Consider the following 288,358-nt stretch of genomic DNA (forward strand, 5'->3'; position numbering starts at 1 on the left):
TCATCCACGTACTGCTTCCCGCAGAGTGCATCCTTCATTGGGTCAAACAAATGGAATTCGGAAGGTGCGAAATCCGGGCTGCAGGGTGGATGACGAAGAACAGTTCAATGAAGTACTGTGAACGTTACTAACAGAGATGTCCAGCTGAGTAGCGAGATGTTTGATTATGATCCGTCAATCACATCAAATGAGAGCGCCCGTTCGTTCCAACATTACACGAGTAATAGTTATGTGCAGCCGAAACGCGGAAGATCTTATAGATTTGTGCGACCTTGGTGCGATGATGACAGACGTCTGTCCGGGATCTTGTTCATTGCCAGGTCTCCTAGACATCTGAAAGCACCTATGAATATTTGCGATGCTCTGGTTTTCAGCCAAAACAAATTCAGTAAGAGCTCTTTGCTAGGAACGCAGCTCCGTTCCAGACGCCATGTGGATGGCTACGTATAGCGCCGGCACCTGTCGGAACTTCATGAAACTATCGGGAGTGAAGCAGGAATATCCCACGGTGTCGCACAACAAATACCGCATTTTTTCAACCGAAATTGGACGAGAAAAAAGAAGTGCTGCATGTCTTATTGAAAGCCACTCGTATAAGGTCATGGCTCTCCGAGACGCTGGCACGCCATCGCTTACCAGACACCGTGATCGGCGAGCTTTGGCACAGAGTTGAGGCAGAACGCCGTCACGTAACCGTATCTGTCATCGAAGCTCAGTTCCATTCAATGTCCAATCGGATTGCAGCTGCTGTTGTTATTGCCAGAGGTGGCATCTCCGAGTAATAAGTTTCACATCCTACACACGTTCACACTACTGACAAATTAAATTACGTATCTCTCTACTTCACTGTATTGCACAATAGGTAAAATTTCGCCTTTTATCATCCTTCTTGATGCTGCAGTTTTAATAGCCAGCAGTATACGAGTAATCAAAAGCTAAGAACGCGTCGCAGTTTGAAATCACTTAAAAAAATCTGTCATTTTGTTTTTCAGTTAATGTCGTACTTCCCAATACTCTAAGGAGTGTTCAAATGAGAACCTACGAAACATCGCAACAACCAAATCGGTTGAAATTTGCATATGCACCTTACACGGGTGCGAAAGTAGCGTCATCATCTTCAGCTAAAAAACTCAAAGCTGTGTCCTCAGTAGACAAGGTGATACTCACCGTATGGTTTTAGGAGATTTAGACACTGATTTAGACAAGAATTCCTCCACCTCACAAAAACAGTACGGAAATATCTGAAACACGTCGTATGATTCATAGGAATGTTGTATACGTGTCATTCAGATTTATGGTAACCGACAATTTATAGTAAGAAAAGGAATATCTAGACCCAGAAACAAAAAATAATTGTCACTTCATATATAGGCGATTGCTCATTAGTTACGAAGACCAATGCGCTGTGGCGAATGTAGAACATCTGTATTCGTTTTCAGTTACAGTTCGTTTTATAATATTCGTATCTTGATCCATTTGTTTTTGGTTAATGGTATATGTATCGGTCCTACGTTGTGATTTTGAAAATATGAGTACTATAGCGTGGCATTTTCAGTAATTGTTTTTTATAAACTTGAAATTCAAGTACATTACTTCCTATGCTGATGACTTGGTCTCATTGTAACTTTCACGTAAACTGGTTTCCTTTCATCTCCTCTCTTTTTATGTGTTTTCCACTTGTTCATACTAGGACACTTGCACGGTCATGTAATTTCCTGTTACGTCTGCAGAATTCTTGTAATATGAAACCTTAAAACCTCTACAATCTGTGTACAAGTGTGTCCACTAAAGGTATTTATATTGCTATATAGTTATCAGATAAAAGCTCCCTGCCGCGTGGGTAGCCGCGTGGTCGCAGGCGCCTTGCCACGGTTCGCGCGGCTCCCCTGTCGGACGTCCGAGTCCTCCCTCGGACACGGGAGTGTGTGTTGTCCTTAGCGTAAGTTTAAGTTTGATTAAAGTAGTGTGTAAGCCTAGGGACCGATGACCTCAGAAGTTTGGTCTCATAGGAACTTACCATCATTAAGCATCCCATAACAGCAAATTTCCTTGCTACATATATAACTAATTTTTCTTTGCTTTCCACTTTAAGGCAGTGCCAGCAGTCACCATAAAAATCATTTTCATAAAATGAACACCTGTGATGCATTACCTTTAACTGATCCATCCGCTTATGAAGGTATAATTCTTCCTAACGTCTCGAGAAATCATAAAATAAGTGACCGATTACACATATTTCTATGTCTAAGTGACTTTGCGGTTTTGTAGAGGCGAACAAATGCTAGAGCGTATACAACGCACTGCTGAGGATTTTCTATAAAGTACACTTGCACTAGGAAAGAAGTGAGTCTGATGTCAAATGATCTTTCATTATTAAATTTATTTATTTATTTGATTTGTAAGGCGAAAAAAGAACAGAGAGGGAACGAGACGGATGTTACGATACAATTCAAGAGGCCATTATGACCATCTATTTTAATGTTAATTTAGGAATACGAAATATATCTCAGTGTACCTTTATATCCAGAATACACGCCAGTCGGAACTTAAAACAACTGTCCGCGACTTACAGACCATCTGTAGAGACTCGCTCTGCTGCCGCATGATGACGCAGTGCATTACGCCTCCACATTTTAATGGTCCGTCTCTCAGCTTCCGCGTCCAGTTTAACGCACAGCGCGCCGACATGGCGTGCACATTAACGTCGGAGTCCGTCCAAGGCGAGAGCGGAAACGGCAGCACTAACGGCTGCGATGGTTCATCAGTGCGAGGGCTGTGCATGCCGATGTGGTACTCCAGATAGCGAGGCAGTTTGCAGCTCTGCAAGAAGGAGGCAAGGAAGTTCGGTGTTTAACGTCCTGTCGACGATGTCTCGCTGCATTGAGGGATGACGACCCACACAGTTTAGGAAGCCGTTTTGGGTACGCAGCACATAAATATTCTCATATCTCCTAAAGCAAATATCTCTCTGATAAGTTATCCTTTCCTCCCATTTTTGAACGTTATTTTATTGTGCTAACCGAAGTCTGTGTACCTTTGTTTAACAACGTACACTAGGAAGTATAGATGTGAAGCAATTCGGCATCGACTCACGCGTCTGATACGTGTTACTTCCGACTCTCCTCTTCTTTGTTGTTACTGTAACAGCTTTTGTATGTAGCGATAGTTCGCACATTTTGTGCAGTTTTATGGGATAAATCATATTGTGGCACCCAGTAGGTTAAGTAGTGTGTAAGCTTAAGGACTGATGACCTTAGCAGTTAAGTCCCATCAGATCTCACACACATTTGAACATTATAGAAAAAACAAACTCTAGGAACTGAAACATGTAAATATACATCGAATAAGTGCCTTTGTTTGTTGTGGTCTTCAGTCTGGTTTGATGCAGCTCACCACGCGAGGCTATTCTACGAAAACTTTTTCATCTCTGTGTAATTACTGCAACTAAAGTTGCGCTCTACTAAAAATTCGGTTCGGTAGTTTTGGTACACTACATATATGACGAAGTAAAAGGTAGGATTATCGGCAATACTGATGTCATTGGTAGGGAAAAAAACGTAAATGAATGTACAAGGGAGTAACTTAGAACGGACGACTTCTCTTTGTTTTTTGTTTGTTTTGCATGTAATAACCGTTCATCATCCAGTGTTAGTCCACTATGTATTTTATATTTTTACAGTACACAAATTGCATTTTATAAATAATAATAATTAGTTGATCGCGTAACGTCTGCGGCTTTATTTAATCAAAGAAATTACTTTTGATATAAGTACAGTTCACATGCAGAAACATAAAAATATCAATAATTACTGTTGTTATTTTCCACTCAGTAGAACTTTCATCATGATCAAAGGTAAGAGTTTCTTGGTATTAACAGATACAAAAGCTGTTTATGAAAAACAGAAATATTCATTATATAAGATCGAAGAAATAGTGAAGCGATGTTTGATGTACTTCTATTATGAGAATTTCTTTTCTTTTAATTTTACCTTTTAGTTGAGGGCATGTATCGTTCCTCTGTTTAACCTTACAAATCAAAAATTTTCGAATAAAACCTGAACTAAATATTGACAATTTCACGTTTGCTGTAAATACCGCTTATTTTTAAGTAACAGACAGGAGGGTGACTATGTAGGACAAAAATCCTCCGTAGGTTGCCCGGCCCTTTATACACACGTCAAAAAAATTTGCATAACCTCGATTCCGAAAGTTCCTGAATGTGTACAGAAAATTGGAATAGAGATTAACATAAAAATCATTTTCGCCCTTTTTATTGCTCATGAAAACCACACATTGCATGTTGTACCACCATACAGATGTCGTGGTCCAAATTGCTGTACACACCGGTACCTCTAATACCCAGTAGCACGTCCTCTTGCACTGATGCATGCCTGTATTCGTCGTGGCATACTGTCCACAAGTTCTTCAAGGCACTGTTCGTCCTGATTGTCCCACTCCTCAACGGCAATTCGGCGTAGATCCTTCAGAGTGGTTGGTGGGTCACGTCGTCCATAAACAGCCCTTTTCTATCTATCCCAGGCATGTTCGATAGGGTTCATCTCTGGAGAACATGCTGGCCACTCTAGTCGAGCGATGTCGTTATCCTGAAGGAAGTCATTCACAAGATGTGCACGATGGAGGCACATGTTGTCGTCCATGAAGACGAATGGCTCGCTAATATGCTGCCAATATGGTTGCACTAACGGTCGGAGGATGGCATTCACGTATCGTACATCCGTCACAGCGCCTTCCATGACCACCAGCGGCGTACGTCGGCCCCACATAATGACACCCAAAAACAGCAGGGAACGTCCACCTTACTGCACTCGCTGGACAGTGCGTCTTAGGCGTTCAGCCTGACTGGGTTGCCTCCAAACACATCCCCGACAATTGTCTGGTTGAAGGCATATTACCTGCAGATATCACCTGAATTTGTTGATGCTTACGTTTCAGGCCGTTGTTGATTGCCCGAGGTACAGACCGCGAATGCTAAAACTCATCTCACGATTTTGGGCACCCAAAGAGTGGTGGTGGTCTGGGGAGAGGGGGTTGACATAGCAATGCGCTACAAGAATTGGGAAGGGAAACCGACATTTTTGAGTCATAAATTATGGTAATTAAATTGACATCTATGAGCCATTAATTAAATCCTAAATAATAAAACTAAGAGCGCAAGTGAACTTTTTTTTACATTGACATAAATTACATTGTTCGTTTACTTAAAGTCACTAAGCCAAATCGTCGGTTTGTTTCCATAGGACCACAGCTCCCCTTTTGTGAGCAGTGGTAACTTTATAGATTTACATAGTTTTTATCAACACTTTACGTTGCTCTCTCTTCGTATGAATTTGTTCGGTTGCAGTTTGCTACTGTAGGGTGACTTCATTGCAGAATTGTAAGTAGTTTTGGTATAAACGTTGTTCTTTTGTTAATTTTGCTCATTCTATTTCGATGATTTACTAACAGAGTTTTCTAGTTAAATGGAAATATACTTAAGTTCACTTCTGTAGTTTTTATAAGAGGAGGGAAATGCATTTGGGACAACATTTGATATTTGGAGTATTATTTACTGCACAAAGGATAGGGGTTTAAAAATAACATAGAAATTACTATTGACTGCGGTTCTTCATGGAACCCAAAGAAAAAATTTCTTTTTTCTTTATTTCCATTTCATTCTTATCATTCCATTATATGGACAGAGGATAGGATATCAAAGATACAGGCACCCTGCTCGTCGACCAAAAGGTTTAATAATACATAAAGTCAAAACAAAATAATTGAAAGACGATACATTTACGTATGTTTTAAAATTAATTTAAGTATGATTTTCACTTATGGTATTGGATAAGATTAACCTGCTTGCTTTGTTTCCTTTTAATTGAAATCAAAAAGATAAAAATAAAGAAAATAATAGAAAGAATTACATAATGATGGCACAGGTAGGTAATGCTCAAAAATGAAATACTGCGAATTCATTAAATACTGAAAGACCTACGCAGGGGAATAATAGTTAAAAAAAGGGAATTGTAGGACCACACATTGCATTGTTTAAAGGAAGAAGGGGCTGCCTCTCTGAGGAGGAGGGCAGATGTTGTGGTGGATCGTTGGAAACAGAAAGGCTGTAAGAGACTGGGTGTAGCCAAGACCGTGTTGTCAGGTGTAGGGTTAATGGAAAGTGTCACGCAAGGGTGGGAACGTACTTTCACATGGAACTAAAGATGTAATAGTAGGGCTGTTAGATTCCAATTTGTAGGAAGTGTAGGATCTGCAGAAGTTCTCATTGTGAGTGAGACAGGATGGGAATTAGATGAGATGGTAAAAAGTTCACGTGGTGGAAGGTAAACGGAAGGATGGCAGGGTGCGTGCGTTCAAGAATTTAAAGAGGATGATAGAACTATACTGGGTAGCATTAGCGTAATAGGAGATAGGTCGGACCAAGGTTTTGTCGTAGGTATGAGGGTCGTTGGAAGGGTGCATCCGGTTTGTGGTTTTAGCTTGTTGTGGGATTTCTATAGGATGATTAGCAGGTGAGATTTCCATGTTTTTCACTGGTCGAGCTTTAGTCCCAAATATTTTAGTAAGTTGATTTGTAGGATAAGATGGTGATAAATGCTTACGAAGAGGTCATAGGGATGGAATCTGCGGGTAGTTTGTTCTTTAATTACTGTCTGGGATTTGGAAGTGTTCATCTGGACTAAAAAATGGCTACCTCAGGAAGCAACATGGTAGAGTCATCGGCGGGATTGCTGAATGCAGCATAGAGGTTTAGGAAAATGGTATCATTAGACACACAGAAACATATCACATACGGAAACCTACAAATATTTCATTGTGTATTCTCATGAGACCGCTTTTGGTTTTGTTTCTCTCAGTTGTGTGTGTATGTGAGGGAGAGGGGGAGGAGCGGTAGGGACAGTGGACGAGCTTAAGATTGCAGGGAGGTGTTAGTGATGAAACTGAATGCAGAATCAAACAACTGAATTAAGCATCTGCTTTATCTCACACTAAGGTAAGACGTAAGATTCTCTCCGCACCGACCTATCATACCTCTCACGTCTCTCGTCGTACATTAACGAAAACAGGGCTCGTGGCAGACGTTTCCTGAAGAATAACAGGCCGAGTAGGAGGAAAACAGCGAGTCTTGTCTACAAGAGCCAATGTTTTCTTTTCGCTCATCGCAACGTCCGGCTCAAGAGCCACTCCTGTGCATTCTTTCTGGTGCATAGCTCTCTGCAGGTTATTAATAATATGCGCTCTAGAGTGCTTCTAGCTGTCATGTAACTAACTGAAGGGATCGTTTCCAGACACACACTTAACACACTTAACACTTAACAAACGTTCAAAATACACAGTGGCGACAAACATATGCGAGCAAACAACACCATTTTTTAAAGTTGACATTTGCAGTGCTGAAATCAATTCGGTTTTTCACGTACAGGCATGTCATATGACATGTGAAAGGTGCCATATCTCTTCACTATTTCTCTTCACTATTCATCTCTTGTCTTAGATCTGTAGCTCGAATAGCAGTTCAGAACGATTTTCCAGTTCAGTGTCATTTTAAAATTCACCCTACCTTGCAGAGAACACAGGCTTCTGTTAACGTTTTACCATAAGTCTTACTATTCTTCATCATTATCCTTGTTTTCATGGCAAGCATTGCGGGTTGGTACTTGTTCAGAAACACAATATTTTTGCAAGACACTATTGTGTCGTATAGCGGATAGCAACACTAACATGATCACCAACTAAAAGTAGTCTTAATATCGAATGCCTGTAGGGAGTACAGCAGCCAGACAACATAGAGCTTTTCCTCTTACATTCTCTTCCTGCAGCCCTGAACAACTTCCGAAAACATGTTACACTTATTCCGAAAGATGCCAGTAATTAACTTAACAACTGGTATAACAGTGGGTGTTATTACAATGCAGTTTGGCTTAGGTGACACAGGCATCAGTTCCTTCCATTTAATGCTGTTAGAAGTATTCTCGACCATCAGTGATTTATCAGTGCAGTTGTAATCTAAGATTCACATACACGTGTTACTCTAAATCGAGGCGGGATCTCTACGTTACAAAATGACTAACCAGGAACACGGCTTCAATCCCCTTCAAAAATTTGGTTTACAATACTGCATATAACTATCGCCTGAACTTCAGTGTGTGAATACTATCAGAATCTACTCATTAAGAGGAATAATCTTATATTAGAGGTTTAACAAAGTAAGACAAGTAATTCTGTTGCAAACTGTATGTGTCTTGTGGCAGTGTTACTCATGGCGCACAAAATATCCAGAATATATTTATGCAGTATTTGAAAATGAGGACACTCAGCAGCTTTCTACAAAATTTACAGATAATTTCAAGCCCTTACAAAACATTTTTCCCAGACAACTCCCCCAATGTAACGAAAGGAAAGAAGTTTATCGCTTCCTAAATTTTCGCTGTTCATGCACTAAAACTTCAGCATCAGGTATGACGTTGTAATTTATTACTTATTTCCTATCATATTCGGAACGTATTTTACAGACAGTAATGACGTATACCACCGAATATACTAGTAAAGTTACATCACTGTACAACACATGATTCAGGAGGTATGACGTCATAAACATTTAGATGCGTGAGAAACTTGCTTTTGCTTAAAACGCTGACTATACAAATCCATTGCTTGAAAATGAAAGCACTCGCGCTTCCAGCAAACTTAAAACGTAATTTCAAACCTTTCTAAACATTTTCTCATTTACGCGACTGACACATTAATTCATTTGTAATCAGACGCTTGAAGGTATTTTATGCATAGGATTTAGATTCTTTAAGAACCGGGGCCTGGAGTTCACTGTTTTGCATTAACGGACTACTTCAATAATTTGTAATGGTATTGATAATAGTTGTAGTTAGTGTGGTATGCAACACTTGTTCCTAATCCATCTTTTCGATAACAGCCTACATGGGCAGCCCTCTCGATGCTAGGAGAGGGATATGTTCTGTCTTTGGTTTTCAGAGAGTCCCTCCTCTATCTCTCTCATCGTCTTCATCAATCCAGACGCAACACTACACTTGGCACGCACTCATAGATATAGCACAGCAGGCACACACACACACACACACACACACACACACACACACACACACACACACACACACACACACACGCTTTCCGAAGAATCGGTGCTGAATAAGGGGAGATGAAACTAATATCACTGATCTAGACGGCTAGTGTCCCTTGGCGACACACCAGCCAGCACTGTCGTAACACGTTCACATTTAGACTTTCTCAGCATCCTACTGGAGATAAAGTATGTGCCATAGAGAAGTGGACCAACAGTTAACTGTTGTAACAATTCTGCTTTGTTTGTTGCAAACCTTTGTGACGAGTATCACTTTCTGCGTAAATGAATGAAATTCAAAATGTAGACCTAAAGATGTTCTTTTTCTTAAATTCCACATAAACATAAAATTCAATACGAGTTTGGAGATGCGCATTGAAACTGTAAAATTAAAACAACTAAAAAGGACAGACACTGTAATAAGTTCTGATGACAAATTTCTAAAATTACTTTATATCAAAAAATACGTGAAGCCCGCATCACCATTGTATGTGACAGACTATTTCGATGGACAAGACAGATGATATTTCAGCGCGTATTACTAATGAACAAGGTTTCACATAGCCTGTAATCAGCGGAACTTCCTCATGTACCTTATAACTACCCCAGACGCAGATTTAAGAAAAATATTCAATTGTGACAAATCGAAAGGATGTGCTTGCTGAATATTACGCATTCAGGTCATGTCCAGGGAACTGCAGTTCAGGTGTTAACATAGGCACAAATGTGCGAACCGGACACATATCGTGCTGGTGCCACGTATTAGTACGTATTTGGATTTATAAATCCTCTAGAAGTGTCAGCAACTGCTGAGTAAGAAATTGTTCGTATCTGTTGCCAGTTAGTATTCGATCAATAAAATAATGATTTGATAAATAGTTTCTAATGATGTCGTAGTATATGTGCACACTCATTTGCTTCTTATATTCGACCTGATTTACGCACTATGCATTTTGTAAATGTATTTTTTATGGGTTTCAGGCAAAGTTCATACCGTCAGATACAAGTATGTCACATTATGATACAAAAAGGACATTTATCTGCCTCCATTACAAAAGATAGGACATTAGGTATTACTTACAGGGTGTTTCAAAAATGACCGGTATATTTGAAACGGCAATAAAAACTAAACGAGCAGCGATAGAAATACACCGTTTGTTGCAATATGCTTGGGACAACAGTACATTTTCAGGCAGACAAACTTTCGAAATTACAGTAGTTACAATTTTCAACAACAGATGGCGCTGCGGTCTGGGAAACTCTATAGTACGATATTTTCCACATATCCACCATGCGTAGCAATAATATGGCGTAGTCTCTGAATGAAATTACCCGAAACCTTTGACAACGTGTCTGGCGGAATGGCTTCACATGCAGATGAGATGTACTGCTTCAGCTGTTCAATTGTTTCTGGATTCTGGCGGTACACCTGGTCTTTCAAGTGTCCCCGCAGAAAGAAGTCACAGGGGTTCATGTCTGGCGAATGGGGAGGCCAATCCACGCCGCCTCCTGTATGTTTCGGATAGCCCAAAGCAATCACACGATCATCGAAATATTCATTCAGGAAGTTAGAGACGTCGGCCGTGCGATGTGGCCGGGCACCATATTGCATAAACCACGAGGTGTTCGCAGTGTCGTCTAAGGCAGTTTGTACCGCCACAAATTCACGAAGAATGTCCAGATAGCTTGATGCAGTAATCGTTTCGGATCTGAAAAATGGGCCAATGATTCCTTTGGAAGAAATGGCGGCCCAGACCAGTACTTTTTGAGGATGCAGGGACGATGGGACTGCAACATGGGGCTTTTCGGTTCCCCATATGCGCCAGTTCTGTTTATTGACGAAGCCGTCCAGGTAAAAATAAGCTTCGTCAGTAAACCAAATGCTGCCCACATGCATATCGCCGTCATGAATCCTGTGCACTATATCGTTAGCGAATGTCTCTCGTGCAGCAATGGTAGCGGCGCTGAGGGGTTGCCGCGTTTAATTTTGTATGGATAGAGGTGTAAACTCTGGCGCATGAGACGATACGTGGACGTTGGCGTCATTTGGACCGCAGCTCAACACGGCGAATGGAAACCCGAGGCCGCTGTTGGATCACCTGCTGCACTAGCTGCGCGTTGCCCTCTGTGGTTGCCGTACGCGGTCGCCCTACGTTTCCAGCACGTTCATCTGTCACGTTCCCAGTCCGTTGAAATTTTTCAAACAGATCCTTTATTGTATCGCTTTTCGGTCCTTTGGTTGCATTAAACCTTCGTTGAAAACTTCGTCTTGTTGCAACAACACTGTGTTCTAGGCGGTGGAATTCCAACACCAGAAAAATCCTCTGTTCTAAGGAATAAACTATGTTGTCTACAGCACACTTGCACGTTGTGAACAGCACACGCTTACAGCAGAAAGACAACGTACAGAATGGCGCACCCACAGACTGCGTTGTCTTCTATATCTTTCACATCACTTGCAGCGCCATCTGTTGTTGAAAATTGTAACTACTGTAATTTCGAAAGTTTGTCCGCCTGAAAATGTACTGTTGTCCCAAGCATATTGCAACAAACGGTGTAATTCTATCGCTGCTCGTTTAGTTTTTATTGCCGTTTCAAATATACCGGTCATTTTTGAAACACCCTGTATCTTAATTACAGAAGGGTATCGAAACAACTGTAGGAGATAATTAGTGTAAAAGTACATTCAGGGGTGGCAAATACATTTGGCAACTGATTTATTCATGGAACTACTCTAAGACAAAAATAATTCTTAATGTTCATAATGTTGTGCAGCGTAATTGTTCTGAGCTGACTATATGTAACACACACTATTGGCATACTGTAACGCAACAAGACGGTAAGGAAACAGGTGAGTGAAATTTTCTAAGTCTGAGCAGCATGGCGTTCCGCATGCACAAGAAAGTGTCAACACGAGTCAGCCGCTAGGCGAAAGCTTTACGACACCATTATCGGTCACCTAGAGAGCGACTCTGACCTTTATGCGTGTGATTGCAAGCGAGCTCAGTGGAAAAGTGTTAGACGAACGTAGACAAACCTGCATTCGTTACTCTCAAAACACTATTTAAGAAGCGATAAGGACGACGCAATAACGCCCGTCAAAGGTTTGATTTATTAGTTAAGACACTGATACAAATTGGTTAGCAAATTTAACAGCACAGAAGACCGCTAACAAATAATAACGAGCAGTCATGACGATTAATATAAAAAAGGAGAGCTTCTTCTCCATGGCACAGATACTCCATCTCGCTCACATTCGATTCTAACATCGATTGCAACATCTTGTGTGTGAGATTGTTCCAGAACCGGTCATTCTGCTGCCGCCTTACGAGATGACCATTGAGCCGTAGTCACGGATGGTAGAAGCCAGTAACAATCCATTGTTGACAGTATAGAGGCTCCCAGTACATTCGAGGCTCCGGATACTCTTGTTACTTTATCATATATAGGGCAGCGAATTTTACAGGAGACATCATTTGATTGCCACCAAATGTATTTTGTAGAATGATGTTAACATTGTATTCTCGGATGTTCCAGGATTTCACCATATTATAGGTAGAAGGTGTTCCTCCAGCGTGTCTTAGTTTCCATCAGATTTATTAGTCAAGTTAACCTTCTTTGTGATGGATGATTGATGGAGGATCTGACATTGAGCATGTATTGGCTACATAAGAGCTTTCGTCTCATAACGAGTGGGGAAATTGTTAATTCCATTTGCATGACAGGTATGGCTCCCGTTTTAATATAGCCTCCACACGTCGCAGAGCTGTTGATTGTATACGGTATTCAATCACTGACTTGGAAACAGATGCATACAACATGCGGCCGTCTACTTTCCCGCTGCTCATTAACTGTTTGTATACATTTAAGAAGGTTCTAGGGTGCTCCCCAGTCAGTGCAAGACAAAGCCGTCAGATTTTTAATTCTCTTATGTACCTCAAGCTCGTGTTCGCTGATATGTCTGCCATTTCAGTATAAGGTCTATTCTTATATGAGTAGCCGCTAAAGTAGTATGTATATGAATTACCAACGAACTTGCTTCAATTTCTCAGTGTATAGTAAAGACAGCAAGGCTTCTCGGCACTAAAATATTCCTGTCTCGAGCAACCTAGTCACCACAGTGTATATATCTCGTTGCAGATAATTCAAGGCTCGATTCTGGTCATTGTATATATACATCACAAAATCGACAGGTGACAGAATAACGTAATGGCGTGCCGATCTCCGTGGCATATATTTTTAAAAATAGCGGATTTTAGGTCTCGTTGAGGTACACAGTTATAGACGGTTCTGGAAATCAATTGTCCGTCTATCGTACTTAATATTAAGGTCCTGTGGCGCAGTAAATGCCAGTATAATTTGCTTGTTTTCGGTTGGTTAACCAGATCACATAGGGGTTTTCGTAATATAGAAATATCAACTTTATACCGAGAACGGTTGCAAACGTGTGCAAATTGTCGGAAAACTGCAGTTGCACATCAGTATCAAAGGTACTTCGTGAATATATTGCTCTGAAATTTTTCCGTAGAGCAAAACTCTATTGTGAAGTGCTTTTTTATTCCCTACACTGCAATTTGCTCATGATCGTCTTACTCGTAATATTGCGGATACAGGAGATTAAGGATACTGGGCGAAAAGAGTTAACTGACACCGGATCTTTTCCATGTTTGAGGACTGTACAGTTTCGATTAGTCTCTGTTGCCCAGGGACGTAGGTATTCCGAAATAAATCTTTGATAAGCTCGGGAACTGTGGCCTTTGTTCCGCAGGAGAAAATACGAAATTTTGTCTGAATATGGCACCGTGTCTTTCTTCCTCATATGGAGCTGCAACTCGTTTGTATTAAAAGCTGTAGCCAGTTGTAATGTGCAGTTAGGTGCATATCATTGCTGGAAGGTCGGCAGCTTAACAGTACTTCGAGGCACATGGTGAGGCTGACAGGTCCATGAATGACTCTAAGTAGTCTTTATTGGCCTGGACGATATAATTATCGATAACTGACTCTTTAAAAAAAATTTAACCTTTTTCCAAGAGTTTATTTGTTAAGGTCCATCTTGATCACATAAGTTGTAGAGTTCGTTGTTACCAGTTTCGGTCCTTGCCATCTTCAGATAGGTTAGATATAGGAAAACGGTGGTATGACAAGCTATGTTCAGTTAGCTGAAGCTGAATATACAACAGGCCTAGTAATACACAAGAATGGCAGATAAGAAATATTGACATGATTAACAGCCAAGCATACCAGTGACACATGTCATAAAAATATTCTGATATAAGTATCACATTGGCACATTGGTGCTCTCTACTGTCCTTAGTTATTTGCTTAAATACAGGACGTACCCAGTCAATCACCAGCAGTTACTTTGCACCTAATTATATACATACTGATCTACATAATTAGGTACATAGTAAGTGCTAGTAGCTGCTGGGTGCGTCCTGTATTTATACAAATAACTAAGGGCAATAGAGGGCATTAATGCAAACGTACACGCGTAACTAGTTCGTAAATTCAATAGTTAAATGCATTATTTGTAGATATCAACTGAAATTATTTCATATGGTAAAATGAACGTGTGATAATAAAAAGTATGGAAACATGTGGAAATAAAGTCCTTACTTAAAATCCACATAAAATGTATACAGAGCAGTAATACAAAGCTCCCAGCCTAGCATAGTAAATGACACATAATTGTGTAAAAGTCAAAACAAAAAGTTTAAAAGGAACATCATATCTATTAACCGAAAAATTTCAGCATGACAGAGCAGTTAAACACAACTGGAAATGTAAGATAATTAAAAGGACAACTCCTATCAATTAAAGTCTGGATAATTGATAATACATCGGGAGTGGAATCTAGCTGTCACCTTCTCGTGGCCTCTCTCTATGACATTTTTCTTTTCCTGTGGCGGACCTTGCGGAAGAAGGAAGGCCCAGTCTCCTTGCCGCTGGTGGCCGGTGCACGTGATCGCACGCCAAGCCGTTGCGGCACGCGATGCTGCTCAGACAATGTGTTACTTACTATGTCAGGCCCAGAACTTCGTATTATTACTCTCTACATGTTTTATGTGGATTTTAAGTATGGGTTTTATTTCCACTTATTGTATGTCAGTTCATGTTTTATTGTCAGACGCTCATTTTATCATATGAAATGACTACACATACTGCATTTTAACTGTCGTTCGTGTACCTTAGCATTAGTGGCCCCTGTTGTCCCCACTTACTTGTATAAATACAGGACTCACCCAGACAAACACCAGCACTTACTATGCACTAAATTATTCAGATATTTGCGTAGATACTTATATCATAACATTTTTATGGCATGAATAACTAGAATCCGCAGCCAGTAATCACGTTAATATCTTTGTTATTCTTATGTATTACCAGGTCTGTTGTAGATTTAGCTTCAGCTAATTTAACTTTTTGCTTGTCACATCCTTGTTTTTCTATTTGTAACTATTTGTAACAGATCTGAAGAAGATAATGGCCGAAACCGATAATTATGAACTGTACAACTTACCTGATTAAGATGGACCTCTACAAATAAAGTGCCATATCATGATCGTGGACTCATTTAAAAATGTTATGTCTTAAACTGATACTTTTCCGGATTGTTTGTGCTGAAACATCTGCTTGAAGGTCTTGAAGGTCGGAACAAAATTTAACCCAGCATTCATTTTTGGCATTTCGTGTGATCTTTTTTGGTTGAGCCGTGTTCTACCTCACGTCTATAAAATTATTATGTTTCGTACTTATTTTAAATATTTCGATTGAAAGCCGTCTTTTGGTCATCACATGAAAGTATTCTGCAGTCCGTCGTGGTTCCCAGTCGTAGTATCGACTTCTTTATGGGTGCGTTTCCAACACATCTGTCCAAAGTGCGCCCTCTAATAAAGGCCTTCTTTGGGTGTTAAACATTAAAATACACGTCTAATGTTGTTTATTCACGCCAATTATTGCGCTTTCAGTAGATTTCATCATTCCATATCAATCCTTGCACACAGGGCGTATGTGCTCCACAAAAATTTTAATAAGAATGTCAGTGATCGGTTCCCTATGTGATTTTGAGGACAATGTCGAAGATACTAATGTAATATCTGGCGAGATCGAGCGTTGCTATAGTTTTTCTAATATGGTTGGTCGTTTAGTGTTTAGTAAAATTAGATCTGATTGAAAGATAAAGTTCACTAGTTCATTACCGTTGAAATAATTTGACTGGTCGTCCCAGATACAATTGTGTGCTCTGAAATCCGCTCTAAGCACGCATTTCTTCGGTGGGTTGTTGAATATATCTGACCACGTGGCTGCGGAAACTTGGGCATTACGAGGACAAGATATAGATGTAACAACCGAAACGTTTTGAAAGTTGACTATGTCAGGAGACATCATATTTATGTAACTGTTATTTGCTACCTACACTAGGAGAAATGCAGGTTACGTACTTTTTTTCATTAAAGCCCAGTGTCGATTAATGGCCTGTTCGATGATGCCAATTTCTGCCTTTCTTCTGCCAGCTTCCGTAACACACGGATGATCAGCACACTGTGCGTTACATTCAGCTGTGCTACTGGCTGTGACTGTATAATGCCAAAGAAAGACGTTTTCATCGGGCTGTTTGGTTCAAATAACTACTTTATTTATCAGTAGTTTTCAGTTCCGAGCTACAGCTCGTTTTCAAGTTAAAACGGATATGCCCACTCTATCCTGCGATATACTAATCAAAAGCCACATGCCATTCTAATTTATACATGGCATGATCAACAAGTGACACATCCTAAAATATAAGTCACAGAATGATATACTGTACGGGAATACAAGTAAATGACTTGTGTTGCCAACGCTTGACACGATACTAAATTTCGTACTGTGTCGAATAGTAAATGATATAAAAGGCAAAGAAACAAGCCTCAGAACTTTTTTTTTCAGTTCTCAAATCTATAGGTTACTATTGCTGCTGTCTTTGATCACGGTACCGAATTTTACTTTTGATGGAAGTAGTTATCTGGGTGTTTTGCCATTTTCACTATCGACAAGGGCGTCGTGGAACCTAGCATTGAATAACAAGAAGGGGAAAATGGAACTGTGTTGCTATGCAGACGGTAATTGTGCTGAGAAATACTGGCAAAGCAGAAGGAAACTAGATGGAAAGACAGATTTGGGCGCACGATGTCTTGGTTTCTAGAGCGCAGACTTAATTCTGGACAGACGAAACTGACTAAAATGAGAAAGAGTGTTTTAAGAAATTTTCGAATAAAAGGACCATATTTTCTGAAATTTCTCTCGTGAAACACGCACACAAACAAACATACACAACTTTTGGAAAATTCATAAAAACACTGGACTAAAATAAAAAAAGAGAGCTCAAGGAGGAATTACTGAGATACTATAGCAAATGAAGTTGGCTAGCTGAACGATTAACAAGCAGTGGATGCCCTTAAACCTGACGTACCACCCGCATTGGTTGAGAAATGTCGGCGTGTCGCGTTCCTTCAGCAGCTGCGATGTTTACGGACGCGGCCTCGCCTGGTGGGGCAGAACGGAGAGCGTTGTCGGCGCGTGGGTCCGTAACTGTTGGCAGCCGAGCCAGCGGAAGCCCGTATCGATCATCGCAGTTCACGTTAACGGGCTACTTGTCTATTTCATGGCCTGCCTTATTTTCTTCTCGCCGGTACGTGACTGCCTGACAAGTGTGAACGCACTACGAATCTTTATAGACCTCCCGCAATCGTTGTGGTATTCTGCCATCGAAAACTTGTAGTACGGCCTGAATTCTGACGCGGTCAGACTACTAACCCGCCGTAAATGGAGATCGCAGCCTTTCACCATTCTCCATACCGACAAAGCTTTAACCCGACTTACATGAAATGCATTCGCACTTGCGAATATGGACAGCCGTCAGCTGTATAATGGAAAGACGACAGTGGAAATATGTGCCGAACCGGGATTCAAACCCGGATTTGTCGCTTATCGCGAGCCGTCTCCTTACCATATTCCTTCTTTAAACTGATTTTGTTCGTTATTGGTCACTATATTTGTTCGGGGCGGACGTTCCGTGATGCTTGTTAAAGTTTATCGTTGATCGAGTTGTAAGTGTACTGTCATATCGCTGGTTTAGTTGTGGAGTATCTTTGCGGGCAGCCGCGTCAAGAGAGGCGAGCACGGGACACGAAACTGTTATGTTGTGTAGTGTGTAGCTCTGCATGTAAGAAGCATTGCTAGTATTCAGGTTGAAGTGTTGCTACAAGTGCTATTACAGTAAAGTGATTAAATATGGAAGTAATTCAGAGGAAAGTGCGTCAAGGTGTAATTAAAAATGAGCAGTGCCGCCGATAACGTATTTGTGTATCCTCTCGTTGCGTGTCGCACAGTATCTATCATCCGCGCCATGTTCGGTCTCCCAGAATGAACCGATGTGAATCAGTAGAAATTAGTTACCATAAAAGAGTGCAGTCAAGTGCCAGTGTCTTGTAGCGAGCGTGAGGACGTGCGTTCGATCATCGCGTTTCCGCATTATCAACAATCTGCCGCGCCGCGACGGTTACGCTGACGCTCGTACAAGTGAGAACTGAGAACTGAAAAATCAACTTCACTAACAGTGTTCTATCATTACTAGTGACAAGGAGGACTGGTACCAAAAGAAATCTGTGTATGCCTGGCGAAGGTAAGAACTTTCGTTAGATCATTCGGCTTCCGTATCATCAACAATCACCCGCGTCATGTCGGTTACGCGTACGCTCGTCCGAATAATATTTTGGATTGTTAATCATCAAGATTGTTAATTAGGATAAACATTTACGATCTAGAGTGTAAACAGTGCAACCTGTAGTTTCCATATCGTCTCAGAATATAGACGTTCATACCAGACATAGGACAGTGTTGTGTTTTAACGTTGAGTGGCTCTCCTTAACCCGCTTGCTTATTTCGATAGATAATTTCATGCAAGCCAATAGCAGTGTGGAGCAGGACAATACGACCGCCGCGGGATTAACAGGCACGTGGTGTGGACAGGGCGCACGGTCACGAAACGAGAAGTCAGTTTAAAGTACCCCATCCATTCGTACTCCCGTGCGTGTTACGCAGTCACTCAATTTTTTTTATTATAGAGAGCAGCTAACCGTCTGGCCGAACACGCTGAGCTACCGAGCCCGCTGTACGACTCACGGCCGCACCCAAACTGTCATTGTGATCCGCCATGTGTCTACAACCAGTACTCGTGAATCCATTATGTATATTCCCGTACAGCGAAGACATTTTACTTGATAGTCGCTTGCCCGGTGTCAACGGTAAATAAGATATTGCAGTGCCTATGTTATTCCGAATAACGATGCAATGTACCTTCGGACATGCATGCATGCATTGCAGCGTAATTCTTAACTAACCCGACCTATCCTCTCCTACCCAATGTCGCACTGCAGTGTCCCAAAATTTTCGGTGCTCCACTGGAGGGTGACGTTAGGTGAGTTTGTGCTATTTTTAACAATGTCTTTAATGTATTACGGTAAAAGTAGTAAATGAAAGGACGTAACAATGTATATTGTCTGATGCCTGTCACCGAGCGATAGCAGAGCAGACCAGCGTCATATACTTCCTTCGCAACCAGTCTGATTATTGTCGGTCACGGTAAACATACCAGCAAACGGCCAGCTTGTAGAAAAAAATACCTCTGGACTCGTCTGCTCCGCTGATATTTCGTTTTTGTACATTGTTGTGGAACAAATCTGCTGTTTTGTGCGAGGTGAAGATTTTAAGAATGTAAATCAGTTAGTCTGTAGTCATCTGTTGGATTGTCAGTTTGTTTCAGCTGACTTGCTATTACCGATAGTGAAAGTATAACGTCTCAATAAGGCAGAAAGTTTTGTTATATATTGTGTGTGATAACTTTGGAAGAATACAATAAAGCTGATTCATAAGGTTTTTACTGTATACGGTGAGTAAAAGATGCGTTGGAATATTTAAAGGAATTATTAGAAAAAAGTTGGAAGACTTAACGGATATATCTGGGACATTGAATCTACGTGCATTGATGTGGCCAGAGAAATAATTTTGTAGCAATTGAAGCAATTTTAACGAAAAACAGTAAACTCATAGTCCAAGCTATATATTCTTTTGCAATCAGTTTTACGAAGATGCAATTGAAGTCTGTAACCAGTATTAAAATAAGTATAAGCCAAAATTTAGTAATACACAATGGCCACAATATTTAATCTCTGCATCAGTGACGTCAGAGAATCGCTGTACGTTCATACAGCTACAGAAAATTGAATGCTACGAAAAACCCTTTTCTTTGGCAAGAAGTTTTCTCCTCCCATTGCTTCATTACACCTGAACCGAAGAAGAACCTGCCATGATAGATGAAAAGAATGTACTTATGAATAAAAGTTGCTGAAAAAAAGTTTAAATAGTGACTCCGCACCAAAGCAACGACAAGAGTTTGCATTCACCCCAGCTGCATCCACCTCCTCATTCCTAGTGCATTGAGGTGGAATCTGAAGAAAAAAAAAAGAACCGTTAGTAGTACAGCGTGGATTTCTAATCGATCAAAATTCTAGCCGCCTCCAAATTTTCGAACGCCATGCACTGTGTCTGGCCTTTCTTATCTATCTAGCCTCCACTATTTGAATTTTTAAGGAGTTTTGTTTTAAATTTGTCCCATCTCTTCTCTCTCAATCATCTCTGCGGATGTTTAACACTTCCCATGAACTTCATACGAATCACACAATCGTTTCCTCCCTGATTATCAACCCTAGCGGTCTGCAGGACTCGTACCAGTATGCCCTAATCTTACTCCTCCATAGTCTTTGCATTATACACCAGTGAAACTTGTATTATGTGCCCCTAGCTGACCACAAATCCCCCTACTGATGTATCCCTCTTTCCAGTTTTATTACAATATAATAATTCTTTTCCTCTCCAAATTAGGCCTCTTCTTCCCTCCACTCCTCTCTTTTTCCTGTCCAGCAGTCTAGGGTCCTCATTCCCATCTTCTCCATCTAACATCTTTCCAAAACACACTGTCACCAAACGCTCATCACCTACTCCTCGTTTCTTGCTTTTTAATTCCGTGACATGAAGTTGTTTGTTTTTATGAAGCCTGTCATAAATCCATCAATTTATGGTGTTTAGAAGATAAGAATCATATTCTGAACATCTGCAACTACTCCCTTCCAATTTTGTAGAGGCCTGGGATGTTTGTTGACCTCTATGACGGGTAGTGGAGAACTATTCTTATCTGCCAGGATGGCATTCGGCTCTCCCACCTGTGGGTGGCTGCAGAAGAACAAACGATGTTCATAAAAAAAACTCTTTATTCTTCTAATAGTCTAAGGAGACGTGCCCCCTCGTCCAGTTGCGCAGCCTGACATCGATCCACGTATTCTTGTATCAATGTAGAGGCTTCAGCTGCACATAAAAGTTAAGCACACCGCTACGAGCCAGTGTACTGACAAGGTGCTGACGAGGGAATCCCCCCCCCCCCCACCCTCAGATTTAGTGGTAAGATGGCCCAGTGGTTAGCCCGTCAAAAACTGAACACAGATCAAGAACGAAGAAAGGAAGAAGGTATGCTGAAATGTGACAAAACAAGAAAAATACACACATCAAAAAAAGTTTTGCATCATCTCTATTCCGGAACCTGTATAGAAAATTGGAATAGAGATCAACGGAAACATCATTTCCGCCCTTGTTATTACTCATAAAAACCACACATTGCATGTTGTACCACCATACAGTGAGACCTTCAGAGGTGGTGGTCCAGATTGCTCTACACTCTGGTACCTGTAATACCCAGCAGCACGCCCTCTAGCATTGATGCATACCTGTATTCGTCGAGGCATAATATCCACAAGTTCATCAAGGCACTATTGGCAAAGATTGTCCCAGTCCTCAACGGCGATTTGGCGTAGATCCCTCAGTGTGGTTGGTGGGTCACGTTGTCCATAAACAGCCCTTTTCACTCCATCCCAGGCATGTTCGGTAGGGTTCATGTATGGAGAACACGCTGGCAACTCTAGTCGAGCGATATCGTTATCCTGAAGGAAATAATTCACAAGATGTACATGATGGGAACGCGAATTATCGTCCATTACCCCTCAGATATGGTTAAATTATCGTCGGAGGATGGAATGATCACCAGCGGCGTAGGTCGGCCCCACATAATGCCACCCCAAAACAGCAGGGAACCTCCACCTTGTTGCACTTGCTGGACAGTGTGTCTAAGGCATTCAGCGCGGCCGCGTTCAAAAAATGGTTCAAATGGCTCTGAGCACTATGGGACTTAACTTCTGAGGGCATCAGTCCCCTAGAACTTAGAACTACTTAAACCTAACTAACCTAAGGACATCACACACATCCATGCCCGAGGCAGGATTCGAACCTGCGACCATAGCAGTCGCACGGTTCCAGACTGTAGCGCCTTGAACCGCTCGGCCACTCCGGCCGGCGCGGCCGCGTTGCCTCCAGACATGTCTCCACGATTTTCTAGTTGAAGGCATATGCGACACTCATTGGTGAAGAGAACGTGATGCCAATCCTGAGCGGTCCATTCGGCATCTTGTTAGGCCCATCTGTACCTCGCTGCATGGCGTCATGGTTGCAAAGATGGACCTCGCCATGGACGTCGGGAGTGAAGTTCCGCATCATGCAGCCTATTGTGCACAGTTTGAGTCGTAAGACGACGTCCTTTGGCTCCACGAAAAGCATTATTCAACATGGTGGCGTTGCTGTCAGGGTTCCTCTGAGGCATAATCCGTAGCTAGCGGTCATGCACTGCAGTAGTAGTCCTTGGGCGGCCTGAGCGAGGCATGTCATCAACGGTTCCTGTCTCTCTGTATCTCCTACAACATCGCTTTGGTTCACTACGAGACCCCTGGACATTTTCCTTGTTGAGCGCCCTTCCTGGCACAAAGTAACAATGGTGACGCGATCGAACAGCGGTGGTAACCGTCTAGGCATGGTTGAACTACAGACAGCACGAGCTGTGAACCTCCTTCCTGGTGGAATGAATGGAACTGATCGGTTGTCGGACCCCCTCCGTCCAATAGGCGCCTCTCATGCATGGTTGTTCACATCTTTGGGCGGGTTTAGTGACATCTCTGAACAGTCAAAAGGACTGTGTCTATGATACAGTACCCACAGTCAATGTCTATCTTCAAGAGTTCTGGGAACCGGGGTGATGAAAAACTGTTTTTGATGTATCTAGAAACAAGTAAGGGGCCAGCGTCTAGACATGGGACATCGAGAGTATAGCGAGAACCGTAGCGCTGTGGTTCCGTGGTCTCTGTGTCGGACTGTCAAGCAGTGGATCCGTGTTCAAAATCTCCCACATGCCCTTTTTTCCACAAAATTATGAACTTCCCTGTCGCTCATTGCCGTGTATGTTCACCTTCTGTAGTTTCGGGAGCTGTCATACTATAGACTGGTTATAGAATATAAGTCCTGTGATAAGAATATATTACCGTCGCAAATTAATGTGATGGAAAGTAAGAGCAGCGATATGCCACATAAACCTCTCACAGAAACGAAAACAACAAATAAACAGGTGTGAACTATGATAAAATACAGGAATTCAAGAGTCAAAACTTCCAAAACGGAACGAAGGAGTCATAACATGAGGTGCTTGAGTAGAACAAATAGGAGATGCGTTCGTCTGGAGGTCCCTTCCTTCCACCTAGCTATTGCAAACGGACGTTACACCACGACACAGACACAAATTTGAATACAGCGAACAGACACGTCAATGACAGTTCATAATTTTGTGAGGTAAAAAAAAGAAAAAAGAGCGGGGCACGAGGGAAATCTGAACACGAATCTCCCGCTTCGCAGTCCAAAACCGTGACCACACAGCCAATATTCCGGACCTCAGCAGGTTCGCTGGGGAGTTTCCCTTTTCAGGTAGCGTATCCAGAAGCGTGTACATGAATACTGTGGTACGGAGGCGGGGCAACAAGGCGATCAGAACTAAGGAACTTTGTGTACGACCGGCGGGCTGTGACGACAAGGCTGTCCGCCAGATGCTGGAGGATACCGCACCACAGCAGGAAGAAATGTGTGCAATATATCTGACGTAGATTAGTGCGAGCGAAGCAACAGGGAAGTGGCTAGTATACAGGATGATTTTACAACTTTGGAATGATACAGAAATTAACTGCGATAACTTACAGATGCATCATTTTGTAGTAAATAATTTCAAGTTTGACTCAAGTAATCCTCTAGTACCCCATTCCGCCACCAGGAGCGCCAGCGTAGTGCAAGTTAAAATTGCTACTTTCAATGGCGCTTGGTTTCATGAAAGGAACTCTACAACAACGGTTCGGTGTAAATTTCGCACCGAATATGCTAAAACACCGCCAAGCAGGCCTGCAACTTACTGTAGGTGCAAGAACTTTGTTGAGATGGGTTGTTCACTGCAACATGATACATCACCAGGTCATGATGTTAAACAGGTAAGGGAGAGCTTTGCCCACAGTTCACAAAAATCAACGTGACGTGCGTCTCGCTAGACTGTAACTCCACAAAAGACTCTTTTTAAAGTATTGCATAGACGTTTACACTTGAAACCATACTGATTCACCGTGATGCTTAAGGTTGCTCGTGGGGAATTTGTACGGAAATATTGCATCTCATGGGGAACGACGACGTTCCTGAACACAGCAATCTTCAGTAATGGTCAACATTTCATATCAGTGGCATGATGAACACTCACAACTGCAGAATATGGGGGAGCGAAAATTATATGTACTCTGGAACATGTTCGTAACAACCTCAAACCTAACGCGTTTTGTGCCCTTACCAAACTGAAAATGTATGACCCTTTCATCTTCATGGAGAAAACTGTCACTGGTTGTGTATCTGGATATGCTTGGAAACTTTTCAATTCCACAGATAGATGAAGATGACTGAGATGGTATTGTTTACTACCAGCAAGACAGTGCACCACCTCATTTCCTCAAGAAAGTTAGAGATTTCCTCGATAAACGCTTCCCAGATAGGTGGACCCGCGGTGAAAAGTCAATCGCATGGTCATCTCGCGCTCCAAACTTAACACCACTGGATTTCTTTCTCTGTAATTTCCTCCCCTAACAAGCAATTTAGCTGAGCTGAAAAACTGAGTCTGCGCTACTTGGAAGAAATTGATTACCTGTGGGATATTTGCGGCATCGCAAATGGAAGTCACATGGAACCAAAATGACGCTTGACACTTTCATGTGAAAATTGACGTTGTTTCTTACAAAGTGACACATCTATCTACTGATTGTGTACGTTAATAAATGTGTACGTCAATAAATTTCTATATCAATCCAAAGTTGTCAAGTCCTTTTTGACTCACCTTGTATAACGCATACATGCATGCATAACGCATTCTGGGGCTCATTTTTGACTCGAGGCTCACGTGGTTACCTCATCTTAAAGACCTGAAACGGCGGTCGGTTCAGGCTTTAAGTATTTTAAAATGTCTTAGCCACAGTACATGGGGAGCTGACAGGACTTGTCTGCTCCAGTTTTACAGGGCGTTTGTGCGATCTCGGCTCTATTATGGGTGCACGGTGTATGGGTCTGCGAGGCCTTCTTACTTAAAGCTTTTGGACGTTGTCCACCATGAAGGGCTTCGGTTGGCCACTGGGGCATTCCGAACTAGCCCCATACCAAGCCTCTGTACAGAGGCAGGTGAACCGCCACTTCATACGCGGCGACGGCTACTTACGGTACGCCAGGCGTATAAAACTTTGTCCACGCCATACACACCTGCGTACCATACAGTTGCTCAGCCTCCTCTGGCACGGTTATTTCATAACCGGCAACGTGCGACGCAGCCCTATGGGATTCGCGCACAGGATTGCCTCGCTGCGATGTCTATGGCTGGTCTTCGTGTTTTACGTCGCGGTTGGAGCAGATCTCCACCTTGGCTCCTCCGGAGACCCAAACTTATTTTAGATTTGACTCGTTTTAAGAAGGATGGCACGCCTGATTTTACATTCCAGTCACTGTTTTTTAACATTTTAGATGTGCATCACGGTTTCACTGTCGTTTACACTGATGGCTCCAAACAGGGGAATTTCCTTGGCTGTTCTGTGGTGTTCCCTGATCATGTTACCCGGATTCGCCTCCCTGCTGAATATACCGTTTTCGCAGCGGAGCTCCACGCGATCCTGAAGGCACTGGAGCTGATGCATCGTGTTCGGGGCGATCGATTTCTTCTCTGCTCCGATTCTCTTAGTGCCTTACAATCACTGCAGAACCTATACCCGACTGAGGAGATGGTCCAGCTGATATATGACCAACTGTACTTGCTCCAACGGCGGAGTAAAGAGGTATCCTTCTGCTGGGTGCCTGGTCATGTCGGCATATAGGGCAATGAACAGGCCGATCGTGCTGCCAAGGAGGCCTGCAGAGAGCAGAATGTGGTCCAGTGTCCTATCCCCTTGCAGTCGGTCATTGCTGCACTCCACAGGAAGTGCATGGAGTTGTGGGAGGACGAATGGCTGGCGGTGATGGCCAATAAACTGCGGTTGGTAAAGTCAACCACTCGGCCGTGGCGTTCCTCCTGCCGGTTGCTCAGACGGGAAGAGGTTGCCCTCACACTTCTTCGGATCGGGCACTGTCCTCTCACACATAGCTTTTTATTACGGCGGGAGAATCCTCCGTTTTGTGATGCTTATGGTGTGCACATCTCTGTCCGGCACATTTTAAAAGACTGCATTTTATACCGTGATGCACGGGCAGAATCACAAGTTGATGGGGATCTGTCTTCTGTTTTAGCTAATGATGAGACGTGTGTGTCTAGGGTTTTTAAGTTTTGTGACGTGTCTGGACTCTGACCTAAACTTTTAGGCTGGAGGTTTTAGTGTGTTGCAGAGTGGCTGACTCCTCCCCTTTTTTCCTTGTGGTCAGCCAGCCACTTCTATCTGCTACATTGTTTTAGCTCCCTCTATCATTTTCTTCCTGTGTTGTCCATGTTTTACTCTTGACACCCTACGTCATCCCACGCTTCGGTGTGGATGAGCACATATTTTTCAACGATTGTTACCCGTGTTTTATGTTCCGTTTTACATTCCTGTTCTGGGATTTTTCTTGACACCCGTCTCCCTATGTTACTGAACGGGCGCTGAAGACCTTGCTGTCGTGCGCCCAAAAACCCCTCTACTACTACTACTACTACTACTACTGTATAACGCATAGTAATCTCGTGTGGGGTAGTAGGATCCCTCCATAAGATGCCTCTCTGAATATCGTTCTAGTCATAGGATTCTGGGGGACGAGACATGAATAGAGAGGTCAGATATTCTAAAAACCTCTTCAAACAAAGCAAAAATACACTGAAGACCCAGAGAAACTAGTACACCTGCCAAATATCGTGCATCGCCCCCGCGAGTACGCAGAAGTGCTGCAGCACGACGTGGCGTTGATTCGACTAATGTCTGAAGTAGTGCTGGAGAGAACTGACACCACGAATCCTACAGGGCTGTCCACAAATCAGTGAGACATCGAGGGGGTGGAGATCTCTACTGAACAGCGCGTTGCGAGGCATCCCAGATATGCTCAATAATGTTCATGTCTGGGGAGTTTGGTAACCAGAGGGAGTCTTTAAGCTCAGAAGAGTGTTCCTGGAGCCACTCTTTAGCAAATCTCGACGTGTGGGGTATCGCATTGTCCTGGTGGAATTTCCCAAGTCCGTCAGAATGCACAATGAACATTAATAGATGCAGGTGATCAGACACGATGCTTACGTACGTGTCACATGTCAGAGTCGTATCTAGACGTATCACAGGTCCTATATCACTCCAACTTCCCACGCCCACACCATTACAGAGCCTCCACCAGCTTGAACAGTGCCCTGCTGACGTGCAGGGTCCATGGATTCACGAGATTGTCTCCATACACTTACACGTCCATCAGCTCCATACAATTTTAGACGAGACTCGTCCGACCAGGCAACATGTTACCAGTCAGCAACAGCCCAATGTCTGTGTTGACGGGTCCAGACGAGGCTTAAGGCTTTGTGCCGCGTAGTCAGAAAGGGTACACGAGTGGGCCTTCGGCTCCGGAAGCCAATATCGAAGATGTTTCGTTGAATAGTTCGCACGCTGACACTTGTTGATGGCCCAGCTTTGAAATCTGCAGCAATTTGTGGAAGAGTTGGACTTCTGTCTCACTGAATGATTCTCTTCAGTCGTCGTTGGTGCCGTTCTTGCAGGATCTTTTTCCGGCCGCTGCGATGTCGGAGATTTGATGTTTTACCGGATTCCTGATATTCACGGTACACTCGTGAAATGGTCATACGGGAATATCCCCACTTCATGGCTACCTCGGCGATGCTGTGTCCCATCTCTGGTGCGCCGACTAAAATACCACGTTCAAACTCACATAAATCTTGATAACCTGCCATTGTAGCAGCAGTAACCGATCTAACAACTGCACCAGACACTTTATGTTTTATGTAGGCCTAAGACTACGAGGTGGTGGAGATCTCTTCTGAACAGCACATTGCAGCCTTGGCATCCCTGATATGCTAAATAATGTTCATGTCTGGGGAGTTTGGTGGGCAGTGGAAGTGATTAAACTCAGAAGAGTGTTCCTGGGACCATTATGTAGCAATTCTAGACGTGTGGGGTGTCGCATTGTCCTGTTGGAATTGGTCAACTCCGTCGGAATGCACAATGGATATGAATGAATGCAGGTGATCAGACAGGATGCTTACGTACGTGCCATCTGTCAGAGTCGTATCTAGAATTATCAGGGGTCCCATATCACTCCAACTGCACGCACACCACACCATTACAAAGCCTCCACCAGCATGAACAGTCCCCTGCTGACGTGCGGGGTCCATGGATTCACGAGGTTGTCTCCATATCCGTACACGTCCATCCGCTCGATACAATTTGAAAAGACACTCGCCCGAACAGGCAACATGTTTCGTGTCATCACAGTCCATTGTAGGCGTTGACGGACCCAGGCGAGGCATAAAGCTTTGTGTCGTGCAGTCAGTAAGGGTACACGAGTGGCCCTTCGGCTCCGAAAGCCCATATCGATGATGTTTAGTTGAATGGTTCACACGCTGACAATTGTTGATGGCCCAGCACTGAAATCTGTAGCAATTTGCGGAAAGATTGCACTTCTGTTACGCTGAACGATTCTCTTCAATTGTCGTTGGTCCCGTTCTTGCAGGGTCTTTTTCCGGCCGCAGCGATGTCGGAGATTTGATGTTTCACCGTATTCGTGATATTCACGGTACACTCGTGGAATGTTCGTACGGGAAAATCCCCTCTTCATCGCTACCTCAGAGATGCTGTCTCCCATCGCTCGTGCGCCGACTATAGCACCACGTTCAAACTCACTTAAATCTTGATAACCTGCCATTGCAACAACTAGAACTAATCTAACAACTGTGCCAGACACATGTCTAATACAGGTGTTGCCGACTAAAGCGCCTTAGTGTGCCTATTTATATATCTCTGTATTCGAATACGCATGCCTATACCGGTTTCTTTGGCGCTTCAGTGTATTTCCTGTGTACAGTCAACGTAAATACTATGTTTATGTCTGAAAAACTGAGACACCTAACGAATACGCTTGACAGATGTAGCACTAACATTCTGGCATTGCAAGAAACCCGATTTACAGATGAAAACCACTTCGGCTCTGAGAATACTTGCAACGCAGCACAGCTGCAAAACAATTTGGTACATTTTTTGCGGTTCAAATTCCCTTCACAGATTGTCTCTGGCTTTATCTGACCTTCAGAAACACTCTCAGTAAAATCAGGAAGCAAGGCACACGCAGTGAATGACACCCAGGCTCCAAAAAATTCCCACAACGGAAAACACCCATGGATGATAGAATACGAACAACATTCCCGAACATCACATCAAGATTCTAGCAGATGGTTTTGATGGACAGTTAGAAAAAGAAAAGAAACACAGGAGAATCATTGGACTCTACACTGCACACAATAGAAGCAGTAAAAATGATGATCATATCATAAACTTCTGTCCAATGTTTTTATCAGAATTACGTCAACACAATTCCAGAAATCCAAACAGGAACTAAATAGATAGAAATACCCCAATAAAACAGTGGGAGAACTCCAGATTCACATATTGATACCTTCAGGAGAAACACCAAAGAAGTCCTCAGTGTAAAACCAGGAGTGAAATCTTCGAGCAAACCACGACTTACTCCAAATCAAGGTCAAATATCAGCCCACCAGAAAACGGACAAGAGTAATCTAGACCATCGCGTTCGGCGTATGGCTGTGGCGCATCGTACTGCATCTGCAGCAGCAATTTGAGTAGCAGTTGGCAGCACAGTGACATAATGAACTGTTACAAATCGGTTGCTTCAAGAATAGCTCCGAGTCAGTCGCCCTGTAGCGTGCATTCCACCGACCCCAAATTACCGCCATTGGCGACCTCAGTGCAGCCAAGTGAGAGTTCACTGAAAGGCAAGGTGGAAGTCTGCTGTGTTTTCTTATGAAAGCTGGTTCTGCCTCGGTGCCAGTGATGGCCGTGTGTTTGTTGGAAGGAGGCCAGCTGAGGGTCTGAAGCCAACCTTCTGTGTGCTAGACGCACTAGACGTACAGCTGGAGTGATGGTCTGCAGCCATTTCTTATGGCAGCAGAAGCACTCTCGTGGCTATTCCACACACACTTGCTGAAAAACTGTACGTCAGTCTGGTGATTCGAACTGTTGCGCTGCCATTCATGAACAGCTTTCCATGGGTGTTTTCCAACGGGATAACGCGAGCCCACATACTGCTTTAGTAACCTGACAAGTTCTATAGAGTGTCGGCATGTTGCCTTGGCCTGCTCGGTGACCACATCTGTCTCCAGTCGAGCACATATGGGACACCATCGGACGACAACTTCTGCGTCATCCACAAACGGCATCAACCGTTCCTTCACGTGACTGAGGAAGTCTTCTATTTGTAAGGTATGCGAGCATCCAGGCTTTACATGTAGTTATTCCATGGAAACGTATTGATCACTGAAAACTTTATTTATGACGCATTTAGAGTAATCATCAACAGAGAAAAAATGCTTAGGAGAGCTCATACAGGTGAGCAATAGAAGGAAAACCTACAGTGTCATGTGCAATTGCCGTTAGGCATGTCTGCAAATGATGTTATTTTGAGAAGACTCAATTCCATCCCACGAACTGACATCCGGCATCTGTAGAGCACAATGCATGCACGTTTGCATGCTTGCATTCAATTGTCTGGCTGTTACACCAGTTATTAGTGTACCAGAATTTCAGACTTTTATCCATTGTGGATGTGGAACACTGCGACTGTGGTGTGAAAAGGTTTTCAGAAATTACTGCAACCAGTCGCCTTTTATGTAGATGTATTTTATTTAACCATGACCGGTTTCGAGCTGCCTAGCAACTCATCATCAGATGGTATATACATTTAGTGCTTTTTTGTACCCATTGTGTGGGTGGTTGAGTATCTGTGGCTAGACAGAAACGAGAACAAATAATCGCTACATGTGGTACAGTAACACGAAATATTTACAGCATAATTTATGTTTAACGTATAAGAGCAAATAATCACTACATGTGGTACAGTTACACGAAATATTTACAGTTTAATTTACGTTTTGAGGTGTTACTTACAGATAAATCTTTCTGCAGGTATATATATATCTCTTTTAGGACGTATTTTTGAAACCATTGTGCCTTGTTTTTCACAATTTCACAAGTTAAAACTTTCACTAGATGTATATTACTTTTATGAGGCACTGTTGGAAACATATATCTTGTTTTTCGTAAACATCGCTGAACACACTTAGCCACAGATACGAATACAGGATTTACACATTATAAACAAGCCAAAGATTGCAATATAACTACAGTATCAAAGATTTCAAGTTGACCAGAGGCATTATTAGTCATCACACAGACTGACAAGAGATTTGTCTTTATTACATAGAAAATAAATGTAAATTAGCTTAAACTAGTAAAATGTTTATTTATAAATTAACTGTGCAATTTTAACAGGTATATAAAAAACTAGATTTTTTACATTATATTTCAGTTACATTTAAGATTATTGGTATTGAGAGTATTATGACAGCTAATTTCTTGCTCCTTCCATTGGCTGATCTTGGCATATGATCTCTGGGATGAGAGGTTGATGGTTAACTTGAAATAATAAGTGATGCTGGTACTTGAAAGGGTGTGGAAAAGGAGTTGGCGGTGGGGGGGGGGGGGTTGGGGGGGGGGGTGTATAGGTAAAAGGAGAGGGGGGGGTTGAGAGGGTGATGTGGAGAGAGAAGAGGGGGGGGGGGGGCATTTTGTTTCTGAATGACTGTTTAGTTTTTTAAGTTCAAAGAATCCTTAAAATTCTGAAAGAAGGAGTTATTCGCCAATTCTGTCTGCTCATTTAAAATGTGCAAAGTGAAACTAATGAAAACTATTCTTGCCATCAAATTTAATAAGCAATGTATCTTAGAGAATGTAACTCCTAATTACATAAGAGTTGTAGTTAAAGACCAGAGTGAATCTGCACAAGCAGCCAAGAGAAAATGTGAAATTATATGGATCAAAAATGAAATTAGATCACATTACAAACGAAAAGACTTGTTAAACAGGGACATCTACATGCTGCACTTAGAGTTAAGCAACTATCTCACTCTAAGCCAAATCACGAATTTCTTAGATCTAACCCAACTAAATGTGAATAAAGAGATGTTGAAAATTGCACATAAACAAAAAGAAAAGCTCTCACTCCTGATTGCCAAAAAATCCCCCATTCCACCAAATGAATGCCCTCCCGTGCAACATAAATTCTTTGAGAGAGTAGTTAACACAACAAGCATTAATTTCAATAGCACAGAATTAAATTTGTTAAATAAAGGACTTAAACATAATATTGCCACAAAACTTGATTATAACAGTGTTAAAGACCTAATAACTAACACCAAAATAGCATGTATAGCATCAAAACTAGATCAGAATGATCAAAATGCTCTAGCCCATGATGCAAACAAAATAATAAAGAAAACCATAGATGCACAAAGGCTCCACAGTAATAAACATGATGAATCTGCAACACTGAAACAAATTAACAAAAAGCTAACAAACAGTAGTGCCCTTGTTGTTAAATCTGACAAAGGCAGCACAGCCGTGATAATGTACGAGTCTGATTAAATTAAGAAAACCCTAGAATTTTTCAAGAATAATAACATAACTGAGTTGAAATCTGACCCCACTCCCAAATACCAAGCTAAAATAAAAGACATGTTAAAAAATTGCAACTTTCTGCTGACATCCATTGAAGCCAAACAATGTGTTATAATGAACCCTACAGCACCAAAGCTTAGATCACAACCTAAAATTCATAAAGATGGACACCCGATACGCCCGATTGTGAATTCCATAAATAGCCCAGGGTACAAGGTGACTAAAAAACTGCATGAAATACTTAAGAAATATTATACATTCCCAACCAATTATTCCATAAAAAACACCTATGATTTGATTGACAGTATCAGAGAAATTTCCATTCCCAATGCAGCTAACTTTGCATCCCTTGATATTATCAACCTGTACACAAATATACCTATAATAGACACACTTCGAATAATAAAAAATAACTTATTACAACATAAAAAGTTAAGTGACATTGAAATCTGTGAGCTGATGGATTTACTTGAATTAGTGCTGTCCCACAATTACTTCACCTTCAACAACAAAATATATATTCAACATGATGGTCTAGCAATGGGCAGTAGTCTAGCTGGCCTTCTTGCTGACATCTACATTAATGATCTCGAAATTAAATTCTTTAAAGCAAACCCAATAGAAACAGACAAAATCATTTATTATAAACGATATGTTGATGACACCCTGATGTTATATGATGGGACAGCCACTGAAATTGAGGCCTTAGCTGGTAAACTTAATAATGTTCACCCCAAAATACAGTTCACAGTAGAACACCAAACCCAAAAAGGTATCTATTTTCTTGACCTAAACATAACACATCACAACAACAAACATAAATTTCAGATATATAGGAAACCCACCACTTCAGATGTCATAATAAACAATACATCATGCCACCCAAATCAGCATAAACTAGCTTTTTTCAAATCAGCACTTAACCGTATCAACAAGATTCAAGCTGATCCTACTGCAAAAATTAATGAAATCAATATATTAAAAACAATAGCATCAAACAATGCTTATGACCCAAGCATAATTGAAAAATTAGATAAAAACATTATATCTAACAAAGCAAAACCAGCAAGCCAGACCTCAGTAGCAGAAGAAACCAAATTCGTTTGTATGCCGTTTCTCGGCATTATCTCATACAAACTTGCTAAGCTATTCAAACCACATAATGTCAAAATAAGTTTTCACACTAACAACAAAATACAGAACAAAATAGTCCACAACACCAAAAGAGCCAGCACACCCTACCAAAAATCTGGTATATATAAATTAAGATGTGACAGCTGCTCCTGCTACTACATAGGGCAAACAGGTAGAAATTTTGAGATCCGATACAAAGAGCACACTGATGCACTTCGCCTAAACAACTTAAATAGATCCACTTTTGCTACCCATCTAGCAGATAATAAACATTCCATAACAGACATTAAAACTAACCTTCAAATCCTACACACTGTAGACAAGGGATTCAAGATGGATCTTCTCGAACAATTAGAGATTTTTACCCACAAACATAATTCCCCACATACCATTTTAAATGAGCAGACAGAATTGGCGAATAACTCCTTCTTTCAGAATTTTAAGGATTCTTTGAACTTAAAAAACTAAACAGTCATTCAGAAACAAAATGCCCCCCCCCTCTTCTCTCTCCACATCACCCTCTCAACCCCCCCCCTCTCCTTTTTCCTATACACCCCCCCAATCCCCCCCCCCCACCGCCAACTCCTTTTCCACACCATTTCAAGTACCAGCATCACTTATTATTTCAAGTTAACCATCAACCTCTCATCCCAGACATCATATGCCAAGATCAGCCAATGGAAGGAGCAAGAAATTAGCTGTCATAATACTCTCAATACCAATAATCTTAAATGTAACTGAAATATAATGTAAAAAATCTAGTTTTTTATATACCTGTTAAAATTGCACAGTTAATTTATAAATAAACATTTTACTAGTTTAAGCTAATTTACATTTATTTTCTATGTAATAAAGACAAATCTCTTGTCAGTCTGTGTGATGACTAATAATGCCTCTGGTCAACTTGAAATCTTTGATACTGTAGTTATATTGCAATCTTTGGCTTGTTTATAATGTGTAAATCCTGTATTCGTATCTGTGGCTAAGTGTGTTCAGCGATGTTTACGAAAAACAAGATATATGTTTCCAACAGTGCCTCATAAAAGTAATATACATCTAGTGAAAGTTTTAACTTGTGAAATTGTGAAAAACAAGACACAATGGTTTCAAAAATACGTCCTAAAAGAGATATATATATACCTGCAGAAAGATTTATCTGTAAGTAACACCTCAAAACGTAAATTAAACTGTAAATATTTCGTGTAACTGTACCACATGTAGTGATTATTTGCTCTTATACGTTAAACATAAATTATGCTGTAAATATTTCGTGTTACTGTACCAAATGTAGCGATTATTTGTTCTCGTTTCTGTCTAGCCACAGATACTCAACCACCCACACAATGGGTACAAAAAAGCACTAAATGTATATACCATCTGATGATGAGTTGCTAGGCAGCTCGAAACCGGTCATGGTTAAATAAAATACATCTACATAAAAGGCGACTGGTTGCAGTAATTTCTGAAAACCTTACCAGAATTTCACATCAGCATTTCACATTTTCAATGGTTTATCTTGGCTTAGCTGTGACCATGCAACGGTAATCATTTAAATATATTACCTAGACAGATGTACTTCCAAAATTCATTATACTACCCTAATTATTTTTTGGTGTTGCGATTTTTTCCCTTCCGTGTATTTCAGTAAACTCCTCAGTTTCGAAGTGTCATCTGACCAACTGTGGTTTGCAAAACTAGCACCAAATCCTGATTCTCTTCCACTATTACACGAAGAACTAGTGTACATAATCAAATTATCGAAAAGCAATAGAGCAAAATAGCACGAAAAATTCATAACTCTGGTAAACAGAGAAATTTTTGAAAGAGTGAAAGAGCGCATTGATACATCTACTCCAAAAGAAAAGAGACAAAGCAGATCCGAATAATTAACAGATGACTGTCACTTCTTGCAGTAACTAACAAAATTATCTGTAAAGCGTTACTGAAGCGACTCGAGCCGCAAGGAGATCCACAGATTGGCGTGTATCAGGTGTGATTCAGGACAGAGAGATCTGGAATGAAGCGACATGGCATATCAAGACCATTCCACACAACAGACGATACCAGAACATTAGAGTTACGTTTATGGATTTCAAAAAAGGTTATAGTTCCATTTTCACAGACAAACTCCGATTAATAACCTAGAAAAATTAGGAATCCATAGAAAGACCAGGGACATCGTCCAGAAACATGATCGGAAACCACCTCAATTCATGGCAGAAATCTCAAACTCATTCTAAATTCACACAGTAGTATGACATGGAGACGGCTTATCGCCACTCTTGTTCAACATCGTATTGCTAAAAAATAATCACACCATGGGAAAAACACGTTAAAGGTATACAAATTGGAAAGGAGAGAAAAAAAAAAACATTCCCTGTGAAATGTTTCCCCTTAGCAGATGATATGGCTATGCGAACAAACAACAAAGATGAAGACAAACTACACTAGATAAACAGCAAGAAATCTCTTATAAAACGGGGCTCCAAACTGTCTACGAAAAAACCTAATAAGTGGAAGGAAAACTGTAAGGAAAATTCCCACTAAAAATGCATTACGGGAAAGGCTCACAGGTCATTCACTTCAAGTAGTTAGGAGGAACCATCCAACACACCAGCTGGAAAACAATACCCACCACAGAAGGAACATTCAAACTGCAAAAGGTGACTAACTGGCATGGAATCACTGCAACAACAGCGTAACTATGACACATCAATATGGTTATTTTATTAGAAGTCTTGTATGCGGCAGAAACCGCAGTAATTAGAGGACTGACGCAAACTTATATGACACCGAGAAACATAGACGGAAAATGTTTAGAAAAATCGATAGCGCTGTTCTCCGAAAAGGAACTTGGGTCCGACGATCTACAAAGTAATTCTACGAAAACACAAAGTACATGACAGATAAATTTAGGAAAAGATGCCTGCAGTTCTATGGACACCTATGTAGGATGGATGAAAACAAACTCACTAACAAAATTTTTAACATCAGTAATGCAAGTAAATTAAAGACCAGTGAATGAACCACAAGAACACGTGAAATGATTCAAGATCTCTGAAAAACAAACTAAGGACAGAAAACAATTCAGAAATAAAATTAGTTTCAAGAAAACTGAACAAGCCTCACGAAAAGAAAGAACAGTTGAAAAATGGACAAAGAAAAGGAAGAAGAAACTCACTGAATTAATGAACAGGCTTTGCGAACAAATGAAAGGAGGGAAAGGGAGTGAATCTATGACTGATTCAGGTTCACACGCTCTCCTGAAGGGGAACAATCGAAAATAATAATGACATCTATGAAGCATTTTTGGAGAATAGAATAAATGGAATCTGAGATTAAGGGAAGAATCGCAGCGACAAATAGAGCACATTTTGACTCACGCGGCATGCTGTGCAATAGAGCAGTTTCGAAAAATTTTAAAACGATGGCATAGTTGTGTGTAATTCTCTCCGTAGCTCTATATTTGTCTGAAATTTACGTTAAGCAAGTCTGATAAAGAAAAACTGCGTGGAAAATATTTGACTCCAAGAGGGACCCCATTCACAGGGATGGAAGATACTAAAAAACCAGGAACTGGCAGACCTGATGTTGGCCGAAGGATAAAAGAAAAAGGGTTGGTGTGGGATGGAAGGGGAAAGTCTACCGCCAGTAACGTTCTCAGGATCCGTGAAGCGCAGAAGAGGCAAAGGAAGGCGACGGACAAGATGAAAGGGTGATATCAACATGGACAGGGAGGCGACTGGCCTGAGGAAAGGTGAACAGGTCACGAAAGGAAAAAAAAAACAGAAATGATTGGGGGAGAAATGTAGAGTTCGCATATGGTCTCCCAGACCAAACCGAAAATTAAAAAGAAGAATAATATAGTATTTCGCCTTAAGGCACCCAGCAGAAATGGTCTCCGCTTAAGCCGCACCTAGGCACGTTGACACTTTCCCGAAAGGCAAAAAGATACATTTTAACTGTAGCATTTGCTTCGCTGTGAAGGTGTTGTCCCATTTAAGGACTGACTGACAGAATGGGATGCTTACGTGCCAGAAGCACCTGAGGGCTCTCGAGCGAAGGTCTACAGCTGTTTCCGTTACCGACAAGCGGGTTTGTTTCCAGAATGAGAAAGTGGATTTGTTGCATAGATCTACGGCAACACTCCGCAAGCCACCTGACGATGTGTGACAGAAGATACTGAAACGTCCCCTTAGAAAAATTAATGAATTACTGTGCTGGTAAACCTCTTACATTATTTGATTTACAAACAGCTGAGCAGAAATGAATGTACTCGGATATTTCGCTCTTTACCTATTCTGATTAACACTAAACTGACACACAATATTTTTAGTGCAATGCAATCTGACTTTCAATAATCCCTACAAAATAATGGCCCTGACTAACATTAACCTATACCTTTCACAAATCACTTACCTCACAAAAATCTTCGTTACTCGAACTACAGCAGTACAGCGAGCGCCACTACTGCCAGCTAAATAACAGATTCAAACTACTGAAGGCACTAACTACTGATAGGCATAGTTAGCAAATGAAAGATTTTGATAGAGAACAAACAATGTATTTACCTTAATAGTGTTCAAAAGTCATAATATATATAGCAGTTCATGGCATCCAGTCTTACAAATTTACTGTCTCTGATGGACACACGTCCAGATCATCCGCTCTCAAAACTCCGCCATCTCTCTCCCCACATCCACCACTACTGGCGGCTCACCTGCAACTGCGCAACGCCACGCGCTGTTAACAGCCAACTGCCCAACACTACAATAGCATATGCTCCAACAATGCAAACCAACCACAGCCTTCACACAGCACAGTCAGTGATTTTCATATAGAGCGCTACGTGGCGTTACCAACATAAAAACCTAAACAGCCTACTTACAATACTTATGATACCTTCAACTGATATCCCCTTCCTTGTTCCAGTAGGTAATGGAGCGTGCAAGAATGGTTGTCGGTAAACCTCTGTATTAGCTCTAATTTCTCGAATTTCCTCGTTGTAGCCCTTTCTCAAGACGTAAGTGGGGGGAAGTAGTTTGTTGTTCTAGACTTCCTGGAAACCACTCTCCCGAAATTTCAACAGCAAGTCTCTCCGTGATGCAGAACGTCGCTCTTATTGCATCTGCCCCTGGAGTTTGTGGAGCTTCTCTGTTCAAATGGTTCAAATGGCTCTGAGCACTATGGGACTTCCGTATCGGTCGCGCGGTAGCAGACTGCAGCGCCTAGAACCGCTCGGCCACAGCGGCCGGCAGCTTCTCTGTAACTCTCTCGCGCGGGCCGAACGACCCCGTGACGTAACGCACCGCTCTTCGTTGGATCTTCTCTATCTCTTTTGCCAGTCCTAAGAGGTTAGGGTCCCAGTACTCAAGAAACGGTCGAATAAACGCCTTGTAAGTCACTTCTTTAGTCGATGAATTACATTTTCTTGAGATTCTGCAAACTGTCCCTTGCTTTGATCATAAATATACCTCCGAGTGATGCTAAGTGTTAATGTCTTTACGTAGAGAAAAGTATTATCTTGTCAATAACCTTCAATTCGTGAGCTACATACTTAATTTTTTATTTATGAAATTAGTGAGTTTACTGATGGCACATTTGTTGCTTGTGTTCGTGGTCACTTTCAGAATTCAGATTGTTAATCAGAATAACTAAGTCGATAAGATTGAACGTTAAATTGCTGGTGTATCCATGTATTACCCCAAAAAAGTAGGCCGGCCAGAGTGGCCGTGCGGTTCTGGGCGCTACAGTCTGGAACCGAGCGTCCGCTACGGTCGCAGGTTCGAATCCTGCCTCGGGCATGGATGTGTGTGATGTCCTTAGGTTAGTTAGGTTTAATTAGTTCTAAGTTCTAGGCGACTGATGACCTCAGAAGTTAAGTCGCATAGTGCTCAGAGTCATTTGAACCATTTTGAACCAAAAAAGTAAAAACGGTAAGTAGTTGAGGGACTATGAGTGAGAATAGTGGCGTATTTAAGTTTACAAAGATAATGACAACATTTTATTCATCCTTTAATAACTATAACGAGTTGATAAATCTCACAAGAAAAGAAAAAACACGAGTAAGGAAAGGGATGGTCCTTGATTAGCGAAGCATTCGTTGGGGTGGAAACTACACTAATTCTCCTTCAATTAATATCTTTTACAATGCAACCTAACTTTGTTTACATGAATCCACTGTGAGGCCCAATTCTATTAAAATGGAATTAACTAGAAGCAAGTACACCACAAACTATGGTTCACCGGAGAGCAGGGAGCTGTGATTATCGTTTAACAACCCTACGCCAGTGCAGCAAGACTCTGCCCTTTCGCCCTGATTCAGGCAGCGGCCGAGAACGGCAGCCGCGCGGGGTAGTCGCGCGGTCTCGGGCGGCTTGTCACGGTCTGCGCAGCTCCCCCAGTCGGAGGTTCGAGTCGTCCCTCGGGCATGGGTGTGTGTGTTGTCCATAGCGTAAGTTAGTTTAAGTTAGATTAAGTAGTGTGTAAGCTTACGGACGGATGACTTCAGCAGTTTGGTCCCATAAGACCTTACCACAAATTTCCAATTCCAAGAGAACGGCATGCTGTGAGCGAGGAACAGCGCGCTGCGGCAGCTTTAATGTTCTGACTCATCCACGAAAATGTTCCAACTACGCGGACGGCCGTTCTGATTATTGTAACACGGGAAACTTCCCTGTCAGAGCCCTGAAATCCGACAGATTTCAGTGTGAGGTGCACCCGTTCGCTGGTCTAGCCAAACCATTTTGAGTCACAGGCACGACGGTGCGTGCTGGAATTGTCAAACGTCAGACGGCCGACTCAGGCCGAATAAGCCATTTAATCACGAGGAATTCGCCTGGTTCGATGTAACGATTTGTGAGACCAGCACGTGTAGTCATTTATGTACCCAGACTCCGACTACGTACTGGAACCTTACTGCAAAGGCAAGTGCGGAAATATATCGAGGTCAATAAGAGCCACAGGCGCTCCAATCGAAGGCGACGCTGCTCATTTTGTCGTCGTGGCGGTATATCTGGACGAGAAAATGACAGACAGGAAAGGGGGTTGTTTAGTCGTTGAGGCACTGTTGAGGAAATAGTTCTTCGACCCTTTAAGGTCGTTGGACGACAATGACGAGCAATGAAAGCAGATTGCGGCGCACGTTAGCGCACAGAGGATGAAAAGCAAGCATTCGTGCAACCGAATGACAAGCCAAATTGGCACAATAACTGACGAAACCAATAGGCGGGAATGAGGAAGGCGCCGTGGTCCACTCCAGAGAGAGCAAGGCCGAAACGAAGTGCCGTGTCAACTGCGTTCATGCATCGCGCGTCCAGAGACAGCGTGAAGATGATGTATATGCGCCACCTATGCCCTCGCTCAAAGCAGAAGCGCGCAAGGTTCTGGAAAAAACATGACCGAAGACTGAAGTTTCCCAGGCGACCACTCGTTAGAAATGGGACTTCATATGCGCCGTATACAGTATTAAAGATCGCAAGTGCAAGTTCGCAGTATTGCAGTATTGTGCTGATACAGAGTAGCTTCAGAAGAAAGACAATCGTTATCTCCCCATAGAGATAAACGTGGAAAGAATCAAGACCAGTACATGCCTGTGTCTGGTACGGAACCGACGGCAATTTCATCGTATTTTTACTCGCAACTGGCGGCGTCTCTGGGAAGTGGCTGGTGTGCGACCAGAGAACTCCCACGCTGATGTAGCCGTTATTCTCCGTCAGATGTTTTTGGGTTCCATACTTCAGTCGGTAAAATCATAACCCTTACATGATAATGTTGATCTCTCTGTTCAAAACCCTTTTTCTCAGGTACAGGTCGACGAATCAAGCTGAAATTTATGTCAAATATTACCGTCTACTGTCCACCGGAGAAGTAAAAAAGTCAATGCGGTCAAAAGATACGGCCATTTATGTCACTTATTTTGATACTCGCAAAATCACTCATCAAAAGCTACACGGCACTTACCGTTGACCTAGAATCATGAAATTTGCCAAGAAGCGAGTTTTCACACTACAAATAAAGGAAAAAATTGAGAATTTGTAATTGCTTCACATGAAAAAATTTGAGTCATTTTTTATCTGACTGGTTGTCTGTACATCCATCTGTTAAGAGATCCTTTTTCTCAGGATTATGTTGACGTATGGTGTTGAGATTTATGTCACACACTAAGATCTCTAGGCACTTGGCGGTGTAATAAATGTAAGCTTCGAAGTCGATGGAGCCAGAAGTTACGGCCACTTATGTCATATATTTTGGTACTCGCAAATTCACTTATCAAAACTTGGAGGGTATTTCCTCTTGACCTAGAATCATGAAATTTAGCAAGAAGAAAGGTTTCACGTTGTGGTAAAGGAAAAAAAATCAGAAAATTGTTAATCTGTATAATTGCATCATTCGAAAAGATATTTCTTTTCTCACTCGTCTAATTTCACTGTTGAAATTAAAACATTCTCGAAAGCCTTGGAATCCCTGGAACCGATGTCTTGCCAGTACTAATGTCGATAACAGGGAAAAGTCGTCGAGACCTTTGATTCCCGGAATGGACGAACTGTCTATGTACGTAATTAAGTTTTACGGAACCCTGAGCACGTGAGTCATATCGCACCTGGTCAAGGTTTTTTAGTTTCCTTAGTTCACTCTACTGACAACACTATCTAAAAAAGATAGTAGTGTCCTGTCCCTCGATTTTTCCACCCAGAATCCTCTCTCCCTCAGGATGATTTTATTGCATTAGGAATCCTGACTGTTTGAAATTTACTATACTTTCATATGAAGGAATGCCCTTTTATCATTAGTTTCCCGTAAAATTTTGTTATTGGACAATATGTCCACCCAGAATTCTTTTTATTTCTCTTCATATGCATATATTTATTGCTCTAATTTTCTGATTCATACCCGTAGTATACAACGCACCCAAGGAACTCTCTTATAATGTAGAAATACAAATTACTGTACATGGTGACCACAATAATACTGACACGGTAATTGGGCACCAAACACAGATTTTGATATTATTCAACGACTGTTAAACATACGGATGAGCATTATGTGATAAATGAAAGTGTTTTCGCTCTTTACCTATTCTGATTAACACTAAACTGACACACAATATTTTTAGTGCAATGCAATCTGACTTTCAATAATCCCTACAAAATAATGGCCCTGACTAACATTAACCTATACCTTTCACAAATCACTTACCTCACAAAAATCTTCGTTACTCGAACTACAGCAGTACAGCGAGCGCCACTACTGCCAGCTAAATAACAGATTCAAACTACTGAAGGCACTAACTACTGATAGGCATAGTTAGCAAATGAAAGATTTTGATAGAGAACAAACAATGTATTTACCTTAATAGTGTTCAAAAGTCATAATATATATAGCAGTTCATGGCATCCAGTCTTACAAATTTACTGTCTCTGATGGACACACGTCCAGATCATCCGCTCTCAAAACTCCGCCATCTCTCTCCCCACATCCACCACTACTGGCGGCTCACCTGCAACTGCGCAACGCCACGCGCTGTTAACAGCCAACTGCCCAACACTACAATAGCATATGCTCCAACAATGCAAACCAACCACAGCCTTCACACAGCACAGTCAGTGATTTTCATATAGAGCGCTACGTGGCGTTACCAACATAAAAACCTAAACAGCCTACTTACAATACTTATGATACCTTCAACTGATATCCCCTTCCTTGTTCCAGTAGGTAATGGAGCGTGCAAGAATGGTTGTCGGTAAACCTCTGTATTAGCTCTATTAGCTCTATTAGCTCCAGAGACAGCGTGAAGATGATGTATATGCGCCACCTATGCCCTCGCTCAAAGCAGAAGCGCGCAAGGTTCTGGAAAAAACATGACCGAAGACTGAAGTTTCCCAGGCGACCACTCGTTAGAAATGGGACTTCATATGCGCCGTATACAGTATTAAAGATCGCAAGTGCAAGTTCGCAGTATTGCAGTATTGTGCTGATACAGAGTAGCTTCAGAAGAAAGACAATCGTTATCTCCCCATAGAGATAAACGTGGAAAGAATCAAGACCAGTACATGCCTGTGTCTGGTACGGAACCGACGGCAATTTCATCGTATTTTTACTCGCAACTGGCGGCGTCTCTGGGAAGTGGCTGGTGTGCGACCAGAGAACTCCCACGCTGATGTAGCCGTTATTCTCCGTCAGATGTTTTTGGGTTCCATACTTCAGTCGGTAAAATCATAACCCTTACATGATAATGTTGATCTCTCTGTTCAAAACCCTTTTTCTCAGGTACAGGTCGACGAATCAAGCTGAAATTTATGTCAAATATTACCGTCTACTGTCCACCGGAGAAGTAAAAAAGTCAATGCGGTCAAAAGATACGGCCATTTATATCACTTATTTTGATACTCGCAAAATCACTCATCAAAAGCTACACGGCACTTACCGTTGACCTAGAATCATGAAATTTGCCAAGAAGCGAGTTTTCACACTACAAATAAAGGAAAAAATTGAGAATTTGTAATTGCTTCACATGAAAAAATTTGAGTCATTTTTTATCTGACTGGTTGTCTGTACATCCATCTGTTAAGAGATCCTTTTTCTCAGGATTATGTTGACGTATGGTGTTGAGATTTATGTCACACACTAAGATCTCTAGGCACTTGGCGGTGTAATAAATGTAAGCTTCGAAGTCGATGGAGCCAGAAGTTACGGCCACTTATGTCATATATTTTGGTACTCGCAAATTCACTTATCAAAACTTGGAGGGTATTTCCTCTTGACCTAGAATCATGAAATTTAGCAAGAAGAAAGGTTTCACGTTGTGGTAAAGGAAAAAAAATCAGAAAATTGTTAATCTGTATAATTGCATCATTCGAAAAGATATTTCTTTTCTCACTTGTCTAATTTCACTGTTGAAATTAAAACATTCTCGAAAGCCTTGGAATCCCTGGAACCGATGTCTTGCCAGTACTAATGTCGATAACAGGGAAAAGTCGTCGAGACCTTTGATTCCCGGAATGGACGAACTGTCTATGTACGTAATTAAGTTTTACGGAACCCTGAGCACGTGAGTCATATCGCACCTGGTCAAGGTTTTTTAGTTTCCTTAGTTCACTCTACTGACAACACTATCTAAAAAAGATAGTAGTGTCCTGTCCCTCGATTTTTCCACCCAGAATCCTCTCTCCCTCAGGATGATTTTATTGCATTAGGAATCCTGACTGTTTGAAATTTACTATACTTTCATATGAAGGAATGCCCTTTTATCATTAGTTTCCCGTAAAATTTTGTTATTGGACAATATGTCCACCCAGAATTCTTTTTATTTCTCTTCATATGCATATATTTATTGCTCTAATTTTCTGATTCATACCCGTAGTATACAACGCACCCAAGGAACTCTCTTATAATGTAGAAATACAAATTACTGTACATGGTGACCACAATAATACTGACACGGTAATTGGGCACCAAACACAGATTTTGATATTATTCAACGACTGTTAAACATACGGATGAGCATTATGTGATAAATGAAAGTGTTTACGTAGGAGAAGAACTTTTTACCCGAGATCGTGATAAAAAGCTTTATTGTAGGTAACCGCTTGCGGTAAAACTAAATTAGCATATTCATATCTTCATAAAAGTTATTTCAAACGTCTAGTGCCAGCAACACACAAAATCTTTCCATTGAATTTCCAGGTACATAAAACATAAAATGAGCGATGCGTTGGCACGTCATAATTAAAGTTGTTGTACATTACAACACAATTCACCAAAATATAGTTGACATAACATAACACGTCATGCCAACCAGGGAGCCACAAAACTAATTGTGTCGTTGGACAGTTAGTCTGTGTCTTGAGACAGCTGATCTTGTGACACACTGGTAGACATGACGCCTTATGTTATGGGAACGATGTTTTGGCGAATTGTGATGTACATAGTAATTTTAATTTTGACGTGCCAACGCATCACTCATTTCATGTTTTTCTCGTATATAGCTGGAAATCGAATGAAAAGATTTTGATTGTAGCTGGCACGAAAAGTTTGTAATAACCTTTTGAAGATTTGAAGATTTGAAGATAGCATCTTAGTTTTACCGAAACCGATTATCTACAATAAAGATTTTTTTTATCGCGATCTCGACTAAGAAGTTCTTCTCCTCCTAAGTAATCCATATAGATCATCCCTTCGAGCTCAACATGAGAACCAATAAATGAATGTGTGTTCGAGGTCGGGTTCATATATCCGGGCAGGCTGAACTAGGTCTCGTCTGAGGGTCAAAATGTCCCTAAACGACTTCATTATGAAAACATCGGCAGACCCGAAAACACGATTGTTGATTGAGAAACTTCAATTTATCCACACAAAAATTATGAGATCCGTTCTGGTACGAGTTCTTCCACAATGATCTCTTAACTCCCACCTGCTCAGCTAATCGGTGCCGCTATTTTGTCAGGCTTTATTGGTAAGCTTTTACCAGAGGAACATTTACTGGCTTTAGGACAGTTTTCTAATGGTCTCTTTCCTGAATACAACACACCGTAAGAAATTGTAGGAAACTGTTTTCGGGCTAGTTTTAGTCTGGCTCTCTGTAAAATGGAGAAAGAATACAACTGATGTAGGAGAGGATGAAAAGGTCGGGGTACCAGTTGTGATAAACATGTACACAGACAGACCATTGCGGGCTCATTGGTACCGACCAAGCGCCGTGTCATCTTCCGCCAATAGCGTCCCTAGATGGAGTATGGAGGGCCGTGGGGTCATCAAACCACTCTCCCGGTCGTTGTCAGTTTTTGGAGCTGGAGCCTCTGCTACTCGCTCAAGAAGCGCTCCAATTGCATCACGAACCTGAGTGCACCCTCCCAGCTAGGAAGGATCCATAACATTACCAGGAATTGAACTCGGGCGCTCCATATGGTAGTCAGTCAGGCTGACTGCTCAGGTACCACGGCAGACTTCATGATATATACTGGTCCATTATTGATCTTTTATCATTTTTACTAACAATGGACGTTTCCCTTGTTGTTAAGTTTAGTCTGAACATTGGTTTGATGCAGTTCTTCATCCTTATCTATCCTGTACACATCTCTTCGTCCCAATATACCCACAGCATTTACGTGGGACGCCCAATAGGTAATGTAAAGCAGTTTGGTTCTATTCAGGACTCCAATACACCACGTTATTTCACACTCTCTTGGCAACAAAACCCTATTTTTTCAATCTCCGTTCAATCGACAGCCTTACGCCACGTTACTGGGAGGGCCTGTATGCCTGCGTGCTACCAGTCTGCTGATCAACGTCGGAGCCAACGTCTTGCTGCATCAACAACCTACCCATCACCCACGTACTGCTTCCCGTGGTGTGCATTCTTCATTGGCCTAAACAGATGGAAGTCGGAAGGTGCGAGATCCGGGCTGTAGGGTATATGAAGAAGAACAGTCCAATGAAGTCTTGTGAGCTCGTCTCGGGTGGGCAGACTTGCATGAACCCTTTCGCTGTCGAAGGTAAAGAAGTCCGTTTGCATTTTTGTGGAGAGGAACACGCTGAAGTGTTTTCTTCCGTTTCCTAAGGGTACATAGTACACTCCAGAGATGATTATTGCACCTTGAAGAAGGACATCAAACAGAATATTCCTTCCAGCGTCCCAGATCATCGTAGCCATGACATTACCGGATGAGTATGCGGCTTTCAACGTTTTTCTCGGAGGAGAGGTGGCATTGCGCCACTCCATAGATTGCCGTTTTGTTTCCAGTTCGAAGTGATAAACCCATGTTTCATTGCTTGTGACTATGTTCGACAAAAAATTATCACAATCAGCCTCGTAATGGGCAAGTAATTCCACACAGATGGTGATTCGTTTAGTTCTATGGTATTCCGATAGGCGGCGAGGAACCCAATGATCACACACCTTTGACTACCCCAACTGGTGGACGAGTGTGTCAGTTCTACCAACAGAGACGTCCAGTCGTCCAGCAAAGTGTCTTGATTGTGATCCGTGCATCATCTCGAATGAAAGTGTCCGCACCTTTCAACATTGCAGGAGTCACAGTTGTGTGCTGCTGGCCGGCTGGCGAAAGATCGGACAGATCTGTGCGACCTTATTATGATGACAGACGCCTCGCCCAACGACTCACCGAGATTTTGTTCATTAACAAATCTCCGCAGACATTTTACATGCATCTATGAATGTCTGGGATGCCCGTTTTCCATCAACAGAAACTCAATGACAGCTCTCTGCACGGAACACACCTCCTTTGCAGACGCCATTTAGGAGGCTACGTGTAGCTCCCCAACCCATTGGAACTTCATGAAACTAAAGGGGCTGAAGCGGGAAAATTCCATGATGTTCACAACAAATTTCGCATTTTTTAAACCGAAATTGGCTGAGAAATAAGTTATTGCATTATTTATATTACGCCCATCATAAGATCATTTGAACCTGCTTACTTTGGTAAAGCCTCGGTCTCAATCTAAAATTTTTAGCTTCAATGTTTCCTTCCATTCGTTGATGCCTCAGGACGTCGAGCCCTTCATTTACTCGAGGTTTGTCACAAACTTCTTGAACCTCCAATTCGAATCAGTACCTCTTAATTACTTATTCTATCTGTCCATCTAACATAAACCAACGAAATTTTTTTTAAAACCTTTTTTTACTTTGAAAGCTGACCTTTATAGCTTTTTATGAGCTGAATCCAAGTGCAGTCTTAGTTTTTTTGGATCACCCATAGTTTTCGAGAAATATGCTTTTTATTATATATGAGGGTTGTTCAAAAATAAGTTCCGATCGGTCGCGAAATGGAAACCACTGGAAAAATCCGGTAAAGCTTGGCACAGATGTGTTGGACAGTGTCTCCAGTATGCCCGTCGATCATGTCGCATTGCTCTTTTCAGTTTTGAGTGAACAGTGAGTACATAAAAATGCATAGGGAATAGCGTCTCCCACCAAGTATAAGGGCCTGGTTAGAGATTTCGCCTGTGTCATGCAGCCCACATAACATAACTGTCGAGCAATTCCTTCTTCATATCAATTCTCGGCCGCACACTACAGGGGCAATGAAGGCGCTCTTGCAGCGTTTCCGATTAGAAGTGTTTGATCACTCCCAATACAGTCCGTAATTGGCTCCCCTGCTCACAAGAACCGCTGGCTATGAAGACAAAGTTTTTCCACAGACAACGAGCTGCAGACCAGTGCAGATAACTGGCCAAAAGCACAGGCGGCTGCTTTCTATGACGAGGATATTGGAAAGCTGATACAACACTACGACAACACTCGAAGTTGGAGCAGCCACTATGTAGAGAGGTAGGAGGAAGGTGTAACTAACTGTTGCAAATAAAACGTTTCTGGTTTTCACTGTGGTTTCGATTTCACGACCGATCGGAACTTACTTTCTGGACAACCCTCGTAGTATAAAAATCCTATGCTATACAGTAAACGGGGAAATGAATGAAATGCTTTGTTACAACATAAAGCACGGCTTGTATTTACAGTAAGCTATTTAAAACAATGATATGTGTTAATAGAGGTTTCACTTGCCAGCTGGAATTGGTTTGTATTTTCTTTCTCTGTTTTCTTTGAAGCTTCTTGCGTAGCTTTTTCTACGATGAGTCACTCGCTGAACTTCTCGGTGAAGTGACCAACAGCAGTTCCCCATCATGTTGGCGTTCCAGCGGCCTTGGTAGTGGTTTTCCATGACTTTAATGTCCTGGTGAAGACGCTCTCCTTGCTCCTCACTAATGTCTCCCATATTGTCTGGGAAGTAATGAAGGTGACTGTTCAAAAAGTGAACTTTCAGGCTTTTAAACATCTTAAAGTTTTAAACTTCTTTAACGTTGTAGCTATAATAGAAACATATCATGAGTCTTTTTCATGTCCTAAGAACTTTGTAACAACTTGCTTGAATGATACTCATGCTTCTTTCTCATTTAGGGTCCTTGTGGATTCAAACATCAATTTTCTAACGTCAGGTCCGACAAAGATGCCTTCTTTTAGTTTAGCCTCTGAAAGGTATGGAAACTTTTGGCAGAGATACGTAAAACATGGTCCAACTTTAGGCAAAGCCTTTAGAAACTGTTTCATTAGGCCTAACTTTATATGTAGAGGTGATAGGAGTACGTTTCCTGGATCTACAAGGTTTTTGCGTAGAATTTTCTTCTCACCAGGTTTTAAAGACTCTCTCACGGTCCAGTTCTTTCTGCAGCAGTGTTGATCCCTAGCCCTACTGTACCATTCACACAAGAAACATAGAAATCTGGTAAATCCACCTTGCTGAACAAGGAGCATGCATATTACTTATAGATATCCACACACCATCCAATCATAAGCAGAATAGGCTGTTTTACTTAGCACTATTTCTAGGTTTTCATAGCTTTCTTTCATTTGTACAGAATGTCCAACAGGTATAGATGCATACATGTTACCATTGTGTAATAAAGCAGCCTTTAAAACAGTTTTGGACTAATCGGTAAACATCCTCGAGTCTTCCTTTTTGTATTCAATACCAAACTCATCCATCAGACCAGGAATGTCTGAACAGTACATTAAATAACCTTCTTGTTGAAAAAACTTGGAAAATTGCTGCTCTCTCTTTCTATACATGTATATGCTGGTTCCAACTGTCAATAAGTTCTTTTCTTTCAATCTAGAGCCAAGAAATTCAGCTTTTTCTTTTGTTAAGCCCAGATCCCTAACCAAATAGTTAAGCTCTGTCTGAGTAAACAATTTGGGCTCTAGACCTTGTATTTTACAGTGGAATTCATCATCTCGTTCATCTAAACCACATCATGCATTAGAAAATACTTCTGTTCGAATAGAATTTAAATCATCTGGTTGGTCAAGAACCAGCAAATCTACACCACGCTCTACTGGTCGGATGGCGGACGGAAGGTTAGGGTAGATTATTACCTTCTTGTTTTTCGAATTATGACCAGTAATATCAACACTGCAAAAGTAGCAATCAGCGGAATGATTTCTTGGCTCCCTCCATATCATAGGAACAGCAAATCTAAAGGCATTTTGTCCTTTTTGGACCATTTTCTCAGATCTTCAACACACACATAACATACCTTATGGGCCGCCCAAGATTTATCTTGATCACCAAGTTTAGATCCAAACCTTTCTTACAAAGTCTGTAATGGTTCTTTGGTGTTTTTTAATCACAAATTCACCACAAATATAACAAAAACTGTCAGCAGAGTGTTTACAACCACGATTAGACATTATACTGAGCATATGTACAGGAAACGGGAAAGTGAGGTTAGGTTAACAGTAAACATAACACCATCTGTTAACTCAAAAATAGAATCGACGTTCCATTGCCAGCAAATGTTTTTCAGCAGTGCTACCAACGTCATCTACATTCATTATACTTTCTTTTTAAATTACTTTAACTATATAAAAACCGGCCGCTGTTGCCGAGTGGTCCTAGGCGCTTCAGTCCGGAACCGCGCTGGTGCTACAGTCGCAGGTTCGAATCCTGACTCGGGCATGAATGTGTGTGATGCCCTTAGGTTAGTTAGGTTTAAGTAGTCTAGGGGACTGATGACCTCAGATGTTAAGTCGCATATCGCTTAGAGCCATTTGAACCATTTGAAGATCGGCCAGGTTTCGCGGCCTTGTTGCGATGATGACAGTCGCCTAGCTCAACGACTAAGTGCACTTTGGTTCACTGCCAGGTGATCATAGACATTCAGCAAGTGCCTGTGTGTATCTGTGATACTCTGGTCCTCCAACAAAAGCGCCTAGAACCGCTCGGCCACTTCGGCCGGCCGGCCGATCTTTCGCGTACCGTTCGGCCGCACTCAATTGTGAGTCCCGCGAGGTCGCACACTTCAGTGTGTTCGTCGCACAAAAATGCAAACGAACTTCTCATTCGCCATTACTACGCAAGACCTCATACAAGTGTACGCACCCGAGAGCAGAAAATTTTTTTTGGACTGTTCTTCTTCATTCACCTTACAGCCTGGATCTCAAAACTTCCGACTTCCATCTGTATGGTCCAAAGAGGGATGCACTCCACGGGAGGCATTACCTGGATAATAGGGAGGTAATTGATGCATGATCCAGCAAGACATTGATACTGACGTCGTCCAGTAGAGTGTACACAGGGGGCGTACAGCCTCTCAAAGTCAGGTGATGTAAGGCCGCTCGCGTTGAACGAAGATTATGTTCAAAAATTGGGGTTTGCAGCCAAAAGAGTCAGGCATAATATGGGATATTGGAATCCTGAATAAAACCAACCTGCTTTCAGAAGAATATGTGATGCATTACTTATTGAACGCCCCTCGCAAAATACTGCCTTGTTTCCGTATAAGTTGTTGATAACCTTTCGCTCCCTATATTCTATTCTTGCTAACTTCTCAGTTTCAAAAACTGTATTCCAGTCAACGTTGTCAAAACTTTTCTGTAACCCGACAGTGCTATGAACGTAGGTTTGCCTCCCAGACCTATTTTGCAGGCTAAGTCGTTGACTGTCCTACATTTCTCCGGAGCTCAAACTGATTGTGATTATTATGTTTTCTCGAAATCTTGCATGTCAGGTGGAATAGTTTTGTAGTCGTGCTACGTCTTATTTTGCTCGGAAATCTATGTCGTTGTTGTTGTTGTCGTCTTCAGTCCTGGGGCTGGTTTGATGCAGCTCTCCATGCTACTCTATCCTGTGCAAGCTTCTTCATCTCCCAGTACGTACTGCAACCTACATTCTTCTAAATCTGCTTAGTGTATTCATCTCTTGGTCTCCCTCTACGATTTTTACCCTCCACGCTGCCCTCCAATACTAAATTTGTGATCCCTTGATGCCTCAGAACATGTCCTACCAAGCGATCTCTTCTTCTGCTCAAGTTGTGCCACAAACTCCTCTTCTCTCCAATCCTATTCAATACCTCCTCATTAGTTATGTGACCTATCCATCTAATCTTCAGCATTCCTCTGTAGCACCACATTTCGAAATCTTCTATTCTCTCCCTGTCCAAACTACTTATCGTCCTCGTTTCACTTCCATACATGGCTACACTCCATACAAATACTTTCAGAAACGACTTCCTGACACTTAAATCGATTCTCGATGTTAACAAATTTTTCTTCTTCAGAAATGCTTTCCTTGCCATTGCCAGTCTACATTTTATGTCCTCTCTGCTTCGACCATCATTAGTTATTTTTCTCCCCAAATATAAAAACTCCTTTACTACTTTAAGTGTCTCATTTCCTAATCTAATTCCCTCAGCATTACCCGAGTTAATTCGACTACATTCCATTATCGTCGTTTTGTTTTGTTGATGTTCACCTTATATCCTCCTTTCAAGACACAATCCATTCCGTTCAACTGCTCTTCCACGTCCTATATCACTTTACAGCTGCAGCAGAAGATCTTCGACACCGAACCAGACGGCCCGTGCACGTTTTCGCCGTCGCCGCGACCGCTGCGGGATAAACTGGCGCCGCCCGCCGCCCTCCCTATAAAAGCCCCGCAGCGGCGCGCCTCGGCTCTCGCCGGCGTTTTCATTCAAAACAGAACCTGCGGCTGCGGAACGCTGAGAGCGGAGCAGAGCAGAGGGGAAACGACGTTCTGCTCGTCTTTTTTTCGCCGTGGCAGGGCGAGGCTCACGAAAGCTGCAGAAAAAGGGAGACGACTTAATGATGTTGGCGCGGAAATGGCTTCTCGCACGAGGTCTCGCGGGGAGCGAAAAAACCAAAAACCCACGCGACACCACTCTCGTAGCTAGGCGGCGAAGACTGCTAGGCTGCCTGCACGTCCCTACAGCGCCGCTGGTGTATTCGCTATTTTCAGACGAGGTGTTAACTTTAGTACTACGGTACTCGGTAGACCACGGGTTCGTATCACGAATCTGTCGAGTGATAGTCTATAGACGCCCTCCTCTCAGCCATTAATTCAGATATTTTCTGTGATTACTTGAGGCTATTGCTAAGGCGGTGCACAGTCAAAAGGCTGTTGAAGTCTTTTCTTCCATATTCTCGAGGTGGTCTATTTCTGCGCTTATAAACTCATTGAAAAACCACCAAACTATCTGCGTACGTATGTGGGCTAAGAACCTAAGGAAACAAGAGCTGAAACAATAGATCTTTTTTTTTTTTTTGGTCATCAGTCTACTGACTGGTTTGATGCGGACCGTCACGAATTCCTTTCCTGTACTAACCTCTTCATCTCAGAGTAGCACTTGCAACCTACGTCCTCAATTATTTGCTTGACGTATTCCAATCTCTGTCTTCCTCTACAGTTTTTGCCCTCTACAGCTCCCTCACGTCTTAGCAGATGTCCTATCATCCTGTCCCTTCTCCTTATCAGTGTTTTCCACATATTCCTTTCCTCTCCGATTCTGCGTAGAACCTCCTCATTCCTTACCTTATCAGTCCACCTAATTTTCAACATTCGTCTATAGCACCACATCTCAAATGCTTCGATTCTCTTCTGTTCCGGTTTTCCCACAGTCCATTTTTCACTACCATACAATGCTGTACTCCAGACGTACATCCTCAGAAAATTCTTCCTCAAATGAAGGCCGGTATTTGATATTAGTAGACTTTTCTTGGCCAGAAATGCCTTTTTTGCCATAGCGAGTCTGCTTTTGATGTCCTCCTTGCTCCGTCCGTCATTAGTTATTTTACTGCCTAGGTAGCAGAATTCCTTCATTGACTTCGTGACCATCAACCCTGATGTTAAGTTTCTCGCTGTTCTCATTTCTACTACTTCTCATTACCTTCGTCTTTCTCCGATTTACTCTCAAACCATACTGTGTACTCATTAGACTGTTCATTCCGTTCAGCAGATCATTTAATTCTTCTTCACTTTCATTCAGGATAGCAATGTCATCAGGGAATCGTATCATTGATATATTTCACCTTGTATTTTAATTCCACTCCTGAACCTTACTTTTATTTCCATCATTGCTTCCTCGATGTACAGATTGAAAAGTAGGGGCGAAAGGCTACAGCCTTGTCTTACACCCTTCTTAATACGAGCACTTCGTTCTTGATCGTCCACTCTTATTATTCCCTCCTGGTTGTTATACATATTGTATATGACCCGTCTCTCCCTATAGTTTACCCCTACTTTTTTCAGAATCTCGAACAGTTTGCACCATTTTATATTGTCGAACGCTTTTTCCAGGTCGACAAATCCTATGAAAGTGTCTTGATTTTTCTTTAGCCTTGCTTCCATTATTAGCCGTAACGTCAGAATTGCCTCTCTCGTCCCTTTACTTTTCCTAAAGTCAAACTGATCGTCACCTAGCGCATTCTCAATTTTCCTTTCCATTCTTCTGTATATTATTCTTGTAAGCAGCTTCGATGCATGAGCTGTTAAGCTGATTGTGCGATAATTCTCGCACTTGTCAGCTCTTTCCGTCTTCGGAATTGTGTGGATGATGCTTTTCCGAAAGTCAGATGGTATATCGCCAGACTCATATATTCTACACACCAACGTGAATAGTCGTTTTGTTGCCACTTCCCCCAATGATTTTAGAAATTCTGATGGAATGTTATCTATCCCTTCTGCCTTATTTGACCGTAAGTCCTCGAAAGCTCTTTTAAATTCCGATTCTAATACTGGATCCCCTATCTCTTCTAAATCGACTCCTGTTTCTTCTTCTATCACATCAGACAAATCTTCACCCTCATAGAGGCTTTCAATGTATTCTTTCCACCTATCTGCTCTCTCCTCTGCATTTAACAGTGGAATTCCCGTTGCACTCTTAATGTTACCACCGTTGCTTTTAATGTCACCAAAGGTTGTTTTGACTTTCCTGTATGCTGAGTATGTCCTTCCGACAATCATATCTTCGATGTCTTCACATTTTTCCTGCAGCCAATTTGGTCTTAGCTTCCTTGTACTTCCTATTTACTTCATTCCTCAGCGACTTGTATTTCTGTATTCCTGATTTTCCCGGAACATGTTTGCACTTCCCCCTTTCATCAATCAACTGAAGTATTTCTTCTGTTACCCATGGTTTCCTCGCAGCTACCTTCTTTGTACCTATGTTCTCCTTCCCAACTTCTGTGATGGCCCTTTTTAGAAATGTCCATTCCTCTCCAACTGTACTGCCTAATGCGCTATTCCTTATTGCTGTATCTATAGCGTTAGAGAACTTCAAACGTATCTCGTCATTCCTTAGTACTTCCGTATCCCACTTCTTTGCGTATTGATTTTCCCTGACTAATGTCTTGAACTTCAGCCTACTCTTCATCACTACTTTATTGTGATCTGAGTCTGTATCTGCTCCTGGGTACGCCTTACAATCCAGTATCTGATTTCGAATCTCTGTCTGACCATGATGTAATCTAATTGAATCTTAAGAAACAATAAAAAAATTAATTTATTGAAAAACTAAATAAAAAAATGCCCAGTAGCGGGTAGGACTCGTGCACTGAGGGTTCCGTACTGGGTTGATTATGTATATAGACAGTACATCCATTCAAGGTATAGGGAATATCGATGATGTTCGCCTGTTATCGACACTGATACACTTAAGATATCGATCCCAGGGATTCCAAGACCGTCTAGAATGCTTTGATTTCAAGTTTGAAGTCGGATAACAAATGACAGAGGGAATTTTTTTTCACGTGATATAATTGCAGATTAACAATTTCGGGTTTTTCCCTTTCCTTCTACTGTGAAACTTTCTTTCTTGCCATATTTCTAGATTCTAGTACAGCAGGAAGAACCTTATACATTATGTGATCTAAAGTATCAGACACTTGGCTGAAAACGACCCACAAGTTCGTGGTGCCCTCCATCGCTATTGCTGGAATTCAGTATGGTGTTGGCCCACCCTTAGCCTTGATGACAGCTTCCATTCTCCCAGGCATACATTCAATCAGGTGCTGGAAGATTTCTTGGGGAATGGCAGCCCATTCTTCACGGAGTGCTGCACCGAGGAGAGATATCGATGATGGTCGGTGAGGCCTGGCACGAAGTCGGCGTTCCAAAGCATCCTAAAGGTGTTCTATAGGATTCAGGTCAGGACACTATGCAGACCAGTCCATTATAGGGATGTTAGATGTTATTGTCATGTAACCACTCCGCCACAGGCCGTGCCTTATGAACAGGTGCTCCATCGTGTTAAAAAATGCAATCGCCATCCCCGAATTGATCTTCAACAGTGGGAACCAAGAAGGTGCTTAAAACTTCAATGTAGGCATGTGCTGTGATAGTGCCACGAAAAACAACAATGGTGGAAGCCCCCTCCATGAAAAACACGACCACACCATAACACCACCGCCTCCGAATTTTACTGTTTCCACTACACACGCTGGCAGATGACGTTCACCGGCCATTCGCCATGCCCACAACCTGCCATCGGATCGCCGCATTGCGTATCATGATTCGTAACTCCACACAATGTTTTTCCACTGATCAATCGTCCAATGCTTACGCTCTTTACACCAAGCGAGGCGTCGTTTGGCATTTACCGGCGTCATGTGTGGCTTATGAGCAGCCGCTCGGCCAAGGCATCCAAGTTTTCTCACCTCCCGCCTAACTGTCATAGTACTTGCAGTGGATCCTGATGCAGTGTGCAATTCCTGTGTGATGTTCTGGATAGATGTCTGCCTATTACACATTACGAGCCTCTTCAACTGTCGGTGGTCTCTGTCAGTCAACAGACGAGGTCGGCCTATGTGCTGGACGTGTCCCTTCACGTTTCAACTTCACTATCGCATCGGAAACAATGGACCTAGGAATGTTGAGGAGTGTGGAAATCTCGCGTGCAGACGTATGACACAAGTGACACTGCGTTCGAAGTCCGTGAGTTCCGAGGAGCGCCCAATTCTGCCCTCAAAAAATGGTTCAAATGGCTCCGAGCACTATGTGACTTAACTTCGGAGGTCATCAGTCGCCTAGAACTTAGAACTAATGAAACCTAACTAACCTAAGGACATCACACACATCCATGCCCCAGGCAGGATTCGAACCTGCGACAGTAGCGGTCGCGCGGTTCCAGACTGTAGCGCCTAGAATTGCACAGCCAATCCGGCCGGCTATCCGTTCCTGAAAAAAATTGGTCTTAGCAGATGGACGGTCAGACAGATAGTTTGATAACAAATGGCAGAAAACTTTTTCGCCTGGTATAATTACACAGTAGCAGTTTTCGGATTTTTGTCTCTTGGTTACACTGGCTTCTTGGCTTACCTGGCTTCCAGCCAAATTTCACGATTCTAGATCAACAAGAAGTACCCTATAGGTTTTGATGATTGAGATTGCAAGTATCAAAATATTGTAGTATCTTTTGATTGCATTGACTCAGAAACTCCTCATATCGAAAGCGCACGTGTACACATATGCTGAGAAAGCCTTTGGTGAGTGCTTTACGAACAGTACGCCGTAGCGTCTGAAAATCCTCTTTTGTAAATTATAGAATTACAGAAGACGTCTGTATATGTCTGCAGGAAAGCAGGGATTGTAAAAGAGTGGTGACTGCCATAGATCCTCAAAATTCACCGAATACAAGTTCCCAGAGTTTGGGTGGATGTCAGTTAGATGAAGCAGATTTCTGGGCTCATGATAAAACGTCGGTAAGAAGTTTGGGAGGACAAGGAATGGATACACATTTGTATTTCCAAATTGTGCTTCACCAGAACATCAACTGCAACAACAATGAACTTCAGGTTGTGCGAAGATATATCTAACAGAGGATAGAAGAGCTGAAACAAGCTCTCTAGAAGATCATTGACACAAGAACGTTTACAGAACCTAAGAAGAGAGTCTGCCATCCTGCTTTTGAGGTAATATTGGAAATAAGAGTCATTGAAAACCCACAATTATTTTCATCTCCTTGATGTTAGGAAGAATATCGCTAACAACTGCTAAAACGTTTATTGAAAACACAATGGCTTTTACGGCCTAAAGTCGCATCAGTGGTAAAAAACAAAGTACAGCGCAACCACATTTTGTGGATAATAAAATTAATAAGGAAATGTCTAAAATATACTTATAACATTAAAAAATAGCAGGCATACCCATCGATCCTAGACAAAATTTACTATTCACTGAGTATTTTCAATACTGTGGCGAGCGGAAGGTAACGTAGACGTATTTCATTGATTTAGGAAAGACTGATCATAGGGGAAACTTGTGGTTACAGAGTCGTGTTCAAAAATTTACTTGGATCTAAAAGAGAAAAGAAAATTATTTTATAGTGAGAGGATGCAAAATATTTTTGAAGGGGTCAGATTAGCGATAAAAAATTGTAACCGCCAACACGATCAGTCGTAGCAGTATACAAACTACTATGTGGAATGTATCAGGAGGCAGTGACTTACCGGTGTGACAGCAGGGAAACCCGACGTTGGGCAAACTAAAAGCCGCCCGTACGAATTCTTTCTAACATCGTGCCTTTCAACAGCTGCAGACGCCCAGAATATAAAATAGTTTGTGGTCATCTCCTTGGTTTGCAAAGAACGAAGTACTCTCTTTGTGAAATTAAATAGATAATGTTACTATATCATTTTCAAAACGTTCAAATGTGTGTGAAATCTTGTGGGACTTAACTGCTAAGGTCATCAGTCCCTATGCTGACACACTACTTAACCTAAATTATCCTAAGGACACACACACACACACACACACACACACACACACACACACACACACACACACACACGCCCAAGGGAGGACTCGAACCTCCGCCGGGATTAGCCGTATATCATTTTCAACTGACACTGAACTTACAAATAGAACGTTGTGTAAAAGTCTTCCCTAATAATAAATTCGTCTCTTCATATATGTGATATACAGACAAAGTTTGAAGTACCAGCCACTAAAACTAAGCAATTATATTCATCTCCTTGGTTTACGAAGAGGAACCCACAGTTTTTGGGGTATAATAGAGATGAAGTATCTGTAACATTGATATCTTTGACGCCTGAGCTGATATTTTAAGTCAAACTTTCTCTGAAAGTAATTCTTCCGGCATAAACTCGTCTCACCACATATCGGATATACAGGGGGATGAAAAAAAGAACAATACGCGTTTTCATCTCACTGCAGAAAACTAACTGTTCAATACAACTTTCGTCAATCAATGTTCTGTTGGAAATACAGATCATAAAAATCCGAGCAGCAAGGAAATATCAATGCAACAGACTTATCAACGTATGACACACGATACCATACACAACTGTGTGTATTAATTGGGATGCCGCAAATAACTCTGAAATTATGGGCAGTACATTCTCAATTGTTGACGGGAGAGTAATTCCTTTCATTAGTCGGCTTAGCGGTCGTACTGCTTCGCGTGACAGTGGACTGGATGGTGATCAGCTGAACACTGCTTCTGGCTGGAGTCACTCTTCTCCTAGGAAGCCAATGAATGTGGGCGAGGTCCAAATTATAGCGCACTTCCAGGAAGATAGCCTGAAACAAACAAATTCAACTTCCTTGAGACGATACTTAAATAACCCATTTTTTGGAATTTCTGTTCGATCAGGCTGTAGTAGCAGCCCTTATGGCTCAACAAATTTGCTCAGTAGTGCGAATGATAATGCCACACATCAGCATGCGATTGCTTTGCAAGGAAGAGTGTTTTCAAGTGTTCTATCAGCTGAGAGCCAAGCCATACAATGACTAGCTATACCAGTCATGAAACAATAAGAAAATATGAGACCTCGACCGTCATCTAGGTTAGTTAGGTTTAAGTAGTTCTATGTTCTAGGGGACTGATGACTTCAGATGTTGGTCCCATAGTGCTCAGAACTATTTGAACCATTTGACGGTACGGGTCGTGCATACGTCTGGGTCCTGCACGTCTGCTCAAGTCACACTGAACCTTTACCTTCGGTTTATGGAAACAACGAGATCGCAGGCACATTTTATCGGTAGGTGTTGTTGCAACGCGATATCGATGTTGACATTGAAACAGCGGGTCGACATGATTCAAATACTAACCATTTCTGCAGAGCATAGGGATACAGAAGCCACTGATGGCAGAGGGCATGCTCACACTGCAGTGGTGCCAGCTGAGTGTATCAGTAGATCGGCTTTCACTAGGCATGGCCTGCACCTCAATAAGTATGGGAAGGGGAGGCTGGCAGAGATTATAGGTGACAGCGTAGTGGGTGGTGGTGGGTTCACTCATGGAAAAATTCCAGTAGTAGTTGCTGTTAGAGCTCCATCCTTTTTAGATTGAGGTCAGCTGATAGGTATGAGACCTACTTAAACGAAGTCCCTCTAACTAAGGAATAACCTTCAGAGGACGTCATGTTTCCAAGTAGAGAATGAATTAGCATGTTTCATCAAAATATGAGAGGTATTAGAGATAAAGTTAGTGGACTGCTTTTTGATGTTGACTGTGAAATTATTGGTATATCGAAGCATCACATAAATGATTTGACAATTCAGAGGTTTCCTTTACCAGGATACAGATTAGTTGAGAGTTTTTCAAGAAGTTCCTTGCGGGGTGGGGGAGTGGTCGTGTATGTAAAAAAACAGTATTCCATTTGGGTCCATAGACGTATCACGGCACTGCACTAAACAGATAATTGAATGTTGTGCCGGGGGCAGTTGAATTTAGTGAAACTAAACTTCTAATTGTTGTTGTTTATAGGTCCCCTAACTCTGACTTCAGAGCATTTCTGCACAACCTAGAGAGGGCTCTTGCTTCACTTTATAGGAAGTATCGGAAATTAATTATATGTGGTGACTTCGGTATTAATTCTGCAAGAAAAAGGACGTTGGTAGATCTCTTAAATTCATATGATCTGATGCAGACTGTGTTTTTTCCAACTAGGCTGCAGGGGAAAGTACTACAGCCATAGACAATATTTTTATTCGTTCTTCATTACTAGATGTGCATTCTGTTAGTAAAACGGTAAATGGCATTTCAGACCATGATGCACAAATTTTAACACTAAATGCTTTTGTACTCAAATGTCACATATAATTACAAATTATGTAGGAAAGTCGATTCGACGGCAATAGAGAGTTTTTTAAAACTCGTCGAGGAAGAAGAGTGGCAGGATGTTTATAGTGCCGATAACATAGATGACAGATATAATGCTTTCCGTAACACAGTTCTCATGCTCTTTGAGAGTTGCTTTCCATTAGAACTTCCTAAACGGGGTACTATCAGTAAAAGGCAGCCTGGGTGGCTGACTAGTGGGATAAGGAGGTCATGTAGAACAAAGAGGGAATTATATCAAAATGTTAGAAGTAGTCCCAATCAAGCTACAGTAGCCCATTACAAACATTATTCTAAGGTTCTTAAAAATGTTGTTAGGAAGGCAAAGAGTATTTAGTACGCAAATAGAACAGATAATTTATAGAATAAAATTAAAACCATATGGTAAGTTGTGAAGGAAGTGTCTGGTCAGCAGCACAAGGTCGACAATATAAAGTAAATTCGTAGTAAAAATATTTCTCTTTCTGACAAGTCAGATAGATGTACAGTGTTTAACAATCATTTTCTGAGCATTGCTGGTGAATTAAATAAAAATTTAGTTTGTACAGGGAATCATATAGCTCTTTTGGGAAATGCCTTTCTTAGATTGATGTCCGAAATATTCAAGGGGGAGATTGAGTTGATAATTAAATCACTGAAGTCTATGGACTCTCATGGATATGACGGAGTGCCTAGCAGAATATTAAAGTACTGTGCTGCACATGTTAGCCCTGTACTGGGTCATATTTGTATTTTTTCATCTAGGAGTGGTTAGTTTCCTGAACGATTAAAGGACTCAAGAGTAAAGCAGATTGATAAAAATGGAGAATGGGATGATTTATACAATTTTACACCAATTTCTATCCCATCAGTGTTTGCTAAAGTTGTTGAAAAGGCTGTGTATGTAAGGATAATTGATCATTTTATATCATACAATTTGTATCAAATGTACAGTTCGGCTTTAGGAGCTGTTCAACAACTGAAAACGCTGTATTCTCTTTTCTCTGTGAGGTGCTGGATGAGGATAAACAAAAGGTTTCGAACGCTAGACATATTTTTTGATTTAACTAAGGTATTTGATTGTGTTCATCACAAAATATTGCTCCAGAAGTTGCACCTTTACAGGATACGGGGATTAGCTCACAATTGGTTCACCTCTTACTTTATCAACAGACAGCAAAAGGTCATTATTCACAATGCTGAGAATGGCTGTGATGTTGGGTCTGAGTGGGGTATGGTCAAATATGGGGTGCCCCATGGATCAGTGTTGGGGCCACTGCCTTATTTATATAAATGATATGCTCTCTAGTATTACGGGTAACTCTAAAATATTTCTGTTTGCTGATGACACTAGCTTGGTAGTAAAGGACGTTGTGTACAACATTGGCTCGGTTTCAAATAGTGCAGTTCGTGACATAAGTTCATGGCTTGTAGAAAATAAACTAACGCTAAATCACAGTAAGACTTAGTTTTTACAGTTTCTAATACAAACACAATTCAACAAAACAGGACGTTTTAATTTCACAGAACGGTCATATGATTAGTTAAACTGTAGAGTTCAAAATTCTAGGTTTTCAGATAGATAGTAAACTGTCATCGAAAGCCCACGGTCAGCATCTTGTTGAAAGACTTAATGCTGCCATTTTTACTATTCAAACGGTAGCTGAAGTAAGTGAACGTTCGACACGAAAATTAGTCTACTTTGCTTATTTTCATTCGCTTATGTCGTATGGTATTATATTTTGGGACAACTCTTCCATTCTAAAAGGATATTTTTGGCTCAGAAACAGGCGATGTGGGCAATAAGTGGCGTAAGTTCGTGAACCTCTTGTCGACCCCTGTTCACTAGTCTGGGTATTTTGACACTGGCCTCTCAATACGAGTCAGCTTATTCCCAGGATTAAGCAGCTTTCATTCAGTTAATACTCGGCAGAAATCCAACCTGCATTTGAATCGGACTTAGGTTAACTCTTGTGCAGAAAGGTGTGCAGTATACTGCTGCATCCATTTTCAACAAGCTACCACAGGAATTCAAAAATCTTGGCAGTAATCCACGCGCTTTCAAATCGAAACTGAAGAGTTTCCTCATGGGTCACTTCTATTCTGTTGAGTAGTTCCTTGAAAAATTAAGCTGATTATTAAGTTGCATTATTGATTGCGTGTACTTAAACTTATGGATTGACTTTTTCTGGGTTCATAAACATTTTATTTTTATCTGTTATTACTTTCAAGTTGTAATTTCTTGTATTGATACGTTTCATGACGTTGCAGTTTTCCTCCTCAATTTGGACCTCTGGAACTTGACGTGTAAATAAATAAAAATGTACATGTCATGCGAATATGAACGTCCTATTTCTAGTCGTTCAAGGTGTTCTGTTTTTTCTGAACATGAGCGTAACATTTTGTTGAAAAAGATGAAGCTGTGTGGAATTGTCGAGTTAAAAAGTTCACTACACCACACTTAATGGAAATAAGGAATGACCTGTTAATGGCTTTGGCGAAGAAGTACATTGCCATTCCTGTACTAAATTCTTCGTGAAACAGCATTATTATGTGTTCCATCAAGTAAGGAAAGAGTTAAGTCTTATGGAGACGTGCATATCTATTTTTAAGAAGAGTATTGTTAACCACTTTATAAAAACTGGAAACTGATAGAAGGCATATTTCATGTCTTTCTCTTTTAAGGAGTGGATTTTGAAATTTTGAAAGTAAATATAAGTTTTTATTTTTTTTAAACAAAAAGTAATACGTATTTATAAATGTATCAGAACAAAAGAAATAGCTAATCGGTCAGAGTGTGTGACTGATATACGGAAGACCTGGGTTTGATTCCCAGTACTATCAGGAAGTTTTCCTTGCTTGAAGGAATGCACAACGGTGCACTCAACATCGTGATGCCAACTGAGGAGCTACACGAGTGAGAAGCAACGGCTGGAGGGTCTGGGAAGCTGACAACGGCCGGGAGAGCAGTGTGCCGACCACACACCTCTCCATACCGCAACCGAATGACGCCATTGGCAGACTGGGGCAGTAGGCGGAGCTTTATCTTTTAACTTAGTAACAGTATTATCCACGTTCTGCCCTGCTTCAGCCGCTGACTGAGCGACGGAAAAATGATTGTGTACATGTCTCTCTAAACATACCGTAATTTCTGTTATCTTGTTCTCTAAAGCCCTATGTGAGATGTACACTTTAAGACCGAAGAAACAACGACGCACCACAAAGGAATTATCCGAATGGGAGGGAAATCGATAGATGTGGTGTACGTATACAGACAAACAAATAGTTTAACTTTCAGTGAAATTGGATCTTTTATTCAAGAGAAAGAGTTTCTCAAACTGGGCAAGTCAAAAACGCATTGGCCCACCTCCGGCCTTATGCAAGCAGTTATTCGGCTTGACATTGATTGATAGAGTTGTTGGATGTCCTGAGAGGTATCATGCCAAATTCCGTCCAACTGGTGCATTAGATCGTCAAAATCTCGATCTGGTTGGAAGACCCTGCACATAATGCTCCATACGTTGTCAACTGGAGTGAGATCCTGCGACCTTGCTGGGCAATGTAGCGTTCGGCAAGCAAGAAGACAAACAGAATAAATTCTCGCCGTCTGCGGGCGGGGATTATTTTACTGAAGTGTAAGCATAGGATGGCTTGCCACGAAGGACAACGAAACGGGGCCTAGAATATTGTACACTTGCAACTGTGCTGTAACAATGCCGCGGATGACAACCAAAGAGGGCCTGTTATGAAAATAAATGTCACCCCAGACCATCGCAGTTGGTTGTTAGCCAGTATGGCGGGCGAGAGGCAGATTGGTTTCCTACCGCTGTCCAGGGCGTCTCCAGATTGGTCTCCGATGGTCATTAGGGTTTTAAATCGAAGCAGGACTCATCACTGAAGACAAGTGCACCCCAATTAGTGAGTTTACCAGCCGAAGCCATGTCTGGAGACGTCCCGGATTGCAGTGGCATACCAACCTGACTGTCGCACCCCAAATCCCCCGAAAACCAGGAGTAATGGTTTGGGGTGACATTTTTTTTCATAGCATGATCCTTTCAGCATAGCGGTACACCGACGATATTCTACGCCCCGTTTTTTTACTCTTAATGTCAAACCATTCTGGGCTCATATTACAGCAAGATTATGCCCTTCCCGCATACGGCGAGAGTTTCTATGCTCTTTTTTGTTCTTGCCAAATCGTACCTCGGCCAGCAAGGTCGCCGGATCTCTCCCCAATTGAGAACGTCCGGAGAATTATTGGCAGGGTCGTGCAACCACCCCGAGAGTTTGACGATCGAACGCGCCAGTTAGACGGAATTTTGCATCGTGGTCTAAGAGTAGCGTCTTTTACTAGCAATGAAATCGTCATCGGTCTCTGGTTTGAAACCCGCCACCGCTTAATTTTTGAATAAAAATCATCAGCAATGGCGACCGAAGACTTCCGAGATAAAAATCACCCTCATTCAGCTAACGGCCTTGCTAAAGAGGGTGGAGGAGCGGACAGAGTTTCAGGGGATCTCTTGTCCTTGGTGTGGGAAACTGCCGCTAAAGACGGACGAATCAGCTATATCAACGGCATGAGGAAGCAGAACTCAATGGAAACACTACATTAAAGATACCAGCACATAATGTGTGTCCACAGGACATGCAACCTGTAATTGAGGAAGTAGTATGATAATCTCTCTTTTGGCAACAGATTCTGGACTAGTCCCCCATTCAGATCTCAGGGAGGAGCTGCCAAGGGGGAGGCGACCATGAGAAAAAGACTGAACAATCAACGAAAGGATAACGTTCTACGAGTTGTGGCGTAAACTGTAGGAAGTTTGAACGTAGTAGAGAAGCTAGAAAATTTGAAAATGGAAATGTTAAGGCTCAATCTAGTTATAGTATTGTTCAGTAAAGTGAAATGGAAAGAAAGCAAGAATTTCTGGACAGATGAGTGTAGGGTAATGTCAACGGCAGCAGAAAATGATGTAACGGTAGTAACGGTAGTGGGATTCATTATGAATGGGAACAGAGGACCCAGAGCGTGTTACTATGAACAGTTCAATGGTAAGGTTGTTCTCATCAGAATCGACAGCAAACCAGCACCGACAACGATAGTTCAGGTATACACACAGACGTCGCAAGCCGAAGACGAAGAGATGGAGAAAATATATGAGGATATTGAACGAGTAATTCAGTATGTAAAGGGAGATGAAACTTTGACAGTCATGGTAGACTGGAATGCGGTTGTAGGGGAAGTAGTAGAAGAAAAGGTTACAAGTGAATATGCTCTTGGTACTAGGAATCAGAGAAGAGAAACATTAACTGAGTTCTGCATTAAACTTCAGCTAGTAACAGAAAATAATCTGTTCAAGAGGTATGACTTGGAAGAGGCAGGCAGGTACGGAAAAATTTCGGTTAGATTACGTCATGCTCAGACAGAGATGCCGAAATCAGAGGCCAGCGGTTCTAGACGCTTCAGTCTGGAACCGCGCGACCGCTACGGTCGCAGGTTCGAATCACGCCTCGGACATGGATGTGTGTGATGTCTTTAGAATAGTTAGGTTTAAGTACTTCTAAGTTCTAGGGGACTGATGACCTCGGATGTTAAGTCCCATAACGCTCAGAGCCCTTTGATTTGAACCGAAACCAGATACTGTATTTTAAGGCGTACGCACGAGCAGATATAGATACAGATTACAATTTAGTACCAATGAAGAGTAGGTTGAAGTTTAAGAGACTATTCAGGAAGAATCGGTGCGCAAAAAAATGGGATACGGAAGTACTAAGGAACGAAGAGGTGCGCTTGAATTTCTCGGAGGCTATAGATACTGCGATAATGAATCTCTCAGTAGGTAGTTCAGTTGAAGAGGAATGGGCATCTCAAGAAAGGGCAATCATGTACGTTAGAAATACACACATTGGTACAAAGAAGGTAACTGCGAAAAAAGCACGAGTAACAGAAAAAATACTTCATTTGATCCATGAAAGAAGGAAGTACAAAAATGCTCAGGGAAATTCAGGAATACAGAAATAAATGTCGCTGAGAAATGAAATAAGTAGAAAGTGCAGGGAAGCTAAGACGAAATGGTCGCATGAAAAATGTTAAGAAATATTGGAAAAGAAATGCTTGTTGGAAGAACTGACTCAGCTTACACAAAAGTCAAAACAATCTTCAGTGAAATTAAAAGCATAGGTGGCAACATTAAGAGTGCAATGGGAATTTCACTGTTAAGTGCAGAGGAGAGAGAGGATAGGTGGAAAGAGTACATTAAAGGCCTCTATGTGGGGAAGACATGTCTGATAACGTGATAGAAGAAGGAACAGGAGTTGATGAAGAAGAGATAGGGAATGCAGTATTAGAATCAGAATCTAAAAGAGCTTTCGAAGACTTAAGGTCGAATAAGGCAGAAGGGATAAATAACATAAGATCAGAATATCTCATATTACTGGGGAAGTGGCAATAAAACGGTTGTTCACGTTTGTGTGTAGAATGTACGAGTCTGGCAATATACCATCTGACTTTCGGAGAAACATCATCAATACGATTCTGAAGATTGCAAGAGCCGACACGAATTGTCGTACAATCAACTTAACAGCTCATGCATCAAAATTAGTGACAAGAATAATACGGTCGCCGGTTCGAATCCTGCCTCGGGCATGGATGTGTGTGATGTCCTTAGGTTGGTTAGGTTTAAGTAGTTCTAAGTTCTAGGGGACTGATGACCTCAGAAGTTAGATCCCATAGTGCTCAGAGCCGGGCGAACAAGAATAATATTCAGAAGGATGGAAAAGAAAATTTAGGATGACGATCAATTTGGCTTTAGAAAAAGTAAACAAACCAGAGAGGCGGTTCTGACGTTGCGGTTGATAATGGAAACAAGACTAAAGAAAAATCAAGACACGTTCATAGGATTTGTCGATCTGGAAAAAGCGTGCGACATTGTGAAAAATGCAAGACGGGCTGGCCAGTGTGGTCGAGCGGTTCTAGGCGCTACAGTCTGGAACCGTGCGACCGCTACGGTCACAGGTTCGAATCCTGCCTCGGGCATGGATGTGTGTGATGCCCTTAGGTTAGTTAGGTTTACGTAGTTCTAAGTTCTAGGGGACTGATGGCCTCAGAAGTTGTCCCATAGTGCTCAGAGCCATTTGAACCATTTGATTCAAGACGTTCGAAATATTGAGGAAAATAGGGAGAGACCGGTAATATACAATATGTGCAAAAGCCAAGAGGGAATAATAAGAGTGGACGACCAAGAATGAAGCGCTCTGACGTGAAAGGGTGTAAGAGAGGGATGCAGTCTTTCGACCCTACTGTTCAATCTGTATATTGAAGGAGAAATAGCAGAAATAAAAGAACGTGAGGAGATAGTGATGATATTACTATCCTCAGTTAAAGTGGAGGAGAGTTACATGATCTGCTGAATGGAATTAACATTCTAATAAGTACAGAATTTGGATTGAGAGTAAATGGAAGAAAGACGAAATTAATGAGAAATAGCTTAAATGAGACCAGCAAGAAACATAAGATTGGGATTGTTGATCACGAAATAGATGAAGTTAAGGAATTGTACTAACTGGGAAGCAAAATAATCCATGGCGGACGGAGTAAGGATGACATGTAAAGCAGTCTCGCACTGGCAAATATATCATTCCTGGCCAAGAGATGTCTACTAATGTCAAACATAGGTCTTAATTTGTGGAAGAAGTTTCTGAGCATGTACGTTTTGAGCACAGCATTGCATGTTAGTGAAACATTAAGTGAACGACAACCGGAAAAAGAGAGTCGAATCATCTGAGATGCGGTGCTACAGAAGAATGTTGAAAATTGGGTGGGTTTATAAGGTAAGGAATGAGGAGGTTCTCGTCAAAAACATGGAAAACACTGACTAGAAAATTGGATAGGATGATACGCAATTATTAAGACATCACGGAATAACTCTTTGTATGGTACTAGCGGGGTCTCTAGAGGGCAAAAACTGTAAAGGAAGACAGAGACTGGAATACGTCCAGCAAATAATTGAGGAGGTAGGTAACAGGTGCTGATCTGAGATGAAGAAGTTGGCGCAAGATAGGAATTCGTGGTGGGCTGCATCTAACCTGTCAGAAGACTGATGGGTCAACAAAAAAGTAGTGGTCCCTCAGGAAGACATGCAACAATTCTATCTATCAATTCCAAGCGGAATAACTGCTTGCATAAGGGGTAGAGGTGAACCAACGCGTAACTGACGGATGATTCCTTCGTGGTGTGTCTATTTTTTTGTCTTGGTGTGTACACTGGCAGTAGGATAATTTTAGTACAGCTTTCGTCGTGTACACGTTCTCTGAATTTACCTAACCATGTTTCACAAGAATCATGTCTTCTTCCAAGGATTTACATAAAGTTTCCTGAGCATTTCTGGAACTTCGTATGGATTATACAGAGCTGCTACCATTCAACCACTGCGTTTCTGAATTCTTTCGGCGTTTCCTGTCCTGCCTACTTGATAAAAATCACAAGCACTGGATACTTATAATTACTCTCAGCTGCGGCTTGTATGCGATTCGGTGAGTCGGTGAGGTTATTGTTTTTGGACAATAAGATTCCTGAAACTGACTGAGCCGTTAAGAACCGCAACGTGAACTGAATGTACCACGTTTGGGATGAGTTACAAACTCGACTTCACTCCAGGTCCTAGAATGAACGTGACATCTCTACCGTCTCTAGTTTTGGCTTTTGAAAAAGAATGGTAAACCGTTTCATTTTATAATTTACCTTTTTGCCCTAATTTTTATTTTCATAATTGTTAACGTAATGATGCATAATAGGGTAACCGTACCTTATTTGTAAAGGGAGAAACGTGTCTGTGAAAAACATATTCGCTATGGTTCAAAGGTTGAATTTAACATAGAAAAACTTCCACAAGTTATAATAGGGACGAATCCAAAGCCACTGAGCATAAATTAAGGAGCGCTGCGCTTTTATCTTCCTCCTGTGTTACTGCTTTCTGTCAGGAGCTCAAACTGAGCAGATTTAAGTTTAGTAGCTATCAGTATATTTGATTCGTAAAGATTACTTAAATCTGCCTGTTGCGTCGTCTCCGTCATTGATTGAAGACACTACCATGTCTATCAATCATTAATGTTGTGACTGAAATATGTTACAGCATAGAGTAGGCGAGGTTGGCGGCGGATTGTTCGGACACGAACTCCTGGACATAATTAGTGCCTGTTCGTTAATTACTTTTCAGTTAAGTGCCCGGACTCCTTGAGATATGTATTGAGATCATTTCTCGGCTGTATGCAATGTTTTTTCAATTAAAACTGTGCGGATTTGATCGATTTCCATTTCCGAAGAATGGCGTCTGCCAGCTGATCTGCAAATAAACTCCCGAGGGTCCATTTTTATAAGGTAAATAGTTATAGAAGAGCAGGGAACTTTCCTCTCACGCTCCACACTGAGCACATGTTACTACAGTTTTATCCATTCCCAATGGGTGTGCCGGCCGCTGTGGCCGAGCGGTTCTAGGCGCTTCAGAACCGCGCTGCTGCTCCGGTCGCAGGTTCGAATCCTGCCTCGGGCATGGATGTATGTGATGTCCTTAGGATAGTTAGGTTTAAGTAGTTCTAAGTCTAGGGGACTGATGACCTCAGATGTTAAGTCCCATAGTGCTTGGAGCCACTTGAACCAATGGGTGTTGGCTTCATGTCGCGGCTGTTCTATTCTACGTTGTACCATGTGCAAATTTTTTTAACACTCATTCTGAGGCAGGAGAGTAACGTCTCGTCAGGCTGTCATTCCACCACAGATATTCACCCACATCATTGAAAGTAACCCAAGTGGACTTAAACCCGCCTTAAGGGCGAAATGTGACCACATCCCATATTGATATACATTAATAGATGTCCGCATACTTTTGGTCAGATAACGTATGGCCAAAACATCCTAGTTTTATGGTAGGTTATTTGGTAGGATTTGAGTGAAAATTATTTCAGGCCTGACCCAAGTATGTGAAATCCAAATCTGCTGATGGTAATTCAGTACCGAGTTGCACCACCACAGGCACTGTAACGAGCTTGGATCTTCCATGGCACGCTGTTCGTTATGTTGTCAAGACATTTCTGCTGGAGCCTGTTTTACTGTTCGACCACGGCCCTACTGAGGTTATTCATTGCTTGAGGAGTCTTCTGCGACAACACAGTACAAGGTTCGTCTCAAGTTTGCTCAGGCAGTTTATGTTAACAGATACCGTAGACAACTCGTTCCGTTGATCATTGCCTCTTGCAGAACGATGTTCACTAGATGGGCATCGTGTACTTGAGTACTGTCGCCTTGAAAAACGAATCTACACAAAATAATAGAGTGGACAGTAAGTTGGAATATCTTGTGTCGCCAATACACAGCCCTGAAAATACCCTCGACACCAATTAGAACAGTCCGATAATCATCCATCATACTGGCCCAAAACTTGAGTGATTCATTCTCCTGCTGAACGCTTGAGACTGGATGCTTGAGAGTAGCACTGGCACACGCCCGCCTCCAAATTTTCTACGACGATCATCGGATGTCAGGTGGATCCTCTCTTCGGTGAAAAAAGACCTAACACCACAGGTCCAGATGCGACTCACACTTTCTTCGCGCACCACGGCGCTAGTGTATACCTGTTGTTGCTCCTAATATACGTGTAAAGACATGTTGATCATGTATGCTGTCTGGCTCCAAGCAGTCCTGCCAGTTGCCTGTAAAATATCAGTACGCATTTCTGTTGCTTTCTCCTCGGATTAGCTTTGATCCATAATTTATAGATAGATCTTTTCGGTTATTGTTACTGACAGAGGGGGACGTCTACCAAGCAAATGTACGCTGATTTGGTGGGTCGTCTCAGTAGCTGACCGCTTGCCGTTAAGTGACAGTTTAGTAGAGGTCTCAGCTAGAAATGGCCCTTCGAGACATACCGACGTAACTAATAATTTATAGAAGCAGTATTGTGCCGTGTACGGCTGGAGGCAATATAGGTCAGTAAAAGTGGAACAGGAATACATATAGACAAGGCACTGAGAAAGAAACGTCCATAGTATGTTTGAGGACGCGTTCCAGCCCTAGCCTAAAGTGATTTGTCGAAAGCCTCCTGGCTGTGAAAGTGTTTTAATACCAGTCCTCTCGTATGCTACTGTTGCAACCCGTGCTCCACGCACCCACAGAGAATTTGGTGGTTTACTGCTGTGAACTGACATAACGCAATTCGCGTTTTAGCAACGCTGACTGCTTCTCAATTAATTTTGTCATAACGTCAATTGGAATAAAATGACCAACACTGACGACCCAAACCATTGTGAGACCTTGCTTAATAGCGGGTTGGTGCACCTTTGGAAAGCAGTGCAGCGGCGATTATGCATTGCATGGATTCATCAAGCCCTTGGTAAGTTTCGTGGCACCATATATCTACAAACAGGAGAAGCGCTTCTCCTAAATTATGCATCGATGGTTTGTGACTACAGAATTCGTGCCTGATGGCATCCCTCATGTGTTCCACAAGGCTCAAATTGAGCTACTTTGGTTGCCAACGCATCATTGGGAGTTCACTAACATGCTCCTCAAACCACGTTAGTATGGTTCTGGTCTTGTGATACTGTTAGCGTGCTAAAAACGCCATAACCGTTGGAGAGGACATCAAGCGTGAATGGTGCCTTCGATTAGCACCACAAGTAAATCGAAGCCCGGGTGTAAGACCCTATAGCGTAATACAGGGTGTATCAAAAAGAATCATCCGATTTGGCACGCCTGTATTTCTGAAAGTAATAGACATATAAAGTGAAATTGTTTTTTGATGAGCAAGATACGCAAAAAGTTTTTTTTTCATACCTTTCCATAGCTGTTCAGTATGTCCCGGCCGGCCGGAGTGGCCGTGCGGTTCTAGGCGCTACAGTCTGGAGCCGAGCGACCGCTACGGTCGCAGGTTCGAATCCTGCATCGGGCATGGATGTGTGTGATGTCCTTAGATTAGTTAGGTTTAATTAGTTCTAAGTTCTAGAGGACTGATGACCTCAGAAGTTAAGTCGCATAGTGCTCAGAGCCATTTGAACCATTTGAACCAGTATGCCCCCCTTGAGATGCACGGCATACGTCAGTGCGGTATTAAAATTGTTCCCACACTGCAGCGCGTGTGTCTAGAATTATAGCTTCCACAGCTGCTGTTATGCAGTTTCTCAGTTCACTCATTGGTGTTGGTAACGGAGGGACATAAACAGAGTCTTTTATCAATTCCTCGAGAAATACTCGCATACAGCCAAGTCCGGTGACGTCGGAGGCCAGTAACGTAATGCAGAATCATTTGATCCAGTGTGACCGATCCATCGTTCAGTACTCTTTTGATTTAAAAATTCCAACACTTCCAGATGCGAGAGTGACGGTGCCCCATCCTGCTGATAAATGAAGTCTTTCGAGTCAGTGTCCAACTGTGGGAAAAGAAAGTTCTCAAGCATTTCGACATACGTGCTCTCGTAATAATGTTCTCGGCAAAGAAAAATGGCCCATACATCTCTTCCCGTGGAACTGCACAAAACACATTAAATTCTGGAGAGTGTTTCTCATTTTGTACAAGTTCACATGGTTGTTCCGTATCCCGTATTCCAACGTTATGACGGTTCAGCTTTCCGTTTAAATGGAATGTTGCCTCTTCACTAAACACTAAGCGAGGAAGAACACTTTCATCCTCCATCTTGCAAAGAAGGAAATTACATAACTCCACACGTTGTTGTTTGTCACCTTCACGAAGAGCTTGCAGGAGATGACTTTTGTATGGTTTCATGCGTAAACGTCGACGCAACACACGCCAGACGAACATCGGGGGCATTTGGAGCTGTCGAGCCGCACGGCGAACGGATTTCTGCGGACTTCTTGTGAAACTACGGCGGACGCGTTCGACGTCTGTGTCAGACGCTCGGGGACGACCCGGCGATTTGCCTTTACGCAAACACCCTTTTTTTAGGAATTGTTCATGCCATCGTCTAATGCTCTGTGCTGTAGGAGGATCGACACCATACCTAGTACGGAAGACACGCTGAACAGTTATTACTGACTCGAACTGCGAAAAACGTACGACGCAAAACGCTTCCTGTTGTCACGACAACATTTGTACTAGAACTGAAGTGGGCGCGCACTGCTGCTACCTAGCGGGAACCATGTAAAACATGAAAGTTTGCTCTCTCCAACAGTACGTTGTTCACGCACGTAACCCAAATAACATAAAACTTCTGATTTTTTTTTTATCGGATGATACTTTTGATACGCCCTGTACTGAGCCGCCCCCCCCCCCCTCCCCTCTCGCTCGACCACCGCCCGTGTCGCAACTGTCCATGTTTGGAGCAGCGGTTCGCCTGGGTTACCATGATCCGGACACGACCATCTACTTGGTGTAACAGGGAGTGTGATTTATCCTACCAGCTGACATATTTTCATTGATACATGGTCTAATGTCTATCATTCTTTGACGTCTGCAGTAATTGACGATGTTGTTGTGTCAACATGGTTATACGTACGAGTCCTCTGCTGCGGAGTCCCATGATGAACAATACGTGCTGACGGCGTTGTAGAATGACTTGCGCGTGCACCTGAAATGTACTCTGCCTTCAGTTCTTCCACAGATTACCACCTATCCTGTTGTACTGAACGTGGAAATCTCCGACGTGCACGTTCTGAGATGAAGGGTCTACAGACGACGTCTTATCGCCAATTTGTGGTTTCGTCGTCCTTCAACTAATTTCCACAGAAGCTCACCACAGCAACACGCGAACAACCCGCCACCTTTGCCGTTTCCGAGACAGGCGCCGCGCCATAACAGTCTGCTCTTGGCCGAAGTCGATTAATTTCCCTATCTGCGGATCTCGACTAGAATGATTCCCCGTTCGTCTCTGCTCCTTATACACTGAAGCGCCAAAGAAACTGATATAAGCATGAGTATTCAAATACAGAGTTTTCAAACAGGCCGAATTAGGCGTTGGAGTCGGCGACGCCTATATAAGACAACAAGTGCCTGGGGCAGTTGATAGATCGGTTACTACTGCTGCAGTGGCAGGTTAACACGATTTAAGTGAGTTTGAACGAGGTGTTATATCGGCGGACGAGCGATGGGATACAGCATCTCCGAGGTAGCGATGAAGTGGGGATTTTTCTCGTACGACCATTTCAAGAGTGTACTGTGAATATCAGGAATCCGGTAAAACATCAAATCTTTGACATCACTATGGCCGGAAAAAGATCCTGCAAGAACGGGATCAACGACGACTGAACAGAATCGTTGAACGTGACAGAAGCGCAACCCTTCTGCAAATTGCTGTAGATTTAAATGCTGGGCCATCAATTAGTGTCAGTGTGCGAACCATTCAACGAAACATCATCAATATGGGCTTTCGGAGCCGAAAGTCCACTCGTGTACCCTTGATGACTGCAAGACAGAAAACTTTACGCCTCGCCCGGCCCAGTCAGCACCCATATTGGACTGTTGATGACTGGAAACATGTTTCCTGGTCGGATGAGTCTCATTTCAAATTGTATCGAGCGGATTGACATGTACAGAAATGGAGACAACCTCATGAATCCATGGACCCTGCATGTCAGCAGGGCACTGTTCAAGCTGGTGGAGGCTCTGTAATGGTGTGGCGCGTGTGCATTTGGAGTGACAAGGGACCCCTGATACTTCGAGATGCGGCTTTGACAGTCGACACGCACATAACTATCCTGTTTGATCAGCTGCATACATTCATGTCCATTGTCCACTCCGACGAACTTGGGTAATTCCAGCAGTAAAATGCGACACCCTACCCATCCAGGATTGTTACACAGTGGCTCCAGGAACACTCTTCTGAGTTTAAACACTTCCGCTGCCCACCAAACTCTCCAGGCATGAACCTTATTGAACATGGCTGCCTTGCAACGTGCTGTTAAGAAGAGATCTTCGTACTCTCACAGATTTACGGACAGCCATTGAGGATTAATGGTGCCAATTCCCTCCAGCGCTACTTCAGACATTAATCGAGTCCAGGCCACGTCGTGTTGCGGCTCGCGGGGATCCTACACGATATTAGGCAGGTGTATCAGTTACTTTGGCTCTTCAGTGTATACGCGTTCCCTTGCGCGTTACGTGACCTCAGCGCTACCAGGAGGCAGTCAGTCTCGCGGTGGGCATTGGTCATAAAGATTTGGTTAATGATTGGAAATCAAAATGTCAATCAACGAAAAGTCTAAGTAACATGCTTTTTTGCTAACAGGTTGCACATTTTCGTGCACTAATCAGCTTCAGACTTCTTAAAAATCCACCAGCGTCACGCAGCTACTTAGCAGAACCTTAGAAAGGAATCGCTGTAATTAAGTGACATGTACCAATTACATATTGGTATTACCCTCCCCCTTCCTCTAGTGTCTGCGATAATCAGGTGAAATTCTACGAAGAATCCCGATAACGCTCAACGCAAAGAAATCAGTAAACTATTACTAACAATGAAATGTGACTCACACTTTCGGATTGTTTACGTTACTTTGTAAATAGGCTGTTTAGGTTTTTATGTTGGAAATGGCACGTAGTGCTCTGTATGGAAATCGCGGACTGCACTGTGTGTAGTCTGTGGCTTGTTGGACTCATTGTTGGAATGTTCGCTAGTGTAGTGGTGGGCAGTTGGATGTGAACAGCGCGTAGCGTTGCGCAGTTGGAGGTGAGCCCCCAGCAGTGGTGGATGTGGAGAGAGAGAGAGAGAGAGAGATGCCAGAGTTTTGAGAGCGCACGATCTGGACGTGTGTCTGTCAGAAAAAGGAAATTTGTAAGACTGGATGTCATGAGTTTTCAACGCTATTAAGGTAAATGCATTGTTTGTTCTCTATCAAAATCTTTCATTTGGTTACTATGCCTATCAGTAGTTAGTGCCTTCAGTAATTTGAATTTTTTATTTAACTGGCAGTATTGGCGCTCGGTGTATTGCAGTAGTTCGAGTAACGAAGATTTTTGTGAGGTAAATGATTCATGAAAGGTATAGGTTAACGTTAGTCAGGGACATTATTTTGTAGGGATTATTGAAAGTCAGATTGCATTGCGCTAAAAAATGTTGTGTGTCAGTTTAGTGATGCTCAGAATAAGTAAAGAGAGAAATGTTTGAGTACGTTAATTTTTGCCCAGCTGTCTGAAAATCAAATAACGTAGAAGTTTACCAGCACAGTCATGCATAATATTTCAAAGGGGACGTTTCAAATTCTTACTCCCTCCGTTTCAGCTCAACGTATTAGGCACTTTAGATTTTACAGATTATGAAAACTGTCATCTAATTTGTGTGTGTTTTTGAAGGCCAACATCTTTACGCCAGTGACTGTTACAAATTTTTATTACACTACTGTAATTTCACCCTTAGGCCATTATCAAGTGCTGATATTATGGCTTTAAGCCGTGTCAAAGTAATATAAGCCGACACATGTGTATGTCGTTGTCAATACTGTTAAATACACTCGTGATAACGACATACATATGTGTCAGCTTACCTTATATTGACATGGCTTAAAGCCATAATATCAGCACTTGATAATGGCCTAAGGGCGAAGAAATTACAATAGTGTAATAAAAACTTATAACAGTCACTGGCGTAAAGATGACGTCCTTCATAAAAAAAATTATGACTGTGGATCCCAGCTACAACAAGTTTATTGATTTGTGTGTGATTCCTAGAGTAAGAAAATGTGGAAAAGAATGTATTATCCTTTCTTTGCTGTATCTTTTGAACGCAATGGGACAATAGTTCGCGCATGGGACGTTCTTGTGGCTAAAGCTGATGTTCTCTACGAGGCTGAAACTGTCAGAAGGGTGTGCACAGGTTTATTACAGCCGACAGGTATAAAAGTTGTATCAAAGATCTTTAAGTTTCGTTTGAATGTGTAGGCCAAACGCAAAGCTGATAGACAGGAAGGAAAATGAATTAGTAAGAATATCGAAATACACAGTTCTGTTACTAACAAAAACAGCTATGTTAAAAGAATATTTTACAATTCACAAATTATGAACAACACACAAATAATTGTTCCCATGAGAAATATATGTCTTTCACTTCCGTCAGGATGGAAGAGAGGTCTCTATGCTTGATATTTTATCGTGTGCTAAAGAGTATTGTTTTGGGCGAGACAGATGAGTCTGGGACTCATTCCTACTTTATCGCGACCATATTACTATTCTTATATTATCCTCTTATCGGAGAATGCTCCGTCTGACACCATAAGGTTCTACAAATCTTCAAATCCCAATCCTCAAACAATATGACATTCTCTTAAGAATTTTTTTTTTTTTTTTTACAAAAATTGTCATTGACAATGAGGAAACGTGGATGTTAGCGGCAGAAGCTTTGGAAGGGAGTCATAGTGGCACGTGTTAGCATGCTGCTTCCGGGGTTGGGGGTCGAATCGGCCCAGGGAATTAACGACGAGGACCGGTGTGCCAGACAACCTGGTCGCGGTTTTTAGGCAGTTTCCCTCATCTGACAAGGCGAATTCTGGGCTGGTACCCAAGTTCCTCCTGAGGCACACGATCGGCTAACTTTTGGAAAACGTTCACACGCTATCACACTGGATAACACTAGACGTAGACACTAGATGTAGATTGATAAAAATGAAGAAAACAAAATCAAGATGCATGTTCCGTTAGAACAAATGAAAGACCATAGGAATTTCATATTAGCATATAGAGGTACTTCAGAATGGACGGGCCATGGGATGAGTTGCAGACAACAAGCTAGTACCAGTCAGGAGCTCAGCTCGTTGATTCGAAATACTAAATGCGTAAACTAAGATGACACTCTGCGCAGTGGCTGGTGGGAGCGACTGTAAACAGGAAATGCCTTTAGATCACGCCAACGTGCCGAGTGTCAACTTCGTTTGCAAATGTAGTAAACGGTGCAGTGTTGCCAGGCAAGTTTCATTATCGTTCTGAGGATTGATAGAACAGCTACAGAACTACGCAAAACCTCTCAATGGACTATGCAGCGAAGTCTTGCGCTTGGCGATTTTAGTCAAATGGCACAAATTCAGGTAATGCGTACGATTCATGTTGCGATTTACCTGTAGATTAAACCCATATTCAGAAAATGTCTCATTCTAAAACGTAATGAAAGAGTTTTGGAAAAGAAGTAACTAATGTCCAACCAGTCGCAATTTCTAAATAATGGACAGAATGAACATTTAGAATTTTTATTCTTCTCATAGTAACAATATTTCGTATCGCTGAAAGTGTACCTAGAAACAGAGAGCATGGAAAGAAATAGCGAATTTGTCAGGAAAAATAAAAACAAATAATTAAAATATTTGTTTTCAGACATAGTCACTGCTACTTTTATAGGAGGACCGGTTTCGACCGTCTCAAACTGCCCTGTTCAGCTTTATTAATGGAAATTAGAACTTCTATATAATTTTAGACGTCATTTATAAAATACATTCTGTTTTATAAAATAATGATATAATAGAATACTTAAGCTCAGTTTCTGCACAGGAAGACCATGTATTGTCGCTGATGTACATGTATTTTGCTATATCTTATGTAACAGGATCTAAAATTAAAACTGGAGTAAAAATCAATCCACTTTCAACATCTTGTGATAGTTAAAAAGCGATAAAAATCAAATACATTATCTGAGTTAAACTGTTTCGTTAATTTGAGGAGCTTAAAAATTCTGTCTGAAGTATCATTACTTCGTTGCTACGTTCGTAATTCGTTTTTCCGACGCAAATAGCATAAAAATTTGTAAAACGTTGATGCACAATTAGATCAAGTACACTAGAGGACACTTGCTGTTCGACTGTTGTTTAGTTTACACCGTAGTCAATGGACTCGGGGTAGGCGTCAGCAGCAGGTTGTGCCTATCGGAGCAACAGTTGTGGCTTGGCTAATGCGCAGTTTTTTACAGCACAAAGTCGTTATGTGTAATGTAGTATTAGTCCATGACGCATTCATTACGTCCATTTAATATTTCACCCGATTCATTCTTAGTAGCTGGATACACCTCTAGTGTATCCAGATCTCAAATTTTATAGAAGTTTTAATTATTTTTTTTTTTGAGATCTGAAAATGGGTTTATGAAAGAGTCGAAACCAATCATCTGTAAAGACAATTGTGATTATACCTGAAAATAAACATTTTAACTATTCTAACAATCACGGGCATCTTTAGACAATAAATTAGGAAAATTTCTTACTTTGTACAACAAAAATACTGCTTCATATCTTCAGATTGTGCTTAAAACTCTGAAATCGTCATTGCGTTCCTCGTCGTTTCTCTGTTTCTCGAAGTGAAATCTGTGAATTATCTTATATTGACATTTACGTTAGGAAAACCGTCCGCCCAAGCTTCCAAAACTTCAACAGGAATATTTCTGATTTTAGTGCGACGTTAACTGTGTTTTCGCAATCTTGGGTAGGCCGGTTTTCAGCATGTAATCGCAAGTAATCAGTCTTCCGACTACAAGACGTAGTGGCAGTTAATATGGTCATGTGACAATACTATTGTATGCATAATTAATGAAGGCACCGGTGACTATTCACTAAGCGTCAGCGATACATTTGCGTAAGCACAATGAAATTATATCTTGCCATTCATCAATTACATTTGTGGAAAGACGGTAAGGTAGTAAATTTTAGCCAAAAATTTGATACGTTAATATCTCGTAAGCATTTATTTACGATGTTTGGATCGTACAGTCGAAACCTTAAGCATCACGGTATACTCTGTGTGGAATAACTTTTGCACATGTGTGGCCGTAGGAACCTGTCTCACAGAACTTTTCTATGTCATTTATATATCTTTCGCTAGATTTTGACTAAACAAGAAATCTGTAGCTTTCCCCGTAACCAGATTACACGCAAGTCAGCCATTTCCAAAAATTTGTGAACAACTACCGCACATTCTGCGTGGCTCAAAAAGTTATTTATTTGTTTATAATGGACGTCGCTTAATGAAACCATTGAGGCTTGCTAAATAGTTTGAATTTCATAACAGGGAACTGTCTGAAAGTTAATAAATTTTCTCCAAGTAAAGCTTTTAGTCGAGAGACTACATTTTCCTGTAAAGTCTGTTGGAACAATATACTGACTCAGGCTTCCATAATGTTCTGGAGGTTCTCTCACATCAGTGACGAATCAACGACGACTCCAGTGAAAGAATATTGATCGTGAAGAACGTCACTTGTTCACTTTTAGAAGCAAGTGAGATGCCCACTGAATGTCTACACGATACTGTTTGGTAAGGTATTTGGCCACTATATGAATATGTTATTCAGTGTGGGGACCGAAAATTAGCGTATTTTTAAACAGAATGAGGTTGGTATTTGTTGTGAAATGCGAAAAAGTCTTCATAAAAATCGATGGCAATCAATATGTTTCTTAGAGGTCACAGACACGAGGGTTAAATTTATTTTCTTCCTTCCGATAAAATCTGATTCTCTCAATGGCATGACTGAAACAGATTCAAGGCGTCATATTATACTGTGCTTACTAAACAGGAACTTTTGGTCACAGAAGTATCATCACTAAAAGCCTGTGAGAATGTATGAAAAGGACGTACAGTTCATGAAACAAATTTCCAAGTAAATCCATTCTGCGACATACCTCTGTAACTAAAATCATAATAAGTCCACATTCATTGAATGTGTTTGTACAAATAACTACGGGCATCACTGTGCTCCAAAACAATTTCAAAACATGATAGGAGTAGGTCTGACGGAGTTGGAACACTCCTGTCTTACATCTACTGACTCATCGTTTCACTTCGACTATGGACAGCGTAGTTGTGTGTAGGATATGACACAATTACTGCTGTATGGGTATTAGAAAATAATGAGAGCTGTTTGCAAATCTCCGGAAAAAAATTAGCTGTAGAGAGAACTGAAGATATTACGTTTCAAAGTTCCCACAACAAGAGCGCCAAGTGCTGCTGTGTGTTGTGTTTAGTTCTCTTCTGTTGCTGCTGGTCATGGGTGTGGACTGATGAACTGTAGCTGGCAAGGCGGTGAGGATGGGGAGGGGAAGAGGGGTAGGTTGAGGAGAAGAAGTTTTCAAGATAATATAGCAAGTGTGGATACTAACTTGCCGTTGGGAGCCGCATAGTTATGGAACTGAGTAAAAGGGAACGCATTTTGTTCGGATAATAACAATTAATATCACTGAAGAAACATTTTTAATTTGTTAATGGAGAAACATTACTTTTTATTTTAAGCAAACATCATTACTTTGAAACTAATATGATTTCACTACACAAGAAACTAGAAAATACTTTTGTGATGAAGATACTTTTCCAGGTTTTTATTATTATTGTCAGTCGTTTCGAATATGGCTGATAGCTGATGACTGCAGTTCACACTAGTTCACTTCAGTTAGCGGAGATAGATATTTAGATTTAATTAACTTCAGTGTTACGTTCAGTGGATCACACACATAAGCGATAAACTGAGATATGCCTCTTGGCACATTCTGTTGTTGGTGGATGTTTTTCTCTGGGCGGATATTTTAGTGTCACGGCCTTTGCGAAACCGTCTTAATTTGGTAAGAAAGCTAAACACAATCTGCTCGTGTACAATATTAACAAGTCGACAAGAGGCGCGCTACATTCAAACAAGATTTCCATGCAGTTCACGAGTCGGCTTACGGCCACCCTTGTGCTGTGGCGTGTCCATAAGATGTTCACCATAGTCGAGAGAGGCTTTAAAGTGACATGAAATACAATATTTTTATACAGTTGTGGTGTAGTACGTTATTCCATAGGTAGTGGCTACTGTAGTACAACCACGAGATAATGCTGAACAATACGGCGTCACGAATCAGCATATTGGGCGATGCAATGTAGATAAATAGTAATTATTAATAAAATAATGATTGTTTTTTATTTAAAATATATTGCTTGAGGTAGGAGATATGTCATGAAGTCATTTGAGTCTCTGAAATCTAATGGCTGCCAACGTTATCGAAAATTTTAAGTCAGTTATAAAGGCTTTACCATTAATGATCAATCACAGTTTAAAAACCGAAACTTTTCGATGGATTTCGGCCTGTCTTTAACTTGACATAGCGGCTGTATCGGGTTTCCGCGCTATTTCGAGGCATTAATTTTCTCAAAGACACAATCTGCCCTTATCCTACTATAATGTGCGTCGTAGCTTTGCTCAACATTTGCTTATGTTTATTTGCTTTATTGTAATTCTAGTTATGTTACTGTTTCTGTAATGTTATTTTAACGTAATTTTATTAACATTTCAGGTGTCTTTCATGGTTGGCACCGCTTCTGATGTGAGCACCACCAGTTTCGTGCTGGCTTGTCTCTTCTGTCCTGTTAGTTGTCTCTATGTGTGATGCATGTCTACCTTAGATTTTATAGTGATCATTTTCATTGTTGACTAAGCCATGTGTCTACGCCAAAGTATTTATATCGATCATTTTATTGTTGACTAGTCCTATGAGTTAGTTTCTCTTTTCACGCAATATGTATCGTGTAAGTTTATTATCTGTTTCCACAGTATGTAGTTTTGGATGTTTCTTTTTGATACACATATGACTCACAAGTACTGGTTGCAGTATATCTATTTTTGCGTGTCATTACCTTTTCTGAGGAAGACAGGCATGTATCTATCGAAACCTAGGTAGAGGTCGGAAGAAACTTTTGACGTGCGCTTGGTTCGCTGCCTGATTCCCTTGTATCCGTAAATCTACAGTTGCTGACTGCTTCCGTTTTCAAGATTTTAAATTTTTAAGTCACAGTGTTGCGAATAGTGACTCCTTCGCATCGACACGCTTAGAAAAACACAAAAAGTGAGTGGCCACTTGCATTCCAAAGTGCGAGCAGAGCTATCTATGCCTGTTGTGGGAAGCAGTCGCTTTTGGTGAAACCCGCAGAGACTGGTTACAGTCTCCGGATACACTTGTCTTACTGGTAGTAACAGTGGCGAACGATGACGACCAGGTTTGTTAGGCTATCGATATTGCGCACAATCATGCCTGCTTTGGAGTTCTTAAATCTACGAATAGAGCTAGCGACTGTTTTGTAGCGGCACACACAGGTTTTTTTTTTAATTTACTGAATAGTGACTGATGTTTCTTCAACACAGAATTGGAAATCTTAGTCTTATGTAAAAGCAGAAAGCATTTCTGGAAATGAAGTTCTTACACTGATTGTAGGACTTGAGGGGTTCACTAGCAATCGAACGCTGTTATGAAGAAACAGCACAAGCAACGCTAACCGTGCTGAAACCAATCTGTGTTATTGGTCTCATCAACAGATTTTGATAGTTATAACCCAGGTATCATTGAGATTTCTCACTCTGTTTCAAATTCACTACACGTTTTCTGATCATACCCAAACGATTAAGACAATAGCTTCCTCGGTCTTCTGCTATAACTCTAAATGCGCGATTTTGAACTTTCACGCAACCGCAAATAATAAAGTCCATATTGGTCCCGTTTCATGATTGAGTTGGTAGTGGAGGGCCCGTCAGATCACTCTAGTTACCTGTAGGTATGTAATTAAGAAATTACTATCCATATCCCAACATGAGGTATTATGTCTAACGGGAAAGCAGGAGAAACGTTGTTTACGTCCAAACTTTGGCCATCCATATTTCCTTCAGTGGGATAACGAGACTTTGAGATGATTCGTTTTAAAATGATCCCATTCACCACTATCTGGGCTCGTTCGCCGTCTCTAATGACCTCGTCGTCAACGGGAAGGTAAACGTTACATTCTCTTCCTGTTTTTGGTTCATTTTCTATAAATAGAGGATAGCACATGCTTCAAGCACGTGAGCCAAAACATAATGACCACTACGAGAAAGAATGTCGTCTAGCTGCGTTGCAGGCAGGTGATGCGGTAGTCAAAGCAGATAAGCGAAACAAGGATGAATGAGGAAACATTCTAGCAACGATAAGGGCTGCAAATGAGGAAATAAACTGACTTAACCGACTTTCACATAGGGCAGATTGTTATGGTCCCGCTCCTGGAACGAGCATCTGGAAAATTCCGCAACTTGTCGGCTGTTGGAGTGCTGCTGTCATGAGTAGAGATGTGCAAAATAGTTTATTAGAGGTATTTAAATTCAAAATACAAATACTTTGTTATTTATTTATTTCAAATGTAAATACAAAATGGTTTTAAGTAAAAGCATTCAAATACGCAATGCAAAATAAGTATTTACAAAATACCTTTATTCAAATAAAATATCTGTAATCAGTGAGCAGTTTATATGCCATTTATCCATTTATTTCACTAATTTTTATACCAATAACTGTTTAAATATTTCATCTTTCATGTTCCGTTTATGTGGCCTCATTATTCCACCAAAGAACATACTCGATCAATAGGGCTATAATTTGTTAAAAAAGTATCATATTTAACGAAAAAAACTTTTACGATTCAGAGGGAGTGCTAGGCAACGTATATCTGAAACAGTGTGAGGAAATGCCGGAGAAGCTTCGAGAGGCGAAACAGTGAAGGCAGCGGAGGATAAAACAGGAAAAATGACGAGGTCTTGTAGAAATTCTTGGGCAACACAAGATACACTGACTTTAACTGAGGAAAGCATAATATATAAAATGCAGCAAATGAAGTAGGAAAGCATAATATATAAAATGCAGCAAATGAAGCAGGTGAAAGAGGATATAGGCGCCTAAAAAAGAGATTGTCAGAAATGTCGGCGCTCCGGTGGTCCGGGTCGCCTACGGTGGACTGGAGGCCGAGCGGTGACCTCTCCAGTTGTCAGGATGCTAGGAAATGATTGAGGACGCGTCAGAAAATCCAAAGAAATTTTATTAATTCATAACACCTTTATTCCTGCTGAGTACAATGTGGCTTGGTGATATCAACGACCTTCTCCGAGTCCTCGCTTACTCGTGGCGATGACACCAACTCCGGGCTGCACAGCCTTGCTAGCGCAGCGCCGCGTCCTGTGACATAGCGAAGGAATGTCCTTACTTCGTACTTCGGCAGCGCGTGGCTGTCTTCTTCCCTGCTCCTCCTGGTGGCTCGACCACGGTGGACGGGCGGAACGGGCTGCAGTCCCCCAGCGTCGTCGGCTCACCCGGTTGTGACGGCGGATGCACAGGGCCTAGGCCCCGCACGATCTCGGCGACGGCTCACTGATGTGGTCAGCATTGGCGGCGAGCGAGTCTGCCGCGATGTCTGCTAATCCCGGGTTGATGATTGACAGCGGCAGCAGAGAAGACCAGAGCTGGTACTGTCCCCTCACGTCTCCTGCTGGATGGGCCACCCGTCTGCAACATCTCCTTAATAAAGATTAACATGTCGAACACCGAGCTGAGCGCTACGCAGCGACCCAGTACACATCTAACTGCAAGTCTAACTGCGAGTGCCTTGTTGCTATCAAAGCTGGCGTATTTAAGGGAAGCACGAGCGACGTCCTGACGTCATGCTCGTTTGTAATGAACGCATTCGTTCCACTTATACTGCTGATTCATCTGTCGTACTCGCCCCTTAGGTGTTCTTGCGACAGAATTACGTGTTGTTACGGCAAACTTACGCGAAGTTGTGAAATGCAGTACAGCTGACGCTATACCTCTCAGGCCAGTCACCACTCAGGTGAGAGGCCAGAACTAATTAAAGAAGGGAAAGCTGAAACTGTGAAGGAAGATTGTAAGTAGGCTGTTTAGGTTTTTATGTTGGTAACGTCACGTAGCGCTCTGTATGAGAATCACTGACTCTGCTGTGTGCAGTCTGTGGCTGGTTTACATTGATGGAATTTGCTATTGTAGTGTTGGGTAATTGGCTGTTAACGAAAGTCTCCGTCTAACACAAACCCGCGTGCTAAGCAATTATCTCTCGCCTGTTGTGTGTAGCCGACCAGGGTGGCCAAGCGGTTATAGGCGCTACAGTCAGAAACCGAGCGACCGCTACGGTCGCAGGTTCCAATCCTGCCTCCGGCATGGATGTGTGTGATGTCCTTAGGTTAGTTAGGTTTAAGTAGTTCTAAGTTCTAGGGGACTGATGACCTCAGAAGTTAAGTCCCATAGTTCTCAGAGCCATTTTTTTGTTGTGTGTAACCAGGCCATTGCCCCTACGTGACGACACATTCCAATATATGTGCAATCCTCTTACCTCTTGGCTAACTTACTGCCTCTGGCTCTCGGCATAGGCAACGAAACTTTGACAATATTCCACGTTTCCAACTCTTTACTATTCCGCGACACTACAGCAAGTGCAAAATGGTTAAGCTGAAATGACTAGAGGACAAATGTAACGCTTGTACAACCAGAGGAAAGATAGAAACCGTTTAAAGGGAAATTAAAAAGACCTTTGGAGAGAAGAGAAACAACTATTACAATATCAAGAACTCAGGTGACAGGCCAGAACTAGTTAAAGAAGGGAAAGCTGAAACTGTGAAGGAAGATTGTAAGTAGGCTGCTTAGGTTTTTATGTTGGTAACGACACGTAGCGCTCTGTATGATAATCACTGACTGTGCTGTCTGCAGTCTGTGGCTGGTTTACATTGTTGGAATTTGCTATTGTAGTGTTGGGCAGTTGGCTGTTAACAGCGCGTAGCGTTACGCAGTTGGAGGTGAGCCGCCAGCAGTGGTGGATGTGGGGAGAGAGATGGCGGAGTTTTGAGAGCGGATGACCTGGACGTGTGTCCATCAGAGACAGGAAATTTGTAAGACTGGATGTCATGAACTGATGTATATAGATTATGACTTTTGAACATTATTAAGGTAAATACATTGTTTGTTCTCTATCAAAATCTTTCATTTGCCAAGTATGCCTATCAGTAGTTAGTGCCTTCAGCAGTTAGAATCTTTTATTTAGGTGGCAGTATTGGCGCTCGCTGTATTCCAGTAAATCGAGTAACGAAGATTTTTGTGAGGTAAGTGATTTGTGAAAGGTATAGGTTAATGTTAGTCAGGGCCATTCTTTTGTAGGGATTATTGAAAGTCAGATTGCGTTGCGCTAAAAATATTGTGTTTCAGTTTAGTGTTGATCAGAATAGGTAAAGAGCGAATGTCTGAGTACGTTCAGTTCTGCTCAGCTGTTTGAAAATCAAATAATGTAAGAGGTTTATCAGCACAGTAATTCATTAATTTTTCTCAGGGGACGTTTCAAGATATAGAAGGGCTGTACCAAAGAAATGTGTCTGAAGATAATCTTATAGAAACGAAAGAGGAAGTCGATGAAGGTGAAATGTGGCAAGAATATGACAGAGCACTGAAACATCTAAATCGAAACAAGGTCCGTGGAGTAGACAACCTTCTATCCGAATTATTTCCCGAAGGTATCATTCTGGACTGCAGCTTTGTGCGGAAGAGAAACGTGAACGATAAGCAGTTCATACAGGATTAGAGTAGAGACTTTTTAAATGTGGTGCTGTGGAGGAATACTGATAATTAGATGGGTAGATCGCGTAGATAAGGGGGAGATACTGAGCAGAGTTGGGAAGACTAGAAGTCCATGCCAAAACTTGACTAAAATCAGGCATCTGTTGAAAGAACATATTCAGAGTCATAAAAAATTGCGAAGGTGGTGTCACACACGCTGACAAGAGCCGAGCAGCTGCAGGACATTGTTTTGACACTGGTCATCCTATGGAATGTGCAATACAGAGAGTCTGAAGTGCACTTCCAGTTACAGGGATAGCGTTATATGGAAGCTGTTGAGGTGAAACTGCTAATTTACCTTATAAAGAGTGACTGAGGTTTTGCTTAAATTCGTTCTGGAATCCTATACTCTTAGCAGCCGAAAACGGAAGGACAGAGTTCGTAATACTCAAACACCCGTTGTTATTTAACATTTCGCTCTGGTTAGTAACTGACTTTGGGTGTCTTTACTTGTGTGGAGGTGTCAACTGTAAATAGCATGTATGACCTTTCTATACTCACCGTCCTTAGCATCTGGTTGCTGTTAACACCGCCCACTCATGTCGATTTTATTGAAATTGTCATGCAAAGCGATCTCTGATTTAATTTTTACCTTGAACATGGCGATGTTCACATAACGAATAATTGGCAGCTGTTAAGGAAGTTTCACGGCTGCAGTCCTGTAAGTTACCTGAACATTCGACAGGCCGAACAGGTTCAAGTTTTATGACATAAGTTATTAAATTCTGAAAACTGTCTAAAAGATTAAATTTAGGTATTTGACGCTATGAATGTATACCGTAATGACCATATCAAATCATTTCTACAATTGACGAATAGGAGACTTCGATTTCTTCGGAAAATTCCGGGAAAGAGCAGTGTACCTTAAAAAAAGCAGAACTCTCTCGCTGCGTGTTCCTTACTACAAACTTCTAATAAGACAGCACAATGATGACAGGAGTTTTAGATATGTTTGCTAAGTTAAAAAATGGTTGTAACTGGTCAGTTCGAAAGTGTTGCCAAAATTCGCAAGTAGCTTCAATTTTTGTAATCTGGAGAAAGGAGAAGTTTATCATTCGAAAGTGGTTCGGGAAAGTTTCGAAGCATTATATTTCAAGTAATTTGTAAATTATTTCAGATGATTGTGTGCCTTATTACTCGTAAGAAACATAAGAACAAGACAAAAGTGATTGCAGTGGCTAAGATGCCATTTACACAGTTTTTTTCTCTGTGTGCCGTAAGTGGTTAAGTGAGATAAATGAAACGGATCAACTTATAATGATACTTCTTTTCATACACTTCAAAGCAGCTTTCGGTATATATACTGACAAGCCAAAATATTATGAGCCCCCACTTGATAGCACTTTGGTCCACCTTTGGAACGAAATTGGGATTGTGCGTGGCATGAATTTCGCAAGTCCTTGGTACATTTCCGGACGTCTGTGACACCAAACGAATCTTCACAGATCACGAAAGTCCTGTAAAATACCGACCATTGGCTTTTGGGCGTGGATATGGCACGCGATAACGACCCAGATGAGTTACATCTGGTTCACATCATTTGAATTCGGTGGCCAAGAATTAACGTGAGTTCACTATGATGCACCTAACATCACTGCAGCACGAGTCTGGCCATGTGACTAGGACAGTTGTCCTGCTGGAAGATGCCATCGCCCCTGGGGAAAACATCAAGCACGAAGGAATGAAGTGGTCCACAATAATGCTCACTTAGTCCGCAGCTCTCGTGGCGCCTGCAATTACTACCGCACCTGCCGTGCCATCTCCCTAATTCCCTATCTTTGTGCAATTTCTTAATTTTTAACTTAGAAATCCTAACCAATAAATTTTGGTCAGTGTCCACATCTGCCCCTGGAAATATCTGAAATGGGGTTTTTTAGTCCGTGGGTTACCATTACATAATCACTATGAAACATTTGTGTCCCCAGGTCTCCTCCATGGGTGTAACCTTCTTAAGACAATTGTTAGCGATGTGCAAAATTCTGCCAGGAGGGCTCCTCTTTCATTCCTTTCTCTTAGTCCATATTTTCACTTTACATTTCCTTCTCGACCTTTTCCTACTATCGGATTCCAGTCTCCTATCACAATTATATTTCTCTCCCTCTTAACTATCTGAATAATTTCTTTTACCTTAGCGTACATTCTTTCAATCTCTTCCATCATTTTCGGAGCTAATATATAAACTTTACGGCGGTTCAAACAATATCGGACAAATAAAACGCAGTTATGGCCTTACCACCAGCTCTGGCGAGTAAAACCGATTACGACACTACAGATAAATTGTTGTGGGCAATACACGACTAAAACTTTACTAAAATGCTTCCTTCAAGCCTATAGGAGGGGAAGTGATGACGACGTGCGCCGTCATTTTTAAGCTCAAATCATTGACAAGTAAATATCAAAGAAACCATTAAATACTAGAAAGAAACAGCCAGCAAAAATTAATATGAGTCTAATAAATAAAAATAATTAAAATGTGAAACCACTGATTGGAAATCCTGCAGGATAGGTTAGTAATGTAGGCTAAACCAAACGGCTGAACATGTTTATTAAAGAAATATGCACTCATGCGAAAGGTTGCCTTGTATAAATTTTAAAAATGATAATTCTGTTGAACAGTAATTAACCGCACAGTGGGCAAAATAGTCATGTGGTGCGAGGAGCGCATTTAAACACAATAGCAACCACGAATGAAGTTCATACACCAGCACATTACCTCTCGAACATGAGCAGGAAATTCTTAAAATTCGTCAGCGCGAAAACCTAAATAATAGTCGATACGAAAATTAATGGTCATTAATCACTACTATTGTAGCGGCAGCTATCTAACGATTTCGTTACTCTATTTTAAATAATAAGAGCATCGAAATATTACAGTTAACAGATTTCTTAAACTACTTAATCAACGGTGGAGGCCAAGTGGTCTCACAAAACCTATCACCGAAGACCATACAAATATTTCTAAGTTTCTTCAGAATTTACAGCCCAGAACCCTCAAGAATTTTTTCCAAGACCCTTGAAATTTCTAAGTATTCTACCAGCAAAAGTTTTTAAGTTCAACAAACTCTCTCTTAGACTATATGGCATGCTGGCCGCACCATATAATTGACCAACTTACCACTGTCAACGATCACCCCACGAAGGACCCTAACAAAAGCTATTGCCTGTGTTTAATGTCGCGTTATTACTGCTGTAATCAAGTTAAATTCTTACAAAATAACCACCATTCAAATATAAAAGACAAATACATAATGTCAGAACTCTCCATCACATTGAAAACAATATAGTCAACCTAGCGCCATTCCTTGCGTGGTGTAAGCACTCAGATGTCGATAGTAACATTCTGAGGGCAAAACAGGGGAGCACGATTCAAGCATTGTTGTGAGACGAGGTCTGTCTGCGAGAGTGGAAGTAGTATTGTCGGTCGAGAGCTCGGGGACAGAAGACGTGTCACGTTGCCCTCACGTCGGTGATGGCAGATCTTACCACACTCAAGGCCTGGTTTCATTCACATAGCCAGGAGAGATTTAAATGGTTTAACTACGCTTGAAGATGGACTTCAAGACAAAATTCGCATTCATAGCGCAAAAGCAATTACAGGATTAGGCTCGTGATTGTTAGTCCGAGTTTGCAATAATCCTATGTTTGCCTGTCCGTTAAAGAAGCCTCCTTACCCGCCACATAATAATAGTTATTCTTCACATCTAAATAATGTGCTGTGGTTACTAAATGTTAAAATAACTTTGAAATAGAAATAATTTGTTAATATGGCACTCAGCCATTACTGACACATATGTCATTGTCATTGCTATTATTAATACTTGTTCATGGTGATTCTGAAGTGTTAAATAGACTTAATTAATGAAATCTCTTCTCTAAAGTTATTTAGTAGTTAACAAGACCAAAGCAAACTGTTTTTTATTCAATTCATTCTTAGTAACAATAAGCTTTATCCACTGCTGCTGCATGCTGCAGCGAATTCTTGTAAACCACATGGAAAAAGGCAGTCATCTAAAGAGGTGAGTGCAAAATTTAGGGCCAAAACAGAGACACTGACAAATCCGCAAAATGTCATGTCCTCTAATCAAGTAAATTCCGTTGCACAAGTCAAATTCTGTATGATTTGTAAATTCTTGTTCAAAAATGCATGCAGATAACTTAGATATTCATTGTCGCAGGTTCATTTATTCCTGCAGTTTTTCACATTCAAGCACGCAGTCAGATAGCTTATCCGAATGATAGTTTTAAGTTTTTTTTAAGTAACGATGTGTTGAGGGCTCAAATGACAGTGAAACTGACTCTCCTACAACACGCAAACAGTGTTATGCAGGTTAAATTACGTTTACTGATAGCTCAGGTTGCTTAACGAGTCCATTTTCACTGACGAACAAAGGCATATTGGTTGCAGCTATGTTACAATACATACAGTACACTAGTACATAGGTAAATGTCATGGTCAGTTTGCGACAGCCGGCCGGGGTGGTCGAGCGGTTCTAGGCGCTACAGTCTGGAACCGCGCGACCGCTACGGTCGCAGGTTCGAATCCTGCCTCGGGCATGGATGTGTGTGATGTCCTTAGGTTAGTTAGGTTTAAGTAGTTCTAAGTTCTAGGGGAGTGATGACCTCAGAAGTGAAGTCCCATAGTGCTCAGAGCCATTTGAACCATTTGAACCATGTTTGCGATCTTTACCAGAATATCTACAGATTGTTATAAAAGTCATTAATAAATTATGCAAATGCTTGCCCACATCTAATCCTACAATGTTGAAATTAATGACATAGTACAAATATGTCTTAAATCATATCGTTGCTTTAATGTCAGGAATATTGAGTAATGGTTTGGGATACTCATCCCAGAGCACGTTATCTTTATATGACGAGAATTGGCAATAATGGCACTATTTACATGTAAATTTAATAAATTGTTATAATTGTTTATACAAATGCTTGATTCTAAAAATACAATGTTTTGCTTATTGTACGAATATATTGTCAACTTTCGTAAGACATTTTGCATGTTGGTTCATTTGCTATTAATTTTATAAATTATTAATGTTATTGCCGAATTCTCCCTAGAAATGGAAGACGTTAAGCAAATAACTCAATCAATTTTTCCTTGAGTTCTTCTTGTTCTTCCCATAGGCTTTAATTTTTTTCCGAAAAGGCTTGTTTGCGCCCTTCAACCACCTTGGTGTGTACTGTTTTTCTTTTGGTTGCTCTGATACATAATCTATTATTCTCTTCGTCAATCGATTTTCTGGTAGTCGGCCGAGAATTTAATTCGTTTTTCCTAATATCAATTTCGATGTTTGAAAACTTTTCTGGTGTTTTAATTAGTTGTAGCCTATAACCGTCTTGGGTATGTCTCCCTCCTAGAATTTACCTGATGACCATTCTTTTTTCTTTTCTGATGTCTTCAAGTTGATGTTTTCTGTTAAGGGTTAGTGTTTCACTCTGTAGAGAGGATTGCTGGTTTTATGACAGTATTGTAGTGTCCAATTTTTGCCCCTCTTGAGACTGGTTTTTTGTTATAGAGGTTTTGTGTACACCCTAAACCTTTTTTAATTTTTTGGAGGCAGTGCTACTGTGTGATTTTTTTCAACACTTCTCGGTTCGGTGAATTCTTCAAGGAATTTAGAGTATGGCGCCCTGCTAATTTCACCATATTTTCTTTTCAATCTTGGAATTCCTGTTTTTGAACAAAAGAATTAAATTTTCTCAAATCAAATTTGTAAACCAATTTTTCTGCACGTTCTTTGAGAATTCCAGCTGTTTGACTGCAGTCTGCTTATCCTCTGTTAGTATCGCCAGGTCGTCCGGAAATGCAAAATATGGTGTGTAGAGATTTTTTTGGCAACGCCCAGTCGGATTGGCTTCCAAACCCAACATTTCTAGAGTTATTTCTCTCATTCTCCGATAACTTTATCTAGAACTACGTTAAACCGAATAGGAGAGACGTGTTTAAACGTCGAAGGGTTCTGAGATCTCCTCCATAAATTTTACTTTAGATTTCGTGCCAATTAGTGTTTGTTTTATGATTTCTCGTATTTTGGATTCTAATCCTCTCTCTTCTAAAATTTGGAATAGTGAGGGCCTGTGTATTGAATCGTATGCTTTTTGAAATCTACAAATGTGCATACTACAGGTTTTTGTCTGGGACCTCGCAATTAGAGTAAGGTTTTGAGGTTGAAAATTTGCTGCGGACATGGCCTGTTCGGTCTGAATCCTGCTTGATATTCTACTACTTTGAGTCGTAATTGCTGTTGTGTCCTATTCAGGAGATAAGCTGATAGAATTTTGTAGGTGATTGGCAGTAGAGAGATCCCCCTATAGTGGTCTATATATATTACCTATTACATGTAGTGGATGAATCAGAGCAATCTTCCAGTCATCTGGTATTTTTTCGGTTTGCCAGATGTTTTGAATTATTTGAGTAATTTCTTTGAGTGAATTCGGGCCTAAATTTTTCAGAAATACTGCTACAATTCCGTCCTCCCCTGACGCTTTATTGCTTTTAAGTTTCTTGATGAGTGCATTACTTTATTCTTGTGTTGGTGGCGACGAGTTCTGTGGTGACATTTCTGACCGCACTTTCGGGAATCTCTCTTTGGGTTCTGGACAATTTAAAAGCCGTGCAAAATATGCAGCTTGGACTTGATAATTTTCTTTACTTGTCAGGACCAATTTACTGTTTTCGAAAGCAAAGGTTTTGTGGTGAGTACCCTTTGATCTGGTGTGCGAAGCTCTTGTAGTTTTTGGAGTTTTCTTCGATTGGCTGCAGTTGCTCAGTGACATATTTTCGTTTAATTTGTCTTAAAATCTTAGAAGTCAGTTTGCGCATTTCGGAAAATTTCGTCTGTGTTTCCTCTGATTTGTTGCAGTTGTAATTTTGAAATGCCTTTCTTCTTTCTTCTAGGGCATTCTCGCATTCTTGAATCCACCAAGGGTGTTTTTTTTTTTGTGAAGAGGGATCAGATGTTTGGCTGTTTTGATGATTTTAGTTTGAAATTTCTCCCAATCTTCTGCGTTTTGTTCTTCCCATTTTCCAGTGATGTTGGAGTCTTTATTTCGTGTAGCTCAAATTTTGGGATCAGCAATGTTTTTTTTTTAATTTTGTCTTGGGTGTGAATTTAATTTTTATTATGGTTAAATAATGATCCTAATCGATATTTGCCCTCTGCATACCTGCACATCGTGAATTTCTTTTTAGTAGTCATATGATATTGCAAAAGCATGATCAATCTGAAATTCTCCCAAATGGTGGATGGGTGATCGCCACGTTTTTTGTTTTTTGGGATGTTCCCGAAGTGAGGTTGACATAAGTTTTAGGTTGTTTTGTTGGCATAATTCAATGAGTCGTGTGCCATTTCAGTGTGTAAATTTGTGTGCTGTGTAGTTTCCTACTGTCTTCTTGTATCTCTGCCAATTTGTCGATTGAAGTCACCGGGTAGAATTTTCACATCATATTTTGAAATTTTGGCCATCTCTGTTGCAAGTTTTTCCCAGAATCTTTCTCTTTTTTCAAGCTTTTTTTATTATCACCATTTGTTGGTGCAAATAAATTAATAAAGATGTAGGTTTAGTTTGTGTGTTTGATTCTGAGGGTCATTAGTCGACTATTGATGGGTTTCACATCTGTTACTGAGTCCAGAACTTGTTTGCCTTCAATAAACGCCCTTCCAAATAGTGCTGCCCCTTGGCCAATTTTCTTGTTTGTTCCACTTTTAAAGGTTCTGTACTTATTGTAGTCTATCGTTTCTGACTCTGTATAACGTGTTTCTTGCAAGGCGAGAATCTGAATTTTCTCCTTTGTGAGTTCTGTTGTGAGACTGTGTAATTTTACTGCTTGTATAAGCGTCTGAATATTGAAAGTGCCCATATACCTGTGTGTTTTCCGGGGAAGTTCACCAGAGCACTCCGACTTGCTCTCGCGTATAAGTCCTAGCTCCCCAGAATCCGAATGCTTGGTTGCTACTTTGAAGTGGGTGGATTGTCGACATGGGGTAATTTTGTCATTACTTGTATAAGTCATAACTGCTTGTGATCAATTGTCTAGCTTTGCTGGTTGTGTAGAACCAGGGATTGTGAGTTCCCAGAGCTTGTTTACAGCCGTACCTCCTGGTGAATAGACGCCGACCATACCGCCGCTTGCTCCAAGTCAGACGCAGCATGGATTGTGGTTCTCATTTTGGTCTGCGGGTGGTATTTTATTTCCCACCTACCCGGCATATCTACCGAGCACTCCCCTATCCGCCACCTGGGGACGCGCCAGATGGGGGTTGAAAACCCCCACGTTGGTTAATTTTATAAATCATTATAATTAAAACATTTAAAACTTGTAAAGTTACAGTGACCTCGTCACATTGCCATGATTTCTTTGGTGTACCTGAATTTCTCGTAGAATGTCTCTAAGGCATGTTATGTATTTTTCAGTCCGATGAGTTGGCTTCGCTTCCCATCCTCCTGGGATTTTCTGTGTGCACCGACTGTGGTGTGCTATCTCCTGCATGCTTGTAACCGTACCTGGCCCCTCCAGCCAGCTACACTCCTGGAAATGGAAAAAAGAACACATTGACACCGGTGTGTCAGACCCACCATACTTGCTCGGGACACTACGAGAGGGCGGTAAAAACAATGATCACACGCACGGCACAGCGGACACACCAGGAACCGCGGTGTTGGCCGTCGAATGGCGCTAGCTGCGCAGCATTTGTGCACCGCCGCCGTCGGTGTCAGCCAGTTTGCCGTGGCATACGGAGCTCCATCGCAGTCTTTAACACTGGTAGCATGCCGCGACAGCGTGGACGTGAACCGTATGTGCAGTTGACGGGATTTGAGCGAGGGCGTATAGTGGGCATGCGGGAGGCCGGGTGGACGTACCGCCGAATTGCTCAACACGTGGGGCGTGAGGTCTCCACAGTACATCGATGTTGTCGCCAGTGGTCGGCGGAAGGTGCACGTGCCCGTCGACCTGGGACCGGACCGCAGCGACGCACGGATGCACGCCAAGACCGTAGGATCCTACGCAGTGCCGTAGGGGACCGCACCGCCACTTCCCAGCAAATTAGGGACACTGTTGCTCCTGGGGTATCGGCGAGGACCATTCGCAACCGTCTCCATGAAGCTGGGCTACGGTCCCGCACACCGTTAGGCCGTCTTCCGCTCACGCCCCAACATCGTGCAGCCCGCCTCCAGTGGTGTCGCGACAGGCGTGATTGGAGGGACGAATGGAGACGTGTCGTCTTCAGCGATGAGAGTCGCTTCTGCCTTGGTGCCAATGATGGTCGTATGCGTGTTTGGCGCCGTGCAGGTGAGCGCCACAATCAGGACTGCATACGACCGAGGCACACAGGGACAACACCCGGCATCATGGTGTGGGGAGCGATCTCCTACACTGGCCGTACACCACTGGTGATCGTCGAGGGGACACTGAATAGTGCACGGTACATCCAAACCGTCATCGAACCCATCGTTCTACCATTCCTAGACCGGCAAGGGAACTTGCTGTTCCAACAGGACAATGCACGTCCGCATGTATCCCGTGCCACCCAACGTGCTCTAGAAGATGTAAGTCAACTACCCTGGCCAGCAAGATCTCCGGATCTGTCCCCCATTGAGCATGTTTGGGACTGGATGAAGCGTCGTCTCACGCGGTCTGCACGTCCAGCACGAACGCTGGTCCAACTGAGGCGCCAGGAGGAAATGCCATGGCAAGCCGTTCCACAGGACTACATCCAGCATCTGTACGATCGTCTCCATGGGAGAATAGCAGCCTGCATTGCTGCGAAAGGTGGATATACACTGTACTAGTGCCGACATTGTGCATGCTCTGTTGCCTGTGTCTATGTGCCTGTGGTTCTGTCAGTGTGATCATGTGATGTATCTGACCCCAGGAATGTGTCAATGAAGTTTCCCCTTCCTGGGGCAATGAATTCACGGTGTTCTTATTTCAATTTCCAGGAGTGTATTATTTGGGCAGCAACTTGTGAGTGGAACTTTCTTTACGTTTAATTTTTATTTTTTTTTTACGCAAAGAAACCATTTCTTCTTTTCTGAAACCACCTGAAGATGACACAGATACTGTAGCCCAAGGCTGTGCAATGTTCATGCCTTGTTTATTTCTTTCTACGCCTAAACTTCCAACTTCTCTGCAAATTCTGCAGCCAAGTTTTTTGTTTGAAACGATCAACCAGTCATTTTTCTGACAAAATGCGATTTCTTGTTCCAAAGTCCAACATTGTGGACGATCATTTAATCTTCTATCATGCACACGTTCTTTCACTGCATTTACACACTTAGGTTCAGTACTCAGGTTTACAGTTTCACTTTCGTCATCCACTGATGTTGAATTTCCTGGCTTTTCACACGCACACGAATTATTGACAGTTTTTGGTTTTTTAGATGCAGGAGAACAAGTAAAATAGTTTGTTAGTTTTCTGCTCATCTCTCACTCCAACTTAACTTACAAGTTGCAACGAAAGACAGGACACACTGTAAAACTTCGCACAACCGACAAGAATGGAACAGTAAACGCAAACGAATAAAGAACAACAAAAGAAAGACGGAAATGAATCGCGAAGGATTATGGTAGCAGGACCGTAGAGACATCTATAGGTAGCTCGGCGTTTGAGCGTACGCATATCCGTTTATCACTACCATCGCCCACTATTAGCGGGCGAGGGCACTACATGCTTGTTGAACTGGCTGCCAGCGTTTCAGTTGTCGAGAACGATTGCCGCAGCTTCGAAATGCTTGAAACAGCCAACGACATCGCATTTCCCACCAAAAACTGCACTGGTATCGTTCGTATTGCAATTACTATAACGAAAAAATGAAATAAAAATTTACGTCCGTGAAATAAATCTTTGGCACTCTTTCAATTTCTGAACATCGTAAAAAATAGCTTTGTCGACGAGAAAGTTTAAGGGTACGCATCGTCCATCGTTCCCCCAGAAAAAGAGCACTGGCTGTCACACTGTTCATCTAAGCGCACTGACTGCAGTTTCTACGTCTCTACCAGAGGTGTCGCTGCGAACGTTACATTTAAAATTACGACGTACACTTTCTTGTGGAACTGACTGTAAGTTGCGCTTGCCCCCAAATGATCGTTTTTCTAGTCCACATGTGTTTAAGTAATTTTTGTACATTGAGACTTCGGGTCGCCTAGCGCTTCTTGCACAGCAGAGAAGCGTCAGGCGGACATAAATGTTTCGTCCGCCAGCACCGGGCGGCGCCGGCGCCCCATGATGTACGGCGGCGCTTATGGCTGTTGGCCCTGCGCGTGCCGCTTCGCCTAAATCTTGTTACGGCTGGCGCCGCATTCCACGATCCCCGCCTGTCGCTGCGCCCTTACTTTTTAGCTTTCCGCTGGGACCGCCGCACCCCAGCGCCGCGTCGCGCCGGAATTAACGCCCTGTGTCAGCCGCGTTCAGAACACCGTCTGTTCGCGGCCAGCACTTCCTCATACAGCGCCTAAACCTATCAAGGAACCTCTTACTCATCTTCTCGGAGCGTTTCGAGACCTTGTTTTACCCTTCGTGACAAGTGCCCCGAATAACGACACTGTAGTTAAAACTGGCTTCTCCTGAGTTGTAGGACGCTCTGACATCTGACAGTGGTTTATAGATTCGGCAATGAATCGTGACTTGTTGCTCTGAAAATCCGGGACCAGTTATTTCAACGAAAAGATACATGGACATCTTGGCGACGACATTGGAAAATAGTTATTCACCTTCTGATATATGCATAAATATATCTCTGCATACACCCTACGCTAGAGGTCCTGAATAATTTGTGCTGAAGGTTCTAGGTTTCGCCGCCCGATTATAATTTTACCCGTTCACTACTCCCTCTGCTCACTAACTCAGAACAGTAAAAAACATTTAAAGCGGAAACGCTTAAAAAAAAGATTAACGCGACCTAATACAGTGCGCCCACAAAAATGCTATGTCATTTCACGCACTTTTTGTAACACCGAACAAAAATCGATAATACGAAAAGATTTCGCTTCTCAGACGAACAAATGCACCTGCTTTCTACAGTCGCCACATCTCTCAGATTAACTGGCTATTCCTTTTCATTAGACCGAAAAAAGTAAACATTAGTTACTGCTGTTAGTATGTAACACCAGTATTTACGTGCTGCCATAGTCAAAACACTTCCGTCAGCTTTCGAATTCGGTGATTGATGAGTAAAAGTCGGTGATATGCGAGCCTTAATCAGGGAATTTTGTATAATTTTCTGTTATGTTTCCTTCGATATGGGTACTGTAAATTTATTTTCTACGCACAATGGAAGAGGAGTGTAGATGAAAACGAACCACGATATCAGTGAAAATGAAGCTCAAGCTACTGAAGGCAGCTGATGAAAAACGGAGTCGAAAACTGAAATCTGTATAGAGATCAGCTTTGCTGACTGTTCTGCCGCAGCTAATTAAAAGCAGAGCTCAAATTACGGCAATTTTTATGAATAACAGGTTCAAGGCAGGCAGAAAACGTATGAGTACGACTAAATACGAAGATCCAGAGATGTGTTGCTTATTTGCTTCATACAAGCTTGTTCTCAGAATGATCCCATATATCGAGCCTTATTGCTGAGAAGAGCTCATTAACTTGCAGAACAATTGATTATATAATTTCCTCCAAATTAAGTGTGGTAGGAACGTTTCAGTGGAAAGAACGACATCTGTTAACAAATGTTTCCGATGAAGCTAGCTAATGATTTAATGAGTAAAACACTGCCTCAATTGCAGTTCTTGTTATGCACAGCACGACTCGTTTTGAGAATTTATTCTCATTATCAAGTGGGAAATCTACATTTGCATTTGATAATTGCATGTGTGTCGCTATCCTTTTCTTGCCCTGCAGTCGTTATTTTGTGCAATACCTTACAGCCACAAAATAACGAATGAGGCAGAACAACACACATGCTAAATCACATAAAATATCAATGAAAATGTTTGTACTTGATAATGACGATAAGTTCTCAAAACATATGGATTACACTATCGTAGGCTTTCAACAAATGTCGATTACGCTGAACAAAATTAAGGTAACTAAGTTTTACTGTCCACGACTACAGATCGGTTGCAGTGTAGTTTGATTTCAGTACATGAACTACAAAACTTGATAGATGACAGTCGATGAAAAATGGTTTATTTTACCGCCGTGTACTCAGTAAAACTATATACTTTAATCGAAAATAGCGTACGGGTTGGAAATCCTATAAGGACAGAGTTATCGTATTGGTAATACGCAATTAAGATCGATCTTAAAAACAGTCCTTATTTGTTTCTTGAAGTTTCTCCCATGGATATAATATTCCAACGAATTTTGGATACAGATAGTCGTACCGTAGGTGCAACAGTAATGCCGGGGTATCTGCTGAGAGGCGAGAGAAACATGTGTTTCCAAGAGGGGCAGCAGCCTTCTCAGTAGTTGTAGGGGCGACAGTCTGGATGACTGACCGATCTGGCTTGTAACATCAACCAAATCGGCCTTGCTGTGCAGGTACTGCGAACGACTGAAAGTAAGGAGCAACTGCAGCCGTAATCTTCCCCAAGGGTTTGCAGCTCTGCCAGCCGCCGAGCCGAGAGGACGGGCAGTACCGCAGCAGCAGCACTTGTGTGATAAACTGTAAATTAATGTTGTCTTTGTTTTTTGTTCACGTGCTTGTGTGAAGAAGTGATCTGTTCGTGTGTATTTTACGGTGCAGACTAGTGGTTAGAAAATTAATCGTAGTTTTTGTTGTTGCATAAGTCTCGTGAATAACCTTGTGTAGGGCGGCTTCCTAGTGTAAATTTTCCGTGTAGAGAAAATTATTTCAGTTTAATAGCTTGCGGTCTCAGAGTTCGGTGAGAAAGCTGCGCATCAACTTTTAGTGTTACCTTATCGTCCTCTGGTATATTTTAAATTTCAGTAGTGCCATTTGAGACCTTATATCTATTTATACACAGTACGATATGGCTATGGACTGTGCTTGTTGTGAGCGAACACAAGGAGAGTTGGCTGCTGCCCATAAACAGCTGGAAGCTGCGTTGGCTACCGTCGACAAGTTTCTAGCTAATGCTCGAAGTTGCGGTGACGTCGGGGCGCCAGTGGCGAGACCTGCGACACCTTTGGTGTCACTGGAATCCCCTGGTGAACCGGACGTCACTGCGGCTTCCGATACGCAACATCCGACAGGTCCGTCCTCACTCCAGAGTGGGTGGCAGACAGTGGTGGGTTCGCGTGTCTCTAGGCGGAAGGCGAAAGAGAGGGCAGGCCGTGCGGCTGGCTCCCTACGTCTTAGCAACAGGTACGAGGTGCTACCCAGTGTTGATGATAGCTCTGAGCCAGCACGGGATGCCTCTCCTGTTGGGCCAGCGGTCGATTTTCCTGCCCAGTCCGGACAAGTACAGTGGGTGGATATGCTAGTTGGGAGCTCCAAAGTTAGGCGGGTGATGGAGCCCCTCAGGGAGATAGCACGGAAGGCGGGAAAGAGCACCAGTGTGCATTCCGAATGTTTGCCGGGAGGTCTCATCCGTCATGTGGATGAGGCCGTGCCGGCGGCTATTGAGTGCATGTAGTGGCACATGTTGGCAGGAATGGCGCCTGCCGCTTGGGTTCTGAGGCCATCCTAGGCTCCTTCCGGCTGCTGGCTGATTCGGTGAAGGCAACTAACAACTCACGCGGGTTGCAGTTTAAGCTGTCTCTTTGTAGCATCGTACCCAGGGTTGATCGTGGTACTGTGGTTTGGAGTAGAGTGGAAGGTCTAAACCAGAGGCTAAGACGGCTCTGCAACGGTATCGGATGCGAATTACTCTACCTCCGCTATCAGTGCAAAACTGTACGGTTCTCCTTAATAGGTCAGGCGTGCACTACACGCAGGAAGCGGCTACTAGGGTAGCGGAGTACGTGTGATGTGCACATGAGCCTTTTTTAGGTTAGAGGACCTCTCCCTTGTAGCAAATACGATTTGCCTGTTAAATCAGCCACAGTGACCCCCGAGAATCTTGGTCCTCGCAGATCAGAAATAGAAGAGACTAATATGATTTAATAAACTGCAGGAGCATCCAAAGAAAGGTCCCAGAATTTGTATCGCTTATTGAAGGTTATAATGCGCAGATAGTATTGGGAACAGAAAGCTGGTTGACGCCACACGTCAATGACAAAGAAATCCTAAGTTTATCGTAAGGGTAGGTTAGTCGCCAATGGTGGTGGCGTGTTTACTGCAGTAAAAAATTCGATAAGATCTAGCGAGGTTATGACGGTTTCCGAATGTGAGTTAATCTGGGTGAAATTGAGTATCAAAGCACAGCCAAAAATGGTGATCGGATGCTTTTATAGACCAACTGGGTCAGGATCTGTAGTTGTAGAGTGCTTCAGACAGAACTTGAAGAATATCACTAGTAGTTTTTCCTAACATGCTGTTGTAATAGGGGTGACTTCAATTTGCCACGTATAGATTGGGAGTGTTATGCCACCAAAACTGGTGCCAGAGGCAGGCAATCGAGTGAAATTGTTCTGGATGTCTTGTCCGAAAATTAACTTGAGCAGTTAGTTAGAGAACCAACTCATGAGGGTAACGTCTTCGACCTCTTGGCAACGAACAGGCCTGATCTTATCGAATCAGTTAACGTAGAGGAAGGTATCAGTGATCATAAGTGTATGACAGCATCTATGACGACGGGTCCTACAAGGAACGTTAAGAAAGGTAGGAAGATATATTTGATCAGCAAGGGTGACAGGATACAAATTTCAGAACATCAACAGTCAGCATCAAATATTCGGTGATGAGGACGAAGATGTGGAGAACAAATGGATAAAATTCAAAGGCATCTTTCAATATGCTCTTGACAAGTACGTTCCTAGTAAGGTTTTAAGGGATGGGAAAGATCCACCATGGATGAACAGCCGTGTTAGAAATTCGCTACGTAAACAAAGAGCAGTTCATCTCGGATTCATGAGAAGTAAAAACCTAGTTGAGAAACAAAAGCTGAACGAAGCGAAAATGATCGTAAGGAGAGCAATGAGAGAAGCGTTCAATGATTCTGGAAGTGAGACGTTGAAAACCGACCTGAGTAAAAACCCTAAGAGATTTTGGACGAATGTAAAATCTGTAAGTGGGTCAAAATCATCTATTCATTCTCTCAGCGACCACTCCGGAACCGAAACGGAAGATAACAGAGAGAAGGCAGAAAAACTGAATTAGGTCTTTCCAAGTTGTTTCACCGCGGAATTAAATCGTTGTGCGAACGTCGAAATGGCAGATATTGAGATAACCGATCGCGGAATTGAAAAGCAACAACAATCGCTTAATAGTGTAAAGGCTTCAGGACCAGATGGGATACCCATGACATTCTATAAAGATTATGTGAAAGAACTAGCTCCTCTTCTAGCAGTAATTTATCGTATTTCGCTTGAGCAACGAAAGGTACGTAACGACTGGAAAAACCGCGCAGGTCATTCCCGTTTTTAAGAAAGGCCGTATGGCAGATCCACACAATTATAGGCCCATGTCGTTGACGTCAATCTGTTGTAAAATTATGGAACATGTTTTACGCACATCTCCTCTATAAAAATCAACATGGATTCCGCAAACAGAGGTCCTTCGAAACTCTGTTCGCTCTGTTCTTCCATGAGATCCACAGCGCAGTGGACAACGGCGCTCAGGTTGATGCCGTCTTCCTTGATTTCAGTAAGGCATTTGACACTGTCCCGCATTGCCGTTTGATGAAAAAAATACGTGCTTACGAAGTATCGGAGCAGACCTGCGATTAGATTCAAGACTTTCTTGCAGATAGAACTCAACCCGTCGCTCTTAACGGAACTAAATCGACAGAATTAAAGGTACTATCCGGAGTACCACAGGGAAGTGTGACAGGATCGCTGCTGTTTACAATACATATAAATGATCTAGTAGAAAGCGTTGGATGCTCTTTAAGGGTATTCGGAGATGATGCAGTTGTTTATACCAAAGTAGCAGCCCCAGAACAAGAATTTGCAGAACGACCTGCAGAGAATTGATGAATGGTGCAGACTCTGGCAGTTGACCCCGAACGTAAATAAATGTAAGATATTGCGCATACATAGGAAAAGTAATCCGCTACTGTACAGCTACACTATTGATGACAAACAGCTGGAGACAGCGTCTGTCGTGAAGTATCTAGGCGTAACTATCCAGAGCGATCTTAAGTGGAATGACCATGTAAAACAGATAGTGGGCAAAGCATACACCAGAGTCAGATTCATCGGAAGAATTTTAAGGAAATGTAACTCATCCACGAAAGAAGTGGCTTATAAGGCGCTTGTTCACCCGATTGTTGAGTATTGTTCATCTATCTGGGATCCCTGTCAGGTAGGACTGGCAGAGGAGATAGAGAAGACCCAGCGAAGAGCGGCGCGTTTCGTTACCGGATCGTTTAGCTCGCGAGAGAGCGTCACGGAGATGCTAAACAAACTCCACTGGCAGACGTTACAAGGGAGGCGTTGTGCATCACGGAGAGATTTACTATTGATATTTCGGGATAGACCTTTTCAGAAGCAGTCAGACAACATATTACACCCCCCCCCCCCCCCCCCCACACACACACACAAACATCTCACGTATTCACCACGAGGAAAAACATTCGAGAAATTAGAGCCAATTCAGAGGCTTACCGACAGTCATTCTTCCCTCACACTATTCGCGAGTGGAACAGGGTTGGAGGGATCAGATAGTGGTACCGAAAGTACCCTCCTCAACACACCATTAGGTGGCTTGCGGATATGGATGTGGATGTAGATATGTTTAAATGATGATGGCATCCTCCGGAGGTAAAATAGTCCTGCATTCGGATCTCCGGACGGGGACTACTCAGCGAGATGTCGACATCAGGAGAAACAAAATTGGTGTTCTATGGATCGGAATGCGGAATGTTAGATCCCTTAATTGGGCAGGTAGGTTCGATAATTGGAAATGGGAAATGGATAGGTTGATGTTAAATATAGTGGGAATTATTGAAGAAGGTATAAATACGAAATCAAATAGGGGTAACGCAGGAGCGAGTTTAATAATGAATAAGTAAATAGGAATGCGGGTAAATTACGATGAACAGCTTAGTGAACACGATATCGTAGCCAACATAGACACGAAACCGATGCCTACCACACAAGTTCAAGCTTATATGTTCACTAACTGCGCAGATGATGAGTTTGAAGAAATGTATTATGAGATAAAAGAAGTTGTTCAGGTATTTAAAGGAGATGAAAATTTAATTGTGATGGGGGACTGGAATTCGACAGAAGAAAAAGGGAGAGAAGGAAAGTAAAAGGTGAGTGTGGACTCGAAAAAGGGAATAAAAGGGCGAGCTCTATGGTAGAATTCTTCATAGAGCATAATTTAATCATCAATAACACTTGGTTTAAGAAGCATGAAAAATTGAACGTGGAAGAGGCACGGAGAGACCTAAATGTCTCAGATGAATTATGTAAGAAAGCGATTTCGCGACCAGATTTTAATCTGAAAGACAATTCCAGTGGCAGGCATGGATCCTGAGCAAAAGTAGTTAGTTACGAAGCGTAGATTAAAACTGAATAAATTGCAAAAAGTTAGGAAATTAAGGAGACGGTATCTGGATAATTTTAAAAAACCAGAAACTGTTGAGACTTTCAGAGGGAGCATTAGGCAACGATTGAATGAAGCAGCGAAAGGAATACTATAGAAGACAAATGGGGAGCAATGAGAAATGAAACAGTGAAGGCAGCAGAGGATCTACTACGTAAAAAGTCAAGGTCCAGTAGAAATACCTGGATATCATTGGAGATATTGAATTTAACTGATAAAATGAGAAAATATAAAAATGCATCAAACGAAGCAGGCGAATGGGAAATCAAAGGTCTAAAAAATGAGAGTGACAGGATTGATATGGCTAAGCAGCCGTGGTTAGATTATAAATATAATTATATAAAAGCAAATATAACTAAGGAAGAGATAGAGACCTTTGGAGAAGAGATAAGCAACTGTATGAATATCAAGCGCTCAGATTGAAACATAGTGCTAAGCAAAGATGAACATAACAAAAACAATACAAAGGTAATGGAATGGGGCCGAATTAAATCAGGCGATGCTGAGGGAATCTGATTAGGAAACGAGTCACTAAAATTAATAAATAAGTTCTGCTGTTTGGATAGCAAAACATCTGATGATAGCCGAAGTGCAGAGGATATAAAATGCAGAGTGGCAATGGCAAGAAAGCGTTTCCCAAAGAGAGAAATTTGTTAACATCAAATATAGATTTCAGTGTTAGGAAGGCTTTCTGATTCTATTTGTCTGGAGTGTAGCCGTGTGTGGATGTGGAACATGGACGATAAAGAATCAGACAGTAAGATAATAGAATCTTTGCAAATCTGGTGCTGCAAAAGAGTGCTGAAGATTAGATGGCATATCACATAACCAATAAATAGGTGCTGAATACAATTTCGGAGAAAACAGAGTTATGGCAGAACCTGAGTAAAAGATGGCGTCAGTAGTTGGAAGTACAGGTGGTAAAAATCGTAGAGGGAGACCAAGGGGTGAATGCGTCAAGAAGGTTCAAATGGATGTAGATTGCAATAGGTATTTAGAGATGAAGAGGCTTGCACAGGCTAAAGAAGAGAGCAGAGCTGCATCAAACCAGACTTCAGACAGAAGACCACATCAACAAAATTTCTGATAAGCGTATTTTTCCCCCGAATATCCATCTCCAAGCTAAGTCGGTAACTGAATTAAAACCACTTTACGCAGTGGTACACTGTGGAGTGAACTCGCATTTACTTCACAGTATAGCTTCGCATTAGGTGATTCTGACTCAGCCTCTGACCCAGATATCTAAGGACGAAATATTGCTGTCCCTGATGCACGACAGAAATGTGTCGGAAGAAACCCTTATTTGTGGTTGTAAGAGGTTTGAAATTGCTACTTCTTAAACATGTCACAAAACTGCTGTTTATCTAAACGATTTTTACAAGATAATTTCTAATAAATGGCTGATACATTAAATTAAAACTAATAGCTTATACTTTTGGCTCCGAATAGCACAAGCGTCTTAGCAATGTGTAATCAAGGCACAATAAAGAGCATAAAATTGCACTATCGAAAGGAATTAATCCGGAAATATTTATTCCCCAAGTCGAAGGAAAAGAATTGATATACTTGTTAATTAGAAGTACTTGTGTTACATATACTGAATTCTGCATGGAACTTTGTGAGATTATGGACGATTTAAAATGGTTTTCAACGTGTCGGATTCTCTAAAGTACCAGTTGCCTTCGATCTTCAACAATCGTCGGATATTCAAACGAAGCCAACATTTTATAAAATGTTAAGTAAAAGATTTTACTTTTTTGACTGTCCTACAGTGTCACCGAGTGAATTTGTTGAAGTAGTTGACGATGTGTGTAGAGCCCCGATTATGACAGACGAAGACAAGATCGTTCAGAGCTCAACGGCGATGCAACAACTACCAATTTGGCAATCGAATTAATACTGCAGTTTCTTTCCCCATTACATTAGAAACGCGGAACATCGTGTAAGGTACGGAAGACTATTTAAATGCGATTTCGAATCTCGAAATGGAGCAAACGGTGGATGATTTGGAATGATTTATCGAAAATTTGATGCCGGAAAAGACAATGTAAAAACCAACAAGAGTTTTTTCCCCAAGAAAAGAATAATATGCTGATACTGGTTTCCAATGCAAAGTACATATACGAAAGAATAAATTTTGTCAGGAAATCAAATTACTGACCTTTTACAAATTTTGACGAAACTTCCTGGCAGATTAAAACTATGTGCCGGACCGAGACTCGAACTCTGTACCTTTGCCTTTCGTGGGCAAGTGCTCTACCAACCGAGCTACCCAAGCACTTGGGTAGCTCAGTTCCTGCCGGCACGGTAGCTCAGCGTGTTCGGTCATAAGGTTAGCTGCCCTCTGCAATAAAAAAACTGAGTTAATAGAACAACAACGAACTTAAACGGATGTCTTACGACGTCCACCCCGAGCAGATGCAACGAGCGATAGCGAACAAAATGATGTTAAAAAAAAAATGTTGGTAGAGCACTTGCTCACGAAAGGCAAAGGTCCCGAGTTCTAGTCTCGGTCCGGCACACAGTTTTAATCTGCCAGGAAGTTTCATATCAGCGCACACTCCGCCGCAGAGTGAAATACTCATTCTGGAAATTTTGATGAGATCAAAAGTAGAGCTTTTCTTTTTCTTGCATGCATCGTTTAACATGTATTTGTCTTAATTGGCAAAAATATTTCGCTTCCCTCATTTTAGTGTTAAAAATTTTTGACTGTAATGCTGTACCAGAATGAAAAATGCTCCTACCGTAGCACAAAAAAGGCGAGTAAACCCTGGGCAGACTTAGGGATTAAAAGAACTAGCGTTTAGGCTTATCTAGGAGCTTAAAAGACACTTATATCAACAGATTCGCGCTCTTTATGTGTTAATGTTAGTATCCCTATCACGTAATATAAGGCATCTTGGAAAATAAAGTAACATGACACGTGATGTAGCTTATAACACGACAAATGTTATCATGTCACGTTTACTAAGGGTGGAGAATCTTCTGGATTTGGGGCACGTGTTAAGTTACTTTATAAATTGCGAGATGCAGGTTTGCATCTTGCAGCTGGGAAAGTGGGATTAGTTCGTAAAAAACGCCAATATGTCAAGATGTTTTGATAACTCGAAAAAGCGCGAATATGTCAAGATGTTTTGGTTGAAATGTCTTTGAATGTAATAGGTAATTGAGAAACTAGCTCCGTTCTTCTACATCCCCAACTCTGCCCAACGCATATTCAGCTTTTCGATTCTACGATAGGAGCGTTTTTCATTCTGTTTCCTAACTTTTACTCTACCATAATTGTGACATCAGACCGACTTAGATCGGCAACCGATTTTTGTTAAATCGGGCGACGACTGTTCCGGTATAGGCTTTTTATTGCCTTTCGAACCACATTGCTTATATCTTGGCAACCCTTAAAACTTTCGCTAAATCGGGCGACGACTGTTCCGGTATAGGCTTTTTATTGCCTTTCGAACCACATTGCTTATATCTTGGCAACCCTTAAAACTTTCGCTAATCAGCAGAACGAAAATTAATTAAACGCATTTGTCTACCGTTTTGCAAAATTTGAACCGATTCGCTGAAGTTTGAAAATCGGAATGGGGACGCATAAAAAACTCACTAAAAACGTGTTTTTGCATGTAAAATTTGAATAAAGCTAGTTTTTTGAAAATGACGTTTCAGTTCTATTATAAGAATGCAGTGTTTGTTTATTTGATTCACTTTGAACCGTTTCTGCGAATTCAGTTCACGCAAGAGCGAATTTTACGTTCTACATTTAGCTCCACTTCGAACAATTGTACCTCGACAACGGATAAAGATTATTGGATGAAAAAATTTCGTTTTGTCTTGATCCATTTATCTGCCTTCGTGCAAAGTAATAGTGTAAAGAACAGAATTGGTTCGCTTCAAACGCCTCTCAGAAAAACGTGTTTTTGCACGTAAAATCCAAACGAAGGGAGGTTTTTTTTTTTTCAAACGGTTAAAACTTATCTGATACAGCGGTGGACGAAATCTGAGCATTAGTCTCGCTCCAGCGCGGTGTTATTATGGAATGACTGTTCTTGCTGTAAGATCCGAACGAGGATTACTGTTTTTGCACGGAAAATCCGAACGGTGCACATACAAATGGCGGTTCTAATCTCCTTCCAAATTTAAGTTTTTCGTGATTTATCTACATTGCTTCAGGCTCATGCCGGCATGGTCTCTTCGAATGGGTGTGGCCAGTTTCCTTCCCCAACCTTATCCAACCCAATTTTGTGGATGGTATATACTGACCACGTCGTTAACGGGACGTTAAACACTAGTCTTCTTTCTTTTTTTCCAAGAATTTCATATACCTTAGCACAGCTCCGCCATATCCGCATGCTCTTGTAAGTAAAGGTTCCGAACACGTCTCTTTCCTCGCTCGCTGTACTAAGTATTTCTTTCTGTCTGGGTCTTTATACTTATATTTCAAAATTCATTGCGTCAAACCTCCACTGACGCATGCGTCACACAATTAACAGCACAAAGTCGAGCAGTGTTTCGACATCCTAAATGCAGAATAAGCTCCATTCGGCCACATTCGAGACGCTCGTTCACAATCGAGTCATTTTGCAGCTTCTCTTTCTGACGAAATATAACTCCGGTCGGCCGTACCCCAAGGAATGTGATAGGACTGTTACTGGTTTCATAAAATATTTAACTTATTTATTCATGTATTTGTTGCCAGATGATGCCCTGTTCCCTGACTTCCAGAAGGCATTTGATACCGCTCCGCACAGTCATTTAGTGAAAACAATACGCGCTCACCGTGTATGAGATAAGACTTGTGACTGAATTCAGGACTTTCTTACAGATTGAACTCAACACGCCACTCGTAGCGGAACGCGATCGACAGATGTAAATTTAATTCCAGCAGTACCCCAAGGTTCAAATGGCTCTGAGCACTAAGGTACTTAACTGCTGAGGTCATCAGTCCCCTAGAACTTAGAACTACTAAAACCTAACTAACCTAAGGACATCACACACATCGATGCCCGAGGCAGGATTCGAACCTGCGACCGTAGCGGTCGCGTGGTTCCAGACTGTATCGCCACTCCGGTCGGCCGTACCCTAAGGAATGTGATAGGACTGTTACTGGTTTCAATATAAAGTATCTAGTAGATAGCGTTGGAAGCAACATGAGGCTGTTTGCAGATGACATGGCTGTCTATAAGAGCTCAGTAACACTAGAAGACTGTAGTGAACTGCAGGAAGATGTACACTGAATTAATAATTCGTGCAGTTGACCCTGAATGAAAATAATTGTAACATAACTGCGCATTAATAGACGGATAAATCCACTTCTGTACGATTACACTATTGATGACAAATCGCTGGAAAAATACCTAGGAGCAACCATCCGGAAACAGAACAGAAGCTAAACAGCAATTCATAGAAAGAAACTGTAGGAAATGTAGTTCATTCACGAAAGAGGTGATCTAAACACGTTTGGTTGACCTTTTCTTGGGTATCCCTCATTGGTCTGGGACTCTTACGATGTTGGATTGGTAGAAGAGATAGACAATATCCAACGAAGACCGGTGCGTTTTGCCAGGAAATCGTTTGGTCGCCGCGAGAGCCCCACATGCATGAACAAACTCCCGAAGGGAGATTCTGCAAGAGAGCCGTTGTACCTCACGCATAAGGTTACTGTTGAAGTTCCGAGAGTGTACGTTCCGGAAAGAGCAAGACAACGTATTATTTCCCTTCACAAACATCTCGCGAAGTGACCACAACGAGGAAGTCCGAGAAATTAGAGTTAATACGGAGGTTTACTGACACTCATTCTTCCCACGTTTCATTCACGAATGGAGCAAGGAAGTGAGGAACAGATGTATAGTAGTACGAGAAGTACCCTCTGTCACACACTGTGAGGCGGCTTTCGGCGTACATGAAGCTGTAGATTCATATTACTTATGATATAGGGTCAGACACGTCATATTTTACAGGGCACACATAGATATCTTTACATGATAATTGAAAACACTGAAGAGCTCTATACAGTTTATATTGTAATAACGTGTAGTTACCATAGTAAAAATATTCATAATCACAAATTTAAAAAAAAGAAGAAAAGAAGAAGAAATGAGTCAACAAGAAACAGACAAAGAAAATAGGCAGCCAAACTTTGCTTCTGAAGTGGCTGTCTTCCGCGAGCTGCCGTCTCATAGTCAGGCTGTCCAATCACAACTTCCGACCTGACCTAAATTTTCACTGTATTTCTGTGTTCATTGTTATGCGCCGAACACTTATGTGCAGAGCCTCTCCCATCAAGGAAACAGTACCAGCAAAAGGAAGGAAGCTGATGATTTTCTTTGATTACACCACGAGCGTTTGTTGGTGTGAGAGACAAAATGAAAGATACCTCTAGAATTATCTCGAAATCGTTTTTGAATCTGTATGGGAACAGCAAAAATATCATACATAAAGTTTCTTGTGTCTCTGACCACAGCTATTACTTCCATTTCTGTAAAGTTGGACACAACCCCCACCCCACACCACCTCCTCCCCTCAGGGCATCGTCACTTGTAACAAAATTCTTGTGCCGTGACATCCAATCGAACATTAATGCTTGACGTTGGCGTAACGCCGAAATTTCAGTAGCAAAATAAACGTTCTGCTGCCATAAGAGGAAAATAACGTACTTAGTACCTTGAGAAGCGTCGCTTATTGAAATAACCGGGAAAATATGAATTTAAAAAGAAACATAAAAATTTGTGCCACGTGTGTTGTATAATCCAATGTTTAGGCGGCTGCTCGCGAAACGCAGGCTAACTCAGGTTCTGGTTCTGGTCAAGCCATTAACTTTCAGTTGTCATTTCAAAATGCAGATAAATGCGATCTTGGAGCCGACGCCGAGTAATCTAGACTGTGTGATGAATATTCATTAGAAATTATGAGCCTCGAGGAAGACTATTAGGACCCACGCAACATACAGAAAATAATTGTCAGAAAAGGTCATATTGATTGCTAAGATTTTATCTATCATATGAATATATATTTCTCTCCACTGCAATCCATTTATTAATCTGACTGTTGTTGATAAAATTTGCTAAAAGGAATCTTTCCTTTTTTCTGGAAAAAATCATTACCATACCGAAGTAGAACGAGTCACCTTTCAGCTTTGCAAATCTCTGTAAGTTTACGGAGTTTTCTGTTGTATAGAGTAAGTATTTTTTTCCTTCTTGGCACAAAGGCAATGTGTCATCATCTTATGTATCTAAAAATATCTTGATGTTTATTTTTACCATATCTTACTCAGACACGTTTTTTCTTCCTAGAAAATATTTCGTCGCTGAACGAGTCGGGAACAATCCAGGCTCTTTCTGTTTGTCTGCGGAGACTACACGTTTGAAAGACACAGGAAGAAAATTTTTCCCAACATAAAGAAAGCTTACAAGCATTGCTTTAGAATGGAACTTGGAAACCAAGACTGGGCACCGAGTCGTTGCTTAGAACTAACAAGTTGGTGGAAGGATCAAAATTCCACGTTGCCTGCAGCACCCATGTCTTGGAGGGAGCAAAGGATAATGTATTTTTGTCTTACACATGTTGTAGACTCCTTACAGATGCCTCCAAAACTAGATCAAAAGTAGTTCTACCCGACGATGGGAACGTAATTCCTTCCGTCCCAGTTGCCTTCGCTGCTACGACTGAAGAGTCATATGAAATTCTGGAATACATGCACACATGTTTGAAATACAGTGAACATAAATGGAAAATATGAGTCGAACTCAAAATTATAGCCATGATATTAGGTATGCAGCAAGACTACATGACGTATGTGAGTGAGATAGTCGAGACAGAGATTCCCATTATATGAAAAAAATATGGCCTCTAATAAAATGGTAACTTCGAGAAAAAAATTTCTCCGTAAGAAACTGGTAGCTAGTGAAGAAAGCTTAACGAAGCGATTTTTTTAAGGGAATGGATGAAAGTGGATGAGGATATGTGTACCTCTCAAATAAATTCATTCGCCTTTTACCAGCAAAGATAAAGGAAGATGTGTTCTTCGACCCCAGATTAGACAAATTCAGCAAGACCCTAATTTTGAAGGAACTGTGACGACAGAAGAAAAACAAGCATGGATATGTTTTAAGAATGTGGCAGACCACTTTCTGGGAAATCTAAGGGCCGATAAATACAAAGAACTGGTAAATGAGATTCTTGTTGCATACCAACAATTGGGATGAAACATCTCAAAGTGTATTTCATCCATTCTCATTTGGATCAGTTCCCAGAAAGCTGCAGCGACGTGTCTAATGAACGTGGAGAAAGGTTCCATAAGGACAGCATGACTTCAGAACATCGGTACGAAAGGAAGCGGATACTTACCATGGTGGCTGATTACTACTGGAATATTTCGAAACTGTAAGTACATTCACCGTAAAAGGTAGAAATAATAGTATAAATGGTGTCATGTACAAAATATAATGTTGGGAAAACACGTATTTTTATTACTTTTATTTTTTAAGCATTGTGTACAATGGTGGATGTACTGAGAAGTTGATTTATTGGTTGAAATAAGTCTTCGAAAACGTTTAAAAACACTAGAGACTAATGTTTTTTAAAACAGTAAACAAAAGATGAAGCATCTAAAATCCCAATTACTCAAAAACTGTGACTCACAGAAAAAATCTAAAAACAGATTTGAATTCAGATTACTGATTTCCATAATAATCACAACTAAAATTCCCAGAAAAAAGAAAAAAAAAGTTTTTTCACAAGCTGCGAGATTGTCGCGAATAAAACAGTGACCCGTATGTATAATAAGTTTCCTTTAATTTACGTCTACGGTCACAAACTTTTTGTTAACAGATAACCAGTTTCGGTCTCTAATGATCATGATCAGCACTGTGTGCTACTGACAACATGACTCGTGCTATGATGTTATTTATGTATGTTTGATGATGCTGGTGCTGACTTTGCATTTAACATTTGACGATGCCACTATGGCTACAGTACGTTAGCACTTTGTTTTTACAAAACAGATCTGATGATGGTCATTATAGACCGAAACCGGTAATCTGTTAACAAAACGTTTGTGACCATAGACATAAATTAAAGGAAACTTATTGAAAAAGTTTTTTTTTCTTCTCAGAACAGTGTAATTTATAATTTAAAGCTCGCGCAACCCGAGATTGCAGTTTTCTTGCCAACTGTGGTCATACCTTTCCCTTACAACATATGCTCCTGCGTAACAAATTGACAGTACTATGAAGTATGCCAATCAAGTTACTATACAGGGTGATTCACCTGTGCCAGCCGACAGGGTTTATGCAACCTGGAAAGCCTTCAGAAACCAAGCACGAAATTATCATATTCTCTTGCCCACTATGCGCAAACTACTATACAGGAGAAAATATGAACAGGACCTTTTTTCTAAGGAATTCAATGTATCTAAAATCTGTACTTGAATACATTTTCATTGGAGGCAGGGGTTTTCGAGTTATTGAAGAGAAAAGTGTTTGATGGTCACTTCTCTACATTTTTCATGAATAATTTTAAACCTACAGCCACTAGCGAAAAAGTATCCCAGTACGAAATTTACCTATATTAAATTTCTTAAAAATGATACTGTGTTTTTTTCTGTAGGATTAATAATGTGCGTGTAGTGAATGAGAGAATATGGTATTTCAAAACGTTGTGTGTTGCATAAAACCCATGGGTAGGGGCAGCTAAATCGCCCTGAACGTTTATGTCACTTCGAAAAATGTGTCCCACTAGCAGGTCACAACAGACAGGTCGTAAACGTAAGGACTGTAGTTGAAAATGTAAATCAGGTAGACCCTCATAATGTTCTTCTAAATATTACGATTTCCTCCTCACTGCAGAAGATACGCTCGGCCGTCTCTTGGTGCTGTAACGGTTATGATTACAGGAAAATGAAGATTTAGCTTCAAATGGCCCTGAGCACTATGGGACTTAACATCTGAGGTCATCAATCCCCTAGAACTTAGAACTATTTAAACCTAACTAACCTAAGGACATCACACACATCCATGTCCGAGGCAGGATTCGAACCTGTGACCGTAGCGGTCGTCCGGTTCCATACTGAAGCGCCTAGAACAGCTCGGCCACAGCGACCGGCGAAGATTTAGGTCTTCAAAAAATGTTCAAATGTGTGTGAAATCTTATGGGACTTCACACACATTTGTAGCTGCCTCTACCCATGGGTTTTATGCAACACACAATGTTTTGAAATACCATATTCTCTCACTCACTACACGCACATTATTAATCCTACAGAAAAAATACAGTATCATTTTTAAGAAATTTAATATAGGTAAATTTCGTACTGGGATACGTTTTCGCTAGTGGCCTAAGGTTATCAGTCCCTAAGCTTACACAGTACTTAACCTAAATTATCCTATGGACAAACACACACACCCATGCCCGAGCGAGGACTCGAACCTCCGCCGGGACCAGCCAAACAGTCCTTGACTGCAGCGCCTTAGATCGCTCGGCTAATCCCACGCGGCAATTTAGGTCAGGAAAGAGCGCTTCAATGTAATTTAAGCGATGCCTTGTTTTAGTTCGTGCTGGAAGTCTGGCAACCACATCGTTACCACCAAATGATTGCACCAAATGATTACACAACCTGCCACATGTGTAAACTGCTGACATACGAACCCAGTAATTCTTTACGGCATTTTGTCATCTATATTGTGAGCAGTGAACCAAGCTACGCACACTGTCGTTCATGACATAAACAAAGCTCTACAATCGCCACCGTAATTCGCTTCGACAATGACAGATGTGTCCGTTCTCGATAACGGACAGCACACAAGTCATAGAACATACCCTCGTGATGTAATTTACACTTTGAATGGAAATATTCAAACATATGCGACCGTGATTGACTACTTCCGGTACATATGCGATCATTCACCTCGGCATTCGCCACACGAGAATTGGCAGATGTGATGAACTGTGATCATTCCTCTATCGTACGACATTTGTGTGCAAGGTGGAGGGTCCCAATGTCCGAAATTGGGTATGTTGGTACCGCATGCTCAAGCCGAAATCACAAAAATCAGGGGGGGGGGGGGGGGGGGGACAAATGTGCAAGCGTGCTGGTTCGTTATTAATTCACTCGTGAAGAACACCGACAATTCCTTGTAACGAGAACTGGTGTCTTTATGCTAACAAGGAAAATAAAAGGAATGTCTGAGACAAAAAAAGCAGTAATTCCTCGTACAATGACCTGCGCGCATCCACAAAAGATAATGATATGCTTCTGGTGGAACAGCGACGGTGTGGTGTACTACGAGCTGTTTTCCCGAGGTGTTACCATCCATAGGTAACAGATAACATAGACTGCGCGAGACGTCATTACACGGAAACCAACATCTAAGTCACGTGACTCGGGGCAGGACGCCGAGTTTCTGTTACTACGCACGGTGTGGTGTGGAGTTGACACGGTTTTGCTCATTTATAGCTATAATGAAGCATTGTATTTAACAAGAAAATAATTTGCGTTATTGCTATTATACATGTAGTAGTGCAGTTAATCTGATTTCTCCGAAATTCCTAACATTAATGCGGTGGTTATCGTCTTCACGTGTGGTCATGTGAAACGTACTGACAGTTCTGTTTACGAGCAACTAAAATATTCAAATATGTGTGAAATCTTCCGAGACTTAACTGCTAAAGTCATCAGTCCCTAAACTTACACTCTACTTAACCTAAATTATCCTAAGTACAAACACACACACGCCCATGCGCGAGGGAGGACTCGAACCTCCGCCGGGACCAGACGGACTTACGAGCAACAAAATAACAGTTCTTCAGTGAATGAACGTCCAGAAAACGTCTTGTTTTGATCCTACACACTTCAAAATCGGATGGAAACCTCAATTGTGAGAGGGAACTATTTCAAAATACTTGCAGAGGTATTTCCATGAGTTGAAAATTAGGATGGCTGTTAATCCTTGAACGCAAAACTAAGATTTTAAGATCAATATCTAGCTCACTACACAAATATAATCAACGTTTTGTAATATATTACGCTTCCTATCTTGATATCGTTTCGGTATCTGTACTGGTTTGAGAAAATGTCAGAAAATATATGCGCTTATTTTGTGTAAATATCTGACATTATGCACATAAACGAATTTCCTTTCTTACAACAGCATATAAAATTTCACACACGTTCTTGTGGAATCATTAGGAAACTAATGCTGCGTGTGGAATTATTACATTGTCTTCCACTCATGTGGAAGTGGTGGACTACTAGAATTCACACTGCCAAAAAAGTGTATTCACTAAACAGCAATTATTCTGTAGCTTGTTAAAAAGAACTTTCAATACGTTTCAACTTGATCACACGTAAAAACGATAACCATTGCTTTATTATCAGGAATTTCGGAGAAAATACGTTACGTGCAGCACTACACGTGTAACGGTAGTATTACACTTCGCTGAATTTTCAAAATCGTTGCTTGAGTTCAGCTATAAACGGGAAAAACTGTAACTGTCAGCTCCACTTCACACAGGGCGTAAAGACAGGAACTCGGCTTTCTGTCCCGAGTCACGTGACTTAGATGTTGGTTTCAAGCCTCAACACGCCAGAGATAGGGACATGTGTGGCCTATGCTATATATGGTCTATGTTATCATCACTGCTGACATTGTCAACAACTGAGACGTCTTGGAGACGCAGTCCATGAACAACGACCGGGAAGGCTGCGGGAAGTGGTGCTACTCCGCGATCACGCCCGCCCGCATTCTGCTAGGCTGACAAAATACCCTATACAGGAGTTGGGTTGGGAAGTCATTCCGCACCCATATTATTCACTGATCTTGTACCCTCAAATTTTCTCCGTTTTCACTCTCTATCGAGCGACCTTGAAGGAACTTCAAAAATGGTTCAAATGGCTCTGAGCACTATGGGACTTAACTACTGTGGTCATCAGTCCCCTAGAACTTAGAACTACTTAAACCTAACTAACCTAAGGACATCACACACATCCATGCCCGAGGCAGGATTCGAATCTGCGACCGTAGCAGTCGCGCGGTTCCGGACTGCGCGCCTAAAACCGCTAGACCACCGCGGCCGGCGAAGGAACTTCCTTCCGGGATAAAGATGCGCAACGAACATGGCTCGACGAATTCTTCGTCTTAAACCAAGTGACTTCTGCAGCTGCAGAATTGGCACATTATTGTAAATAGTGAAGGAGAAAATATTATTGATGACTTAAGTCTCTGTTATCAAATGGCTACGAGGACTATGGGACTTAACATCTAAGGTCATCAGTCCCCTAGACTTAGAACTACTTAAACCTAACTAACCTAAAGACACCACACATATCCATGCCCGAGGCAGGATTCGAACCGGCGAACGTAGCAGCAGCGCGGTTCCGGACTGAAGTGCCTAGAACCGCTCGGTCACAGCAATTTCTGTTATGTGCATCTGTTGTGTTTATTGAACTTGTGACAAAACGCTATGAATTTATGCACCAACCCAGTAATTCGATGGATATTAGTGTGCCATAAATGTTACAACTAGCCACGTACCAATTCGGCTGCTTATCTGAGGTACAGCAGTCTGAGAGTGAAAAGTAGAAGAATGTTCATGTTCTTCAGCACTGTAACATCACATCTTAGCTGACTGCTATTGAAAGCGAAATAAATGCGCATTAACATCGGAAATCAGGACTAATGACTTCCAGTACAAGGGTGCTATAGAAACGCAGCAAGTTCAACAGGCGACAGGAAGTCGGCCGAAGGGTACTTCTTGGAACACGCAGTATATCGAGAGAAAGCTCTCCTCTGGACAGGTAATCGGGAGAAACCACATTTCATCCCGTCGTTATAGCTGATAGACACCGGAATTTAGATTTCAGTCTTGTGATTGGCACCATGGGCCATAACGTTCCCTGAGATAAAAAAAAAGGTGACGAGGAAGTGAATGCTGACGGGCGGTGTGTCCGTGATAGACGTGGCGGCTGTGAATGAAGAAGAGCCGAGCCGCCTGCTGCCGGGTAATTGGTGGCTCAGCGGGGAGCTGGCGGCCTCTTGTGGTGGAGAGGAGCTTCCCAGGCGCTCTCACGGGGCCATACAGGCACGCCGTGCAAGTCACCGCCCAAACACCGCACCAGCCGATCACTGGTAACGCTCTGAAGTCCAATAACATCGCGTCGATCATGCAGTCTCACGAGACTAGGAGCGTAAGGGCCACAGGAGCACAAAAGTATTTTCGTCCTTATGATGAACAAAGCGAATAGTAGTTGAGTAAGTTCTCAGTGGAGTCAGTACATGTTATTGAGTTCTTTTGCCGAAGATTATTGATGCTTGTACACTACTGGCCATTAAAATTGCTACACCACGAATATGACGTGGTACAGACGCGAAATCGTCAGGAAGAAGATGCTGTGATATGCAAATGATTAGCTTTTCAGAGCATTCACACAAGGTTGGCGCCGGTGGCGACACCTACAACGTGCTGACATGAGGAAAGTTTCCAACCGATTTCTCATACACAAACAGCAGTTGACCGGCGTTGCCTGGTGAGACGTTGTTGTGATGCCTCGTGTAAGGAAAAGAAATGCGTACCATCACATTTCCGACTTTGATAAAGGTCGGATTGTAGCCTATCGCGATTGCGGTTTATCGTATCGCGACATTGTTGCTCGCGTTGTTCGATATCCAATGACTGTTAGCAGAATATGGAATCCGTGGATTCAGGAGGGTAATACGGAACGCCATTCAAATGGTTCAAATGGCTCTGAGCACTATGGGACTTAACATCTACGGTCATCAGTCCCCTAGAACTTAGAACTACTTAAACCTAACTAACCTAAGGATATCACACACATCCACGCCCAAGGCAGGATTCGAACCTGCGACCGTAGCAGTCGCGTGGTTCCGGACTGAGCGCCTAGAACCGCTAGACCACCGCGGAACGCCGTGCTGGATCCCAACGGCCTCGTATCACTAGCAGTCGAGATGACAGGCATCTTATCCGCATGACTGTAACGGATCGTACAGCCACGTCTCGATACCTGAGTCAACAGATGCGAACGTTTGCAAGACAACAACCATCTGCGCGAACAGTTCGACGACGTTTGCAGCAGCATGGGCTGTCAGCTCGGAGACCATGGTTGCGGTTACCCTTGACGCTGCATCACAGACAGGACCGCCTGCGATGGTGTTCTCAACGACGAACCTGGGTGCACGTCATTTCTTCGGATGAATCCAGGTTCTGTTTACAGCATCATGATGGTCGCATCCGTGTTTGTCGACATCGCGGTGAACACACATTGGAAGCGTGTATTCGTCATCGTCATACTGGCGTATCACCCGGCGTGATGGTATGGGGTGCCATTGGTTACACGTCTCGGTCGCACCTTGTTCGCATTTACGGCACTTTGAACAGTGAACGTTACATTTCAGATGTGTTACGACCCGTGGCTCTACCCTTCATTCGATCCCTGCGAAAGCCTACATTTCAGCAGGGTAATGCACGACCGCATTTTGCAGGTCCTGTACGGGCCTTTTTGGATACAGAAAATGTTCGACTGCTGCCCTGTCCAGCACATTCTCCAGATCTCTCACCAATTGAAAACGTCTGGTCAGTGGTGGCCGAGCAACTGGCTCGTCACAATACGCCAGTCACTACTCTTGATGAACTGTGGTATCGTGTTGAAGCTGCATGGGCAGCTGTACCTGTACACGCCATCCAAGCTCTGTTCGACTCAATGCCCAGGCGTATCAAGGCCGTTATTACGGCCAGAGGTGGTTGTTCTGGGTACCGATTTCTCAGGATCTATGGACCCAAATTGCGTGAACATGTAATCACGTGTCAGTTCTAGTAAAGTATATTTGTCCAATGAATACCTGTTTATCATCTGCGTTTCTTCTTGGTGTGGCAGTTTTAATGGCCGGTAGTGTATGTAGGAATACCTGATGATAACCAATTATTTCCGCCTTCAACCATCTCATGAACTCATTAACATCGGGGATGGTAATAAAGTTTCAATTATCACCTCGTAATATACTCTTTAAAAAAGAAAAAAAGTAAGTGCTTCAGCAAGTCAATAACGCTCTGGCCTACCATGGCCCTTCCGCAAGCAATAATTCGGCTTGGAATTGATAGAGATTCTCAATTGGGGAAATATCCGGCGATGTTGCTGGCCAAGACAAGATTTGGAAAGCACGGAGACTGGGAATAGAAAGTCTCGCAGCGTGCGGACAGGTATTACCTTGCTGAAATGTAAGCTGAGCATGGCTTGCCATGAGGGGCAACGAAACGTGGCATAGAACATCGTCGACGAACGGCTGTGCCGTAAGGCTGCCGCTGGTGACAAACAACGGGGTCCCGCTATGAAATCAAATTGCACGCCAGACCATCACTCATGGTTGTCCAGCCGTATGGCGGGCGACAGTCAAGCAGGTATCCTCCCGTTGTCCAGGAAGTCTCGAGACAAGTCTTCACTGGCCATCGGGACTCAGTTCGAAGCGGGACTCATCACTGAGGACAATTCTACTCCAGTCAATGAGCTTCCATGGCGAATGTGCCCGACATTACTGCAGACTGGTTAGTTGATGTAAGGTCAATGGCAGTCGACACAAGGGGCACCGTGAGGTCAGCTCCCTTTCTGTGACTCGCCTGTTACTGGTGTTAGTGGTCACTCACTCACCAGCTGCACGTCGGATCGGCGATAATGATGAAGGCAAGATGCTGAATGCCTCTCTGACGATTTCTCAGTCCTCACGTTCTGCCGTCTCTCTAGGTCGAGAGCTTCATTTTTGACGCTGTGTTCATCGATGGTTCATCCATTCTTGCCAAAATCGTCGGATAGTGGCATCGCTCCAACTCAGGTGCCGAGGGATTTGCCGATTACCCCAACCAGTTGGTTCCTGTTAGCGCAACTACGATTTTCCGTCTCAAATGCTGACATCTGTGTGTACTGTTTAAGCATCAGGCACAAGAAGCGTAGTTACTGTCCAACTGAACAGACTGAATGAAATACACAGATAAATTATTCCGTGTTATCGAAGTTCACTAGCCCTGCCAGTTGCGCGGTGAAATTGCCCTGCCGCTTCACACATTAATCCATCGGCCGGTCAATTTTACAAGTTTGCGTTAGCCGTCGATACGTGTATGAATATCAGTTTGTGATCAATTGCATAAACCCTTTATGGTGCGTCGTTTTTTTATGTCTTAGAGTGCACAAAGTCTCTTAATTAACTTTTTGTTCTTTGCAGGTATGTTCTGTAGTCCTGGAACCACTGAAATACACACGATCGCAGCACGTCGCTAGACGAGGCAAAACAAAATGGCATAGCCCGTGATTAAGTGGCGTATCATGCGGTGATTCGTGTTCTGTATTGTAGAGAAAAAACACTGAGGCGAAGGAAGTGCAGGGCAGCAACGCAACATGATATGACACAGAGTTTAAGTGCTGCAGATGGCTGCAGAGCAGTCGCACAAGTCTCAATGAAAAAGAACGAGGAGGCAGACCATCTGTCTATGAAAACCGGGAATCGCAAACGAAGTGGAGGGCGGTATATCATGATTAAGCCGATAGAGCAGAAAGTGAAATCCAGTCATGAGTCAGTTTTCTTACACAACATTAAGAACGTGACAAAGGTCGCCGCTCGCTTGGTTCTGCGATACCACACCCGTTCAAACAGCCCGCCGAGCCGATGTAGCAGCGGAAATGTTGCAGCTTTGTCGGGGCAGTACAGGTAACTTCTTTAGCCATCTAATCATAATGTCCGAGTGCTGGGTGAACCAGTATGACACAGAAACGAAGAAACAAAGCTAGCTTCCATGGTGTGACGCTAACAGCGTATGCTTGTAAGGGGGAAACCATCACAGGAGCATATTGTCGAAATATACAGACGAGGCGATCAAGACTATACGTAGCGGAAAGCTGTCCAAGTGGGTTTTGTTGTTGGATTACAACATTCCACCTCGTTTTGCACGGTATAAAGTCGTCATGCATACTGCTTCTTTGGACTCACCCTCTGTATTCTCCCGACATGGCGTCCAGTGGCTTTATTCCCTTCATCGGATGAAGGAACCATTTCGCCGCAGGCGTTAAATCTACATCTTCATTATTACTCTGCGATTCACAATTAAGTGCCTGGCATAGGGTTCATTGAACCATCTTTAAACTACGTCTCTACCGTTCCACCCTCGAACAGCGCGCGGGAAAAAGGAACACTTAAACCTTTCCGTGTGAGCTCTTATTTCTCTCATCTTATTATCAAGATCATTTCTCCCTATGTAGGTCGGCGCCAGTAGAATATTTTTACACCCTGACGAGAAAGTTAGTAAAATTTGACTGTTGACGACTGGAGACATGTTGCCTGGTCAGACGAGTCTCGTTTCAAATTGTGTCGAGCGGATGGACGTGTACGGATGTTGAGACAGCCTTATGAATCAATGGACCCTGCACGTCAGCAGGGGACAGTTTAAGCTGGTGTAGGCTCTGTAATGGTGTGGGGCGTGTGCAGTTGGACTGATATGCGACCCCTGATACGTCTAGATGCGACTCTGACAGGTGATACGTGCTTAAGCATCCTGCCTGATCACCAGCATCCATTCGTGTCCACTGTGCATTCCGAAGGACTTGGACAATACCAACACGGCAATGTGACATCCCACTCGTCCAGAATTGTTACAGAGTGGCCCCAGGAACTCTCTTCTGAGGTTAAACACTTCCGCTGGCCGCCAGACTCCCCTGACATGAACATTATTTAGGATATGTGGGATGCCTTGCAACGTGCTTTTCAGAAGAGATCAGCAATGCAGTATTCATGGTGTCAGTTCCCTCCAGCACTACCTCAGACATTAGTCGAGTCCTTGCCACGTCGTAATGCGGCACTTCTGCGTGCTGGCGGGAGCCCTACACGGTATTAGGCAGGTGTAACAGTTTCTTTGGCTCTTCAGTGTATAAGACGTGAGGAATTAGATGGACGTGAACTACATCCTAGTGCCAATATCCATGATATCATGGTCCAGTTACAGCACTTGGGACAACTGGCCTCAGGAGAGGATACAGGGCCTTGATGACACCGTTTGCAATCGAATAAGTGCATTCATCCACGCCAGAAGGGGTGCAAAAGTCATACTGATAAATGGGCTCATTCAGTTAAGTTCCTTGTAGATTTGAGTCGATACTGTAATCATGAAACAGCATCACATATCCTCTGAGCCCGAGAAGTTTCATTTCTTTTCCTCCGCCCATTTTGGGTACTTCGCTTTTTTGCTGGGCAGTGTTTAATAAACCTCGTTGAATTATTTCCCCTCTCTGTGAAATTCACAGAATACAAATCATGTAATGCAGCATCATAATCCTCTATATTGCAGATAACAAGAGCGATAAAGACCTCACCGTCGGATTGCCGTCTTTTACAGTTATTTATCATTTAAGATTAGTAATTTCTGATGGGTTCACGTACCGATTTATGGAATAGTGCTATTACTGGAACATTCTATTTATGGCTATGAGGCATGCAGTTCAGAGCCATCAGTACTTCCAAATACTCAACGTACGTGCCTTCAGTGTTAAGTGTTAGTTCATGCTGACGTGTCTTTTGTCGCATTGGTACCTGACTCCTTATTTTACGTGTCAATATTCATTATGTGGGGTCGTACTGTGATGCTGAATCTTCGTAGGATGGTGAAATCTGGGTTAAATTTATCATGCAAAGACAAGCAAGAGAAATGAACAAATCTAACAAGTAAAACCGAATATTTTTTAAATCAATAAGTTGGAAATATATTCGTATCAGGAATAGCAGGACTATTTGGCGAAAAGATCCTCAATAATAATGGACATAAACTACGCCAATTTGCCTCTTTCAGAAATTTTAAGATTACCGATACATTTAACGTTACATGCAGTGCACGAGGATTAAGGTTTGTTATTGGTTATACACTAATTAACGATCAAATTAGAAATATTATGCAAGATATATGTGTTTTTTGAGGAAGCGACATATGTAGCGACCACTTTCCCTTAGGCAGTAAGACGAGGCTACTGTCAATTCGGAAGAAGACAAAGAAACTCCAAAAGAAGACACAATGTGAGATGTTCAAAGTACATCTCATGTCGGAATATAATATTAGGAAACTTTATCAGTTCATACTCCAAGGAAAGCTTGCTTCACTACTAGTCCAAAAAGACGTCGGTACGGAGCTGGATAATATCAAAACCTGCATCATTGAAGCAGCCTCAGAAGTACTTTGTAAAAGGAAGAAAACAGAAAGGACGAAATGACTCAGAATTTTGAACACAGAAATTAAAGAAGCCATTAAAGAAAAACAAATAACTTATTGAAAGTTTCTACAGACAAAAACATCAGAAATTCGGGAAACTTACAAAATAAGGAGAAATGCTGTGAAACAGTTAGTGCGCAAAGCACTGCAAGAGTCTTGGGTCTGTAACATAAATGTTTTAGAACACAACGTACACGGTAGACAACAATGTACGTACGAGGTTGTCAAAGCCCTCGACAAGGAAGAAAAAGACACTGCCTCACTCCACATGATACCCAACGAACAATGGATAAATTATTGTACAGACTTGTTGTGTACACAGAAGGCCGAAGATGACACAGGAAGAAGTATGTACAGTGAAACAGTAGATACAGTTAGAGGCACTGAAACCCATGGTCAACATAACAGCTACTGGAATAGATGGAATAAACGCAGAGCTAATTAAAAATGGAGAGTTACTACTAGCTAAAAGCCTTTTACATTTAATAAATGAATGTTGGACGAACTGAAAGGTCCCAGAAACTTGGTATACAGCAGAAGTAATCTCTCTATTTAAAAAGGGAAACGTAATGACTGTAAAAACTATTGATTGCGGCATCAGTCTTCTAAACAGTGGCTACAAACTGTACATAAAGATAATCAATAACTGCCGAAGACTATCACAGAAGTTATTATTTCTGTAGAACAAAAGAGATTTATATCAGGTTGTTCACGCACAGACGATTTGTTTGTAGTTAAAAACATTATAGAAGAATACAGATAATTTAATATAGAGACCCATGCCGTTATCGACTTTGAGAAGGATTTTGACCAAGTGAGCCGTGATAGCCTATGGAGGATTACGTCTGAATGTGGGTATCCGTATCACCTAATAGAAGTAGTGAAACATCTTCACAAAATATAATTATAAGAAACATAGGTAGGAATCGATTATAAGAAGTAACTATTAACCAAGGAGTTAGACAAGCGTGTGGACTATCATAGTCTTTTTAATATTGTAAGACGTGTATATTTCTATTGTCAAACCACAATTTATGAAAGATGTTTATATTTTATTAATAGGATTAAGTAGGAATAATTAATATTTGTCATGTTGGAAGTAATTGTGGTAGCACGGAATATCTGCACCAAAATATTGTTGATATAACTTTAAAAAGGGCGGGAAAAACCGCGTACAGATACATTTTAAGAAAAGAGCGGGAAAGACCGCGCATTGATACATTTTGTAATGGTAGCAGGGATTGTCTGCACCAGAAAGCATTGTTGGCAGGAGAGACCGCACTTTAGCGTTCGTAGGATGTCAGTAGTAAGCGAGATGTGAAGCGAGTTGGTAGCAGGTCTGAAGCGAGAGGTTGAGAGGAGTAGTGTGCCTGCCAGCCACTAGCTATGATTTACAAGAGATTATAAACGGATGTACAGAGACATCAGCTAACTATTATCATAAGAGGAACTAATATTACTGAATTATTTTTTTGAGAAACTCAAGACTACTGAAGGTATGTTTGCGCAATGCTAGTTGTAAGATTATTGTAAAAAGTAAGTCCCATTTGAACGTTTGTAAAATCATTTCATTATCAACAGTAAATATTTCAAGCGTTTAGTAAATATTTCAAGCGTTTTCAGAATATAATTAATTTTTGCCAGCAATGTTGCATTACTGATTAGAATCCCCAAAAACCATCAACGTAAAACTTTGCAAAAATTTTATTGTTGTCAAGAAAAAGTTTAACTGTGAATTACGTAACTTCAGTCAAATTAATTAAAGAATAACGTCAGCTTTGCTATTAAAGAATAACATCAGGTTTGGTAATAACTACAGTCACTTATTATGAAAGTCCACCAGCAGCTAATAGAGTATAGTAAAACAGAGTAAGAATATTCATGTCGCAGTTCGATGTAGCAGTAAGATGGCGATCCAGTAACAGTAAAAAAGGTAAGGAACAGTTTTGGGTTATTGCAGATAACGGCTGAGGGCCACACGACGACGACACATTCTATGTTTCGTCGAAATAATCCGAAAATCACTTTTAAAAAGCAGCATTTAAATTTGTATGCGAAGAAAGAGAATTAATTTCAAAGGGAAGATTTCATTTGTTATTATTAAGCAAGAGGTAGAAATCCTAAGGGAATGTTTCATAGTTTATTGTAAAAGGGAAGGTTATCATTAACAAAAGGGGTATAGAGGAGACGATTATTGCGTAATAACAAAAGAGGTATAGAGGAGACGGGAAGGTTTCAATATTTTCTTTGACTTCATTCTTCTCAAATGGAAATTCAAAGTAAACAAAGAAATTAGATAACGAATGAGAAATACCTGAATGTACTTTTGTTTGGTGATAACATTGTTATAACTCAGAAGAATGAAGGTGACTTCCAAAGATCAGTATACCAGCTGAAAGAAATTTGCAAGGAGTACAGCTTTAAAATCTATAGCAACAGCACAAAAATAACGGAATTCCGAAGAAAATATCCAGTCAGATCGAAAATTGTTTGTGTAGTTCAGTTTTAGAACAAGTGTCTCAAATCATTTGTTTAGGCTGTGCTATAAAATTGCGGTTCCTGTAACATACTGTGGAAGCGAAAGCTGGATTATAATAAAAAATACCTGTACAATAAAATATCTGATTAGAAACGAAGGTATTACAACAAAATTAAGTATTTTCACGACGAACGAAAAATTTTAAGAATTTCGTGAAGATTGGAGACAACCTTCACGAGAGTGAGAGATCAGAAAATTCCAAAGAAGATCCTGAACTACAAGCCGAATGGGAAAAGAGGTATTGGAAGACCTCGAAAAAGATGGGAATCATTTTGTTTGTGAGTTCGGAAGAGGCGACAGCGTAATCCTTGAAAGGAATATGACGATATTGAAACAGTGATGTTGCGAATGTTCCGACAAATGACGATAACGTAATAATATTCCTCACGTTGTAGCGTCCCTACAAACATATGACAAACAGTAATTCGCTTAGCTACTCATCGTAAAACGAAACTATTGTGTCCTCCTCTCCTCCTCCCGAACAGGCCAGGCCCAACGGTACCGACCGGCCGCCGTGTAACCCTCAGCTCACAGGCGTCACTGGATGCGTATACGGAGAGGCATGTGGTCAGCACACCGCTCTCCCGGCAGTATGTCGGTTTCCGAGACCGGAGCCGCTACTTTTCAATCAAGTAGCTCCTCATATTTGCCTCAGGGGGCTGAGTGCATCCCGCTTGCCAACAGCGCTCAGCAGTCCGTATGGTCACCCATCCAATTGCTATCCCAGCCCGACAGCGCTTAACTTCGGTGATCTGATAGGAACCGGTGTTAACCACTGCGGCAAGGCCGTTGAGCCTATTGTGGCTGGAGGCGTAATTACAGTGCAGCTACTGACGGAGGTCCAGCGTCGGGCAGCGAAACTTTGTAGATACGCTAACGCGTTAATACGGGACCGATTTACCTTGGAAAACAAATTAGTTCCAGTTTTGGCCACCAGGTGCAAATCTGGCGCTGTGAATGGAAGAAACACGCCAGTTACAGCAACAGAGATTTCGTCAATATCTTCCACCGTGATATGATGCCTTCGTCTTCCAAGTGCCCCGCCAAGCTCGCCCGTGTTTTCGAATTTCATTACCATCTTCTTTAGAGCATTTAATTACGTCGGACCTCTACTCGGATCTTTCAGTCGCCTATACTCTCTCAGTGCAGCACTATTATTCACAAAAAACAGTTTCACTAACAGTACATTGTTTCTCTTCTCTATAGACATACCGCTGACTCACGTTATGGCTTGCAAATGAGAGCGTGGATGTCATACCGCCATACAAACAGTGTACAGCGCCAGATTTGCACCTGGTGGCTAAAATTGGAGCTAATTGTTGCCCGTAGTAAATCGGTTCCGCATTGTCGCATTATCATATCTACCAAGTTTCGCTGCCATACGATAATTACAACCCACACTGGATCTTGGTGAGTAGCAGCACTTATACTGCAACCACCTAGTAGTTGGAAGTGACCTTGAATGTGATTTGTCTTATTATCAGCTAATTTAGGGATGCCTCTTTTCAGCACTGTCACACACACAAAAAGAGCAGTCCTTTAAAACGGGAGATTTCTAGAACTCTTGTTCTGTGTGATTTTAATTTACACGTAATAGAAAAGGTTCCTCGAGGGCACATTCTGTTCCGAACTAATATATAATAAGCGTAAATTCGGTGATTTGATTTACTCGTGCAACGGTCGGCTCACAGTGATATACCCTAATGTTCAGAAAAAAAAACAGAACACCTTGAAAGACTAGAGATAGGATATTCATACTCACAGGAAATGTACATTAGTATGTTCTACAGAAATGATTAGCATTTCAGTCTCCTCGGTCCAACACGTGTCCTGTTTCCTAGTAGGCACATGATCCGCCATGGACCGTGATAATTTGTTCCACGCGTGATGTCATCGACGCGTATAAGGTGCGAATGGTGTCCTGTTGTATAGCCATCCATGCCGCATTCACCTGGTTCCTAAATTCACCTGTGCGGGTTGTCATTGGGCCACAGCGTTGCACGCGTCGTTTCACCATGTCCCGCACATTTTCGATCGGCGACAAGTCTGGTGATCTGACGGACCAGGGCAAAAGGCTGACTACTGTGACACAAAGAAGGCATGTGTTCGTGCAGCAACATGTGGTCATGCATTGTCTTGCTGCAAAATGGCGTCTCGGGTGTTGTGCAGAAAGGGTATGGCTACGGATCACAGGATGTCATTCGCGTAGCCCACACAGGTCACAGTGCCCTGGACACGTATCAATTGTGATTTGTGGTTGAACCCAATAGCACCCCAAATCCTGAGCCATTGAGTTGGTGCTGTGTGTTTTGTGCGAATGCAGTCACTGTCATGCCCCTCTCGTGTCTACGGCGAATCAAAATACTGCCTTCATTATCAAACAAACAGAACCTGGATTCGTCCTAAAACACTATTTGATGCCATTCCCTCCACCAGTGACGTACCATACATCACAACAGTCTAGGATGTTTCTGTGTTTCTGCGTATCCGACAAAGGTAGGTGGAGAAGTGGACGACGTACATGTAACTCATGCTGTAATATACGGTAACGAACTGTCATCCCTGATAGTGTACGATGTGTTAAACTGTTACACTGTTGCGCCAGAGCCGAGGAGGACGCAGATCTGTCTCGCAGTGCCACTTGGATGAGGTGTCCAGCCTCTCGGGGGTTGGTCTGGGTGGTGCGATCGGTCCCATCTCGTTGTGCTCTCTCGCCTTGCGTGAAATATCCTGCACATACCCATTGCACTGCCGAAACACTTCGTCCCACAAGAGCAGCAATTTCCCGGACGGATGTATCACATTTTCTCACGTCAATAATACGCCGTCTTTCAAGCTCACTGATCTGACGTACGGTTCGCACATACGTCTGTGAGGCATCCTATACCTCTGCTCAAGTCACGCTGAACCGTTACCCTCGGTTTATAGCGACAACGAGAGCATGAGGTACATTTTACCGGTAGGTTCTGTTGCCCATCGATGTCGATGTTGACATTGAATCCACCTGCCACATTATTCAAACGCTGATCATGTCTGCAGAAGATACCAACGTACATGTCCTGTCAATATGAACGTCCTATCTCTAGTCGCTCAAGGTGCTCTGTATTTTTTTCTGAGCGTAAGTGTAGGATTTGTCATGAAATACAAAATATTTATCCCCCCCCCCCCAGCACCACCACCGTTAACTATGGACCTTGCCGTTGGTGGGGAGGCTTGCGTTCCTCAGCGATACAGATGGCCGTACCGTAGGTGCAACCACAACGGAGGGGTATCTGTTGAGAGGCCAGACAAACGTGTGGTTCCTGAAGAGGGGCAGCAGCCTTTTCAGTAGTTGCAGGATGATTGACTGATCTAGCCTTGTAACACTAACGAAAACGGCCTTGCTGTACTGGTACTGCGAACGGCTGAAAGCAAGAGAAAACTACAGCAGTAATTTTTCCCGAGGGCATGCAGCTTTACTGTATGGTTAAGTGGTGATGGCGTTCTCCTGGGTAAAATATTCCGGAGGTAAAATAGTCTCCCATTCGGATCTCCGGGCGGCGACTACTCAAGAGGACGTCGTTATCAGGAGAAAGAAAACTGGCGTTCTACTGATCGCAGCGTGGAATGTCAGATCCCTTAATCGGGCAGGTAGGTTAGAATATTTACAAAGGGAAATGGATAGGTTAAAGTTAGATATAGTGGGAATTAGTGAAGTTTGGTGGCAGGAGGAACAAGACTTTTGGTCAGGTGAATACAGGGTTATAAACACAAAATCAAATAGAGCTAATGCAGGAGAAGGTTTAATAATGAATTAAAAAAATTGGAGTACGGGTAAGCTACTACAAACAGCATAGTGAACGCATTATTGTGGCCAAGATAGACACGAAGCCCACTCCTACTACAGTAGTACAAGTTTATATTTCAACTAGCTCTGCAGATGACGAAGAAATTGATGAAATGTATGATGAGATAAAAGAAATTATTCAGGTAGTGAAGGGAGACGAAAATTTAATAGTCATGAGTGATTGGAATTCGAGAGTAGTAAAAGGGAGAGAAGGAAACATAGTAGGTGAATATGGATTGGCGGTAAGAGATGAAAGAGGAAGCCGCCTGGTACAATTTTGCACAGAGCATAACTTAATCATAGCTAACACTTGGTTCAAGAATCGTAAAAGAAGGTTTTATACATGGAAGCATCATGGAGGTACTAGAAGGTATCAGATAGATTATATAATGGTAAGACAGAGATTTAGGAACCAGGTTTTAAATTGTAAGATATTTCCAGGGGCAGATGTGGACTCTGACCACAACCTATTGGTTATGAACTGTAGATTAAAACTGAAGAAACTGCAAAAAGATGGGAATTTAAGAAGATGGGACCTGGATAAACTGAAAGAACCAGAGGTTGTACAGAGTTTCAGGGAGAGCATATGGGAACAATTGACAGGAATGGGGGAAAGGAATACAGTAGAAGAAGAATGGGTAGCTTTGAGGGATGAAGTAGTGAAGGCAGCCGAGGATCAAGTAGGTAAAAAGACGAAGGCTAGTAGAAATCCTTGGGTAACAGAAGAAATATTGAATTTAACTGTTGAAAGGAGAAAATATAAAAATGCAGTAAATGAAGCAGGCAAAAAGGAATACAAACGTCTCAAAAATGAGATCGACAGGAAGTGCAAAATGGCTAAGCAGACATGGCTGAGGACAAATGTAAGGATGTACAGGCTGATCTCACTTAGGGTAAGATAGATACTGCCTACAGTAAAATTAAAGAGACCTTTGGAGAAAAGAGATTCACTTGTATCAATATCAAGAGCTCAGATAGAAACCCAGTTCTAAGCAAAGAAGGGAAAGCTGAAAGGTGGAAGGAGTATATAGAGGGTCTATACAAGGGCGATATACTTGAGGACAATATTGTGTGATTGAAAGAGGATGTAGATGAAGATGAAATGGGAGATATAATTCTGCGTGAAGAGTTTGACAGAGCACTGAAAAACCTGAGTCGAAACAAGGCCCCGGGAGTAGACAACATCTCCTTAGAACTACTGAAAGCCTTGGGAGAGCCAGTCCTGACAAAACTCTACCATCTGGTGAGCAAGATATATGACACAGGTGAAATACCCTCAGACTTCAAGAAGATTGTAATAATTCCAATCCCAAAAAAGCAGGTGCTGACAGATGTGAAAATTACCGAACTATCAGTTTAATAAGTCACTGCTGCAAAATACTAACGCGAATTATTTACAGACGAATGGAAAAACTAGTAGAAGTCGACGTCGGGGAAGATCAGTTTGGATTCCGTGAAAATATTGGAACACGTGACGCAATACTGACCCTACGTCTTATCTTAGAAGCTAGATTAAGGAAAGGCAAACCTACGTTCCCAGCATTTGTAGACTTAGAGAAAGCTTATGACAATGTTGACTGGAATACTCTCTTTCAAATTCTGAAGGTGGCAGGGGTAAAATACAGGGAGCGAAAGGCAATTTACAATTTGTACAAAAACCAGATGGCAGTTATAAGAGTCGAGGGACATGAAAGGGAAGCAGTGGTTGGGATGGGAGTGCGACAGGTTTGTAGCCTCTCCCCGATGTTATTCAATCTGTATATTGAGCAAGAAGTGAAGGAAACAAAAGAAAAATTCAGAGTAGGAATTAAAATCCATGGAGAAGAAATAAAAACTTTGAGGTTCGCCGAAGACATTGTAATTCTGTCAGAGACAGCAAAGGACTTGGATTACTAGTTGAACGGAATGGACAGTGTCTTGAAAGGAGGATTAAAATGAACATCAACAAAAGCAAAACGAGGATAATGGAATGTAATCGAATTAAGTCGGGTGATGCTGAGGGAATTAGATTAGGGAATGAGACGCTTAAAGTAGTAAAGGAGTTTTTCTATTTGGGGAACAAAATAACTGATGATGGTCGAAGTAGAGAGGATATAAAATGTAGACTGGCAATGGCAAGGAAAGCGTTTCTGAAGAAGAGAAATTTGTTAACATCGAGTATAGATTTAAGTGTGAGGAAGTCGTTTCTGAAAGTATTTGTTTGGAGTGCAGCCATGTATGGAAGTGAAACATGGACGATAAATAGTTTGGACAAGAAGAGAATAGAAGCTTGCGAAATGTGGTGCTACAGAAGAATGCTGAAGATTAGATGGGTAGATCACATAACTAATGAGGAAGTATTGAATAGGATTGGGGAGAAGAGATGTTTGTGGCACAACTTGACAAGAAGAAGGGACCGGTTGGTAGAACATGTTCTGAGGCATCAAGGGATCACAAATTTAGCATTGGAGGGCAGCGCGGAGGGTAAAAATCGTAGAGGGAGACCAAGAGATGAATACACTAAAGAGATTCAGAAGGATGTAGGTTGCAGTAAGTACTGGGATATGAAGAAGCTCGCACATGATAGAGTAGATGGAGAGCTGCATCAAACCAGTCTCTGGACTGAAGACCACAACAACAACAACAACATAAATAAAGGATAGTGGTCTGAAATACGATAAGCTGTGCAGAAACATCTCTGAAGTATCAATATTTGTCCATTTCAGGAAAATGCTGGAAATCACTGATATTTCAAAATCGCCAGCCGTTGTGGCCAAACGGTTAAAGGCGCTACAGTCTGGAACCGCGCGGCCGCTACGGTCGCAGGTTCGAATCCTGCCTCGGGCATGGATGTGTGTGATGTCCTTAGGTTAGTTAGGTTTAAGTAGTTCTAAGTTCTAGGGGACTGGTGACCTTAGAAGTTAAGTCCCATATTGCTCAGGGCCATTTGAACCATTTGAACCATATTTCAAAATCAATTGTGAGCGTTATGCAAGAACAGTTAGTGAACATCACGTGACTGTAATCATGCGAAATTCAGATAGGATGGCCTGGATTACGTTACCTCATGTTAACGTGTACTTCAGTGAGCACTTTAATTACGATTGTTCCGAACCATGCGAATCTTTATCTATCAAGCTTTCAGTACCATAAAGGAGAAACTCATACACCTACTAATAACCGCAATATTTTACCATATTTGCATAGAAAATGTTTGATAATATTGAACTAGACAAATAATTGAACATTACGAAAAGAAATTATTCTTCGCAAATAGTAATGAAGCTCACTGTTAATCAATTCTGAACTGAAATTTACGATGTTAGTTTACTTAGAGATTTAAGATCAGTATGTTTTTGGACTAGATAAAGGATTACACACAATGTCCACTGATTACGTGTATATAAGCATAAAAAATTCCATTTTCACTTATTATATTGACAAACGTTGCAAATATCAGTGATCCACGTCTTAATACAGTTCTTGTGGAAGTATACACATTGCTTTGATATAATTAAGACAAGCTGTAGGCATTCGTAAGCCGGCGCAGGTACTGTCGTCGAACGCTGAATTCAGTTCTGGAGCAATCAGCCCATGGTTCCTTCGAATCAAAAGTTGTAGATGTCGAACGTCCTATGCAATTGTCGAACGTGGACGGCGTGTACTGTGTAGGTTCTCCACACTACCTGTCAATTAGAACCCTTTCCATGTCCGCTCCGCAGCATTTTTACTCCGGTGCACACTTGAAGCAACTACCTTGATTGATAAGCATTCTGCATGTGATGTGGTATTGTGGATCCGATAGGTAGGTAGTTCCCATTGTTATTGTGTGTATGTTTACAAACTACGTAAATGACGACATTCCGTTCGGTACAGGAACGGTCACAATAGCGACACACGTGCTTAATTATCTGGGTGATGCAAAACTTAATAGTTTACTGCTACGTACACTTCACGCAATTGTGTTGTAGCAAGTGCAGATAAGTTGCAATTAGTCTATACGAGAAGATACTCAATTCCACCAAATCGGTCATCTTAGAGATTTTTGGTCATTTGGACACTCATATAGCACGACGGCAGTACATAGTATGCAGATTTTCAAGGACTCCTTACTTTAAAACGAACACAATTTGGAAAGACTACTGGTCATCCCGTGTCTTACTTTTTTCTTTGTTGTTCGGGTGAGAACTCTACTGACCTTATTCTTCGCCACAGAAAATTAAAAAAAAAAAAGTTCATTTTGCTAGTATAATGAATGGAGAAACAATTTTCGTATTGCAATGTATTACAACTTTTGAAAAGGCAATTATTGCTCTGATCAAATGTGAGCACGATAAATATTTGAAATATTTTTCAGTGCACTGTTTTATTTGGAAACGTTTAGGATGGATTTTCGTTGTCGATATTCCGATATTCGTATCAGAACAAAAGAAATCCTCCTTCGAATCTTGGTCGGAACTGAAGGAATGGAACTACTTTTAATCGTTTCTAAAACAATGTGGTCCACTGTCCCAGACAAAAATAGAAAAAAAATGTGTGAGAATGTAAGTGTTTTTTATTTCGCTAGAGAGATTTTTTACTAAACGGAGTAGAGTGGGCGGTTTGAGAACAGCCCGTCATTACAGAGCATGGGTTCTTTTCAGTCAGGCATCAGATTAGCTAGCAGCGAGGTGAAGTGGTTCCCAATTCGAAAAAAAACGGGAGGGGCTTGCCAGTTACAGCATTTCTTACAACCAAGAGGAACTACCCAAGGGACTTGGTCTGAACCGGGGGATAGAAACTATTTTTAATTTGTTTGTGGGACAATATTGTCGATTTTAAATCTCGTTCAGTGACCTAAATTCTCGTATAATATATCGAATCAGTACAACACATTAGGTGAACTCCATATTCAGTGTGGGACACAAACTACCAGAGGCAAAAATAAAACAAACACAACTGCGCAAAGTTAATGGAATATTTTTTTTTCAATCGTCTTTGGCACCAAGGAGTACTACAACACTTCACTTCTGCGATAGTTAATTTACAATAAAGTGGATTTTTCGAATTTCCCTGTATTTAGTGTACATAATACGAAGAATTTAAATGAACAGGTCCATTCAGAATAACGGTAGCTCCTACTTACAAGTTAGTTTAATGAAAATTACTTTGGTTTTGTACAGAAGTTGCCGACCTTATCACCCTTGACTGCACAACGCAAAGGTTGAGCTATGCAGAGTCATCTTCCTCATTTAATGTGGTGGAATTTGGTGGCGTATTCAATAAAGAATAAACTTCATACGATAGCACTGTTGTCTTTTCAAACAGCAAGCGGGGCGTGAAATCGCAGTTTCCGGTTTTGATTCCTCTAGTTGCCTTTCTATGGTAGGATAATTTCAAGCAGTGGTTAACATAGTTACCTTCCCAAATTCTGCTGGATGTCAGTGAGAATTTTTGTCAGATTACACTCTCAAAAAAAGCCTCTGAAATCTGTCTAGCAAAACAATGACGGCTTGCGCAAGTGAACTATATGCAGGATTGTAGGGGCTTGTTCATCGGATGATGTCTAAAGCAATGTTCTGTACAAACTATTACTTTGACACACATTTTTCACTTATTGTACATGTTTCCAGCCATACAAGATTATTTACAACGCATATGGGAACAAAAAATGTATTTTCACATTAAACCCATTTATCTTCGTGCATGTCCCACACTACAAAAATAAAAAATAGGAAATGTTGACCAAAAGGTTTACTATCAAAAAGGTGCTGCATTAATATTCTTTTTTCTTCGTTTTCGTGCAACTATGGACCACATGTCTTCTTTTCTAATTTTCGATCTTATCAGTATTTCTTCATTCTTTCACTGTGTTCTTTTCTTTTTTCATCAGGCCATACAGTGATGCGGTTTCTGACCTTTCTTCCTGAAAATCTCCAAACTTCGTAATCTTGTTCCGAATCGTCATCTTTCTAGTATTGCTACTTTCATAATGTTAATTTCTACTAAGTCCTTTTTCGCTTCCCTGAACCAACTGATCCGCTTTGGGGGATTTTTGTCGAAAGGGTCAAATAATTTTTTGTCACTCTTTCCGGGAACATTCGAACCAAGTGCCAAGTGACGGTAAACCCAAATTCTTCTTCGCTTGAGAGCATCACATAGTTTTCCAGTTTGTGTATTGATTTCTTCATTATTTCTTCTCGTCCACAGACACCCAACTTTTCTCGGGCCGAGTATTTTCCGTAGTATCTTCCTTTCCTCTTTTTTCAACTCTTCAATTCCTCTCTTTTTTGAGAACTAAACATTCCGATGCATAGTGGCACTCTGCTTTTATGACAGTACTATAGCGTCGGATTCTTTTTATTGAATGTGTTTTTCTATTGTAAATGTACGCCGTTAACTGACACGAGATTTCCATTTTCTGTGCTCTGTTTTTGTATACTACTTTATCTGGACCGTTTGGCTGTATTATTTCCGCTAAGAACATAAATTTACTCACTTTGTTGACTCTGCTATATCTTATGCTTAGGAATCGTGTAGTATTTTTAATGATCGTTACGACTTCCGTTTTTTAGGAAGAAATTTGTGATCCATCCTCTTCTGCCGTCTCTTTGAACAAGTCAGTTTGCTGAGTTGTATCGGCATTTTCAGAAAATCTTGCTAAATATTCTGCAAAAACTACATATATCAATATCACGTTCGTGTTTCTTATATCCCTGTCTGAATCCCTGGATTCAGTTTTCTTGATGTCTAGGATGCAATTCCCTCGTTATTATTTTTACATTAGTATTTAACCAACACCTGTTTATCTCCTCCACGCAGTTTTCCAATATGCATTATTTGTTGTATTTTCTAATGATAGCTACCATTCAGTGTACATATCTTGTGTCAAGGTGTGAAAAAGAAACATTCCAATATTGGTTACTCACTTTTATATGGATGATAGTGGTCTGTTTCTCCAGTGTCATGGTACTGTCACGCACAATGAATATGTTCCCCTAGAGATCTTCAGAAACAGGCGATAAGTAAACACATACTTCATGGTGCGCAGTTCTGTAATTTCCACGCCCAATTTGGCTAGATTTTGGCGTATACGAATATCTAATTAGCGACCTCATAGCTCAAAAGCAAATGATTTTTGCTTCTTTCGGAGACTTGCAGTTGCTTTGGTTTTTCTGACATTCGGATGCTGTATTTTTAAGGCACTCCATACTTGACGTTTTTTTCTCCATGCTACCTACCCCAATTCTCTTTCCCACTTGCATGTGCATGCTGGTTCATTCGTTTTTAAGCCCGCTACAACAGGGCTTGAAACGCACTTGTCAGAAACGTCAGAGGCCAAATTAGTTCTGCTAATGAGCAAGTTAATTAGAAAATCCATTCAAAATATTCTGAATGAAGCTGGAAATTTAGGTTTTACAGACGACGAAATTGCGTCCGCCGTGGTGCGCGTGTTTTCTTGATGAAGAAATCACCATATTAAAAAAAAAAACTTACGAATGTATTAAACAGTTCTACTTTGAGTGTGGTTGGTACTATATATTTTTGTGAAAGGCTGTTGCGTGTGGAGATCGATTACGTGACATTGATGGAACATCATTACTACGCACTACAATAAACAAAAAGACAAAAGTGAAGAGTCCTAGGGTCATGGAGTAGTAATCCGCGTTCTCAACCCAATTCTATAAAGTAAAGTGAATGGTTTACAAATCTTTGTTGATGCTTGTTGTCTGTCTGAAATGTTTGATTTTCATAGTGATATATTAAATTGTTTAATTTTCTTTACTTCACATTATTTATTTCATCAAAATATATCTTTTATATGTGTGTGCAAATGTTGTGCATTTATAAGTTTTATAATTTAAGTAGTTGCGGCGGGAAATTAGTATCATTGTAATAAGAGGAATAGGGATATGGAGACAGCTGAAGAAAACTGATGCGAAGAGACGGGTAATGGCGTTTGTTGGACTAGTTGGTTGCACGAGTTACGAGAAGCACAGTTATAGCAAAAGACACTAAGAATTAACTGTTGTGTAAAGGGAGTGCCGAATGTTGCAGGACTGTGGAGTCGGGAGAATAGTAGCGGCTTTCTGAGAGACAGATCGGGGACTTATTGCACGAAAGAGTGATTACTTAAAGTTACAATAAAGGACGCTAAAAAAATTAATAATTTGTGTGTAAAGTGATTTAAAGTGAGCCTAGACTGTCGGAGTTCGAAGAGAAATATTTAAAAACAACTGCTAAAATGTGTGTGTTCTCCGTTTACTACATTTAAACAAGAACGAATGTTATTTGAAAAGTTACTTATACGAACAATATTTTGGAAGGAGAACATCAAGTGAACAAATTTTGAGGGAACAGTCCGTCGAATTCAGTGTAATTCTTAATCAATAAATGACTATCCATTTTATTCTATTAAGAAAGTCCATTAAGTCTCACTATCATTTAAAAAATCTCAGCTTGCAAACTACAGGGTGTCCGAGAAGTCTGTCCCTGATTACATAAATTGATAACTCAGGCTAGAAGTAAGAATCAATATGAAACTGGTGTCCAATTGTTTACAAACTATCAAAGTTTTTTTCACACATCAGTAAACTTCCTCATGAGCACCCTTGGTAGCACGTAGCACATCTAGGTGATATTCAATTTCCATCCACACATTAGCCAACATCACTGGAGGGATCGATTCGACGACTGTGGTTATCCGTTGCCGCAGGGTTTCAAGATCTGGTACACGTGTTCGGTAGACCTCATCCTTGACATAACTCCATAAAAAGAAGTCTAATGGGGTTATGTCAGGAGAGTGTGGAGGCCAAACCGTTGGCCCATCACGACCAATCCATCGCCCAGGAAAGGTTATATCGAGATAGGCACGGACGTCCAAACCCCAATGAGGCGGTGCACCGTCTTGCTGAATCAAGACATTGGGGTGATACTGAAGCAGCTGAGGAACAGCATACAGTTGCAACATGTCCAGATACACTGCAGATGTGATGGTAGCCTCAGCGAAGAAGAATGGCCCGATGATTCGATCGTGCAATAGCGCGCGCCAAACATTCACCTTTGGACTGCCTCTGGTACAATCCATGACCTCACCAGGGGATTGTGAACCCCAAATGCGCACATTGTGGCGATTCACTATTCCAGGTCGCTTCGTCGGAAAAGGCAGTTCGTCTGAGATAATCATCATCGTCCTCCAATGCGTGATAGCATTTCGACCGCAAAGTCATATCGACGTGTACTGTCATTGGGCAACAAGGCTTGAATGATTTGCATTTTGTATGCACGATACAATAAACGTTTGTGTAAAAAAGTCATGGAGAGAGCTTTTTGGTATCTGTAATTCACGTGAGACCCTGAGCACCGATTTATTCGGACTTCGCAGAAAAGACTGCTTTACAGCTTCCACCCTGTCTGATGAGGTTCTTGGTCGACCAGACCTCGGAAGGTCAGCAACCGATCCTGTGTTCTTGAACTTCTCATACCAGGCATTAATGCTCTTCACATCAGGTGGATTCCTTCCAACCTAAAACAGAAAAAAAATCTTTCATAGTTGTAAACAATTCGACACAAGTTTCATATTTGTATCTTATTTCTAGCCTGAGTTTTCAATTTATGTAATCAGGGAAAGTCTTTTCGGACACCCTGTATTAGAGGGAGAGCATTGTGGTTCCTCGTGTAACTTTTAGCAGCTCTCAGAGTTCTTTCCCTTTATGCCATTATTTCAGTCTGTGTCTCACTTTTTGCTCCTAGACCATTAATGCGATATTCGAGTTCTGCACGTGTACGCGTCAGCACTACAGCAAAAACAGTTTTTATTGTTTCATCGATTCGTGTACGAAGCGTGGCAATGTAGCTGAATGGTTTTGTGAAGATGTGATCCTTGACGTAACCCCACAGAAGGAAGTCTACTGGCGTGACACTGGGAGAGCGCGAGGTCATGCGATGGTACCATTGCGACCCAACTACTTCTCTAGAAATGAGTCATTCAGCACTTACCGAACGTTCAAACTCTAATGTGGGTGTGCACTATCACGCTGGAAGATATCGAAGGCTGCACTTTTGTGGTAGCAAAAATTGTTCGATCGTGCTGATTAACAATATATCGTAGAATATTAAGGAATAAAAAAATCGAAAAATTCGTAAAAATAGTTTTTCCCGTTATGGTTTTCTCTATGATGAAAAATGTGCCTACCACTATATCTTTCATTAGGTCGCTTTAAACATTAAGCTCCGGAATATTACGAATGTGTTGCGTGGGTTTTCGGAGTCTAATGTGACGATTCACCTGTCCAAAAATGTGGAACATTGCTTCATCTGGAAACTGACACTTTTTCAGGAAGTTAACGTCAGCATCTTTGAAGGCCCAGCATGGAACACGAGAATGTACACCGCAGAGGACGACCGTCTGGCTGCAATGCTTGGCCCATTTGATCTTTGTACGCCAAAAGTCGAATTGCTTATGTAACACTATATGGACACTTGATCTTGTTCCCTGCAATTCGCGTGATGCACGACGAATTGACTTCTGGGGGCTTCGTTGAAATGCAGTTTGCTGTCTGCCAAAATGTGTTCGAGAGGCAGCCCGCTTCGAGAAAAGTCTTTGACGCCGCCTGTATCTCTATTATTTATTTATTTATGCATTTATTTTACCTGGCAAGATTAGGGCCGTCAGGCCCTCTCTTAAACCAAACCAGGCATACTCGGATTGAACGAACTTCAGTTTGTACAGAACATTATGGACAAACCACATGTTATACAGTACTAATGTTAAAGAAAAAATAGAGATTATAACAGTAGTACAAGGATAATTATAACAATCAAAAAATAATTATAACAATCAAGAATAATAATAATAATAATAATAATAATCCAACATGCTAAATAATACAAATTATGGATACAATATTACTGGAACATACCCACACAAAATCACACATTTGCTATACATGGATGATCTAAAACTACTGGCAGCAACAAATCAACAACTCAACCAATTACTAAAGATAACAGAAGGATTCAGCAATGATATAAATATGGCTTTTGGAACAGACAAATGTAAGAAAAATAGCATAGTCAAGGGAAAACACACTAAACAAGAAGATTACATATTGGATAACCACAGCGACTGCATAGAAGCGATGGAAAAAACAGATGCCTATAAATATCTAGGATACAGACAAAAAATAGGAATAGATGATAGAAATATTAAGGAAGAGCTAAAAGAAAAATATAGACAAAGACTAACAAAAATACTGAAAACAGAATTGACAGCAAGAAACAAGACAAAAGCTATAAATACCTATGCTATACCAATATTGACCTACTCATTTGGAGTAGTGAAATGGAGTAACACAGACCTAGAAGCACTCAATACACTTACACGATCACAATGCCACAAATATAGAGTACATCACATACATTCAGCAACAGAAAGATTCACATTAAGCAGAAAGGAAGGAGGAAGGGGATTTATCGACATAAAAAACCTACATTATGGACAGGTAGACAATTTAAGAAAATTCTTGCTAGAACGAGCAGAAACTAGCAAAATACACAAAGCAATCACCCACATAAATACATCGGCTCCACCACTACAATTTCATAACCACCTCTACAACCCTTTAGATCACATAACATCAACAGATACAAAGAAAGTAAATTGGAAAAAGAAAACACTACATGGCAAGCACCCGTATCATCTAACACAGCCACACATCGATAAAGACGCATCCAACACATGGCTAAGAAGAGGCAATATACACAGTGAGACAGAAGGATTCATGATTGCAATACAGGATCAAACAATAAACACCAGATATTACAGCAAGCATATTATTAAAGATCCCAATACCACAACAGATAAATGCAGACTTTGCAAACAACAAATAGAAACAGTAGATCACATCACAAGCGGATGAACAATACTAGCAAATACAGAATACCCCAGAAGACATGACAACGTCGCAAAAATAATACATCAGCAGCTTGCCTTACAACATAAACTTTTAAAACAACACGTTCCTACATACAAGTATACACCACAAAATGTACTGGAGAATGATGAATACAAATTATACTGGAACAGAACCATTATAACAGATAAAACAACGCCACATAACAAACCTGACATCATACTCACCAATAAAAAGAAGAAATTAACACAACTAATTGAAATATCCATACCCAATACAGCAAATATACAGAAGAAAACAGGAGAAAAAATTGAAAAATACATCCAACTGGCTGAGGAAGTCAAGGACATGTGGCATCAGGATAAAGTTGACATTATACCAATTATACTTTCAACTACAGGAGTCATACCACGCAATATCCACCAGTACATCAATGCAATACAGCTACACCCAAACTTATACATACAACTTCAGAAATCCGTAATTATTGATACATGTTCAATTACCCGAAAGTTCCTAAACGCAATGTAAAATATTCCGTACAGTTAAAAGGAAGTGACGCTTGATCAAGGTCCGCGTCACTTTCGTTCCGAACCAGACCTAAGGTCTGAGAAAGGAAAGAATAATAATAATAATAATAATAATCCCCGTGGAGGCCCGGGAAAAGAATAGGCCTCCGGTATGTTCTGCCAGTCATAAAAGGCGACGAAAAGAACAAACCACTAATAGGGCTAACCCCCCTTTTAGTGTGATTAGTTGGTTCAGGACAGAACTAAAGAAGCCTCGGACAAGCGCCGTCATGGTCGGGGACGACGCTTGAACCCTATGCCCGCCCACAATGGTAACGACACTGCTAGCCAACTGGAAAATCATTTAAATCCAAATAGAGGTGTTTTGCAGGATATGCTTCCTGCAATCACCCTAGAAGGAAAACAAAGACAGAGGATGAGATGATCAGATGAAGTTAATCGACACCTCATGTTCTGTTATTACCAAGCAACAAACCTAGGAACCAACACAACTGGATACAGATCACAAGTATACACAACATTTATTACCAGATACCCAGAATTAAAATTTTTAACAGAACAACGACTAGCTGATCAGATCTGTGTAATAATAAAAAATAACAGGATACCCCAGTCAGAATTATAAAACATCAAACAACAAGTACAACAAATACTGGAACAAAATAATGTGCAATCAGAAGAAGAAGAAAATACAGTAATGGACTCAAACATCCCAGAGCAAACAAACAAAGAACAACACGCACCAATTAAACAATCAGAGGAAAACGAAATCTTAAGACAGCAACCAGAACAAGCACAAATAGAACACAAAGTGACACAGATGTTAGATATAGAAGAAAAATTTCAGCTAGCATATATAGAATACAAAGACACGAATACAGACATTAGACCATTCTTGCATAGACCACCAAATAACCCATAAGTCGAAACAACAATAAAAACTATCAACACAATCATACACAACAAAATAAATGAAAACACAACTATGGAAGAGTTACAACTACTGGTTTATATAGGAGCACTCACTACACTAAATATACACACTAGGCAGAGATCAGAACCAACCAACACACAGAAGAAACCCACAAAACCAGCATGGCAACACAGGCTACAGATCAAAATAGAAAAACTGAGAAAAGACATCGGACAGCTAACACAATTTATAAGAAATGAAATCTCTGAAAAAAAAACGAAAAAGGTTAGGTAAAATCTCACAACAAGAAGCGACAGAGCAATTAGATGAAAAGAAGCAGAAACTACAAGCATTCGCCAAACGACTCAGAAGATGCAAAAAAAGTGAAAATAGAAGGAAACAAAAACAAACATTCAACACAAACCAAAAGAAATTTTACCAGACAATAGATAACACACACATTAAAATAAACAATCCACCAAACATAACAGACATGGAACACTTCTGGAGCAACATATGGTCAAACCCGGTACACCATAACAGGCATGCACGATGGATACAAGCAGAAACAGACACATACAAGATGATACCACAAATTCCTGAAGTGATAATTTTACAACATGAAGTCACCCAAGCAATTAATTCTACTCACAATTGGAAAGCCCCTGGAAATGATAAAATAGCAAATTTCTGGTTAAATAAGTTCACCTCAACACATTCACATCTAACTAAATTATTTAACAGTTACATTGCAGACCCATACACATTCCCTGATAAACTTACACACGGAATAACATATCTGAAACCTAAAGATCAAGCAGACACAGCGAACCCAGCTAAATATCGCCCCATAACATGCCTACCAACAATATACAAAATATTAACTTCAGTCATTAAACAGAAATTAATGACACATACAACACAGAACAAAATTATAAATGAAGAACAAAAAGGCTGTTGCAAAGGAGCACGAGGATGTAAAGAGCAACTGATAATAGATGCTGAGGTGATGTATCAAGCTAAAACTAAACAAAGGTCACTACACTACGCATACATTGATTACCAAAAAGCTTTTGATAGTGTACCCCACTCATGGTTACTACAAATATTGGAAATATACAAAGTAGATCCTAAATTGATACAGTTCCTAAACATAGTAATGAAAAATTGGAAAACCACACTTAATATCCAAACAAATTCAAATAATATCACATCACAGCCAATACAGATTAAGCGTGGAATATACCAAGGAGACTCATTAAGTCCTTTCTGGTTCTGCCTTGCTCTGAACCCACTATCCAACATGCTAAATAATACAAATTATGGATACAATATTACTGGAACATACCCGCACAAAATCACACATTTGCTATACATGGATGATCTGAAACTACTGGCAGCAACAAATCAACAACTCAACCAATTACTAAAGATAACAGAAGGATTCAGCAATTATATAAGTATGGCTTTTGGAACAGACAAATGTAAGAAAAATAGCATAGTCAAGGGAAAACACACTAAACAAGAAGATTACATATTGGATAACCACAGCGACTGCATAGAAGCGATGGAAAAAACGGATGCCTATAAATATCTAGGATACAGACAAAAAATAGGAATAGATAATACAAATATTAAAGAAGAACTAAAAGAAAAATATAGACAAAGACTAACAAAAATACTGAAAACAGAATTGACAGCAAGAAACAAGACAAAAGCTATAAATACTTATGCCATACCAATATTGACCTACTCATTTGGAGTAGTGAAATGGAGTAACACAGACCTAGAAGCACTCAATACACTTACACGATCACAATGCCACAAATATAGAATACATCACATACATTCAGCAACAGAAAGATTCACATTAAGCAGAAAGGAAGGAGGAAGGGGATTTATCGACATAAAAAACCTACATTATGGACAGGTAGACAATTTAAGAAAATTCTTTCTAGAACGAGCAGAAACTAGCAAAATACACAAGGCAATCACTCATATAAGTACATCGGCTACACCACTGCAATTTCATAACCACTTCTACAACCCTTTAGATCACATAACATCAACAGATACGAAGAAAGTAAATTGGAAAAAGAAAACACTTCATGGCAAGCACCCGTATCATCTAACACAGCCACACATCGATCAAGACGCATCCAACACATGGCTAAGAAAAGGCAATATATACAGTGAGACAGAAGGATTCATGATTGCAATACAGGATCAAACAATAAACACCAGGTATTACAGCAAGCATATTATTAAAGATCCCAAAATCACAACGGATAAATGCAGACTTTGTAAACAACAAATAGAAACAGTAGATCACATCACAAGCGGATGTACAATACTACAAATACAGAATACCCCAGAAGACATGACAATGTAGCAAAAATAATACATCAACAACTTGCCACACAACATAAACTAATAAAATAAATTATACTGGAACAGAACCATTATAACAGATAAAACAAAACCACATAACAAACCTGACACCATACTCACCAATAAAAAGAAGAAATTAACACAACTAATCGAAATATCCATACCCAATACAACAAATATACAGAAAAAAACAGGAGAAAAAATTGAAAAATACATCCAACTGGCTGAGGAAGTCAAGGACATGTGGCATCATGATAAAGTTGACATTATACCAATCATACTATCAGCTACAGGAGTCATACCACACAATATCCACCAGTACATCAACGCCATACAGCTACATCCAAACGTACGAGGGTCAGTCAAAAAGTAATGCCTCCTATTTTTTTTTCTACGTTTAATTGTCAGGAAATTTAAATGCAATTACATAGGTTGAAAACCACAACATTGAGGATCATTTTGTCATTTTTCAATGTAATCTCCGCCCATCTCTACAGTTTTGGTCCATCTTTGAACAAGGGCATGTATCCCAGCACGGTAAAAATCACAGCTCTGCTTCCTAAGCCATTGATGCACGGATGTTTTGATGGCCTCCTCATCTTCAAAATGAATCCCACAATGAGCTTCTTTTAGTGGCCCGAACAGATGGAAGTCTGATGGTGCCAGGTCAGGGCTGTATGGGGGATGAGGCAAAACTTCCCATCCAATTTTGACAATCTCGTCAGAGGTGTGACGACTGGTGTGTGGTCTTGCATTGTCATGCAAAAGAAGAACATCTGCCATTGATTTTGTTGGGCGAACTCGCTGAAGACGTGCTTTAAGTTTGTTGAGGGTTGTGACGTATTGAACAGAATTTATTGTGCATCCCTGCTCCAAAAAATCAACCAGAATCACACCCTCTGTATCCCAGAAAACTGTTGCCATAACTTTCCCCGCAGATCGCACAGTTTTGAATTTTTTCTTCCTCGGCGAGCTTGTGTGACGCCACTCCATTGACTGCCTCTTTGATTCGGGTTCAAAAAAATGCACCCACGTTTCATCCCCGGTCACAATTTTTTTCAGAAACTCATCTCCCTCCAAACGGAAGCGCTGCAAGTGTTGGGAGGCTATTGTTTTCATTGCCTCTTTATTCTGATCGGTTAACATTCTTGGAACCCACCATGCACAAACTCTTGAGTACCCCAATTGTTTAATAATCGTGATCACACTGCCTTTACTAAGAGAAATAATGCGACACACTTCATCTGCAGTCACCCGACGGTCACCACGAATGATGTCATCAACTTGCTGAATGTTGTGTGGAGTCACTGCACTCACCGGCCTGCCGCTCCGCTTATCGTCAGTCAACGGTGTTTGCCCTTCAGTTTCCTTACAACGACGAACCCATCGTCTAACAGTGCTGACATCCACTGTCACAACACCATACACCTTCTACAGTCTTTCATGAATGCGTATGGGCGTTTCACCTTCTGCATTCAAGAATTCAATCACACAACGCTGTCTCAAACGAACATCGATGTCGGCCATCTTACAAACTTCTGCTGTGCTGCCACCTGTTGACACAGAAAGTTACTACTGCAGTGGACTGCAGAAGAAGGATTGAGGAATGGCGCCAAATTCAAATTTTTCACTTAACTTAATTTCTTTAAGTAGAAAAAAAATGGGAGGCATTACTTTTTGACCGACCCTCGTATATATACAACTACAGAAATCTGTAATTATTGATACATGTTCAATTACACGAAAGTTCCTAAATGCAATGTAACATATACCGTACAGTTAAAAAGAAGTCACGCTTGATCAAGGTCCACGTCACTTTCCATTTTTAACCATACCTAAGGTCTGAGAAAAGAAAGAAGATAATAATAATAATAATGACTATGTATATGAAAGTAAACATATTTTTCTTTTATGAATGTCAGTCCTATTGCTAGTTGGGATTTTTCTCGTTATGTTCTTGCAGCTTGTGAGTTATTCACATAGAGCAAGGACATAAGAAGATAGAATGGGGTGAAAGAGATATAGAAGAGGTAGCTAGGTTAGAGGAAGAGAAATAGAATGGTAAAATTCGAAGCTTTGATGGAGAGGAGAAAGAAAGAGATGTGAGGGGCACAACAATGGTGACTATACCGTCCCTAATATGTAAGTTCTGAGTTCCCTCTTGAATGTTGAGTGGTTGTGGATAAGACGCAGATCACACGGGAGCACGTTCCATAGTCGTATGGCTGAGATGGAGAATAACACGGAGAAAGATTTTGTGTTATGTAAGGGTACAGCCAAGATGCTAGACGTATCCGATCTGGTATTGCGGTTGTGGAATAGTGTTTAATGTGAGAAGATAAGTACTGGGGGCAACAGTGATTATGAAATCGATGAAGTAAGCACATCGTGTGGAGATCGCGTACTTATGTGGGTGTATCCAACCTAGCTGGTAGCATGAAGGACTGATATGATCATCCAACCGTATGTTGCACACGTATCTAACGCTAGAACTCATCACTAGCTCGAGGCATCTCAAATTTTCGCTATTTGTGCCATATTGAATTACATCACAGTAGTAAAGATTAGGCAAGACTAGTGTTTAGACTAATTTTTGTTTAACATGGGTTGGAAATATTTTTCTAAATTTTTGGATTGCATGTAGTGAGGAGAGCGATTTCCGGCAAGCTGTGACTGTTTGTTCTTCCCAGTTTAGGTGTTCATCAGAAGATTATTCCAAGGTCTTTTACTGTTTTTTGGTATGGTAGTTGGGTTTCGAACGACCTAAATATGCCAGTTCATGCCGGTGGTGCACTCCCGTACTGTCTGTGATAACTCGGCAGCACCGTCGTCAAAATTTAGATCCTGCATTCCAGATGACGTACTGCACCTTCTCTGTCGCCCTTTTCATGCGCTCCAAGCCAAATCTGCAACAAAAGACAACGGAAAAAACACTGAAAGCTGCTGAACGTTTTGCAACAAACCACGAATCTGTCTGTGATAGTTTCCAAGTTATGATCTTTTTAAGTATTCTAGGAGGACTTTATAGACATTCTACACTACTGGAACTGGTGTTTTAATATCAAGCAGTATCTAGTACGACCTAACATACAACTGATTTTCATAAACTGATAAATTACAACATTTCAACTCTTATTTACCAACAATCAGTAATGTTAAGGGCAAACTTCGTGATATTCAAGAAGCAGAAATATTTGGTCAAAGATAGGCGCTTCAGACGCTCATATAATACGTTACCAGGTAGGACAGGTATTCACATAGTGAACTGTCTCGAAAGAAGTATCAACAAACAGCGTCATGATGTAAATAAACGAAACCCTGTACCAATTGCGACAGCCATCAGTTCAATCAACCTGTTGAACTACTATTACATTACAATGACTGCTTTCATTAATTGAACGAGATAAGATTCAGTGGTACGAACTATCTCACAGCGAAATTACACGAACACTAGCCATATTTAGTAGGTAGTTCTTGACTTTTCTTATTGTACTGATAAAACTACAGTGATCATAATTCATGCAGGCATTGTAAAATTACTAGACTGCGTAGCTCGCTGTAAATCGATGACAAAATTTTAGTAATCAGTAACAGAATCACTAACAATGTTTAGGAAAACTACAGTGATCATGATTCATGCATGCGCTGTAAAATCACTAGACATATAGCTCGCTGTAAATAGATGACAAAATTTTAGTAATCAGCAACAGAATCACTAACAATGTTTAGTATTACAATAGTACTAGAAGGAAATGTTTTAATTCGTCAATATTGTGTATTTCGATGAATTTTATGTTTTTGTTACACAAAAGTAAAGATTAAAAGTAAGAAAATGATTGTAAGAAAGGAGAGTACAGCTATAGGCTGATATAGTTATATAGTATGTTTACTGTTCTAGTTCAGTCATATACGCATACTATGTGATCAAAATTATGCAGACACCTATTGGCGACATTAATATGGTGTACGCCCATCCTTCGCTTTCATCACGGCTTCAATACTGCTAGGGACACTTTCTGTGAGATGTCTGAGTGTCTGTGGGGGGAATGGCACATCATTGTTCGTCCATAGCCGAAACCAGACATAATAATGACGTTGAATCCTGGGGCCTGGAGAAAAATCGACGTTTTAACTAATCAAAAAGACTCTTCATTGGTTTCAGATCGGAACTCTGAGCAGGCCAAACCAATTCAGGAATGCTATTGTTCATAAACCATTGCCTCACAGATGCTGCTTTATCACACGGTGCATTGTCCTGCTGATACAAAAGGTGGTCGTCTCTGAACTGTTCCAATACTTTTCGCAGTACAGTAGGCTTTAAAATGTGTCCCTTCCGTAACTGGCGTTTTCTTATGTTCAGTGGTGGACTACACCCTAACCACGAAAAACGCCTCCTTCGTTCATCAGTGATGTTACCACACATGATGCTCCTAGCCCTTAACATGCCAAGGCTAGGACGTCAACGTCGTTTACCTAGCTGCCCTCTTCTGGCGACCCCATGTAATATCTCAATATAGCAGTATAGAAGCTTACTCAGATTAGGTTCTTTGGACATCAAAAAGTATATTCAAATTAAACAGTTATTGTTGGCGTGCTGAAGAATATGTACAAATCAATTCCGTGCCATGGCAGCAGTGAAAACTACAGGACGGATATTTTCGTCTGTTCTTCACACTGCAGAAAGTGTTTCGTTTCGACAGCCAAGAGCTCAAGCTAACAGTAACACACAGAAAGGTGCTCTCAGTTTGACGGAATTTACATCTGTTCAAATTCTCATTCGTTCATAATAACATTTTCACTGTAATGCTGAACGACACGTGTCGATTTAGCACTAGTGAATGTGCATACTCGTATAGTATTTAGAATTTGGTCATCAAAAGACCTGTCGAAAACTTCGGACATTGTGGGGTGGGTGTGAGATTACTTACATACGTTGGAACGGTAGATATTTTGGCAATGATATACTGACGACAGTGAGTCACCGGTAAACTGAACTTGTTGAATTTCGTTCTGACTTTGCAATAAACTCCTGTCCTTCGTCTGACTCCTCATCAGAATTGTCACTGGCTATATCAGTTTCTTCTGAATTCATCTACATCTACATCTACATCTACGTGATTACTCTGCTGTTCATAATAAAGTGCCTGGCAAAGGGTTCAATGAACCACCTTCAAGCTTTCTCTCTACCGTACCACTCTCGAACGGCGCGCGGGAAAAACGAACACTCAAATTTTTCTGTGCGGGCCCTGATTTCTCTTATTTTATCGTGATAATCATTTCTCCCTATGTAGGTGGGTGGCAACAGAATGTTTTCGCAATCGGAGGAGAAAACTGGTGATTGAAATTTAATGAGAAGATCCCGTCGCAACGAAAAACACCTTTGTTTTAATCGAGTTTTTAAGCACATAAAATTTGCTTTCAGAGAAAGGTCCATCGAAAAATGAAACCTGTGTGCGATGATGATTGTATCGACATCAGTAATGTGGGGCGTTGGTTTGTTTGTGCACATAATGAGGGAAACGATGATACTGACCTCACGGTGTGTGGCAGAACTCGGAGCGTTTCCAAAACATAAAGAACTACTTCTATAACTTCACTTTGATAGTTGACGAAGCAGCTTAAGCAAAGGTGCGGGTGTGACTCCGTCAGCAATGTCAAACATTCAACAGTGATGGTGTCAATAAAATGCGCTCTCTTTGGGTGAAATGTATACGTCACCGGAGGTACTCTGTCCAGAAAGAAATTCGTAGATAAGAAGAATAAAGATGTAGAACGTTAACAGAGTTTGTTTTATTTTAAAATCATTATGGGTTTTCACGTATGAAATTAGGAGCATGACTTCGTATTTTAATGAAGTGGGTGGCGCTGCTTATCAGTCAGTGTAGGATGAAGGTGAAGTCTCTGGACTCTATTGTTTTAAGTTCACATTGTAATAAGTGTAAGATATGATTCATAATGATTGATAAGTATTATAAACTAAACTGTAACTTTCTTCTTTGATATGCTGTATTATGGCTAAAATTAACCTTATGTATCTTCACAGAGAAGTTGCTAGACCTATAGAACTAGGCTTATAGAGCGGTATTTATAAGTACCTGCATGTTTTCAGAAGTGGACTGCACGAAAACAGGACACACAGAAACTCAAATGTCAGTATATAGAGAAACCCTGAAGGTTTTTAACTGACATTAAAGGTGCTCAATATGGACACCGTCTGTGACGTGCGTGTAATATTTCTTTTAAGTTGGCTTTCGACAGTTGCCAATACAGCCGTTTCAACTGTGAAAAGACAATACGACAGCATTTATTTCGACATTTCAAAACATAGAGTAGTGTGACAGTACCCGTGGTCTTCGGGTAGCGTCTTTGATGCGTAATCAAAAACGTCTTCGGTCCCGGGTTCGACCCTCGCCACTGCCTCAATTTTGATAAATAATCAGCATTGTCGGCCGAAGACTACCGGCATAAGAAGTCAGCCTCATTCTGCCAACGGCCTTGTCAAAGAGGGCGGAGGAGCGGATAGAGATGCAGGGCACTCTCTTGTCCTAGGGGTGGGAAATTGCCCCTAAAGGCGGAAGAATCAGCAATGATCAACGACATGAGGATGCAGAAGGCAATGGAAGCCACTGCATTAAAGACACGTAACGTGTATCCACAGGACATGTGGCCTGTAATTGAAGAAGTGTCATGAAGATCTCTCCATTGGCAAAAGATTCCGGAATAGTCCCCCATTCGGATCTCCGGGAGGGGACTGCCAAGGGGGAGGTTACCATGAGAAAAAGATTGAATAATCAACGAAAGGATAACGTTCTACGAGTCGGGGCGTGGAATGTCAGAAGATTGAACGTGGTAGGGAAACTAGAAAATCTGAAAAGGGAAACGCAAAGACTCAATCTAGATATAGTAGGGGTCAGTGAAGTGAAGTGGAAGGAAGACAAAGATTTCTGGTCAGATGAGTATCGGGTAATATCAACAGCAGCAGAAAATGGTATAACAGGTGTAGGATTCGTTATGAATAGGAAGGTAAGGCCGAGGGTGTGTTACTGTGAACAGTTCAGTGACAAGGGTTGTTCTAATCAGAATCGACAGCAGACCAACACCGACAACGATAGTTCAGGTATACATGCCGACGTCGCAAGCTGAAGATAAACAGATAGAGAAAGTGTATGAGGATATTGAAAGAGTAATGCAGTATGTAAAGGGGGACGAAAATCTAATAGTCATGGGCGACTGGAATGCAGTTGTAGGGGAAGGAGTAGAAGAAAAGGTTACAGGAGAATATGGGCTTGGGACAAGGAATGAAAGAGGAGAAAGACTAATTGAGTTCTGTAACAAGTTTCATCTAGTAATAGCGAATACCCTATTCAAGAATCACAAGAGGAGGAGGTATACTTGGAAAAGGCCGGGAGATACGGGCAGATTTCAATTAGATTACATCATGGTCAGAAAGAGATTCCGAAATCAGATACTGGATTGTAAGGCGCACCCAGGACTCAGATCACAATATAGTAGTGATGAAGAGTAGGCTGAAGTTCAAGACATTAGTCAGGAAGAATCAATACGCAAAGAAGTGGGATCCGGAAGTACTAAGGAATCACGAGATACGTTTGAAGTTCTCTAACGCTATAAATACAGCAATAAGGAATAGCGCAGTAGGCAATACAGTTGAAGAGGAATGGACATCTCTAAAAAGGGCCATCACAGAAGTTGGGAAGGAAAACATAGGTACAAAGAAGGTAGCTGCGAAGGAACCATGGGTAACAGAAGAAATACTTCAGTTGATTGATGAAAGGAGGAAGTACAAACATGTTCCGGGAAAATCAGGAATACAGAAATACAAGTCGCTGAGGAATGAAATAAATAGGAAGTGCAGGGAAGCTAAGACGAAATGGCTGCAGGAAAAATGTGAAGACATCGAAAAAGATATGATTGTCGGAAGGACAGACTCAGCATACAGGAAAGTCAAAACAACCTTTGGTGACATTAAAAGCAACGGTGGTAACATTAAGAGTGCAACGGGAATTCCACTGTTAAATGCAGAGGAGAGAGCAGATAGGTGGAAAGAATACATTGAAAGCCTCTATGAGGGTGAAGATTTGTCTGATGTGATAGAAGAAAAAACAGGAGACGATTTAGAAGAGATACGGGATCCAGTATTAGAATCGGAATTTAAAAGAGCTTTGGAGGACTTACGGTCAAATAAGGCAGAAGGGATAGATAACATTCCATCAGAATTTCTAAAATCATTGGGGGAAGTGGCAACAAAACGACTATTCACGTTGGTGTGTAGAGAGTCTGGCGATATACCATCTGACTTTCGGAAAAGCATCATCCACACAATTCCGAAGACGGAAAGAGCTGAAAAGTGCGAAAATTATCGCACAATCAGCTTAACAGCTCATGCATCGAAGCTGCTTACAAGAATAATATACAGAAGAATGGAAAAGAAAATTGAGAATGCGCTAGGAAAAGTAAAGGGACGAGAGAGGCAATTCTGACGTTACGGCTAATAATGGAAGCAAGGCTAAAGAAAAATCAAGACACTTTCATAGGATTTGTCGACCTGGAAAAAGCGTTCGACAATATAAAATGGTGCAACCTGCTCGAGATTCTGAAAAAAGTAGGGGTAAACTATAGGGAGAGACGAGTCATATACAATATGTATAACAACCAGGAGGGAATAATAAGAGTGGACGATCAAGAACGAAGTGCTCGTATGAAGAAGGGTGTAAGACAAGGCTGTAGCATTTCGCCCCTACTCTTCAATCTGTACATCGAGGAAGCAATGATGGAAATAAAAGAAAGGTTCAGGAGTGGAATTAAAATACAAGGTGAAAGGATATCAATGATACGATTCGCTGATGACATTGCTATCCTGAATGAAAGTGAAGAAGAATTAAATGATCTGCTGAACGGAATGAACAGTCTAATGAGTACACAGTATGGTTTGAGAGTAAATCGGAGAAAGACGAAGGTAATGAGAAGTAGTAGAAATGAGAACAGTGAGAAACTTAACATCAGGATTGATGGTCACGAAGTCAATGAAGTTAATGAATTCTGCTACCTAGCCAGCAAAATAACCAATGATGGACGGAGCAAGGAGGACATCAAAAGCAGACTCGCTATGGCAAAAAAGGCATTTCTGGCCAAGAGAAGTCTCCTAATATCAAATACCGGCCTTAATTTGAGGAAGAAATTTCTGAGGATGTACGTTTGGAGTACAGCATTGTATGGTAGTGAAACATGGGCTGTGGGAAAACCGGAACAGAAGAGAATCGAAGCATTTGAGATGCGGTGCTATAGACGAATATTGAAAATTAGGTGGACTGATAAGGTAAGGAATGAGGAGGTTCCACGCAGAATCGGAGAGGAAAGGAATATGTGGAAAACACTGAGAAGGGACAGGATGATAGGACATCTGCTAAGACATGAGGGAATGACTTCCATGGTACTAGAGGGAGCTGTAGAGGGCAAAAACTGTAGAGGAAGACAGAGATTGGAATACGTCAAGCAAATAATCGAGGACGTAGGTTGCAAATGCTACTCTGAGATGAAGAGGTTAGCACAGGAAAGGAATTCGTGGCGGGCCGCATGAAACCAGTCAGTAGACTGATGACCAAAAAAAAAAGAGTAGTGTGAAGTCGTACCCTGGTACGAAGTTACGTATACTTAAGACTTGTCATGCGCCGCCATTTAGACGACTTTTTCATGGATTATTTTAAATTTATTGACTTGCTGAACGTACCCATACGGCCATCTCAGCAGTGCAGTGCTATCTATGACGATATGAACGTAATGAAAACACAACACCCAGCCACCGACGAGAGAAAATCTACTATCTGGTCGGGACTCGAAATCTGGCCCCTTCGATTAGCAATCCGCCCCGTTGGCCGTGTAGCTACCCCCGCGGACAGTAATAATGGTACGAAGATAGGACAACACAACATCCACTGCCCGAATGGAATGTGCGTATAATTAATTGATGTCTGTGCTGCTGGGGAAGGTGTAACGACTACGGCTCGCTTCGGAACACTGTTCACTGTTCTGTCTATCTGCAGGCACGAACTATTTCGGTGCGACAGCATGGAGCGCATGATTTGTCTGTATGTTGTAACTCTGTACATATCTTCTCTTCATATCTTTATTGCTGTGATGTTACCCGTTCCGTCTCCACAACACTCGCGTGTGTTTGACCACTGCCTGAGCCTCTCGTTAAAATATAAAGTTACGAGAACAGTTTTTTCAGCAAGGGGGCGGCCAAACACTTCTTCCAACCTGGACCGATCAGAACTAATGATTATGGTCACGGTGTCATTGGGATGTTACATTCTAGCCGTTCTGCCCTTCGTTGCTACCTAAAGGTGCTACGAACTAGCAAACTGCACAGTTTACTGTTGGGAGTGTTCCAACCGCTGCGCCCGCGACTTGCGAGCACCCAGCGGGCCGGCGCCCCTGTAATCAGGCGTCCTTCATAATTCATCGTCCATCGAACAGGGGTCCCTAGAGAGCTGCCTCAGAAAACACTGCCGTCCTAGAGGCCACCGACCACCAGCCGTTTTCTGCGTCTATACGGGTTCCACTGCTCATGATACTTGTAGAGTGCTCGTCAGGAGGCCTATCAATGCCAAAATAATGCTAAAAATAGGTTATTCTTAACTTTCAGAATGCAGGGCGCCCATAAGTTGTCATTAAAACTTCAGACTTTAATAACTAAAACACTGTATTAGATAACAAAAAGTGGTTTCAACATGTGAAAAGATAGCTCATTACTTCCTATACTGAAGAGAAAACGACACACTAGAAAGCTCATTGAGTAGCCAGTTTCATCCGACATACAAGTACAACGACAGTTCCGGACACACTATGGAAACGACCCAGTATCCATACAAAATATTCATGCTTGACATACTATGGAATTTTGTAGATGATTACGGGCACTGCACAAAGGCTAAAGACATGGAACTTGAAGACAGGTTTTGGCAATGAATTTGAACATGTCGGCGTGAAATTCCTGAAGCATACATGGAAAAAAACTGAGTGCAGACCGGACGTTGTTCGTGCTACTATGGGCGTATGCGCTGACGAGTATGAGTGAAGAAACAAAATTTTATGAGTTATCTTGTGGCATCAATTGGTATCATCTATTATTGTTACAAAGTTCTCGCAGTATAAAGGGTTTATGGACACTCTGCATTTGCAGTGAGATTTACACAGACGAAGCCTGGTTCTATAAGCCTAGTAATTACTGTAATAGGAAAAAATGGTGTCCTCCTTGCAGTAATTCTTTTATTATACTTTTCAGCCTCTGGTCACTCAAATGGCATCACTGCCAGTATAGACTCACTGCGAAGTTATCATTAGATGAGCTACTTAAAAAGAAAGAAAAACGGAAATAGTAAAGTACAAATGCGCGTATATAAGTACGCTACTTAGTAACTCGCCAACTGAGCATACCCTGAGCGGCAATCACAACGTAAATATGATTGTTGGAATTGAAAGCTGCAGTTAGCTTCATTATAGAATTATTTTTGAAACTCTTAAATCGGAAATAAAAGATTAAAAATATTCATAATATAAAATTCATTGCGAGTGAAAGGCTTTTCCAAGTCATAATTATGCTACCTGTACACTAGAAACAGAGTAGAAAACGTCCGCCGCGGGGAGTGGCCGCGCGGCTTGAGGCGCCATGTCACGGACTGCGCGGCCCCTACTGCCGGAGGTTCTAGACCTCACTAGCGCATGGGCGTGTGTGTTGTTCTTAGCATAAGTTAGTTTAAGTAGTATGTAAGTTTAGGGACCGATGACCTCAGCAGTTTGGTCCATTAGGAATTCACATACATTTGAACATTTTGAGAAAACGTGCAGTTGCTGGCGCTACACTAAACATCAGAACTGAGACTCGTTTGACGGAACGACGTGGTGCCTGTCCTGTGACCAGCGTTGTCGTTGTGTCGCCGCGCCTCCTTCTGCCGCCAGGTCAGGGCAAGGAGCCTGCGCTCTCGGACACGAGTCATGTACTTGCAGTACGCTGTATCTTAACATGTGAAGCGGGGATCTCTAGGGGCACCAAAGAGTAATTTTTGGTGATACTGCTGCAACTGTAAAGACCAATTGTAAGTAGGCTGTTTAGGTTTTTATATTGGTAACGCCACGTAGCGCTCTGTATGAAAATCACTGGCTGTGCTGTGTGCAGTCTGTGCCTGGTTTACATTGTTGTTCGCTATTGAAGTGTTGGGCTGTTGGCTGTTAACAGTGAATAGCGTTGGGCAGTTGGAGGTGAGCCGCCAGCAGTGGTGGATGTGGGGAAGTGAGATGGCGGATTTTTGAGAGCGGATGATCTGGACGTGTGTCCATCAGAAACAGTACATTTGTAAGAATGAACTGCTATATATATTATGACTTTTGAACGCTATTAAGGTAAATACATTGTTTGTTCTCTATCAAAATCTTTCACTTGCTAACTATGCCTATTATTAGTTAGTGCCTTCAGTAGTTAGAATCTTTTATTTAGCTGGCAGTATTGGCGCTCGCTGTATTGCAGTAGTTGAGTAACGAAAATTTTTGTGAGGTAAGTGATTTATGAAAGGTATAGGTTATTGTTAGTCAGGGCCATTCGCTTGCAGGGATTATTGAAAGTCAGATTGCGTTGCGCTAAAAATATTGTGTCAGTTTAGTGTTGATCAGAATAAGTAAAGAGCGAAGTGTCTCAGTACGTTCAGTGTTGCTCAGCTGTTTGAAAATCAAAAAATGTAAGAGGTTTATCAGCACAGTAATTCATTAAATTTTTCCAAGGGGACGTTTCACAATTTGTTCATGATTTGTATGTGTCCTCCATCGGTTTAAGATATTTATTACGTATTTACGTATTTAGAGCCATGATGCGTTCGTTAAAAAAATAAAAAATTTAAACACTTCGGGTCCTGGCAGGACCCCTCTTGGTATATTGCGTTATATATTTTTATGGGCTATTTTTTGGTATGTTTCATAATGCGAACTCTAGAAATTTTTAAAAATGGCCCTCAAACAAATCTCAGATGGTGACATTCATCGGATGCTGGATGAATGTGACCTCAGTGATCCGGAACATGTCTTGAGCGAACCTGCTGAGAATTTTATTCCGCAAGAAGATGCGTGTCAATCTGATGATAACCTTGAAGCGTAGAAAAGATGTGGATTGATTTCAAAGAGATAGTATCGATGGCAATTGAGAGATATATACCACATAAATTAATAAGTGATAGAACAGATCCCCCATGGTACACAAAACTGGTCAGATTGCTGTTCCAGAAGCAACGAAAAAAGCATGCCAAATTTAAAACAACGCAAAATCCCCAAGATTGGCAAAGTTTTGCAGAAGATCGAAATATAGCGCATATTTCAATGTGAGATGCGTATAATAATTTCCACAACGAAACTCTGTCTCGGAATCTGGCAGAAAACCCAAAGAGATTCTGGTCATACATAAAGCACACCAGTAGCAAGACTCAATCAATACCTTCACTGCGCGATAACAACGGTGAAGTCACTGAGGACAGTGCAACAAAAGCAGAGTTATTAAACACGATTTTTTGAAACTCCTTCACCAAAGAAGACGAAGTAAATATTCCTGAATTCCAATCAAGAACAATTTCCAAGATGAGAAACATAGAAGTAGATACCCTCGGTGTAGCAAAGCAGCTTAAATTACTTAATAAGGGCAAGGCCTCCGGTCCATATTGTATACCAGTCAGATTCCTTTCTGAGTATGCTGATACAATAGTTCCATATTTAGCACTTATATACAACCGCTCGCTCACAGAAAGATCCGCACCGAAACACTGGAAAATTGCTCAAGTCACACAAATACCCAAAAAGGGAATATTCATGACGTAATGAGTGCTATCGACAGAGGATGTCAAATTGATTTCATATTTTTAGATTTCCAGACGGCTTTCGACACCGTTCCTCACAAGCGGCTTCTAACCAAACTGTGTGCCTAAGAAATATCGTCTCTGTTGTGTGACTCGATTCTTGATTTCCTGTCAGAAAGGTCACAGTTCGTAGTAACTGAAGGAAAGTCTTCGAGTACAACAGAAGTAATATCCAGCGTTGCCCTCTATTGTTCCTGATCTATATTAACGACATAGGAGACAATCTGAGTAGCCCTATTAGATTGTTTGCAGATGATGCAGTCATTTACCGTGTTGTGGGTAGAGCAAACCAAAGACTGCGATTCATTGATAGAACACTTAGAAGGTGCAACAGGTCTACTAAATAGACTGCTTACATCACGCTTGTCCGTCCTATTCTGGAGTACTGCTGTGCGGTGTGGGATCCACATCAGGTGAGACTGACGGATGATATCGAAAAAGTCCTAAGAAGTGCGGCTCGTTTTCTATTATCACGAAATAGTGGAGATAGTGCCACAGACATGATACGTGAATTGGAGTGGCAATCATTAAAACAAAGGCGTTTTTCGTTGCGACGGGATCTTCTCATTAAATTTCAATCACCAGTTTTCTCCTCCGATTGCGAAAACATTCTGTTGCCACCCACCCACATAGGGAGAAATGATTATCACGATAAAATAAGAGAAATCAGGGTCCGCACAGAAAAATGTGAGTGTTCGTTTTTCCCGCGCGCCGTTCGAGAGTGGTACGGTAGAGAGAAAGCTTGAAGGTGGTTCATTGAACCCTTTGCCAGGCACTTTATTATGAACAGCAGAGTAATCACGTAGATGTAGATGTAGATGTAGATGAATTCAGAAGAAACTGATATAGCCAGTGACAATTCTGATGAGGAGTCAGACGAAGGACAGGAGTTTATTGCAAAGTCAGAACGAAATTCAACAAGTTCAGTTTACCGGTGACTTACTGTCGTCAGTATATCATTGCCAAAATATCTACCGTGCCAACGTATGTAAGTAATCTCGCACCCACCCCACAATGTCCGAAGTTTTCGACAGGTCTTTTGATGACCAAATTCTAAATACTATACGAGTATGCACATTCACTAGTGCTAAATCGACACGTGTCGTTCAGCATTACAGTGAAAATGTTATTATGAACGAATGAGAATTTGAACAGATGTAAATTCCGTCAAACTGAGAGCACCTTTCTGTGTGTTACTGTTTGCTTGAGCTCTTGGCTGTCGAAACGAAACACTTTCTGCAGTGTGAAGAACAGACGAAAATATCCGTCCTGTAGTTTTCACTGCTGCCATGGCACGGAATTGATTTGTACATATTCTTCAGCACGCCAACAATAACTGTTTAATTTGAATATACTTTTTGATGTCCAAAGAACCTAATCTGAGTAACCTTCTATACTGCTATATATGCTGTTACTCACAGACATAGTTACGTTACACTCCGCCAGATTACGCGCTATAATTCGGAGTCAGAGGGTCACAACTACGGTCAGCTAAGCCGAGTAAGTCGACCTAGTAATGTGTCTGACAAGTGATACCTCAACCGATATTGAGCACAGAGTAAAAAAATTCGGAGGCTACTTTTCAGCGCGACCTAATATTAAATTTTTGCTGTTTCCCGCTTTATGAGCTACATCCATATATACTGCTTATACGTTTGATAACTAATCATAAATCTTAAAAATGTCATCGAATAACGGTTATATGGTTCATCACATCCTTGAGCGCTATCATCCACTGGCATTATTACGTCTACGTAGGATCCCGACAATTTCTCATAAAGCTTTATCATGTAAGTGATGTCGATTCCCACACATTGTTTCCATTAGGCTGTTCTTTCACAGTTCTAATTTGCGAAGCACTACTACCTAACTCCTACGCGGTCATTCTCAAGTTCATGATAGATGTTGGTACGTAATCCTCGTAAGCAGTATAAGACAAAAATCACACGCTATGTGTAACTGTGCATGTCACCTGATCCTGTTTATGTATCAACACTTACCAAGCACTTCAGAATGAGCAATGCTCGATGTCGTATGGTTGTAGTTAACAGGATACGAACAGCCTGGTGTAAGCGGTGTCGTTCTTTAAGGACATTCACATTTTAGTGTGGTCCGTCCTATTCATCTATTAACTCTCCTATTCAGCTATTAACACGGCGGTGTTGGTTTAGTTCTAGAATCTTAGTTACTCATTTTCGTGAAGCACAATGTGACTGGACTGACGTTTTCAAACGGTTTCAATTGAATCACTACATTTATCTAGAAACTGCATTAATGAAACCCAAATAAAAAGTCTATAGATCCAGAGAAGTAGCACCGTAGTTAGCATACCCGACACGCATTCGGGAGGACAACGGATCAAATCCCTGCCCGGCGATCCAGATTTACGGAAATACCGGGACGGTTCCCTTGAAAGGGGTCGGCCTATTTCCTTTATCATCCTTTCAATATTCGAGCTGGTGCACCACCTATAATATTCACTCACTAGACGAGACGTTAAAAGTCTATCTTCCTTCTCTAAGAAATCTGTGGAATCTTCAGTTTAAGCTACTTCAGCCGTGGATCACTAATAATCTTTGGCCTCAACTGATGTAAATCACTGGCAGGAAATACTGTTTCATACATAAACTATTTAGTTTATTGTGCCTGTTGCAAAGGTTGCATACACACAAGCTCCTTTGCATTCACATCTTTTATTAAAATGTTGAAGTTAATTAACCATTTTAATACGTCATTCTATTCTAATACGCGTAAGACTATAGGATCTTCGCAAAGTGTGTCATCTTCAAATTAACTACTGCCACTTTTGCAATTCTACACTATTCAAAATAAAGGAGTCATTCTCTTATAAACCTTCCCCAAGTTAGGATGAATTTCTGATGGCGTTGAACCATCTGAAACAAGAAAAGCATTAGCGCATTCACGTGTGAAGGAACATTGCATTGAACTTTACAGACACGTTCAAATAAGAACACTGCAGTAACGTATTTCGTTCCAAAACCAAGGCAACTTGACGAGAAAACTAAATAAGTTTCTCTCTGCGCAGGAATCACATAAATGTGCGAGCACAGGGGGACATAAGGAAATTTGGATCTGTTCATGAAGCATACTCGGATAGCCGATCTGTTAAGGCAACTACTTGCGTAAAGCTGGGAATCCGGATTCGAGTTCAAGTCTGGCACAAATTTTCATTCGTTTCCACTAAATTATATAGCTGGGGTCGTACTGTATTCGCAGTTTGCGAGTACATTTAATGATGAAACAAAAAAGGTGTGAAAGCGTGGCAGTTAAGGTTATCCACTAGAACGAGACATGTGATGTGCGACTATTTGAAAATATCATACTTGTCCCGTATTGTTGGACGAGATTTAAGAGCATAACAAAAACAAAATTTCGTTGGCATGAACAGTATCTTTGAATCTGGTGAGAATTTATTTTCTTTTTGTCCTCCACATGACTGTGAGCAGTGCTTTACGCGTTATGACACTAGTTGCTCCTAGGTAGGATGATGGGTTTTACGGACTTCGCCGCTCACCAGTTCTTGTGTTATCAAATGTGTACCTGCAATTATGGTCTACCGGGTTTTATCGCTACGTGCTACTAGTGCAGTATGTTAGCTGGAGTTACGGAGGAAGCAAGCGTTTTACCGGCGCTTGTTTACATGTCCTACTCGGTGTTTCCGCGCAGTTACAGCGCTCGCCTTATCTCGCGGTATTGTTTACCGGCGCGCAGGGGTAATGACCGCGAGCTGAATGCTGACGGCTCGTCCCTATGTTTAGCCGCGGAGGCAGCCTTCAAAGTGCGCTGCCAGAGGCCATCCGGCCCACCTGCTAGCAGCTATCTCCACTACGTCACTGTCAAATGTCAGCCCGGCAGCCGAAGGCACACCGTCCGTCACAGCGCCGCACCAGAGACCGCCGGGCAGTTAACACCTACCGACCGAGGATGCAGCCCAACCCAATACTATAGACGTGTACTTGCAGAGCTAAAACAGTGGAATGTTTTGCACAAGCAGAAAAAGGCCTTATAAAACATTGTTTGGTAGAGGAATCTGCTGCCTGAGCATGGCGGCTGAATGACAAAATACTTGAAGCGCTTTAATATCATGAAAGGTTCAAGGTGTAGAAACGAAGTGTCTTTCAAGTCATAGTAAAAGAAGAAGTGTATAATTTTGTTGCCTGGGCAATACTGGTAAATCTTGTATTAATCGAGATACTGAAATAGGTACGGCTTTCCACACTTAAGATGTGTTTTTTATTAATGGCTTTCCAAGCCTCTGAGAACATGGGTACAGTGATTCAACACTTGTTTATGTTGACGTTGACATCCGGAGAGTTTGCTAAAGGCGAAAGGCAAAGGGCTGAAATCGGCTATTGTAGTGTAAACACGGCAGTAGCATGACAGTGAAGGCTCTGGCTCAAGAGATGCTGCCACACCTCATTCCCCTCTGCCTCTACTGTTCACGAACAAAGTGTAGTTGTTCAATGATTCCCTTATTATTCTGCAACATTATTGTTCTCTAATAGTTTCTATTAACTGGTTTTTCATGTCCCTCCCCGTTTTTGTGGAAAAAAGAATACTGGCTCCCAAGGTCACCCCTTAAACCCTGTGTTTCTCAGTTCTAGAACAGAGAATATTATCTCCCGTACCTCTGCTTGTGACCTGGCAGTGGTGTGACACATTACACACAGAGCTACAGTCACCTAACATAGAGGCACAGAGACGGTGGGAGTGCAGCATCAGTGGCACAGAATGTGAAAAGTCCTTCCATAGTGTGATATTTGTTTAAATAAAGACATCATAAATATTCCTATCACTCTCCAGCATAGTACAACTGGACATATCCAAACTTAGGGGAATTGGACTTTCATTTAGAAGAAGCAGTTTTGTGACATCAGGGAGGTGGAAAACACAGTGGCCATCTTGAATTCCATAAGTAATTTGACTACTGTAAATAACCTTTGGGGATGATAGGTTAAGTGATGTTTCATGTTGCTGAAAGTGGGTCAGCTGTAAAGATCAGACTTGTTACTACCTGTAGGGTAAAAATCATGTTTACATGTCCTGGAAATAGCCAACAGGCAAAAACTAGCAGGAGACAAACATTTTTATCTAGAAAAAAGGCTTGGATCTACAAGGGAAATGAACATGTTTTGTCCTACTGTGAACAGCAGCCCATAAAGGCTGAGCCTGCCATGAGGGCTGGGGAAACTGCAGGAAATCTGGCAACAATGCAGGTTGAACCAGTATCCCAAGCCAGCTGTCTTGAATTTTTTGAATTTCACACTATCAGGACAATACACCATCTCGGATTTCTCAGTCTCCCTCCAGTTTACACATAGAACAACAGCCCTACTTCCACAGTAATATAGTTGCAAAGCGATTTAGAAAAGATTGCTGTATGGTGTGGCAGGTGGCAGTTGACGCTAAATAACGAAAAGTGTGAGGTAATCCACATGAGATCCAAAAGAAATCCGTTGGAATTCGTACTCGATAAATAGTACAATTCTCAAGGCTGTTAATTCAACTAAGTACCTGGGTGTTAAAATTACCAACAACTTCAGTTGGAAAGACCACATAGATAATATTGTGGGGAAGGCGAGCCAAAGGTTGTGTTTCATTGGCAGGACACTTAGAAGATGCAACAAGTCCACTAAAGAGACAGCTTACACTACACTCGTTCGTCCTCTGTTAGAATATTGCTGCACGGTGTGGGATCCTTACCAGGTGGGATTGACGGAGGACATCAAAAGGGTGTATTATCACGTAATAGGGGAGAGAGTGTGGCAGATATGATACGCGAGTTGGGATGGAAGTCATTAAAGCAAAGACGTTTTTAGTCGCGGAGAGATCTATTTACGAAATTTCAGTCACCAACTTTCTCTTCCGAAAGCGAAATTATTTTGTTGAGCCCAACCTACATAGGTTGGAATGATCATCAAAATAAAATAAGAGAACAGAAACGTTTAGGTGTTCGTTTATCCCACGGGCTGTTCGGGAGTGGAATGGTAGAGAGATAGTATGATTGTGGTTCGATGAACCCTCTGCCAAGCACTTAAATGTGAATTGCAGAGTAGTCATGTAGATGTAGATGTAGATAGGACTGATGAGACATCCAACACCACAATTGGGCTATTTTGATTTTCCTATCAAATTTTGAATTTCCCACCATTCTTGAATTTTCTTTTTTTTATGCATAGGGTGAAGAAAGTGTAAATTACTGTACTGTTAAAATGAAAAAGTATTTTACATTAAATGCAGGGCATTAAATACAGAAAGATAACGATAAATAAATAGGATTTTGTGAATTACAGTCCTAGAAACATATTTTATACAAAGATAGAGAAATAAATGAGGACAAAAAGTATGTTAAATCCTCATCTATTATTTGAACAGTAATGATAATACACTGAAACTTATTAATATCTAGTGATATTAATAGCATTGGCGATTATACATATACACAATATTATAAGATTAGTTACTCAATCTGCAGATAGGTGTACGAACATTATTTATACTGGAGTAGGGAAAGTGCTTTCTAGAAGTTTTTCAGAAAAGGAACATTAGCCATCTCAGTCTGCGCATTAACGATGTTATAAAGGGACGAGTTTTTGTGTGTGCATATTTATATATCCTCTAACAGCTTCATATTGGCTTTCTTCTTTGCTATATCTAATATTTTCATGTGGCTCTTAGTGTTTCTCACTGAATGGTTTTCTTCCCCATAATGCTTGAAGATGTTCTTTGTAGCTGATCTCAAAATTTCTTCCTGTCTGAACAATGTCGAATTTTGTGCACAACTACATATTGCTGATGTACTGTAGGGGGCCTTGAAAAGACTTACATTTTTGATCACTTTTTGCTGTAATTTACTATTAGAAGAGAAGTTGGGTTTTAATATTTGTCTTTTTAAATAAAAATGTAATTTGGCATGAAAGTGGGCGTATGTATGGGGTAACGGTATATTCAGGTTTGGCTTTTCAGGAGACTGATGTGTATTGAACTGCTATTATGTGCAGCTGTGGTTTTTGTTGTTATTTTATCGAGTTTGTCTACTATTATAGGCTCATAGCAATTATTATGAGCTCTGTTTTAATGTCATTGATTTCATCATGTTGAACTGCGTGACTCATAGCTCCTTCTCGCATTTGGTATACCAAGACTCTGAAATGTGACATTTTGTGTTCACTGGGATGACACAAGGCATTGTCATTCCTGACGACTGTGGTGGTCTGAGAATAAGTATTTAACTCCCTAATACTTCTGTTTAGCGCTTCATCACTACTAGTGTGATTTTTAATACTATAATTGAAGATTCGAATTTTTGCATCAACATGCAGATGAATGTTCTATTTTCTCATCTCATACTGATTGCCAGTGAATGAACATGTGAACTTATTCATACTGTAAATTATTATGGTGAAATTACTAGCCGCGCTGAGTGGCCACGTGGTTTGAGGTGCCATGTCACGAACTATGCAGCTTCTCCCGCTGGAGGTTCAAGTCCTCCCTCGGACATGGGTGTGCGTATTGTTCTTAGCATAAGTTAGTTTAAGTAGTGTATAAGTCTAGCCACTGATGACCTCAGCAGTTTGGTCCCTTAGGAATTCACACACATTTGAACATTTTAGTTACTCAGTTGTTTTACTATATGCAGATACATGACATTTTCTTTTAAAAACCTTTTGGAAGTTCCACCAGTATTGGCCGTCATTCAACTGTCTCGTTCTATTGATATCCGAAAAACTATACTGTGAATGATTTCAACAATCCCTACATAAAGTTGTAAATTCATTAAAGACCATGTCAGTTCCTAGATGTGCCTGCTAAGGCAGTAATAAAGTTCAATTTATCTGGAATAATGCTTTTAAAAATACCTATCCATTCTCGAAATGAACACTGTCTGGATCGGTCCCCAATGAAGTTTTTGCTGTGCAGTAGAGTCTGCACCGATATGAAACTTCCTCACGGATTAAAACTGGAAGTCTGTAAGAAAGGAAATGAGGTATTCTCAGAAGTAACACTGTGAGGATGGGTCATGAGTCATGCTTGGGTAATTCATTCATTAGGGCACTTGCCCTGCAAAAAGAATAGGTCCCAAGTTCTAGACTTGGTCTGGCACACAGTTTTAATCTGACAGGAAGTTTCACCATCTTGATGCATTAGCAGGGATATGGTAACATTCATCTTTCCACAGACACACAGGCCAACAATATCGATCTGACACTGTCTGACAGTAGTGACCCATTCTCCTTATTCTGTTTTTCTGAAATATTCTCATCCCTATGAGCTACAATGAAGTCCTCATGAAGACAATGTTTCGTTCACCTACTCCTGTTGAATACTACAGTACTACACTAGCATACAGGGGTTTTTGTAGGAATAAAGAATAGAAGTCTCATACACACATTTCTTTTATTTCGACAAATATCTGGGTGTATATACATATTCGAATAAGAATGAAGTTCTGTACCTGCCTAAAGTGTAGTAAACTCATACATAGTTCTGTGTACTGATGTGCAACAGGCATAGAAATATTTAGCTACAATTTCTTCTGTAGAATTCGGAGTTTGCTGTGACAGTCCACAGGATTACTGTAAGGTTTACAGCTAAATCTCTGGTTGAGTACTGTATAGTGTAACTGCTATACATTAAATTCCTGAATCTCTGTTCCTGTATGTGAATCGATTCCATTTCGTTAAAAATTTAGATTGTTTGTGGGAAGTCACCATCAATGATTCTGTGTTCACCTAGTATCACTGCCGGTGTCAGAGTATTTCGAGGATCATGCCTGCAATTGCGACTGAATTGTCATACAGACTGTCACTCTATAGAGGGTAAATTCACTTCGACACCATAATAACATGGGTTTTCAAAAACTTGTGATGGCCTGAACTCATAAACAAAGAGCTTTCTGATGCTGACACATTTATTTCCACCTGAATTTAGAATGAAAGACGTATTGACAATTTATGTATGTGCTTCTACTGAAATGTCTTCAGCAGAGGTACTGCAAACATCATCTGGAAAATAGAAAATAAAACCAGTTTTAACGATGCGCATGTAGAACACACATATATGTAAGAACATTGGTGATACTCGTAAAATGTCAGCTGTTTAGATGGAGCCCGACATTTCATCTCGACTAGTCGATCACATGTCTCTAACTGAAATCATTACATATCAGAGTGAATTGGTTAATTTAGCAAAAATGTGTGTCATTCATCTATTGTGGTTACTTGTGTGGGGGTACTTAATGTTAAAATGTTTGATAGTATAGAAGACTGTCTTCAATCTATAGAATGGAACAGTCCTACTAGCACAGCTCTATTTGGAAGCTACTGTAACTGCTACTAAATCAACTGTGCTGCACCAACCACACATCTTTATTCACTACTGAGAGAGATAATGGTCTAGGAAGACGGCTATTAATATATGATTATCACATTCAGGCTTCTTTATTCGTTGATTTGCTACTAGTTTTGAATACTGTATTCTTTGATTATCTCATGGGAAGGTTCATGTATTATTATTTCACGAAATTTCTTGTTTTGACTGCGCCAAAATTTATACATTATGTGGAGTAACTTAAAACTGTAAAACCCTGGAAAGTGAATTTTTATGAGTCTGCTATAACCAGGCCTGCATATTCCCACAGAACTGAGTGTTTTCCCTTATGAATGAGTAATAGGGAGGGGTAAAAATATCTTTTATGTTCACTGGAAATAGGTCATAAACATATAATCAGGCTGGTCACTAGGTGCAGGGTGAAACAAATCCTTAGTGGGTTCTTGGAAATAACTCGCAGTTTAAATAAATATCCTTTATGTTAGTTATAAATAGCATCCATACTAATTGGATTTTCAATTTGGAATGTGGTAGAGATATGGGAGAAAACCGAACTCTTAGACTGGTAGGAAAAGACAACTTGTTTCTAACAAGCAAGCTTGAACATGTAAGAGGAAACAAACATCTTATGCCCTAAGTGTAAATAACAGCTCATGCAGATGTAGACATATCTGGGAAAAACCATATTTTTTCTCAGCTATGAATAGAAATGAACCCAGGGAAATGTGTTTGATTGGTAACTGAAATGTTATGGGGTCTTATTTCGAACCAAGCCGTTGCTTAAATTTCGAAGAAAAATCATCAGTAATGATGGGCAAAGACATCTGGCATAAGAGATCAACCTCAATTTAACAATGGCCTTGTTAAAGGCACTTGCAGCTGGCAACAGGCACATGCAGGTGGGCTCTTTGTAGGTTAATGTGTGGGCTGGTCCCTGAACTGCAAAGTCCTCAGAAGGGAGGATGGAGGGAGGGGGCGGCGGCAGTGGAGCCCACTACCTTACCTGCTTCCCGGGCCTCTCCTCCAATTTCCTGCAACCTTTATGCTTCTAAAACAATAGTAGAATTCAGTCATGTTTTGGCGCTTCTGGATGAGAAGATGCAATATTTCTCGTCAGGATCAGCCAGTGATTCTCACTAATCGTAGCTGCATTGCCTTATCTAATACATTTGGAGAAAGGAATTACACTCATCCAATATGGAAGACTGGTAAATATACTCATACACACACTGACGTTCAACAAAAAATACGATTTGTAAGGCACATATAATTCTAATGCTCTATGAACCATTCTACTCCCAACTTACCTCCAAAAAGTACTAACATATTCAAACTTTGGCAACCTCATCACGAGAAATTACAAAAAGAAAAGACAAAAGGTTACTGCTAAATACATACAACAACTTTGACAATTTTAACACCTATTAGAAGACACACTGCTTCCTTAGTGTTGCTCATCTCTACCAAAAGGTCATACACTGCGGGAAAAAAAACTTAGTGCCCATCGCAGGACGACATCGATTGTAAATGTACTAGTAAATGTACTAGTAATAGTTTAGACGTCACCCACCAGCAGATACCGTAGTGGTGTAGCTGCCAGAGCGCCATCTGTCTGTTCTTTAATGGGGAATGCACGCAGGCAGATGGCTCTATCTGGTGCAAACGTATGGAGCAAGCAGGTAATCATGCCACAGAGATTGGCTCGTGCTTCCTACAGCCAACTGAACGAGTTTGAAAGTGGTCAAATTGTGGCCTTTTGATTGACGGGGCAGTCTTTTCAAAGAACTGCCACACAAGTCGGACGTGCTGCGTTAGTTGTGCAACGACGGTGGTATCAGTGGTCACGTGAACTTTCTCACATTCACAGCTGAGGCTCTGGACATCCACGCAGCACATGCACCCACCTGGGTTGTCGTATTGTGAGAACAGCAGTGGCAGATCGTACAAAAAAAAAAAAAAAAAAAAAAAAAAATCAAATGGCTCTGAGCACTATGGGACTTAACTTCTGAGGTCATCAGTCCCCTAGAACTTAGAACTACTTAAACCTAACCAACCTAAGGACATCACACACATCCATGCCCGAGGCAGCATTCGAACCTGCGACCGTAGCGGTCGCGCGGTTCCAGATTGTAGCGCCTAGAACCGCTCGGCAGATCTTACAGCTACCACAGCTCGGATAACAGGGCTTGCCAGCCCAGAATTGTCAACAGAAACTGCTGCCAACTGATTACTAACAGTGGGACAGCGGGCACTCAGACCCCTAGCCTGTCGCTACAGTCTGGAGACGAGCGACCGCTACGGTCGCAGGTTCGAATCCTGCCTCGGGCATAGATGTGTGTGATGTCCTTAGGTTAGTTAGTTTAATTAGTTCTAAGTTCTAGGCGACTAATGACCTCAGAAGTTAAGTCGCATAGCGCTCAGAGCCATTTGAACCCCTAGCCTGTTCTCCACTCACGCCAGAGCAGCAACCTGCACAGCTCGACTGGGGTCCATCAGAGTATCACTTGAAAGATGGACTAGCGCGCCGTGGTTTTCAGCTGTGAAAGCAGATTCTGCCTGCACGCAAATGATGGGCGCTGTCTTATACAGTGTATTTGTCTAAGATATATTGGCTTCAACCCAGGCTTTATGATCTGGGGTGCGATAAGCTGTGAGCTGTGCACGGCTCGCGTTTATCCCATTAATTGTTTGTCATCGTCTATTACGGTACTGCAGCCTCGTTTTCTTATTCCATTTGCTAGCATCACTATCTTCCTGCCGTACTTGCCCATGCATGGCAGCAGCACCACGTGTGGATAAGTGCACTGTCGTACCATCTCTGGAGCGACAGACAGTATTTCCGGGTCGTCGTGTGTCTGGGAGTCAGTTGGGGACGGACCAGCAGTGCAGTCGGGACACGGCAGCAGTGAAGTCGGGGACGGAGTGCCAGTGAGGTGCCGACAGCCAGTGCTCGCCGACGGATGGCGACACACATGAACTGTCCGACGGAGGGAGATTGGAACGGAACGACCGTTGGTTGGTCGTTCGTTTGGTCATCTCATCGGACAACGTATATTTGGTCCTTTCACCATTTCCGGGTCTGGGCAGTTGGTCAGCTGACGTGGAGCAGCGAGGAAATCTCCGCGGCGCGTACTTTGGCCGGGCCTGCTGGCACCCTCTATGCAGTGTCGGAGTGTGTGGTGCTGTTCCCAATGCTACGAGGTTCGTGGCTCACCGATCATGGACATGAAAGTTGAGTTTTGACTTAATCTACCAGTAAGTCACGATTGTTCACATTGTGTCGTTTGGAGTTCTTTGGTGGCTGTTGGGATATTCCCGCGAGCAACAACGTTGTCGAGTTGGCAAATTTTAGCCACCCTCCGGTGGAGATTAACTGTACTTGGTTATTTGAACTGAAGTGCACCAGCAGAATCTTCTACCTTGTGGCCGTTAATGTTCCGGTCACTTGCCCAGGCCGCTGATGGAAATTCAGGTAGTGTATCTTCCTCATCGTGTTGTCACTGTCCAGCATGGTGTGTAGTTTAACAGCTCAATGTATAATTGGTTGTGGGCGCCAATACCTTCTACGTTGTTACATTGAACTCCCTGTTGTGTGCTGGTCTGGTCGTGGGTCCGTTGGCTGTCTGTCGGTTGGGTTGTCAGATCGACAATGGTTGGACCGACTGACTGTCTCACCTAAGCGAGCATTAGTGTTTGAATTCCAGGGCGACCCTCGGAACTTCTGAGCGCCTTTGGGTGTACTGCCTTTTCTTCTTTGTTCTTGTTTGTACTTGCATGGCTTCTAGTCGATTTTTAGATTACGGTTGTTTTGCCCTTAAGGCGTCAGATGGTTTGGGCCTTCAGCCTAATTTAAGAACTTTTAGATAATGCCTTCGGCGTTTTTAAAATTAATGTTATTGAGTCTTAAGTGTTGGGCCTTCAGCCGATTTTCAATTTAAGTGGTTTCGCTCTTAAAGTGTCAGATTCTTTGGGTCTTTAGCCTAATTAAGAAACTGTTTTAAGATAAGACTTTGCCTTTTAAATTTCTGATTTTGGTTGAGCCTTAAGTTATTGGCTTTCAGCCGTTTTTAAATTAAAGTGGTCTTGCCCTTAAGGCATGAGATTGTACGGCGCATTCAGCCGATAATTAAGTTCCAAAACTAAAGCTGTGATTTAAAAAAAAAAATTTCTTTGCTCTTGTAATGTTTGATCAAATAAAAGGTTGTATGTTCGAGTGTAACTGACAACCGCGTATTTTGGCCCCTTTCCACAACTTAAACTACCTGTCCTGTCCTGCGGGTTTAGCAGGGCGTCTCAAGCTGCAAATCTCTTTCACCTCTGGTATTTCTGAAGGGGAAGCTAACAAACACACAGTATGTGTAGAGTGTTGCTAGACCTGCTACTTTGCCGTTCTTGCGATAGGAAGATGATGTGTTGCTCCAACAGGATAAACTTCGCCAAAACTGCCTGTGAAGGTCAACATTCTCTGCCAGATGTGCAGCAACTTTCCCGGCCAGGACGATCTTCGGACTTTTCTCCAAGCTGGTATGTGTGATATATGATGGGACGGGAAGTGACTCATGCGACTCGTCAACCAACAACTCTTACAGAACTACGTGAAGGGGTCGAGCAGGTGCGGAATAACGTATTCCAGGACAGCGACTGGATTCCCGACGCAGTGCCTTCATTGCTGCGCATGGAGGCTCCACAACATACTAATATTTGTGTTTCAGCATGGTTCGATACCTGGTACCTCAGAACCGCTAGTACTTTTCATCTGTAAATTTAATCATTTCATGTACACCACATGCGTTGTTGCAAAAATAAATCTTGAGTGAATTAGATATCTCTGAAAGGATGTACTATTTTTTTCCCCTGGCAGTGTATTTTACCATATTCAGATTGCAGACATGGTTCTTACTTGCACTCGTTTTCTGCTCCATATTTTGTCTATCTTGCTGACTACGGCCCAGCGATGGGTTCTGTATTCCGACTATCTCCACTGCTCCATTTTACCACTCCTCCATCTGTCCTTACATGTCATTGTTCAGATGGGTCTCTTCGCATGATGTCTTGGTCTCTGACTTCTCTAATTACTCCTCTGATTTTTAAACCTGCTGCTGTTGCTATTCTCTTATGCGTTGCCACTCATACGCTCATTATCCTGTGAGACACTGTACTGGTATAGTTCTGTCTCAGAACTCACTCACCCATCTTCTCACACATACTCATCGAGATCCATTAAGATTAATTCAAATGCCTTTCAAGCAGAGAACTCTTGTGTTATGTATGCACTGTGTTGATAACCAGTCGAATCAGCTCGCCCCTGCTGTATTGATGGTCGAAATGCTAATTCGATTTTAGCGACTCTTCGAAATACTTTGAGAAATGTCTGAGGCGGAGCGTTTATTATGGACCACATTTTTTTCTGCAGCAGACCTGTACAACTTCATAACTTTGGATTACATTTCAACAAAGGCTTTACAGTGCCTTGTGACTGGTAAAATTTTTGCGATTACACCTCCAATTATGTGGCTACTCATGAGTTCTAAGTTACTCTGCGTTGACCACGTGATCAGCAGGCTCTCCTTTAACTTACTAGTGCATACCTTAATATGCAGGTCTTCGTCTGCGGTATAAGTAAGAAATTTCTGCAGCAAGAAGTAGTGTTCGTCATCACATTCCTGTTCATTGATGGACGCAGACACCAACGTTCCACACAACTCTCTCGCAATGGCCCTGTCTTGCTTCATTGATGGCATGGCACTGGGCTACGAACTCTCACAAATATACTATTCATTATCTGCTCTCTGCTGGGGACATTAAAGCCTTCGCCACTCGTGGTCGCCCAATCTCTCTTCTTTGCTCCTGTAATTCTCGTTTCCGTAAGTTTAAAAATGGTTCAAATGGCTCTGAGCACCATGGGACTTAACTTCTGAGGTCCTCAGTCCCCTAGAACTTAGAACTACTTAAACCTAACTAACCTAAGAACATCACATACATCCATGCCCGAGGCAGGATTCGAACCTGCGACCGTAGCGGTCGCGCTGTTCCAGACTGTAGCGCCTAGAACCGCTCAGCCACTCTGGCCGGCGTTTCCGTAAGTCCTCAGTTTCCGAGAGTTAAGCAGGTTCTGTAGCTACACATTAAGTTCGCTCCTCCAGAACCTGCACTGTAATATAGAGCTATTTGCCTCCCTAGATCACACTCTGTAAGCTACCCAAATACACTCCTGGAAATTGAAATAAGAACACCGTGAATTCATTGTCCCAGGAAGGGGAAACTTTATTGACACATTCCTGGGGTCAGATACATCACATGATCACACTGACAGAACCACAGGCACATAGACACAGGCAACAGAGCATGCACAATGTCGGCACTAGTACAGTGTATATCCACCTTTCGCAGCAATGCAGGCTGCTATTCTCCCATGGAGACGATCGTAGAGATGCTGGATGTAGTCCTGTGGAACGGCTTGCCATGCCATTTCCACCTGGCGCCTCAGTTGGACCAGCGTTCGTGCTGGACGTGCAGACCGCGTGAGACGACGCTTCATCCAGTCCCAAACATGCTCAATGAGGGACAGATCCGGAGATCTTGCTGACCAGGGTAGTTGACTTACACCTTCTAGAGCACGTTGGGTGGCACGGGATACATGCGGACGTGCATTGTCCTGTTGGAACAGCAAGTTCCCTTGCCGGTCTAGGAATGGTAGAACGATGGGTTCGATGACGGTTTGGATGTACCGTACACTATTCAGTGTCCCCTCGACGATCACCAGTGGTGTACGGCCAGTGTAGGAGATCGCTCCCCACACCATGCTGCCGGGTGTTGGCCCTGTGTGCCTCGGTCGTATGCAGTCCTGATTGTGGCGCTCACCTGCACGCCGCCAAACACGCATACGACCATCATTGGCACCAAGGCAGAAGCGACTCTCATCGCTGAAGACGACACGTCTCCATTCGTCCCTCCATTCACGCCTGTCGCGACACCACTGGAGGCGAGCTGCACGATGTTGGGGCGTGAGCGGAAGACGGCCTAACGGTGTGCGGGACCGTAGCCCAGCTTCATGGAGACGGTTGCGAATGGTCCTCGCCGATACCCCAGGAGCAACAGTGTCCCTAATTTGCTGGGAAGTGGCGGTGCGGTCCCCTACGGCACTGCGTAGGATCCTACGGTCTTGGCGTGCATCCGTGCGTCGCTGCGGTCCGGTCCCAGGTCGACGGGCACGTGCACCTTCCGCCGACCACTGGCGACAACATCGATGTACTGTGGAGACCTCACGCCCCACGTGTTGAGCAATTCGGCGGTACGTCCACCCGGCCTCCCGCATGCCCACTATACGCCCTCGCTCAAAGTCCGTCAACTGCACATACGGTTCACGTCCACGCTGTCGCGGCATGCTACCAGTGTTAAAGATTGCGATGGAGCTCCGTATGCCTCGGCAAACTGGCTGACACTGACGGCGGCGGTGCACAAATGCTACGCAGCTAGCGCCATTCGACGGCCAACACCGCGGCTCCTGGTGTGTCCGCTGTGCCGTGCGTGTGATCATTGCTTGTACAGCCCTCTCGCAGTGTCCGGAGCAAGTATGGTGGGTCTGACACAACGGTGTCAATGTGTTCTTTTTTCCATTTCCAGGAGTGTATAAAAGAAATAACATTAAAACCTACTAAACAGTGAACTATTGCGATCACAAATTTCTACATGAGGGAGTGATGCTGAACACTAAAATAACTTCACCCATAGTACTAAAATTTTCACATGTAAGATAAATTTACGCCTTCAGATTCCAAAATATAGGTACATATGCAATAGTCAAATTGCGAATATCGCATAGCTCGCTTACGACATGCTAGCATGTGCTGCAACGACAGCTTAATGCGCAAGCTGCAAAATGGGACAATAATGGTTGCTACAACTTTTTGCACCCCAAGATATGTCTCACTTTGCCGTTCTACCTGTAAGCTATCAAAATAAAGCCAAAGTAAAATACTGGATATGTGTCAACATGAAAGTTTAAGTTTTGTTTGTAGACATTTATACTATCACGCTGGTATAAACTGTTGTCCATAATTAAGTCTTAATACTGCAGAGTCATTATCCAATTAGTCATGAAACAACACACAGCAAACTTATAATCCTAGGGTAAATTGACACAGCTCTCCCTAGTCGAAAGTCAGACATACAACCAAACAAGTTTAAAGAAGAAGAAGAAGAAGGAGAAGAAGGATAGAAAAAGTGTTCCATGAAGACCTTCAAAAGCAAGTAGACGAAAGCAAGAAAGATTATTTTATCATAAGTGGAAACCTTAATGCATATGTAGGGAATTGTCAATACTTGCAACAACAGGAAACTTTGGGGACCAGTTAACAAATAACAATAATAAATAACAATGAAAATAACATAACGTCACTTCATAACATATAAGAAAATGAAAATTACAAGCAGTTTGTTAAGGGAAAAAGATATTCATAAATTTACGTAGAGTGGGCTATAGATCGATTATTGACTATGTCATAGCGAACAGAAAACGTGGAGGATTATTACAACGTGTAAGAGAGCACAGAAGTAGAGACGCAAATAATTTTCTGGTGACTGCCAAGGCAAACCTGATATCTAAATGGAAGGAACAAACTATATTTAGGCGAAAACTCGAAGACAAAGTTTTCAACGTCTGCCTTCTGTAACAGGACAGTGTAAGACAGCGAACTGCACATTATTTAAAAACAAATCAACAAACAATGATATAAATACAGAATAGGAAAACATAAAAGCGTATGTGATCGAAGTGGCGACAGAGGCAATAGGGTAGACCAGAAATGTGGGAGGAGAACAGGTGTCAAAATATGGAATGAAGATACAGTACATGAAATTAAACTGAAACAAAAGGCTTATATAAAAAATCTTCAGCACAAAACAGGAGGAACGAAAGCACAATATAAAGAAAAACATAACTGTGCTTAGAAAATGAGAGAAATTCATCAAGTATCATAGGATACAATGATATCAAACACTGAAAATTAGACGGCTTATAAATTGCTGAAATAACATAACAAGGAAAAAATTCTGCACGATTACAATTAAAAGGCAAAGGAGCTTGTATAAAACACTGTCAACGAATACATGTACAAAACACTGATAAAACTGAGCTGACGAAAATAGATCACGACAAAGAACAAGATGATGAAATATACCAAAAGGCATATTATATTGGAGGAAATACAAGAAACATTGAGGGGACATTGTACGTGAAATACATTGAAATTTGACATTTTCTGTTTTCTACTCCACAATGTACGTTGGATTTTCCTGAACATTTTGGTACATAGTACATTAAAATCAGACAATTGTGAGACCTTCAACTAATATTTTGAATGTTGATGTGTCACTTTCAAATTTCGCAGCTACCCATATACTGCCACAGTTGAGCAGTCATATCTTGGGAACTACACAGTATAGAAGACTGTAGATTATATACGTAAATAATGAACAACAGACTGAAAAGAATACCTTATGCCCTCTTACTGGAGGAACAAAATCGTTTTAGAAAAGGACGATCATGCAGTCTACATCTATATCATACTTTGCTAGCCACATAACACTGTGTGATGCCGGCAGTGACAGTATTAAAATAGTGCGGTACACAACTGAAAAGTGAGAAGAACATAACATGGAGCTTACTGTTGCTAAACGTTTCGAGAAATAGAATCGTGGTCCACGAAACTTTTCTGTTCCTAACAATTCGTCCGGAATTGCACTGGACATCTTGAGAGGCATTGGTACTTCTTTGAGCCTTGCAAGATTCAACGCAGGAACAATGCCTCTGACGATGTCCAGCGCAGTTCCGGACGAAACGTTAGGAACAGAAGAGTTTCGTGGACCAAGACCACATAACCCGGACGTTTTACGTGCAGTAACGTCATTCGGGCGAGAAAACCTTCATTCTATCATAATATGGAGACTCATATTACAATTGTAGACAATGAAAAACCCTTTGATAGAGTGAGTAGGTGTATGCTGTGGAATGTAATGGAAAGACGAGGTAATCCTAAACAATTATAGTGATAAAAACATATTTTTAAAAAACGTAATTTTTACTAATTCGAGCAAAGAGAGAAGAGAATCAACAGCAGTTAACAGACTGAAACGCCCGCTAAACTCGCTGGGCAGAATAGGTGCTTAGGATTGTGGAAAGGGCCCAATAAGGTTGGGGTCAGTTTCACTTTAAAATTGTAATTCATTGTAGTTTAATATCCCTTAGCGGGACCTTTACAACAACGAATTTCAAAATGCAATTCTTTCACGGCCGAAGGCCTCCAAACAAGATAAAAATGCAGTTAAAAATAGCAAATAAAATAATTAAAATATATATGGTATCACAGCTAGTCTGGAAGCCTCAGGGCAAGGGTGGATGGACAAACATAAACAAGATGCAATACAAACGGCTGAAAACCCACAATCAAATTTTCAAGATTTTAAAATAAATTACCATAACCTTTCAAGGGCAGAAGGCCTCAGTGTTTAAGCTTGAAAGGTAATTTTAAGAATAAGGTTCCTAAGCTGAAAGTCCACAATTAATTTTCCAAAATTAAAAAAATATAACCACAAGCCTTAAGTTTTAAGTAGCTAAAACCAGACTAGAAGAAAAGACACCCCAATGGCAATAACCTTTCAGCAAATATCCACTTGCCAGAATTCACACTTACTTACATAAAACACAGTAAAACCAAGATTTTTTTTATCATTGGCTATGATTGATTATAAACCGACAATTAAACACCGGTGAGAAAACCAGTAAAGACCACAGCACTCAGAAGCCTCTAGGGGGTCGGTCTGCCCTCGTTCACTTAGGTGAGACAGGTGGTGAGCCCAACTACACTTAATCCGTCGGAATCCAACCAAGTGACAGCCAAGGACTGAACGACAGACGACTTGCTTGCTACTAATCGGTACATGAGAATTCAAACACAAAATGTTTCGGGCGTGATTATCCAGAATCAAATATGTAAACTGTCAAAACTACACACTGTGTTGGACAGCAACAACAGGTGAGGAAAGGACACTGTCTGAAATTACGTTAGTGGCCAGGGCAGGTAACCTGAACACTAACGGCCAGAAAGCAGAAAATTCCGCTGGTGAACTTTAATTGTAGTCAACCAATATAGTTAATTCCGCCGCATCACGGCTAAATTTCAGAAATACAAACACTCGGTGTTGTTCACAGGAAAATCTCTCCAACAGCGAACCACCAACACGAACCACACAACATGAATGGACTGGCTTGGGTACTTGAAACCACTACTCAACTTTGACGTCCGCTGGCCACAGTGGCCGAGCGGTTCTAGGCGCTACAGTCTGCAGCCGCTCGACCGCTACGGTCGCAGGTTCGAATCCTGCCTCGGGCATGGATGTGTATGATGTCCTTAGGTTAGTTAGGTTTAAATGGTTCTAAGTTCTAGGGTACTGATGACCTCGGAAGTTAGGCCCCATAGTGCTCAGAGCATGTGGTTGTGAAGCAACTTTGACGTCCTGGGTCGGTGAACCACGAACCTCGTCGTGATATGACAGCTCCTCACCCTTCTCTGACACTGTGCAGGGACCGCAAGCGGACCCAGTCGACTGCGCTGCGCGGAGATAACTTCCCTGGTCCGCAGCAACCGTCCGACTGCCCTCAGGTCGGTCGGCGACTGCTGCTCCGTCGTGACTGCGCTGCTGGTGCGTCTCCCACTCACTTCCAGACACACGACGGCGGAAATACTGGCTCGGAGTCGGCCGAAGTGGCCGTGCGGTTAAAGGCGCTGCAGTCTGGAACCGCAAGACCGCTACGGTCGCAGGTTCGAATCCTGCCTCGGGCATGGATGTTTGTGATGTCCTTAGGTTAGTTAGGTTTAACTAGTTCTAAGTTCTAGGGGACTAATGACCTCAGCAGTTGAGTCCCATAGTGCTCAGAGCCATTTGAACCATTTTGAACTGGCTCGGACCCAACCATGCAGAGGAAACACGCCCACTGGCTAAGCGACATCCCTGCACCAGGAAAGGACCGACCCAAGTTCCACAAGATGGTAATTGAAGGGCCCAGAAGCGCTGAGAGAACCAATTACACGTCGCCCGATGAGACGACAGACCTCTCAGAGCCAATACGCCGACAACATTTAAAATAACTTGTCGATCAAAATCACACAAACTACACACAACCTGACAAAAACCTGCTCGAGGTCCTGAACGATACCCATCAGTAACTAAACACGCACAAAGACAAATAGGGAGCGCGCGCGCGCGCACACACACACACACACACACACACACACACACACACAGCCGACTCATGAACGATCGGCGAGTCAAAACGCGTCGTCCGGTAGGACGACCGACCGACGATCCACCTAGTCGGCGGGCTTAGAGACATGGCCAATGATTTCCAGTTTTAACTACATTGCTTGGATTCAATAGGTAAAATAACTTGGAAACATCAGAAGATAAAATTAAAGTCTTGGATTTAAATGAAAATACACAATGCATTCTAAAATAATTGTAAGTGGAAAATCAGTTGAACAAATACATAACTTTCAATTATTATGCTGTCATCTAAGTTACGAATACGATAATGACGTCTCCAATAAGTTAAATAAGTTTCGAATGATATAATGTAATGGTAACATCTTGCTCACATACAGAAGTAAGACTCTGATCATAACTATGAAATGCCAGAGAACGGTACAACCAGCTGAAATGAAAAGTTTTAGGAAAGTAAAAGGATGTACTCTGAGATATCAAATAAAGGATTCTGAATACAGAAAGCATCAAATATATTTTGTGCAAATGAAAGCATAGAATCCAGAATAAAGAAATGGAAGAAACATTGAAAGAATGGGGGCAGAAAGATTGGTCAGACATCTAACAGACTATAGACCTCAATTAACGAGAGATTCAGAAAGACCAAGGAAATGGTGGCTTTCGTGAAACAAGACATGCCATCAGCGACCAAGAGAAGTGTTCGCCTGTCCACATGGCCATATCCAACTCGAAGCCCTGCGTCAAGCCACCTGATTGGCTGACGAAGCCTCGCGCTCAAAATACAGCTTGAAGACATTCTTTTTCGGTGCTCAGCCAAAGATAAGACTTCTCTAGCATGTGAAAAGATGCACGACGGAATTTTAGTTTCAGATCCACTAACCTTTCAACATAAATTAAACCCTTACTAAAATTCAGGGCAAATAAATCCGTAATAAACAGTGGACATAAGAGATTTCTGACGTGAGTGTCGTATGTGGTACAATACTCAGAAAACTTTTGTGTTAGCTGATTCTGGCCGCAAAAGCTTACGCAATTACATAACAGATTTAAGACCTACAGAGGAAAAGTCTTGTGGAATCTGATTGACGCAGCTGTCATATTGTGACGTTTTAATGATATGCCGAAGATGACGGCAGCTGTTAGGTTAAGGTAAAAATGACACCTTTCTATTCCTCGAGGAGGGGCAGTAATACAGTGACGTCTGTGTTTCGGTTATCGAGGCCAAGACAGGCTGTTAAACGTCTGTGGACAGAAAACCTTGTCTGTCCTCCAAGTCGCAGCCAGAAGTCCTTGGCCACTGCTCCTCCCAGCAGTTGGTGCCGGGCCTGTTTTCTGAGGTCGGAATCTCAGGATAGAGTGGGCACTCCGAGGTCGTAAAACCCCGGAGTCCAGCCTCCTGAGCCTCGCTTTCTGCCAGTTTTCGGACCAACGGTTGCAACGAGACGACTCCGACGCTAACACTCTCTGCTCTTGGCACTTACTGCCTCGAGCCAAATTACAGTTTATTAGTCCATTACGTTGAGCAGAAGATAGGAATGTCGCCTACATGCAACCTGCGTGACTACGTCGTCCGTTTCAGCCATGTGGTTAAGAAGTTACTGCAACCTGCCCCCCTCCTTTCTTTTCCACCTCTGTCGTTACATCACGGGTTCACGACTCTCTAGCATGACAGGTTCAAAAATGGTTCAAATGGCTCTGAGCACTATGGGACTCAACTGCTGTGGTCATAAGTCCCCTAGAGCTTAGAACTTCTTAAACCTAACTAACCTAAGGACATCACACACATCCATGCCCGAGGCAGGATTCGAACCTGCGACCGTAGCGGTCGTGCGGTTCCAGACTGTAGCGCCTTTAACCGCTCGGCCACTTCGGCCGGCAGCATCTCAGGATTCACACTTGCATTCAACTGTACACATCATCTTAGTAGCGTAAGTTGGGTTTAAGGCATTTTGTAATTCGTGTGTTGTTGATTCTCTGCCAAAGTCTGTCTCGTAAGTAATAGTAAAAGTCAGCGAAAGCACTTCTCGGCTGTATATTTGTGAACTCTGGTAGGGCACACTTCATTTTTAGTCTTCAATTTGCTTTATCAGTGTTGTATTCGCTGTCAATTAATTAGGACCTCCTGAAAGTAGGGACTAGATCGATTGCCATCCGTGGTCTAGACCGACAAGGAAACGACGTGACCTCGTATTTTACAGAGAAGAAAATCGCACTAGTAAATTACCAGTCCCAGAAATCGAACCTGCGTGAAAATGTTGGCCATAATTCTAACAGTATGCAGTTATCAAGTTCTGAATTTACAGCCTTTATACTTCACGCGTTCCGGTTGTTTGTCATTCGCTCCTCCCTAATGTCCGAACACGAAGTGACAAAGTGCCCTTTCCTATTGGGGGAATGTTGGAATGTTGACAGCACGAGGAAAAAGTGAGGGGAGGATATCACGTCTGCCAAACGTGTTTTGAAACCTTGTTCAACTACACGTTGTTTTTCGCGAAAAGAGTGCGTACCGTGTCAGCATACTGTGTCTCAAAATCACGATGAATGTATATCTAAGCAACTCAACAGTTGAATACATTATGGGAAAGGCAGTGATCAATGTCTTACAAATATTTACTATTAAAAACAGTCTTGATCACGATTTATTTATCAAGGTGACCGGTTTCGACCACTACTGTGGTCATCTTCAGACCTACAAGTTGTATATAAAGCTTTAATTAGAGGGCTGCATACGTTAAAGAAAATACATAAAGTTATAAAGCTATAAAACGATGAATTACCATTCAGTAGGAACCTCTTTCTGTTGGAGAATCACTACTGGCGAAACCAGTGTTTTTTTTGTTTTTCTTTTCTTTATTGTTATTTTGAAACCTGTGTACAGGCAGGCCAGCAGCAGCATACTACTCTGCTCTTGGGCCTCAGAGAAACACAAAAGATAAAAATGAAGACAGTTAGAGAAAAAAATACGGTGGACATATAAACGGCGACAAACACTTCTTAAAATACATGGAGCCGTTCACAGGCATAGAGTCCAAGATAGAATTTGTTCAGACACTTCGACACATACAAAGACGAAAATTGTCACACGTGAACGTAGGTGCACAAAACGAATAACACTGAACCACTTAAGCACAAAACGACGGCACACACAGAACACGAGGCGTTGATCTCCTGCGCGCGAATGTTCACTAACCGTGTACGAGTCCGGGGACCTTCCAAGAGAGGAGGAGGGGGGTGGGAGAGGGAGAATGGAGAGCAGATGCCACGGGCAGGGGAGATAGGGGGAAGGGAGGAAGGGGGAGGGGAAGCCTGGGAGAAGAAGGGTGGAGGGAGGGGACGGGGGAAAAGGAAAGGGAAGGGAGGGAGGGTGCCTAAAGGAAAGGACACAGGAAGTGGGGGGGCAGGATGAAAGTTGATAGGAGGGGTAGATGGAGGGGAGGAGGACATCATCAGGGAGGGGGATCTGGCGGAAGCCACCTTGGGAGAGGGTAAGGAGGGTGGGGAGATGGAGACCGGGTGGGACGTGGGAATACAGGCGCGGCAGTGGGCGGGGGTGGGAGAGGAAGGGTGAGATAAGCGGATGAGGAGGATCGAGTTAGCGGGAGGTGTACAGGATCCGTATCCTCAGGAACCAGTGCAAGTCTTACTATATATAATGGAGGCTCCACCCACTTCTGACTGCATGATGTCATTACTAACCAATGAGTTATAAGTCGAATTACAATTTAAAATTTCTTAGTTAAATGAACATTGTCAAGAATTAAAAATAAATACACACTAAACTTAGCTTACTAAAGAGCTATTGTCAATTAAAAAGCGTTAAAAATATTTAAATGTGTAGGAAATATGAACTTCGGTTTGGCAGTACATGGGTTGCCCTCTCAAGACCTGTTAGTGAACCATTTGGAACCACTGGTTGCCAACATGAAGTTGGACGCCGTTGCAAAGATGAGGCATAAGGCTTCTTTCCACTGAAGTTGTTGTAAAGTCGCTAGTCGAATTAGTGGTTGCAATGGTGAGGACAAACGCTAGTGCAAAGATGTGGCAGCAGGCTTCTTTCCAACGAAGTTGTTGCGAAAGCAGAATGGCGAAGAATGTCACGTCAGGCGATGTATTATTGAGCAGCAACATGTCTTTATTGAATGGATTTTCAATGAGTAAGCTGCAATAATCTGTAGCTGACATGTATACTACATGCTGCACAAATACGATACAAAGTAGTTGTCCATATATATGAAATATTGTGTATGTAGTTGGTATGTAAATTACATGTGACAATTTTTTAAGGCATTGCTATTCCTTAAGTTATATGCCAGTCTTGTAAACAAATAAAAGTAATGAAAATGGAAGGAATAAAATTATAATATTATGAGCCATAGAGTCATAAATAAAGGGATATCAATTAGCAATATGCAGTCTAAAAGCATATAAGCAAAAATCTGTTTTAGACAAATAAAAATAACGAAAATGGAAGGAATGAAAATTATAATATTATGATCTAGAGAGTCATAAATAAAAGGATATCAATTAGCAATATGCAGTCTAAAAGCATATAAGCAAAAATCTGTTTTAGAATTTTTGCTTATATGCTTTTAGACTGCATATTGTTAGTTGATATCCTTTTATTTATGACTCTATGGCTCATAATATTAAAATTTTTATTCCTTCCATTTTCATCACTTTTATTTATTTACAAGACTTGCATATAACTTAAGGAATAGCAATGCCTTTTAAAAATTCTCACATGTAATTTACATACCAACTTCATACACAATATTTCATATATATGGACAACTACTTTGTATCGTATTTGTGCAGCATGTAGTATACATGTCAGCTACAGATTATTGCAGCTTACTCATTGAAAATCCATTCAATAAAGACATGTTGCTGCTCAATAATACATCGTCTGACGTGACAGTCTTCGCCATTCCACTTTCGCAACAACTTCGTTGGAAAGAAGCCTGCTGCCACATCTTTGCACTGGCGTTTGTCCTCACCATGGCAACCACTAATTCGACTATCGACTTTACAACAACTTCAGTGGAAAGAAGCCTTATGCCTCATCTTTGCAACGGCGTCCAACTTCACGATGGCAACCAGTGGTTCCTAATGGTTCACTAACAGGCCTTGAGAGAGCAACCCATGTAGTGCCAAACCGAAGTTCATATTTCCTACATATTTAAATATTTTTAACGCTTTTTAATTGACAATAGCTCTTTAGTAAGCTAAGTTTAGTGTGTATTTATTTTTAATTCTTGACAATGTTCTTTTAACTAAGAAATTTTAAATTGTAATTCGACTTATAACTCATCGGTTAGTAATGACATCATGCAGTCAGAAAAGGGTGGAGCCTCCATTATATATAGTAAGACGTGCACTGGTTTCTCCAGTAGTGATTCTCCAACAGAAAGAGGTTCCTACTCAATGGTAATTCATCGTTTTATAGCTTTATAACTTTATGTATTTTCTTTAATGTATGTAGCCCTCTAATTAAAGCTTTGTATACAACTTGTAGGTCTGAAGATGACCACAGTAGTGGTCGAAACCGGTCACCTTGATAAATAAATCATGATCAAGACTGTTTTTAATAGTAAAAACTCAACAGTTATTGTGAAATGAAGCCAATTATTTTTTATTTACAATTTAATCATGCAGATCATGACGAACGCAGCTCCTTCGCTTCAGCAGTGTCAGCTATTCAGTCCAAAGATGTAAACGCACAACAGCAATACTGATAATTAAATAGCACTACGCTACTTCTTTAGCGACGCACTCATTCATTTCATTAATTTACACTGCTTTTGTGAATCGCAACACAGAATTGTTGAAAGCAAGGAGATCTCTTACACCAGGCACAGTTTGGAAGCGGCGCACTTTGACACAATGAACAAAGCCCTATCGCTTGTAGGTTCACCGACTTTATGAACGTTAACCTCTCATTCACTTCTCTAGGGGAAGTATTTGGTGCTTGGGCATTAGGTGGCTGCAGTGGGACGATGGCCTAGATTTTCGCTCGGGATCGCTGTGGCTGATATCTTTCTAGGGTGCTTTCTCGTACTTAAAATATGAGGTCAAGTTGGTGACGTTCCCTTGTGAGTAAGATATCAAAGAAATCCTTGTTGCTTGCATATGTCATCTCCAAAAGGGAAAGTCAGTTGCTGCAGCCAGAGAAGTCTGGGACGAGCTGTTTATAGCCTGCCGCCTGGTTTTTGAACGTATAGGAGGGTTACGGGTTCACTAGTGACGGCTCCAGGTAGTGTGTGGGAAGACCGCACTCCCGATGTCCTTCTTCATTCTTCCCAAACCTGAGCTTGTGCTTCGACTCTAAAGGCATTGTCGCCTATAAGCATTTTGGCACCCTATATGAGAACAATAACAGCTCTCTTTTTCACAAAAAGATAATACCTCTAAGATCTAATTTTCAGTTTAGATAGATAACACATCAATTGCAGTGCATCACATGTTTGTTAAGTAATAATCCGTTACGTTTCCTCACAAATAAAATTGGAAGCGAGAGTAGGACTTGCGCACTTAGAGTTCTGTACAAACTTAATTATGTATGTAAATAGCTGATCCATTTGGGGAATCCAGAATCTCTAAAATTTTTGCCTCTTATCGACATTGATACTGGAAAGTTATCGGTCCCAGGGATCCAACAACGTATAAAAATTTGTAGAGTACTTGCTGAGACCAGCCCGGACATACAAACAAAACGAGCAGCGCGAGTTTAGTTTATATATGTAGAGAGAGAATATTTGATAAAATATTTTTATTTGCTTTAAAAAACACGACTACAACTTACATTTTTTTTATTTTGACGGATGATGAATGTGATATAAGTTATAATCACAAAAATATATATTTCAATTGATATAATTATACATTAACAATTTTCTAATTTTTTTCATTTGCTTGTGCTGTGGAATCTCGCTTCTTGCCAAATATCATGATCCTAGGTGAACGGGACGTACTCTCTATATTTTGATGAGTGAGTTTGCGAGTATCAAAATATGTGGCATGGGTGGCCGTATTGCTTTGACATAGAAGCTTGAATGTTTTACCCCCCAAAAAACCGTAGACTTTAGCATTTTACATAAAACTGAACTTGATAGCCTCCCGTTCCTGAGAAAACAGCATCTCAGCCTAAGGACAGGGACACAGGCGTACAAAAACGACAAAAAATATTTTTTCTTGTGATTTAACAAAAGTAACAATTTTCTGACTTATTCCTTTACCTGTACTATGAAACGTAGCTTATTTGTAGATTTCATATTCTACGTGAAAGGAAGTTCCCCATAGGGTTTGATGGGTGAGCTTCCAAGTTCCGAAAAGGGTGACACAAATAGCCGTATCTTTCAACTACATTGACTTAGAAGTTTAATTTTTTTTACATCACCAAGGGACCGCAGACCTTAGCATGTTACATAAATTTCAGCTTGAGAAGCCTACCAGTCCCTGAGCAAAAGCGTTCTAAACAGTCGGACAGACAGACAGACGGAAACACAACAAAGCGATCATGTAACGGTTCCGTTTTTACCGATTGAGGTACGGAACCATAAAAGAAACAGCAGACGAGTAGCAAATTAACTATGGGTTAAAACATGAGAACTCAACAAACCATAATGTCTCCCGGTTCATGAGTGAGTGTACAGTTGTCAGCTTCTGTTTTATTTCGGCTTCTGTGCCACTAGCAACAATTTGGGCGAAAAATCTGAGGTTTAAATTCTACCTTAAGATTAGAGTACATTAGATTTACTTTTATTCCAATTGATCTGTAGTGAGGAGGTCCTCCAAGAAAATGTCAGAAAAACAATAATACATGACAAATACTTACAACTGAAACAAATAAGCTAATGTACCTTCCACAGGTCCCAAGTGGAATGATCGTCCTTTTTTTCTTTTTAATCCTTTTGAAGATTATTTTTATTTTTAGTATTGATTCTATGAACTGAGCTGTTGGTTTGAAACAGTGATATATTGTTAATGACAATTTTCATTAAAGAATAAATACATTGGGAAGCAGTAGCTAGTATTCCTAGTTCCCTAAACAGGCCTTTGTAGGATGTTCTTGAGTTCACACCACATACTCGTGTAACTCTTACTGCACGTTTTCTGCCCGGAAAACTTTAGCTTGGCTTGAGGAAGTAAACCAAAAAAATTTACCCATATGACATTATGGAGTGAAAGTAAGCATAGTATGCCACCTTTTTCATTTTTATATACCCTATGTGTGACAGAATCGCATTGCAAATAGATATTTGTTTGGACGCTTCAGCAGTTCTCTGGTATGCTCCTCCCAGCTGAATTTGTTACCAAGGTGTAATCCTAAGAATTTAACACTGTCCACTTCTTCTATCTCCTTGTCATCACATGTTAGGCATATACTCATGGGACTTAACACACTTCAAGGCCAATGTAGACGTTTTATATTCGTACTTTCTGGAGAGCTTCGGAATTTTTTGAGTCTGGGAAAAACGAAAAAAGAAAAAACCCCTATCAAACTCACTTGGGTTTGAATCCGTGAAGTCTATGTGCAAAACAGTAATTCAACAGTGGTAGAAAGAAGAATAACCACATAATTCCTAATTAAGCCTGTTGGTGACTCAATGTTTTCAGGTACTGTGTAATGATCATTCTGTCTCAGGTTATGGCAGTAAGAACTGTCAAGTACTATAATTGTTCTTGAAGAAATTGCTAGAGTTGTTGCCCCACGTGAGACTCTGACGCACATTTTTATTGCAGACGCATTCTTTTACTTGTTGTGTTCTAGTCATAACCGCCTCCAGCGAGTGTTACTAATCTGAGTAACATTGACATACGCTGTGTTGACTACTACTTGCCCATGTGCTTTTAGGATAACCTTCACTATTGTGGCATTTTTGTCCTATTCATTCAGAGATAGCCAATGCCGGTACTGCATTAAAAAGATGCACAATCTATTTACTCGATCCTACTGATTTACGTTAACGTTGCCCTGGTCGCATACATTAGTGAAATACTGTAGTGCCTTTTCCAGTACTGCCTTGTTTTGGGTGTGCTATGAGATATTTTTTTATACTTAATTAAGTGCCTGGAAACCTATCTATTGAGAGGCCAGACAAACGTGTGGTTCCTGAAAAGGGTCAGGTGAATACAGGGTTATAAATACAAAATCAAATAAGATTAATGCAGGAGTAAGTTTAATTATGAATAAAAAATGGGAATGCGGGTAAGCTACTACGAACAGCATGGTGAATGCATTAATGTAGCCAAGATAGATACGAAGCCCACGTCTGCCACAGTAGTACAAGTTTATATGCCAACTAGCTCCGCAGATGACGAGGAGATTGAAGAAATGTATGATGAGGTCAAAGAAATTATTCAGATAGTGAAGGGAGACGAAAATCTGTTAATCATTGGGGACTGGAATTCGGCAGTAGCAAAAGGAAGAGAAGGAAAAGTAGTACGTGGATATGGAATGGGGCTAATGAATGAAAGAAGAAGCCGCCTGGTAGAATTTTGCACAGAGCAAAACTTAACCATAGGCAACACCTGGTTTAACAATCATGAAAGATGGTTGTATACGTGGAAGAGGGCTGGAGATACTATAAGGTTTCATATAGATTATATAATGCTAAGACAAAGATTTAGGAACCAGGTTTTAAACTGTAAGACATTTCCAGGGGCAGGTGTGGACCCTGACCACAATCTATTGATTATGAACTGTAGACTAAAACTGAAGAAACTTCGAAAAAGTAGAAATTTAAGGAGATGAGACCTGGATAAACTGAAAGAACCAGAGGCTGTAGAGAGTTTGAGAGAGAGCATTAAGGAACGATTGACAAGAACGGGAGAGAGAAGTACAGTAGAAGAATGGGTAGCATTGAGAAATGAAATAATGAAAGCAGCAGAGGATCAAGCGGGTAAAAAGACGAGGGCTAGTAGAAATCCTTGGGTAACAGATAGTGAATTTAATTGATGCAAGGAGAAAATATAAAAATGCAGTACATGAAGCAAGCAAAAAGGCATACAAACGTCTGAAAAATGAGACCGACAGGAAGTGCAAAATGGCTAAGTGGGGATAGCCACAGGACAAGTGTAAGAATGTAGAGGTATGTATCACTAGGGTTAAGATGAGGACCACCTGTATGCATATCAAGAGCTCAGATGGAAAACTCGTCCTAAGAAAAGAAGGCAATGCGGAAAGGTGGAAGGAGTATATAGAGGGTCTACACAAGGGCGGTGTACTTGAGGGCAACATTATGGAAACGGAAGAGGACATAGATGAAGATGAAATGGGAGATACGGTACTGCGTGAAGAATTTGACAGAGCACTTGTGGTGTCACCGCCAGACACCACACTTGCTAGGTGGTAGCCTTTAAATCGGCCGCGGTCCGCTAGTATACGTCGGACCCGCGTGTCGCCACTATCAGTGTCTGCAGACCGAGCGCCGCCACACGGCAGGTCTAGAGAGACTTCCTAGCACCGCCCCAGTTGTACAGCCGACTTTGCTAGCGATGGTTCACTGACAAATTACGCTCTCATTTGCCGAGACGATAGTTAACATAGCCTTCAGCTACGTCATTTGCTACGACCTAGCAAGGCGCCATTATCAATTGCTATTTATCTTGTGATGCATGTACCGTCAGACCGATGTTCACCAATTATGGATTAAAGTTAAGTATTCCAACAGCTACGTATTTTATTTGCTAGACTCAAATCCTTTAACTGTTCCAGACCTCACGCCAGCCTGCGTGAGCTTAAACGCGTGCCTTTCGGCATCACCTCCTAGTGGCTTGGCTGTCTTGCCGAGTCACAACAGCACTAAAAGACCTAAATCGAAACAAGGTCCCGGAAGTAGACAACATTCCATTAGAACTGCTGATAGCCTTGGGAAAGTCAGCCATGACAGAACTCTACCATCTGGTGAGCAAGATGTATGAGACAAGCGAAATACCCTGAGACTTCAAAAAGAATATAATAATTCCAATACCAAAGAAAGCAAGTGTTGATAGGTATGAAAATTACCAAACTATCAGTTTAATAAGTCACGGCTGCAAAATACTGACACGAATTCTTTACAGACGAATGGAAAAACTGGTAGAAACCGACGTCGGGAAAGGTCAGTTTGGATTCCGTAGAACAGCTGGAACACGTGAGCTTATATTAACTCTACTACTTATCTTAGAAGACAGATAAAGGAAAGGCAAACCTATCTTTCTAGCATTTGTAGACTTAGAGAAAGCTTTTGACAATGTTGACTGGAATACTCTCTTTCAAATTCAGAAGGTGGCAGATGTCAAATACAGGGATTGAAAAGCTGCTTACAATTTGTGCAGAAAGCCAGATGGCAGTTACTTATAAGAGTCGAGGATCATAAAAGAGAAGCAGCCGGTGGGAAGAGAGTGAGACAGCGTTGTAGCTTATCCTCGATGTTATTCGATCTACAGCAAGCATAAAGCAAACAAAAGTAAAAATTGGAGTAGGAATTAAAATCCATGGAGAAGAAATAAAAACTTTGAGTTTTGCCGATGACATTGTAATTCTGTCAGAGACAGAAATGGACCTGGAAGAGCAGTTGAACGGAATGGACAGTGTCTTCAAAGGAGGATACAAGATGATCATCAACAAAAGCAAAACGTGGATAATGGAATTTAGTCTAATTAAATCAGATGATGTCGAGGGAATTAGATTAGGAAGTGAGACACTTAAAGTAGTAGATGCGTTTTGCTATTTAGGGAGCAAAATAACTGATGATGGTCGAAGTAGAGAGGTTATAAAATGTAGACTGGCAATGGCAAGAAAAGCGTTTCTGAAGAAGGGAAATTTGTTAACATCGAGTATAGATTTAAGTGTCTGGAAGTCTTTTCTAAAAGTATTTGTATGGAGTGTGCCATGTATGGATGTGAAAGATGTACGATAAATAGTTTAGACAAGAAGAGAACAGAAGCTTTCGAAATCTGGTGCTACAGAAGAATGCTGAAGATTAGATGTGTAGATCACGTAACTGATGAGAACGTACTGAATAGAGAGGAATTTGTGGCACAACCTGGCTAGAAGAAGGGATCGGTTGGTAGGACATGTTTTGAGGCATCAAGAGATCACCAACTTAGTATTGGATGGCAGTGTGGAGGTTAAAAATCGTAGAGGGAGACTAAGAGATGAATACACTAAGCAGATTCGGAGGGCTGTAGGCTGCAGTAGTTACTTGGAGACGAAGAAGCTTGTACAGGATAGAGTAGCATGGATAGCGGCATCAAACCAGTCTCTGGACTAAAGACCACAACAATAACAACGGAAACCAATCAGACGAATATTTGCACCTAACGAACGGCAACTGGAAATTCAAGGAGCATTGCAAAAGGGAAGGAATAGAATGAGATTTTCACTTTGCAGCGGAGTGTGCGCTGATATGAAACTTCCTGGCAGATTAAAACTGTGTGCCCGACCGAGACTCGAAGGTAGGAGACGAGATACTGGCAGAAGTAAAGCTGTGAGGACCGGGCGTGAGTCGTGCTTCGGATGCTCAGATGGTAGAGCACTTGCCCGCGAAAGGCAAAGGTCCAGAGTTCGAGTCTCGGTCGGGCACACAGTTTTAATCTGCCAGGAAGTTTCATATCAGCGCACACTCCGCTGCAGAGTGAAAATCTCATTCTGGAAACATCCCCCAGGCTGTGGCTAAGCCATGTCTCCGCAGTATCCTTTCTTTCAGGAGTGCTAGTTCTGCAAGGTTCGCAGGAGAGCTTCTGTAAAGTTTGGAAGGTAGGAGACGAGATACTGGCAGAAGTAAAGCTGTGAGGACCGGGCGTGAGTCGTGCTTCGGTAGCTCAGATGGTAGAGCACTTGCCCGCGAAAGGCAAAGGTCCAGAGTTCGAGTCTCGGTCGGGCACACTGTTTTAGTCTGCCAGGAAGTTTCAGGGAAGGAATAGTTTCTGATGATTTTGGTTGATAACAACAATTTCTGATGGTGATTAGGCTGCCGGATAAAATAGACAGAATTTGTTCAACATGCGGTTATGCTAATTGATGGTTTGCGTTCTGAGTACAGTCGGTGTAAGATACTGATGGTTGAAATATATTTTGTGGTGTCATTACCTACCTTTACGGTGAAGTCTTTCTTTTAAAACTTCAACCTTAGTAGAATATTATGAGCAGCACCGTTACGTTACCCAAAGATTGGAACTTGCGAATATTCTGGTGTTTGAAGTGCATGTTCAATTCAGAGAGTTTACTTGATGCTCTTGTGAATAACTTTTAATTCTTTGCTATTGAATCAGTAATTGTTTTAATTGCAGTCTATTAATATTGAGCTACTGCTGGTTTCGGTAATTATCATGTTGCAGCATAATAATTTGTTCTTTTGAGTTGTTTGATGAGGACTGTTCATTCGAGCACACAATTGTAATTTAGGTATGAAATTTTTAATAGATCTGTTTTATTAATGTGTCTGTCAATGAATCATTGCTACCCTTTCCTAATTTATGGACCCCTCGCTTCTGCAAAGTATACTCGCTCTGTTCTTGAAGAACTGAAGTACTGTCCGTAAGAGCATTTCGACACAGAGGTGCTATGTAAATGAATACAACTGTTCTGTGTTTTGGAGTCTGCCTGCAACACTGCGCGTCATATACGTAACTGTATCACATTCTGGTTACATGTAAAAACTTTCTTCCACAGGCCATTGGTTTCCAGTGGCAGGCGCCTTGCTTACGGTATTGGTCGTAGCGAAGAAGTTGTGCGTGCAGTGCCCGAAAGGTTTCGGTTATCGTTTGCGGGTGTTTCTGCGAAGCACGACCAGCTCCCGCGCCGGAGGCGGTTCAGGAAACTTTTCCCATTACTGCGGCAGCCCCGCAGGTGGAGACCGCTAAACGCGAGGAAACGGGCGCGAGGCCTCTCGCATATGCAGAAGTTTCCACTGTGCTTGTGACGTCAACACGAGGAATGCTTCATCTTCATATACACCTGTCTGAGAGACAAAGGTATTTAAGACTATCACATATTCTTTAGAGAGGGTTGTTGAAAATGCAGCCATCCCACCCATCCCTCATTGCAGTCTGGTGATAGTTTTTACTTAGCCATTGTCCTGATCCATATATTATGTATCAAGTGTGCATCTGCATCGTCTGGGTGACTCATGATTACTTGCACAGTGTAGTGTCGTGTTTGTCATGGATGGGTGTGGAGTGAAAGAAAGCGTGAGGGTGGGACCCGCTGTCAGCATATAAATTACTCCTCTCGCATACCTCCAAGGTGACCGCCCGGATTAACATCTTCATCGGCAGACTAATCACCTTAAGATACACTGAGTGGGAAAAAGGCGAGTCGCTAATATCAGTTACTACGTGGCTGGTCCTTGATATTCTGGATGATGGCACTGGAACAGACAGAATTAATCCCCTAAATGTTTTATTAGGGACAGGTCTTGCTGGTGACCGGCGTATCTGAGCATTACAAAGCCAGTTCATAGAGTCACACGCCGTGAGTAGAAGAAAATTCGTCGTGTTGAAAAATGGCGCCACTTAACTGTCTTGTGAGAGTTAACACGTGAGGATGCAGGAGGTCTGTTATATACCGATGTGACGTCAGAGTATTCTCAATCACTACCAGGCGTGAACTGAAGTCATACCAGATATTTCTCCACACCATGAAGTCTGGAGTAACACTGCTGTCTCTCTCCAAAACACTGGAAGAGCGGTACCGCCACCCTCCCCCCCCCCCCACACCCCCCCTCCTCAGGTCACCGTTGACGATGATCATCTAGGACAGCGCAGAACACTGAATGATCACTAACCAGTGCTACGTCATTCATCAGCAATTCATGCTTTCAGGCCATGGTACTAGTTCAACGCACACGTTTTTGTTGTGGTGTTAAAGGCAACCTACACATGTGTCGGTAATTCCCTAGTCCGATTGCTGCTTGTCTCCAATCAATTGGGTGGGACAAGACAATGTTGGAAGAAGTTCATGACTTGTTACAGGAAGACTGGGGCGCATGTGAAGGGTTATCTTGAGCCTGGTTCACAATACGACGACGCTTCCTTCTGGTGGCCAGATATGTTGAACCAGAAACTTGATGACGAGTACTCCTACTCTCATATTCCCATGTAGTCCAACAGTGGGCGACGGTGACACCCAAATGCCCCACAGATCTGGACATCGCACGTTGCGACTCTCCCCCTCAAAAGGAGACCCAAAATGAGTTCCCTCTCAAACACTATCAGGTGCTGATAACGCTGTCTCACAGGTATGCAGCATCCCTGTGTCCTTCACACTGACCACTCATCATTTGGCTCTGGTCATGCCCCTTGTTCTCCGGGGGCGTGCTCAAAAAAAAAAAAAAAAAAATGCTTCCTGGTCTCAACATCGGTTGAGGAATTACATGTCACGCATATTACTCGGCCGACTCCCACTTCGCTGACACAAATTGCTGTCCTCTGGCGCTACAGGGATACGAATCATAGCGTGTAACGTGACGACGTGTAGCGTAACTATGTCGTTACTTGAGAGGGATTCAGAAAACTGAAAGCACTAATTCGAAGGTTCCGTCCACACAAGGAGCACACTCTTCTTCAACACGACAATGCCAAACCACACACGAACGCTACGACATTTGCAACAATCCGACGCCTTTGGTTAACTTTCATTGATCATCCTCCATACAGTCAGGCTTGGCTCCATCCGACGTTCATCTGTTTCCAAAACTTTAGGAATACCTTCGTAGAAAATGGCTCAAATGGCTCTGAGCACTATGGGACTTAACATCTATGGTCATCAGTCCCCTAGAACTTAGAACTACTTAAACCTAACTAACCTAAGGACATCACACAACACCCAGTCATCACGAGGCAGAGAAAATCCCTGACCCCGCCGGGAATCGAACCCGGGAACCCGGGCGTGGGAAGCGAGAATGCTACCGCACGACCACGAGCTGCGGACTACCTTCGTAGACTTCACTTTGGAACTGATGAAGCGTGCAGACAGAGGTGACGTTGTGGCTCAAAAAAAATGGCTCTAAGCACTATGGGACTTAACATCTGAGGTTATCAGTCCCCTAGACTTAGAACTACTTAAACCTTACTTATCTAAGGACATCACACACATCCATGCCCGAGGCAGGATTCGAACCTGACACCGTAGCAGCCGCCTGTTTCCGCACTGAAGAGCCTAGAACCGCTCGGCCACAGCGGCCGGTGGTTGTGGCTCAGGCAACAAAGCTTGCTAGGGTGACCGAGCGGTTCTAGGCACTACAGTCTGGAACCGCGCGACCGCTGCGGTCGCAGGTTCGAATCCTGCCTCGGCATGGACGTGTGTGATGTTCTTAGATTTGTTAGGTTTAAGTAGTTCTAAGTTCTAGGGGACTGATGACCTCAGAAGTTAAGTCCCATAGTACTCAGAGCCATTTGAACCATTTTTTTTTTTTTTTTTTTTTTTGTTTCTCGATGCATGTCAATATATTTGGGAACGAGAAAGATCGTTGATGATCAGTGATTTCTTGCCCTAAAGCACAGCACTACATTTTATGGCGACCTAGCCATCATGAGGAATGGAGTCGTTGTTACAGTGCCCGTACATTTGTTGGGGTAGACTGGTGAGATATCATGGGGCGCTCCGCTTTGTGAATGGTATGAAAAATCTATAAAAGAAAAGATACCCGTTTCTCAGAGTTTGAAGAACACGAGTCGGGGTTCTGTGGTTAGGCATTCGCACGTATATGTATGATCCATTACGTGGAGGTTCTTCCTATTTCCCTCTTCTGAGAAATGTAGCTGATAAAAAAACCATTACCAATTTGAAAAATTCTGACAATGGCCTCTTCCAGCTTAAGAGAAAAATTTTGAGAAAAATGCACTTTGTACAAGTAAGTACCACATAGCCTACACGGTATTCGTACATATTATAAACATTAAGGAACTGAAGTCCCACCAAACTTCAGGAAGAAGCGAAATTTGCAAGGCAAAATCACAGCTTCTAGATCCACGTGTACAGCCAGGAGAAGAAGAAAGACAAGCATGATGTTCATACAATTATCGACTCCTCCACTATTTCCCATTCCTACGTCAACATGACAAACATGCCAATTTGTTGCTCATCCCTGATGGCACTAAGAGTCATTTCTATTGGATCAAAAACATGACCTTTTATTTCCCCTCAACTGATGACGCAGGAGAATGAACACGGCTTTTGTTTCTGGTGTCTGGAAGCTTTTACACAAATCATCAATTGACAGCTCAGAAACCGGCATGTATACTTGTAAAATCCCTACTAAGAGGGAAAATTTAATGTTTAAGAATTTTCCGCACAAGGAGTGAGTACCATTTGTAATATATGCAGTCTCTGAATGACTTGTCATTGCTGTGGCAGGCTATGAGGTGACCCACTTGGCTCACGAACAGTATCACAGAACGACACATAGTATTTCCTGCAGTGTGTCAGGTTGTGTGTTCGTATAACTCCAACCGCAATTATTTTAAGTCCTATGACGGGGAAAATCCTGCGAAATGGTTGCTCTATGAGCTTCAAGTGCTTGCAGAGGGAGCTGATGAGATCTATGATATCATCATTTCTCTAAAGCAGAAAGTTCAACTGAAGTATGTTAAATCTGTTAAGTGTCATATTTGTGAGCTGCCATTAGAAAATACCAGTGGAAAACCGACGTATGGATCTCTGTCATATAATCACTAATTTTTTTGACACAACACACGGTAAAAGCAACCTGAATTATAAGCTCTCATATCACATATTCGTGTTTCTCCAGAGTTTAACAGAGTGTGACGCTCTCTTGATTATTTAGAATACGATTGGTTTTGATCTGTGCTATGGCCAGCTTAGTGTTCCATCTGTGAACACAGAGATATTATATACAGTATTTCATTTTCGAAGAGGGTTATAAGGCATATGAAGCTGCGCTTCCTGGATTTTCAGGCACTGCTTTAGAACTCGTTGAATCTCTACGTCAGGAAGATATGCAGCTCTCAAGAGGTGCACATGTCGATAATACGAAGTCCATGGGATCTTTCCATAGGAATATGGATTTAGTGGTGAGACTCTCTAAACTGTGCTTCCTGTTGTATCTTCTTTCTCCGATAAATTTACACGTGATGCCATAATGAATGGACAACGTATATCTCTAACTCAGGGAAGTACGCAAAACTTTTGTCGTACACAATTGTGTGTTTCATTGCAGATGTATTCGAGAAATTCTTGAGTGTACTCCTGGCAATATACACTCTGGATTCTGACCACTACTACACTGTGTCTGTGTTATAATGGGACGCAGTGCTGAAAACCACATGTGTCAAACTCGAGCTTTTACACAGTGCCAACATCTTTTTGTGTCTGAGCATGGGATTTGTGGGGAACGTTACTAATGTACTTATACACACAGAAAGGCAGAAAACCCAATAATGGGTGGAATGCTCAACGACACCCTTGAGTGAAGTTACGTCCTGTCCTTGGATGTTAACAATTTATATGGATTCGCCATGCAGCAATTTCTATTTATTGGAAGATTTTGGTGGCCGAGTCATACTGAGATTGATGGAATGGATTTTGAACTGTGGGAGGTAATTCAGGTGTAGTAAACGTCATGGAGGTAGACTTGATGCATCGTAAGAGTTCGCATGAAGAGCAAACTGATTTGCCGCTGAGTTCAGAGCACCATGTTGTACGACATATATCCCTTCCAAAGTTCAGGACAGCAGCGAAGGATAAAAATATAATATATTATACATTATAGAAATCACGTTCAACGTCACAGTTTATATTTGGGTCTGATTAGCGTAACCCGCATTATGCATTCCAACCAGAGCCCCTGGTTGGAGGATTTAAACGCACGTAAAAGATCTGTGGGTTGTACATTTGAGAAAGATTTTTTATAAATTAAATCACAACGCATTTCTTGTAAGACGATGGAGAACTTTCGAAATCACCATGACATAAATTTAGTCGCATGAAGCAATTCTGGTTCGGGTCAGGACAATGCATCGCCAAGCCTCATTTCAAATGGGCTACCATCTCCCACGAAGAATTTTTTGTGGCTCTGGAAATGGCGAAGGTTGCAGTACAGTTTATGAAACCTGTTTCTGTTTGTACGTGTGTATTGGACACATCAAAGCTGCACATGTATCGTTCTCACTATGAGTTTGGAAAGAGTCGTTTTGAAGACTCAAAGTTGCGCAGCTTCATTTACTGGGTGAAAGACAGTGATCCATATGAGGTGATAAGGTGCCATTTCGTCGAATGAGGGAGTGATTAGGGCTGGGGTTGAGTGGGTTGTGATCTTGAGACATGACATTGAGGGATGACCTTGAGGAAGACGGAGGAAGACGTGACCTTAAGCTGGTCTTTAATACCCCTTAAATATACTATTACTTAACGCTATTATATCAGTTGGGCTTCAGAGAAATCAGAGGAACAACCACATTAAGGTGTTTGTGCACACAAACAATTAATATGGGAACGCTTGGTTGGATTGTGAAGTCGAGTGGATGGCTAAGTGGTGTGTGATCTTCTGTGAGGTACACAGTGCAGATGGTCTCTGAGTGCCAGCAAGTATGTATGTATCATTTATTAACAAATGTAAAAACCGCTAATGGTAATTACTTCGCTTCTGAAGTCGCAAACACCTTAAATTACTTTTCAACAGAAGCCGGATCTTCTACAAAGTCGGTCAGTACGACACATTTGCTTCTGCCGACCATCTAACAGAGACTGTTAGGCCACGAAAACCGTTGACCTCTTCAATGATTGCCTTCATAGATGTTCCTGCCCCCATGTTGCCAATCCAATTGGCATTTTTATGAACACCCCTCCTCCTCTCTAACACAAGAAAGACAGAAAAACATGTCTTTCTTAGGTTTCCTGGTAAAGTCAATTTCTGCACAGCGCTATGAGTGACATCATCTTTGTCTCCTTGACTGAGTCTATTCTTAACAGAGGCGCTCTCTTTCCCTGCCACAAAAGATTCAATTGCGCGAATTTGTCTCAGCAGACAATCATGTACAATGTGTCGCCCGAGGAATTACATACTAATCTCGATACACACGCATATTCCCTCATCTACAGTTTGATTACGGAGTTACTCTACGGACTTTATCTATAAATATGTAATGATTCCTCATTAGCTCAAGTATGATTGTAAAAATGAATCAATATGTCTGTTTCACTGCATCATGATTTCTTATGAAAAAGACACTTTTATTAGGAAGTTATCGTATCTGGTTTCTGATCTAAAAACCAACCTTCCGCTGTTTATTACAAGCTTGTATACTGAAGCTTCGTCCTGTGGTCATATAATGGTGTGATTCTGTAAGATGAAGAAAGTATTTTATGTTTTGAACTAAAAAATCAGGGAGCAATGTTTTCTGTTCGACCAATCGCGCTGGCAATTGTCTTTCTTTCGATAACTGTACCATTTGACGAGTAACTTTCATATCGTATGTTCCCATGCAAAGCAGTCGTTGTATATTTAGAATGCAAATTTCCAGAACGGATTCTAATGCTCGTGCAGTAAATGTGGATTTCTGCAATTTTCTTAATAATGACGATAAAACCACGATTCTCGTTTATTGGATACCGAACGGTGCACGGATAACATTACATTTCAATAGAAGTTTTACAGATTACTTGTAAACAGTTGTTGTTTTTAAGTTATAATCCTCATAACTGTTTTACACCGAAACGTTTTCAGTTTCTAACAGGTTTTCTTCGTGCCTGGCTACGCCACAGTACAGCACAGCCATAAGCGACCAGCTCATGAAAGAGAGGAATAGCGTCATAAACGTAGCTCGTGATATACACTCGTCTCGATATTATGCAGGATTAATGACGTGCGACGTAAATGAAACTGTACAACAGCTATAACGTACCTGCAAGGGATCTTATAACTTAACGACTCCACTGCTTTAAGTTCAGTTGTTTCGTTACTTTAATTTTACCTCACAAACGAACTGTACACGTTTGTTCTGTGGTACAAAAGGGTAAATCGCTGTTCAGAAGGGCCATCGGACTGCAATTTAAAGACAATGGATATGTGAATCAGTTCTGTCACGAAGGAAACTTCCTTAAGGATTTTACAAACAAGTTACAAAGTAGTGACAATTAACAGTTAATATGAACACTAGTTTGTCAAAATGAGAAAATTTTGATATGCGCACCACGGTCGCCACTTAATGAAGATGTAGTCACTAAAATTAAGCGCTTCTATTATTTTTATGAAAGGTAGATGTAATATTCAAACTCTCCTTCTCCCTCCCCCATTGCCTCCAACAAATAAATATTACTTTCAGAACTATCAGTTTACACAAGATTCTTGATTGACTTTACTTTATGTAATTTCAATTATTGAGCATGTCCTAAAGTAAAAGCTTCTAATAGTGACATGATTACCATTCCGTCGATGATAAATGAGGAATCATTTCCTCAAAGTGACATTCTGACTAGTGCGCTGTATCCAGTTTATTTTTGAACTCAGACTAAATGATAAACAGTTTATGGTCAGATTAGTATTAAGGATAGACTCAGTGTGTAATAAACCATTTCCCTCAGGGTGGTAATCCAAACGGTCATTCTTAAGAGCATAACCGTCCCCGACTCGCTACCGGTATAAGACTTTCCCCCTGACTCTAGAAGTTAGTTGTACAATCCCTGGCATCGTTAACGTAAAGAAAAACCTCTGCAATGGATATCCACACGTAATATAGGAAAATAATCGCAGCAATTATCAAAATAATCAGCCCATTCGAAAAATTAGCAGTAAAATTAATGAAAAATGACATGGATATGTAACAGAAAACTCTAATAGCGAAAACTAAGAAGAGAATGCTTACTCATCTCCTCCTACAGTCATGTGAAGCTCTGTGAGAGGCTGGTTAGCTGTTCGAATAAACCTGGGATCCGGAGCGAAACTTCAGTCGACATTAGCACCGTAGTGGTATCAACAGAGCAACACAATCAGACGTAAAATATGCAATTGCTCACACGCAAACAAGTCAATAGTAATGTGACGGAACACAAATATGTTAAGGTGACAAAAGAATTTCGTCTTAAACGATGCGACAAAAATTAAAATAGCAAACCTACTGAATTTTTGATGTGGTAAGATTACAGAGAAGTAATTCAGTGTCCTGGTAAAATGTACTCTTAAAAGTGTACAGAGTACTTGTAAAGTTTAATACAGTACAATACTAATTTTTGGAGAAAAAATCTGTTATGTTTTTTTTTTTTTGCAGTGTCTTCTTAAGCATCAAATTTTCAACAAATAGTTCGATAAAGTTCACCGTTGTAGTCACTTCGCTATTCTAAGGCGCGTCAATACCTGTGTTTTCTTTTCGTGGTGTTATTAATTTCTGATGTAGAGGCAAGAGGAACTGAAATGTTGATTTCATTGTCAAATTAGCCGTCGCAGTCGTCTACATCATTGTGATTTTTTGACCTCCGAAAGGTCTTCGTCTGTCTTAATCGTCTCTTTGCACAGATCATGACCGACTGTAACAAATTTACCCAGTGACACTATAGAACAATCTAATAAGATGCAGTCTTTCAATATTTCTCTGCCAGCGCGCGTAAAAATATTAATTTACATTATCTGTATTTTAAAATAAAAACCACGAAACGATGTTGACACCAAATTTACAATTTCGACACACAGTTCACCTAATTCGACATACGCACCACAGTATTCGAAGACTGAAGTGCTCTGACAATGTAAGTACTTAAAGATAGGAATTTATGTAGTAACCATTATTTACGGAAAAAGATAAGCCAATATACACTATCTGCAGAAATCAGGTAAATTTGTTTGTACGAGAAGAAAATTCTTTGCGTGTTAAACGATTCTTGTTGCGTTTTAACGGTAAAAGTACGAAATTACACAGTATTTTGTAGGTACTGCAGTATTATTTAGGGTTAACTGATTTTTCACGTTAAGTTTTCCACTGTGTTTACTGCTCTGTCAAATGCTGATAAAATATCAGCCTTCTAGAACGAACGGTCGCTAGACCCCTGATGTTGAGGAATATGAAAGCATAACCTAACGAAATGTTTAGTCTTTGACTTCACGAATGAAAACTCATAACTGAAGCCAATCATGACTAGGTCCTTGGAGGAAGAACGAATGGGAAATGGAATACACAAACTCTGCTGTAGGTAAATGAAGCTATACGCTTCTTTTTATTTGTGGATTACCGGGAAACAATGGATTGTATACAAAAGAGAGACATTATTATATTATGGGGCCGAAGACGTTGCCGTGTTTGATTATTTGTTTATTGCTACAGGCCTATTTCGGCGTAATTGCCATCTTCAGGTTGTCTGTGAAAAGTACATAGTTTTGTAAAATATTTCAAACTTTTAAGTAGGTATTTTTGCCTATTATGGTTTGCAACGTACATGAAGTCCTTGATGTCCATATGTCATCGATTTTTTCAGTTGCTGTCACACTATTGTACAAAATTTCTCCTTTGATGCTGTTGGAACTATATTAGATGTTAAATTTTTTGGAGCAGTTAGACATGTACTTGTTGAATTATGACATTTCATTATATAATGACATTTCGTGACAGGTGTAATGACAATTGAGTCGGCAATGTTACATGGTTACAGGCTGTTTGCTTCTTTGCTATTCTCTAGGTCATACCTTTGTCCCTGTCACCTGCGTTGTATTGCTTGTATGAATCTAGTTTACGTGATTCCAGGTCATATGTAATATAATACTATATACAGGGTGTTTCAAAAATGACCGGTATATTTGAAACGGCAATAAAAACTAAACGAGCAGCGATAGAAATACACCGTTTGTTGCAATATGCTTGGGACAACAGTACATTTTCAGGCAGACAAACTTTCGAAATTACAGTAGTTACAATTTTCAACAACAGATGGCGCTGCGGTCTGGGAAACTCTATAGTACGATATTTTCCACATATCCACCATGCGTAGCAATAATATGGCGTAGTCTCTGAATGAAATTACCCGAAACCTTTGACAACGTGTCTGGCGGAATGGCTTCACATGCAGATGAGATGTACTGCTTCAGCTGTTCAATTGTTTCTGGATTCTGGCGGTACACCTGGTCTTTCAAGTGTCCCCACAGAAAGAAGTCACAGGGGTTCATGTCTGGCGAATAGGGAGGCCAATCCACGCGCCGCCTCCTGTATGTTTCGGATAGCCCAAAGCAATCACACGATCATCGAAATATTCATTCAGGAAATTAAAGACGTCGGCCGTGCGATGTGGCCGGGCACCATCTTGCATAAACCACGAGGTGTTCGCAGTGTCGTCTAAGGCAGTTTGTACCGCCACAAATTCACGAAGAATGTCCAGATAGCGTGATGCAGTAATCGTTTCGGATCTGAAAAATGGGCCAATGATTCCTTTGGAAGAAATGACGGCCCAGACCAGTACTTTTTGAGGATGCAGGGACGATGGGACTGCAACATGGGGCTTTTCGGTTCCCCATATGCGCCAGTTCTGTTTATTGACGAAGCCGTCCAGGTAAAAATAAGCTTCGTCAGTAAACCAAATGCTGCCCACATGCATATCGCCGTCATCAATCCCGTGCACTATATCGTTAGCGAATGTCTCTCGTGCAACAATGGTAGCGGCGCTGAGGGGTTGCCGCGTTTGAATTTTGTATGGATAGAGGTGTAAACTCTGGCGCATGAGACGATACGTGGACGTTGGCGTCATTTGGACCGCAGCTGCAACACGGCGAACGGAAACCCGATGCCGCTGTTGGATCACCTGCTGCACTAGCTGCGCGTTGCCCTCTGTGGTTGCCGTACGCGGTCGCCCTACCTTTCCAGCACGTTCATCTGTCACGTTCCCAGTCCGTTGAAATTTTTCAAACAGATCCTTTATTGTATCGCTTTTCGGTCCTTTGGTTACATTAAACCTCCGTTGAAAACTTCGTCTTGTTGCAACAACACTGTGTTCTAGGCGGTGGAATTCCAACACCAGAAAAATCCTCTGTTCTAAGGAATAAACCATGTTGTCTACAGCACACTTGCACGTTGTGAACAGCACACGCTTACAGCAGAAAGACGACGTACAGAATGGCGCACCAACAGACTGCGTTGTCTTCTACACTCCTGGAAATGGAAAAAAGAACACATTGACACCGGTGTGTCAGACCCACCATACTTGCTCCGGACACTGCGAGAGGGCTGTACAAGCAATGATCACACGCACGGCACAGCGGACACACCAGGAACCACGGTGTTGGCCGTTGAATGGCGCTAGCTGCGCAGCATTTGTGCGCCGCCGCCGTCAGTGTCAGCCAGTTTGCCGTGGCATACGGAGCTCCATCGCAGTCCTTAACACTGGTAGCATGCCGCGACAGCGTGGACGTGAACCGTATGTGCAGTTGACGGACTTTGAGCGAGGGCGTATAGTGGGCATGCGGGAGGCCGGGTGGACGTACCGCCGAATTGCTCAACACGTGGGGCGTGAGGTCTCCACAGTACATCGATGTTGTCGCCAGTGGTCGGCGGAAGGTGCACGTGCCCATCAACCTGGGACTGGACCGCAGCGATGCACGGATGCACGCCAAGACCGTAGGATCCTACGCAGTGCCGTAGGGGACCGCACCGCCACTTCCCAGCAAATTAGGGACACTGTTGCTCCTGGGGTATCGGCGAGGACCATTCGCAACCGTCTCCATGAAGCTGGGCTACGGTCCCGCACACCGTTAGGCCGTCTTCCGCTCACGCCCCAACATCGTGCAGCCCGCCTCCAGTGGTGTCGCGACAGGCGTGAATGGAGGGACGAATGGAGACGTGTCGTCTTCAGCGATGAGAGTCGCTTCTGCCTTGGTGCCAATGATGGTCGTATGCGTGTTTGGCGCCGTGCAGGTGAGCGCCACAATCAGGACTGCATACGATCAAGGCACACAGGGCCAACACCCGGCATCATGGTGTGGGGAGCGATCTCCTACACTGGCCGTACACCACTGGTGATCGTCGAGGGGACACTGAATAGTGCACGGTATATCCAAACCGTCATCGAACCCATCGTTCTACCATTCCTAGACCGGCAAGGGAACCTGCTGTTCCAACAGGACAATGCACGTCCGCATGTATCCCGTGCCACCCAACGTGCTCTAGAAGGTGTAAGTCAACTACCCTGGCCAGCAAGATCTCCGGATCTGTCACCCATTGAGCATGTTTGGGACTGGATGAAGCGTCGTCTCACGCGGTCTGCACGTCCAGCACGAACGCTGGTCCAACTGAGGCGCCAGGTGGAAATGGCATGGCAAGCCGTTCCACAGGACTACATCCAGCATCTCTACGATCGTCTCCATGGGAGAATAGCAGCCTGCATTGCTGCGAAAGGTGGATATACACTGTACTAGTGCCGACATTGTGCATGCTCTGTTGCCTGTGTCTATGTGCCTGTGGTTCTGTCAGTGTGATCATGTGATGTATCTGACCCCAGGAATGTGTCAATAAAGTTTCCCCTTCCTGGGACAATGAATTCACGGTGTTCTTATTTCAATTTCCAGGAGTGTATATCTTTAACATCACTTGCAGCTCCATCTGTTGTTGAAAATTGTAACTACTGTAATTTCGAAAGTTTGTCCGCCTGAAAATGTACTGTTGTCCCAAGCATATTGCAACAAACGGTGTATTTCTATCGCTGCTCGTTTAGTTTTTATTGCCGTTTCAAATATACCGGTCATTTTTGAAACGCCCTGTAGTACTATTGTTTTTTTGTGTAACTGGAGACAACTATGTCGTATGGATTTCAAGACCACCCCACATACATAGCAAATCATAATTCCATAATAGGCTACGTTATCTACTTAAACACGTGAAATATTGTACAGACTATGCACTTTTCACGGATAACCTGAAGAATGCAGTCATGCTGAAATAGGCCTACAGTAATAAACAATATAATGAAAGACAGCTGCATCTTAGGTCGCGTAACATAATTTGCTTCTGAGACATATGCGACGCAGCGCACCCATATGAGTACAAAAAGTGAAGCGTTTTTCGGTCTATACTGGAATACTGTAAGGGTGTGGGAGATCTACATTCGGTTGACCTAATGTGGGAAGCAAAGCGTGTTCGCTGAACGTTGGTGCTGGAGGTCATAGACTTCAGTCGACTCTCGGAAGAGTCCAGCAGGAACCTCAAGAAAAATGTCATACACCACAATACACACCTGCTAGGAAATGCACCATAACCGTTTTCCAGAGCAAAAGCTACGCCTATTGCTCATTATTCCACCCACCTCGATCTTGAAGTCCTGAAAGCCAAAATTAGAATAATAAGCACTAGCATAGAGTCCATAAAAGCATTCGCGCTTCTCATGCGGCGAACTTGACTGAACTGAAATGGAAACCTTCACATTTGGTACAATGAAAGCTACCTTTGGATGCCGTTATATACAAAGTATAAAAGGAGGAACAGGAAATCAACTTAAAAACCATACTGCAAGGAAAAGAGATATGTTATTAATTTACGTAAATTAACTAAAATTGATTACAAAATTCAAGAAGCATTTTGTTGTAAAAATGACAGGAGCCTGCTTGTTTCCGCGTTTCCATCGGGATAGTATTTTCTTAACTCTTATTATTTCTGTCTTCCCGTGGTGTTTTAACAAAGTGTATTTTGCCAGCACCAAACTGCAGAAGCCACTCCAAATTTACGAACGATAAAAAGAGGATTGTGTTGTGAATTGGCAGCGAAGAGAAAAAGCCGGCAGCGGCCCTCGTAAAGAAAGTATTATAATGTGGAGCCGCGACGCGGCACTTTTTCCTTTTTTTGCTGTACTCCCCTCTCCCTCAGTAAAACTACGCCCTCATTCACGACTCGGTTCAGCCTGAATTGTGTTCGAGGCATTTACAACCTACAAGAAACCTCCTGCCTTGATTTTCACGAAACGGTGAAGCGCTATTTCTGTGGATATAATGACTTTAGTTATAACCGAAAAGGAGCTTTTTAATTGCTCGTTAAGCTGAAGACCATATAAAATCAGAATAAACGAGATCATTACATTAGGAAACCGTGTTAAATTGCTAATGCATCAGGAAGAGAGGCTCTCGTCCACAATAATCAAGGTATTTACGAACTTAAAGGAAGCTCTAATAAAGCAACATTCTGCCATATATTTTTATCACTGCCTCCACAATCTGTCCTAAAATAAGGAGCGTGCCAGCAGAAATGTATTCTGTTTATTTTACTGAGTTATCTTTCTCTATCGATGAAGGCTATTGTTCAGTGACTCCTACAAAGTAAAAACACATGTACGAGGCAATACCCAAAAAGATCGGAATTACTTTTTAAAAGCTATGTATTTTCAAATTGTTTACAAAACAGCCGTATGCCCTTCAAAATACACGCCATTACAATTAATACATTTGTCCCACCTGTGCTTCCACCAAGCGACACATTTTTATAGTCATCTTTAGAAATGGCTAATAGCTCATCCATCGTTTCTTTCTTGACTTCTTCAATGTTATCAAATGTGTTCTTTCATGCCCCTTTTCATGAGTTAAAATAAGAAAAAGTCACACAGAGCCAGGTCGGGCGAGTGAGGCTCGTGGGCCAGCGGTACCATGCCATTTTAGCCAAAAACTGTCTAACAGAGGTGGCCTGATGTGCAGGTACGTTGTCGTGGTGAAAGAACCTGTCTCCTGTCTGCCACAAATCTGTTGAACAATCTTGATCAATTGTCTGTCGACAGTCTGTGAGCACAATTTCTCTCGATTTTTTTTCAGTATTTTCATCGATTGAGGCAGTTGATGGACGTCCAGGACGAGGTTTATCATCAGTCGACATGTCGCGACTTTTAAATCGAGCAAACCACTCGTACACTGGAGTTTTTCCCGTAGCGCCATCTTGTTAAGCTGTTTTCAACATTAAAACAGTTTCAGGAGCATTTTTGCTGAGTAGAAAACAAAATTTCACAGCTGCACATAAGGTTGCCAACATAAAAAACGAAACAAAAGCAAAATAGGGCTACCAAAAACAACCACTGCAGATGAACAGAACAACCAGGTCGACAACACAGGCGGCATGCTGAGGCATCAAGGGATCACCAATTTAGTATTGGAGGGCAGCGTGGAGGGTATAACTCATAGAGGGAGACCAAGAGATGAATACACTAAACAGATTCAGAAGGATGTAGGTTGCAGTAGGACTGGGAGATGAAGAATCTTGCACAGGATAAAGTAGCATGGAGAGCTGCATCAAACCAGTCTCTGGACTGAAGACCACAACAATATATATATACATATACATATCCCTCGTAATACATAGGCTGTGTGTTTAGGACTAAAACGGAGGAGGTTAATAAAGGACTCCGGAGTTTTCCGAAAATAATACAGGGGAAAGCGTCATTCGACTCGTTCAGACTCCAGTAGGAAAGTGGCGTGTATGGAAATACCTTACCAAATCTACATTTTCATATACCATAGATAGTGATGGGTCTAAGGAAGGGGTAGAATACAACTAATAATTGCCGATTGGTATCATTTCTGTTTACTATGGTTAGTGATAATGAGCAAATCAAACTCTAGACGCTAAATCTGCTCTCTAAGTGATTGTCGCCGCGCGGAGTGGCCGCGCGGTTTGAGGTGCCATGTCACTGATTACGCGGCCCCTTTCGGGGAAGGTTCGAGTCCTCCCTCGGGCATGGGTTTGTGTGTTGTCCTTAGCATAAGTTAGTTTAAGTAGTGTGTAAGTCTAGGGACCGATGACCTCAGCAGTTTGGTCCCTTAGCAATTCACACAGATTTGAACAGTTTTTATGCGACTGTCCCTGGCCCAGTAGGGCCAAATTGTTTTAGGGAAAGCCCACATTCGCGCAGCTGCAAAAGAGAAGGCACGATTGTGGTTTTGAAGAAAGGAAGCTTAGAATTTAAAGTCCCTTGTGGGTCGTTACAGAGGGAGCAACATCTCAATCTGACAAGGATGAGGAAAAAAGTACGTAGTGGCACTATTTAAGGAACCCACAGACATTCGCCTGAAGTGATCTAAAAATACCTAGGTAGACCAAAATTTGGATTACTGGACGTAGATTTGTCTCTCGCTGCTCTGCAAGAATGAAAGGAAAAAGTAATTAGCGACGAACAGCGACTTCATCCTTTGCATTTTATGAAGCTTAACTTCAAGGACAGCGGATTTTTTTCACTACACCAACTGTAATCGTTCGAATTTGCTCGTTGTTGCTCCACTCTTTTTCAGTCTTAAGATAAATTTGATACTAAACAGCATCTCCAGTTGATTTAAAAATTCGTCAAATCCTCACCATCGAACAGTTATTTTGTAGTTTATCAGTATAACCGTTGCCTGGGCATCTTGTTCCTTCATGTACTGCCTCCATATCATATCTAGGTCGCATTTCAGTGTATCTGACAATTTCAGTGCTCTCGAAAATCAGTATAAACAATCCGCTTTTATGTGCAAGGTTTACAGTACGTACACCAAAGTAAACAAGCACCATCTTTCAGGTTGTAGAACATATCGTATCAACTCGTGGACAAATTTGTAGATATTTTAACGGCATTTTCTGTTGTCTCATTTCTTGAAACTACAGACTCTGAAGACTAGTTCCACATTGGGATAATTTCGGGGATAGCAAATTTCATACATTGTTAATGTTACAGAAACTATCCGCTCATTCTCTTAGGTACACAAAACTCTAATCTTAAACTCACCACTTGTTTGTAAAATTTTAGTACATCCAACACGTGCACGTTCTGATCGAAACCTTATTCAGCACACGATGGTCCGGATTAGAAATGAATATTTTGTTTCGTACTGTGTCACACGTCGGCTGGTGATGTAATACGGTGCCAAATTTGAACATTCTTGTGTTATCGTATTCAACTGTTATTTTCACGGTAACTCATCTTTTTCAGTGGAAACAGTTTAGTTATGGCTTTAGTGGAATAATAAATGCGATTCTATCATAAGGCACGTTTAGAGAGGGGCTGTACACCACACAAAACAAGTCACCGTGATTTCATAGGTTCTGCGACAGTGTTCTACGATTTATGTTATTTTTTCAGATAATTTCAGGCAGTGGAATGTTTCTTTGTTGAATGCAATCAGTTCAGCTTCTCTCTCTGACACGTTTCATGTGATCATTGTCGACCAAATAGTTTCGTTGGGAATGATGCAATCAAATTAAAATGGAACTTTTTCCCCATTGACATATAATAGTTACATCTGTGTGGTGATCAAATGATTAATGCTTACGTACATGATCAAGCGATTGTTTAAATTTCGCGTATTGTCAACTTAATTATCAATGTTCTCCATTGTTTGATGTGTTTGTTAAACAATAACAGTATTTGACATACCTGAGAGAAATTTTGTTATATGGCAACTTTGGCATATAAGTTACCCTTTAAGTTCCCTCTGTCAAACGAAGTACAGTTACTTACTAAACTTCGAAGCTGGCGGATCTAGAAGTTTTATATTCCGTAGAGCATTTTGACGAAAAAGGGTTGTAGTTTATCTCTTTGAATGGTGAGTTAAGGAAACTAAGATCAAAGGATTATGCGGACAAAAACCAAAAATCTTAGGACATTACGAAAATGGTACAAATGGCACGTCTTACCTACCTTAGTATTACGCAGACGTACGGAAAACAATCAGTATTCTAGACACGACATATACTGATGAGCCAAAACATTATGGCCACCTGCTTAAAAGCTTGTTTGTCCGACTGTGGAACGAAATACATCACTGTTTCTGCGTATCAAGGATCCGACAATTTGTTGATAGGTTTATAGAGGTACGTGGCATTGGATGTATACGCACAAGTCATGTAATTCGCATAATTAACGGGTCACTCATTTGCGAACGCGCTGATGTCGCCCGATAGCGACGCAAATGGGCTCCACAGGATTTACATCAGGCGAATTTGGTCGCGAATTCAGTAATATGCTTCTCAAACCCCTGCAGCACGGTTCCGATTCAGAGACACGAACAACTGTATTGCTGAAAGATGACATCTACATCTACGTGTCCGCAGCTCGTGGTCGTGCGGTAGCGTTCTCGCTTCCCACGCCCGTGTTCCCGGGTTCAATTCTCGGCGGGGTCAGGGATTTTCTCTGCCTCGTGATGACTGGGTGTTGTGTGATGTCCTTAGGTTAGGTACGTTTAAGTAGTTCTAAGTTCTAGGGAACTGATGACCATAGATGTTAAGTCCCATGGTGCTCAGAGCCATCTACGTGATAACTCTGCTATTCACAATAAGGTGGCCGCTGGCAGAGGGTTCAATGAACCACCTTCAAGCTGTCTCTCTAACGTTCCACTCTCCAACAGCACGCGGGAAAAACGAACACTTAAATTTTTCTGTGCGAGCCCTGATTTCTCTTATTTTATCGTGATGATCATTTCTCCCTACGTAGGTGGGTGCCAACAGAATGTTTTCTCAATCGAAATAGTGATTGAAATTTCATGAGAAGATCCCGCCGCAACGAAAAACGCCTTTGTTTTAATGATTGCCACTCCAGTTCACGTATCATGTCTGTGACACTATCTCCCCTATTTCGCGAAAATACAAAACGAGCTGCCCTTCTTTGTACTTTTTCGATGTCATCCGTCAGTCTCACCTGATGCGGATCCCACACCGCACAGCAATACACCAGAATGGGGCGTACAAGCGTGGTGTAAGTAGTCTCTTTAGTAGACCTGTTGCACCTTCTAAGTGTTCTGCCAGTGACTCGCGGTCTTTAGTTTGCTCTACCCACAATATTATCTATGTGATCGTTCCAGTTTAGGTTATTTATAATTGTAATCCCCAAGTATTTAGCTGAATTTACGGCCTTCAGATTTGTGTGACTTATTGCGTGATCAAAATTTAGTGAATTTTAATTAGTACTCATGTGAATAACTTCACACTTTTCTTTATTCAGTGTCAATTGTCACTTTCACACCATACAGATATCTTATCTAAATCATTTTCCAAGTCGTATTGATCATCTGATGACTTTACAAGACGATAAATGACAGCATCATCTGCAAACAATCTAATAGGGCTACTCAGATTGTCTCCTATGTCGTTAATACATATCAGGAACAATAGAGGGTCTATAACATTTCCTTGGGGAACGCCGGATATTACTTCTGTTTTACTCGATGATTTTCCGTCTATTACTACGAACTGTGACCTTTCTGATAGTAAATCACGAATCCAGTCGCACAACTGAGGCGATACTCCGTAGGCACGCAGTTTGGTTAGAAGACGCTTGTGAGGAGCGGTGTCGAAAGCCTTCAGGAAATCTAAAAATATGTAATAAATTTGACATCTCCTGACCGTAGCACTTCTTACTTCAAGAGTGTAAAGAGCTAGTTGTGTTTCACAAGAACGATATTTTCTGAATCCGTGCTGACTAGCTGTCAATAAATCGTTTTGTTCGAGATATTTCATAATGTTCCGATACAGTATATGTTCCAAAACGCTAGTCCAAATCGACGTTAGTGATATAGGCCTGTCAGGGAAGACAAAGCATGAGTGGATGCAGGTGGTTCGCAACTGTCAGCGTTTCTTCGATTACTGCCTCAGCTCCCACGCAAGCGCAGGAGAATATCTCTCACAAAATAATACTGCTCCCATCCGTCTGAAACCGAGTCTGAAAAAAACGAAAACACCAAAAATTAATTAATGTAGAGTTATGATATTCCGGGAATACATTTGTCTAGGTGTCATATTTAAGTGATTAACACTGCAAGATCACAGGTTAATGTAAGTGCGAGAGAGGTCGTTGCAAATGTGGAATGCTGGTGCATTAGTAACCGGTGAAATGCCAGAATGTTTAATGAAAGCGTGCAAACGTGCATTTATTATGTTGTACAGGTGCTGGATGTCAGTTTGTGAGAAGGAGCTCGATACCTGTAGCACTTGGTCGGTCAGTAGAGGGACGTTTAATGCTGTTTGTGAATGACAATGGAGTTTTCGGCCGATAATGTCCCATATGAGCTCGATTGAAGAGAGTTTTTGTGATCGAGCAGGCTAAGCAACATGTCGATACTCCGACGAGCTTGTTGAATTACAACAGTGATATGTGGGCGAGCTTAACCCCTTGGAAATCACCACTGGGAATGGCAGCACAACAGGTCGAATCAGCAAGTTGATGTACAAATTTGCCGTCAGGGCGCGTGGGGTAACCAAGAGAGCGCTTATGCTACCATACGAAATCGCACCCTAGATCATAACTCCAGGTGTAGGCCCAGTGTGTCTAGCACACAAGCAGGTTGGTTGCAGGTCCTGAATTGGCTTCCTTCTAACCAACACACGGCCATCACTGGCACCGAGGCGGAACCAGCTTTCATCAGCTCCACCAGGCCCTCCAATGAGCTCTCGCTTGACACCACTGAAGTCGCAAATGGAGGTGGTCTGAAGTCAGTGGAACGCACACTACAATGAGTCTGGGTCGGAGCTGTCCATGAAGTAATTACGGTACCAATTGCTGCTCAAACTGGTGCACCAGAGCGCCACGTTGAAGTCGATGGTCGTCCATCTCGGTAGTGCTACGTGGACATCCGGAGCCCGGTTTTCCTGCGATCGTAGATTCTCGTGGCCATTGCTGCCAGCAGTCACGTACAGTGGTTACATTCCTGCATTCTTACAGTATTGCAGAAGTAACATCCAGATCCCCGTAGCCTTGTTACACGATCTCGTTCAAACTCTGTGACGTGCTGATAACGGCGTCTTTGTCGCCTCAAAGGCATTCTTGACCAGCGTCATCTCACCACGTCCAATCTCAAAGGTAACTAACGCCCACGACCGTTACGCCGTTTATTTAAAGCAAACCTGATTTGCATCCTCATATTTGCGATACTAACGTCGTTCTTATGTCACTGGCGCGAAATCTGAACAGACATAAGAAGAAAACCGTGCCAACCCCGGCTGTCAGACGATAGCGGGGACCGTCACAAAAGCTCTAGAATTTTATTCGTATTGACATGGCTTAAAAACCGATAATATTTTATTCTGAAATCATATTTCAGATGTAGAAATGTGTTTCGTTTACGTCGCACAACTCCTTCTTTGTGCTGTGGTTTTTTTCCCGTCTGTTTAGTTTATACACAGGGCTAAAGCCAATGCCAGAAATTCTATCTGTTCAGTTTTTCACTATGCAGTAGAGAGATCGTAAGAGCTGCTTCAAAAGTGAGGTTAACTTCGAGAAACTTTGTTTGTACACCTCTGCACTTGTTTGACAAGTCCATGGAAAGCGTAGAGCGAATTTGAGAAATATATTTGACTGTTTGTGTGGACGTCTGTATGTTCCACCTATGCAGCTCTATAGCTACAATAATAATAATAATAATAATAATAATTAAGCGGCTTTGAAGGTCTCATACCTACAACACCCTGCAGCTTTGTACCACAAAGTGCAAGGAAATAAAAGCCTGTTACATTTATAAAAGTTGGGGAATCCGCTACAAATCCTTGCACTAAGCGTCTCTCTCATCTCCAGATCTGTAATCCTAAAGGACGAGCTAAAACTTGTGTGATGGATGAAACTATTAACTTTATCACCTTGGCCAGGCGCAACACTGTCTGAGTGATCCACACTCGCACACAAAACTGTACAACTGGGACAGGAAAAGAGCAGTAGCAGTGACTAGCAGCCTCCCGGTTTTAACGCTTGAGCTGCACTGATTTACTGCAGGCCCGGACGGGGTGTACACGCCACACTGACACCAAATGTTGCAGCGCTGAGGCACCATTACTCTCTCACGTGCTAAGAAATATCCAATTGTCTGGCGTTATTTGATCCTCTGATCAGCTTTGTAGTGGTCTGTTTCGAAAATATTTCCCTTTTTATTTTATTTAACGTGTATAATGGTCCATTTCTTCGAAACTGTGTTACTTCTAAATACACATTTTTTTCTCTTCATTATGGCAGTTTGCTATTTTTACTTGACACTAATTACAAAGAAATGCAGTGTGGTAGCATTTTCATGGCCAGTTTGACTCACCAAGTTTATCCCAGTGGTTACGGTCTCCACCTGATGGAGGTGGACATGTACAGGGTGTAAGGGGCATAAGTGTAGATTTTTATGTTTGTAATATTTACACACGTAAGTATGTTGGTAGTTTTTTCTCTGCATCAAACAGTCTTCCCACAAACATGTAGCCGGCCTGTGTGGCCGAGCGGTTCTAGGCGCTTCAGTCTGGAACCGCGCGACCGCTACGGTCGCAGGTTCGAATCCTACCTCGGGCATGGATGTGTGTGATTTCCTTAGGTTAGCTAGGTTTAAGTAGTTCTAAGCTCTAGGGGACTGATGACCTCAGATGTTAAGTCTCATACTGCTCAGAGCCATTTGAACCATTTGAACAAACACGTCACAAACATTACAACCTGATATTTTCTGCTGTAGTTGCACCACTAAATAGACTACTCGTGTCATTGTAGACTTACCGTTTTGCGTCCACACATCAACACCTGAGCTGTTGCCCAGGGGAAATTAAGCGTTAATGGGTTGCTCTTGCCACATATCCTGGAGGTACTATCAACCTAAAAACGTATGAATTCTAAGAGCTATAATTATTAGTCTGCATTTCCATTTTAATGCTGTTCAGTACACCGTCTTAAGTCACCAATAGATACATCAGCTACACCCTGTATTACCACATCAAACACTGTTAGTGATTGATAATTTTTGAACCATCCAACTTACCTCTCACCTACAACACACAATTAGAAAAACGCTCTCACACTGTGAACTATACATCTAAAATTTGATAATGCTGTTGCTGAACTGTAATGGCGTTGCTGTACTTGGGTTTAAGACAATTTATGGATATGCAGATACTGACGTCTTCAGATGGCTGATATTGCGACAAATGTATAAAACGTCATTTTCAAGCCAAAAATGCAGTAAGAGAGTGCTGCGCAAGGAACCTGTAACTTCCATAGTGGAGCCAAGCTCGCCAAGAATTACTACACGAAAACTGCAGAATGACAGTACTGTAAACAACCAGTGCTACCATACACCCAAAGATGACCGACATCAGAAGTAAGCAATAGTGAATATTAGTCAGCAATGAGTGAGCAGGGAGCATTATCTCCATCCCTATATTGTTTGTTTGTTGTCAGAAGGTGGAGAGGAGCAGCTGTCAACAATTTCATTCCCATATTTTCTGTTCTATTTCCATCAGTAGGTATGTCGCAAGCGCTCCAACATACTCTCCTCCACCACTGCGACTTTCGCACTGAGTATTAAGAAGTTATGGTCAGTTCGTGGTTGGAGGTCGGTCAACTCAATACACAATTTTCTTCTCGCCATTATACTTGCATGTCATACTCTAAACCATTACTGGATATCGAGGTGGAACACACCTGCTAAAAAACTGGCACCACGCAGGGAAGCCGTACCGTACACTACATGTAGACAAGCTACACAAAAATGGTTCAAATGGCTCTGAGCACTATAGGACTTAACGTCTGAGGTCATTAGTCCCCTAGAACTTACAGTTACTTAAACCTAACTAACCTAAGGACATCACACACATCCATGCCCGAGGTAGGATTCGAACCTGCGACCGTAGCGGTCGCGTGGTTCCAGACTGAAGCGCCTAGAACCGCTCGGCCACTCCGGCCGGCCAAGCTACACACACCGCCCATACAGTGAGATGATCTATGGCTGATCTCCCACTAGTATATAACGATCCTGATTGTCCCAGGAAGAAGCTGCCAAAGGAAGATCAGAGAACAGTGGAAGAAGAATGGGGAGATTTTAAGAGGGCTCTAGTTGAGGCAGCTGAGACTGTGTGCGGAAGAACTAGCACAAAGAGGAGAAGTAAGGAAACCCCATGGTGGAACAACATATGTAAAGAGGCAGTACTTCGAAAGAACAAAGCCTTCAGAGAATGGTTCGAGACCCGAACAGAGGAAGCTAGGGTAAAATATAAGGAAAGCAAGAAAGCGGCACAGGCCATAGTAAGGGCGGAGAAGAAGAAGTGGATGGAAAAATGGACAAGAATGTTAGAAGAGGACAGTGAAGGGAACAAAAAAGTACTTTACACCATGATAAGAAATAAGAGGAACGACAGAAGCGAGTGCCTGAGGATCATGGATAATAATGGAAGAGTTGTGGAGGAAATGCATGAGCTCAAAAAGATTTGGAAGGAGTACTTTGAAGATCTGTTGAATGCCGCCAAGCGGGTAACTAACAGCGTTGGAGAGCCTAAGGCAGCAGACGATTATAATAGTGGGGAAATTGATGATCTAACTTGGAATGAAGTGGAAGAAGCCATAAAGAGGATGAAAGGGGGCAAAGCACCAGGTTGGGACGAAGTAACAGTGGATATGATACGAGCAGCAGGAGAAGTAGGAGCCCAGTGGCTATACAGAGTGCTGAGGATGGTGTGGAAGGAGAACAGAATTCCTGAGGATTGGAAGAAAGGAATTATAGTCCCGATCTTCAAGAAAGGGGATAAAAGGAGATGTGAGAACTACAGAGAAATCACCCTGCTATGCCACTGTGGAAAAATCTATGAAAAGATCCTGGAGAAGAGAATAAGAAGCAGTATTGAAAGTAGACTGCAAGAGGAGCAGTATGGTTTCAGACCGGGAAGATCAACAACGGACCTCATATTTGCGGCAAGGCAACTTCAGGAAAGGCACTATGAGTACGGGAAGGACTTAATCATGGCCTTTTTATATATTGAGAAGGCGTATGACAGTATCTATAGGGACAAGCTCTGGGATGTGCTGAACGCAAAAGGGATAGATGAAGAGATAACACGAAAAGTCAGAAAAATGTATGAGGGAAGTGAGAGTTGTGTGAAAGTGGGGAGGGAACGTACTGCATGGTTCAAGCTGGAAAATGGGCTGCGACAGGGAAGTGCACTTTCGCCTTTATTGTTTATTATTGTTATGGATGAAATCCTACAGCAAGTATCAGATGCAATTGGAGATCATAAAATGAAAGCAGTGCTTTTTGCCGATGACCTGATGTTATGGGGAAATTGCGAGAAGGAGGTGCAAGAGCAGTTAGATGTATGGGAGGCAACGGCAGCATAATATCGAATGCATTTCTCTGCAAAGAAAAGTGAAATAATTGTCACAACAAGGAAGAAGAATAGGCCAAATGTGGATATAACTTGTGGAGGGGAAAAACTACAAGTGGTACAGAACTTCAAGTACCTGGGAAGCATGATTGAAAGTAAGGGGGGAAACGCAATGGAAATAAATGAAAGGTGCAGAAAAGCAGGGCAGTTCTTCAAATGCATTAGGGGGCTTATTTGGAGCAAGGAGGTGCCACAGAAATCCAAGGGAATTATATACCGAACCTACTTTGTCCCCATATTGGCATACGGAAGTGAGACATGGGTAATGCACAAAAGCGACAAAAGTAGAATACAAGCTAGTGAAATGAAGTTCCAAAGGAGCAGGTTGAGTGTAACAAGACGAGACAGATTGCGAAATGTGTATGTGAGGGAAAGACTAAAGGAGGAACCAGTACAGGACAGGATAGAAAAATCAAGACTGCAGTGGTATGGACACATCAAGAGAATGAATGAGGGAAGAATTCCAAAGAGGATGTTTGATCTGCAACTGGAGGGGAAGAGGCCCAGGGGAAGACCAAGAGATAGATGGGTGAAGGGAGTGAAGGAATGTGTGACGAGAAGAGGAGAGAACTGGACGAAGGTGGAAGAGGGGGAATGGTGGAAAGACAGAACACGATGGAGAGGCTTGTGTTCCCGACAGACCCAGCCAGTGGCTGGAAACTGTCCAAGATGATGATGATGATGATGATGATGATTTTCCCAGGAATAGAGCGGCTGCAGCAAACCGGGAAGCATCGCCATCGCCTGCCACGGCAATGATGCATGATACCCACACTAATAAACTCAACTTTGCATGAACTATCGCATAGTAAGCCACTACTGCTCTTACTACCCATCCCACTGTCGCAGAGGGTTTTTTCCCTCGGCACGAACCTTGCCACTTTTTTCCCTCTGCTCTTCAAATCGCTACCCTCATTCGCGTTTCGTCCACAGTCTATCACCTGATGGACCGTGTTAATGCGTAATCTTACCCAGAAACACGGATAACATCACAGCCCAGCATCCTGTGATGCACTTATTAGACAACTAACATGTTGACGGACATGACAGTAGAACTTACGGTTTGGTCACCACGTTGGTGCGGGCGTCGAGGGGCCCCATCTCTATCACTCTAAACAGTAATACACGGACGGAAAAAAATCGCAACACCAAGTAGGATTTGCAAAAAATAAACGAAAGTTGGTATGCATGAATCTACATATGAAAGATGATTTCCATTCAGATTTCGAGCCAGTCGCATAAGATTGACGCTATTATCGCCACTCTGAGGATGCAGATCAAGTTTGCTTTAAATATCGCTGTTATGGTCGTGAGCGTTAGTTACCTTTAACACTGGACGTGTTGAGTTGTTAGTCAAGAATACCTCCAAGATGAGAAATACGCCATTATGGTTCAAATGGCTCTGAGCACTATGGGACTTCACTTCTCAGGTCATCAGTCCCCTAGAACTTAGAATTACTTAAACCTAACTAACCTAAGGACATCACACACATCCATGCCCGAGGCAGGATTCGAACCTGCGACAGTAGCGGTCGCGCGGTTCCAGACTGCAGCGCCTAGAACCGTTCGGCAATACGCCATCATATGCACCAGAATGAGTTTGAACGAGTCTGTGTCATAGGGCTACGAGAAGCTGTATGTTCCTTCTGCGATAATGCAGAAAGACTTGGCAGGAATGTAGCCACTGCACATGATTGCTGGCACTACCGAGAGGGAAGACCATGGCGTTCGAATATGGCTCTGTCGCATCGTATTGCATCTGCAGCTGCACTTTGAGCAGCAGTTGGCGCCACACTCACGCGAGGAACTGTTACAAATCGGTTACTTCAATGACAGCTCCGAGACAGACGCCCCGTAGCGGGAATTGCAATAACCCTAAAGCACCGCCATCTGAGACTTCAGTGCTGTCTAGCAAGAGCTCAGAGGACGGAGGGTGCAGGTCTGTTGCGTTTTCTGACGAAAGCTGGTTCTGCCTCTGTGTCAGCAATCGCCACGTGTAGGTTAGAAGGACAGCTGAGGTCCTGCAACCAACCTGTTTGCGAGCTACATGCTGGACCTGTATGTGGAGTTATGGAGTGGGATCCGAGCACTGTCGACGTTAGCCCACGAATCCTGACTGCGAAATCCTACATCAGTCTAGCGATTCGATCTCATGTGCTGCCGTTTATAGGTAGCATTCCAGGGTGAGTTTTCCAACAAGGTAACGCTCACCCATACACCGCTGTTGTAACTCAGCGTGGTCTTTAGAGTGTCGACATGTTACCTTGGCATGCTCGATCACCAGATGTGTCTCCAGTCGAGCACATATGGGACTTCTTCGAACGACAATTCCAGCTTCAGTCACAACCAGCATTAACCGTCCCCGTACTGACCGACCAAGTGCAACAGTGAAAGGTGGCTACACTGAGCCACAGCGCCAGAGATTGCGCCAAAGAGTACTATTCAGCCGCCTCCACCGGCAGTGTTTGTTGAGATGTGGTAGTGGAGAGTGCTTATTGAGAAGTAGCAGTAGGCAGTGCTTGTTGAGATGTAGCAGTGGTGATTCGTTGTTGAGAAGTTCCCATGGATAGTGCTTGTTCAGATGTTGTCATATTGTTTTGATGGGCTAGACACCAGATATTGTGAGATTGGGGATGCTGTAATGATAAGAGTATGCTTTTGGTCAATATATATGAAGGAAAAAAAATTCCTTTTTTTTTATTATTTCAATGTCTTAAACAATAATGCGTCTTGGTCACAGGTTCAGTCAACAAAGCATCTGGCTCGTGTTCTTGTATTAGACTGTATTTCTGGTTTATATGTGCAATTATAGTATTTCTGTTTCTTTTTAATTACTTCAGTATAAATGGTGTTTAAAATATCTGGTCTTGTTGAGGAGGAACCGTGCCAGATATGTACGTTGAATCACACTTACACACACAGAACAGCTACACTTGTGTTTTGTTGTTTCCTAGGTTTTATAGTTGCTGGGGACTTAATTAATTAATTGTGTTAACGGAAATTTCCTTTCATTCTTGGTTGTTATTCTATGCAGTCAGATTGCGTACTAATACTAGTCAGGGCCAACCGTTTACGAGACTGCGTAACCGGACAGTCAGCTACTAAAATTTAAATTATTTTTCCCGCAGTTTATAGCAGAAATGGGTGGAGGGGTCGACTTCAGCGCTACTAGAAGTGACTTCATTGGTGATTAGCCAGACCTACGGACCGGTATCATATTAGATAAGTAATAATGACAATTTTTGAACAGTAACTAAACGTACGAATTAATAAACAGTAGCAAAATGCTTCAGGATACTACAGTTAACCTTAGCTCGATTTTGAAATGTGACGGCTAATGTTCTTAGTAACACTTTCAAAAGAAGTCAGCATTTCTCCTTATCAACTTCGTGTGTTAAAATAGTCATATTTTACAAGAAGATGAAATATTCCCACTGAATACGACTCCAAGGATTGTTACACCCTGCTCTATGTAGCTGCTTTATAGTGAAATTGGCAGTAATGAGAGATTATCCTCTTTCTGAATAAATTACAACTCTTCCACACAATATAGTTCCACATACCGTCAAATGATACGCGATCTCTAGTTTCAACGTTGTAAGGTCGGTTAGCTGCAGTTCTGACTTAAATAATGCAGTAGAAAACAGTGGGCCGGCCGGAGTGGCCGAGCGGTTCTAGGCGCTACAGTCTGGATCCGAGGTACCGCTACGGTAGCAGGTTTGAATCCTGCCTCGGGCATGGATGTGTGTGATGTCCTTAGGTTAGTTAGGTTTAGTTAGTTTTAAGTTCTAGGTGACTGATGACCTCAGAAGTTAAGTCGCATAGTGCTCAGAGCCATTTGAGAAAACAGTGGTGATGTAACGAGAAATGTTAGGAGTTATACGGCTTAGTCTTGTCATTACTTCAATTATGGACTGTATTCGCTAAGGCGATCACCATCATACGGAACGTAGAAACTTTCGTTACGACATTATACAGTGTGTCCCAGCTATCTTGTCCACCCAAAATATCTCTGGAACAATAACAGCTACTGGAAAACGAATTTCACCGGTATCAATGTAGGGCTGGGGCCCATGAATTTACATATTTGGAAACATTCTAAAACGAAAGCATATGCGTTTTTTAACACAAACTTGTGTGTGCATGTCGGGTGTTTCAAACGTCAACTTCGCGTCTTAATATCTCGGGATGTAATGGGAATATTGAGATGCAACCAACGCCATTGTGTATGTGCTTTGTCATGCTATGGATTGCTGAAGAAAAAATATAGGAGGTCCATTTAAAGAAACATAAGTTTGTGTTAAAAAACACACATTCTTTCGTTTTAGAATGTTTCCAAATGTGTAAATTAATGGGCCCCAGCCCTACATTGATACCGGTGAAAGTCGTTTTCCAATAGCTGTTATTGTTCCAGAGATATTTTGGGTGGACAAGATAGCTGGGACACCCTGTATATATCGCTCCTTGTAGTCTCTGCCTATTGTCCGAACATTTTTCTATTAGAAACATGCAGCATGATATATGTTTTTCAGTTATTAGTAGTAGCTGCACATCACAAGCACAACAAGATCGTCTTTGATATGGTGTTTCGAGTACGTATAGCCCCGTAGTGCTGGGTGCAAAAATGGCAGAATAAAGCATTAAGATAGTTATATTAGCTGTAATTGCTGTTTACCTCTTTATGACTAGTGTGACATAAATTTTGTGCTTCTCTTTCAGTGCATAATTTTATTTGCCCGACAGCGTACATTTGTTGCCTAGTTACAGCTTGTCTGTATATTTTATTCGCTCAGTTACTTCCCTTCGATAAGTTAGATCCTTCATAACATCTCTAAGATGGGAACAGACACTTTACACGCTGCAACAAATCTTTTTACAACACTCCATAACAATTAATGGCGATTCATGAGACGGGCATTTTAACAACCTTAATTGAAGAACACGAACTATTAAAGAATATTAAAAGAGAAAAGCAGAAAGAGAGGCAGTGAAGAAGAAACTGGAAGTGAAGAAGAGAATAGTAAAGGATCCTGGATAACTAATCAGAAGAGTTGAAAGGACGTCATATTCCGCTTAATGGTGCCAAGGGCTTCACTTTTGGAATTGCAGTTTTAGAGTTTACACCATGAACCATGGACCTTGCCGTTGGTGGGGAGGCTTGCGTGCCTCAGCGATACAGATAGCCGTACCGTAGGTGCAACCACAACGGAGGGGTATCTGTTGAGAGGCCAGACAAACGTGTGGTTCCTGAAGAGGGGCAGCAGCCTTTTCAGTAGTTGCAAGGGCAACAGTCTGGATGATTGACTGATCTGGCCTCGTAACAATAACCAAAACGGCCTTGCTGTGCTGGTACTGCGAACGGCTGAAAGCAAGGGGAAACTACAGCTGCAATTTTTCCCGAGGGCATGCAGCTTTACTGTATGATTACATGATGATGGCGTCCTCTTGGGTAAAATATTCCGGAGGTAAAATAGTCCCCCATTCGGATCTCCGGGCGGGGACTACTCAAGAGGATGTCGTTATCAGGAGAAAGAAAACTGGCGTTCTACGGATCGGAGCGTGGAATGTCAGATCCCTTAATCGGGCAGGTAGGTTAGAAAATTTAAAAAGGGAAATGGATAGGTTGAAGTTAGATATAGTGGGAATTAGTGAAGTTCGTTGGCAGGAGGAACAAGACTTCTGGTCAGGTGACTACAGGGTTATAAACACAAAATCAAATAGGGGTAATGCAGGAGTAGGTTTAATAATGAATAGGAAAATAGGAATGCGGGTAAGCTACTACAAACAACATAGTGAACGCATTATTGTGGCCAAGATAGATACGAAGCCCACACCTACTACAGTAGTACAAGTTTATATGCCAACTAGCTCAGCAGATGACGAAGAAATTGAAGAAATGTATGATGAAATAAAAGAAATTATTCAGATTGTGAAGGGAGACGAAAATTTAATAGTCATGGGTGACTGGAATTCGAGTGTAGGAAAAGGGAGAGAAGGAAACATAGTAGGTGAATATGGATTGGGGGACAGAAATGAAAGAGGAAGCCGCCTGGTAGAATTTTGCACAGAGCACAACATAATCATAACTAACACTTGGTTTAAGAATCATGAAAGAAGGTTGTATACATGGAAGAACCCCGGAGATACTAAAAGGTATCAGATAGATTATATAATGGTAAGACAGAGATTTAGGAACCAGGTTTTAAATTGTAAGACATTTCCAGGGGCAGATGTGGACTCTGACCACAATCTATTGGTTATGACCTGTAGATTAAAACTGAAGAAACTGCAAAAAGGTGGGAATTTAAGGAGATGGGACCTGGATAAACTAAAAGATCCAGAGGTTGTACAGAGATTCAGGGAGAGCATAAGGGAGCAATTGACAGGAATGGGGGAAATAAATACAGTAGAAGAAGAATGGGTAGCTTTGAGGGATGAAGTAGTGAGGGCAGCAGAGGATCAAGTAGGTAAAAAGACGAGGGCTAGTAGAAATTCTTGGGTAACAGAAGAAATATTGAATTTAATTGATGAAAGGAGAAAATATAAAAATGCAGTAAGTGAAACAGGCAAAAAGGAATACAAACGTCTCAAAAATGAGATCGACAGGAAGTGCAAAATGGCTAAGCAGGGATGGCTAGAGGACAAATGTAAGGATGTAGAGGCTTATCTCACTAGGGGTAAGATAGATAGAGCCTACAGGAAAATTAAAGAGACCTTTGGAGAAAAGAGAACCACTTGTATGAATATCAAGAGCTCAGATGGAAACACAGTTCTAAGCAAAGAAGGGAAAGCAGAAAGGTGGAAGGAGTATATAGAGGGTCTATACAAGGGCGATATACTTGAGGACAATGTTATGGAAATGGAAGAGGATGTAGATGAAGATGAAATGGGAGATACGATACTGCGTGAAGAGTTTGACAGAGCACTGAAAGACCTGAGTCGAAACAAGGCCCCCGGAGTAGACAATATTCCATTGGAACTACTGACGGCCGTGGAAGAGCCAGTCCTGACAAAACTCTACCATCTGGTGAGCAAGATGTATGAAACAGGCGAAATACCCTCAGACTTCAAGAAGAATATAATAATTCCAATCCCAAAGAAAGCAGGTGTTGACAGATGTGAAAATTACCGAACTATCAGCTTAATAAGTCACAGCTGCAAAATACTAACACGAATTCTTTACAGACGAATGGAAAAACTAGTAGAAGCCAACCTCGGGGAAGATCAGTTTGGATTCCGTAGAAACACTGGAACACGTGAGGCAATACTGACCTTACGACTTATCTTAGAAGAAAGATTAAGGAAAGGCAAACCTACGTTTCTAGCATTTGTAGATTTAGAGAAAGCTTTTGACAATGTTGACTGGAATACTCTCTTTCAAATTCTAAAGGTGGCAGGGGTAAAATACAGGGAGCGAAAGGCTATTTACAATTTGTACAGAAACCAGATGGCAGTTATAAGAGTCGAGGGACATGAAAGGGAAGCAGTGGTTGGGAAGGGAGTAAGACAGGGTTGTAGCCTGTCCCCGATGTTGTTCAATCTGTATATTGAGCAAGCAGTAAAGGAAACAAAAGAAAAATTCGGAGTAGGTATTAAAATTCATGGAGAAGAAATAAAAACTTTGAGGTTCGCCGATGACATTGTAATTCTGTCAGAGACAGCAAAGGACTTGGAAGAGCAGTTGAATGGAATGGACAGTGTCTTGAAAGGAGGATATAAGATGAACATCAACAAAAGCAAAACAAGGATAATGGAATGTAGCCTAATTAAGTCGGCTGATGCTGAGGGAATTAGATTAGGAAATGAGACGCTTAAAGTAGTAAAGGAGTTTTGCTATTTGGGGAGCAAAATAACTGATGATGGTCGAAGTGGAGAGGATATAAAATGTAGGCTGGCAATGGCGAGGAAAGCGTTTCTGAAGAAGAGAAATTTGTTAACATCCAGTATTGATTTAAGTGTCAGGAAGTCATTTCTGAAAGTATGCGTATGGAGTGTAGCCATGTATGGAAGTGAAACATGGACGATAAATAGTTTGGACAAGAAGAGAATAGAAGCTTTCGAAATGTGGTGCTACAGAAGAATGCTGAAGATTAGATGGGTAGATCACATAACTAATGAGGAAGTATTGAATAGGATTGGGGAGAAGAGAAGTTTGTGGCACAACTTGACCAGAAGAAGGGATCGGTTGGTAGGACATGTTCTGAGGCATCAAGGGATCACCAATTTAGTATTGGAGGGCAGCGTGGAGGGTAAAAATCGTAGGGGGAGACCAAGAGATGAATACACTAAGCAGATTCAGAAGGATGTAGGTTGCAGTAGGTACTGGGAGATGAAAAAGCTTGCACAGGATAGAGTAGCATGGAGAGCTGCATCAAACCAGTCTCAGGACTGAAGACCACAACAACAACAACAACAACAACCATTATCAAGCACCTACAATAATACAAATGCTCTTCCAGAAATATAGTGACGTTTGTAGGACTTGCTAATGGCATAAACGATGAAAGTGCAACAGGGAAGCTGGCCGGAGTGGCCGAGCGGTTCTAGGCGCTACAGTCTGGAACCGCGCGATCGCTACGGTCGCAGGTTCGAATCCTGCCTCGGGCATGGATGTGTGTGATGTCCTTAGGTTAGTTAGGTTTAAGTAGTTCTAAGTTCTAGGGGACTGATGACCTTAGAAGTTAAGTCCCATAGTGCTCAGAGCCGTTTGAACCATATTTTTGCAACAGGGAAAATAAAACCTTGGCAGCGATAAGCGGGATATAGCGTCCTACCAACAACTTATACGGGCTGTCTACCCAGATTACAATACACTGAAGTGACAAAAGTCGTGGGATAGAAATATGCACATTTACATATGACGGTAGTATTGCGTACACAAGGTATATATGGGCAGTATATTGGCGGAGCTGTCATGTGTACTTTGGTGGTTCATGTGAAAAGGCTTCCGACTGATTATGGCCGTACTAAGGCAATTAACAGATTTTGAAGGCGGATTGGTAGTTGAAGCTAGATGCATGGGACATTCCATTTCGGAGAGCGTTAGGGAATTCAATATTCCGAGATCCTTAGAGTCAAGAGCATGCCGAGGATAGCAAATTTCCGGCATGACCTCTCGCCAGAGTCAACGTAGTGACCGCGGTCTTCACTTAACGACAGAGAGCAGTGGCGTGTGCGTGAATTTGTCAGTGCTAACAGAACAGCAACACTGCGTCAAATAACATCAAAAATCAATGTGGGACGTACGACGAACGCACGCGTTAGGACAGTGCCGCGAAATTTGGCGCTTATGGGATATGGTAGCGGACGGCCGATGCGAGTGCCTTTGCCAGCAGCACAAAGTCGCCTGCAGCGCCTCTCATATGCTCGTGACCATATCGGTTGGACACTAGACTACTGGAAAATCGGGGCCTCGTCAGATGAGGCCCGATGTCAGCTAGCAAGAGCTGATGGTAGGGTTCCAGCGTGGTACAGACCCCACAAAGCCATGGACCCAAGCTGTGAACAACACACTGTGCAAGCTGGTGGTGACTCCGTAACGGTAACGGGCTTTGTTTACATGAAACACGCTTGGTCCTCTCATCCAGCGTGAAACAATCATTGACTGGAAACATTTTTGTTCCGGTAGTCGGAGACCATTTTCAGCCACTCCACAATGGACTTTTTATTGATGACTATGCGCCATGTCATTGAGCTGCAACTTTTCACGATTTGTTTGAAGAACATTCTCGACAAGGCGAGCGAGTGATTTAGCCACCCAGGTCGCTAGATGTGAATCCTGTCGAACATTTATGGGATATAATCGAGAGGTCAGTTCGTGCATAAAAACCTGAACCGGCAACGCTTTCATAATTGTGAACGGCCATAGATTCAGTATGGCTCAATATTTCTGCAAGGTTCAAATGGATCTGAGCACTATGGGACTCAACTGCTCAGGTCATTAGTCCCCTAGAACTTAGAACTAGTTAAACCTAACTAAGGACATCACAAACATCCATGCCCGAGGCAGGATTCGAACCTGCGACCGTAGCGGTCTTGCGGTTCCAGACTGCAGCGCCTTTAACCGCACGGCCACTTCGGCCGGCATTTCTGCAAGGGAATTCCAAAACATTCTGAGTCCACGCCACATCGATCTGATGCACTACACTGGGCAAAAGGACGTCCGACACAATATTATAAGGTGTCACACGACTTTTATCTACTCTTTGCAAATTAATAATGTAACGGCTTGCCTTCTCCAGTGGGTAGATGAGGCAGTTCCAGTCATATTTAGCCGGAAGGCAGCTGATCCGTTTTTTTTTTTTACAACAACTTACTATAGAAGACTCTTGCTCACATCTCGTTTCGTTAGTGGTGGACGTCGAACCCACTAAGTGGGATGTTTGGCTTCGTATTTGCCGTCATGTTTCGGCATTCCTTATGTCTTTGATTTCTATATCTTGTTATCTCGGATTCAGATCTATGGACGCTGATTTTTATTCCCTTTCATGACTCTGTGTGCAATTGGTTATAGGACCACTATTTCCCAAAAGAGGTGTAGACACATCTCCAAAGTTGTCTCATCACTAAAAATTAACACAGTATTGAATATGCGGTTAGTTTTGCTGTTCTGGGTACTTACTTTCTATCAATAAGTTTAGGAGCTATCTACGGTGTACCTGAAGACGTTATATTACTGCGTGTTGCACTGGCTGCCGGAGGTATGCGTAAGATTTCCACTACAGCATCTTGGTGGAGTAGCATCCTATTTTTATGACGTAACATGTTACTCGATTCCGTGTCAGTAGACATTCTTATTTTAGTGTACTTGAAGGCTGGAAAGTGTAGTGACGGTACTTACGACTCCACAGAGAGCCGCACCGCAATCGATAAGGCCCTCTCGAAACACTCGTAGCACAGCACCTGCATGGGTTGGAGATAAGAGCTATACCGAGGTCCGCCAGGAGCGGCATCTGCCAACCCATGGGTTTCAGGTGTGTGGAAAGCGATTGGTCGATGTCTCGTTAAATACTGGAGCACTGAGCTACGGCGGAGATTTCTCTTCAGTGCGCCTAATCGTGTACAGCCACCATACTGCAAATCACGGATTTTGATGCGCTTCAAATATGTTGTAGAGGCACTTACCCTGAGTACCTGGCTATCCGGTTTTTCGGCGAAGGGTCTTGGTTTTTGAGAAAATCGATTTTGAAGTTCATTCCATGATTTATATACACGTAACATTACATACATTCCGATCAAGTGAGCGTAGCGCAGCGGAAAGGTCCACGGCTACCGCACTAGAGGTACCGTGTTCGAATCTCGCTCCCATATTTTTTTTATGTAGGCAAGACCCGTCCGAAATATTTGATACTAACGTTCAAAAACGAGTAGACGAATTAACTGGGAAATACAGAAATGTAGTCGTGTCCTGCACGAAATCCAGGAAGTTCACGAAACTGGTGTACGAAGAATTTTTGCTTTCTGTAATTCTTCCGTACGTGGTGTGGGGCGGCGGGTGGAATTAATTGTTATATAAATGTTCCTATTATTTATGCTGTCTTTTGCCGTTCTCAACACTGGCTCTCTAACTACAATATTGGCAACCAGAAAGTGATTAGCAAAACGTGATGCCTGTAATTAGAATTCCTAGTGCCCACTTCATCTGAGAAATACACTTATAGCTACAGTTTATAGCTCTGTGGAATTAGGAGATTGTCTGGGATTCATAATCAAAAACGATCCTGTAAAAACGTTCGCTGTATTCTGAAAGTCACAGATAAAAAAAAAAAAAAAAGAATCCACACAATCCAACTACCAGAGCAGTTCAGAGTCTAATGTACTGATGCAACTATAACTGTCCAAATTAAATGTTTAAGTGAATGGTCGCCATAATTTGATGATAATGTTCATCAAACGCCACGCTAAATAATGGTAGAATGTTTGTCCCGCGGCGGCACGTGAAAATACGACATACGCAAACTGAAGATAGATCATTAAAGTCATCCCAGAATTAACACTTCACTCGAAAATGATTTCATGGTTACGCGTATCCCGAGTAACTTAATACGGCATCCGAGACTGTTTATAGCAATGATACCGACGCGACGCGACTCCCGACACAGATGGTGTGCTATTCAGCGTCTGGAGAGAACTGGGGCCTTCCTTCCTCGCGCAGCGTTCTTATATATAAAGCCGCGGTGCGGACGGCTAAGGGAACGCCTGATCAAATCGGCTCTCCCAACTAGCCGCTGGGCTAGTAATGCACCACTTTCAGTTATTGAATAAATCATCACTTCCTTTGCTGATGGCCCCGGGTTCGATTCCCGGCGGGGTCAGGGATTTTCTCTGCCTCGTGATGGCTGGGTGTTGTGTGCTGTCCTTAGGTTAGTTAGGTTTAAGTAGTTATAAGTTCTAGGGGACTGATGACCATAGACGTTAAGTCCCATAGTGCTCAGAGCCACTTGCTGATGGCCGATGAAGCTCTCAATTTAAATGTGCATTCAGCACACAGGTAAGTAATCATAATAAAAGTCTGAGGTGGCTAAGTCAAATATTTAGGGCGAGAGAATTAATTTAATTACACTACACGCAGTAGACGAGCTCTGAACTTGCTCTTTGGAGATACGCTATCGCTATAGTTTTATAGTTATTCAATTGAAACTTCTCACATATTTATGATTATAGCGGATCTCCCTTCTACTTAAATTTAAACATCCTAGCCTTATTTATTCGCCTGCTTAATCTATCTTGCTTCCTTAATTTTTAAGACAAATACCAGAAAATCATGAATTTCAACTAAAATTCTAATTTGTGAGATCCAGAATACTGTTTCTACTAAATTGTTATGAAAAAGGAATCCAAATATAAATTTTTAAGTTTCTAGCTCTTTTCTGTTGCGCCAATGATTTTTACAGAAAAACGTCCAAATTTCGAAAATGGTTAAAGTTATTGAACTGATATTCAACACATATTGATTTAGTATTACTCCTGACATGCTAGAAACGTTTCAGGTTATTTACTTGATTTTTAAACTATTGTGCAACATTTATGACGTCAGAGCTAAGCTGGCACACAATGGAAAGACTGATGTGAATTTTATACAGCGTGAGTAGGCTGCTTCCCTACATCTCCCTCTACTTAAATTTTTTTTTGAATGTTAATGAACGACAAAAAAATTAATTACAAAAAGGGAAGCAAGAGTACAGCTTAACTCCCTATGAAAATTTAAAATTGAAATGTAAACCTATATAAATATTAAAAGAAAACTTATTACCTGCTTCAATTATTTAAATTGCTGGCATGTTCACTGCCTCTTAAGCAACCATATCACTCAAAATTTAAGCTAAATCAATGAAGCACTATTGGCATACATATTGCCTTAGACAAACAAACACATAAAAATATGTAAAACTATGAAAATCTTAAATTCATTAAATACATTTTTACATACACAAATTCAAAGAAAATAACACAGTTATCCATGATACATAAACAGATAATTATATCTTAGCAGTCCTTTCTAAACCTGAAAGAAAATTTCACAAATCATGACAATTTCATTTTTACACACGTGGTTGTAGTCGCTTTGGCTGGCGTTCTACACTTCCATTCACACGGGTAGAGGAGGGGAAGTTGGTATGGTGTGCGTCCTTCACGTTCACTCTCAATTACATGGGGAAAGGGGAGAGGTCACTGTGAGTTGTGTCCAAGTCACTCCACGCTTTCACACGGCTACCAGGCTGCCATTATCTGGTTTGTCCTGTAGAACAAACAAAAAGAGTGCCTCAGACTCTGTTCACTTATTATCTAAGGAAGGGTCTCAATGATATGGGGATATATACATTTTATCTTTCATTCTGTTGCTGGAACAAAGTTAACAGAACTTTTTCAATTTTACTCTCGTGGTTACTTAACTGTCATAAAATCGGTAAACAAATGGCTCAGAACGCCGTTAGTCACGTACTAGAGAAAATTTATGCTCAAGGTATACAATCATAAATCATATTTAATCTCAATTTATCATTTCTGGGCCGGAACACTGAACCAATGCTCGGTACATTCCTGATACATTTGTATTTTATTTATTTAACTGACTCATCTTCGATTACCTTATTCTTAGAGATAGTATGAGTATATTTGATTAGTAGTTGTCTTCTCAGCTTCTTTGTACATGTGAGTAACTTGTGGTAATAGTACAGTTCTGAGTGTTCAAAACACACTACGTTTAGTTGACTACTAAATCCACTTATTGGTCCTCTGCTGCTGTGTCAGTTCCACATCTGCAATTATGTACTTACTTCATCGAAGTGTATTTATGCTGGGCTATAAATAATGTTTCACGTCTGCCATTATGTTACTCAATTATGTTGCTAGTGTATGTACTTATTTAACACTCTCTCTATTAACATTTAAAGCATAGGATAGCACATTTATTTCATATCTATAGTGTATTGTAGCTGATCAGTTTGCTCACGTGGCAATTCATTTTCACTCGATCGGACGCTGAAACCACAGGTAGTCTCTCTCGACCTACCACTAAAGTGCATTAAGTAATTATGGACGAGTGTAATGCTAAATTCCTTAAACTTATAGGAAACCATGAGCTACTCTGTCTCATCTAACATAAGGGTACCTATGGTCGCATTCACGCCTCTAACTCATAACCTCAATACGTGTAGGTGTGTTCTGTCACACACTACACCAAATAATGGCCAGCTCCAACCTTATAAATATTTCAGGGACGTTCCTTCACGTCTCAACCACAAACACTGTCCAATTCTATTACACTGCCATTCCTTGCTACACAAGGTGAGTTTACTCTTACAACTTATCTGCATATTTTCGTAACACTAAGCACTCTCTCTTACTATTAATTAGTTAGCTCTACAGCGTACAATAGGTTTCACTGCCACTTCAGACCCTGCTTGTACACGAATTTGTATATCTTTTTAAATTACTGTTGGTGAACCATTTCCAATAAAACAACACTTTGTACTTACAATATTACCAGGGCTCTATACATACTTGTTACTCAAATACATTGTATCTTAATTACTTCATACTTCTCTATTGTTTATGTCACTGTTAGGTTTCTCACATTAGGTATTTTCTTCACTAATCGGTGGATAGAATGGTTACAGAACTCATGGCTTGATAGCCATGACGGAAAATTTTTGTATTGCAAAGAAGGAGTCGAAACTTTGGTGGATAGGGAAGATGAAGAATGAGTGAGACCTGAAAAGGAAAGAAGATCTCACACAGCTGGGACTGCACAGCTGCCACACTGTGTAGAGGTTACAGAACAACCTCCTCCCTACAGAATTCATTGGTTTCAGAAAATTTTCATATTGGAAAGAAGAGGTTAAATTTTAGTAGATAGGAAAGATGAAGAATGCGTGAGACCTGAAATGGAAAGAAGATCTCACGCAGCTGGGACTGCACAGCTGCAACACTGTGTAGAGGTTACAGAACAACCTCCTCCCTACAGAATTCATTAGTTTATTATTGGTTTGATAACCATAACGGAAAATTTTAGTATTTGTGAGTAAGAGCCGAAATTTTGGTGGATAGTAAAGATGAAGAATGAGTGAGACCTGAAATGGAAAGAAGATCTCACACAGCTGGGACTGCACAGCTGCCACACTGTGTTGAGGTTACAGAACAACCTCCTCCCTACAGAATTCATTCACTACCTATGAACTTCTTTAGGTCGATCACGTTCCTGAGACCTAATAGCTTTTTACTTTTAGGGTACTCTAGCCTATTTGCATTGGCATGTGGTTTTCCTATAATCCTGAAAGGTCCTTGGTATACGAACATGAATTTCTTTGTTTCTCCATTTATTTTCTTTGATTTTTCTTGGTTTTGACAAGGACTAACTGACCTATTTCAAAACTGGTGGGTACAGCTTTTGCGTCATGACGCTTCTTCCTTTCCAATGCTCTTTTTCTTATATTTGCCCTAGCCTTTAACTTCTTCTCGTCTGTGGATATTTGCGTTAGAATAGGGAATTCTACCATATTTACAATCACATTGTGCGGTTCTTGGCCAAACATCAATTCGCACGGCGCAAAACCAGATGTATCATGCCTTAAGTTGTTAATTACATTCTCAAAATACTTCATGTGCTCTGCCCATCTTGAGTGTTTCCGAGCACAATAAGTCCTGCAAAGCCTATTCAATTCTCTCGTAATACGTTCACTCATATTTCCTTGGGGGAAATACGCAGATATTTTCGGATGTTTCACTCCGGCCTTATCTAGACATTCCTTAAATCTATCAGAAGTAAATTGAGGCCCATTGTCTGACAGCAGATTCTTCGGAACGCCAACGTTCACGAAGAAATCTTTTTCCAACTTTTCTACCAACGTTTTTGCATTTGCTCTTTTAATTGAGTATAGCTTAACATATTTACTAAATCCATCCACAACAGCAAAAACATGGGTGCACCCACCTCTCGAATCAGGAAGAGGGCCAAACAACTCACAAGCCAGTAAATCTAGGGTTTCAGTTGGCTCTACTGAATGCATATCCCCTTGCATTCTTGTGTTAGCAGCACGGACTTTCTGGCACACTACACAAGATGCTAGACGCTTGGCAACACGGCGGTACATGTTGTCAAACACAACCTTCTCTTTTAATTTTGCAATGCACTTCTTTGCACCGTAGTGCCCATACCTCAGGTGTACATAGTCGATTAATAAGTCTACATGTTGTGAGGGAAAGCACAGCTTCCGCTCAGAAACACCTACCTTTTTCCTCCTAAACAGAATACCTTTATGCAGACAATAGTATTGCGAAACCTTAGGATAGTTCGCATTTCCTACATAGCTCTTTACTAATTTCAGCTGGTCATCTGCATTTTGCTCACGTTTCAAGTTCTTAATCAACCTCTTCAATGCACTTTCTTCCTTTACTTCGTGAAATGCAAACATTCGTACTTCACTTAGGTCTGTTGCTGTAATTCCCGCGTCATCACAGAGCTCCGCACTTCTAGATAACCCATCAGCTACCAGATTGTCTTTCCCTTGAATATATCTAACCTCAAGGTCAAACTGCTGGAGATACAATGACCATCTTACCAAACGAGCATTCCTCAACTTACAGGTCTTTAAAAAGGTCAACGCCTTATAGTCACTGTAAACAATTATCTTGTGACCCAATAAATACTGCTCAAACTTCTGTACCCCAAATACAATTGCCAATGCTTCCAGTTCTGAGATGCCATAATTTCTCTCTGCTGCCTGTAAAGATCGACTTGCGAAAGCTATATTCTTGTGCACTTCTTGTTCGTTTTCTATTTCTACTTGGAATACCTCCACAGCTATACCATAGCCACTAGCATCAACAGACATACAGAATGGTTTTTCAAAATCAGGATGATGTAAAGTAGGACTATTAATTAAAGATTGTTTAAGCACCTCGAACGCCTGTTGACATTCTGCTGTCCAAACCCAAGGGGTATTCTTTTTCAGCAGGAGGTGAAGACAGGGCGCATTAAAAGCCTGATCACTAACAAACCGCCTATAGAAGCCGAAAAGACCGAACATCCATCTCAACTGCTTCTTGTTTCTGGGAGCCTCACATTTTTCAATGACTGCTAGCTTGCCTGGGTCAGGCGGAATACCTTTTCCACTTATCATATATCCCAAGAAATCTATTTCCTCTTTAACGCACTCTGTCTTTTCAATCTTTAGTTTCATGCCACTTCTCTCAATAGCCTCTAACACTTCCTCTAATAAAACTATGTGTTCTTCCCAGGTAGGAGTTGCTATTAACAGATCATCTACGTAGACTGTTATTTTATTAATTAAGGCTGGTCCTAAAACATGGCATATCACACGTACGAAGGCACAAACAGAGATATTAAGTCCGAAACGTACCACACGGTACACGGTATTGGTAACAAACTCCTTCGTACAAGAAAGCTGTGTACTTTCTTGAACCTTCCGCCAGTTGCAAATTCCAATATCCACACGTGATGTCCATAGAAGTTAAGAATTTTACTCCCCGGAACTTTTGCAATAACTCGTCCATGTTCTGCGGTCTATCACTTTCCCTAACCACTATTTCATTCAACCAACGAGCGTCCAAGACCAATCTGACACTCCCGTCTCCTTTTGGTACAACAACAAGAGGATTATTGTACTCACTGACCGCTTTTTCAATCACACCCCACTCCAGCATTCTCTGTATCTCCTTTCCAACCGCCTCCTTCCTAGCTACATGTATTTGGTACGGCTTCCTGAAAAACACTTGACCAGGTTTCACCTTTAATTGACATTCATAACCTTTGACCACGCCAGGTCGATTTGAAAATACCTTATGATGCCTTTTTAAAACCTGTCTCAGTTCTTCCTTCTGATTAGCTGAAATTTGATCGATTTCCTGCAATTTAGCTTCTATTTTGTCCAAAATAATTGCTTCTTCTTCTTCAGTGTTTAGCTTACTTTCACTGAGATTAACACTTCGTCCCAATATCTCCTATTTTTCAGAACTCGTATAGGCAGCTCCCAAGTTTCATCATTAGTTACTACATGTTTATCAATAAAAGGTACCGTAATTACTCTGGTTATCGGCAAGACCATTTTTAACTGGCTTCTTTCAAAGTCAACAACACTCTGATATTTTGACAAGAAATCTATACCAATTAAAGCCTCAATACTGAGATTATTTACAATTAAGCATGGATGATCAATTAAATTACCATTAATGTTGAAGGGCAGCAAAGCTTCTTGCTTTACCGTTTTTGACACCTTGCCAGTAGTACCAATTATTCTTAGTCCTGATACCCTCATTACTGTAAGCTTGTCTTTACCAGGTAATGCACCAAAGAAGGACTGAGATATCGCACTCACCTCACTTCCACTGTCTAAGAGAAAACGTGCATTGATACCCAACATATTCACTATTATTGTAGGGTGGCTTATTCTAGTTTGTACAGGTGGTTCCTCAAACTCATCCAATAGTTCCTTTTGGATTTGTCTCCAACTAAATTGATCGACATCTGTCTTCATTACATTTAGGTCAAAGTGTGTAGGGGTTTCCTGAATTATATTTTCAGCTGCCTTTTCCAGTCTGTCCATTAATTTCAAATCGAAACACCGCACGGCTTCATTACATTTAGTTTGCTGAACATGACCCAAATTACTGTAGTCTGAGCGATTCTGCGCCTCCAGACCGGGCATAACACTAGTTACAGCTAAACCACTTTCATTATTATCGACGGGTTCCTTCTCAAGTGACAACTGGTCACAGCTACTGGGTTCATCGACCCCCAACAGGCTATCCTCTACATTCTCACTTACCTCCTTTCCTAAATCTATTAGTACAGTATCAACATCCTGCACAGGCACTTTAGATAAGAGCACACCATCCTCATCGTAAATATAAGCATGAATTTCTTCTGCTTCTTCACCTGACAATTCAGTATTTTGTAGCTCCTCCCTACCGTTACACTGCTGCGTCTTCTCTTTCTCTTCCCACTTAGAAAGCGTCTCTAACACGGTATCTATCAAATACTGTGAGTGATCTAATATTTCTGCTGTATCCTTAGATGCTACCGACCCTTCATCCACATGTTCAGTTTGGGTATTCTGATCTGTCTTACCAATTATTGTAATTACTGGCTTAGGAAAAGTAACCGCCTGGTGAGCGCCAGTGTCCTCATAGACGGGAACTAGTTTTCCTGCCTCGGCCTACTACTGTTTCCTTTATTTCCATTATAGTTAACTGGCACAGCATTGCTTTCCGCACTGTTGTTTACCTGCATAATTTTGTTTGGAACAAAATTACTATCATTTGGATGTCATTGTTGGTTCTGATAATTATTTCTCCAATTCCTATCTCTCTTAGGATGGCGAACACCTACTGTTCTGATGTTTAAGTTGCCATTCTGCTCGTTCTTAAAATTACTACTAGTGTTATTAGCATTTCTATTATTACGTGCTTGCTCCTCATTGGCGGCAACACGCTCTACACGTTCCAAATACTCAATGAAACGATCAAGATTGTCTCTAGGGGCAGATATAATTCTAGTTTGCCAATAACATGGCAGTTTGGCTTCAAGACCTAGTATTATCATTTCAGGTTTTAGCTTTTCGGCCAAATGTGACAAACGTGAGATCCATGACCTAGCAAACTCTTTTATAGATTCCTTGCCTGCATTGAAGCGTTTTCCACTCCAAAATTCTCTCAACACTTCATTTTGCTTATTACTAGACCAATACTCATTAATGAAAGCTGTTTTAAATTCCGCTAATGTTTTACACTTCAACATAACATCAGCTGACCAACGCATGGCGTCACCTGCTAAATGGCTTCTAATAAATGAGATTTTCTCTCGTTCAGACCAAGTTGGTGGAATCACATCTTCAAAATCGTTCCAGAAATCTAACGGGTGGATATTTTTATCTGGATCGAACCGCAAGAACTGCCGACACCCGATAAAAGCGGCGTTTGCAGCTACAACTTGTTGCATACTACCATTACCAGAAGCTACTGAAGCTACTTTACTCTCAATGTTAGCAATGTTAGTACTAATATTTTCTACTCTCATTTCAACATTATCTACTCTTTGCACAATATGAGTAGTATCAGTTTTGATTGCATCTACTTCTGCTTGACATATGTTTATTTTTATATTAACATCTTTAAACCTATCTGAGCACAGTTCAGATTCCGCCTCGATCTTTTCTGTTAACTTGTGCTCCAGCTTCGCATCTTCCTTTTGGAAGTCTTTGCGAACCTCAGCAACTTCGGATTTTACTGTTTTATACATTTCAGAAAATTGTTGAGCAACCTTTTTCTTAATATCCTCATGGTTGTAATCAATTTTATAATTTAAACTGTCCAAATCCTCTTTCAACTTATTGCAGCCAGTCTTAAAGGAAATTTCTAATTCAGCTTTATTGGATTCTAATTTATTGTCCATTACCTCAAACCGTTTATTAAAATTCGTTTGGCTGGCACAATCCAGTTATTTACCTCAATTATATCCGATTTTAACTCAGCTGTCATTCTAGCATTACTGCTTTTGACCTCAGTTATTTCAGACTTTAATTCAGCATTACTGGTAGCTATTGCTTGTAATATAACATTTAAATCAATAGCCCCAGTATCTTTGGGTTGCTCACTAGCTGGTTTTTTATCACACTCAGGTGACAAAAAACTAGCTCCAACACCAGAATCATCAAAACTAAATGAAACTTCTAATTGATCAGTCATATCTAACTTCTCCTGCTTAAACTCTACCACCTCTGATGACTGTTTCGTTTTTAACTCATCAGACAAACTATCATCCAATAAATTAACAATTTCTGATTTCTGCTTTACTACAGGGGTCTCTATTATTGAATCATTGCCCCTTTTCACACTTCTGTCAGGAGACAATACTTCATATTTCTCCTTAACATTACTATTTTCATGCATATTTACACTTAAACCATTGTCTGGATTTATAGTTCCCTCAACAGACATAGGTTCTGATTTAAGTTTAACCTCAGTTTCTTCTGGCAGTTCCATCTCCGACAGTCTTTTAGTGCAGGTTACTAAAATTTTTAACAGCTTTTCACTTAACTTAGTTCCTTCTGCACGATGTATGGCGTTGCCGGCGCGGCGTACCAGGATTACTGATGCGATGCGGCGCGTTGAACTGCAGACGGCACTTTGACGGCTGCTGTGTGTTTGCGTGGCCCGCAACTGCAGGCGCGGCTCCGGTTGCTCCAGCGGACGACTGCAGTGAGGCGAAACTGGCTTCTCACGATGCCAGCAGTGCAGCTAGACTCAGCGCCAGCTCCGTCAATCCAGATGCGTTGTTAATCCAATTGCGTCGTCCACCTCCACACATAACACTATCACTGTTCTATTACTCAGTTGTGTGTCGCATTTCAATTCCGAATCCAAATATTTAAAAATCACTTTCACTTTTACTCAGTTCCTTTCCCGGCCGATGCACCATATGTGGGGCGGCGGGTGGAATTAATTGTTATATAAATGTTCCTATTATTTATGCTGTCTTTTGCCGTTCTCAACACTGGCCTTCTAACTACAATATTGGCAACCAGAAAGTGATTAACAAAATGTGAAGCCTGTAATTAGAATTCCTAGTGCCCACTTCATCTGAGAAATACACTTATAGCTACAGTTTATAGCTCTGTGGAATTAGGAGATTGTCTGGGATTCATAATCAAAAACGATCCTGTAAAAACGTTCGCTATATTCTGAAAGTCACAGATAAAAAAAAAAAAAAAAGAATCCACACAATCCAACTACCAGAGCAGTTCAGAGTCTAATGTACTGATGCAACTATAACTGTCCAAATTAAATGTTTAAGTGAATGGTCACCATAATTTGATGATAATGTTCATCAAACGCCACGCTAAATAATGGTAGAATGTTTGTCCCGCGGCGGCACGTGAAAATACGACATAGGCAAACTGAAGATAGATCATTAAAGTCATCCCAGAATTAACACTTCACTCGAAAATGATTTCATGGTTACGCGTATCCCGAGTAACTTAATACGGCATCCGAGGCTGTTTATAGCAATGATACCGACGCGACGCGACTCCCGACACAGATGGTGTGCTATTCAGCGTCTGGAGAGAACTGGGGCCTTCCTTCCTCGCGCAGCGTTCTTATATATAAAGCCGCGGTGCGGACGGCTAAGGGAACGCCTGATCAAATCGGCTCTGCTAGCCGCTGGGCTAGTAATGCACCACTTTAAGTTATTGAATAAATCATCACTTCCTTTGCTGATGGCCGATGAAGCTCTCAATTTAAATGTGCATTCAGCACACAGGTAAGTAATCATAATAAAAGTCTGAGGTGGCTAAGTCAAATATTTAGGGCGAGAGAATTAATTTAATTACACTACACGCAGTAGACGAGCTCTGAACTTGCTCTTTGGAGATACGCTATCGCTATAGTTTTATAGTTATTCAATTGAAACTTCTCACATATTTATGATTATAGCGGATCTCCCTTCTACTTAAATTTAAACATCCTAGCCTTATTTATTCGCCTACTTAATCTATCTTGCTTCCTTAATTTTTAAGATAAATACCAGAAAATCATGAATTTCAACTAAAATTCTAATTTGTGAGATCCAGAATACTGTTTCTACTAAATTATTATGAAAAAGGAATCCAAATATAAATTTTTAAGTTTCTAGCTCTTTTCTGTTGCGCCAATGATTTTTACAGAAAAACGTCCAAATTTCGAAAATGGTTAAAGTTATTGAACTGATATTCAACACATATTGATTTAGTATTACTCCTGACATGCTAGAAACGTTTCAGGTTATTTACTTGATTTTTAAAGTATTGCGCAACATTTATTACGTCAGAGCTAGGCTGGCACACAATGGAAAGACTGATGTGAATTTTATACAGCGTGAGTAGGCTGCTTCCTACAGTGGGACAGGAATTTTTTTTGTAAATTATCGATTCGTGGGGAGAGCAAACCGATTCAAATTTATACGATCATCTATTCACTGATGGAAGGAAAGTGAGCACCTCCATCCTAAAAGTCCACTTCTTATTGCCAGCCCGGCGATGTTTATTTTTACCGACAGGTGAAAATCTTTACGAAAATTATTCAGAATGCTCCAGACTTGAAGAAAGACAATAGAGAGCTTGCTTCTAGGAAAGATTCAATAATATTAAATTTGCTAATACTACATCAATTCAGCGCACCTAAATTTGAAAGCATGATTAGATACGCACGGTTCGCATCAAAATTAGCGGATGAAAGAGAAATATTTTTGAATGCAAAAGAATTGTGTTTCCTGGTATCGCTCATGAAGAAACCGTGCGCCTGCTAGACAGTTGCTTTCATAAAATGCGCTTGGTACTGCGGTGCTTCGGTTGTTTCTATGATAAGTATCACCCACAATATTGTTCTGGCACATCAACCAATGTGGACGATGAAAAATTAGGTTTTGTAATATTGTATGACAGAAAAAATTAATAACTGAATATATCTTTATAATTTCGCACACGTTACACTGTTTGTTGATATTCTTTGAAATAAAATTTAAACATTTAGTCTATTTAAAAAAAAATGTTCACGAGTAAGATTCGAAGACGGTACCTCCAGAACGGTAGTTGTGAACCTTTACCGGTGCGCTACGATGACTTGATCGGAATATATGTAATGTTACGGATATAAAAGTCACGCAATGAACTTCAAAATCGAGTTTCTTAAAAACCAAGGCCCGTCGCTAAAATACCAGATAGCCAGGTATTCAAGGTAAGTGCCTCTATAACATATTTGAAGCGCATCAAAATCCGTGATTTACAGTATGGAGGGTCCCTTTGTGAGTCTACAAGCTGCAGTGTTTGTCCGTCGTCTGCGAGACTTCGGCTCCATAGGCATCGTAAACCAGAGCCACAGTAACAAGACTTTAATATTTTAGAGGGCTTTCAATAATTGTGCTACACATTTCACCAGAAGAAGCATCATTTGCGTATTTCTTCATATTTAACAAATATCACTATTTACTAAGTGCTGGAAATCTTTCTCATATAATCTACACCATCCTCCTGCAATCGCAACAGCGGAGTTAATCACACGAAATCTATTGCTTGACAATTACAGCTATAATAATTTATAACTTACTCGTAAAGCAGGTTTCATCACAGACCTGTGGTGTACTTTGTTATTACATTGTTATACATTGTATTTACTATCCGTCAAATGTCATTTCAATGCCTATTGTTTCTTGTATGACGTAAGTATGCTAGGGCCGTTCAGTTCTTTCGCCAGCAGGAAATGACGTACAATTATCTTGGGTCATTTAGCTCCTCATTGCGAGATTTGCTCATTATTGCGTATACTTTATGTGGCCTTATCGCTACAACTGAAAGCTGTTGTACGTCTGTTCATTGTTTTGCAACTGCTATATAGATGATGTGTCGTGCGCCCGCGTTTAATTTCGCGCAATTCCCGCGCATTTGGAATCCCTCTGTCCGCAAGAGCGCATGGAGCGCGACTGTCACCGGTAGGGGGCAGGTCGGAGGAGAAGGTAGTTAAGGGCTGCGAGGGCGTCGAGGAGCGCAAGGGAGACGACGTGTTGTTGTGGCCAAGGTCTGCCGTGGCCCATTGGCAAGAGTGGTGCCTTTGCTCACTGTGGCTTTATCGGAGGCGAGTATTGGTCGCAGCCATAGGCATTGCTCCTTAAAGGCTACTTCGGCGGGACGCACAGTATTCGGCATGTCCTCTGCTATTGAAGTTGCAAGCAGTTTGTGTCCATTGTGGTGCTGGGTTGGAGTCCGTTCTGACCTTTGCAAGTACTGGACGCGCTGGCGTCTGCTGGATGATACCCGTGGGTTTCCTACTACGAGAAGTCTTTGTTACATCCTTCTCTCGGCGCTCTCTAAGTAAGTGTTTGTCAATGGGCGCGGAATTTTACGAGAAATCAAGGTGAGCATCCAATTGTGTGCACGTCACTTGGTGTCACGTGGTGGTTATTTTAACTCCATGTCCTGGCTGCCCGTTGTTATGTATAGAAATGTGATATTTATGAAGGTTTTGCTTGGTACTACTTGAGTCCAGCTCTGTCAGTGTGTATGGGCTTGTGGCTGTCACTGACCTCTAATGATTTTAGAATCCAGATGTAATTCTTCTGACTTACGAATTGTACGAGGGCTGTTCAATAAAGAATGATCATAATTTCTATGGTCATAATTTCTCACGCTAAAATTTAATCTTATGATTTCCTGTTAGCTTAATGTGCAACAAACACTCCGTAGTAATTTCATCGTTGGGACTCCTGGTTCCCGCCTGTGAGAGTCACGCAAGGTCAGACATGTTCAGTATCGCCTACCGCTGGAGGTAAGACGCGAGGAACAATATGCGGCTTTGAAATTCTGCTTTCGTCTCAACAAATCTTCTGCTGAACCGTATAAAATGTTACAGGGGGCCTATGGAGAGTTTATTCTTCAAAAAATGGTTCAAATGGCTCTGAGCACTATGGGACTTAATTGCTGAGGTCATCAGTCCCCTATAACTTAGAACTACTTAAACCTAGCTACCTAAGGACATCACACACATCCACGCCCGAGGCAGGATTCGAATATGCGACCGTAGCGGTCGCGTGGTTCCAGATTGGAGCACCTAGAACCGCTCAGCCACCCCGGCCGGCGTCTATTCTTCCCTACAGCACAGCTCGAAGGTGGTTTAAAATGTTTAAAGAGGGGAGACAATCAATTTCAAAGGAAAGAGGACTTGGTACTCCAGTTACTGCTGTTACGGAAGAAAACATCACCACCGCTGCTGTCATTGTGAGAGAGGATCGACGGATTATCTTAAGATCACTTTCTGAAATACTGAAAATTTTACTGGGTGCCACCCACACGTTGGTGACAGAAAAATAACACATGACACGTGTTTGTGCACGATGGGTTCCAAGACTGTTGATTCCCGAACAAAAGGACATTTGAGTGCAGGTCTACATGCAGTTAAAGTTGATGTTAGAGGAAGATGCTGATGAAACTTGGCTTCATTATTTTTATCCTGAGGGCAAACAACAAAGCTCAGTGTGGAAATCTCCATCACCAACCCCCAAAATAAGCAAAAGTGGTTGCTTCTGCTGGGAAGATTATGGTCATCTAATTCTATGATATTCATTTAACGGTTTATCAGCATGTTGTACCTACACACACATCAGTAACTGGAAAATACTACAGGGATGTCCTTAAAACATTGCAAGTCCATATCAGGCGCAAAAGACCACATTTCCGTGAAGCAGGCTGGATGCTGCACCTCAATAATGCACCACCGCATATTGCCAGTGTTGTTGCTGAATATCTTGCAAAAATCAACGTGAAGTACATCACTCACCATCCCTATAGACCGGATTTAGCCCCATGTGACTTTTGTCAATTCCCTAACATGAAGAAACGCTTTCGTGGGGGGCATTATCAATCATCAGAAGCAGTGGTGAAGGCTGCGTAGGAGATTTTGAAGGACCTCTCAAAAAATGGTTTCCAGCATGTATTTGAAGACTGGCAGAAACGCTGGGACATGTGCATCGCGGAGATTACTTTGAGAAGGACCATCGAAATTATGAGGATGAGTAAAGGTACGTTCTCAAAAAAAAAAAAAAAAAAAAAAAAAAAAAAAAAAAAAAAAAAAAAAAAAAAAAAAAAACTTTGATTGAACAGCCGTCGTACTTTATAGCCAATGAAATTTGTTGAACCTAGCTACCTTATTTCTGAGGCACGTCTATAGTTACCTATTGGCTGGTATCACGAGCTCGAGCTGTTTACTAATACAAAGAAAAATAAAGAAGAAATACTGTAGTACGTTAATTTTTTTTACTAAATAATTAACGTGTTGTCTCTGTGTTACAGGATAGGTGATGGTATCTCTTGTTAACTGTGATCTCGTCAAAGATGCCTGAGTACCATGACTGAAAATTTTAATGAAGGTTTCTAGCACTGTGGTAGCGGCAACAGCCGTCCTATGTTGGTAGACAAGGAGGAATTATTGCTACTGCCGTCACCTCTGCCACCACCTCTATCATCATAAATGTATCAGTAACTCTGCCAGCTTCGAAGGCAATGGCGTTTTGACAATTACTGGTAATAGCCGACGGTTGATATTTGTGACATAATCGTTTGATCAAATGTTTTGCTGTGTGTAATGCAAATATGTTTTTTTACTGCATTTAATAATATTTACAAAAAAGGAAGTGATTTTATACTGTTGCCGTTTTGAGGCGTTTGCCATCAGTTGGTTATTGAAATTGTCTTTTCGGTCAATGTTATTCTTGGATTTTTGCTTTTGAAAATAAATTCATTAATGTTTTTAGAAACGTTAATAAGTTCATAATGGCTCAGTACCTTTCCACTCAACACCAGCTTCTTTCCACATTTCAGATGGCTATCTACAGGTTTCTGTCAAGTATGTATCATCTGGCTGCTAGTGGTGTCCTATTTAGTATAACACGCAGGTTCTGATATAGTTTTCTTATTTGCCATGCGTTGTATGTGAGTGTATATGTATTGGCCACCCTACGACCGATGGTATCATAAGAGTCCTCTGTAGACTGGTTTTGTTCCTGTTAGTTGTGCTTTACGGACACTGGAGTTTTCTCGGTTGATACGTTATTCGTTACTTCAGATGACTCGTTACTTATTCTTAATAATTTACCTTATGCATGACTACATTCTGTTCATATATTAATTACGTATTTTTCATGAGCTGGAGAAACTGTGTTTACAGTCACTTTAGAGTACCCTACACATTTCTGAGGTTGTTTTTATGTTTACTGTCCATTTAACACTTTTCATTTTATTCACATATGTACCTGTTCTAGATACAATGGTTGGATCTTCGTAGGCAGGAAGTCTAACTTTGAATGAACATATGATTGTTACTCTGTTTGAATGTGTCTACTGTGAGATAGAATTCGTCTGAGTGTTCATATTTCATTAACAAAGCGCCTGTTGTTGTAGCTGTTTGGCGTTTAACAGTAGATATATTGTTACAGAACAGAATTAATTTCGGTTATTTTATGGTTTCATGATCTCGCTGGTAATGAGAATCGATGTAAGTGGTTTGTTCTGTTTACTGTTTATTAACATAATTTTGTTCTGTAAAAATTAACTTTGACATTGTGCTCTTTTTTTCTGGGATAACTAATGCTTTTGTCATATTTGCTGTGTATAGGGCCTGATGAGAGTGGAGTGGATCACAGAAAACGGCTACATTTAAGTAAATAGGTAGACAGATACAGATAGTTCTCATGTATTCATCAGCTGTTGCCCCACTATCCACGTGAGGTTGAGGATGGTCGTTCGAAAATGGTTAGCAAACTGGACTGGTGGCCTGCCCTATGGCGTGTGTCGCCAGATGCTCTGAGAATCAGCGGCTGGGGGAGGGGAACTCAGTTCGTCCCACATTTCCTCAATGCTGCAGTTTGACCTTCAAGCAGGTGGTCCCATAGGACTGCAAATGGAGATAGCTACTCCAGTGGATGGCGGGTGAAGGACGACAGCGGTTGCGGATTCAATGCCACTTACTAGCTAAAACTCCATATGAACAGATCTCTAAAGGCTCAACCGTACCGACCGACCATCGTGTCATCCTCCGCTAATAGGCGTCACTGGATGCAGATGGCGAGGGGCATGCAGTCAGCACACCGCTCTCCCGGCCGTTGTCAATTTTCATGACTGAATTCTCAGTCAAGTAGATCCTTGACTGCCCTCACAAGGGCCGTGTACACTCTGCTTACCAACCGCGCTAAGCAGACACGAATCGTCACCCATCCAAGTGCTAGCCAAGCCCGACAGCTATTAATTTCGGTGATCTGATGGGAACCAGTGTTGCCACTACGACAAGGCCGTTGGCCACTTTATAAAATAAATAAAATAAAATAAAATAAAATAAAATAAAATATTAATTATTTTTATCTGTATGATTGGCTCTCCTATGAGTCGTCAGGTTTTGATTATTCGGTATCAGACGCTTGACAATGGCTTTTTCGTAAAGGCAATGTTACTCGTAGTTGACCGTGAAATAAAACTGAAATAATCGGACTTCGTAATTAAATCGTTTCCAAAGACTGCTGCGGTAGGTGCGGACTCAAATCTAAATCTCAATATTAGAATAATTTGCCAGCCATGTCAATACGTCGTACAGAGGTGACTGTCTACTAAACATAAAAATTACACAGTTAGTTAAATCAGATATATTCAATGAATAAGCCTACAGTTCATAATCCTACTTACTTTTATAAATATAAATTCTTTACAGAATCGAGTGCCTAGTATGGTTGCAACTCGCAGTAATTTTCTATATCATGAAATATGGCGGTGTGCCAGACAATAAACTAAAATACGTGCTTCTCGCACCACTTCAACCAGGGCTCTTCCTTTTTTTTTTAATCAAACATACGACTAACGAAAATGTACTTTTGTTTTATCAGCGACACAGCGCTGCAGTTGTGTGCCATAGGCTTTATTTATTTGTCACTGATTATTTATTTAATTAATATCTCGCGTTTCCGAGGAAACTCACGCTCGGCATGCAAATGTGCCTTTATATTGCCCCCTGAATTGCGAGGCGAAAGGACACACCTGCAGGCGAGCAATTCACCTAAAGGCACAAGAAAATCTAAGTTATCTACAACTATTTACATGACTTACATTATACTGTATATTATACACAAAATTTGAATGACGCGCGTGCGCCGAAAAAGTTCTTATGTTGGCAAAACAGAGTGCGCGCATGCGCAGAAGCGTCTGTGTAACTACGGCACTGCCGTTATTTCGTAAATTTAGATCACGCGGCACAGTATTGCAGTTCATATTGTTCGTGTGCGCGCGCATTTCTTAGTCGTTGCACAAAGAAAATATTCCACCAAGATTACATATGAAGACTACATTCTATGACAGGTAACTTAGTTTTAAAATTACAATATTTGTTATAATACAATACAACTTTAGATTGTTGAATGTTCTTAGTTACATAGCATTGCAATGAAATGCTTCAAAGAAAAATGTCCGTATTTTTCAGGTGCGTTGACCTATACACATGGTGTCGTTATCACAGTTCATATTCATCTGCTGCACAATAATTTTTTACAGGTTAGTATCGTCGTGGTAAAGTTTTTTGATCACAGTAACATCGTTGTATAACAACGTGATTAATACATAAGCGTGTCCATTTCCTATTTCCATTATAGTCGTTGTGATGCAGTTCGTTGTGACAAAAAGCATTGTTTATTACAGATCAGACGTGACCCGTCGAGTAATTGGTCCACGTGCAGTTCGTTTTTTTTTTTTTTTTTTTTTACATTCCGTGGAAGCTTGGTTGCAGAACCTCGGACGGCACATAGCTGGCGTCGATCCTTGGACAGTCCAGGTAAGAGTGTCCGTCACATTTCGAGAACATTTCATTCCCTGAAGTTCCAACCAAAACTCTTCCACCCGTCGTGTTGTTTTCTGGACAGGCACTTTGTGTCCATTTAATCCAGTTAACATCTTGAAGTTGGGTACTGTAGTAATGTCGCTAGACGATGCACGAATTATGCACTTCACATATTCAGTTTTTTTTTTTTAAATATAGCTCACCTAAATGTTCGTGGTTACTCATCGAAGAAATCGTTCATCGCGTTAACAAAGGTACGATGCATCATGAATGTCATTAACAGTTTCTTTCACATAGGTTTCTGCGTAGTTGCAGACTTAGTAATGTACGTTAATGTCCGTGAATAGTGGTTCACTACGCAATTTTTTTTTTTTTTTTTTTAAAAAGTTTTTCACATTTTGGCACTCGTTATCGTTCAAATTTTCACACAGTAACAGTTACATTATACATCAGTTTAAAAAAAAAAAGTAATAATACATACACACGTCACATATTTTCTTAGCATAAACATAATACAGTTGCACATAAACATGTTTACATCATCATTACATAGCTATAGGTTATTACATTGTGTCACATTTGATTACATGAATTGCATCCTCTTTAGCGGTTTTGCTGGGATATTATCGATGTTTTTTGTGATGTCATCTGAAATTAAGATAGGTTAGACACAACATTCATTACATCAGTAGGCAAGACCAGGCGTTTTCGCTACTCAATAAATATTCAAAATAGTAAGAGAGAGAAAATGTTCGATTCCTCGCGTTTTGTGCGTGTGTGTAGAGTGTCTGTGTGGCCTTGACTACTGATAGATGCTTTTCGTCTTGAGAGATGTGCGTCTAATCTATTTCTCAAAGTAAAAGATTGCTTCACAGATGACGTCTGTTAGTTCGTCAGGTGTCATACCAGGTCAGTGGTACCTACAGTCACAAATGTTCCGTGAAAAATTTATATATCATTCACTGCTACGTAATCATAAATTTTACTTTAATATTCAGTCTTCTCGGTGGAGCCGCGGCGTTGAAAGAAAAGTTCTTCTGTCTTCAACTGCGACTCTGGAACGCTGAAATGAAAATTTCTATACTACTTATTATCTGTGTTGTAGCAACAGAGTTTTTCGAGTTGCTTAGCAATATTTTGATGGGTATGACTTTTACATTATTCAGCCTGAAATGCTCTAAGATCTCGGTGTGCGTATAGCCCAATAATTTTGTTAGTTCTACGATGTTGTAACAGATACGCACCAGGGTGCGGTATGTTAACAATTATATAAGGTCCTTCATATAGCAGACGCCAATATAAAATAAATAAAATAAAATAAAATAAAATAAAATATTAATTATTTTTATCTGTATGATTGGCTCTCCTATGAGTCGTCAGGTTTTGATTATTCGGTATCAGACGCTTGACAATGGCTTTTTCGTAAAGGCAATGTTACTCGTAGTTGACCGTGAAATAAAACTGAAATAATCGGACTTCGTAATTAAATCGTTTCCAAAGACTGCTGCGGTAGGTGCGGACTCAAATCTAAATCTCAATATTAGAATAATTTGCCAGCCATGTCAATACGTCGTACAGAGGTGACTGTCTACTAAACATAAAAATTACACAGTTAGTTAAATCAGATATATTCAATGAATAAGCCTACAGTTCATAATCCTACTTACTTTTATAAATATAAATTCTTTACAGAATCGAGTGCCTAGTATGGTTGCAACTCGCAGTAATTTTCTATATCATGAAATATGGCGGTGTGCCAGACAATAAACTAAAATACGTGCTTCTCGCACCACTTCAACCAGGGCTCTTCCTTTTTTTTTTAATCAAACATACGACTAACGAAAATGTACTTTTGTTTTATCAGCGACACAGCGCTGCAGTTGTGTGCCATAGGCTTTATTTATTTGTCACTGATTATTTATTTAATTAATATCTCGCGTTTCCGAGGAAACTCACGCTCGGCATGCAAATGTGCCTTTATAACTTGTCAACTGGAAGGCCAGCATTTATACTCTTCAGACCAGGAATGTTGGCGAGCAGACAGCCAAGGTATCACGTCCTCTAGCTGCTCCAGTGCTGCTGAAGCGTACCGAGTTTTGATAATATCTTTGGTCATTGACCGACTGGTCCTGCTGGTCTAACGAGATGGGCATGGTGACGAAGTACTGCACTCACTGACTGTCGTAAGCCACACAATTAGGGATATGAGCACTTGTAGAGGTCTGTGTCGCTACAATGAGTAGGAGAGGTTGTGGCAAAAGACTGAGAAGAAAAGTTGTCTTGTTTTCTCATGTTACGTGGCAAGTAATTCCAAAGTTGTGAGCTTTAAACAGTGTGCTAGGATGTTTCTGGTATAGTATGGAACAAATAATGTTGGAGAGAGTGAGGATTGGTTCTCTTTAGCGTGATTTTTTGTAGCAATACAGTCTGACGACAGAACTTTGGTGTTGTGATTACTGGGAGAATGATGGAGCAATAGCGCCTAGAGCGTACTATATTGTAACGAGGCTGTGTACATTTGTAGTACGTTAGTAGTCAGCTGTAAGCGACAACTGTCCCGGAGCTCATTCAGCTAACCTATGCGACCACCAAGGGGTGCAACTCGCCGTGCTACGGCTTGATTGGTGGGATCGCCGACAGCTGCGCCGCGTCGGGAAGAGAAGAGAGCTGTCTCGGCTCGTGACGGGAGTGTAGGGCGGCGGCCCTCCTCAACGCCAGCTGCCTCAACCCGTCTGCTGGCGAGCAGCACGCACACATTTTTCTCGCCTAAGCCCCGCCGCGGCTGTCCGTCTCGCTGTCACTGCACAGTTGTATGTGGCACAGCAGGTGCCGGGCCGTTTCTACCTCCCCTCACCTCACGGGACGGCACCGCATCCGTCTGCCGTCTCTCCACCGAGGCGTCTGCGTACCGCTGTCACCGGGAGGACAACAACCATTTCCTGTTACCAGGACATCCTTTTCCACAGGATTCAGCGAGTGATCTGCAATCCTCTTTCGATAAAGTCTCTTATGACGATGGGAGCGTATAATCTCTTCTTTCTCATTTTATTATATAACTAACTGTACCCACCCACGCTTTGCTGTGATTCAGTCTACTTGAATGGAAAAGAAAGAAAAGAGAAAGCATACATTTCTAATATGTATGGGAACTGGATATGCGTCATAATGACCTTTCCTCTCTGCTCTTTCCATCTAGCCCTCCCCCTTTCCTTCCCCATCTCCTACTCCTTCCCCTCTTTGTGACCATCATTTCCTCCTCTTCTCTCTGTCCATCACCTCCTCCTCCGTTCTCTGTCCATCTTCTCCTCCTCTCTCTCCATCTCCTGTTGCCCCATGACCACTCCCCCCTCTCTCAGTCCACCACTACCTCCCTTCTTCATCTTCTTCTCCCCCCTCTCGTTCCTTCTCCTCCTGCCCCATCTCTCCGTCCATCTCCTTCTTTCCGTTTTCTGTGTCCATTTCCTCCCACCCTTCTGTCTATCTTCTCTTCTTCCCTCTCTCGTACACTGAACATTGTTTATTGTTTTTGCAATTTCAGATTCTGTAGTATTATTCTAATCATAAAGCAATAAATTATAAATACAATTTTCCTGTTTGCCAATTACGTTTCACAATTGTATATTTTATGTATTTATTAAGAAGTATAAATTCCATTTGTGTCTAAATCTTTATTACTGCAGTGTGCAGAAATTTGAAAGATGCATGTTGAGATTATTTGTTGTATATATTGTAAAGAATTAGGTACCTAAAAGCACACCCATATTAGAGTTCAACGTTGTGTCAAAATTTGAAAGCCATTGGTCAAAAGTTTTCTGAGATACACGTTTTGAACAAACGATCATTTACATTTTTATTTATATAGCTTTACTTTGCAACATCTCAGTATATCCATCAGTGTGCTACGATAATAACAACCACTGTCACCTACCAATGCCATGTGCAAATATTTCAGTTTTTGTAAAGTCTGTCTAAAAAATTCTTTTTTTAGATATATTTCACTTATATATTTTGGATCCTTTTCTTAAAGATTTAAATTAAATGTACACAGACTGTTGGCGTGTGTGTAAATGGTTAGAGCTGCAATTCTCTGTGACAGGTAGAAAGACCACCAAAGTACATGAGTGTTGTTTGAGTTTAGTTTTGTTGCAGCCATGGTAGGGTATATGAAGGGCGTGAACAGCATCAAATATTTAGTGGTCACTGTGATGGACAGGAATGTACCCGTGTGAGAAAGCGTTATGACTGCCTGACAGAGTTTTAAAGGCTAGTCGAATTGCGCAGTATCAACATTTGTGATGCATCCAGATGTGACAGAGGCCCGGTAGTAGACTCCATGGAACGTGAGGGAAGGCATACTCGTCGACAATGTTCATGTCGATAACGTCTGACCACCATAAGAAAACGTCGCTGTTTCGTGTACCATGCATATCGTAACCCCTTCAAGCATGCTTCTGGCATCCCAGAAGAAATAGATCTCTGTAACGTTCCTCGTCACCCTGCACCATTGGTAGGAGACCAGCAGCATCCGGTCTACAACATTAATGTCCCATGTACAGGTTGCCATTAACACCACAAAATAAACGGCTGCATTTGGAATGATACCGTGTCCTGAAAGCATGAACTGCTGATGAATGTGGTCGTTTTGTGTTCAGCGATCAATCGTTGTTCTGCATTAACCCAGAAGACCATCGTCAGCGGCGACGTTATTTTGCAGCGTCACAGCGGTGTTACTCCCAATGTCTAGGTGTGGGGAACCATTGCGTATGACTTCAGGCCGTGGCTGGTAGTTACTGAGGGAACTATAACGCCACAACGATACGTCATGGACATCCAACGTCCTCATGTGTTACCTCTCATACAAACATGACTTTGTGCCACTTTTCAACAGGACAACGCCTTCCTACAAATAGTATGTGCTTCTATAAATTGGCTGTGAGGTGTCTAGGTACTCCCTTGGCCAGCATTCCTGTGTCTGATAGAACATTTGTGGGGGCAGTTCAAAGGTCAGCTTCATCCCATTGGCAGCATTCAGGATATCAAGGATCACTTACAAAATTTGTGGGCGACGTTGCCTCAGGAGAGTATACAATGGCTTTATGACACACAAATATGTTTTATTCCAGTGTTTCATCACAATATCACTTCTTTTGACGACGACCAGTTTCAGTACGTAATGACCATCCTCAGATCTTTTCTGCACCATGTCCTAAAGTGATAAGGCCATAATGGCATCGTCAAAACATATAAATATAATCAGCACAGCGTTGTCACATAGATCTAAAATAAGATGTAGAACAGGCCACATCGTCCACTCAGTCATTATTGCTACTTATGACACAAGTCCTAATCGGATCGGTGTATGCATCCTGCCCAGAGAGGGTGCAACGTCCTGCTAATAAGTGGGGTCATAGAGCCAAGTTCTTTCTAAATGTGACTCGAATTTGCAGTCACTGAAGTAACATCAACTCACTTCCTCAACCCTTGAAGTTTCATTTCGCTTCCTCCTCCCCTTCTGGGTTCTTCCCTTTCCTTTGTCAGCCAGTCTAAATAGTAGTATGTATAGTATGAAAGACAATATCTATTTGTAGATATTTCGTTAACATTTAAGAGAAACCTACACTAGGTATTTGTTCTTATACAATAATACGAACAATCTGTCAGTAGTCGACTTTGTCTCCGAATGACAGTGCTACGTAATGTGGGTGCTGAGCTGAGTATAAATGTGGATCACCATAAATAAAATGTCAGTATGTTTAGAGGATGGAAAGCGGTCTGTTTGAAACCAAGTCATTAAAGAGCTGAGTTTCTCTTCAGCCAGTTGTCCCAGCCGGCTGGTAGCGAGGAGACGAACCACTATTTGGAATGTGTAGGTGTGGATAATTCTAGTTCCAGTTTACGCCTGATGTCCAAGGGAAAAGAAGCTCTTTAATGCCCTGGAATATTAGTCACAATATTTCATCTGAGACACTGCGCGAGAGAGAAACACGCCAGTCCACCATTTAAAATTAAGATGCCTACTTCAGTAACACGTATGTCCGGCAACACACTCTATTTGATCAAAAGTATCCTGACACGTATTAGCAGATGTGTTCGTCCTTCTCCTTTATCACAGCTCGAACTCTACTGGGACCACTTTCAACAACGTGTCTCAACTTCTGTGGTTGAATCGCAAGCCATTCTTCCTCAAGAGTAGAAGCCATAGGAGGTTGTGATGCTGGACGTTATGATCTAGAGCGAACTTCCAAAGGCATTCCCTTGGGTTCAGGTGGAGGCTCTGAGCAGGCCAGTCCATTTCAGGAAGGTTATTGCTGACAAACCTTTTCCTCACAAATGCTGCTTTACGACATGGTGCTTTGTCATGCTCCTACAAAATATCATCGTGATCGAACCATTCTTCTAATGTATGCAGCACATAATTCAGTAGAATGCCTTCATATCCTTCAGTATTTAACGTAAAGGTCAATTATGGGACCAAACCCTAAATATGGAAAATACCGCAATATTATAGCACCATCTCTTCTGTACTTCAATGTTGACACTACACATGATGGCACGCACCGTTCTCCACTCATTCGCCAAAGTCAAACCGGGTTACCACCACGGGATAGGGCGATTCCTCACTCGTTTCAAGTAATCCAGTGTCCAGTGTCGTCGGTATTTACACCACCTCAAGCGTCGCTTAACGTTGGTATAGAAATATGTGACGTACGAGGAGTTGCTCTACCATTGTGCCCAATTTTTTTACCCCATACATACAGTCATTGTACTAGCTGGACTGCTGGTAGCACTTTTGAACTCACTACAGATTCCTTGCGCTGATTTCACGCAGTTTTTCACTATCACAACGACTCTCTGTGAAGCTCGACGGTCCCTGTCTGTCAGCTTTTCTTGGATGTCTTGGTTAGACAAAACAATTATAACTCTCCGGGGAATTCAGTTTAGCGTGAGCCCACTCGTATTGATTTTTATTTGCAAGCGACAGACTGTCATCACCTGACGCAACCTATAAGCGTTCTTAAAACACTCGTACGCAGAGCTCACACTATCTCAGATCTAGCTAGTTTGGCTGAAAAGCTCGCCCACCTACAGACAGCGTTCAGAAAAAATGGATATTCTACACTGTAGCTTAGCAGTGTATTGTCAGTTAAAACCAATAATCAGAAAATGTACAAAGAGGGAAACAAGTCGTCAAAATTTTTAGTTTTGCTTCCTCTGGTGGCCAACATTTAGTTTAAAATAGTTAGAATCCTCTGTAAATTTCAGTATAAGTGATATTACGTCCACCATCTGAGATTGCAGACCTTTTGGGATCAGTGAGAAGACTTGTCTGAAGTTCTTATTTTTATTCTCTCTATTATTTAATGAGCGCTTTATTAATGTATTTCGTGTTTATTATTAACTGATTTTTATTTATGGTTTGGTTTCGCGATTCCTTTTTACTGTTTGCTCCTTTTATTTAAGTTGAGTCCTTTTAATTATGTTTGTGGTGGTTATGAAGTTTATATTGCTTACTGTTCTCCGTAAGTTAAAGAATGCAGTAATACCATATGCGTTTCGCAGGATCAGATCTCGTTGAGTCTCCTTGCTGGAACTTCTCCATCTGAAATCGCTAAAGACAATTTATCGCTCTACGGAAATCGATCGGTACAGCCAATGCTATGGTGAATCATGTGTATGGAATGTGGCATCCAACTTAAGTTCGTGAAATTATTTAGGTCTTCGGAGAAATATTCTCGACGAATCCAAAAACCGAGTAAGACTGCAGGTTCGCACCATCAAACCACACAACACTTCCGAACGACTTGCGTCTTTATAATCACTGAATGTTTCTTTTCAAATTATTAAGGGTTATGAGCTCTACACACCTGATACTCCTTTTGTGCTTTTATATGTATTTATTTTCTTCAATACCATAAAACATAGATTACTGCCTTAATGGCGGCTTCCAACAATCTCCTCTCAGACATGGAACATCTCTCCTCCAATGTCCAACATGAATAATTATCTCTTTGCCGTAATATACAGCCTGTATATCTTTGCCGTAGTATACAGTCTTTATATCTTTGCCGTAGTATACAGTCTGTATATCTTTGTTATCGAGTTCGCACGGAGATGCTTAAATTTCACACAATATTTAGCTCTCGCGCAGGTATTTTACATTTATCGTCGAATTGATAACCCGTCGCACTCACAGGTTCTGCAATACAAGACGCTTTACTTGATTTGCAGATGCTGGAATTTACAAATATCTTGTCACTCTGGTATGGCTTGCAGAGGACAAACCACACGAACTGTACAAGAACCTTGTACTGAATGTAAGTGTAACACCAGCCTTTTGCAACCAACCATTCGACTATCGCCCAACACTGTAATTCCACTGTACAATATAATCATGATTATGACCAAAACAACATCGTTTTGGGACTCAATTATAAAATAATCCGTGGAAACACGACTGACGGAAAAGCTGATACCCCGTGATATTGGCCACCAGTTGGAACGCCATCATTTCAATGATTTGTTCTGATCGAAGACGCCAACGGCCGCGGCGAACGGTTACGCGGAGAACAGCTGACTTCCACGGTCCCACCAGCGACGGCGGTGCTGCCGGTTAGTTTGACCCTTCTGCCTGTTTACATATCTCTGTATTTGAATACGCATGCGTGCACCAGTTTCTTTGGCGCTTCAGCGTGTATATTGTGGATACGGGCAAGTCTTCGATGTCTCACCTGAAACTGCCTGGCAGGTCATATCCTGTTATGAATTAAAAGACGACCGGTTAGATGCCCAAAATTTGTTTCAACGATATTGTGGCTACCTGCGGGTAGTGAGCTATCCTTCTTTTTAACCCCCAGCGCTAGCCCTGTGAGGCTGATGGTTTTTGGTGTACAGCTTACCGAGTATAGATGTACATGTAGAATATTAGTCAAAAGTAATAGAAATGTAGCTCTACCCTCGATAAGCACCAATCACAGCTGTCCGCACATTAAGTGTGTATACATATCGCTAGTCATAGGATTCCAATGGTTAATTAGCAACATTATCGGCTTATGAAGAAGACATGGAGCTGTTCTACGCTTTCCCCGACCTAAAAATTACAGTAAGGTATGACATACCTGTCTCCAGATTGTAAATCTATAAACCTTAGTAGAAAGTTGTAATCCACTAGCAGGAAAGGATTCTCAACAGTTATAAAGATAAGGAAATATTTATTGGTCTTTGAACATCATGTGACGCAGTAACATCATGTTTTACATTCAGAAACTTTCTGCATTGGTATATTATGTGCTTACAAACAGTATTCTTACCCAATGAGACTGATTAAAATAGGAAAACAAAAAGATGGCTCTGAGCACTATGGGACAACATCTGAGGCCATCAGTCTCCTAGACTAAGAACGACTTAAACCTAACTAACCTAAGAACAGCACACGCATCCATGCCCGAGGCAGGATTCGAACCTGCGACCGTAGCAGCAGCGCGGTTCCGGTCTGAAGCGCCTAGAACCTCTCGGCCACATCGGCCGGCAAGGAAAACAAATCATACCTCAGAGACAAAAGAGAATTTACTGCTCCTCTTTGCAATCATGTTATTTCCAGTGTATCACGGAAAGCGGAGTTTAGAAATCGCATCTCAGTCTATCGTCTTTGCTTTTTTAACGTATTTTTTCCCGGAAGACAGTGCATATGTGACTGTATCGTTTCTTATGTAAGACCGTAAATACTTTAACAGACGTGTGGTAAAACGCAGCTACAGCTCCATCACAGTGAACTAGCTATCCACTGGGCGCCACAGCACGACAATGCTTAAAGTGAAGGAACGTGGTACCCTGTCCTCAGTCGAACCTGATGCGCTACTTGCTAAACAGAACAGCACGAACCCTTCATGCCACCTGCTCGTTTAGAGTGGACGTCACGGACTTGGCTTGTGAAGTGAGACTAGGTTCAACTTCAAATACGTTATCAACAACAGTCGTTCTCGTAAACAGATCAGACTTTTTGTAATTTTATACTGTTTTACACACTGGAGACGTATGTATGAACCTCCTTTTCCGCCTCAGAATCGTTACGTGTCATCAGCTTGGGTCATGACTTCAAAATGGCTCTGAGCACTATGGGACTTAACATCTGAGGTCATTAGTCCCTTAGAACTTAGAACTACTTAATCCTAACTAACCTAAGGACATCACACACATCCATGCCCCAGGCAGGATTCGAACCTACGACCGTAGCAGTCGCACGGTTCCGGACTGAAGCGCCTAGAACCGCTCGGGATCATGACTTCAAGTAGGTCTGAGTTTACACGAATCACGAACAGGCTCCGATCGCAGATTAACCTCTGACCCCTTCCTCCTCTCCCAATTTGCATTTCAGCAACACGACTTGCGTTTTACTAAGAAACACGTAGTACCGATTCACAGATTAGAAAACTGTTGTAACCACTTTTACGTTGATTATTTCGTCTTTTTCAGTGATTGATTTCCAGTGTTGCCTGGTTAACGAATTATTTTGGTGATTATAAAAACTATAGATTCCGAAGGAGAAAATTTCTACACCACTTGACTGTGTAAGACACTATGCGTTTCAGTTACTCGTTCTCAACAACAGTTTTGTGCCACCTACATCTGCACAACATGATGTTTGCATGTGTATATTCTGAAATTCACTGGATCGTCATTTATCTGCGTAATGGGGGAAAATCAGGGGACATCTTAATATTGTGGGCAAATGTGATATTATGCTAACTTTATATCCTGTTTTGGATCTGCTTACAGTTACAATGATTCTGTTTTGCCACAGAAACTCTGCTAGACAAGTCACAGTAATATTTCCACCGACTAACACACACACTACAAATTATTACATTGCCGTCGAAAGTTCGGAAACATGTATTTCAGGCTACAGCCTAACGGTGAGATTATTTATCTACATCGGATTCTTGATTACCATAAAATGTGGAACGCGCTTTCTTGTAACACTGATTATTATTGTCACAGAAAAAGAAACATCTAAGGAAATTAATGTATTTGGTGTCACATTTTTAGTTCCGAATTTTGGTTTTTGATTCATTGTAATTTCAGGTCGCCAAGTAGCGGTGAAGTGTAGTACAGAACATCTTTTAAATTTGTCAGTAGATGTCCGTGGTTACGTCTGCGTATTGCTTTACTAAAAATATGCTCTAGGAATCATTGAGAATATAACGCGTGTTGGACACAGAATATCTCGTCCAGAGACTTCAGACAGTTTAACTGTTTCACTCAAATTACCGGTAATCTTCAATAATCTAGTGTATATTACTTATCGTAAGTTGTGAATGTAATACGAGGTGGGAACAATAGAGTTTGTGTTATATGCAAGTCGTGTAGGCATAGTTCCTCTCAGTAAAAGCGCGAGAATAATAGTTGCTCGGGCAGGAAGCTGCAATCAGGAACTTCCTCTCTCCGGTAGGTATCTGCGGAACTTTCACTGCAGGAGGCTATCTGGACACGAGCAGGAAGTTTGCTCTTAACATACGTCTGGGCCGTCCCCAGTCTTTTACACATACAGACTGCTTTGGTAGGTACCGTCTATTCATCGCTCACCACTCGAAAGCTTTGCTACAGTTTCCATGAAACAACTGTGCTTTCCCTGCGTGTACTGAAGTCACGAATATCATGAACTGAATTTATTACTACACGTATTACTCCAAGAAATAGCTAAATAGTCGCCGAACAATATTTGTTGATTTAGCGCATGGTTATATCAGGGGTCAAAAAATGGTTCAAATGGCTCTGAGCACTATGGGACTCAACTGCTGAGGTCATTGTCCCCTAGAACTTAGAACTAGTTAAACCTAACTAACCTAAAGACATCACAAACAGCCATACCCGAGGCAGGATTCGAACCTGCGACCGTAGCGGTCTTGCGGTTCCAGACTGCAGCGCCTTTAACCGCATAGCCACTTCGGCCGGCTATCAGGAGTCCCCTCAATGTGATTTTAGAGAGAGAGAGACAGAGAGAGATGGAGAAAAGCCACAGCCCAGTACCTCAATGTGGGGAGAAGAGTCGGTAAGTTCATATTTACAGAAAGAGGAAGTTGGTACTGCTGTTAACTGAAAGCGTGAACTAATTTGTAGGTTCTAAAAAGAAATTAATAAAAATAATACATGAGTGTCTATCAGTTTAAGTAATTCCTGCGCAGTGTTCGTATTGGATAAACAGTGCATAGAATTGTCAATGCTGGAGGGTCGCGTTACAAATGGTTCAAATGGCTCTAAGCACTATGGAACTTAACATCTGAGGTCATCAGTCCCCTAGACTTAGAACTACTTAAACCTATCTAACCTAAGGACATCACACACATCCATGCCCAAAGCAGGATTCGAACCTACGACCGTAGCAGCAGCGCGGTTCCCAATTGAAGCGCCTAGAACCGCTCGGTCACAGCGGCCGGCTCACGGTCGCGTTACAATGTGCCCTCAATACAGGTACGCACCATCGAATCAAAGTGAGAACGTCATAATTTTTTCAGAGAAATATTTTTGCGTACTTCTAAAGAAAGGAAATATATTTAGCATCATGTGCAATCTTGTTCATTAACTTTGATTCAATGGATCCTTCATTTGCCACTAATAAAACTTGTACGAATAATAGTGTATCTAAACGCGGTGTGTTGCGTTGCTAGGAAACGTCAACTTGAGAACAAAAGCGTTTTGTTCGTAGCAGCTCAGCTTCTATAATTGGTTCATGCTTTGTACGGTCTATAAATAGTGAAACAACTAGTCATACAAATGGTCTAATTGGTAAGTGTACCGGATTTTCCTAAATATGTTTTGGGGTTATTTGTCGTAAACAAAGTATATTATTACTCATCTTACAAGCGGTTAAAAATCTAGCAGCCTTAATATTTTATGTCTTTCTGTAATATTAATTTCAATGTCTGTTACTTGTGTTTAAGTTAATGTGAAGATTAATTAATCAGTCGTTACTAGCCTAAGGATGAAAAGTAGGACTTTGTCACAGATTTTTTTCTTTTTCTTGACACGCCTTCTATGTGTACTTATAGCCTATCATTCAATGATTTTGTAACTCACATGTCGTAAATTGTCATCCTGTTTTGTAATGAATACTGCTATCCACCGGCAACATGTTAGAATGTATATCGATACTATATGCTATTGATTACACTAATACATCAGCGAAGGTACCAGTGGCATGGATGAACTATCACATATGCATTAGTAATAAAATGATTCAGTGTAGCTCATATAGTTTGTAGCGTGACTTATATAAGGACCAAGATGGCGTTTACTGCTCCAGTGTCTGACGCGGTATGAAATGCGAGTGATTCATACTGTCGAGGCGCATAAGAAATGAGCATCCAGAGAGTGTCGTAATTAATAGCCGACACCGGCTCGGATGAAAGCATATGTTAACAGGAACAAACACATTCCATTAATCACTGATCCGAAAAGGAACCGTTTGTGAGATAATTTCGAAAGTGCTTTTACGGTCCATCACCAACTTCGGTATGAATTATTGCCCTAGTTAGTACAAATTTGCTTGAGATGTGAACCTTTCTCCTTTAATTGAGCTCAGATTTCACAGACGTTCTGTATTACAAGAATTACAGTAATAGTAAATTGTTAATCTTATGCTTTTAATCCTCACAATATTTTGAAGTAAAATTTACACAGACGGTAATCTTATATGTTTTAATATTCAAAGACGATTTAGCCAACATCTCGAACAGCGTGCTTGCGTTGTAGTTTAGGTGGCTTTCGCAGGTCGATGTGAGGCTGTTTCTTGGCCTGATACCCCACAAGTGTCCTATATCAAATTGTCCGTCTCCACTTCATCCAAAACACTGCGGTACATTGTAAACAGTTCTCCTTTACTCGCTGTACGCACAATACAAGTTGAAACTTATGCAGCTCAAGTGAATCAAATCAGACAATGTATCCTATATGTGCTTGGTTTAAATACGTCAGAATGTCGTTAGCTGTACTGCTTTCAAGAGTTCATCTTAAGCTTTGCCATATCTTTCACTGCAGCACAGCAGATGCGCTGATAAGCATGAAGGCCTGAAGCACACTATCGTCGGGCTCATATGGAATTGAATAAAAGAGAAATCGGTTAGACAGCTCTCTGTGAATGTTCGCAAATACGAGGTGTGTCAGAAAAGTCATGAGACTAACAACACTGCGAACGATCTACCAACGCTGTGTTGATCTGCTTGTGTAGACCGGTGTGTTCATCCTTTCCAGATGCTCAGCCCGAGTTTCACTTCTGTACAGCCATATTTTTGAGAGGACCATCAGTGAAGTGTTTTTGTTGTGTGTTCTGAAAATAGAACAGCGGGATTTAGAGCAACGTTATGTCATCAAGTTTTGCATCAAACTTGGAGACTCCACGAGCGTGACTGTTGAAAACGTGAAACAGGGCTATGGGGAACATTCCTTATCGAGAGCACAAGTTTTTCGCTGGCACAAATGATTTTTGGAACGCCGACAACACGGTGCAGAAGAACCTCTCGAAGAGAGACCTTCAACTTCAAAAACCGACAACAACGTCCAACGTGAGCGTGCTCTTGCGAGATTCCTCCAGGACAAACTTCAACCGAGTGCTCTACAGAGATATCTTTGAAAGGATCAGGAAAAGGGCGAATCGAGTGAGACCGGACACTGCAGAGAAATGGATGTGCATCATGAAGTTCCGCCATGTCACATGGAAACTTCCATCATGGAATTTTTGACCTCAAAAAGCGTTCCTGTTCTTCCACAGCCCTCCTTTTTATCTGATCCGAGCTCTTGTGAATTTTTTCTTTTCCCGAAATTGAAAAATGACTTGAAAGGACGTCATTTTGGGGCTTTGGAGAACAATCAAAAGAATGTGGCCAAAATGTTAAAGGCCCAACCACCTGAAGCCTTTCCGCGCTACAACCAAGTCGGGGAACAACTACTCTGCCGGTGTATAACTGCCGAAGGAAACTACTTTAAAGGGGACAATACTGTTGTTTGAAAATTACTAAAAGCTCTAGTAGATGAAAAATCAGACTCATTACTTTTAACACACGTCGTTCAATAGTACATCAGAAAGTTACATGTCACAATCTACTGTCCACCCGTGCGTCGAGTAGTCCTCGAATTTAAATTCAATGCTGCACTCACCTCTGCAGCGCATAACAAGTGCTCTCGAAGACCCCACCCACCCCAGACCATCTCGTAAATCTTGACAAGACTGGACAATTCGCTGCTACATTTCTTTAATAGTATCCACAGGAGTGCAGTATACTTCACATCAGGAATGATCCCAGAGAGAAAAATTCAGAAGAGTGCGATCAAGCGACCGTTTATGTCAAAGTACAGACACTGCTCGACCTATCCATCTCGGACCACACTGGCGCGTTAGATGGTGTCTTACAACAACATCAGTATGTGGCAGCACCCCATCAAGCATGTTCCTCATTTCCCAAACATAAGAGACGTATGAAATTTGAGCGCTGTTAAAAGGAGAATTAATGGAATTATGTTAGCACTTCATATTGAAGCCAGTGGCCTGTCGTAACCACAGATTGGCAGTTATCTCGCATACGGCTCGTCTGCGGACCCGCGTTTACAGGTACGTTGCTTGTATTATTGTATACATCCACCCTTGTCAGTTTGCACTACTAATTACGACGCACTCTGAATAATATTACAGGCAAGAGAACACGAAATTAAACGAGTAGTTAAATATGGCGTGTTAACGATAACCGTTTACAACGTTCCACAGTGATGTACACGGAGATGAACTGTTTGATATAGGACACTTGCTGGGCACTAAGCCGGGAAATAACTTTAAATTGGCCTACAAAAGCCATGTAAACCACAGTGCGTTTGTGCGGCGTGAGCTTTCCCATACCCTCTAGTTCTCTTATGCCACAGGTTTAGTCGGCTGTTTAGTTAACATTATTAATTTAAACTTTTCGGTAAGGGTAATAAAAGAAAAAAAGTTTTTTTGAAATCGTTAGGCAGAAACTAATTACGTTTACAATTCGATCTAAATTTAAGCCTTACAATCATAGTATTTTCGCAGTTAGAAGCATAACAAACCAAACGATATAATTGTTAATTTTATGCAATTAATATTCAAAATATTTTGAGGTAAAGTTTACACAAACCTCAGTCTTACATTATTTAAGTGCAAGGGCAAGAGGTTTTTATTATTCATGAACTATTTTAGCCAGAATCTCGAACGGCGCTTGCGCTGTGGCACAGCTGGCTATTTTATGTCAATCTGAGACTGTTTCCCGGCTTGATAGACCACAAGTGCCCCGTATCAAATTGTTCGTCTCTGCTTCCTCCACACTACTGCGGTACGTTGTAAACAGTTACCGTTTTCACCCTGTGTAGGTGATACAGAGTTCAAACTTATGCAGCCCAGGTAGACTACAACAGGTATGTCCTTGATTTAAATACGTCAGGATGTTATTAACTGTATTGTTTTCAATAATTTCTGTTAAACTTTGCCGTAACTGAGAACCACAAGAGCTTACAGCACACCGTCGTCGGGCTCATGTGGAAGTGAATATCAAAGAAATCAGTGAGACAGCTTCGTAATATTCATATATACGACGTGAACCCACAGCACAGATGAAGCTAGCTCACCATAAGATGTCAGGAGCATGCATAATTGCTGTAATCTCAAAATCGGCAATGGTGCTTCTTAGCCCCTTATGCTTCTCAGCGCCACAATTAGTTTCCTCTTCGCACTCCATAGTAATCAAGGTGATGCTGAGGTGGATGTGTGGGGTAACAAGGAAGGACAGGATTAGAAATGAATTTGTTAGAGGAGCTGAGAAAGTGGGACCCATGGGGAAAAAGATACAAGAGAGCAGACTAAGGTGGTACGGACACTTACAGAGAAAAGGGGAAGAGTATATCGGAAACAGAGTTGAAGATATTAAGATTGAAGAAGCGAGAAGGAGAGGAAGACCGAAGATGAGGTGGAAGGATAAGATATCCGGGGACCTAAGGGAGAAAGGATGGAAGAAGGAAGAGGCAATGGATAGAGTACTATGGAGAAGAAGGATCCTACGTGACGTGGGACAAGGCGACGATAAAGAAGAAGAAGAAGAAGACTCCATAGTAATCAGGGCAGTAGTGCTGTGTATCCCCTAAACCACAATGCTTCGAAAGATCCAGATCCTTTTGCATCGTCTAACGTTACCTGCGGTAGCGCTGAATTTAAGTAATATCTACGTCGTAATTTTAGTCAGGGTATCCAGCATAATGTGAAATTATGTTACCACTCAAATGGTAAATATATTCCTTATCATGAAACGTGTATTTACGTGAATTAAAATGGAAGTTGCCGCAATTTGTTAGTTACATACTAATGTCAACTAGTTCGCTATCAGGCGTAACAGAAAAAATATGCTATGCTAAAGCTGAATACCGTACATGTTTGGTGTATGGTTAATTGACACATATTCAGCTCATACGAACGCTAACATAATTCTGAACATGATTATGAATAACCCTGTACTTAACAATTGCGATAAACGTGATGAACAACTCTTATTCTTTCAGTTCACCTCAAATAACTATAACATAATTTTGAACACAGTTCTGAATTATCCTGTACCTAACAATTGCGATATATCTGGTAAACAAGTCTCATTCTTTCAGTCACTCTATAGCTACATAGACCTGATGATCGTGGATACGCTGTAAGCCAGGAAAATAATTCTGTACTTACCTTCAGTACAGGTAGGCTCCAAAGAGCAAGATAGCTTCAGAACTGTACGTAATGTCGATACGTTTTAAATATCACATAACAATAATACCTGTTTTTTCCGTTTGCTGATAAAACATGAAGTGTGAATCACGAAGACTTTTCCGTCATTGTAAAAAAAAAGTTTACTTATTGCTCGTAGTCCTTGACATCACAGTTTCTCCCTGTGTCGTCTACTATAGGTGCAGACGTCCACTCAGTGCATCTACATTTACGTGATTAGACCTACTCTGCACTTCACAATTAAGTGTTCCAGATTACTTCTCGAGCGTTCCATGCTTGAACAGACCTGGAGAAAATGAACATCTAAATACAGGGTGATTCAAACTGTGCTTGAAATTTCCTTGAAATTTCTAATCAATGTCTTATTTTTTATAATTTTCAATGCGATATGGTCTGTAGCTGTGATGAATTTTTTGAAAGTTTTCATGAAGCCCTCAGTTCTTTTTATTTCAAGTACGATTGTACAGTTTTGGCCTTAGGCCATTTTCAATTATTTTATGGATTGTTTCTTATGCCGTGTATGTCGTTACTCCTATTACTTCATGTTACGCTCGTAAAATAAATCCATCCGAGATGTTTTACGCTATTTTAGGAGCATATTACTTTCGAGCAGTTGTTGCAAAGCCTATCTTATTTTTTGCAGTTGCTCCTGAAGAATCATCACAATTTCAGAAAGAATACCCGTTGTTTCTGCTCGACTGAGAGGCATGACCTACCAAGAGGTCCAACAGGATTTCCTGAAGATGTTTAGAAATCCAGGTCCATCTAAGCAAGCTATCAGGGATTTAGTGGATAAATTCAAAAGAACAGAAAGTGTTGCTGATAGAGTACTTCATGGGAGGCCAGTAACATCACCAGAGACCATAGACGCCATACAGAATACTATCAAGCGCAGTCGAACCGCCTCAACATGACGACTCAGTAGCGAGCAATTGCCCCGAAAACAACTGTGTGGCGGTCACTAAGATTCATGTTGAATAAACGTGCATATCACGTCCAGACTATGTACCACTTTGATTCTGAAGATACTGTTGGTCGTGTTGGATTGTGTGCAGACCTGCTACAAGCAATCGAGGACGAAAATCTAATGGAAAACGTTCTGTTCAGTGATGAATCCACATTTCAAACTTGTGGCAAGGTGAACAGGCACTACTGTAGCAGTTGGGCGGATGAACAGCCAAACGCAATTCAGGACTGGGAACGTAACACACCTAAAGTGAATGTTTGGATGGGAGCGACCAAAACAAAAGTGTACGGACCTTTCATGTTTGCCGAAAAGACAAATACAGGGACCATTTACCTAGATACGCTTTCAACAGTATCTGGAACCGCAACTGGGACTGGTTCGAATAAAAGACTTCGTTGCTTTCCAACAAGGTGACGCACCTCCGCTTTTTGCAATCATCGTTCGGGATTACTGGAGGAAATATTTTGTAGTAGACGGACTGGCCGCGCATCGCCTGGATCATGAATGGGACATCCCGACCAACAATGCCATACTATCGTTTCATACCTAGATTATGGGCTGCCAGCTCTTATGACCTGACGCCTTTGAGCTATTTTGGTTACGTTTTATAATGTCAAAGGTGTCACAAGTAAAGATTAATAGCCTAGATCAGATGCTACAACAAATAACCGATGCAATAGGAGCAACAACACAATACGTGTTGGCGACCTGTTTCGTGCCACGCAAGAGAGATGAGAACTATGCGTAGATCTGCAGGGTCACCACGCTGAAATGTATTGATGTGTCCCCCCCGTGTAGCGTGTAGTAAAACTGTATACCCATTTTGTGATGACAAGGGATTCTTGGATGACCCTGTATTTCCGTGCGAGCTCTGAGTTCTTATATTACTATTATGGTCATTTCTTCCAGTTTAGATGGGCATCAACAAAATATTTTCACATTTGGAGGAGAGAGTTGGTGATTGAAACTTTGCGAAAAGGTCTATCTGCAATTTGTTTTAATGACTGCCAGCCCAACTCGCCTGCCTTCTACGTGACAATCTTTCTTCAATTTAGCACTGCTTTGAACTTTTTCGATGACGTCCCTCAATCCTATCTGGTAAGGATACCCTAACGCGCAGCAGTACTCCAGAAGAGGACGGAGAAACGTAGTACACGCAATCTCTATAGCAGATCTGTTACATCTTCTAAGTATTCCGCCGAAAAACACAGTTTTTGGTTCGCCTTCCACACAATATTTACTGTCTGATGATACCAATTTAAGATGTTTTTTACTATTACTATCCTTTGCTATTTAGTTGAATCTGCAACTTTCACGTTTGTGTAAATTATCGTATAATTGAGATTTAATGGATTTTTTTGGTGCTCATGAAAGGACCTCACACTATTTGTTATTTGCGCTCAGTTAACACTTTTAGCACAACGCAGGTATCTTGTCTGAATCAATGCGCAGTTCGTTGTTGTCGCCTGAAGACTTTAGAGATGGCACCGGGGGCCGAACCGCACAATAACCCTGGGTTCGGTGTGGGGCGGTGGAGGGTTATGGACCACTGCCGCTGTGGCGGGGTCGGAGCCTCTCCGTCGTTTCTAGGTCCCTGGTTAACATACAACATAGAAGATGTGTTTAGGCCATGCTGTGTGACGGCAATAATTTTCCTATACTATTTTTCATTTGTGGAGAGACATTTTTAAACTCATGCAGAAGACTCCAAAAGGTACTGTATTAGCGTATTTTCTGAGACATCTAAGCATAGTAACTAATTATGTCAGGGATTTAGAGTTGGAGATCTTTATGATAATGTAACAATGTGTGATTCACTGATTTTTCTTCGGAGATAGATAGCGTACATGCTTGTAAGAAAGTAAATAGAATTTTTTTAGGTTTTTTCACTATTAATGTAAAGTGACTTTTAATATTTCAAGTGTTAAATATTTTGTCTTAGTGATGTAAAGTTTTGTTAATACAGTTACTTTATTGTTTTTCCATCAGTCAGTATTCGTCTCTTTAGTTGAAGTTTCACATATACAATTTTGCTTTCCCGAGTTACTCAGTAACAGAAGTGTAATTAACAATGATCACTGCAGTAATGAGATTTATTAACACGGAAGCTTTCAGGATGTCTCTATAGTTTAAAGCATGCGTTGCACAGCGCGTTGCTAGTAGTCTGAATTTTTATTTTTTAACTAGCAACCACATTAGTTTGGAGACAGCAGTAGAACAGCATTTATTCATTGTGTAAACAGGTAGGCCACTTATAATTTACGTGTGATACAATTACGATTTCAACAGTAATGTACTTCTTAGACAGGGCATTTTTGGTAGTTATTTACATTTCATATTTTTGTCGCAGTCAGATTGCTTGTATTATTGCTAACAGGAGAGTTCTTAAATTTCATAGAACAGACTGTATTCTCGTCAAGAGCGTTGCAGTACACAGTTTAATGGTGCATTTGGGATCAACTTTTGCACTGCTGATCACTTTCCAAGAATTGCAAGATTACTTATAAACTTAAATAGGACCTTAATTGTTTCTGTAATCACGAGTTCAACTTCACATTACCACACAGACAAAATACCAATAAATATAATTATACATTACCATACAACAAAAATTAATTAGCCACTTTCAGTTGTCTCTTAGGAAGGCGTCAATCGAATTTTTATCTTTTTCAGTAGATTTATTTCATGTTTACTTTTGGTGAACTTCGATGTTGCACAATTCAGTCACGCTACAACGACCTCGTGGTAACTAATCCCCATATCCGTCACAATGCTCTTTATTTGACCAGAATGATATGTCGCAAGGAGATCTATTATTTTGTTGCAAACATTTACAAGTCATGTGAGCCCTGGACAGTTCCGGATGATATTTTGTGTCGGGTACCTGTTCGTAATATAACTCAAATTCGCACTGAATCTTTCAGCAACTGCATCATCGCAATCGGAGGGGGGGGGGGGAGGGGGGTGTCGAAGAAGCAACCAATTACTAAAATTATCAAAGCAGGTGGTGGTCGTCGGCTTACACAGGATAACTTCTACGTACTATTATGCTCGGAAGTATCAGAAAGATGCTTCACTTGTATGCAGTCCAACATAACGCAACTGCCTCGCTGGTCCGCAACTATATTTCCGGTACAGTCGTTCGACTATACAAAATGGCTACCACACGGAGCCACTGGAGAAAACTGCTTTGTATGGCAATTAGTTCAGATACAAATTAGTACCACCGTACTACAAATATCAAGAAACACGTTATTCATTATGAGACACTCTTCAACGCTTGTATTCTCAAATTTATTACAGTAAGAGAGATTTCAAAAATCAAGCCTCAGCTTGAAATTATATGAGGAAAATTTTTTATTGGATCTGTACCCAGGACTCCTATTCAGCAACGGTTGTCCCTGTTTACTATCCACGAAAAGTTCTCACAAATAACAAAGTAGGTGAATATTAAATTTGAAATGACGTAAGGAAAAGTTTTGTGATGTATGGGAATTAGAAACCGGCACCTAATCGATTGATAACGAAGCACAGTCAAACGTTAAATATCGAATTTTATCACAAGTAGCGAGATGACTGGAACTAGAGTGGCAAGATCAAATGGTACAAAGTAGATGACGTGACTAAAAATTCCGTGAATCAGTACCTATGTTTATCATTGCCAATGCATGAAGAGTCGATGAAAATCGTATTTAATTTTCATCATTAATTTTGTATGTGCATGCTACAGCTTGAAATTACATGATGAAGTTTCTTGTGCGGTACCAGATTTCTAACCAAAACACGCATCATCCTTAGAGACCTTGACGTATTTGGAACCTTGTTCAATCATTGTTACAAGGGGTGAATGGGGACTGCGGGAATCTATTAAAAGTGGTTGTTTGAAGTACGAACCGAAGCCGGACCACAAGCACATTGATTCTGAATCATACCAAAATAATTATTAAATGGCAATCGAAAAGAAGTCATTAGCGTTGGTACTGAATATAACTGTCATTCGACAGAGGTGTAGGTACCAATTGTTAGACAGGGTAAATGGCGATTTCGTTTCAAAAAGAATACGTCATGATACTCCACAGTATATGTTCAACGCACAGCACGATTCATATTAAGCGAAAATTTATTTGAAGCTTCACACAGCTGTCATTTTCTTTCCTTTCTTCAGCAGCATTCATGGCTACTGAGTTAGGTGTTTCGCATGCTAGACTGTGTAGCTTGAGTGGATTTTCCTTGCAAGTGTTAGTATTTGTTCCAATTCTTCTTTTGTTATAGAGGGAACCGTGAGGTTGTGTAGCAGGGCGGGTGTTCTTATTCGCACAAAAGTGCATCGTGGATGCAATTACACGATAAATTACACAAACGTGAACGTTGTAGATTCAACTGCTTGCGCAGCAGGATGAAGTATGTAGGGCTTAATCAGAGTTATTGCTCATAAGAAATACTGCGACGAGGCCATCATGCTTTTATATAGTCAGCGATAAACTTGGTGCGAATTTAGTAATGTAATTGAAGTCAGTTGGACAGAGCAACAACATATCATTCACTGAAACCCCCCGTACCAACCTGATCACATAGTTGTTAGTTTCCTCCTCTCGCAATCATTACAATTTAATTATTGCCGATGCTTTGGCAAGAATAGCGAGAAGTGCCTGATGAATGAGTTTTCTATTTGCAGAACACTTAGGAGCAAGAGAATCAAAAATAAGCCGCGCGGGGAAGCCTTGTGGTCTGAGGCGCCTTGTCACTATACGCGCGGCTCCCCCCGCCGGAGGTTCGAGTCCTCCCTTGGGCATGGGTGCTTGTGTTGTCCTTAGCCTAAGTCAATTTAAGTTAGAAAAGAACGCAAATTTTACTTTGAGCCCGTCTGCTGACGACTGACTGACTTTGACTCTTGACGTACTACCTCTTGGCTTCTGTCTGGATTCTTCGGGCGGACGATTTTCCAGACGTTTCACCAGCACAAGAGACTGGCATTATCAAAGATTCGATCTCCATTGCTGATGGCGAACGTGGGAACTGTAAGGAAACCGTTCAAACAAACGCGGGCAAAAGAACCCAAAACTGAAGCCGACAGGCAATAGCCCAACTAATGTCCACAAAAGTCTCGACAATTTTGTGGTCTGACTGTTGCATTACCTACCTTGTAAGTTTTGTAAAGCGTTGTACCAGCTGGTAATGAGTCCTGAACGCAGACTTACCCAACATTCCGTTGTCGAGGGGTAACGTAGGGCTCACTCTGCCGAAAAATTCAATCTCAGCAAGTGCTGAAACAAGAATCTGCAGTCAGTAGAAATGCGTTACCTTTAACAGATTTTAGGATAGAACAGATTGTAGGATAGAATTGTAGGATAGATTGTAGAATAGAACATGTCAGACAGAACAGATACCATCTTCATATATATATATATATATATATATATATATATATATATAAAGTTCACCTGCCATTTGACCATCTTCTTCTGCGACGATGCACAAACAGTGCCAGAACCCTTACGGAAATCGGCAGTAAAGCCGTGAGTAATGAGTATAATGGGCAGGGGCACTACGAATATAGTACGGGACAATAAGTTGCGAATGTGGGTCACACAGGAGGCGTGTCACAGATAAGTCCCTGCAGTCGCACTATTCCTCTATGTCCTCGGTGGCTCAGATGGCTAGAGTGTCTGCCATGTAAGCAGGAGATCCCGATCGGGGCACACATTTTCAACTGTCCCCGTTGACTTATATCAACGCCTGTAAGCAGCTAGTGGTGTTAATTTGATTGTAATTTTAATATGATAAAGTTCAAAAGTTGAAGAGTAAATAGCTTTTTCAAAGAGTTAATACACTTACGGGAGAAAATCGCATCAATAAAAAATAATTGATTTAGAGTCATATTTAAGTGATTAACATTGCAGGGTCATGCGTTGATTCAAGCGAGAGATACTCCATGGCAAATGTGAAATGAATAGCTTAACCACCGGGAGGTTGTATGGAGGCATGCAGATATGAATGTATAGCATTGTACTGGTGCCGGATGTCCGTTTGTGGGATGGAGATCCACATCTTTTGCACTTGGTCGGTCAATACAGGGACTGTTAATGCTGACTGTGGATGATGCTAGAGTTTTCGCCCGATGATGTCCCATATGTGCTCCATTGGAAACTGATCTGGTGACTGAGCAGGCGAAAGCATAGTATCGATACTCTGTAGATTATGTTGACTTAATGGTTCAAATGAATCTGAGCACTATGGGACTTAACACCTGATTTCATCAGTCCCCTAGAACTTAGAACTACTTAAACCCAACTAACCTAAGGATATCACACACATCCATGCCCGAGGCAGGATTCGAACCAGCGACCGTAGCGGTAGCGCGGTTCCAGACTGAAGCGCCTAGAACCGCTCGGCCACACCGGCCGGCCTATGTTGACTTACAACGACGGTATATGGGCGAGTGTTCTCTTGTTAGAAAACGCCGTCTGGAATGCTGTTCGTAAGTGGCTGCACAACATGTCGAATCCGCAGATGGGCATACAAATTTGTATACAGGATGCGTGGGTTAATCGCGAGAATGCTCCCGCTGTCGTACGAAATCGCACCGCAGACCATAACTCCAGGTGTAGGTCAGTGTGACTACCACGCAGGCAGGCTGGTTACAATTCCTCAACTGGCCTCTTACACAATTCTTCATTTGTCAAAGTCACTTACGTCAGTGAATTTTCGTATTTAAGGCCCGTATCGTCGCTGGAGTGATTCTCTATTCGTCTCTGCTCCGCTTAAATACTTTCCTTACAGCGTCACGTCACGCGTCCACAACGCCACCCGGTAGCAAAAAAAAAATGTTCAAATGTGTGTGAAATCTTATAGGACTTAACTGCTAAGGTCATCAGTCCCTAAGCTTACACACTACTTAACCTAAATTATCCTAGGGACAAACACATACACCCATGCCCGAGGGAGGACTCGAACCTCCGCCGGGACCAGCCGCACAGTCCACGACTGCAGCGCCTTAAACAGCTCGGCTAATCCCACGCGGCCCACCAGGTAGCATTCATGCTCATTGTGAACAATGCTCGTAATATTTTAGCTCGCCAGCGCATATTAGGTAAGAAATTATGTATGCGTCGTGGCTGCCACCTAAATTGGCAGACCTGGGAAAGAATAGTTGTAACTAGAGACGTCTTCGTCATTTAGTTTAAATGCAGCGTCAGATCAGTAAATTCTCAATCATTAGGCTGGCTGAGCAGGTTAAACATACCTCAACGGTTTACACGTGTTGACAGTATACTCTGAAAAGAACTGATCAGCTCTGAAAAACAAACTTGTAAAGCGACGCAGTAAACCGTCCTCCACTGAACATTTAGTATGTAGTCTTCGCCCATGTACAGTCGAAGGCTCAAGGTTGTAAGAAAGCAGTTGCAGTGACATGGTTCCGAGAGAGTGTTATGGAATTCTCTGTGTTGATTCATATTGTCACTGGCGGAAGGCGCAGATCACGCAAGAGCTGAAAGGTGACTGCTAACAGTTCCAATTAACGTATGGTAATTAATGTAAATAAAGATAGCTAATGACTTTGTGTTTCTGAACTAAATGTCGATGTCAGATGAAGCCCATTTGCATGTAACAAGTAACCGAAGTAAAATACCTATAATGAATAGTACCTACAACTGAAAAACAGTGTCAGACCGGGATTCGAGCTTTGCTTTCCTTCAACTTTAAGTAGTCGCCTTAACCATTAGGAAACTGATCAGGCTAAGCACATGCCATTGTTTACACGTATAATTTCATGTCATTGCGTCGTCACTAATTTCATCCCCACCGATACATTCACTTCATTTCACTGCGCGTAAATTCAGTTAAAAGAGAACTGTGGTTCTCGATGCTCATTAACACTTGGAGTCATTTAGAAAGCAGCAACTGGGCAGTATCGTGTGGAGTTATGTCTAATGGGATCATTGGGCTATGCATTTTATTTTTCAAATGATGGGTAGAACGCAATGACTACCACTTCGAATATTTGCTATTGACATGCTGGAGTGTAAAATTTATCACGACGCAAGGTTTCAACAGAATGGTATGATACTGCATACTGTAAGGCGATCGATGACGGTGAGAATTTTTTGGTACTCGTGACATTTCAAGATCTTGTGAGAACCTAGGATACAAAAATTACCAGGCTCTTTAACTGCTGATTAATTTCTTGTGAGGGTACCGAAAGTGTCGGATATATACGAGTCAGCCAAAGACACAGAGTGTAAGAAGCCAATGAAATCACAACACCAGAATTGATAGTTTCCAGCGTCCAGAGGGATGCCTCAGCGTCAGATTCAACAATTTATACATACAGGGGAAAAACAACTACAGTACGTCATTTACTAAATAACGGAAAATCGAATTTCAGCCACTTAAGTTATAATTTTGTAATTTCTCTTGCGAATAAGCGTTTTTTATAGGTTTCCTGAGTTGTTAAAAGTTGAATCATGTTTGCAGATTAAATCTATATGTCGGACCAGGACTGGCACCTGGGACCTTTGCCTTTTGCGGTCAAGTGTTCCACTGACTGAACTACCCAAGCACTACTTACCACCCGCTCTCACAGCTTCACTTCCGCCAGTATCTCGCCTTTTCCCTTCAAAACTTCACAGAAGTTGTCCTGCATGTTTTACGGCACTAGGACACCAGGAAGAAAGTATTTTGCGTAGACATGGCTTAGCCACAGGCCCGGTTGTTTCCAGAATAATTTTTACTCTGCAGCGGAGTTTAAACTGATTTGTAACTTCCTGGTAGATTAACACCGTGTGTCGCAACGGCATTCTCGTTTGTTTTGTCTCATTCACAGCAGTACCTTAACCTTACCATCTGTAATTTCTTGCTGACATATTTTTGGGCCTCCTTTGCTGTTCTTAACGAAGTACCGCACTCCATAGTCGTAAACAAGCATCATAAACATCCGAAGTTACTACAGTGTAAAGCGGTCTCTCGGCAGTAGCGCTAACCGATACAGGACCAATCTCATCTTTTGGCTGCTCTCTCTTAGACCTGTGTCATAGTGTCTCTTTTATCGAGAGTTAAATCTGAGGACCATAATTCCTGCGTCTGTTCTTGGTGTCTCTAACTGCCTCATTTTCGGAATACTCACTGTGACGGGAGCTCGTGGGCTTGACAAACATGTATTTACTATTTGAGAAAATTGAGATACTTTTTCTCCAGAGGGGAAATGACGATGGGATTTCATAGAGAAGACCTTCGCCCGCCCTTGACACTCAAAAAAGGTGGAAAGCAGTCGTGATTTGGGAGCTCTGTGGGGACCACGTGAAACCCGTTTCGGTAGGTCCTGTTTCAGTTATGACTGTAGCCCCAGAACTTAATATCCTTTTTGAGAAAAACTTGTTACACGAGGTGGGAGATGCTGCAGTATTATAGGGACTCTATTATAACGGGCACCAATCACCATTCGTTAGGCAATGGGCAATCACTTTATGAAAGAAGACATACACTTTCAAAGGAGCGGCAAAAGACGTAGCGCTGGTCGCGAGTTGGTACAATTTTACGACGCTCCCGAGTGCATTTAAGTGCATTTACATTTTATGCTGTCTGGCGAGATGCCGAAAAGGGTTACTCGCCGAATTCATTTGGGGAACGTCAACAGTTCAGCTCTCGGTCTCAAAATCATGATACATGTTTGCCACGTTTTATCCAGATGTTTTCCATGTAGTTTCAGGTGGTCAGTCACTAGGTAGTATAATGAATTTAGTGTGAATCATTCCCGTCACGAATGCGATTTCATTTTGGTACTTCGTTAGGCGGGACTGAAATACATCGGAATAGCATTACCTCTGTTGCCTTGAATGATTTCTGTTCATCTTACTGTAGGTCCCATGACAACAAAGTTCCTATTTACTGACAGTTATGTAGTTCACATCGTTAACTTAGCTAAGAATGGCCAAAATTCCATAGCACCATCTAACGCTATCAGCAGTAACTCCAGATTTAAATAAAATTTTTGCCGAATTTTTATTAGGCTTTGTTTAAGAATTACATTAATTATTATTCTTCCAGAGATTCGGTACGACAACTACTTAATGCATTTTAGTTGGACAAGATGTGTTTTCTGATTCAAGACCTGTCACCAACAGAAATAACTTTCAGATATCCTATTAGCGTATTTTTTCTTTAGTATAACGTCAAAAATATGTCCCTTTCAAATCTCCTATGTTTCAAAGGCCCAGGAAAAAAACTACAGTTGATACGATAGTGAAATTTCACCATATGCCAGGGCATCTCAATGAATTTATTTAATAATCATCAGTCCACCTCTACAAGTAAACCATTTGTACCACGTAGAATATCGAATCTGTATTTAATTTTTTCCCGTGTTCTTCGTAACATGTCCTCTGTAACCGTAACAGTAGCATCAATGATACGTCTTAACATAAGAATATCGTTCACTTTCGTCGCGTACAAGCTGCCCTTCACGAATCTCCACAAGAATAAATCCAGCGGGTTGATGTTGGGGTAGCGTGGCGGCCAGACAATGGGTCTTTCGCGTCCGATCCAGTGATTGGGAAATTTCTTATCCAGCAATTTGCGAACAACAGTTGACCAGTGCGGCAAAGCTTCATCTTGTTGTAAGATAAAGTTGGGTTGTAAGCTTGTACCTGAGAGTATGCAAAATGATGCAACAAGTCCGATACACCGACCCATTCACTGTGTTTTCTGCAAAGAAAAACGGTCCAACATTCCTGTCGTGCAATAGTCTACACAAGACGTTCAGTAGAGAGCTATCACAAACGTGTTCAATCATAGCATGCGGATGTTGCGAGCCCCAAACGCGAACATTATGCCGATTAAAGATGCCTGTAACATGAGAGGTTGCGTCATTCGAGAATAAACATCTTCCCAGGAAGCTGGCAATCACGTCAATACTCTGCAGCATATCCGTAACAAGTTGTTGTCGGTATGGTTTGTCGTTCGGCATCAGATGTTGCAGAATATGAGGTTTTTAAACAAACACACGAAGACGCTGGTATACTATACGATACAATGTTGCTCGAAGTACATTAAGTTACCTAGATGCTTGCCGAACTTACTTACGTGGGCTTCTGGAAAACTCTTGTCTGACGTCTTCCACTGTCTCTTCCGAAACACCGCCACGTGCCCCGCCAGAATGTTTCAGAACACTTCAAGTTTCCAGAAACTTACAACACAGTAATTGACAGTTTTGGTTATGGGAAACACACTACTGTTTGACGCTTTCCACTTCACGCAACTCTGCCTTACGCGTGAATACAAACTCTTTGAGATGCCCTAGCATCATTTCATTATCATATTGACTGTAGTTTCTTTTCCTGGGCCTTTGAAATGTGGGAGGTTTGAAACGGACACCCTATACAAACCACGTAACAACTCTCAGTGATCCTTTGAATATATTTTCATTTCAATACTTCTGAAATATGTATATTCTGTATGCTTTGTACAAACCACATAACTCAAGACATCACAACCGAGTTAAGAGTTTGATGAAATGAACTTAGAGTGACCTTTTTTATCGGCACAAAATGTAATTAATACTGCTCGTACTCCGTGAGGTCAACTTTTCGTCCTGTGTCACTGACTATTACGGGTGTGGACGTCCGCTCTATGGAGGTTACCGTCGGCTTATATGTTGTAGCGTCTGGTTAACGTACAGTCTGAGTGGTTCCTCCTTACAGCATTCGACCATGATGTCGCCAATACGTAAGAAGTAAACATTGTAGTCTCACGGCAACGAAGTGATAAGCCAAAACATTATGACTACCTGTTTATTACCGCGATGGTCAGCTTTGGAACACAGTACTTTAGTGACTATGCGTGGCATGGATTAAATAAGCCTTTCGCATGTGTCTGCAGGTGTGTGACACAAGCACAGGTCATGCAACTCCCATAATTGCTGACCGTCGGTCTATGGGCAGGGAGCTGGCGCCCGGTCGCGTCCCAGATGTGTTTCATAGGGTTCAGCTTGGCCGAATTTCATGAGCAAGACATCATCTCGAGTTAACTATAACGCTGATCATACTGAAGAGCATCACGGTTCTGTCCTTGAAACGTGGACAGTTCTCCTGCTGAAAGATGCCATCACAGTAGTGAGTCATCAAGCATGAAGGGTTCAGGTGGTCCGTAGTTGTTCACGTAATCCACAGCGGTCATGATGCCTTCGATTTCTACCATAGATCTCATGGTAGCTCAGGTGATTGTCTCCCACACTAAAATACTGCCTTAACCGGCCTGCGTCCTTAGTACAGTGCATGTACCAAGCAGCCGTTCGTCTGGGAAGCGAAGTATCCGGAGACGAACACCGACCAAGTGTAACGACAAACGTGAGTTAACCGACGAACTGACACTTTTCCATTGATCCAGGGTCCAATCAATTGAAATGCTTCGCTCCTCTAGCGTTTAGATGAAGAGCACGTTTTTTCGTAAACTCTGTGTAGAGCCTTCTTGGTCCAGTGTCCTTTCCTCTGTAAAGCGATATCAGTTTCTTTTCTACCCCTTGGTCGCTTAGTTCGATGTGTTATTTTGACGTTCGTGCGACGCTGTAAAGGAAGAATCACATTGTAGTGCGTTCAGACGAATTCACATCAGCTGAATTTGGTGGTCAAGACGTCAACTGGGCGTCACTCTCATGCTCTTGAAACTATTTTATCACGATTCTGACCTTGTGACACAAACAGTTATCCTGCTGGAAGAGACCATCGCTGCCGTGGAATACTTCAAGCATGAAGGGATCCGAATGTTTTTGTTTTTTTTTTTGTTTTTTTTTGTTTCGAAAAAATTATTCAGTTTTGTAAAAGGTTTAGAAAAGTTGGAAACTGTATTGTTTTGGAGAAAGGCTTTTCCGTGTTTCGGCCTTCTATGTGTCATGCTTCGTTTCGACGCCATTATGATCACAGAGTGCCTCAACAGATGGCTTCAATCCATATTCCAGTTTAACATAAAACCGAAACTACCTAGCATTTTATGTCGAGGCGGTAGACACAGTTTTACTTACGAATTCGTTGAACGGTTCATGCTCATTTCGACATCTTTTGGTTTTTGTTTGTCTGTGAGGCTTTTGCGACATTTAAATTTGCAGTGACACTCTCTTTTGCTCCCGTAGCACATTCATATTACGGCTGTTTAACCACGATGGACATTTTCCATCCCTCACAACTTTTCTCTGCGCATACGTGTCTAAAATGTATTGCACAATACTCTTGAACTTTGTCCATTGGTGCGTAACATTCTCAGTGATGGGGATGAAATTTTCATGTTAACCGCTCAGGTAATCTGAAATCTATTTCTTGTCAGCCATGCTGCACTGGAATTTGAAATGGCACACTTTGACTTGTTGGATCCTGTTAATAGCTGTTGAAACATTGCGTCACCTTTACGCAAATCGGAGCGACGTAAAACCTATTAGCAATAAATACTACCTTTTTTTATATCCCCATTTACAACCGTATTCAGTGATGTTACGGCCTTATGATCACCGATTACCTGTTCTACGCTGAGCCGAAATGTCTGTCCTGTTGGTGCCCAGAAGACTTGTTATTTTCACAAGTCGATTGTCTGATTAGTTTCTCAAGATAATTATTGGATAAGACATTTCGAACAATTTCCCTACCGCTTGCCTTAATCACTTGAGGATCCCAGTCTTTAAGTGGTAAGTTGA

The sequence above is a fragment of the Schistocerca serialis genome, chromosome 5, assembly GCF_023864345.2.
Source record: "Schistocerca serialis cubense isolate TAMUIC-IGC-003099 chromosome 5, iqSchSeri2.2, whole genome shotgun sequence".
Classification (NCBI taxonomy): Eukaryota; Metazoa; Arthropoda; class Insecta; order Orthoptera; family Acrididae; genus Schistocerca; species Schistocerca serialis.